Source organism: Mobula birostris, chromosome 1 (genome assembly GCF_030028105.1).
Source record: "Mobula birostris isolate sMobBir1 chromosome 1, sMobBir1.hap1, whole genome shotgun sequence".
NCBI classification, from domain to species: Eukaryota; Metazoa; Chordata; class Chondrichthyes; order Myliobatiformes; family Myliobatidae; genus Mobula; species Mobula birostris.
In genome coordinates, this window is record NC_092370.1 from 69,648,531 (window position 1) to 69,892,323 (window position 243,793).

General features: G+C 41.1%; 2 protein-coding genes across 2 annotated transcripts; one reads left to right on the forward strand and one right to left on the reverse strand.

Moving 5' to 3' along the window:
• Positions 1 to 35,571: 35,571 nt before the first annotated feature.
• Positions 35,572 to 106,202, reverse strand: tmem64 (transmembrane protein 64). Its single transcript, XM_072256802.1, has 3 exons — positions 104,847 to 106,202; positions 52,558 to 52,713; positions 35,572 to 42,569 (listed from the first exon to the last, which is right to left on the reverse strand). Exons 1-3 carry the CDS (start codon positions 105,543 to 105,545, stop codon positions 42,378 to 42,380), a joined length of 1,047 nt encoding a protein of 348 aa, XP_072112903.1. The 5' UTR covers positions 105,546 to 106,202; the 3' UTR covers positions 35,572 to 42,377.
• Positions 106,203 to 113,734: 7,532 nt separating this feature from the next.
• Positions 113,735 to 243,578, forward strand: necab1 (N-terminal EF-hand calcium binding protein 1). Its single transcript, XM_072262329.1, has 13 exons — positions 113,735 to 114,069; positions 117,309 to 117,333; positions 148,635 to 148,743; positions 158,153 to 158,178; positions 159,517 to 159,614; positions 195,530 to 195,666; positions 206,218 to 206,339; positions 223,158 to 223,225; positions 230,661 to 230,714; positions 234,972 to 235,084; positions 236,227 to 236,304; positions 237,853 to 237,944; positions 243,526 to 243,578. The coding sequence occupies exons 1-13, from the start codon at positions 113,971 to 113,973 to the stop codon at positions 243,552 to 243,554; spliced, it is 1,050 nt and encodes a 349-aa protein (XP_072118430.1). The 5' UTR covers positions 113,735 to 113,970; the 3' UTR covers positions 243,555 to 243,578.
• Positions 243,579 to 243,793: the final 215 nt, after the last annotated feature.

Consider the following 243,793-nt stretch of genomic DNA (forward strand, 5'->3'; position numbering starts at 1 on the left):
CATTCCCATGAATCTTCTCTGAACCCTCTCCAACGTAGGTATATCCTTTCTAAAATAAGGAGCCCAAAACTGCACACAATACTCCAAGTGAGGTCTCACGAGTGCCTTATATAGTCTCAACATTGTATTTCATTTGCCACTTCTTTGCCCATTCCCTTAAACTATCTAAGACTCTTTGTAGGCTTTCTGTTTCCTCAACACTACCCACTCCTCCACCTATCTTTGTATCATCAGCAAATTTAGCCACAAATCTATTAATCCTGTACATCATAAAAAGCAGCGGTCCAAACACCAACCCCTGTGGAACTCCACTGGTAACCAGCAGCCGTCAGAATAGTATCCCTTTATTCCCACTTTCTGTTTTCTGCCGATCAGCCAATGCTCTGACCATGCTAGTAACTCCCCTGTAATTCCATGGGCTCTTATCTTGCTAAGCAGCCTCATGTGCAGCACCTTGTCAAAGACCTTCTGAAAATCCAAGTACACCACATCTCCTTCGCCTACCCTGCTTGCAATTTCCTCAAAAAACTCCAATAGATTAGTCAGGCAGGATTTTCCTTTCAGGAAACCTTGGTGGCGTTGGCCTATCTTATCATGTGCCTCCAGGTATTCCATAATCTCATCCCTAACAATCGATTCCAACAACTTCCCAACCACTGATATCAGGGTAACAGGTCTATAGTTTCCTTTCTGCTGCCTCCCACCCTTCTTAAATAGCGGAGTAACATTTGCAATTTTCCAGTCATCCGGTACAATGCCAGAACCTAAAAATTTTTGAAAGATCATTGTCAATGCTTCCACAATCTCTCCAGCTACTTCCTTCAGAACCTGAGGGTGCATTCTATCAAGTCCAGGAGATTTATCCACCCTCAGACCATTAAGTTTCCTGACTACCTTCTCAGTCGTAATTTTCACTATTCATACTTCACTTCCCTGACACTCTTAAATGTCCTGTATAGTATAGATGCTTTCCACTGTGAAGACTGATGCAAAATATGAGTTCAATTCCTCTCCCATCTCTGCATCTCTCATTACAATATCTCCAGCATCATTTTCTATTGGTCCTATATCTACCCTCAACTCTCTTTTACGTAAATATACGAGGGGTGATTGATAAGTTCGTGGCCTAAGGTAAAAGGAGTCAATTTTAGAAAACCTAGCACATTTATTTTTCCTGCATTTACACACTTAGTTCAGCAGTCATGAAGCATACAGATCCCTTTTTTGTAGAAGTCACCGTCTTAGACCGCCAGAAGTGGTCCACAGCAAGGGTGATTGATAAGTTCGTGGCCTAATGTAGAAGAAGATGAGTTCTTAACGTCAAAGTTTCTGCATTTTTTCTGAAAGAGTTGAACTGCACGTACATGAAATGAGAGCTGTATAACTCATCTCCTTCTACCTTAGGCCATGAACTTATCAACCACCCCTGCTGTGGACCACCTGGAGGTCCAAGACACTCTCGTTACATGTACGTGCAATTCAACTCTTTGAGTGACAATGCAGAAAGTTTGGAGTTAATGACTCATCTCTTTCTACCTTAGGCCACAAACTTATCAATCACCCCTGCTGTGGACCGCTTCTACAAAGAAGGGATCTGTATGCTTCATGACTGCTGGACTAAGTGTGTACATGTAGGAGTGGACAATGTTGAAAAATAAATGTGCTAGGTTTTCTAAAATTGACTCCTTCGACCTTAGGATATGAACTTATCAATCACCCCTCGTACTTTGGGCCCCTCATCTTAGAAGAGATGTGTTGGCATTGGAGGAGGTTGAGAGGAGGTTCACAAGAATGATTCCAGGAATGAAAGGGTTATCTAACGAGGAACATTTGATGCTCTGGGTCTGTACTTGCTGGAATTCAGGATAAGGGGGTATCTCATTAAAACCTTTCAAATGTTGAAAGGCCTAGACAGAGTAGATGTGGAGAGGATGTTTCCCATGGTCGGAGAGTCTAGGACAAGATGGCATAGTCTCAGGATAGAGGGGCGTCCTTTCAAAACAGAGATGCAGAGGTGTGGTGAATTCGTGCAGCTGTGGAGGCCAGGTTGTTGGCTGGATTTAAGGCAGAGATTGATAGATTCTTGATTGGAGATGGCATTAAAGGTTACGGGGAGAAGGCCGGGGAATGGGGATGAGGAGGAGATAGTAAAAAAGGATCAGCCATGATTGATTGGCAGAGGAGACTCAATGGGCCAGATGGCCTAATTCTGCTCCTATGGCTTATGGTTTTATGGTGTTCTCACACTTGGAACTCTTGTATGACTGTCCAGTACAGAGACCCCTGAACTTGCTGAAGCAGTGCTCGGAGGAGCCAGATGGTGCTTCTGAAGGGCAGGAAGTCATTCATTACATCCTACAAATGAGAAACCATCTGGCGCAGTACCAAGAGGAGGCCGTTTAAACCTCCAGGACACCCTGAAGACACGGTATGACCAGCAAGTCTGCTAGCGAGGATTTGAAAGGAGGCAGAGGGTCCTGATACTCCTACCATTAGCCCCTAGCAAGGCCCATTTACAGTAGTGAGAAGGGTGAGCCCCACAGTTCCTGAGGTCCTGCACCCCGGGAAAGGGAATGGGCATTAGACCTATCACATACATTTCTTAAAGACCTAGAAGGAGAGAAGGGATTCTGCCAACAGCACATCTCTCCTGGTCCACCAGATTCCAGAACAGCATGACTCGGAAGGCATTGTGGAGGCCTGAAGGGGGGCTGGGAAGGTTCACCTCTCCCATCTCGATGGCTGCCAACCAGTGCAGATAGTGTTTGCTGACTTTCCACAGCTGTTTCAACAGAGACCAGGACTGACAAAGGTCCTAAAATGTCCCATCAGGATCAAACCTGACCAGGTCTCAGTACGCCGACACTGTTACAGAAAGCCAGATCGACTTGTTGGGACCCTGAAGGAGAAGATTTGTACCAGTGCTGGAGCTGGGGGTCACCAAGCCTTCAAATAGTGAGTGGGGTGGTCCCATCATTATTGCCCCCAAGAAGGATTGCACCCTGAGGATATGCATTGATTTCCAGAAGTTGTAAGCCATTTCTCATTTTGAAGCTTATCCTCTGCCCCATATTGATGACCCACTGGAAAGGATTGGATGGGCAAATTACATTACTACACTGGACCTTTGTAAAGGCTACTGGCAGGTTCCCCGGATGACCAATCAAAACCCCTCACTTCCTTCCGCATAGCACATCTCTGGTCTGTTCCAGTTCACTGTGATGCCCTCTGGTCTTCATGGTGCACCATGAACCTTCCAGTGGCTGATGGACCAGGTGCCCCAAGGCTATAATGTCTGCAATGCAGCCTACCAAGGTGATGTGGTTCTCTACAGCCAGACATGGTCAGACCACCTAGGCAATCTGCACAGGGTCCTGAGGAATATTCATGCTGCCTCGATCTACCAAAATGTGAGAGGACAAAAAGGGAAACCAGATAGCTTGGTTGCAGCTGGGACATAGAGAGGTTCGAGCACAGGTGGACAAAGTGGAAGTAATCCACAACATTTTCCGATCTCGCACCAAAAAGGAAGTGACTTCCTTCTTGGGGCTGGTTGGATGGTATCCCCAATCCTATAATTTGCCACTCTGGCCACACCTCTGACTAATCTTACTGGGAAGCTTATAAACAACACAGTGACATGGACAAGTGAGTGTGAGAATGCTTTTCAAGCCCTTAAAACTCTCCTGTGTTCTTCACCTGAACTTCAGAGTCCAGACTTTGACAAACGGTTCCTTTTCCATGCGGATGCCTCAAGAGTAGGATTACTGGCTCAAGGAGAATCTGGAGAAGATCAAACTGTCCTTTATCTGAGCTGAAAACCCCTCCCAAGGGAAACCAGGTATTCCATCATTGAAAAAAAGTGTCTGGCCATTAAGTGGGCCCTTAACAGGCTCCAGTCCTGCTCCTTGGCAGGGAGTTTAACCTTTACACAGACCACAGAGCATTGACATGCATTCAGACAATGAAGGACTATAATACCAGAGTGACACAATGATACCTGGAGCTCCAACTCTTCAAAGTCTGTATCCACCGTAAGCAGGGAAGGGAAATGCTATTGCAGAATACCTGTCTCAGCTGCTGAGCATTGTTGCTGCAGGAGAGGAGTGTGGTAGTGGTAATGTGATGGAAAGCAATTGGTAAACACAGTCCTTACACATGTGCATTCATTCATACACAAACAGTGCCCCATCATTCTGTTGTACTTGCAGTGAGTGTACACACTTCAGTGTCTCTCCCGGTATATTCTCGTAATTAACCCATGTTTCCAACAGAATGTTTATACAAAACTGCTAACATTTTAATTATTTAGTGATTGTAAATCCCATCTTGAAACTAGAATTCCATTGCCTACTATACAGTTAGAACATAGAACATAGAACATAGAATAGTACAGCACAGTACAGGCCCTTCAGCCAACAACGTTGTGCCGACCCTCAAACCCTGCCTCTCATATAACCCCCCACCTTAAATTCCTCCATATACCTGTCCAGTAGCCTCTTAAACTTCACTAGTGTATCTGCCTCCACCACTGACTCAGGCAGGGCATTCCACGCACCAACCACTCTCTGAGTAAAAAACCTTCCTCTAATATCCCCCTTGAACTTCCCACCCCTTACCTTAAAGCCATGTCCTCTTGTACTGAGCAGTGGTGCAATGGGGAAGAGACGCTGGCTATCCACGCTATCTATTCCTCTTATTATCTTGCACATCTCTATCATGTCTCCTCTCACCCTCCTTCTCTTCAAAGAGTAAAGCCTTAGTTCCCTTAATCTCTGATCATAATGCATACTCTCTAAACCAGGCAGCACCCTGGTAAATTTCCTCTGTACCCTTTCCAATGCTTCCACATCCTTCCTATAGTGAGGTGACCAGAACTGGACACAGTACTCCAAGTGTGGCCGAACCAGAGTTTTATAGAGCTGCATCATTACATCGCGACTCTTAAACTCTATCCCTCGACTTATGAAAGCTAACACCCATAAGTTTTCTTAACTAGCCTATCCACCTGTGATGCAACTTTCAGGGATCTGTGGACATGTACCCCCAGATCCCTCTGCTCCTCCACACTACCAAGTATCCTGCCATTTACTTTGTACTCTGCCTCGGAGTTTGTCCTTCCAAAGTGTATCACCTTACACTTCTCTGGGTTGAACTCCATCTGCCACTTCTCAGCCCACTTCTGCATTCTATCAATGTCTCTCTACAATCTTCGACAATCCTCTACACTACCTACAACACCACCAACCTTTGTGTTATCTGCAAACTTGCCAACCCACCATTCTACCCCAACATCCAGGTCATTAATAAAAATCACAGAAAGTAGAAGTCCCAGAACAGATCCTTGTGGGACACGACTAGTCACAATCCTCCAATCTGAATGTACTCCCTCCACTATGACTCTCTGCCTTCTGCAGGCAAGCCAATTCTGAATCCACCTGGCCAAACTTCCCTGGATCCCATGCCTTCTGACTTTCTGAATAAGCCTACCGTGTGGAACCTTGTCAAGTGCCTTACTAAAATCCATGTAGATCACATCCACTGCACTACCCTCATCTAGATGCCTGGTCACCTTCTCAAAAAACTCTATCAGTCTTGTTAGACATGATCTGCCCTTCACAAAGCCATGCTGACTGTCCCTGATCAGACTATGATTCTCTAAATGCCCATAGATCCTATCTCTAAGAATCTTTTCCAACAGCTTTCCCACCACAGATGTAAGGCTCACTGGTCTATAATTACCTGGACTATCCCTACTACCTTTTTTGAACAAGGGGACAACATTCACCTCCCTCCAATTCTCCGGTACTATTCCCGTGGACAACGAGGACATAAAGATCCTAGCCAGAGGCTCAGCAATCTCTTCCCTCGCCTCCTGGAGCAGCCTGGGGAATATTCCATCAGCCCCCAGGAACTTATCCATCCTAATGTATTTTAACAACTCCCACACCTCCGCTCCCTTAATACCAACATGCTTCAGTCTCACTCCTATTGTCCTCGCCATCATCAAGTTCCCTCTCATTGGTGAATACCAAGAGAAGTATTCATTGAGGACCTCGCTCACTTCCACAGCCTCTAGGCACATCTTCCCACCCTTATCTCTAATCAGTCCTACCTTCACTTCTGTCATCCAGTTCACAGTAACGTGATGAAAGTTTTCTTACAAACAATAATTACTGTAGAAATCAGGTGCTACATGCCTTACCATGCGGTAAAATATTACTCTGAAAATTTGACAGAGGTTGGAGAATTTTTTGTTTAAAGCATTATCTGAAGGTCACTTTCTTGTAGTGTTTTCAAGTAGAAATACTGCAGCAACATTAAATTGGTTTAAAAATAGCCTGCTAAAGTTAAACAATGAAATTGTTGTGTACTTTCTAATTTATGTTTCTGAACCTAATCTTCTATCGAAATAGAGGAATTCTCCTAAATTACAATGTAGGCTATTGGAGTTTGAATACAACAATTGACATTAGGTTAAATGTGACTTTTTCATTGATCAGTGCTGACAGTTTAATTTACTCCTTTAATAGGGTGCACAAATAAAGGACAACTGTGCATTAGTGTGAAACTGTAAACAAGCAGGAAGGATAAGATATAAGGTAGATGATCTTGAACGTAACTAGATACTGGCAGGTACGATGTTGTGGGCATCGCTGAGTCATGGCTGAAAGAAGGTCATAGTTGGATGCTTAACACCCAAGGATACACCTTGTATCAAAAGGGCAGGCAGGTAGGTAGAGATGGTGAGGTGGGTGGCTCTGTTGGTAAGAAATGATATCAAATTCTAAGGAAGAGGTGACATAGGATCGGAAGATGTAGAGTCCTTGTGGGTTGAGTTAAGAAACTGCAAGTGTAAAAATACTCTGATAGGAATTGTATACAAGCCTCCAAATAGTAGCCAGGATGTAGGATACAAATTACAACGGGAGACAGAAAAGGCACACAAAAAGGGAGATGTTACGATAGTCATGTGAGATTTCAATATGCAGGTAGATTGGGAAAATTAGGTTTGTTCCCAAGAGGGGGAATTTGTAGAATGCCTACAAGATGGCTTTTTAAAGCAGCTTGTGATAGATCCCACTAAATTCTAGATTAGACGTTGTGTAATAAGCCAAATTGGATTAGGCAGCTGTTGCAATCGAACACCTATGAAACAGTGAACATAATATGATAGAATTCACCATGCAGTTTGAGAGGGAGAAGCTAAAGTCAGATGTATCAATGTTAAAGTGGAGAAAAGGGAATTAGAGAGGCATGCGAGAGGAGCTGGCTAAAGTTGATTGAAAGGGGAAACCAGCAGGGAATTTGGCAGAACAGCAATGAAAGGAATTTCTGGGGACAATTTGGAAGGTGCAAGATAGGTACATCCTAAAGATGAAGTACTCTAAAAGGAGGATGAGGCAACCATGGCTGACAAGGGAATTCAGAAACAGCATAAAAGCAAAGAGAGGCCATATAATACAGCAAAAATTTGTGGGACACATGATAAAATGGGCTAAAGTCAGAACTGGTTTCTTAAAGGGAAATCTTGCCTGACAAATCTGTTGGAGTTCCATGAAGAAATTGTTGTGCTTTTAATATTTTTGTAATATTTGAAGAATATTGAAAACGTGTTGTTTGATTAAGCATCCTTTTTTACATAGTGCATTATGGGTTATCTGTAAAGGTACATAAACGGCAAATGTCATCACGCCCCCACGTGATACATGCGTGTCTCACTTCAAGTGAACACAAAGATAGACTCATATTTAAGACTCCTGACTTATCCTTTTAGTTAGTTTAATGTTGTGGAGTTTCAAAATTTAAAATGAACCCAGGATGACTACCTACCTGTTGAAGCAGGTGAGATATTCAAGTTTTTAAAAGGACCAGGAAGAAATGATCAAATAAAAAAAATCAGTGCAGCACGTGCTTCTTCGGAAGGGACAGATACAAAAGAGTTTAGGTAAAAAGGCAGAAAACAGACAGATTCATGGGTTCATAAAGATTGAGTATCAGATGATGATAATCATAAAAAAGAGCAGAAATGGCAGGCTACATCAGACAGATAGATGATTTCCATTGCACAAGAGATAATTGGAATATGTATACTAAGCTAATTGAGCAGTATTTTAAAGCAAATGGATAGCCAATGAGAAACAAGTACCAGTTTTAAAGGCATACAGGTAGCTTAGAAATTTAACTACTTCAACCAAACCAACCAAAATGAACTTTGCTGATATCATGAAAGTAATGAAGGAACATTTAGAACTGAAACCATTGTTGATTGAAGCATGCTTTAGGTTTCATAAGCAGAATCAAAAGGAAGGGGAATCCATTTCAGCTTACGTGGCCAAATTGAAGAGATTGTTTGTCTGAGCATTGTCAGTTCAATGATCAGTTTAATGATGCTCTGAGAAATTGTTTAGTTTGTGGTCTTACAAGAAAGCCTTTAAAAATGGCTTCTAACTGAAGCACAACATACATTAAAAAAAGCAGTTGAAATTGCAGTATCAATGGAAACAACGAATAGAGATGAAATTTAGTTACAGTCAGGAATGAAAGTGAACATAAACAAAATTACAGAACAACTGTGTTACCATTGTGCCAGGGGCTCACATAGAGCAGACCAATGCAGGTTTAAAGATGAAACTTACAGTTGATGCAACAAAGTAGGACACATACAAAGAGCATGTCAGGCAGATAAAAATAAATGGACTGCATGGGTGTAGCCCCCCGGCCACCCTCAGGGTTGCTCGGCTCGCTGTCGTCTAGGGAAACAGCCTCAGCCCCGGCAAACTGGGTAATTTGTTTGTGTGGATGCTGTGTGAGGTACCCCACCCCGCCCAAATAACAGACAATACACCAGATGCAATTAAATGATTTACAATTTATAGATATTACTGGAACTATATAATTAATAGAGAATAAAATATAAAAGGAAAATAAAAGGCACCACACTTATCAAAGTTCAATCTCTTCATGCACAACAACCGTTGGAGCTCAAGGACCTTCTTCTTCACCCTGCGACCCCCTCGGACCACCTCGACCGGCTGCCTGGGACTAACAACGGTGGTCAACCAGACGCTCCACACGAGTCCGTCTCCGTCTCCGTCCCGCTCGGGGTCCAACCCCGTTAGCGGACTCACAGCACCTGGTCCATCCTCTGTCTCGCTCTCCCTCCTTCTCCCCCAAAATCCCATGCATACAGTATCTTCAAATACACCAAAACCATAACAACTATCCCTATTGGTTAATAGCACTCTCTTATCAGACTCTAAAGCAAAAACTAACTGCTAGCGCAAACTTTCTCAGCGTTTAACACAACAAAGCCGCATTCCCTAGATTAACATAACAAAGATGCCATTTTAATTAGCCTCCACAGTAACATAAAAGTCGAAACCCCCTTACACGGGGAAGAAATAAATTCAAATTACAATTTCAAAAAGAACACTAATTTGCATGCTGTTGATGAAAAATCTGATTAAGATGAGAATTAGCCTTGAGATCTGAAATGTGAAGACTAACAGTAGACAAGCAATATGGCTTACACCAGTAGTGAATAGTAAATCAATTAAAATTTAATGAGACACAGGCACAGCTGTTTCAGTCATTCCACAAAATGAGTTTGAGCAAAATTTTAAAATTCAAAGTTCAAGTTATATTTCTTGTCAAAATATGTATGCTTCACACAACCTTGAGATTCATCTCCTTATAGACAGCCATCCACAAAACAAAGAAACCCAATAGAACCCATTAAAAAAAAACAAATGCCCAACGTACAGAGAAAAAAAACAAATAGTGCGAACAATAAAAGTAAGCAGAGAGCATTCAGAACTGAAGTTTGTGAAAATGGGTCCACAGTGAGCTGAAAGTAAGACATGAAGCCAAACATCACAGCAGATGATTCAGGAGCCCATTAGTTGCAGGCCACAGCCTCAGTTCAGCATAGAGACAAGTAAACCTTGCAAAGCAGCGAGCTGAATTCATCTGTTCTTTGCCTCCAGCCCTGACACACTGTTCTTTTCAATCTGGCCTGGCAATTAAATCATCCAAAACTCAGGTCGTTCCTCACTCTCAGACTCGGGCCCCGCCTCCTCAATATGCACATGGACCTGATCTCTGTCACCTCGATTTGGCCCATACCCAACCTTTCCAATTCGGACTGGCAGTTAAATCAGTCAAACCTTGGGCCTTTCCTCACTCTCGGGCCTGGGCTCTGCCACGACTCAGCCCCTCCTCCACTCGCCTTGCCTCAGTTGTGTTGCGTCAAATCGCCTCTAAATCCGCAATGGCCACATATTAGCTCATTCCTCGTTCTCATATTCGGGCCAAGCTGCCTCGATTCAGCCTATTGACGCCACACCTCAACCATCCTACTCCTCTGAGACTTCAGTTCACACCACAAAAATGCCTGGTCATAAAAGCAGTACAAAAGATGAAGTCCGACAGGGAAATTACAGACGAATGTTTGCAGTGATGGTTTACCAGGAGAAGTAGGATTAATAAAGTATTTAATTGTTTTCTTTGTTTTGATTGCTACCGACAAGGAGTCACTGAGCCTTACCAGTGACGTCTTAAACTGGAAATACAAAGATATTGAACTGAAATTTGCAGATATCCAACTAAGAAACATACTGGAGAAAAGATAACTCCTGTGGCAATGACATTTGCAACAGAGAAATGCAACAATCAACAAACCATATTGGGCTTGTATGTGGTAAAAACAAATGGGCCAGCATTGTGGGAACGTGATTAGCTGAGATAACTATAACTTGATTGGAGGTCCATCACCATTTACATTCCACATCCCTGGCAATAAAGACAACTAAAAGCGAATTAAGAAAGGTACTGGGTGAGGCCACAGCAGTGTTCAAGGATGGCAATGGAAAACTCAAACATCAAGGGTAAACTAGTGTTAAGTCACAATGTCACATCAAAGTTTCGAAAAACCCATCTGGTTCCTTACACCGTCAGTGGTAAGGTTACCAGCTCGGTCACATGGAGGCTGAAGTAAGGTCGAGTGGAGCTCGTGGGCAACACTAGTCTTCCCAGTAGCCAAGAAGAATGGGTCTGTCAGGATCTGTGGTGATTTTAAGGTCACCATCAACACAGTACTAAAAGTAGATCAATACCATCTACCCACAATAGAGGATAACTTTGCAAACCTTTCTGGAAGAAAACACTTCAGCAAAGTGGCCTTAGCTGAGGCCTACCTACAAATGGAGATGGAAGAAAAATCCAAAGTGTTTCTCACTATAAATGCTCACAAAGGGCTTTATCATAATAATAGGCTTATTTTTGGAGCAGTTTCTGCATCTGCACTCTGGAAGAAAGCTGTGGACCAGGTGTTGCAAGGCTGCCCAGGTACTCAGTATTACCAGTGAGGATGACAAGGAAAATCTCAAGATAGTATTACGAAGATTAGAAGACTATGGGCTCAGAGCATGACTTTGTGGATTCTTTAAACTAAGCATCACTTACTGTAGTCACACCATCAATGCACAGGAATTACACAATTCATCTGAAAATTCAAGCAGTGATGGATGCCCCAAGGCCAAAGGATGTGTCACAATTGCAGCCTTTGTTCAGAATTTGTCAAGAACTACAACAGGTTCCCACCAAACCTAGCTACTGTGGTCCAGTCCTTGAAAGCATTACTACATATCGGGAAGAAATGGCAATGGACAAAGCCCAGTGAGGTGGCTTTCCAAAAGACAAAGGAAATGATGACATCAGACACTGTGCTCACACATTATGACCATGTCAAACAGTGAAGCTTGCCATGCACTGTTCAGAATGCCAACACATCCAGGGGAAAGGTGTCCAGAGCTGTCAGAACCACTTCCTGCAATCCCAGAGTCAACTCCAATAACCACCATGGAGGAGACCCCAGAACCTGAGATTGTTTCACAGCCACAAGTCTCACCTGCCAAGCAGAGTGACCCCCCTTGTCAGGAAAGACATTATTCCACAATAGTATGAAAGCAATTGAATTTTTTAGCCTGAATAGGACTATTTAAAATTTACTATGCTGTGGATATCTCTATAATAGTTGTATTAATATCTGTGTATATAGTTGAGATGCATTCTACATTGAGTTGGAGTTTAATGCCAAGCAGGATATATGTTTTTAATATTTCAGTAATATATGAGTAATTTTGAAAAATTGTAAACATATTGTCTGATTATGCATTCTTTGTTGTTTATATAAAGCTTTGCAGGTTATCTATATGTGTCAGTGATTTGGATAATGGAATTAAAGACCTTTTGGCCATGTTTGCAGATGGTACAAAGATCAGTAGAGGGGCAAGTAGTGTTGTCCTCACCTACCACCCTACCAGCCTCTGCATCCAGCATATAATTCTCCAAAACTTCCACTGCCTCCAATGGCATCCCACCACAAAGCATATCTTCCCCTCCCCATCCCCACTTTTTGCCTTCCACTAGAAAGACATCGCTCCCTTTGCAACTCCCTTGTCCATTCGTCCCTCCCTATTGATCTCTCTCCTGGCACTTATCCTTACAAGTGGAACAAGTGCTACACCTGCCCCTACACCTCTCCCTCACCACTATCCAGGGCCCTAAACAGTCCTTCCAGGTGAGGCGACACTTCCCCTGTGAGTCTGTTGGAGTCATTTACTGTGGTTGGTACTCCCAGTGTAGCCTCCTGTACATCGGTGAGACCCGATGTAGACTGGGAGAGTGCTTCGCTGAGCACCTATGCGCCATCCACCAGAAAAAGTGGGATCTCCCAGAGGCCACCTATTTTAATTCCACTTCCCATTCCCATTCCGATATGTCTATCCTGCCCTCCTGCACTGTCATGATGAGGCCACACTTACGCTGGAGGAACAGCACCTTATATTCCACTTGGGTAGTCTCCAACCTGATGGCATGAACATCGATTTCTCAAACTTCTGGTAATGCCCCCCACCACCCCTCCTTCACTATTCCCCATCCCCTTTTCCCTCTCTCACCCTATCTCCTTGCCCACCCATCGCTTCCCTCTGGTGCTCCTCCCCTCTTTTCTTTCTTCCATGGCCTTCTGTCTCTTCATCAATCAACTTCCCAGCTCTTTACTTCATCCCTCCCCCTCCAGGTTTCTCCTATCACCTTATGTTTCTCTCTCCCCCCACCTTTTAAATCTACTCCCTAGCTTTTTTTCTCCAGTCTTGCTGAAGGGTTTTGATCCGAAACATCAACTGTACTCTTTTCCTAGATGCTGCCTGGCCTGCTGAGTTCCTCCAGCATTTTATGTGTGTTGTTCGGATTTCCAGCATCTGCAAATTTTCCCTTGTTTAGGAATAAATGCAGAGACTATTTTCTAAATCAGGAGAAAAATCAAAAATCCAAGTTGCAAAGGGACTTGACAGTCCTTGCGCAGCATTCCCTAAAGGACAATTTGCAGGTCGAGTCAACAGTAAAGAAAGCAAATCCAATGTTATTGTTCATTTCAAGAGGACTAGAATATCAGGGCAAGGACATAATGCTGAGACATTGGTCAGCCCACACATGGAGTGTTGTGAGCAGTTTTGGGCCCATTATCTAAGAAAAGATGTGTTGGCAGTGAAGAGGGTCAAGAAGAATCTTCTTCTTCCCATGTTTAATTTAATGGTTCAATTTAATATCCGAGAATGTATACAGTATACAACCTTAAATTCTTACTATTCACAGACATCCACAAAACAAAAAAAACACCAAAAAATGAATGACAGAAAATGTTAGAAACACAAAGCCTCCCTCCCCCTCCCATGCACAAGCAGCAGCAAGAGCATCAACTTCCCCCCTCCCCCCACCTGCTCCAGCAAAAACATTACCCCACCACCAAAGCTCCCAGAGAGCATGATCTAGAATCCATCAAAAACTACTGTCCATCCCAACACTTTGATATATCAGGCAGTCTCTCTCTCTCTCTCTCTCTCTCTCTCTCTCTCTCTCTAGAGAGGGAGAGAGAGATATCATTCTTGCAACAATGATAGGGGAGACCAACAGCTTGCTAATTCGATGTTGCTTGTCCAAGTTCTTCAACCTGAGGACCAACAGAACCTGGCTCACCATCGAGAGAGATCACTCGAGAGCAGGGGGCTTCCTCCGTACACCACCTTGCTGTCTTGATATTTCAATCTCCCACGACGCTTCGGTCAGCGGCATCGGCGAGGAATTGGGTTGGCCACAGGACCACTCCTGGAGATATCAAACGCCAGGCCGCTCGACGAGTCTTGAGAGTGAGAATCCACTGTCCGTGAAGAACCGTAGTTTGAGCTGCAGCTGTTGATCCGTGACTACAGCAGGACCCCAGCCACCTTGAAAAGAGAAAAGAGACGTGAGTTTAGTTAATTTCTATTGGATTTGATTACTAATTATTTTAAATTCATCATAAAACAAATTGAAATTCAGAAATAAACATTGAAATAATGAAATAATCCCCTACCACAAATTAATAAATATAACAAAAATCTTTTCTGATGGAAGATCAACCCAAGACGTTAATTTTTTTTCTCTCTACTATTGTTAAACATTTCAGCATTTTCTGTTTTTTACTTTCTTATTTACAGCATTTGTATTTTTTGGCTTCTGGTTAAATAATGATACATGGAAAGTAAGTTTATCCATTGTTGTGCAAACTGTATTACAGTTTTAGAGTGATGAAATGATTCATACTCCATAATATCTAATGCATTATGTGGAGCGAATGGAGTGTGTAGCTGCTTTCAATATTGGCCATCACTTACTTCAGTATATCATGATGGCTTAATGTTTAATGGAAACACAACTAACATTTCAGCTTTTGTCTGAACTGAAGGTAAATAAGAGAGGTTACTGGGGTAAAGAAATAAACCAACTCAGACAAACTTCCAAGAATAAAAACTAAGCATATAACCAGATTCACAAACCGTTTGATTTACTACATTGCAGGAATACCTGAACAGGATCACGCTGAACTTGTAGGTTAGTCTGAAACAAGTTTTCCAGATACCAAGCTACCAAAAGCAAAACCACCAAAAATAATAGAAGAATAACAGGAGGTTGATATTTTTATGGAGCATATGCACAATGGATTAAGTTGATTCATCTGTTTCTTATCTCACAAGTCAATGAATGCGTTGTATAAAAAAGATCACTCCCTACTCTGTACATAGTTTTCTTCTTTCGATTGTTCTTTCTTTCCTCTCCTTTCTATAAGTGTATACCTCAGATAAATATTATGTGGAGATTCGTGACAAATATGATTATATGATATATATGTACAGTATCTGAAATACATCTTATGGAAATGTTTGTTTGATGATGAAATTCAATAAAAAATAAATTACAAAAAAAAGAAAAACAATATTCCACATAATTACGAAATAAAGAATACCTCCAATCCATCTTCTAACAGAAGCCCTTAATTCTTTACATGTCTTTATATACACGTCCCAATAATACTCTCCCTTAACCTGGGGTGAACCTGATTTAGGAATTCAAGTAAACAACCTCATTTGCCAGAATCACTGCATGCCATATTTTGAACCTTTATTGTACACATTAGACTTAATTTCAATGACTAATACAAATTTTATAACTTGCCACAATGCACATTCTTTTTAACTGAAATGGTGCACTCTGCTAGTACTGAAACTTTGATGTTACTCGATCATTAGCAGAATGATAAAAAGTTTCATTGAGTCTAAGTGTGTTCCTACATATTGTTTGTCCACACATAGAAAAAATTGTTTTAACCTACTGATGGTTTTTCTCTAGTGGTCTGTAAATATCTCGCTGGAAGAGTCTTTGTAGAAATTGAGGGTCTGGCTCCTTTTGCTGGAGAGTTCAAGGTAGAAGGCGTAAGAGTGAATGGGCATTGAGCTTCATTAACTTTATCAATAATCTTTTGTTGCCGGTACCATTCTTCTTCATTCTTGATTGTTGCTCACCTTAAATTGCATTTTATAAACTGGAGAAGACAAGTATTCCTTTAGGGTCTGATCACATTGTGTGATTTAGATGAGAAAAAAACACTTCATGAATGACCAACAAATAGAGACATAGGAACATTTGGGACATGTTGTCTGCATCTATCACTATGTGGAAACCAATGGAATAGAAATCTTGTAGGTTCCATAAGGAGCATGTGATTAACTCTGTCAGATAACCATTTAGACAGTGAAGAGAAAAATATACAGCAGCACAAGAGGCAAAGTTTAATGTTGTGTTTTTTTTTGTTTATATAAAATGACTGGTGATGAAAGCTATCAGAATCATCAGCACTTATTCAGTCCTTTAGGTGGAGAAACCTATGTACTGTCTTTCTTAATTACTCATAAAGCTAACAACTACAGCAGAATACTGGAAAAATTTTCATTGAAAACTCTGGAAAGTGCTTTCTTCTTGCTTTACTATCAACCATCCCCACATAGTGAAACATTTACTTCTGTCAAGTATTTCCCAACAGCCTTGGGTCTAGAATCCAAAAATACTTTGGACCAGTGTCACAATTGAGCTGTTGTATTTCTCATGTTTTCAATAGGTTAGAATGAATCCTGCTGAATCCAAGATGTCAATAACACTATTTTATTAACAATAATATAATCAATACATCAACAAATCAAGATTAAGCAACTTATTTATCTGTACATTCAAAAAAGCACACGAAAGAGTCATCCTATTTGCCCAAGATGCCCATGACTTCGTATGAACACCACAGTTTTAGGTTCATTACAAATTTTTCTGGCTCCCCCAATTATTTTTTACTATTTAACCAATATCAGGATTAAGTTTCAAGTTTAAATTATCGTTCAATCATGCATGAATTTAGTCAAATGAAATAACATTCTTCCAAGGCCAAGATACAAAACACATTTTCACGCCAGCACACAGTACATTGTGCATAACACAAATAGCACATATGGTTACAATTTTAGAAAAAAGCATACATTCTCAAAGAGAAAAAAAAATAAAATCCAAGTCACTGAGTTGTCCTAGTCCGCTTGTTCTTCCACCAAGCAAACACTAGAGGGCAGCACCAAGTGAACACCAGAGGGCAACACCAACGAGAAGGGCCAACCCTCAACCCAGTACGAAATCCAGTGGTATACAGCCAGCTCTGGCATCTCCTTTGCCAGCGACCACCAACAGGCTACTCTAAGGCGTGTGGCAACTAAGGCTTGGGCAACACAACTCCCATGCCATGGGTCTTGCTAATGAACCAGTAAGTCAGACTTGAGGTATTCTATGTTGCCAATGTCTGACAGGGTCTTGTGAATGCAATAAAAATGACCAAGGCAATCACTCACACCTGTTTTTGGACTGCACACTATGTCAGCACAACAGTACACAACATGTCCAGGCGACAATACAACAATAAGTCCAGCTCTATTGCTATTGAGCAACTCACTGATGGGATAGTCCTGCAGTACTTAATGTCTTTAGTATACAGCAGTGACCTGTGATCATAAAAAAAATGCACAGGACAAACAGGTACACTTTTGATTGGACCCAGAGGGCAGCTGCATACAAACGCGTCACCATTTTACTGGAATGAAGGTATTACATCATTCAAATTTAACTATTGTGACCAAACTGGTGAAAAGCTGCCCTCTACTGTAAGTTTAGATACGATACATGAATTTTGTGCACCATGACTAATCAGAGCTCATAAACTTTCAAGTAAAAGGGAGTTTGGAGATGAAGGCCCAGATATATTACCTTAAACAAAAATAAACACTTACATTTCACTTTGGGGCATCAGCACTGCAGTCTGTTATTTTTTTCTTCCAATCAGTGCTCTACATGCCTTTTTCCATTTCACTTAGAAGATGTAAACTTTCTTTAGCAACTTGGAAAATGATGACTAGGGAAATGCTTCAAAATTGTTCATATATATTAATAAATTGATTTTTTTCCTTGAAGAGGAATATTTGAGCAACCTAGGGAATTTGTTTCCTCCGAGGTCAAGGCGTTGAATGTATTTAAGGAGATACACAAATTCATAGATGCAAAAGAGCATCAGTTGGGTTGGAGGAAGCATGAATGTGATATTCAGATGGCTGGCTATCATTCTGTAAAATACTACAGCATGCTCATAAGACCAAATAACTTACTCCTGATATTATATTCTACAAATAAAAGGATTAAAAGTTCAGAGTTTGTAGAACAGGAATGACTTTCTATTACATATTTCAATGCTTAGGGAGTTGCAAGTGCTTTCCACACAAATATGAAATGAAACCAGACTTTCAACACAGCCTGCTAGCTGACGAAAAATAACCCAAACACTAAAAAGCCTTACCATTTCACACAATAATAGCTATTTTCTACAAAATTGTCCCAAATAAATATTTGTTGGCATGGTTTATGAAAATTCAGGAATTGGTTTCACCTTTTGTGACTTTGTCAGCAACTTACATAGAAAATAAGAAGAATCCAAATAACTGGGGTGCTGGTGTGACTGCATGCGGACTTAAAGTTTAAAAAAATACTGTTAATCCTGTATGAGATAGCCAAGGCATCTTTTATTCTGTAGACCACTGATCAGAAAAAGCTGCGGAAAGTTGTAAACATAGTCATTTCCATCATGGACACTAGCCTCCCCAGCATCAAGGACACCTTCAAAAGGTGATGCTTCAAAAAGGCGGTATCCATTATTAAGGACCTCATCACAAAGGATATGCCTTCTTCTCATTCCTACCCTCAAGGAAGAGGTACAGGAGCCTGGAGACACACACTCAACGTTTCAGGTACAGCTTCATCTCTTCCGCCACATGACATCTAAATGGACAATGAACCCTTGAACACCACCACACTATCTTTTCCTCTATTTTTGTGCTACTTGGAGTGCCACAGTGGTGTATTGGTTAGCAAAATGCTTCGCAGCACCAGCAGCCTGGGTTCAATTCCTGCTGCTGCCTGTTAAGAGTGTGTATGATCTCACTGTGACTGTGTGGGTTTCTTCCCAGTGCTGCAGCTTCCTCCCACAGCCCAAGGACATACTGGTTGGTAGGGTAACTTTGTAAATTGTCCCATGATTAGGCTAGGGTTAAGCTAGAGGTCGTGGGGCAGCATGGCTCCAAGGGCCAGAAGGGCCCACTCTGTGCTGTATCTCAATACAAAAACTTGAATTACATATACAGTCGTCCCTCAGTATCCGCGGGGAACTGGTTCCAGGAGCCCCCACAGATACCAAAATCCGCGGATGCTCAAGTCCCTTATATAAAATGGTGTAGTATTTGCATATAACCTACGCACATCCTCCCATATACTTTAAATCATCTCTAGATTACTTATAATACCTAATACAATGTAAATGCTATGTAAATAGTTGTTATACTGTATTGTTTAGGGAATAATGACAAGAAAAAAAGTCTGTACATGTTCAGTACAGACGCAAGCATCGTGGCTCTTCTGGGAATGCTGATGCTGCCTCGGCATCAGTCGTTGCCGATTCTCCCGTGATCTTTCAGTTCTTGAGGCTGTAGCACTTTACATAGCCAGCCAGCCATCCCTTACTAGCCTTAAACTCCTTCCCCTCGCTCACAACACAAGTAGCGAACGAATGAGACGCAAGGCAAACAATGCTTGAACAAGTGCTGGAGAGAGACTGAGGATCTGTGAAATGGCGGGAGGCTACAGCAGGGTTTTCCTACACATCACTTCACTCGCATGGATTCAGCATTGTGCTCGGTGCGCGGCAAATTCAAGTTTTGCTTTTTGGAACTTTCTGGAATCCTCTTCCCAGAATGTTTTCGATTCGCTAATGGTTGAATCCACAGATACGGAGGGCCAACTGTATATATTAGTTATTGTACTTTACAGTTTTTTATGATTATGTATTGCAGTGTACAGCTGCCCCAAAACAACAAATTTCACAACGTTTGTCAGTGATAGTAAACTTGATTCTGATTCCGATTCGGATCAGATATCTTAAGCATAATGCTTTAGTAATTTACAGATTGGTAGGTATGACAGTGTGGGCATCTCTGAGTCATGGCAGAAAGAAGATCCTAGTTGGAAGCTTAACATCCAAGGATACACTTTATATCAAAAGGACATGCAGGTAGATAGAGGGGGTGGGGTGGCTGTGTCAGTAAAAGTTTAAATTGAAGTATATGATGTTCATTCCCTTATGTGGTGCATGGAATAATTATATATATTCCATGCACAATTCTTAGAAGCAAATGAATTAGGATTGGAAGATGTAGAATCCTGTGGATAGAGTTAAGAAACCGCAAGGGTAAAAAGAACCTGATGGGAGTTATATACAGGCCTCTGGACAGTAGACGGGATGTGGGATACAAATTACAGTGTGAAATAGAAAGGATATGTAATAAGGGCAATGCTACAATAGTCATTGGGGATTTCAATATGCAGGTAGTTTGGGAAAATCAGGTTGGTGCTGCATCGCCTCTTCCCCAGGGCACCACTGCTCAGTACAAGAGGACATGGCTTTAAGGTGAGGGGTGGGAAGTTCAAGGGGGCTATTAGAGGAAGGTTTTTTACTCAGAGAGTGGTTGGTGCGTGGAATGCACTGCCTGAGTCAGTGGTGGAGGCAGATACACTAGTGAGATGTAAGAGACTACTAGACAGGTTTCTGGAGGAATTTAAGGTGGGGGGTTATATGGGAGGCAGGGTTTGAGGGTCAGCACAACATTGTGGGCTGAAGGGCCTGTACTGTGCTGTACTATTCTATATTCTATGTTCTATGTTCTATCGCAAGAGAGGGAAATTGCCTGCGAGATAGCTTTTTAGAGCAACTTTTGGTTGAATCCACTGGAATGGAAATTCATGATTAGGTATTGTATAATGAACCAGTTTTGATTAGGGAGCTTAAGGTAAAGAAACTCTTAGATACATTCCAAAGATAAAGAAGTATTCTAAAGGGAGGATGAGGCAACTGTGGCTAACAATGGAAGTCAAAGACAGCATAAAAGCAAAAGAGAGAGAGTATATAACATGGTAAAAATTAGTGGGAAGTTAGATGATTGGGAAGCTTTTAAAAACCAATAGGAGGCAACTAAAAAAAAACTATAAGGACAGAAAAGTTGAAAAATGAAGGTAAGCAAGCCCAGAATATCAAAGAGAACACCAAAAGCTTATTTCAGATATATAAAGAGTTGAAGAGAGGTGAGAGTAGACTTTGGACTGCTGAAAGATTATACTGGAGAGGTCGTAGTGGTGGGGACAAAGAAACAGCCTTCACTATCAAAGGTAGTAGCAGTATGCCAGAAGTTCAAATATTAGCTGGCAGAAATGATTGTAGCTGCTATTATTAAGGAGAAGGTGACTGAGAAACTTAAAGGTCTGAAGGTAGATCATATGAACTACAACCCAGGGTTCTGAAAGAGGGGCTGAAGAGATTGTAGAGGCATTAGTAATGATCTTTCAGGAATCACTAGACTCTCAAATGGTTCAGGAGGACTTGATATTTGCAAATGTCACTCCACTCTTTAAGAAGCGAGGGAAGTAGAAGAAATTAAATTATAGACCAGTTTGCCTGACTTCAGTGTTGAGAAGTTGTTGCAATCCATTATTAAGGATGAAATTTCAGGGTACATGGAGGCACATGATAAAAAAGGCCAAAGTCAGAATTATTTACTTAAAGGGAAATCTTGCCTGACAAATACTGTATGTTGGAATTCCATGAAGAAATTGTTGTGCATTTACAAACGTAATATTTCAGTAATATTTGAAGAATATTGAAAATGCATTGTTTAATTAAGCATTCTTTGTTGTTTACATAGTGCATTTTGCGTTATTGTAAATGACAAATGTTATCAAGCCCCCATGTGATGCATGCGTGTCTCACTTAAAGTAAACATGAAGATAGACTCACATTTCAGACTCCTGACTTTTCTTTTCAATTAGTTCAATGTTTTGGAGTTTCAAAACATAACAGTGGTGATAAGCTTTTTTAAAAAATTAACCCAAGATGACTACCTACCTGTTGAAGCACAGTGAGACATTCATGTTTTGGAAAAGCACAGCAAGAAATGGTGGAATAAAAAAAAATCAGTGCAGCGCGTGCTTCTTCGGAAGGGACAGATACAAAAGAGTTAAAACAAAAAGGCAGGAAACATATTCATGTGTTCATAAACAGTGGCTAACAGGTGATAATAATCATAAAAAAGAGCAGAAATGGCAGGCTACATCAGACATATAGATGATTTCCATTGCACAAGAGATAACTGGAATATGTATACTCACTAATTGAGCAGTATTTTAAAGTAAATGGATAGCCAACGAGAAACGATTACCTGATTTAAAGTCATACAGTTAGCTTAGAAATTTAACTGCTCCAACCAAATCAGCCAAAATGAGCTTTGCTGATATCGTAACAGTAATGCAGGGACATTTAAAACTGAAACCATTGTGTATTGCAGCATGCTTTAGGTTTCATAAGCAGAATCAAAAGGAAGGGGAGTCCATTTCAGCTTAATTGAAAAGATTGTCTGAGCATTGTCAGTTCAATGATAGGCTTAATGATGCTCTGAATGACTGTATAGTTTGTGGAATCTTATAAGAAAGCCTTTCAAAATGGCTCCTAACCGAAGTACGACGTACATTTAAAAGAGCAGTTGAAATTGCTGTATCAATGGAAACAGCAAACAGAGATGCATTTCAGTTACAGTCAGCATGAATAAAATTGCAACGTGTAAACAGAAGTTAGCCTGGCCAGACAAATTGTGTTACCATTGTGCCAGGGGCTCACATAGAGCAGACCAATGCAGGCTTAAAGGTGAAACTTACAGAAAGTGCAACAAAGCTCTCATGCCCAGGCCAAGCTGCCCTTGATTCAGCCCATTGACACCACATCTCAACCATCCTACTCCTCTGAGATTTCAGGTCACACAACAAAACAAAAAGGCCAAAACATAGAGGCAGTCCTAAAGCTGAACTCCAAAAATAGAAATTACATGCTAATGTTTGCAGTGATCATTTACTCGAATAAAGCGTTTAATTATTTTCTTTGTTTTGATTGCCACTGACAAGTTGTCACTAAGCTTCACCAGTGCCACCTTAAACTGGAAATACGAAGATACTAAACCGTCCATTGTTAAGGACACAATTTCATGGTACTTGGGGGGGATATGTAGGGGCAGTTAGTGTTGAGAAGCAGGGTATCTGGAGAATGACTTGGAGAGATTGGGAGAATGGGAAAGAAATGGCAGATGGAACATAATGTAGAGAAGCATATGATCATGCACTTTGGTAGAAGGAATAGAAGCATAGACTATTATCTAAATGGGAAAAAATGCAAACAAAACAGATGCAAAAGGAATTGGGAGTTCTTGCAACACACACAAAAAGCTGGAGGAACTCAGCAGGCCAGGAGGCATCTATGGAAAAGAGTACAGTTGACACTTCGGGCCGAGACACTTCGGAAGGACTGTAGCTTCTCTTGTTTGTGATTGGGAGCTCTTGTGCAGGATTCCCTAAAGGTTCACTTGCATATTGAGTAGATGGTAAGGAAGGCAAATGCAATATTAGTATTTATTTCGAGAGGACTAGAAAACAAGAGCAACGATGTAATACAGAGGCTTTATAAGACCACATTTGGAGTATTGAGAACAATTTTGGACCCCTTATCTAAGAAAAGAGCATGGGAAAGGGTCCAGAGGAGGTTCACGAGAATGATCCCCAAATGAAAGGGTTAATGTATGAGGAGCATTTGATGACCCTGAGCCTGTACACACCACAGTTTAGAAGAATAAGGGGGATCTCAGTGGATTGAAATGAACCAAATTGAAATGTCTTTATTTCTTACACCTTTCATATACATGAGTAGTAAAAGTCTTTACGTTACATCTCCATCTAAATATGCAATGTACAATTTATAGTAGTTCATAATAAATAGTATGTACAATAGGACAGTCAATATACCATAGAAATACAATTGTAACAGCATAAATTAATCAGTCTGATGGCCTGGTGGAAGAAGCTGTCCCGTAGTCTGTTGGTCCTGGCTTTTATGCTGTGGTAACGTTTCCTGGATGGTTGCAGCTGGAACAGTTTGTGGTTGGGGTGACTTGGGTTCCCAATTATCCTTTGGGCCTTTTTTACACACCTGTCTTTGTAAATGTCCTGAATAGTGGGAAGGTCACATCTACAGATGCGCTGGGCTGTCCACACCACTCTCTGCAGAGTCCTGCGATTGAGGGAAGTACAGTTCCCATACCAGGCAGTGACAGCCAGTCAGGATGTCTCAGTTGTGCCCCTGTAGAAAGTTCTTAGTATTTGGCAGCCCATACCAAACTTTGTCAACCATCTGAGGTGAAAGAGGTGCTGTTGTGCCTTTTTCACCACACAGCTGTTTTGTACAGAAAACCATAATACTATAAGACCATAAGACAAAGGAGCAGAAGTTCGCCATTCGGCTCATTGAGTCTGCTCCGCCATTTTATCATGAACTGATCCATTCTCCCATTTAGTCCCACTCCCCCGCTTTCTCACCATAACCTTTGATGCCCTGGCTACTCAGATACCTATCAATCTCTGTCTTAAATACACCCAATGACTTGGTCTCCACTGCTGCCCGTGGCAACAAATTCCATAGATTCACCACCCTCTGGCTAAAAAAATTTCTTCGCATCTCTGTTCTGAATAGGTGTCCTTCAATCCTTAAGTCATGCCCTCTCGTACTAGACTCCCCCATCATGGGAAACAACTTTGCCACATCCACTCTGTCCATGCCTTTTAACATTCAAAATGTTTCTATGAGGTCTCCCCTCATTCTTCTAACCTCCAGGGAATACAGTCCAAGAGCGGACAAACGTTCCTCATATGTTAACCCTCTCATTCCCGGAATCATTCTAGTGAATCTTCTCTGTACCCTCTCCAATGTCAACACATCCTTTCTTAAATAAGGAGACCAAAACTTCCCACAGTACTCCAAGTGAGGTCTCACCAGTGCCTTATAGAGCTTCAACATCACATCCCTGCTCCTATACTCTATTCCTCTAGAAATGCATGCCAACATTGCGTTCGCCTTCTTCACCACCGACTCAACCTGGAGGTTAACCTTAAGGGTATCCTCGGTGATGTGTATGCCAAGGAACGTAAAGCTGTTCACCCCCTCAACCCCAGGTCCATTGTAGTGTAGTCCACAACCAGCTCCTTTGATTTTGCGACGTTGAGGGAGAGGTTGATTTCTTGACACCACTATGTCAGGGTGATGACTTCTTCTCTGTAGGCTGCTTTGTTATTATTTGAGATTAGGCCAATCAGTGTAGTGTCATCAACAAATTTAATTAGCAGACTGGAGCCGTGGGTGAAGACACAGTCATAGGTATATATGAGAGTAAAGGAGGGGGCTTAGGACACAGCCCCGAGGGGTACCTGTGTTGAGGGTCAGAGAGGCAGAGGTGAGGGAGCCCACTTTTACCACCTGCCGGTGATCTGACAGGAAGTCCAGGATCCAGCTATGTAAGGCAGGGTGAAGGCAGGGTGAAGCCGAGGCCTCTGAGCTTCTTGTTGACCCTGGAGGGAATTATGGTGTTGAATGCTGAACTGTAGTCTTATCGAATATTGAAAGGTCTGGATAACATGGATGTAAGGAGGATGTTTTCTATAATGGGTGACTCTAGGACTGGAGGGCATAGCCTCAGAATACAGAGATGTCAATATAGAAAAGAGGTGAGGAGGAGTTTTTTTATCCATAGAGGGTAGTGAATCGGTGGAATTCATTGTCACATATGGTGGTGGACACCAAGTCATTGAGTGTATTTATAGTGGAGGTTGATAGGTTCTGAATTAGTGAGGGCATCAAAAGTTATGGGGAGAAGGCAAGAGAATGGGGTTGGGAGAGGTAATAAATCAGCCATGATGGAATGGCTGAGTAGACTTGATGGGTCGAGTAGCCTAATTCTGATCCTATGTCTTATGGACTAAATGGTTAAAAAATGTGGTCTATATTTGCAAGCACTATTAAATCTATTGATCGTCCATAAAATGATACTGCAGGCCTAGCTCTTTCCTACTTTTTCATTCAAGCTAGATGCAAGATGAATACTGCCATCTCCCCTGTGTGTAATAATTTAAATATAGGCACAATAGCACTAAGAATGATATTTGAAGTTGCTCTTTTACTAAATATTTTCTACAAAACATGCTGCAATAAAAAATACTTCTGACTGCATTAAAGTATTTATCCATTTGTCACTGAATGATTTTTATTACCACAAGCTACCTTAAATCTGCAAGCATAGAAGAACTTCTTTACATTCTACGAAATAATTTAACTGTGCCACTGGGAAGAAACAATTTGCTTTAGTTCAGTTCTTCATTCTATCTTCAGGACTTTGTTATGTACTTAACCTCCAAAGTAAATGCTGCTAGTAGGAAAACACTGACCGTTTTGTACAGCTTAAAGAGACCACTATGTTTCTGACAGTTTGATTCCCCTGCATTATTTCAACAAAATCCCTTTGAAAACAAGAATACAGATTTTAAAATTGAGCACTATTTAATTGAGACCTATTATTGGACAGCAAACACCTGATTAGGTAATTAGGATGGTGGGAATTAGGACATGAGTGGTAGTCATGATGACAAAATTACAGAGTAATATGATCAAGGTCTGCCAGAAGTACATAGAAACATAGAAATATAGAAAATAGGTGCAGGAGTAGGCTATTCGGCCCTTCAAGCCTGCACTGCCATTCAGTACGATCATGGCTGATCATCCAACTCAGAACCCTGTACCTGTCTGCTCTCCATACCCCCTGATCCCTTTAACCACAAGGCCATATACGTTGGATGAATAAAGTCTTGGATCACAAACTCATAGAAACACCTCTGAGCTGCAGATGAACTGAAACGTATTATCAGCCATAGTTCTTCAGATGCAATATCAGTGATGATGTAAACATCATCAGAAGCTCCCTTCAGATCAAACATCACCAATATCATGAAGAATTTGGTTCAGTATTAGCAGGGTAACAGAGAGAATTGGTGAAGTTGGATATAGAATATTGTTTCGCTCCTCCCAATATTTTGATAATTCAGTGCTGGACATTGGGTAGTCTGACAAAGTGGAAACTGATACTGATTTCAGAACAGGTTTCTGGAGGACAACAAGCAAAAGAAAAAGACACAAGAGTTTGCAGTTGCTGGAATCTGGAGCAACTTACAAAATGCTGGAGGAACTCAATTTGTCAGGCAGCATCTGTGGAGGAAAACGTACAGTCTACGTTTTGAGTCACAACCCTTCATCAGATATGAAAAGATAGAGAAGAGATGGCCAGCATAAAAAGGATGAAGGGAAGGGGCAGAACAAGACATGGCAAGTGATAGATAGATCCACATGAGGAGGGATGATAAGCAAATGGAGGGGAGAGAGGAAATGGCGATAAAAGTTGGAGCTGATTTGTTGCCTGTACCATAACTGCAGCTATTGACTTGAAAAAAAGGAGACTGGGAATAATAAGATAGATTTTGAGAATAGATTGGTGAAGGGCTGTTTCATTTTAAAAGAGACATTGTCAACAATAATCAAGAAGCATTAACAGTTTCAGGAAACAAAAGTGGTCACTGTCGCCTGACCTGTTTGTTAATCAGTTATATTGAGAACAGTGTTCCATAAACACAGCATTTCTTTAATGTTTCTAATAAATAGAGGGATAACACTTTTGAAAGGAAGACCAGAGAAAGGCTATTAGTCAATTGAGCTTGCTGCATTCATTCAAAAAAGGTTACTGAATTCCAGAGTGCTGACTCATATTGCATAGTGTTTGGACAAAAAAGTTACAAAGCTTCAAAAAAAACCCAGAAAGTCCATGCTGACCATCAAGTGCCTTCCTCTGATAATCCCATTTATCAGATTTATCAAGAGTACTCTAATTTAACCATTTTATGTGCAAAAGCTTCTAAAGATTTTCAATTTAATATAAGACATCATGTGCTAAATGATCAATCTTTTAAAACAATGCACAAAATGCTGGAGAAACTCAACATGTCAGGCAGCACCTATGGAGAGGAATAAAGAGTTAACATAAAGAATAAAGGTCCTTCAACAGCTCTTGATGGACACTCCGCCACCACAAGTCGGGTCTACTTACTGCTGAGCAGGGTGAACTCAAATGGCTCTTCACACAGGTCCACATAACTACAAATAGATGGGGACCACAGGACATAAGCCTCATCTAGCTCAAGTTGATCAATGTAAGAAATGCCCTTTTTAACTTGGACGCTGTGAGGGTATCCTGAAGTACCCCTATTAACTGTGCTTTTGAAAAGAGAGAGAGAGATTTATTTACCACCGATAGCTTGCTTGTAAAAGAGAGAGAGAGAGAGACGAAGACTAACGGTTGGACTGTCACTTTAAGAACTGGTTAACTTTTGGATGTCTGCTGAGTTGGAGAGAGACAGCACCGAGCAGCTCGTAGGTTGTTATGGTGACCGAAGGCAGGTTGTTGATACTTTTTCAGGGGCTTTTTGCCTGCTTGCATTTCTTCACAGACAAAGGAAGGAGGAGTTATTTGAATGACAGGTGGTACCCAGTACGGTGAGATAAATAGGAGGTCAGGTGATAGACCTCAGACACATGTTTGGACACTAAATGAGCATTGTTGTGCCCACAGAAAAAGTGGATTTTGGAGGATCGATCAGGCGGATCAATCCATCGCTCTAACAGTGGAAAGAAGGAAAAGGGTTGACTGGTGGGGAGTTGTCCATGTGTCCACCCTCACCTGGGGGATAGCTCCACCACAGAAAACCGGTCCTCTTTGTTAAAGTCACAGTCGGTGACTTTGAAAGGATTTCGATGGACGACGAGAGGATCGATGGCGTCAGCTCACCTGAAGACTCAAATCTCTCTCTCTCTCTCTCTCTCTCTCCATCACTACGCAACTCAATACTGTACCACGAACTGAACTGAACTTTACTCATCATCGTAAGACTGTATCTTTTTACCCCTAGACTTAAAGAAGCTTGGTTTTTCATACATATATTTCCACACTTACTGATATACTAATATACATGTAATCATTGCTAACCTGTTTGATTTATATTACTGTATTGCATAGTTACTAATAAATATTACTAGTTTATAGCAATACTGGAGTCCAAAGTGTTTTCCTTCTCTGCTGGTTCTTTATTCCTGTCACGGGGTTCGTGACAGACACACAGCAAACTCCCACAAAGTCCAAAACCAAATTGAAAGGCCAACATGGTTTAGATTAAAAAACATCATATGATTTTTCTTTCAATAAAATTCTCAAGCAGAACTAAACGGCAGCCAATCAGAGTTCAGGGGCGAAAAGTAAAGGACTCTTCACCCAGGTCCAGGAGAGAGCTTTAAAAATTAACACTTCGTAACCGTTTCATTTCAGAGCTTCAACAGCAGTCAGTTGAAATTTGGGATTTATTAGCAAGGCTAAACAAAAAAAAGGCAAGGGCACACAGAGTGGCCATTGTTGGAGCAGAGCTGTGATAGAGTTGGGAGACTTTTGGCTTGTGCAATAACATACGTGGGTGACGTAAATATCTGGTAAGCTTTTCTTGCTTATTCTTCACCTGTAGGCTTACAGCTGGGGCAGTAAGAATGGTTCTGTGACTGTGTTTTGCTCCTTCTGTGAGATGAGACCTCCAGCCCTCCAGATAACCACATCTGCACCAGTTGCACCAAGCTTCAGCTCCTCAGGGAACGAATTAAGGAACCGGAGCTGCGACTCGATGACCAACTCAGAGGAAACTGAGAAGATAGATAGGAACTACAGGAAAGTAGTCACCGCTAGGTCACAGAAGTCAGGTGAATGGGTGACTGTTAGGAGGGGAAAGGTTAATGGGCAGCTGATACAGAGTACCCCCGTAGCTGTTCCTTTAATAACAAGTACAGTATACCATTCTGGATACTGTTGGGGAGAGGTAGGGAAGCGGCAGTGTCTGGGTCTCTGGTGCTGTGGCTCAGAAGGGAAGTGTGCAGATGAGGAATCTAGTGGTGATAGAAGACTCCATAGTGAATTGAGTAGATAGGAGAGGCTGTGGATGCAATAGCGAAGTGCAGATGGTATGGTTCCTCCCAGGTGTGAGGGTAAGGGCATTTCAGATCGTGCCCATGACATTCTAAAGGGGAAGGGTAAGCAGCCAGACATCTTGGTACATATTTGTACCAATGTAAATGCATGCCTGAGGAAGTGGTGCGGGGAGCAGAGTTTCAGATTGATGGATCACTCAGATCTCTTCTGAGGAAGATGTGACCCTGTACAAAAGGGATGGGTTACCCCAGAACCCGAGGGGGAAAGTTTGCTAGAGCTTTTGGAGAGGGTTTAAACTAATTTGACTGTGGAGGTGGGAATCAGAATGATAGGGCTGAGAATAGGGATGTTGATTTACAGACAGAGGTGGTTTATAATAAGACTGTCAAGAAAGACAGGCAGATGATAGTCAAAAATTGCAGTCAGTGGGATAGGCTGCAGTGTAACAGAGGAACAAAATTGAAAAGGGAGAGAAATCCAGGATTGAAGGTGTTATATTTGAATGCACAGTATATGGAATAAGGTAGATATATGGATCTAGTAGCACAGTTAGAGATTTGCAGGTATGACATTGTGAGTATCACAGTCATGACTGATAAGACGATTGTAGTTGGGAGCTTAATATCCAAGGATAAGTAATCTATCTGAAACCCCCGGTTTCCTTGGCTGTGTAAGTCTAGGGAAGACATTCTTCGGTCTCGCCAAACCCATGAGATTGAAACAGCTTTTCCACCCAAACCCTGGTTTGTGTGGATCCGGTGTGATTTACTATCCTGATACAAATTAATGCCACGAAATAACACAGTACACTGCATACAACTTATATCTATGAATCTTAACTACAAGGATTAGTAACGAAGAAAAAAAGGAAATGTGGTCATTTTAATTAAACAGTCAAACGTCCACAAGTTGGAGCTCAACATTTCACTATATTCACTGATCCTCAATTGATTTTTGCACCTGGCTTCATCGATTAGTCTCGCAGCGTGTCAAATCCTACGACCTGTTCTCTCCAGCATCTTCTCTCTGCATCTCCCACCAAACAAAAGTCCCAAGACCAACCTCGGAGTCTCTTACCAAAAAAACTCGCCCCAGTTCCACCATCCAAATTAGATAGCACACACAGCTCATTATTCCTCTTCTTCAACAATAAACAGGCTGAAAGCAGAACAGACTGATTTACACAACTGCTAAATGAAATACCTACAGCATAACAGTAAAGTTGTGAACCAGGGCATTACATATTGAAAGGACAGGCAGGTAGGCAGGGGAGGAGTGGGTCTGCTGATAAAAAAAATAAATCAAATCTTTAGGAAGAGGTGACATAGAATTGGAAGATGTAGAATTCTTGTGGGCAGAGATAAGAAAGTGCAAGGGTACGAAAACCCTGATGGGAGTTATTTCCAGACCTCCAACAAGCAACCAGGATGTTACAAATGGTCTACAAATTACAGTGGTAGATAGAAAAAACATTCCAAAAGGCAATGTTGCATTAGTTTTGGAGGATTTCAATATGCAGAAAGATTGGTAAAATCAAATTGATGTTGGATCCCAAGAGAGAGAATTTGTAAAATGCCTGTGAGATGGCTTTTTGGAGCAGCTTGTGGCTGAGCCCACGAGGGGATTAGCAATGCTGATTGAGTGTTGTGTAATGAACTGGATATGATTAAGGAGCTTAAGGTAAAGGAACCCTTGGGTACCGGTGATCATATTCCTGCAATTTGAGAGGGAGAAGCTAAAGTCAAATGCATATTACAGTGGAGTAAAGGGAATTGAGGCAGGAGAATGGAGCAGGCCAAAGTAGAATGGAAGGGGTTACTAGCAGGGACTACAGCAGAATAGCAATGGCTGGAATTTCTGGGGACAATTTGGAAGGTGAAGGATAGATAATCCCAAAGATGAAGTATTCTAAAGGGAGGGTGAGGCAACTAGGTCTGACAAGGGAAATCAAAGAGAGCATAAAAGCAAATGATAAGGCATATATTAGAGCAAATGTTAGTGTGAAGCTAGAGAATTGGTACATTTTTACAAACCAATAGAAGGCAACTAAAAAAACCATATGGGGTCGGGGGTGCAAAAATGAAACCGAAGCTTTTTTTTCAGATATATAAAGAATTAAAGAGAAGCAAGAGTAGATATTGGACGACTGGATAATGATAATGAGATAGTAATGGGGACAAGGAAATGGTGAATAAACTGAATAAGCATTTTGCATCAGTCTTCACTGTGGAAGACACTGGGATTATGCTAGAAGTTTGAGTGTCAAGGGGAAGAAGTGAGTACAGTTGCTATTACTAGGGAGATGGTGCTTGAGAAACTGGAAGGTCAGAAGGTACCTGGCCCTGATGGACTACACCGCAAGGTTCTAGAAGAGGTAGCTAAAGGGATTGTGGAGACATTAGTAATGATCTTTCAGGGGTCAATAGAGTCTGGCATGATTCCGTAGGACTGGAAAATTGCTGTCCCACTCTTCAAGAAGGTAGGAAGGAAGGAGGAAGTTATAGGCTAGTTAGCCTGTGTCATGTGTGATGCCAAGCAAAGCTACCGGACGGATGATGCTAATGAGAGAGATAACCGAAGACAATGGAGAAACATTCAAAATGCTAATAAGAGAGAAGAGAGAGATTAACGAGAAGGAAACACAATTCAGATATTGACAGACCATTTGCTTTGAACATGAACTGTTTGAAGTTTGATGGACAGTTGACACCCCAGCAGGGGGATAAAAAGAGCAGGTTTGCTAAGGCACGACACACCACGAGACCCTGGAAAGAGCAGTGTGCCCCCACAAGTTGGTGAGAGTTTGGAGGTCTGGTTCGTGGGAATTGGTCAGAGGCTCAGATGGTGTAAAGGTACGATCGGTGGGAACCTGGGGTGTGTGTCTGTCCTTGCCTGCGTGCCGGGTTCACCGCGGAAGAACGATCGTATCCAGAATGGAGGGGTCACAGTCGGTGACCACAGCAGGATCAGAAGACATCAAAATGTCTGCCCGAAACCAACTGCATCTCTCACTCTCTCTCCCCGATGGTACAACAACAGCGATTACTTCGAACTGCACTAAACTGAACTGAACTCTGCTTCACTTAAGACTGATCATTTTACCCCTAGACTGCGATAGAGCTTGGTTGATTCCTATTACCCTTTTTCTGTGTATATGTTTTTATTATCATTGCTAACCTGTTACTTTTATATCCTTGCGATTAGTGTACTGTATTACTTATTTCTTTAATAAAACTTTATTAGTTCCTAGTAACCACAGACTCCAACAAGCGTTCCATTTCTGCTGGTTTGGCAACCCAGTTACGGGGTACATAACACCTGACATCAGTGGTTGGGAGGATGTTGCAGTAAATTGTTAAAGATGTGATTTTGGGGGTACTTGGAGGCGCATGAAAAAATAGGCCCAAGCCAGCATGGTTTCCTTAAGGGGAAATCTTGCCTGACAAATCTGTTGGAATTCCTTGAAGAAATAACAATGCATGATAAACAAAGGAGAATTATGGATGTTGTGCACTTGGATTTTCAGAAGGCATTTGACAAGGCGTTAAACAAGAGACGAAGGCATGACAGGAAAGAGACCAGCATGGATAGAAAATTGCCTACTGCCAATCAGCCAGAGTGGGAATAAACGGATCCTTTTTGGATTGGCTGCTGATGACTCATGCTATTCCACAGGGTCTGCTTCCTTTTTGGTTGTACATCAACGATTTGGATAATGAAATTGATGGCTTTGAGGCTATGCTTGAGGACAATATGAAGATGTATGGTAGGGTAGGTAATGCTGAGGAAGCAGGCTGCAGGAGGACTCAGAATAGCAGAGGTGGCAGATGAAATAGTGTTGGGATATGTATAGTCATGCACTTTGGTAGAAGGAATGAAAGCATAAACTATTTTCTAAGCAGAGAAAATTCAAAACGCCAAGGTGAAAAGAGATTTAGGAGTTCTCATGCAGGATTCCCTAAATCTTGTTTTGCAATTTGAATCTGCTGAGAAAGGTGAAAGCAATGTTAGCATTAATTTCAAGAAGACTAGAATATAAAAGCAAGGATATAATGCTGAGTTTGTATAAGGCACTAGAGAGGCCTCACTTGGAGCTTTGTGAGCAATTTTGGGCCCCATACATAAGAAAGGTTGTGCTGACATTGGAGAGGGGTCAGACAGTTCATGATAATTTTCCTGGGAACGAAAAGGTTATAATACAAGCAGTGATTGAAGGTACTGGGCAAGCACTCACTGTAATTTATAAGAATGGGGGGGGGGTCTCATTGAAACCTGTTATGAGGGGGTCCTGAATTACCCCTATTAACTGTGCTTTTGAAAAAAGAGAGAGAGAGAGAGAGAGAGAGAGACTGACTAACTAACTGTTGGACTGCCACTTTAAGGAATGAGAAAGAACTGGTTAACTGTTGGATTTCTGCTGAAGTGGAGATAGCACTGAGCAGCTCATAAGTTGCTGTGGTGACTGAGGGCGTTATTAAATGGACAATTGATATTATGATTTTCGGCAGGTTGTTAATACTTCTTCAAGGACTTTTGCCTGCTTGCATTTCTTACACAGACAAAGGAAGGAGGAGTTATTTGAATGACAATTGATGCTCAGCACGGGAAGATAAAATAGGAGGTCAGATGATAGACCTCAGACACATGTTCTGGACACTGAATGAGCATTGTGCCCGCAGGAAAAGTGTGTTTTGAGGATCAATCAAGCGGATCGATCCGTCGCTCTTGCGGTGGAAAGAGAAAAAGGGTTGACTGGTGGGGAGTTGTCCATGTGTCCACGCTCGCCTGGGGGATAGCTCCACCACAGAAAACCGGTCCCCTTTGTTAAAGTCAGTCGGTAACTTTTAAAGGATTTCGAAGGACAACGAAAAGATCAACGGCATCAGCTCACCTGAAGACTCAAATCTCTCCCTCTCTCCATCACTACTCAACTAAATACCACGAACTGAACTTTGCTCATCATTGTAAGACTGTATCTTTTTACCCCTAGACTTAAAGAAGCTAGAAGCTTGGCTTTTCACACATATATTTCCACACTTACTGACATTATATATATAAAATCATTGCTAACCTGTTTCATTTATCTACATTTATATTACTGTATTGCATAGTTACTAATAAATATTATTAGTTTATAGAAATACTGGACTCCAAAGTGTTTTCCATCTCTGCTGATTCTTTACTCCCGTCACGGGGTTCATGGCACTATCAAATGTTAGAAGACCTAGATAAAGTGGATATGAAGAGAGTGCTTCCTTTCATGGGGGAGCTGAGGACCAAAGAGCACAGCCTCAAGATAGAGGGACGGCCATTTGGAACAGAGATGAGGAGGAATTTATTTTAAACCAGAGGTTGGTGAATCCATGGAATTCATTGCCACAAGCTAGATCTCTGGGTGCTTTTAAGGCAGAGGTTGATAGCTTGATTTGTGAGGATGTGAATAGAAAAGGCGCAGAAAAATACGGTTAAAAAGGGAACTGAATCAGCCTGATAAAATAGTGGAGCAGTCTCGATAGACCAAATGGCCCAATTCTGCTCCCATGTCTTATATGGTCTTACTAAACTGGAAGGGATAACATGACCAATGGCATTTGTTTCAGAAAATGACGACGATAGCATCTCACTTTCAAGTCATTTATTAAAACAGCTATGGTACATTTTAAAATACTGACATCAATACAGTTGAAAAAATGCACTTCATAGTAAACAATAGTTTCAATTTTAATGCATAGTAATGCAATTGTTTCGACACAAATTTTTAGACACCTAGAGCAATGATACAATGGGGTCAGTTTGTGTTGAGGGGTGTAAAGAGGTAGGGAAGAAAGAAAAAACTTGCTTTTATACAACACCTTTCAGAATCTCACCACACGCCGAAGTTCTTTAGTCATTGAAGAACCTTTTGAAGGTTGTCCACTATTGTCATAAGTAAACCAAAACACTCAGTGTGTTACATAGAACTCCCAAACACAGCCACCTTATATTGTCTAGGATCACTTTTGGTTTATTGAGACCCTGGTTTATTCAAGGAGGACACCTCCAAGTACTAGATTTTCCAGCCTAGATTTATTTACTTATTTAAAGTATCTCTCTCTGGAGCAGAACTTCAATCCGGAGATGCTCATCGAGCACAAAGAACAAGTTACAACAGTAAGGGGAGTATTTAAACTGCCATTTGAGAGACATTATGGAATTGGAATCACTTTTTAGAATACATAATGCAATTTAAATTTCTATATGCTTTTTATTCTTGAGATTCCATACTGGCAATATGAATGTAAAGTTCATGAGTATCAGAACCTTGATGCAAGTTATTCACACAAAATTTTAAACAACTATGATGACACTTCTGCAAATTTATCAAGCAAATGTCTCCAGCTGATTACTGGAAAACTCTATATACTGCATACATTATATTTTCACTATTAAACATTATTGCCTTGCACCAATATACGAAGGTTTCAGCAAGCAGAATTCAAATTTTAAAACCTTAATACTTTTCCAACAAATATAAATGGTGGTTCAATTTACATACATCAAGTTGTCCATCATAGTGAGATTGCCACTCAAAAGTTAGATAACCTTTTGCATAAATTCAGCTTTGTTTATTGGGAGAAGTCACAGCTATAATTTACATTTGTTTACAATAAAAAACATGTAATCAATGTTTCAAATTTTAAGCTATATTGGTTCCATACCCGGTTCACTGATAGAGGCAATCAGGAAACTAGCTGAAAATATATTTCTTTATAGTGTGCTTTTTAAAAATTTAATACAATTAAACATTCTTTAGAGAGGGTGTATACCTCATTGATTAACTTACTGGTGATCTGGTTCAAATGTAAAATAATTTTTAAGAACATTTTGGAAAAGCATACGCTTGATACATGGTTTTCAAATTTACTTAACTGATGACATCTGCACCCCAAATTTACAAAGCATAAACAAATACATATATGTTTTACTCTCTTCTCTTATCACAATTCAGATCAGAATGACAGAAATCCAGGATGCCCAATAGAACAGGACTCAAATTATTTCTAAAATATATTTTCACACCTACACGGCACATTTTACTTCAGGCATTCACTACCACTGTTTAGTTTTGCCACACAATCCTGAGTAAATTTTGAAAAAAATCTGAATGGCTCAATAGCCAAATGTAATGTATATGTCAAATAAAAAGCAATTCATGTGCAGCTAATTGAACTAGAACAGCATGCTTATCAATTCCAGTACCCATTATGCATCCAAGTTATATTAAAAAGTACTAATGGCAGTTGTAACCTGAAAATATGTTTTAACATAAAAATATCATTACATTATGAACTGTAAATAAAGTGGTTATTAAATCACCACCAGGAGAAACAGACTGACACAGAGCAACAAAAAAACCTTTATTTGAAGTATCTGTTCAGAAAACTTGTAGCATCTGATATTTAATATGGCATTCATTAACACATCTGGTATTAAATTTGCCGTTTAAAGTAATGGTTCTGAAAATAAAATGAACCATTACTTGTATTTTGTCTCACATGGGATGCAAAATTAACATGAAATATTTCCCATCCTGTCAATAAAATCAAAACTTCAGATGTCACACGATATCTGAAAATCCATTTCAGGAAAATCATTGGCCAGTCAAATAATTAGCTCCTTATGGACAGGAATTGTTTTTTTTTATTTCACTGTCTACTTGTGTGAAGATTTCTTTTGTCAACAAGAATCTAGTTTTGATGCATTATTATTTCAACATCTAATTTCAAATTCTGGGTACAAGCAACCTTGCAGAAGTGGGCATGCCACAGAATTGGGAGACCTCTTTCATAACGAAGGGATTATACTTACAAGATATGGCGATTAATACATCAAAATTAACCCCTTACTACTAAAGTATTCACATAGTACAGTAACAAAAAGCTTTAGGAAATTAACATATACAATTTATTAGTTGTAGGCAAGCTTCAAAAGCATTCGCCTGCTCACAAACACACACTTTTGAAAATGCCTGGTACACCTTGAACCCATGCAAACTGGCATAAGTAAAAAAAAAAATACATTACCTTGTGATTGCATTTTTATTTTTATGCTTCGATGAACAGGAGCATGATCACGTGCATCATGTTCCCACTCCTATCTGGTTCAAATGGATAGCCATTAACAGATAAATATCTTTAGACTAATATGTTAACTACATTGTGCAGAATAATTTATTTAGAAAATAGTATATTAACCTAATTCAGTAATAACTGCTACAACAGTTGAATAACAATGTGAACTTGTATTTGGAGATCATTGCTGTTGCCACCCTTTAGAAATCTATAGTTATATATACAGTATTTTAATATGATACTAAAGTGCATGTTCCATGTACCATGGTCATTTGGGCTACTCCTCATTTAGAAAGCTGCAATTCAATATAGAAATAAATTTAAAGATGGAGATTACTTGGTCAGCAAAACAATGTGCAAAGTTTAACCAGTCTCAAGAAAGATACTTTGATTGCTTGATAGGGCTGAAGAGTGATGGGGGGGGATTATTGAGAGATGGGAGAAGGGAAGATACGCAGGGAATAGTTAGAGTAGTGGGCTACAGGAAAGTGGTAGAAGGGCAGCAAGTTCAAGAAATGTAGGGACCCAAGTAGCTAGGTGAAAGAGAGGAAGGATTGAGAGGGAGAAGATTAGAGAGCTGTGGACACAGAATGGAAGGAAATTCAGAGACAAAGGGCTCAAGGGATAGGTACAAAAGCAAGTGAGGAGTTGGCAATGGGCAAGGTCATCCTTGTGCAAGACTTTGAACACACACTGACAGGCACTTGTATACACTTTCACCTAATAATAGTGCTTATCATTCTTGCAAAAGAGCCCAGTCTAAGATTTTGGACCTTGTAACCCTAGATCAAGATCTCCAGTCTGTTGGTATGCAGTGACCATCCCACACTAAAATACCATAGTCAGGTAACCTTCACTCTCAAAAAATTCTTAGCATTATGGACAACATTACCAGTGATAATCCAAATGTTCCTCCTTTTTCCATGACCAAAGATATTTCATGTTTTACAATAATGTCACCAACTTGAGGTGAAACATAATGGGCAGGAAATAACCAGCTCAAAGCACAGCTTAAGGGCAAATGGAAAAGGGAGTACTATCTTCAACGGAATGGTTTTTGCTGTCAAGAACAATCTAGTCTGAGTGACTTCCCCCATAGGAAAAGTGACAGTTGCTTCTGGCCCCAGCACAAAACCAACATGCTATGGTCATCAGTGCATATGGTCCAAACCTAAAAACAACAGATAAGGCCAAGTACAACCCTGAAAGAAATGCAAGTTTCTGCTTCTAAGTAACTTCATGCTCTGAGGTGCAAAACGATAGCAGAGAATATTAATTCCAGAGGAATCCTCATCCTAAAAATCTTGAAGCATTATTTTGTTATAATCAGAATTTTCCAAGAAAAATAAGCACAAGACCTTATAGCAATACTCCTGATCCAGAGAGTGGTATTTGATAAATTATTTCACGGCCTGACTGAGAAACCATAAAGATAAATCTATAACAGAAATCATGAATTAGCAACAGGAGTCATCAGATGACATCATTAAATGTGCTGCATAATTTAAAAAGATCATGGCTAATCTGATGCAATTTGAACTATGCATTCCTTTCAACCCTTCCATTTTTGTTGCTTAGTAAATCTACTTCTACCTTAAAAAAATATTTAAAGGCACAGATTCCACTGCCCTTTGGGAAGAGTTCCAAACACATGATCCTCAGAAAATATTTCATCTACCCAACATTAAATGGGCAACTTCTTATTTTAAACAGATCTATATTCACTCACTGTGAAACATCCTCTTACATCTACATATTCTATCAAGGTTCCTCTCAATCGTCTAAATTCCAGCAAATGCAAACATGCTCTGTGTTGCTATTCCTCACAAAACAACCCATTCATTCCAGAGACGAGTGTAGAAAACTTTCTCTAAACTTCTAACACGTTAACATCCTTAAATGAGGAAACTATTAAAAATACAGCATTCCAATTGTGTTCTCACCAAGCTCCACATAACTAAAGCATACTTTTGCTTTCAATTCTCCCAGCCAAAGGTGATAAATTTGTTAGTTTTCCCAATTACTTGGAGTGTTTGCTTGGCAGGGAGATAGGAAGGTCAAAAGGAGAGAAATAAAGCTGGAAGGAAACTTTAGAATAGTAAGCAAATTATGCAGCAAAAACAAATTTGAGCAGCAGGGGAAGCTATAAAAGTAATAAAATTAAAGGTACAATATCTGAACACTTGGAGCTGTTGCAACTATATAACTGAATTAATGGCTTAAATAGAAATAAACATGCATATATGATCATTTTGCGTCAATGGAAGCTTGGCTGCAGAGTGACCAAAATTAGAAATTACATACTCAACATGTCTGTCATATAGAAGTGACAAGGCTAAAAGGTAAACGTGGTACAATTAAAAATGGAGAAGATCATCTCAGTGGTGAGAAAAGATCTTGGCTGACAGATCATGATGCAAGCTGAAATCAATTTGGGTCAAGTTAAGAAATAGGAAAACGTAGCTGTAATGATGAAATAGTAGCTGTAATATTGCGCATGTCGTAAATCAGGAAATTAGAGCTGCATGTGACAGGTAATGCAATGAGCATGGGAGATTTTATAACTAAAACACAAACGCAGCAAATCAGATTTGCTGTAATAAGGTGGAAGACAAATTCATGGAATTTGTAAGAGATACTTTTCTAGATCAGCATGTTGACAAACTAATCAGGAAAAGTTCATCTTAGATCTTGCCTTGCGGAATGAAAAACATTAATTGATAAAACTTGGTACTATAAGGGGTCTTGGAAAATAGTGATGATGATATGAAGGGTTGTCAGTAATTTTTAAAATAATCTATTTCAATACAAAACTAGGGATTAAACCTGAGCTAAGGCACCAATCAAGGAATGAGGAGAGTTGGTTCTGATTGATTGATTGAGAGAATATACTGAAATGCATGATTGTGGACAGGCAACAATTATCATTTCAAGATATAATGCACGAGTTGCAAAGAATGATAACTTGATTCATTCATCTATAAAGCAAAAGTCCTCTATCAACCTATCCTTCCTGCACTATTTTGCTCTCTGACAATAAAGTTTCGCTACGCTGGAAAAAAATGGATTATTCATCAGAGAGTCAGCTATCAGCAAAGGTAGACATGAATGACATAATACATCTTGGCCTTTAGTACATGAGCACAGCTTTTGGCCATCTGAGGAAGATCAAGATCTCAAATGTGGCAATAGGGTTAGTGTAACAGGCAGCAGTGATCCCTGCCTTCCTATATCTTTCTGAGCTGCAGCTTGAAGAGGCAGCATCCAACACTGCCTTCTTAAAATTCATCAAATATATTGGCAGAATAAGCAAACCAATGTCACAGTCCTCTCCCAGTCAACAACACCAGCATTGAGGGTCTGCTTACATTTGTGTTGTTTTAATGAACAGGCCATATTGTTCGCATGATCCAACACCAGATTCCAAAACAGAGACCTATGAGCTCTGCATATCAAAAGAAAACTAAACAAATTGAAGAGGAGTTTTAAGGATTTGAAAATGTAACAGCTTCACCAACTCTTGGAATCCCTGCCCACGGTCACTCAAAATGGAGAAAAAGCATTTGGAATAACATCAGGAACAGAGATGCCCAAGAAAAATGGTAGGAGTGCCTTACCTTCTAGTACCTCTTGCCCTACTCTCTGGCAGATTCTGTAGGTTGCACATTATCCTCAGAACCCACCAAAGAGGAATCAATCAAAATGGATAGCCTAAGATGATAATGTAGTGAAGTTAAATTCTATTGTTGTAATCTATGCATCATCTTACAGTTCATTTCACTCTCCAGATCTACGAACCATTTTTATTCTTTTCTCTTTGACACTCAGGCATCTGTGAGAGACCATGTTACTCGATACACTGCAATGCCAAGTGTACAAGATTGCAAAATATTGCACCTCCAAAACTACACCACTTTGCACAATTTTGGTTTGGAAAATGATTTCCAAGAACAACAGTCCAAGAGACCAGAGGCAAGTTTCCTTACCTCCCTGGTGAGAAAGCCAGTTGTTAAATCCTGTATCCTTACACAACACAAAAAAATGACTTAGCTGAACAGAATACAGGGTTCAGTTACCAAATGATTACTAATGTTAATTTTTTATCAAGATGATCTCTCACTTGTTTTTTTTCCAGCAACAACCATACTCCACCACAAATGGCTTTCATTAGTACCTTTCTATTTTAGGTATCAATACCATTCTTTTACTTTCTTCACTGTTAAAGCAGTTGTGTGAAGCCATACCTACTGAAGTATAACACTCAGGCATTAGCCTCTAACAACCTAAATTAGTACTGACAGGTTTCCAGTTCCATGTGTACAATTTTCATTCACACAATATTAATTCCTCCACTAGTCAGTACTGAAGTCCTCTTATTACAGAACGTCAAGCTGGTTCCATTTGGGTGACCACCTTTGATCAACGAAGTCTTCAGTTCCATCTGGCAGGCAAGAATGGCTGCATCCAATTCAGTGTGTGCCCTGTGCACAACATAAAACATCAATCCAACACTGATGCATATCTGTACCAAAAGAAAGCAAAAATCATCTGGATTAATGCATAATTTACAGTCTGTACTTCTATAGAAATTATATTTTAAAAACTTTCCATGCAATCAATTCAATATCAAAATGCACTCAGTGGCCACTTTATTAGGTGCACCTGCTCATTAATGCAAATACCTAATCAACAGATCATGTGGCAGCAATCAATACATAAAAGCATGCAGACATGGTTGAGAGACGCAGTTGTTGTTCAGACCAAACATCAGAATGGGGAAGAAATATGATCTAATTGACTGACCATGGAATTACTGTTGGCACTGTATTCAACTGCATAATAGTTATTTTCTTTGCAGCTTAACAATTAATTATCTGCTTGTATTTTGAGTAGTTCTTATATGCATTTAACAGTTGCACATGCCTCCTAGAGGTCATACTGTGTATATTCAGTTATTCAATGAGTCTCCTAGTGGTCACAGTATGTATATGCAAATGCAGAGTGTCCCCAATGGTTATATTGGTATGATTCTGGAAGCTACTCTTGGTATTCCATTATATGAATAGGGAGTATCTCATTGGCTAACTCTTATCTACATATTTGAATGGAATTTTCCTTATCTATTAAATATAAAAGAGCTGACTACGAGACCAGTGTCATCTTAGTCATTTAGATGTTTTCTAGTTCCCCTTGCAGACCTCTATCACTCTCCATTTCAACTTTCCTTTGTTCTATTAATCCTTAATAAGACAATCACGAAGTGACAGGTTTTGTGCCTCTTTCTAACCTCTGAAAAGAAGCTTGCAATAAAACATCAGAATCCAACAATAGTGCCAGACAGGGTTGTCTTGCCTCAGAAACTGCTGGTCTCCTTGGAGAATAGTGCAAAAAACAAAAAAAAAGCTATGTGTTACAACAGTGGTGTGCAGAAGAGTATCTCTGAATGCACAACACGTCAAACCTTGAAGTTGATGGGCTACAGCAGCAGAAGACCTCACTGGGTTCCACTCCTGTAGTATCAAATCATGGTGCTATAGTAGCATAGCAGTCAGCGTGATGCTATTACAGCTCGGGGCTTCAGAGATTAAAATTCAATCCCAGCATCCTATGTAAGGAGTTTGTACGTCATCTTCGTGAAGTGCGTAGATTTCCTCTGGGTGCTCCTGTTTTCCTCCTACAGTCCAAAGACATACCGGTTAGCATGTTAATTGGTAACTGTAGATTGTTCTGTGATTAGGCTGTGGTTAAAATAGGTGGGTAGCTGGTGGCATGGGTTGAAAGGCCTATTCCATGCTGCATCTCTAAATAAAAAAATAAAATCAGTGAAAACAGGCAATTTGCATTTAAGGCGTGCATAGTGAAAGACTTCAAAAACAAGAAACGAACCTCTACTGTGATGAAAAAGGTGCCTTTATGGGGTAAATTTTAAAGGAGAAGAAAATAACTAGAGTTTAGATGAAAGAGTCACAGAGCATGGAAACAAGCCACTCAGCTCAACTCATCCATACAAACCAACTAGTCCTATTGTCTTTACTTGGCACATATTCCTTCAAACTAAGGGTTCCCAAACATTTTTATGCATTGACCCCCACCATTAACTGAGGGGTCCATGGACCCTAGATTGGGAACCCTTGCTTTAAATCTTTCCTATGTATTTATCTGTCTAAATGTCTTTTAAATGCTCTAATTGTACTTGTCTCTGACAGCTCATTCCATTTACTGCCCACCTTCAGTATGGAAAAACTTGCCCCAATTGTTAAATGTTTCTCCTCCCACCTTAAATCCATGCTCTTGAACTTTAGACTTTCCTGCCTTGTGAAAGAGACTGACCACAACTTATCTAGCCCTGCATGATTTTATAAATCTCTATAAGGTGACCCCACCCTCAGTCTTCACTCCAGAAAAGGCAATCCCAGTTTCTTCTGATATCTCAAGCTCTCCAGCCCCAGCAACAGCAACAGCCGTATGTATCTTTTCTGCACCCTTTGCAGATTAATGACATCCTCCTTCTAGCTGGATGACTAGCAGTGCACATGATACCACAGTGTATCCTCACCAATGACTTGGAAAGTTGTAACATGTTGTCCTCTCGTACTCAGTGTTCTAACCAATGAAAGCAAGTGTGCCTTCTTCGCCATCCAATCTACACTCTCAAAAAACTATGTACTAGGACCTCAAGATCCCTCTGCTCTACAGCACTCTGCAGCACCCTGTCATTTACCGAGCAAGCACAGGCCAGGTTTAACTGGCCAAAATGCAAACTTTGCATTGTGTCAGAGTTAAGTTCCATCAGCCACTCCATTCTTTTGCCCAGTTTCCCCTGTTGAGCTATATCCCATTTTAATCTTAAATAACCTTCTACACCATTCACTATATTAACAATTTTGGTGCCATCCACAAATTTACTAACCATATCAACTACATTGTCATCTATATTAATGATCTGGATGACAGAGTGCTCTGTCAAAATTGTAACATGGGGTATATGAACAATAAATCTGTTGACTGTTCAGGTCTCCTGGAGTGGTCTCAGACTTCATCCTTGCTAGGTTAACCTTTGAGCTGGAGAGCAAACTGGAGACAATGGAAGAAGTGTCTGAATTGTTTATAATAGGCATCATTCTGAATACATCAAGTCAGGTACAGAATCAGCGTTACCAACGACCTATGGGAATACAAATGACAAAGTTTGAGAATCTAGTCACTGATACTATCCAATAGTACATTTCTAACTGGGAAAATGAAGACAAAATTCATTGATAAGATAACAAGTCTGTTGACAACATGACAGAGGCACCTGTTCAAAGGGTATTGAAAGAAAATATAAAATGAAAGATAAAGGGGTTTGAATAGAATAAGAGGTTCCCAAATAATATGTTACCTCCCTTATGCCAAAATCAGCTTACATGATTATTATGTTATGATCCAGCCGTGGTTAATGATGGAACAAGTAAATGCAAACAAAAGGCCCAGTTTGGAAAGTACCTGAACCCTCAGAGGGTAATAATCCCTGAATTACTACCCGATTCACATGCAAATTATCATAGGAATATACAAATAAGGGAGATAAACACATAGCTAAAGGGGCAAGGGTGGAAAGAGTGAATCCAATTTGGGGAATACTGCGACTGAATTGTAACTTCGGGACCAATTTCCACTTTAGAAGAGACCAGGGGTTAGCATACAGTAAAGACTAAAATAAGGAAAACTTCAAATTGGTATACAAGAGGAAGGGAAACGCTAAGGCAGGAAAGATAACTGCTCTTATTAAAGAAAAAAAAAGCGTATCCTTCAGAAATTGTGCCATGAACATTAAAGGTCAAAGGAAAACTAGGAGACTATGATTAGGGAAGATACTGTAAATTAAGAAACATTAGGGCTGAAGGGCAGGTTAAGGCACAAAGCATAAAAGACCTGCCATTTACAAAGAATTAAATGAATGAACTGCAGATGCAATTTTAAGTTAGGGTATAATGTGCTAGCCATTGCTATTACACTTCCAGAACCATGACCAAACATCTTTATAATATAATTTATTAAGTGGTATAAATAGTAAAGATCATCCTGTGTGGATGAGAGTGGGGATGTAGTAAGGAATGGCAACCTAACCATAGGATTTTGGCTTAGAATGCCATTCAAGAGTGGGGGGGGGGGGTTGGTGGAGAGAAGAGAAATGTAGTTGTAATTGGAAATAGTATAGTCAGGGAATAAGAAGAGCTCTCTGATTCCAGGATTAAAGGTTCCAACAGCTATGTTGCCTTTCTGATGCCCTGATTCTGGACATTTCATCTGGTCTGTCGAGGAAACTGGAATGGGAGAAAAAAGCCACAGTTGTCATGGTCCATGAAGGTACTAATGATATATGAAGAACAAGGAAGTTCTGTCAAAGGAATATAACCAGCTAGGAATTAAAAAGAACCAAAAAAGGTAATAATCTCTGGATTGCTACTTGAGCCACACACTAATTAAAATTAACATTCAGTCAACAAGACTAAAGAGGCAAACATGGGAGAAGGAGGTTTGAATTCATAGGACACTGGTTCTGCACATGAAGGAAGAGGAGCTGTTCCAGTGGGACAAGCTCCATCTAAAAATCACAACATGAGACCCATAACTAGGGCTGTAGACAGGGCTTTAAATTCAACACTGGTGAGGTGGGTTTAACAGCATGAAAAATTCAGGAGTTTAAGATAACACAACACAAGGGGTTATTAAAATTACCAGATTAAAAATGGAACAGAGTTTTGAAAGGGTTAGGAATCTCACTTCAGGCAACAAGGGAACAACTACTAGAGTGGAGAAGCACAAAAAGGACTGAAGATATTGTATTTCAATGCACGCAGTGTATGTAACAAATGAGTTTACAGCCTAGATCTAAATTGACGGGTATGATGTCATGGGCATCATAGGAGACATGGCCTAAAGAGGACCAGAGTTGGTAGCTAAGTATTCAATAGAAAAGACAGGCAAGTGGGTAAGGGGGAAAGAGGTGGCCCCGTTGGTAAAAAAAAAATTAAATTAAATGAATAGCAACGAGCGATACAAGATGAGAAGATGTAGAATCTTTGTGGGTTGAGCTGAGACACTGCAAAGGATCAGAGGGCAGAGCACCTGAATAAAGGCGCATCCCTTTAAAATTAAGATGAAGCGCAATTTCTTTAACCAAAGGGTGTTGAATCTGTGGAATATGCACAGAGGTCTTGGAGACCAAGTTACTGGATGTATTTAAAGCAGAGATAGATAGGTTCTTGATGAGTGGGGTGGGGGGGGGTAAGAAATTAAGGGTTACAGGGGAAAAGACAGAGAATGAAAGAAAAAAAATCAGTCATGGTTGAATGATGGAGCAGACTCAATGGCCTAATTCTGCTCCTACATCAAATCTAATATTCAATTTAGCAATAAATGTTAAACTAGATTTAGTTAAGGACAAGTACACATTTATTTAAAGGCAATCAAAGTACAAAGAATTTAATATTCTGTCAGGAAGGGAGAATAATGTAACAGTTAAGGATATAGGTAAGGTTGACATCAGCAAAATGAAAATAAACATTCTTTAATTAAATGGGTAAAATGACAATTTAGTGAACATTTATAAAATAAATTATACCAAATATACCAGCAAGAGAATAGGCCAAGATATAGGCTTATCAAAATAGTTTTGTTAGATAAAGTGATAAGTAAATTATATTTACTGGTCTGTGACCCTTCTACTAATTTAAAAACTGGATCTAATCAATTCAAGAAAAGCAAAAGGTGATAGAACCTTGGATGCCTTTCTGCAAACAGCAATTGTTACATGGTCAATTGTTAACTTTAATCTTGGACTGACAGATTTTTATAAGTAAATTATAAGAGATATGCAGATTTGTTTAGAAACAAAACAGCAAGATCAAATATCTAGTTTAAGAGGAATGCAGCAAGACAGATATAAACTCAGCTCAAGGACAAGGAACAAAGAACTTATTGTTATTAGGAGTCGGACCAAAAAGGGCTGAAAGGAGCAAATCCACTTATCAGCACTGGGGTTCAGTAATGTAATTAGGAGACTGAATACAGCTATAGACAGTAAACAATACTGGCATTTTTTTTAAAATATCCTACACAGTTAGGAAAGGAAGTATATAAATTGCAATAGTTTACAGTGAGTTGCACCTGAAAAAATATAGAATGGGAAAATGTGAGGAGGTATTGAAAATGTCTATGTCAGTGGTTCCTGAAGTGGGCAGTATCACCAATATGGGACTGGTAGGAGCTTCTAAGGGGTGGAGCGAATAAAGTAAAGAGACTGTGGGGTGCACTTACTAGCAAGAGGGGCAGCTGAGGGATTACTGCCTTAATTTAAGAAAAAAAAATACTTGTTATAACTATTTGATCATCAGTGCCTCATAATTGATTACAATTATCACCTAATCACCTGCTAACACACGGCTCTCTTAGACTTTGTTCAAAACGCATTATAGTTGTTGAAAAGAAGTGTGACATTTCTGTACTTGGCATATCATGAGAGACTGGGACAACAGGAATTGTGTTATTACTGGGCCTGGCCCATGCATTATTGCCATTCACTACTATAGTCCAACATTAGCTACTATGATTCCCAAACCCTAATCAGTGAAACAATTCCTGTGTATGGTACTCCATAGGGCAAAGTTCAGATTCTGTCCTTTTGAATGGTCTTGACACATTGCCTATGGCCCAACAGAGATATTGCTGCCCACTTCATGTACTTTCAGGCAGAGTCAGATTTTGCCTGAGCTATTATGATGTTATTACTTTCCCCTTTATTGATCAGAACTTGAGGACTTAAATGGTAGGCAACTGACCGTGGTCGTAAATCCGCAATAAAAATGGCAGAGGCAGACCAAATGAAACAAAAGTGTAGACATTATAGCATGGAATATCTGAAATATAGATTTATATCAGCACCCAGCAACCAACAATAGCCAATGTGTCTGTTGTGTGAAAGAGATTTTCAAATGAGGCAATGAAACCATCCAGGCTCCTTGAACATTTGAAGAGAATACTGATAAAGCAAACGAGAACTTTGGCTATTTTCAGTCACTTTTTGAAAACCTTTAGAAACAGAAAACACTTCAAAACATGTTTGCCATTACTTCCTAACAAAACAGTGATGGTTTGCGTGCTTCATACAACATGCTATTGCTCACGGTATCCAAGACATCTTCAAGGAGTGGTACTTCAGAGAAGTGACGTCTATTATTAAGGACCCCATCACCCAGGGAATGCCCTTTTCTCATAGTTACCGTCAGGAAGCCTAAAGGCACACACCCAGCGACTCAGGAACTGCTTCTTCCTCTGTGATTCGATTCCTATATGGACATTGAACCTATGAACACACTCACTTTTTAAAAAAAATATTATTTCTGTTTTTGTACTATTTTTAAATATACATATCGTTGCCTGCCCATCATCTCCCTCTGATGCTCCTCCCCTCTCCTTTTCTTTCTTCCATGGCCTTCAGTCTCTTTCACCAACTTCCCAGTTCTTTACTTCATCCCACCCTCTTCAGGTTTCACCTATCACCTTGTGTTTCTCTTTCCCCTACCCCCAACTTTTAAATCTACTCTTCAGCTTTTTTTCTGCAGTCCTGCTGAAGGTTCTTGGCCCAAAACATCAACTGTAGATGCTACCTGGACTGTTGAGTTCCTCCAGCATTTTGTCTGTGTTGCTTGAATTTCCAGCATCTGCAGATTTTCTCTTGTTTATACTTACTGTAATTGATTTACTGATTTATATTTTTTCTTCTATATTATAATGTATTGCATTTTTCTGCAGTTGCTAAGTTGACAAATTTCACGGAACATACCAGTGATAATAAACCCAATTCTGATTCATTGCCAAATCTGGAAAGCTCCAGTCAATTGGAGAACTGATTCTGCCAGCAGCAAAAGAAGGTTCTGAGTATGGCTTTGCACAAGCCACCAGATCAATAGGTGGATAGATGTAATATTTGAGAACGAGGAAGACACATTGTCCAACATACTTAGGTCAACAGAGTTTGCTCTGCAGTTGGAGGAGTTAAATTTGCCAGGCAACAAATCTTTGCTTCTTTGTTATGTTTGCTTCATAAAAGAAGAAAGCATGGATCCAGAGTTGTTATTTGCAAGGGGACTATAAACAGATAACAACCAGGAGTCAATATTTCTGGTTGTTGAGCAATTTTTCAAGAGGACATTCCACTCATCAATATTCTTGCTTTATACTTACCATTCACAGTGTCATTTGCAGACAACATCTTTTTGCAATAAACCTAAGTGATTGGGTGCATAAATCACTGAATACTGTTATCGCAGCGGTAAATAAAATCAAGTCCCATGTTCTCAATTCTTGACTATTTTGACAGCTTTGTATTGAGAATGATGAACAGTTTGACTGCTTGCTGTTGCATACAGAAGTTAGATGGTTCTCAAAAGGGAACTGCCCAAGAAACTTTTATATGCTTTTTGAAATTGGGATAAAATTCTTTGAAGACTTGAATGTTTCATTCTGTAATCAACTCAAGAATATTATTCATGACGTTGCTTATTTGTTGGAATTATTTGCAAAGTTAAATAAAATCAATCTTCAATTACAAAGAGATGATGTGAATCTCAACGTCAAATCAGTCGTCTACAAATTTCTGTCCAAATTGACCTTATTCAAGTGCAACACTGGTCTCAGGGAGGCTCAGACATTGTAAAGTTTACAACTTCCAAGCCTCCAAGTTGAAAGAGTGAGAAAGAAAGAATGCCAGATGGCAAATTTCAAGTATACTGTGCCCGCCTGGGTGAGCTGCATAAAGACAAATCAGAGATTTCAGGGTCTTCTCTCACTCCTAATTCCAGATTTGGTAGTAAATCAATTTCTGAACACTTGCAATGAGGAATTAACAGGAAATTCGGAGGAAGAACCGATCTCACAACAAAATGACTGAGCTGAAGATGACATTCCAAAAAATCACATCATGACTTTTTGTTGCAGAATGAAATCTCTAAATGCCATCCTGCCCTATAGAAAAAGGTCAAGATGTTCTTTATTGCCTTTCAAACATCATACTTAGTGGAGCATCATTGCTTCAGTGTGGTCACCCAACTTCTTTCAAAGCATCAAAACAGAGACTGTAAATTACTAAACATAGGATTACAGCTTCCTTGAGTGACATTCTGCCTGACGTTGAGAAGCTGCTATTGCTGCACCAAGTCCATCCATCTCACTGAAAGGTGAAAATGCAATTAAATAATGAATAGTTGGACTACTAATGTATGCTCTAAAATTGTCGATGAAAATTGTTTTTACTGTAATTTGCAGCTATTTTCTTTCACCATGCACAAGTCAAAATTCTTTATAGTTTTTTTGTGTAATTGATAGAAAGGGAGAGGGAGACGCTGGGGATGTGGTCTGGGAGCTGGGTAATCGGTAGGATCATGAAGTTATATATTAGTTAAGAATATCAGAAATATTTAAGCACCACTCGATAATGTCATTTCTCAATAACTTGAATTCTCTCCTCAAAACTCCCCATCTCTCCTCCTTTGAAAGTCTTTTCTGCAAGTCTCTGGGGTATGTTACCTTTGTGTTGTAATATCTCCTTGCATTTCAACTTTTGTATATTATTCCTCCAAAACCACATCTCTGCTGCTTCAATGTGGAGGATGCAAAGAATATCATGGATGAAACAAACATATAATGAGGATGTCATGAAAAGAGCAAGCACAAAAAGAGAGATAATGTATGAGACTATGAAAAGGCAACGTAACTTCATTGGACATGTGATTAGGAAAGAGGAGTTAGAATGCATGGTAAGTATGGGAAAGATTGAAGGGAAGAAAGCAAAAGGAAGGCAAAGACAAATGATGATGGAGACAGCAGCCAGAGAACTGAAAATGAATAACCAATGAATTGATCCACTTGACCCGAAACAGGAGTGTGTGAGCCATGGCAGTCAAAGATCAAAATGGGCATGGCACCTGATGATGATGATGATGGTGATGATATTTCTGGGGTGTGCTTTGAAACATGCTGATGGAATTATACAATTTTCTTAAAAGTCCCAATTGTATGAAAAGAAAAACCTCATTCAATTTGTTCAAAATAAATCAGAAGCAGCAATAAATTTATAAATGGAGATACAGCTTCTATCCTAGTCTATACACATTTGTTCATAATGGGACATTTAGGGGACTGTACGCACTACTGGTTATCCATTATAAAAAAAAGTTCAGTGTAAACATTACATTACCATATAAAGGAAAGAGTGGCAATAAGGCATGATATAGGAACTTCAGCAGCAAAAACCAGAAGGAAATATATGGGAGTATTATTCCTCCCTTGTCAGGACAAAATTTCTCACACTTCCAAATATGTGATTTGCCCAAATATCATTATTTTTCCACTCCATTTCTGAAACATAACCATACCAAAAATATTAGAACAACAATGAGATAAATTTAAACTTTGTTGAATTTTCACTGCTCAGGAAGAAAGCAAGAATAACACAAGAAATACCCTACCTGAAGACTGAATATTAAATATCCACTAACATTTTGTTCAGCAATGACATCTTCCATTGTGCGCAAGGTTGTTCCTAAATAAGAATTCAATAGCTGAGTGGGGAGCAGTCCAACTGAAGATGCAACAAGGTAATTTGGAAGAGACAAATTGGTAATCTGTAGGATCATAAAACTAAATATTAGTTAAGAATATCAGAAATTATGTCATCAGTTACATCAAGATTTGTAAAAACATTGAAATAAGAGCCAGAGTAACCTATATGGACTTTTAGATAATGGTTGATCATATTTTGACTTCAATTCCATTTCCTTGCACATTCCCCATAGACTTTACTATATTAAAAAAAATCTCAGCCTCAAATATATTCAACGACTCAGTCTCCATACATTCTGGGTTAGAGAATTCCAAATATTCCCAACCTTTAGGAAAAGTTCCTCATCTCCTTGAGCACTCCAGCCATTTGGTTGGCACAGGTTTTCAGTGCCCTACAAGGATCTTAAATGTGACGCCACAGTCCCCCATTTCTGGATTACTCAGCTAGGGGTCATGGCCTCTGAGCATCCAGATCGTCAAGCACCCCCATAAACAATCCCTTCACCTCAAGGATCAATCTTGAGAATCTTCTGCGAATTGCCTTCAAAATCACAAACTGCTGGTCATTTGTCAATATGTATAAAAATAAACAGAAGTCGAATTCAGGAAATATTCCGAATCAACATAGTTTTTCAGGGAGACTTCACTCTATAACTTTAATTATCTAAAATGTTGACAAACCTCTATATATGTTTGGTGGAGAGTACATTGACTAGTTACATCACAGCCCAGTGTGGAAGCACCAATGCCGTTGAACAGAAATGCCTGTAATAAGTAGTGGATATGGCCCATACTATCACAGGTAAAGCCCTCCCCACCATTGAGCACATCTACACTAAGCACTGTTGCAGGAAAGCAGCATCTATCATCAGGGACCACCATCATCCAGGCCATGCTCTCTTCTCTCTGTGCAGTCAAGGTGGTGGGACAGGAGTCTTGGGACCTGCACCAGCAGGTTCAGGAACAGTCATTATCCCTCAACCACCAGGCTCTTGAAACAAAAGGGATAACTTCACTCGTTCCATCACTGAACTGTTCCCACAACCTATGGCCTTTCAAGAATTCTTCATCTCCTGTTCGATACTTATTTATTACCATTCTTATTATTTAATTTTCCTTTCTTTTTGTATTTGCACCGTCTTTTGCCCATCCCATTGGGTGCAGTCTTTCACTGATTTAATTGTGTTTGTTGTATTTACTATCAATGTCTGCAAGAAAATGAATCTCAAGGTTGTATATGGTAACGTGTGTACTTAGATAATACATTTACATTGAACTACAATTAAATCAACACCAAGTGTCAATCCAGCAAAGCGCTCTTAATCAAACAAAACATTCCACAACCAAAGCAATCCAAACAGCGTAAATGTCAGAACTTTAAAACAAAACTCACAAGAGGCAGTTGCACAACTTCTTGGAAAACAGACCCTCTGGATTAAGAATAATCCCAGGTTGGATTGCTAGAATATTAGCAATGCAAGAAATATTTAAGCTACACATCACATTTGGGATGGGGTCAATAACAGAAATTAAGCATTCTACTGTCAAATGTTTTTTCAGCAATTTCCATCAAATTACATATAATCCAGCACCAAAATCAGATGACCCATTTCTAATTATAACCAGCTACCAGAATACACACATTAAATACCACATGCCTATTCATTTTGAGTAATAGGAAAGAACAGCATGCAATTCATGTAACCATGAATATGTATCATGAAATATTCCATTTTTGCAACTGATTGGAACACAGCAACTTTTGAAAATAATTTTAGGCTCAATGAATAACACTACTATAGAGCGGGCAGTGGAGTGAGTGGCAGCAGAGTGTAGAGCTTTGGCTCAAAGGGCTTAGGCGGTAATGGGAAGATGCGAGAGCAAGGCACCAACTCTTTTTTCTCCCCCCTTGGCGAATCAGCCCGGACATACGGAGGAACAGCAGGGCTCGCACAATTAATGGTACGAGCTAACCGTTTAAAAAGTTCGTCTGTTTGGCGAGGTAAGTGGGTGATTAGACTTACTTTTCCTTGCTTCATTCCTGTAGAATTAGGTAGCATATCTGCAGGGTTAGTGGTTCAGGGTGTCAGATGTAGGAATCCTGGGAGACCTCCAGCATCCCTGATGGCCACATCTGCGCCAGGTGCACTGAGATGCAGCTCCTCAGAGACCGTGTTAGGGATCTGAAGCTGCAGCTTGATGACCTACTGCTTATTAGGGAAAGTGAAGAGGTGATAAACAGGAGCTACAGGGAGGTAGTCATCCCTAGGCTACAGGGGTCAGAAAACTGGGTGACTGTCAGGAGAGGGAAGGAAAATGCCTGGATAGTGGAGAGCACGTCTGTGGCTGCCCCCCTCAGCAACAAGTATATCGTTTTGGATGCTGTTGAGGGGGATGACCTGACAGGGGACAGCCATGGTGACCGGTTCTCTGGCACTGAGCCTGGCGCTGTTGTGCAGGAGGGAAGAAGGGAGAAGAGGAATGTGGTAGTCATAGGGGATTCCATATTCAGGGGAACAGACAGGAGATTCTGTGAGCCTGATAGAGATACCCGCATGGTGAGTTGCCTCCCAGGTGCCAGGGTACGAGATGTCTCGGATCAGGTCCAGAATATTCTGAAGGGAGAGGGTGAGCAGCCAGCTGTCTTGATACACGTTGGTACCAATGACATAGATAGGAAAAGGGAGGAGGTCCTGACGAGAGATTTCCGGGAGTTAGGAAGGAAGCTGAGAAGCAGGACCTCCAGGGTAGTAATCTTGGGATTGCTGCCTGTGCCAAGTGCTAGCAAGGGCAAGAATAGTCGGATCAGGCAAATGAATGCATGGCTGAGAGACTGGTGCAAGGGGCAGGGTTTCAGATTCTTGGATCATTGGGATCTCTTCTGGGGGAAGTATGACCTGTTCAAAAAGGATGAGTTACACCTGAACCCAAAGGGGACCAATATTCTGGCGGGAAGGTTTAATAGAGCTGTTAGGGAGGGTTTAAACTAATTTGGCAGGGGGATGGGAATCAGAATGATAGAGCAGAGGAGGGGAAGAGACAGAAATAAATCTAAGATAGTGAGCAGTAAAAATGTCAGAAAGGACAGGCAGGTGTTGGGTTAAGATTGGGATGAGTGGCAGTGCAATCAAAGCAAAAAAGGTACCAAATACTGGACTTAAGATGTTATACTTAAAATGCACGCAGCATAAGGAATAAGTGGATGATCTTGTCGTACAGCTACAGATTGGCAGGTATGATATTGTGGCCATCACTGAGATGTGGCTAAAGGATGCATGTCTCTGGGAGCTGAAAGTCCAAGGATACACAGTGTATCGGAAGGATAGGAAGGTAGACAGAGGGGGTGGCACTGCTTTATTGGTAAGAAATGATATTAAATCATTAGAAAGAGGTGACATAGGATCAGAAGGTGCAGAATCTTTGTGGGTTGAGCTAAGAAATTGCAGGGGTAAAAGGACCCTGATGGCAGTTATATACAGACCTCCTAACAGCTGCAGTGATGTGGACTACAAATTACAACAGGAAATAGAAAGGGCTTGTCAGAAGGGCAGTGTTATGATAATTGTGGGGGATTTTAACATGCGAGTGGATTGGGAAAATCAGGTCGGCACTGGATCTCAAGAGAGAATTTGCAGTGATCATAACATAATTGAGTTCACTGTGAAATTTGAGAAAGAGAAGCCGAAATCTGATGTGTCGGTATTTCAGTGGAGTAAAGGAAATTACAGTGGCATGAGAGAGGAACTGGCCAAAGTTGACTGGAAAGGGACACTGGCGGGAAGGACGGCAGAGCAGCAGTGGCTGGAGTTTATGCGAGAAGTGAGGAAGGTGCAAGACACATATTCCGAAAAAGAAGAAATTTTCAAATGGAAAAAGGATGCAACCGTGATTGATAAGAGAAGTCAAAGCCAAAGTTAAAGCAAAGGAGAGGGCATACAAGGAAGCAAAAATTAGTGGGAAAGACAGAGGATTGGGAAGTTTTTAAAAGCTTACAAAAGGAAACTAAGAAGGTCATTAAGAGGGAAAAGATTAACTATGAAAGGAAGCTAGCAAATAATATCAAAGAGGATACTAAAAGCTTTTTCAGGTATATAAAGAGTAAAAGACAGGTGACAGTAGATATAGGATCGATAGAAAATGATGCTGGAGAAATTGTAATGGGAGATAAGATGATGACGGAGGAACTGAACGAGTATTTTGCATCAGTCTTCACTGAGGAAGGCATTAGCAGCATACTGGACACTCAAGGGTATCAGGGAAGAGAAGTGTGCGCAGTCACAATTACGACAGAGGAAGTACTCAGGAAGCTGAATAGTCGAAGGGTACATAAATCTCCCGGACCAGATGGAATGCACCCCCCTGTTCTGAAGGAAGTAGCTGTGGAGATTGCGAAGGCATTAGCAATGATCTTTCAAAAGTCAATAGATTCTGGCATGGTTCCAGAGGACTGGAAGATTGCAAATGTCACTCCGCTATTTAAGAAGAAGGCAAGGGAGCAAAAAGGAAATTATAGACCTGTTAGCTTGACATCAGTGGTTGGGAAGTTGTTGGAGTCAATTGTCATGGATGAGGTTACAGAGTACCTGGAGGCATATGACAAGATAGGCAGAACTCAGCATGGTTTCCTTAAAGGAAAATCCTGCCTGACACACCTATTGCAATTTTTTGAGGAAATTACAAGTAGGCTAGACAAGGGAGTTGTAGTGGATGTTGTATATTTGGATTTTCAGAAGGCCTTTGACAAGGTGCCACATATGAGACTGCTAAAGAAGATAAGAGCCCATGGAATTACGGGAAAGTTACATACGTGGATAGAGCATTGGCTGATTGGCAGGAAACGGACAGTGGGAATAAAGGGATCCCATTCTTGTTGGCTGCCGGTTACCAGTGGTGTTCCACAGGGGTCTGTGTTGGGGCCGCTTCTTTTTATGTTGTACATCAACGATTTGGATTATGGAATAGATGGCTTTGTGGCTAAGTTTGCTGATGATACGAAGATAGGTGGAGGGGCCGGTATTGCTGAGGAAACAGAGAGTCTGCAGAGAGACTTGGATAGATTGGGAGAACGGGCAGAGAAGTGGCAAATGAAATACAATGTTGGAAAGTGTATGGTTATGCACTTTGGCAGAAGAAATAAACAGGCAGACTATTATTTAAATGGGGAGAGAATTCAAAGTTCTGAGATGCAGTGGGATTTGGGAGTCCTTGTGCAGGATATCCTCAAGGTTAACCTCCAGGTTGAGTCGCTGGTGAAGAAGGCGAATGCAATGTTGGCATTAATTTCTAGAGGAATAGAGTATAGGAGCAGGGATGTGATGTTGAGGATCTATAAGGCACTGGTAAGACCTTACTTACAGAGTACTCTGTGCAGTTTTGGGCTCCTTATTTAAGAAAGGATGTGCTGACGTTGGAGAGGGTTCAGAGAAGATTCACTAGAATGATTCCGGGAATGAGAGGGTTAACATATGAGGAACGTTTGTCTGCTCTTGGACTGTATTCCTTGGAGCTTAGAAGAATGGGGGGGACCTCATAGAAACATTTCAAATGTTGAAAGGAATGGACAGAGTAGATGTGGCAAAGTTGTTTCCCATGGTGGGGGAGTCTAGTACGATAAGGCATGACTTAAGGATTGAAGGGCGCCCATTCGGAACAGAGATGTGAAGAAATGTTTTTTTTAGCCAGAAGGTGGTGAATCTGTGGAATTTGTTGCTACGGGCGGCAATGAAGGTCAAGTCATTGGGTATATTTAAGGCAGAGATTGAAAGGTATCTGAGTAGCCAGGGATCAAAGGTTATGGTGAGAAGGTGGGGGAGTGGGACTAAATGGGAGAATGGATCAGCTCATGATAAAATAGTGGAGCAGACTCGATGGGCCGAATGGCCGACTTCTGCTTCTTTGTCTTATGGTCTTTCTTGAATGATAAACAGTATTTATGCTTCCAGACCTGTACGTACAGTAGAATATTCCATTGAAGAAGTGTTCCAACCAGGCAGCTATTAGTCACTTTAAAGCCCAGTCTAAGTGACATTTTATAAAGCATTTGGTGCATCTTCAACATGCACACAAAAATACAGCTAGTGGTAGGCAATTAAATGCTGCTCAGCCTGCAAACCCACATTTCACATTGTGTTGCTATTCTATCATTTTCATTTCAGACTAGCTGTTATACCAGGGTTATTATGCTGGTAGTCATAATGTTTGCATTTATGTCCATGCCATCAAGTTTCATAAGACTCCTTGTAAAAGGAAATAAAATCCAATATATGTTAAATCGAGGATTGCTGGGCGCTGCAGCTCAAAGAGCTGGTTAGGTTTATTCTGCACTGTATCTCAAAAAATAAACAAAAGACCATTGGACAGAGGCAAATTAGGCCATACAGCCCATCATGCTATTTCATCATGGCTGATTTATTATCCCTCTCAACCCCATTCTCCTGCTCTCTCCTTATAACCCTTGACATCCTGATTAATCAAAAACTTATCAACCTCTGCCTACAATATACCAAATGATTCATCCTAAGTAGCTGTCTGTGATTCACCTCGCTCTGGCTACAGAAATACCTCATGTCTATTTTAAATAGCTGTTCCTCTATTCTGAGGCTGTGCCCTCTGGTCCTAGACTCCTCCACGATAGGGAACAACCTTTCCAAATCCACTCTCTCTAGGCCTTTCAATATTCGATAGGTATCAATGAGTTCCCCACCCCCTTTCTTCTAAACTCCAGCGAGTACAGGCCCAGAGCCACCAAATGCTCCTTGTACTTTAACCCTTTCATTCCCGGGATCATCCTCATGAACCACCTCTGGACCCTCTGCAATGCCAGCACATTGTTTCTTAGACAAGAGGCCAAAAACTGCTTATAATATTCCAACTGCAGTCTGACCACTGCCTTATGAAGTCTCAAGCATTACATCTTTGCTTTTATATTCCAGTCTTCTTGAACTGAATGCTGAACATTGCATTTGCTTTCCTTATTACTGACTCAACCTGCATGAAAACTCCCAAGCCTCTTTGCACCTCTGATTTTTTGAATTGTCTCTCCATTTACAAAATAGTCTATGCCTTTATTCCTAGCAAACTGCATGACTTGACACTTCCCTATATTATATTCCATCAGACACTTCTTTGCTTATTTTCCCAATCTGTTGGCCACAAAGCTATCACTCAAATCATTAACATACGGTATAATGTGAAAGGAAGTGGTCCCAACACCAAACCTTGTGGAACGCCACTAGTCACCGCCAGCTAACTAGAAAAGGCCCCCATATTCCCACTCTTTGCCTCCTGCCAGTCAGCCAATAATCTATCCATACTAGTATCCTTCCTGCAATACCATGAGCTTTTATCTTGTTAAGCAGCTTCATGTGCGGCACCTTGCCAAAGACCTTCTGAAAATTCAAGTAAACAGCATCCACTGACTCTTTGTCTAATTTGCATGTTACTTCCTCAAAGAATAACAACAGAAATGTTAGGCAAATATGCCCTTAAACCATGCTGACTTTGGCCTGTTTGATCATGCGCCTTCAAGTACCTCAAAACCTCAACCTTACTAATGGACTCCAACATCTTCCCAACCACTGAGGTCAGGCAACTGGCTTGTAAATTCCATTCTTCCACCTCCATCCCTTCTTAAAGAGTGGAGTGACATTCGAAATTTGCCAGGGGAATTGCCTTTAAGCGCATTAAACAGGTGAAGCGCAAGTTCAGCAGCCCACAAAATGAAACAGTGCCAAAATTCATAAGTTCATAAGATATAGGCGCAGAAGTAGGCCATTTTGGCCCATCGAGTCTGCTCTGCCATTCAATCATGGGCTGATCCAATTCTTCCAGTCATCCCCACTTCCCTACTTTCACCCCATATCCTTTGATGCCCTGGCAAATCAAGAACCTATCTACCTCTGCCTTAAATGCACCCAATGACTTGACCTCCACAGCCGCTCGTGGCAACAAATTCCACAGATTTACCAGCCTCTGACTAAAGCAATTTCACCGCATCTCGGTTCTAAAAGGACTTGCTTCAATCCTGAGGTCGTGCCCTCTTGTTCTCGAATCCCCTACCATGGGAAATAACTTTGCCATATCTAATCTGTTCAGGCTTCTTAACATTTGGAATGTTTCTATGAGCCCCCCTCATTCTCCTGAACTCCAGGGAATACAGCCCAAAAGCTGCCAGACGTTCTTCATATGGTAACCCTTTCATTCCTGCAATCATTCTTGTGAATCTTTGAACCCTCTCCAACATCAGTATATCCTTTCTAAAATAAGGAGCCCAAAACTGTACACCATACTCCAAGTGTGGTCTCACAAGTGCCTTATAGAGCCTCAACATCACATCCTTGCTCTTATATTCTATACCTCTAGAAATGAATGCCAACACTGCATTCGCCTTCTTCACAACCAACTCAACCTGGTGGTTAACCTTTAGGGTATCTTGCACAAGGACTCCCAAGTTCCTTTGCATCTCTGCATTTTGAATTCTCTCTCCATCTAAATAATAGTCTGCCCATTTATTTCTTCCACCAAAGGTCATGACCATACACTTTCCAACATTGTACTTTATTTGCCACTTCTTTGCCCATTCCCCTAAACTATCTAAGTCTCTCTGCAGGCTCTCTGTTTCCTCAATACTACCCGTTTCTCCACCTATCTTCATATCATCAGCAAATGTAGCCACAAATCCATTAATACCATAGTCCAAATCATTGACATACATCATAAAAAGCAGCAGTCCCAACACCAACCCTTGTAGAACTCCACTGGTGACCAGCAGCCAGCCGGAATAGGATCCCTTTATTCCCATTCTGTTTTCTGCCGACCAGCCAAAGCTCCACCCACATTAGTACCTTCCCTGTAATTCCATAGGCTCTTCTCTTGTTAAGCAGCCTCATGTACGGCACCTTGTCAAAGGCCTTTTGAAAATCCAAGTACATCATGTCAACCGCATCTCCTTTGTCTACCCTGCTTGTAATTTCCTCAAAGAATTGCAGAAGGTTTGTCAGGAAGGATTTTCCTTTCAGGAAACCATACTGGCTTTGGCCTATCTTAACATGCGCCTCCAGGTACTCCATAATATCATCCCTAACAATCGATTCCAACAACTTCCCAACCACTATAGTTTCCTTTCTGCTGCCTCCCACCCTTCTTAAATAGCGGAGTAACATTTGCAATTTTCCAGTCATCTGGTACAATGTCAGAATCTATCCTGTCCTGATGAAGGGTTCCGGCCCGAAACGTCAACTGATCGTTTCCACGGATGCTGCCTGACCTGCTGAGTTCCTCCAGCGTGTTGTGAGTGTTGCTTTGATCCCAGCATCTGCAGATTATATTATGTCAGAATCTATCGATTCTTGAAAGATCATCGTTAATACCTCCGCAATCTATCCAGCTACTTCTTTCAGAACCTGAGGGTGCATTCCATCAGTTCCAAGAGATTTATCCACCCGCAGACCATTATGCTTCCTGAGCACCTTCTCAGCCGTAATCTCCACTGCACAAACTTCGCTTCTGTGACACTCTTGAATGTCCGGTATACTGCAGATGTCTTCCACTATGAAGACTGATGCAAAATACGCATTCAGTTCCTCTGCCATCTCTGCATCTCCCATTACAATATCTCCAGCATCATTTTCTATTGGTCCTATATCTACCCTCAACTCTCTTTTATCCTTTATATACTTAAAAAAGCTTTTTGTATCTTCTTTTATATTAGTCGCCAGCTTCCTTTCATAATTCATCTTTTCCTTCCTAATGACCTTCTTAGTTTCCTTCTGCAAGGTTTTAAAAGCTCTCCAATCTTCTAACTTCCCACTGACTCTGGCTTCCTTGTATGCCCTTTCTTCTGCTCTTACTTTAGCTTTGACTTGTCAGCCACGGTAGCGTCCTTCTTCCATTTGAAAATTTCTTCTTATTCGGAATATGTCTTGCACTTCCCTTATTTTTCACAGAAACTCCAGTCATTGCTGGTCTGCTGTCCTTCCTGCAAATGTCCCTTTCCAGTCAACTTCAGCCAGTTCCTCTCTCATGCCATTGTAATTTCCTTTATTCCAGTGAAATACTGACACATTGGATTTTATTTTTTTCCTTCTCAAATTTCATAGTGAACTCAATCATATTGTGATCACTGTTCCCTAAGGGTTCCTTAAGCTTAAGCACGCTTACCACTTCCGGATCATTGCACAACAACCAATCCAGCACAGCCGATCTCCTGGTGGGCTCAACAACAAGCTGTTCTAAAAAGCCATCCCTTAGACATTCTACAAATTCTCTCTCGAGGTCCAGTACTGGCCTGGTTTTCCCAATCCACTTTCATGTTAAAATCCCCAGCGACTATCATGACATTGCCTTTCTGACACGGCTTTTCTACCTTCTGCTGTAATTTGTAATCCACATCTTGGCTGCTGTTTGGAGGCCTGTATACAACTGCCATTAGGGTCCTTTTACACTTGTCCTTTCTTAACTCAATCCATAGAGACTCTACACCTTCCAATCCTTTGTCCTCTCTTTCCAATGATTTAATATTGTTTCTTATACACAGAGGTGCACCACCCCCTCTGTCTACCAACCTCTCTTTCCAATATACCATACATCCTTGGACGTTCAGCTTCCAATAGCAGCCATCCTTTAGCTAAGTTTCAGAGATGGCCACAACATCATATTTGCCAATCTGTAGCTGAATTTCAAGATGGCCCATTTTATTCCTTATGCTGCGTGCATTGAAATCTAACACTCTCACCATGTAATCTACACTCTCACCTTGTAATCGCCACAAGGATGGCAGCCAGCATGCCTAAAAATTCCTGTAGTTTTTTTACTAGTGTGGAGTAGTGGGAAATTCACAAAAGCAGTTACCTTTGACAGGAGGCGTTTTGCAACTTCTGTGGAGATGTGATAGCTGAGAAAGTCGATGGTTGACAACCTAAAATGGCATTAGAAAGTCTGTGCCACAGTTTTCAGCCCAAACGGCATGCACAGGAACTCAAAGAGACCAAATGGGGTTATCACAGCTGTTCTGGGAATGTCCTCCAAGTACACAAGCACCTAATGGTAGCCTCTAAAAAACTGATTTTGGAAAATATTGAGCTTGACTAAATGCGCTGAAAAGTCTTGAAGGACAAGGTAACGATTGGGGTTGGTAGCCTCGTTAAGGGATTGGTAATCGCTACAAGGGTGGCATCCACCACTGGACTTGGGAACCATAAGGAGTGGCAAAGCCCAAGGGGTTATTCGACTTGAGTACAATGCCAAGACTTTCCATGTTGACAAACTCAGTCAGAGGTTGCCAGCTTTTCTGGGTCCATTCTATGCATGCCAGCATGTACTGGTGGGCCAGTTGTGGAAGTGTGGTGCTCGACCCCATGCTTTGTGACTGTGGTGGACAATGTGGGCTTGGTGAGGTTTGGGAATTTGCCCAGCAGTCGAGTAAACTCACATAGGGTGGTGAATGCACTTGACAGTCGTTCTGGGGAAACAGGATAATGACCAAAGTCCTTGACATCGACAAGCTGGCAGTTCTTAAGATCAACCAACTGTCCTTTGGTCACCCATCAAGTCCCGCAAGTCTGGATCTTGCTGCCGTTGGCTATCTCCAGTGATGTTTCATCACTCTTTCTCTTCTCCTCAATAGGTGATGCTTGCAGCACACTAACTTGAACACCCACGTCACACAAGAAGCGTTGCCTTGTAAGGGTGTCCGCAATGAACAGTACATTACCCTGGCAGCTGAAACCAATGGTGTTCACAGACCTCTGATGTGCTGGCACTGTTGAAGCTACAAGGGTGTCAGTGCTTCCTAGCATTCCCACCAAAGCGAGCATGGTAAAAACATAGACCCGGTGTAGTCTGTGTCGCAGCTGCAGACATACAGAATTTGGGGGCCTTGTTGACCGGGCTTATTGAGGTAGAGAAAGGATGAGGAATGATGCATCACTGCTGAGTGTAGACTATCAGCCATTTTAGCAAGCTCCCTATATTCCATCACGGGTGCATTAGCAAGGGCTATTCGAACTAGATCAGGCATTTGCTGCATGAAGAATTCCTCAGGAATAAAACAAGGATTTATTCCCAGGATTTCCCAGGAGAGACAGTACATGGTCCATTAGCTCCAAAGGCTTACCATCGCCAAAGTCGGGCAACTGTTTGGTGCACTCAGACTCTGACAGTCCAAAAGTCTGTAAAAGCTGAGTTTCCAGCTATCGGTATTTATTGTGTTCAGGCGGGTGTTCTAGTAGACTCACCGCTCCTGCAGCCATGGAGCTGCTGAGTGACGCTACCACATAAAAATATTTAGTATTGTTGGCGGAGAGTTCTCGAACCACGAATTGAGCCTTGGCATATACAAGCCAAGCGACAGCATTTTGCTCCCAAAACTGCAGTTTCAAAGCGACTGTATTGGCCGACATGTTCAATAACTCAGGAATCGTCCTACAGCATTGGGGTCACCAGTGTAGGTTTTCATACATAAAACAGCAGAGGCATTTTATGTTTCAGAAAAAGCATAGAAACTCATTTTCTGAGCCCCAAAAACTAAACACAAAACACACTAAAACCCTTTATGTAATTATGCCATGTCAGACCAGCCTCTTAAAGTGAAATCCCAACTACATATCGGCGGTTGTGAATTATGTACATGTCCACAAATTAAGTTACCCTACACCATTCCAGAACCTAGTGATTCTTGAAAGATCATTACTAATGGTTCCTAAATCTCTTCAATGCACAAAAAACAAATTGTGCAAATGGCAAAAACAAGCCAAAAACACAATCTAAAACATCAAACCATGGAGTCAATGACATTCTGGGAATGTTCAGTTCAGTTCATTTTAGCTCTGTGTCCTTCATTGACTACAGCCTGCAGAGCCAGTCTGCCATAGCAATTAGACAAAAGAGTAACAAGAAACACAACACAGCATGAATTACAGAGTCCAATCCACAAACCACATCAACTTTAAACTTTGCCCAAGGCTCCAGCACCATCCTCCAGCAGATATGAGCAAGAAAGAAAGACCAATTAAACTCATGCACCTTGCAATCTTATGTCACCTCCATCGAAGGATTTTGCATGGAACATATAATTACTCCATGCAAGAGAATGAACATATACTTTAGCTAAAGTTACAAATAAAGAAACACACCAAAAATAAATATCGATACAAAAATTATATTTAACATAGTTATGCTGGTAGGTACCCAAGCACAATGTATAAATTTACGTAATTTCACTCTATGTGCATCAGAATACACATTTCTCCCTTTTGAATTCAATGTAAAAATATAGATTATTTTTATCTCTAACTTTGGAACAACCAACAAAGAGATGACCATGGGAAAAGCACTGAGCTTAGAGATCAAGGAAAATTATATTTACTGATTGTCCTTGTTCTTTTTCACAGTGAAACAAAAGTGAACAGGGAACTAAGTTGCTTGAATTGAAAAGGTAGTTCAGATGAGATTAAATGGTATACAAGGAGTGTTTGATGACTCTGGATCTGTGTTCGCTGGAGTTCAGAAGAATGAGGAGGGTCTCACTTGAAGCTACTGAAAATTAAAGACCTTAGATAGAGTGGATGTGGGGAGAATGTTTTCAAAAGTGGGAGAGTCTAGGACCAGAGGGCATAGCCTCAGAATAAAAGGAGGTCCCTTTCAAACAGAGAGGAGGGAGAATTTCTTTCACCAGAGGGTAGTGAATTTGTGAAATTAATTGCCAAAGACGATGTGAAAGCCACGTTGAGGGGGGAAATGAATGAGCCTTGATCAAATGGTGGTGCAGAGTCAATGAGTGAGTGATTTTGCTCCTATGTCTTATGGTCTGATGAAGACATCTGCCCCAATAAGATTAACAGCCAGTATTGAAGCCCCAGTTACATATGGTAGTAATTCCTGAACTGATAGTCTTCTGCCTTTACACAGTAGTGGTGGATTCATAACTGGAACTCTATCTTTTCGTTCAAGATTGTTTGATGGTACACCAGGTGATAATAGAGATTTTAACATATTTGAGAAAATGTACAGCCTCACCAATGTGCTATATTGTCAAATAAATTATATTGTACAGGTTGTTCAATAAGATTGAAAGGAAGATTTCAGTTCATGGGCTGTACTGTATTATTTTTTGGTGCAAGGTTTACTATTTCATACATTTATTGATAATTCACAAAGTATTGAGTAACATTTAGGAAAACTGCTTGCATCAGATTCTGATGTAACAATGTGGTCCAAAAGTCATTCTTGTTAAATCTTTTTCTCAATTTGAGTAAATTCAAAGCAAACTCACTTACAGATGCATATTGGTTTTCAAGTGTAATTATTTAACATATTCTCAAAAAAAAATTATGCTTTCAACCTCCTGAAATTACTGGTAGTGTTTGATGAAAATCTCCAGCTAGCACTAAAATAACACTTCCTTTAATTTATCATCTAAAATCTTGCAATGTGGGATCCAGTGCTTCAATGGTTGTTTTGTGAGCCAGTAGAGATTCATCCTAACCAACACATTTAGAATCTTTTAGAATACTTTTCTTTTACAATTTCCTGACCAATGTAGCATACATAGGATAAATTTAAAGAGAGTGTTAAAGTTAAATGTACAGTTGTCCCCTGGCCGCAAATGCTAAAGCACGCCTAAGACAATCATGTTGTGTATTGGAACTTGGGCCAAAAGAAAATTAATAAGGACAATTTTTTTTTAAAACCACTCCACCAAAAGCATCCAAAAAAGTGACTCTTCGCTCATTGTAAACAGCCTTCACAGTACTGCCCGAGGCAGTTCTCACTAAACTTGGTTCTTTCTCTTGGATATATTGGTCTTACTGGTCAGGCAGCATCAATGGAAGAAAATAAATAATATGGACAGGATTCCTGATAGAGGGTCTTGGCCCAAAACACTGACTGTTTACTTCCCTCCATAGAGGCTACCCGACTGGCTGAGTTGCTCCAGCATTTTGTGTCTGTTGCTTCAATCCACCCAAACGGAAAAGCAATAAGATCTTGACTCCTGCAACAGCATATGCATCAAGCAATCTGGTAAATCCGCTTTTGTTTTTGCAATGTACACACTCTTCCCATTTACCTCTCAGCACATCGTCTGTCAAACATACCCTCTTGTGCATGTACGGAGAAGAATGGACTTAGGAAATAAATTCTCAGGTGCTGACACCCCATATTAGAAGATATGGGAAGATTAACTATTTTAAGAATATTTACGCTTTCAAGGTTAATTTTGCTTAAGGATAGACTTGCACCTCAGTGTCAGAAGGCTATAGGTGTGCATCTAATACCAGACAAAAATACGAAGAAACGCAAAAGGATGTGCATTCATGCTGTTCAATTGAAGCAGTGGGTCTGCATTTTAATTACCTAGCACTTTACCAAACAAACCCCATGCAACCTTTCCTGGCTATATGTGGCAAAATGCCGGTTGACTGACTTCCAGTTATGCCTTCACATGGTCTCTAGACAGTTGCAAGTTGGAACTACTAAGACAATGGTCCAGCTGAGCCTTTCACTGTATCAAGTCCAGAAATTGCTTAATAGACGGCAGGATAGGGTGTTTGTTGCCATAGTGCATTGGCAAGATGGTGGATTTAGTATGATGTCTCCAAATATAATTGTTTCATTATGGAAAAGCCTTTATGGTCACTGCAGGGATGAAATGCTTTTTATCTTCAATTATGTGATGTCTGGAATTAATAAAGTGAAAGACTCAGTTGGAATGTAGAAACTGCCAAAAAAGAAAAGACAAAACTTCATATGTAATGATGCAAGTGCCTTTCACAACAATGTTGTTATATGTCAGTTTTATATCTGATAAAAAAACTTTAGAATACTTTCAGTTCAGGGATTGGGATCTTTTATTTGAGCACTACTTTCATGTACTAAGTCCGTTGACAGGAATTTTAGTTACTGACTGACCAGAAGGTCTACCCAGCTGTGGGACATTACCGGGCCTTTTCAATGCAACCTTAAATTCAGATTGCAAGCTGAAGAGTCTATGTTTATAAAAAAAAGTAGTTTTCTTACACAAGATTAAACCAAGGTCAAAATTACATCATCCATTTTCTCCAGGGACTCCAGTTTGACACTCTGCAGAATTTCTGAAGAGCAAAATCAACAAATCTCAGAGCTTTCCCAGCCAAAGCAGCTGAAAACCGATGACACAAGATCAATTGGACAAACTGGGTAAAAACACATGTATTTAAAGAATAAATAACCATGGAAGGGAAAAATAATTGGGGGGGGGGTGCTAGTGTCAATAAATTATGATGGCATAATTCTTTATATTATAAAGGAGTAAGGTTTCAAGTTCAACTATTGATAACCCCATGGCCAGATTCAATCAACCTTACAAATTAGGGCTAATTACTTTGTCTGATTACTGTCACAAGTTGTACACAGATTTACAGTTAGTGCTAATTACATGGGAGTTGAAGTTGAAACCTCGTCCTCGGGTTGGAGGACGGTAACCTTGTTGTTACATTATTTTGGTTGGAGTCAAGGCTTTATGCTTTGGCTCTTGGTAGAACTCATGCAGAACAGATCAAAGAGTAGAGGCCAGACTAAGAGTGGTTCACTGATTCTCCAAATACAAGGGTACAGCTCAGGGTCAACAACACTGACTGGTCAAACAAAACTGTTACAGAAACAACAATGAAGAATCCTTTTACATCTGAAGGAGACAGCATCCTTGAACCTCTACCCAGAACTTACATGACTGACAGTAGTGGAAACTGAGCTACTTCCACAATGAAGGCCTGAACACTGCCAGAGATGGAGAACCTTCATTGCTACCCTAAACACCAGCATTATAATGAGCAGATGTGGGTGTGGTGAAGTTGAAAGATTGTTAGAACACAAAAGCTATAACTGTGCATGCTACTTTATAACAGTCTGCAGCATTTCCTATATACAATACTATATCATAATTATTTGCAGTTTTATTACTGTTTTTTCTTGAATTAGCTGTAGCTCTATAGATTATTGGGCTAGTCATTGTGGTAAACCATGTATATATGTTGTAACTCGGTTACCTGTCTGGACACACCCCTCTGCTGACTGCCCCTGTGGCTCCTCCCACAGAGTCCTGTATAAAAGTGTTCGCCTTGCCCCTCCCCCTCAGTCCGGGGGCAGACACTCACTGTGGAGGTCGTATTGTACAGCGAATAAAAGCCTTTCAGTATTTTACCAAAGCTCAGTCTTTTGGAGTAATTGAAGGTGCTTCAGTCATGTTATTTAGTTGTAATCTACATTTTACAAAGAATTACCACTGCATTGGATCTTGATTAGCTTTACCATGCTGGTGGGCTCAGGGCTGAACAAGGATAACAAAAGGTATGATGATCATTACCCACATTCCATATTCCATAATTTGCTTAGCAATCCAAAGTAAAAATGTCTAAAGTCATTTCATTGTCACAGACATCCTTCGGGTATATTTAAAGTGAAGGTTTATAGGTTCTTAATTAATAAAGGTGTCATAGGAAGTCATTCTTGTCTGTGGCCATCAAACTTTACAACTCCTCCCTTGGAGAGTCAGAAACCCTGAGCCAATAGGTTGGTCCTGGACTTATTTCATAATTTACTGGCACAATTTACATATTACTATTTAACTATTTATGATTCTATTACTATTTATTATTTAGGTGCAACTGTAACGAAAACCAATTTCCCCCGGGATCAATGAAGTATGACTATGACTATAAGGTTATGAGGAGAAGACAGGCGGATGGGATTGAGAAAGATAATAAATCAGCCGTGATAGAATGGCAAAGAATGGTCTTTGAAGTACCTTGGACAGAGCTCTATCTGCAGTTGACAGCTCTTAATGTTTCTAATGTTTAAAAACATTCAAAACTTAAGATTGATGTAACCGTTAAAAAACAAAACGTTAAATTTCAAAACAAAATACCTTTAAGTATTTTGAGTTAAGAATTCAACTTCCCTTTTGACTTCTAATCTGCAGGCTGAGCATCCTTATTGAAATGAATGAGGTCTTCCATCTCAATCCAGACCTGGTTTGCCATAGGAATGCACAGGCAATTTGCTTGGGTTCATTGATCTCTAATGGGAATCCATGCCACAGCATAATGATAGAGGCATCACTATCTGTCACAGAGCACAGCCTGGACTTAAATATTCATTCAATAGCTAAAACTCCAAGGTGTCAATGGATGAAGGTTAGATTCAGTGTATTTTGTGTTGGGTGTACAAGAATGCAGAGAACGAGGGCTAAAAATGCATACACGTAGCCTTATAAACATCAAACTGGTTTACTTTCAGTTTTTCCACTCCCTCAAAAGTACAGTTTGAAATAAAAGTGTTTTCAGAACTTGAATTATCACACTCCCAATCTGACTTTTCTATCTGTGGCCTTCAGCACCTTTGCAATGAGACCACACGTAGATTCGAAGATCGCACTTCATTTTCTGACTGGGCAGGTCACAGACTTCTGGACTCATTAAAGAACTCTGCAATTTTAGTTAGCTCACTCTTTGTGATGGCCTGTATCACTGTGGTTCAGATTATTTTACTTGGACAATCTGACCTACTGAACATACCCTGCAATCTCATCATTTAGAACAGATTACAAAGGAGCCTAATGCACTGGCAACAGAGTCCTTTAAACTATTAGCTTTCATGCTATTAGAGGTACCTGTATTCCCTTTGCTCTATACATCCTGCTCCTTAAAAACCTGTCTTACCTCTTTCGCAGTTCTAATCAATGATCTCAGACCCAAAATATCAACTGTTACACTTTCCACTTGGTGAATAATTCCAGCCTGTTTTGTTTAATTTGTTTTGATTTCCAGGATTCTGATATTTTTTATCTCCATTTATTGGAAGGTAAGTGACTTTACATGGTATCTTTGGAGGACTGATCAAACACTAGGGATACACAGGGATTAAAAAAATCCATATTCTCACCATTACGCAGATCCAAATGTTTTACTGGAGATTGGGAGGATGAAAGACATTCCCAAACACCAAGTCTCTCCATTCCCTTACTAAATAAAAAGTTCCAGTACAGATATACATCAAGCAACATCTCCAAAACTGAGTTATGGTCACTATCTTACTGCTTCTGGTATACTAATATTAAATTATGAGCAAAGTTTATAATAAGCTCAGAGATTTTGAAAAGCCCTATAAAAATACATGGAAAGAACAGCTTGTATTTAAGTTAAGTTATTTGTTAATATTTCTTTTAAAAACTTACCAAGTTAACAATTAAGCTACGAATACAATTTTAAGTTTGAATCAGGTTCAGTCAAACCTGGATAACTGTTACGATATTCTGTACAAGTGGCAGACAATAAATTTAAAATGTTATCCACATGCACTGCTTAAGATTAACTAATATAGTCATAATATATCTGAAATGATATGAATTTGTTAAAACTTACCTAAATACTAAATTTGAATATTAAGAATTAGTAGGCGTGCGGGGAGGGTGAAAAAAATAATTGCAGTTAATGGTGCCAAATGTAGTTATAACAGGAAGCCAATTATTGCTCTATTGGGTATTGCAAAAATCCACTGTTTATTCTCTGCTTGCCCGGCATCTCTACCCACCTTACCACTCTCCCATCCCTACTCTACCCAAACAGTGGCCACCCTCGGCAAGCGACAGATAAGAGAGTCATCAAAAGCTGAGCAGGAATTGCTTCTCGGAACTAACAGAGCAATTCAATAATGGAAGCAAAAATAGAGTTATGAACAAGAGCAGCAAAGAATCAAATTAAAATATTCTAAATTTAACAGCACTGCAAAGCAGATTTATTTTATAAACAATGCCATCAGTGGTTCTGTCAACTTAGTTACAAAATAATTTTCTGTAATCTAAAAACCCACAAATTGCATTCAGATTTACCGCATGTACTGTACATGGTAATGTACAGTGAAATGGTTGTTAACACACAAACAACGCAACACACCTACTGATGTGCTGGAGGTAGTCGCAAGTGTTGCAACACATTCTAGCATCAACAGAGTGTACCCACAATGCTTAGCACAACAAGCCACAAAACCACCACAGCAAAACAAACCCGCCCACACAGACACACCTCCAACCCAAGGACAAGTCTCCTCTTCAGCCTCTGGCCATCGGAATTCTGACTGACCTTCGGGCTTTGATTTTCGGTATCTACCCACAGAATAGTTGATGATGAGACTTTGTACTCTGGGCTCACTGACTGAACAGCCCTCGTGCCTCCTGCCCACATGGACATCCGAGCCTGGGGCCCACTGTCCTTCGTCCCCTGTCTACGTCCCGGCCTTCGAGCACAGAGCACAAGACTATATTCCGAATCTTGCTCATCCCTATGCTCTCATCGCTGGACTTTGAAAGTGGATCGGAGGTTTGGTTTCGGGCTGTCCTTTCATCATTGACCACAACTCTGGACTTTAAACACAGAGTGTGGAGCGGAGACTTGACTTCAAACTCCTCCACATCCCTGTCGCTAAACCCTTATCCCCCTCTCTGTCCCCAAAACCATTCTATGAACTTAAAACATTCTGAGCCATGATCTCAACAGAGACCGCTGCTCAGCGTCATCTTGACCGGAACTAGATCTCTCCTTTTAACAATTTGTAATGGATTTCCCATCCAGCATTGCATTTGTCCCATAATTTACGAATACTGCATTTCTATGTCAGTTTTGCAGTTAGTTTACATATTCATATCCTATGACATAATGCTGACAATGGCACCCTACCAGCCTAACAAGCAACACGCTGGAGGAACTCAGGTCGGGCAGCATCCGTGGAAACGAACAGTCAACGTTTTGAGCCGAAACCCTTCGTCAGGACTGAAGAAGGAGGGGACAGGAGCCCTATAAAGAAGGTGGGGGGAGGGTAGGAAGGAGAAGGCAGGTAGGTGCCAGGTGAAAAACCAGTAAGGGGAAAGATCGGGGGGGGGGGAGAGAAGCAGGGAGGGGATGAGCAGGAAAGGTGAAGGAGGAATAGGGGAAAGCACAATGGGTAGTAGAAAGAGGCGGAACCAAGAGGGAGGTGATAGGCAGACTGTTGGGGTCATCTATTGCATCCGGTGCAGCCTCCTCTACATCGGTGAGACCGGACGCAGATTGGGGGACCGCTTCGTCGAGCACCTCCGCTCCATCCGTCACAGCAGACGGGATCTCCCAGTTGCCACCCACTTCAACTTTGGTTCACATTCCCATTCAGATATGTCCATACGTGGCCTCCGCTACTGCCATGATAAGGCCAAACTCAGGTTGGAGGAGCAAGACCTCATATACTGTCTGGGTAGTCTCCAGCCGGATGGCATGAACATTAAATTTACCAACTTCCGGTAATTCCCTCCCCCTCCCTTCCCCCATCCCAGTTTCACTTTGCCCCCGCCTCAGCTGCCTACTACCTCCCTCTTGGTTCCGCCTCCTTCTACTACCCATTGTGTTTTCCCCTATTCCTTCTTCACCTTTCCTGCCTATCCCTTCCCTGCTTCCCCTCCCCCACCCCTTTATCTTTCCCCTTACTGGTTTTTCACCTGGAACCTACCAGCCTTCTCCTTCCCACCCTCCCCCACCCTTCTTTATAGGGCCTCTGCCCCTTTGCATTCCTGACGAAGAGTTCCGGCCCGAAACGTTGACTGATCCTTTCAACGGATGCTGCCCGACCTGCTGAGTTCCTCCAGCGTGTTGTGCGTGTTGCTTTGACCCTAGCATCTGTAGAGAATGTTGTGTTTACAAACAGCCTAACAAGCAGGTCTACGAAGTTAAAACTTTTTTTCTTAAAGTGTCTTATTATCTTTGCACAATCATTTAGATACTCAGCTAAAATTAAGTCTTGCCTAAAAACTAAATATTCACAGTATTGTTAGATCAGTTCCTGGGGTGGCATGATCTATCATAGGAGGAGAGATTAGGTAGGCCATGCCTACTGATATACAACAGATCAGGAGCTACTCCCAGAACTTGACAAAATTCTAATGGGACCAGGCCATCTAGATTCAGGAAGGATGTTCTTGATGGCTGAAGAATCCAGAACCAGGAATCACTATCTCAGAAACCAAGATCAAAATAAACTTCGTCACCAAGAGAGTGACACTGTTGTGGGATTCACTACCACAGGAGGAGGTCATATTATTTAAAATATGCAAAGTATATAAGGGTTTTTCCTACATTTAAGGGAGTAATGCAAACTGGGGAGATGGCAGTAACAAGGCACTGAACCATATAACCAACAATGATCATCCAGTGTGCAACCATCCGACCAAATGACCAACTCCTGCACCATTTTTTTTTAATATAATGACAAAAACTATGCCAAGTAATCAAGAAACCCTAAAGGGGTGAAGGTCAAACAGAAAACTGGTACCTACTGAGAAACTCCATTACTGACCGCCCCCCAGAATGTATGCTGAAGAAAACAGTACAGTACTGCAAACCAAAAGGAAAGTTTGTCTTGGCAAAGGTAGTGACTGCTGCAAACTCCAACGGTTCAACGACATGCAATCTAGAAGGCAAGGTTCAGCCTCCTCCAGTGCGAGGATAAAAAGTCAATGAAAATAACTGCCAACGGTTGGATTTACACTGCAACATAATAGGTCTGATTTCTCCAAATAGAAAATGAGATTAAGGTAAGGGACTAAATTGGTGGTGTTGCAATAAAAGCCAGTTATTCAGTTATATATTACAACAGACAATGACTGGATGACGGGAAAATATCAGAACTGAACATCAGACGAGTCTAAGGCTACGTCCACACTATGCTGGATAATTTTGAAAACGCCGGCTTCGAGTAAAAATGATAGGTATCCACACTAAGCATTTTTCAAAATATCTCTGTCCACATTAGACGGATATTTTGGCAAATCTTCTCCTACTGGGCATGCGCAGGACACACAGAAAACAAGCGAAGAGGAAACAGTATACTTGGTGCGTATTTGTCTAGTTACAGACTAGAAAAACTTAAAAGGAATTGCTCTTGGCTCTTGCGCAGGAGGACTTAAAACTAAATAAAAACAAACACTGGAGCATATGGAGGCAACCGACAAGGAATTCACAGACAGTATGACCCAACTGATGACGAACATTGAAAAACTGACCAACTCTGTTGTATTAATAAAGCAGCTGTTAAATGTATAAAACATGACTGCATCAGTGTTATCTTGTATTTCCATAAAATGTTACATTAGGCTGTTACATATCTATTGTCAGAGAAGTACTTGCATAAATTAGTAAACCACCTTGGTTCTTGGTCCTCCAAAATATTCCGCATGGAATTTAAACTGGAGGTGGCTTAGGGTGTTTTCCGTCCTTACCTTCATACAAGCAAGGACAGAAAACAGGGCAAAGTGAGTATACTTATTTATTCAGTAAGCTATGGGTCGAAGTATTTGGTGAGTACATTTCTAACTCTTCTGGCTTCAGTCTCATTGCTGTCTGTTCTGAAATTGTTAGGTTCTGCGAAGCGCAGATCAAATATCACTGTGATGATTGTACGCTCTAAACAATATAGGAGGAAAAAAGGAGGAGGGGGAGGCAGAGGACGAGGACGAGGAGGAGGAGGAGGAGCAGGAGCAGGAGGGCGAGAGGGGGAGGAGGAGCCGTGCTGCCGCTATTTGTTCCGGCACGTCATGACAGCGGTTTTAAAAAGCTCCGGTTACCCCGTACACACTGCAACGGATATCAGGCATTTTCAGATTCATTCACTCTGGAGACCGTTTCTGAAAATCTCCGTTTAAGTGTGGACGGAAGATCAAAACGAAGAGAAAAAGCTTCATTTTCAAAATTATCTGGCGTAGTGTGGACGTAGCCTAAACCTTGTCGGTCTGTTTTAATTTGCAAGTTTAACATTTCAGGTTGATCACTGTTTATTCCAACAGGTAATTTAAAGTGCAAATTATCTTGTAGGCATTCTTCTCCTGAACAGCATTTCTGTCCTTTCAAATTAATAGATTTGCTACTACTGAGCCAAGTCTACATATTCTTGAGAATTAATACTGAATAAATAAATGTCAGCATTTCCCAACAGCATCCAACTCCAAAGGTCTTTGATGTCTATTCAGAACTAATTTATGTCCCTGGCTATTGTAGTTTGAATCTATATGCATTTTGACAGTTACTGAGACTGATGATTTTCACAATCCATTTCTTTTCTAATCTCTTCCAGTTGCAATTTGAAATGTTAACTGCCCATCTTAACCTTGAACCTGACAAAAACCTCCCACAACCAATTAGAGAAACCTCCTGGAATGAACCATGTCAGGATTGTGGGCAGTGAATTTGATCCCAAGGATAATGCAGGCCTTCAGGAAAATGCATGGGTTAGCATTCCCATCCACCTACTGCCTTTGCCCTTCCAGGTCTTGGAAGACAATAACAAATCTCACCCACATCTGCACCACTGGGGGAGGGAGTGCAAACATGTGGTTGCTTTATCCTGGAGTCAAGTTACCTGAATATTGTTGGAGCTGCAAATATCCAGACAACTGGAGAGTATTCCTTCAACATTGTTCCAACGTTGCCCTATAGATAGTAGGAAGCCTTTGGTAAGTCAGGAAGGAAAACACTTCTTGTCTGGGCTTCATTCCAATATACTCAGAGCAGGAAACAAATTCCCAGGCTCCAGTCTGCACAAGAGTATCTAGTGAACTGCAACCTCAATGAGGGGGAGGAAGATACTGGTGACAGGTGTGTGAGATTTAACTAATCCAATGGTATTACACTTGAAAATGGAACTAAATATGACAGGCATTCCCAATGCTGAACAAGCAATTGGTGATTTGGTCTAGGACACTCCAGTAAAACTCCTAGTAATATCTTGACTTCAAGAATTTGGTGGTTCATGATGTGGTATTGGTTTATTATTATCACATATACCAAGATACAGTGCAAAGTTGGCCTTGCATACAGTTCATACAGATCAAATCATTTCACAGTGCATAGAAGCAGAATGAGGTAAATTGATAACAATGTCAAGCGTAAAAGAGAAAGTACAGGGCAGATAAACAGTACAAGATCATAATGAAGTACTGTAGATTATGATGTCAAGAGTATATCTTATCGTACAAGAGGTCCGTTCGAGAGTCTGATAACAGCAGGATAGAAGAGGTTCTTGAGCCTACTGGTCAGTGCTTTCAGGCTTTCCCATCTTCTGCCCCATTGGAGAGGGGAGAGGAGAATGTCCGCAGTGGGTGGGGCCTTCGATTATGCTGAGACAGCAAGCTGTGTCATGCTTTTTACACTTTATTCTACATTTCATTGTTTTACCTTATTCTAGCACAATGCACTGTGTAAACAGTATGCAAGTTTTCACTGTATCTTGGTACATGTGACAATAATAAATCAAAATCAGAAAGCTTCTTGTGATCCCGTGCATTGGAGCTTCCACACCAGACTGTGATGCAAGCACTCTCCACCATATATCTGTAGGAATGTGCAACTGTCTCTGGTGACAGAGCCAGTCTCCTGAAACCCCCAATGAACTAGAGCCACTGATGTGTCTTCTTCATGACTGCATCAATGTGCCAGGGGCAGCACAGATCCTCTAAGATACTGACACCCAGGAATTTGAGGCTGCTCTCCCTTTCAATGAGGACAGGTGTATGTTCTGCTGACTTGCCATTCCTGAAGTCCACAATCAGTTTCTTGACATTGTTGATGCTGAGTGTGAGGTTGTTATCGCAACACCTCACTTAACCAGCCAAACTACCTCAGTCATGTCTGCCACTTCATCACCATCTGTGATATTACCTGCACAGTGGTGCCATCTACAAATTTATAGATGGTATTTGACCTGCATCTAACCACTCAGCCATGAGCATAGGGAGAGCAGAATAGAACAATGGACTAACCATGCATCCTTGAGCTGTATCTGTGCTGATTGCCAGCAAGAGATGTTATTACTGATCTGCACTTATTACTGCCTCTCGATAAGGAAGTCAAGGATCTAATTTCAGAGGGAGGTAGAGGCCCAGGTTTAGGCTTTTCAGCCAATCAAGACAGCTATGCCATTCGATCATAGCTGATTCATTACCTCACTCAATCCATTCTCCTGCCATCTCCCCATAACCTTTGATGCTATTGCTAATCAAGTGTCTATCAATCTCTACTTGAACAATACCCAATGGCTTGGCTTCATAGCTGTTTAATGCAATGAATTCCGTAGATTTACCACCCTCTGACTAAAGAAAATCCTCATCTCTGTTCAAAAGGGACCTACTGAGGTTGTACACTCTGGTCATGGATCTCCCAACTATTGGAAACATCCTCTGCACCTCTACTCTATCAAGGCCTTTCAATATTCAATAGGTTTCAATGAGATTCACACCTCATTCTTCTAAACTCCAACAAGCACAGGTCCAGGGCCATCAAGTGCTCCTCATACAGTATGTTAATCCTTTCATTCCCTGAATCATTCTCGTAAACCTCCTCTGAACCCTCTCCGCTCTCTTAGACACAGGGCCCAACACAACTCACGATACTTCAAATGTGGTCTGACCAATGCCTAATATAGCCTCAGCATTACATCCTTGCCTTTATACCTCAGTTCGCCTGAAATGAATGCTGATATTGCATTGGTCTTTCTTATTAATACTGATAGTGTTGAACATTAACCTTTAATTGAACACCAAGCTGTAATCAATTAACAACAGCCTGACATATGTTTAGTTGTTTCAATGCTGATCTAGACCAACACCAATTTTGCCCCAAAGAAACAAAATGTAAACGCACAAGGAATATTGAAAGCCACAGAGTTACAGATTACCTTTCATGACCTCGGGACATTTTAAAGGACTTCACAGCTAATAAAGTTTGTTTTGAAGTCTAAACACTCTTGTGATGCATGAAACTTTGAAGTTAATTTGCACACAAGCTTCATAAACACTGCAAAGTGACAGCAATTAGTCCCAGTGTTTTTACTAACACCAATGTGAAATTAAAAATTGAAAATGTAAACACCATACATTTTTTCTGTATTCTAGGGAAATAAATGAATCAGGACACAAGCCAATAATTGTTGCTCACATGGTCTAATTATCTGGGTTTTCTAACAGCTGCTTATTGGGCCTGTTTGCACTAATGCAGGAAAACAACTTAAACCCATATCGCCTTGGTGATATTCAGTACACAGTACAATTTGTGAAATGCCCTTAATTCATCAGCTCAGCTCACATGTGCTATATAACCACCAAACATTCTGCCCGGATATGCTGCTTCACAAAATCACATTATTTAATTGTGCACTCACATATTTAAGTGAGTGCTATACGATGAAGTGCAGAGGCCCAGTATAGTTAGTTGAACATGAATGAGAATACTAGCCCTAGTATTCTCATGTGCTAATGACCATTTCAAGCTCTTCTTCAATCAGGATGATGTGGTATCTGGGACCAGCATGAAAGGAGGGTTGATCCTTTCAACCTTGCCTGGAGAACAATTCTGACTAAATACTAAAATGTCACAATTCAAATGTTTCCAGATTAATTAAAAGCCACATCGAAATTTAGTGCAAACATGAACTTGATCATTACTTCAAGTATGGTTAGGGCAGACAACTAAATTTTGTAATCTGCAAGACAGAATCAACCGAGCTGCTTTTGAAGCACAATTACCACAAGTTCCCTCCATACTACTCACTCCACAGTCTATACAGGTCAAGTTGCACATCAAGCTACAAAATTGTTTCAAGTTGTGATAAAAGTGAAAAATACTCTTTCAAGGTCTCTCAAAAGAGCAATAGGCAATAAGACCAAAGAATTGATTTCAGAAACGTTAAGACAAAGGAATACACACCAGCCCTCAGAGGGATCAGAAGTGGAAATAGTGAGCAATTTCAAGTTCCTGAGTGGCAACATCTCCAAGGATCCATCCGGAACCCAACATATCGATGCAGTGATAACGAAGGTATGACAGCTGCTATATTTCATTAGGAGTTTGAGGAGATTTGGTATGTCACCAAAGACACTCGCAAACTTCTATAGATGTACCGTGGAGAGCATTCTAACTGGCTGCATCACCATATGGTACGGTTGGGTGGGAGGGGGGCACTGCACAAAGTTGTAAACTCACTCTACTACATCACGGGCACTAGCCTCCCCAGCATCCAGGACATCTTCAAGCAGCGATGCCTCAGAAAAGCAGCATCCACCATTAAAGAACCTCATTGCCCAGGACATGCCCTCTTCTCATTGCTACCATCAATGAGGGAGGTGGTACAGGAGCCGGAAGGTGAACCCTCAACAATTCAGTTACAGCTTCTTCCCCTCTGCCATCAGATTTCTAAATGGACATGAACTCCACTTCACTACCTTTTTGCACTACTTACCTTAATTTCATTTTTGATATATACATTTCTTACTGTAATTCAATTTTTGTTATGCATTACAATGTACTGCTGCCACATAATAAATTTTACACCACATGCTGGTGATACTAAACCTGATTCTGAAGGTTAAAAGATCAAAACTTGTTACAATTGAAAAAGGAACTGAGAGAATGCATCATGTGGGGTGGGGTGGGGTGGGTTAAAGGGCACATAGACAAATAAGCTTGTGCACCATTCTTCGAGAAGCTGTGACAGAAGTTAGCTATAAAGTGTGCTATTTGATGTGCCTGTGTGCATATTTCCAAGTGGTTTTACATTAACTGTCCACTCTCCTCCCTTCTGGATCATCAGTAAACATCTTGAAAGGGAAGAGCTGCAGATGTCCAGAGTTAATGTGCATTGCAACTTTAACTTCATTTATTGCTACAATTTTTAGCCTGTGTGCAGTTTTGTTAAAGAGTGGTGTTATCTATGCTGAAATACAAGTGCTGGTTTTGTTGATACAACCACCTGGTAAGGTCTATTACAGCAATAAATGATTTTACACAGGTAATGCATGCTGGAAATTCAAGCAACACACATTAAAGTTGCTGGTGAACGCAGCAGGCCAGGCAGCATCTGTAGGAAGAGGTGCAGTCGAAGTTTCAGGCCGAGACCCTTCGTCAGGACTAACTGAAGGAAGAGTGAGTAAGGGATTTGAAAGTTGGAGGGGGAGGGGGAGATCCAAAATGATAGGAGAAGACAGGAGGGGGAGGGATGGAGCCAAGAGCTGAACAGGTGATTGGCAAAAGGGGATACAAGAGGATCATGGGACAGGAGGTCTGGGAAGAAAGACAAGGGGGGGGGGGACCCAGAGGATCGGCAAGAGGTATATTCAGAGGGACAGAGGGAGAAAAAGGAGAGTGAGAGAAAGAATGTGTGCATAAAAATAAGTAACAGATGGGTACGAGGGGGAGGTGGGGCCTTAGCGGAAGTTAGAGAAGTCGATGTTCATGCCATCAGGTTGGAGGCTACCCAGACGGAATATAAGGTGTTGTTCCTCCAACCTGAGTGTGGTTTCATCTTTACAGTAGAGGAGGCCGTGGATAGACATGTCAGAATGGGAATGGGATGTGGAATTAAAATGTGTGGCCACTGGGAGATCCTGCTTTCTCTGGCGGACAGAGCGTAGATGTTCAGCAAAGTGGTCTCCCAGTCTGCGTCGGGTCTCGCCAATATATAGAAGGCCACATTGGGAGCACCGGACGCAGTATATCACCCCAGTCGACTCACAGGTGAAGTGTTGCCTCACCTGGAAGGACTGTTTGGGGCCCTGAATGGTGGTAAGGGAGGAAGTATAAGGGCATGTGTAGCACTTGTTCCGCTTATACGGATAAGTGCCAGGAGGGAGATCAGTGGGGAGGGATGGGGGGGGACGAATGGACAAGGGAGTTGCGTAGGGAGCGATCCCTGCGGAATGCAGAGGGGTGGGGAGGGAAAGATGTGTTTAGTGGTGGGATCCCGTTGGAGGTGGTGGAAGTTACAGAGAATAATATGTTGGACCCGGAGGCTGGTGGGGTGGTAGGTGAGGACCAGGGGAACCCTATTCCTAGTGGGGTGGTGGGAGGATGAATAACCATAATACAATCAATGAAAGTCGGTACCCACTTAGATGTTAAGCCAGCATGCAAAAGACAACAAACAGTGCAAACAGTAGAAGAAATAATAATAATTAATAAATAAACAAACATCGAGAACATGAGATGAGAGTCCTTGAAAGTGAGTCCATAGATTGTGGGAACAGTTCAATAATAGGGCAAGTGAAATTATCCCTTTTGGTCCAAGAGCCGGATGACTGAGAGATAATATCTATTCCTGAACCTAATGGTGTGTGTCCTGAAGCTCCTGTACCTTCTTTCTGAAGGCAGCAGCAAGAAGGCAGCATGACCTGAGAGGTAGGGGTCCCTGACAATGGATGCTGCTTTCCAGCAACAATGCTACATAGAGATGTGCTGAATGGTGGGGAGGACTTTATCCATGATGGACTGGGCTGCATCCACTGCCTTCTGTAGGATTTTTCATTCGAGGGCATTGGTGTTTCCATACTAGGCTGTGATGTAGCCTGTCAACATACTCTCCACCCACCTACTAAAGTTTGCCAAAGTTTTTCGATGTCATGCTCAATTTTTAGAAACTTGTAAGGAAGTAGAAGTGTTGCCGTGCTTTGTTTGCACTTGCACTTACATGCTGGGCTCAGGATAGGTCCTCCGAAATGAGAACAGCAGGGAATTTGCTGACTCTACCTCGGATGAGGACTGGCCTCATGGACCTCTGGTTTCCTCCTTCTGAAGTCAAAAATCAGCTCCTTGATCTTGCTGATATTGAGCTAAAGGTTGGTATTGTGGCACTTCTCAAAACAGATTTTAAATCTCTCCTATCTGCTGATTTTTCATCACCTTTGATTTGGCCAATGACAGCAATGTCAGCAAACTTGAACATTAATGATGTTATAATGAAAATGTGTAAATCAAGGAATCCCTATACTCATCAAATAAAATCCAGAACTAGGCAATCACCTCAAACTCCCATTCAAAGTTCAGCACTTTGGCACAGGAATGCACAAATGCGTCTGCAGTAAGTCACCCACAAACTACCCAAATTGAACACAAGTCAGCAATTCTTGGCAACTAATTGCCAACTGACTGTACTACCAACAACTCTTTTTGATGACTGGGGTAACCAAGGAACAATAAATTGATCACTAAGAACCTGTCACATCGTAACTGGGCACTTTTGACTTTTAGGTGTTTAAGATTCATTTTCTAATATGTGGGCATCACAGGAAAAGCCATCATTTGCGGCTGATCCCCAAATGACCTTAAGCTGTTCTACATGACAAATCGCAGCCATTCTGCAACAGTTTAGGGTAGTCACAGCTAATTCTAAAACACATCTTTACAAAAGTGTTATCAAGCAAAAGTAGCTTGATGTTAGGATAGGCCATGAAAAGCCTGACCACAGAGGTACATTCTAAGTGGGCTCAGAGGAAAGGTAGAGATGCACATTAGTTTGAGAAGGAAAGAGTAGAGTTTAGTGCTGCAGCAGCAAAAAACACAGCTACCATTGGTGGTGGAGCTTTTAAAATCCGGAACGTTGAAAAGGGGAGCAATGGAACAGTGTGTATTCTGGAAGATTGTACAACTATAAGAAATTACTGAGATTAGAAGACCAACAGTGATATTGGAACAACAATGAAAACTTTAAAATCGAGGCAGTGCTAAAAGAACAAACTTTCAAAGTATGTTTATTATTATCCAAGCATGTATACATTATACAACCTTGATATTTGTCTCCTAACAGCATCCAACCCGATGGCATGAACATCGATTTCTCAAGTTTCCAGTAATGCCCCCAGACCCCCCCTTCATTTCCCATCCTCTTTTCCCTCCCTCACCTTATCTCCTCCCCCTCCCCTTTTCTCTTTCTTCCATGGTCTTGTCTTCTTCACCAATCAACTTTCCAGCTCTTTACTTCATCCCTCTCCCTCCACATTTCACCTATCACCTGGCGTTTCTCTCTAACAAACCCAACCCCACGCCTACCTTTTAAATCTACTCCTTAGTTTTGTTTTCCAGTCCTGCCAAAGGGTTTTGGCTTGAAATGTCGACCGTACTTTTTTCCATAGATGCTGCCTGGCCTGCTGAGTTCCTCTAGCATTTCATGTGTGTTGTCCACTCTCACCTCTCTTTTACACTTTACGTATCTGAAGAAACTTTTGGTATCCTCCTCAAGATAGTTTACTTCTGTATTCCATCTTTACCTTCTTAATGACTTTTTAAGTTGATTTATGGTGATATTTAAAAGCTTCCCAATCTTCTAACTTCCCATTAATTTTTGCTCTATTATATGCCCTCTCTTTGGTTTTAACGTTGGCTTTGACTTCTCTTGTTAGCCACAACTGTGTCATCATGCCCGCAGAATACTTCATCCTCTTTGGGATGTATATATCCTGTGCCTTCCGAATTGCTTCCAAAAATACCAGCCATTGCTGCTCTGCTGTCATCCCTGCCAGTGTTCTTTTCCAATCAATTCTGGCCAGCTCCTCTCTCATGCCTTATAGACTTCCCTTTACTCCACTGTAATATTGATACATCTGACTTTAGCTTCTCCTTCTCAAATTTCAGGGTGAATTCGATCACTTGATGATCACCAACAGTTTTTTTACCTTGAGCTCTCTAATCAATTCCAGTTTATTGCACAACACCCAATCTAGAATATCTGATCCACTAGTGGGCTCAACCATGAGTTGCTACAAAGCCATCTTGTTAGCATCCTAGAAATTCCCCCTCTTGGAATCCAGCACCAACCCGATTTTCCTAATCTACCTCCATATTGAAATCCCATGACTATTGTAACATTGCCCTTTTGGCAGGTATTTTCTATCTCACATTGTATTTTGTAGACCATATCCTCTGTTTGGGGGTCTATGTACAACTATGTTTTTGCACTTGCAGTTCGTTAGCTCTAACCACAACAATTCAACACCTTCCTACCCCATGCCACCTCTTTCTAATGATTTGATTTCATTTTTTTTTAAACCAACAGAGCAACACCACACCCTCTGCCTTCCTGCCTGTCCTTTCAATACAATGTGTATCCTTGAACATTAAACTCCAAGCTATAATTATTTTTCAGCCATGATTCAGTGATGATTACAACATTATACATGCCAATCTGTAACTACAAGTCCATCAACCTCATTCGATATGCTGTGTGCATTCAAATACAACACCTCCGGCCATGTATTTTCAATTTTGTCCACCTTTTACATTGCCATTCAACCTGTAGACTGCAATTTTGCCCTATCAGCAGCCTCTCCTTGCTAGGAGTCTCACTATACATTGCCTATGCTTGTAAACTAACAACCTTATCTTCAGCACCATCACTCTGGCTCCCATCCCCCTGCCAAATTAATTTAAATCCACCCAAACAACTCGAGTGAACCTGCCCACAAGGATATTGGACACCCTCGAGTTCAGGTGTAACTCGTTCCTTTTGTACAGGTCATACCTTCCCCAGAAGAGATTGCAATTATCCATAAATCTGAACCCCTGCCCCAGTTCCTCAGCCACACATTCACCTGCTAAATCATCCTATTCTTACCCTCACTGATATGTGGCACAGGCAGCAATCCAGAGATTACTAAACCGAAGGTCCTGTTTCTCAGCTTTCTACCCAGCTCCCTAACATCTCATTTCAGGACCTCCTCACTTTGTCTGCCCATGTCATTGGTACCAATATGTATCAAGGCTTCTGGCTGCTCACCCTCACCTTTGAGAATGCCATGGATCTGATCTGACACACAATATGATAGAATTCAACCTGAAGTTTGCAAGGGAGGCGCTAAAACTGGATGTGTTGGTATTATAGTGGAGTAAAGGTAACTACAGAGGTATGAGAGACGATATGAGTTTGATTGCAGTATTTAAGAGAAATATGGACAGGTAAATGGATGGGGGGGGATATGGAGGGGCAAGGTCTGGGTGCAAGTTGATGGGACTAAGCAGAGTAATAGTTCAGCATGGGCTAGATGAGCTGAAGGGCAGGGTTTGTGCTATAGTGTTCTATGACTCTACCTGCAGTACTTTTTAATAGATGGTAAACACCGTAGTTGCAATCTGTCAGTGAAGGCAATGAGTGTTTAAGATGATAGAGGGAGTACCAAGGGGTGCCACGGTGGCACAGCCATTAGCACAGTGCTACTATGGCTCAAGGCATAGGTGTTAGGAGCTCAATCCCTGTACCATCTGTAAGAGTTTGTACATTCTCCCCATGACCACGTGGGTTTCCTCTGGGTGCTCTGGCTTCCTCCCACCATCCAAGGATGTACCAATTAGATTAACTGGTCATTATAAATTGTTCTGTAATTTGGCTAATGATACATTGGTGAGTTGCTGGGCAACATGGGTCATTGGGCCAGAATGGCCTGTTCCATGCTGTATCTCTAAATAAAAAACAAATCAAAATTGGCCTGATGAGAATAAAACCAGATCTGTGTTGGCCTACGCAGCTAAAAGGAGAAATTGAAGGAAAATAAATCAGAGCAAATGACGGAACAGAAACGGTCTTCTGGCCCATCAAGATTGCACCAGTGCATTTATTCTTCAGCTGCCTCAACTTTTCAAGTCCAGCAAACCACATGGAAACAAATCAATTTATATGGCTTGATATGAGAGGCTAAAAATGCAACTCTGGCATAATGTCTGAGCTACTTGTTCTTAAAATAAACTGATTTGAAAAAAATTGGACATTTGGAACTGGAGAGAAGTAGCTTGAGTCAACGATCTCTACATTAATAGAAGTTCAGCACAACCACTTACCTTTTTAATCATTTCAGATATTCAGCCACGGGTACTGCTGTGGAATCTGCTCTGCTTCAGTTACTACCCAAACAACATTTAAAAAATTGAGAACAGCAACCATTTGATCAATTCTATTGTGTCACTGTAGGACTAGATGGCATCACTACAATTTAAAATCACATGTAAAATTACCCTTCTAGAAAGAAACTTATAGACAGATGACACACACCGAAATATTATTCAAGAATACTCTCAAGTTTGGTAACTGAAAGCAACATTCAGTGTCTCAAACAGAATAAAGTTACTGTCAAAAGCTAATTGCAATTTCAGAGCTTAAGTGATTGCTGCATTTCATCTATTACAATAATCTAAAGTGAACCACAATACACATGGTAAATGTGAAGTTGTACTTTTTTTGTTACATCCTATTACAAAGGTTACCTAGAATAATCTTGTTAAATGTTCATTCCCACTGGTGGGATAAATAGCAGTGTTATACAAACATTGCAATGCGAACGATTCAAAACGAAATACAACTGGCACTTTAATTCCCAAACCCATTCCCAGTCTGATCCCTGTCCACATCCTTCTGCAATGTTACAATAAGACAAGTTCAAGGAACAAAAACTCATCTTTCACCCAAGCATGTTGCAGTCTGCAGCACTCAATAGTGAATTTTCCAAATTTAGATAGCACACTTTCTCCTTGATTCAGGACTGACTGTCCCCCTTTCTCTCTCATTTGTGTATTATGGCCTGCTGAGCATGTCACAGGAGGCCAGGCAGTGCAAAGTTACTCAGCATTTGCAACACATCACATACAAGCTTAAATGCACCTTGGAATCTGCATTTCTCTCTATCAGACATTTCCTTTCTTCTTCCTATTAAGCTCTCCCACTTTCCCTGGGACCTAGAATAACTTGTTCTCTCTTCTGATGCAAAGTCTCAGACCCAAGCTATTAATGGTTTCTTTTTCTATTGACACTGCCTGTCCTGCTGAGATTTTCCAGTTTTTTGATTTTATTTTATATGCCTTTATGTGTTGTCTTTCTCCCCACATTTTCATTAAAATTCAGAAGTGCCATGTAGCAGCTCAGTCTCTGGCAAGATTCCCATTAAAGTTATCTTATCCAGATGTAAGGTAAGAGGGGAAAGATTTAAACATGACTCCAAGGGTAACTTTTCCCACAGAGGTGGTGGGTCTGTGGAACAAACTAGGAGAAGTGGTAGAAGCAGGTACAATTACAGTGGACAGGTACAATGATAGGAAAGGTTTAGAGGGATAGTGGTCAAATTACACAAATGGTAACCTGCTAGGAATCTTGGTCAGCAGGGACAAGTTGGGCTGAATGGTCTGCTTCCATGCTCTATAACTCTTTGACACTCCACAGAGCACAACAGCCTGGACTTCCCTTCAGAGCTATTGCCTCCATATTTATCCATCAATCTCACTAACCTGGACTTGACCAGTAAGGTCCCAAGCAGCAGGAGCCAGCATTTAAGCATTACATTGGAGCAGGATTACCCTCACAACTCCTCCAAAGGTCTTTGGGAACTAGCAAAGCACAGTCACCAGATTTGTTAGCTGGCAAATCCGTCAAGGGTTTTCAATGCTTCCGAATGGAAGAATATTAAAAAAACATTTAAATTTAATATTCAGAACTTTTTTTCAACTCTTGAAAAGCACTGAAACACGAATGTTACCTTCCTCTTCCTCCCTTCCCCGTAATCCTAAAATTCCAATTCACTTGAATGGACTTGCAGATCTCATGGGTTTAATCTCAGGAAAATCAGTAGCGTAATCAGGAATCCCACATTTTTCATCTGTGCTGAAAACTTACTAGCATGTAACACCGAAGTGCTACAATTGCACGTGGAACCCAACAAAATTCAGACCTGTGGATCTGTCACCAAGTGGAGCTATAGTCACAAAAATACCTGACGAAGTGAAATGAAATGCGGGGGGGGGGGGGGGGAAGTACAGATTTCCCCCGCCATCCGAAGGTAGAGCGTTCCTATGAAACGGTTCGTAAGCCGGAATGTCGTAAAGCGAAGAAGCAATTACCATTTATTTATATGGGAAAAATTTTTGAGCATTCTCAGACCCAAAAATAACCTACCAAATCATGCCAAATAACACATAAAACCTAAAATAACAGTAACATATAGTAAAAGCAGGAATGATATGATAAATACACAGCCTATATAAAGTAGAAATACTTTCCTACAATCATTGCCTGAACTGCTCTCCGTAGCGAAAATCTCACGCAAGCGCTCTGGGCAAAAACACGGCGCAAGCGCTCTCCAGCAACCTTTAAGCTATGGAGCTGCCAAATCATACCAAATAACATGTAAAAATACACGGCCGACATAAAGTAGAAATAATGTATGTACAGTGTAGTATCACGGGAATCAGGAAGACAGCGTCGAGCACACTGATGATGGTGTGTTAGACTGACTCTTTGGAGGTTAGGGTGGCGCAGTGGACCCCACCCTCCGGGCAGCGAACCGATACCAATCTGCGAAGCATGTAGGGGTACGGCGGTAGCCGGGAGGCACAAAGCACATCTTTAAGAAAAAAAGCCAAAATAAACATGCTAATTAATTAGGTGCCGCCCGGCACATAATTAATTAGCATGTTTATTTTGGCTTTTTTCTTAAAGATGAGCTGTGTGTCTCCCGGCTACCACTGCATTCTCCGCGAATCGGTATCTGTCCACGGCCTGGGGGTTGGGGTGATGGGACACTGGGGTGCCATCTCATCGTCGTCTGTTTCCATTAGGGCAGGCAGGTCATCTTCTTCTATCTCTGCCTGCCTCGACGTCCAAAGTCGAGGTTCGTTGTCTGTTGTGGCTGACGTGAAAGGCTTGAAAAACGACAGTATGATTGACTGCTGAGCCTCGCGCATTTTTCTATCATACAGTTCTTTGTAAGGATTCAAACCATCTTGCTAATATGCCCTAAACCGACGTACCCTTTCAAAATTAAAGTCGTACTTTATCATTACTCATTGTTATCCTTTCCTCTTCCAATTGCATCAGCTCTTCATCTATCAGTTCTTGGTCATCGGATGCCAAAACCTCTTCAACATCATCTTCGTCAACTTCCACAAGCCAAACTCACTTTGTCCTTACTTCGTTCACCACGATCAAAATGCTTAACTATGTCTAGTTTTACGCTAAGTGTAACACCCTTACAAGCTCTTTTAGGCTTTTCCGATACCTTAGAACTCATCTTGCTAACGGCTGCTCACAGGCACGTGCTTAAGCAATGCTGGAGAGAATGCCATTCCGAATCCAGAGGACAGCGGCTGCTCGGGGCATGTGCTTTTTTTTCATGCGCTGCCTTTTATCGCGTTCTGCCTTTTTTCGTAACATTGAAAACAACTTCTGTTAGCGAAAACAGGGAACTAATGTAGGTCTTTCGTAACAGTGAGGTTTCGTAAAGCGAACGTTCAAAAAGCAGGGGACACCTGTAATGGTAAAATTATCTGTTTCCTAAATCACAAGTGTTGCTTTAAGACAAAATACAGTAACAGATGATTATCTTCAAAGTGCCCATCCATAAGCTGCAGAATTTCATCAGTGAAATAACGTATTTAATCAGCTTTGGGTAAATAACCTTGGGAATCTGGAGAAATTTAAGTTTTACCGAACTCCTGGTGGCAGTTTAGGAGTTTGCGAGTTCAAATCCAGTCAGCACACTTACCTTGGACTGTCATACCATCAGTACAAACAGGGCACAAAGATAGAGGAGGATTAAAGCATATACTGACTGTACTTTCCAATGCTTTTTGTACTGGATTTAACCATCTGAAACAATTTAACTACTTCATGCAGAAGTATTTGAATGCCAACACTTAAAATCTAAATCAGGGTCTAGGAACATGTAAATCAGAAAACTTCCAGGAATTTCTTCCTACACAAGTATTTACAATATTTATTTGATAAATACTTGTCTTTTACACATCATTTCCACAATCACTAGAGACATTGATTAGGAACTGGACCTACAACATCACAACGCTTTAAAACTACTCAAATTTATGTGGATCTGTTGGAAAATAGCTATGGTTAAGAAATTTTAAAATATGTTTAACACAGCATTAAAAGACAATAAACTCAACCAAAATTGCCAAGTATTTTTATGTAAATGGAAAAGACTAGCATATTTAACAATAACTTATTTTATTGAAATACATAACTCATTAAATATTGGATTTCATTTATTCCTTTTATGTACAAAGAAACAAGTGCAAGTTCCTGAGCAGTGTGTGCAATATCCAACGAGAACTTGCATATCCAGACACATTCTGATTATATTTTCAACTGATTTTTTAAATATTAGCTTCAGGTATTTATTCAGAAAGAGAAGTGGTAGCATCCTGTTTTGTGTGGCTAATTTATGATGCTTCTCATTTGAAGATCGACAACAGTTTCAAGATATGATTAACACACGAGAGAGATTAAGATAACTGAAGGGATCTAGTTTATAAACTCAGTGAATTGCCCTTCAGAATATGCAAGTGTCAGCAAATGCTACATAAAAAGCTATTTTAACTAAAATGATCAGCTATTATAATCTCAGCCCATTCACTCATTTCTGTTCTCCTACAAGAATAGCATATGTATCTCCTGATGGGTTTATACTGCATATGCACCAACTGCCATAGTTTGCAAATTTCTAGTTGTCATCTTAGAAAAACAGAAGGCTATGCGGCAGGGAAATTCTAGAGTAGGATACATGGTCACTACAACATTGTGGGCCAAAGTGCCTGTAATGTGCTATAGATTTCTATGTTCTATTATCCTTTAAGAAAACATTTGTGAAAACTCAACTACTGATTTTTTAAGTAATATTTCCCAGTATGTAGCTCCTTAAGTAAGATTCCACTTTAGAAACATATAAAATTAACACAATAATGGGTTTCTCAATGAAATTTGATTTCTTAACCAATTCTCAATACAGCTAACAAGAACTTTGTATGCTAAAAATAACCAAGGAAATTATCCTGTATTTCAAAGTACAGTGATCAATTTTACAAATTGCACAACGAAAGTTGTCCATTTAGTGTATTATAAAAGTAACCAGCTTACTGAATCAGCATTGTGATATGATGCCAACTCTATACAGGCTGGCAGTTCAATTCTTTTCTTGAAGAGACAAAAACAAAAGAGATTCTAATCAAACGCTGCATGGTAATTCAATCACTTTTCCAATCTGGCTCTACATAAAAAATATAATTTAACTCATGCCTTGTAATTGTCATCCACCAGACCAGTTTCTCAACAATAAATTGTATAATGTTCTGCCATGTTTTCTAGATGGATCTCCCACTCTTGCATTAATATTTCCTATTATTTCTTTCAAATAACAGATAACAATCTTTTAACATCATTCCCTTTTCACCTTCAACATCAATTTAATCTTTTTTTTAAAAATGTGATTTTCCATCTTTGCACATATATCTCCATTCATATTAACACTGCAATGTGCTCACTTTGTCAAACCAAAGGTCATGATACTGACACCTTAACCCTTCACCACCCTCCCCTTTCCCCATCCCCCACCCCAATCCCTACAGATGCTCCTTGACCTGCTACTTATTTCCAACATTTTCAGTTTCACTACTACTAAAATGTTAAGTAGGCAAAATCTTGGTTTAACCAAGTCACTTTGAACACCAACACATTCAGCATTTATTAAATTGAGTTAATTTTTGATCAAAATAATCACAAACTGACAAGTAGGATTGAAATAAGCAACACTGACAAAATAGCTAACATGACAAATAATGAACAAAATTCCAAACTGATTTTTGATAGAGACTGAGCACAGTGTAACACCTAGTACCTTTAAACCTAATTACCTTAATTTCAGTTCTTCCATATTTCACCAGCATCATTCCCCTGCATAAATATTAGCTAAGCATCTTTCCTGTTGACAGCTTAGACTGCAACCAACCAGTTCTCAAAAAATAAAGAAAAACTGCAGGTGGTAGAAATCTGAAATAAAAACAAATAGAAAGAACTTGAAATGATAACAAGTCAGGGAACATCCATGAAGGGAATAACAGGGTGAACATTTCAGCTCCGTGATCTTTCGTCAGATCTGGGTAAGTTGAAAACAAGTGCATTTTAATCTGCAAAGACAGTGGTGGTAGAATTATGAAGTGTCTGTGATAGCATGGAGACCAAAATGACAGAAATTCTGCTGATGCTATTCAAAAGAGAGAGGAAAAGGCTTTTGGGTGATCTTCCTGGAGGTGGGAGGCGAGTATAGATCACTTTAAAAAAAAATGTTGGAAATGTGAAGTGAACACTATAATTGCTCAAAATCTGAATATAACAAAGTGGAACTACTCAGCATACCAAGCAACATCTGTGGAGAGAGAAAACAAAAGCTGGTATTATAAATCAACGGCTTTGCATCAGAGCTGGCAGTTCTGACACAAAGAAAAGGCCGTTTGTCTGAAATTATGTGTCCCTAAGTTTACAACATGCCTTTGTGTATAGAAGGTTCAACTGGAACACTAAATGGGGCTGAAAACAGAAAAAGAGAGTGGGATTGAGAAACTCAGTCATAAATCTGCTTTTTAATGTTCCTACATAGAGGAGTCCACATTGTGAATACTGAATACAGTACATCAGATTGAAAGAAGTACATATGGATTTGCAATGCTATTTGATGTTGGGCTGGACAGCTCCACAGGGAACCACTCAATGATCATAGCAGGGCAGCATCATTCACTGATTTAATGCCTACATGTGGGATTTCAGAATTAGGAAGCTAAATATTAAATTTATGATGTATATTAATTACCTGTACTTAAATAGTATGAGACGTAGTGACAGTTGGTAAAGCCGCCACCTTACAGATTGAGGAACATGGCATTGACTCCAACCTTCAGAGGTATGTGTGGAGTTCGCAGTCCTTCCTGCAACTGCACCGCATTCCTCTCGACTGCTCTGGTTTACTCCTGGGTCCTAGGGACCTACGAATTGATAGATTAATTGACCATTGCTTTTTATTTTTAGATGAATGATAGAATCTAGGGTGGGAATGCTGATAGGAGCAAGGCTGGAGGAACTTAGCAGGTCAAGCAGCATTTATGGAGGGGAATAAACAGTTAACTTTACAGGCGTAGGAAGTGTAAATGGGCACTTGATGATTAGCACAGATTTGATGACCAATGGGTCTGCTTCTGTGCTGTACGACTATGGTTATACCCTTTGGAACTGTGCTAAATTGTCTTATATTATCAGAAGTGTAAAAATACCCATTTAAAGTGCTTTGATAATGGTGAGCTGTCAGAAAGAGGTGTGATTTTGGGAATGACGACGTTTCCAACCCCAAACCGTGGATGACACACAGTGGCACAGTGGTTAGCACAACACTTCACGGTACCAGCGACCTGGGTTCATTTCCCACCACTGCCTGTAAGGAGTTTGTATGTTCGCACTGTGACCATGTGAGTTTTCTCCGGGTGCCCCAGTTTCCTCCCACAGTCCAAAGACATATCGGTTAGCAGGTTAACTGGCCTTTGCAAATTGTCCCATGATTAGGCTAGGATTAAACTGGGGGGTTGCTGGGCGGCACGGCTCGAATAGCTGGAAGGGCCTATTCCGCACTCTATCTCAATAATAATAAGTAATGAAATCTGGAGTGCAGAGTGCTAGCTTCAATAGAGAACATGACCAGCTGGAAGAAAGTAGGGCTCTCCAACTACTGGAGAATCTCACATCTCCAACAGCTCAAACCTCATGGATGCTTTGTAATAATTAATGCTACACAGTCATCATCCTCTACCCAATAATGCAATGCTAGCTGCCAACATTCCCCACCTCAGGTTGTGATAAGTGTGGAAGGCCCGTTCTCAATGTGCTTTGGAAAATCGAGTTGACCTTTCACCTTTTGAGAATGGACTTGGAAGATATGCACATAAGGAAAATGAAAGTTAGCTTCAAAGGCAATTCCAGACATGCCCATCAGGTTAAGGCTCATATTACAAAATCTGATAACACTAAGTGGATCCAAAATCACAACATATGATATTAATCTGATACTCAAATATCCATACACAAAGACCTTAGAAACATTATAAAACTATTTTTTTTTGTTTCCTCCAGGTTAATACAGGCTGTTCCCATGTAGTAAACAGGCTCCATTTTTACAGATGTTCCAATCATTTTTTTCTGCAAGTCAGAAAACAAAAACTGTTGATATGGTAACCATACCTCCACAGTATAATAATGAAGGCATCAAAAGCTCAAGGCTGAAAAGAACAGTTAATGAAAGTGAGGTAAAAAGGAAACTAGTTCTGCCAAAAGAACAGTACTGTACAATGAATGTTTGAATTTAATAATACAATGGGAACCCTGTCAAATACAGGAATGTCTCTAATTCAGATGTGTGAATCCCAGTAGGCCTTACAGCAAATTTTCAAGAAATACCCATCATTGAAGCCAAGTTTCTTCTACATTTAGATTATATTAGTTCCAAGATGGTTCCTTAATGTTGTCATAGCCAAGGGTGGTTGTGGGGATAGCTCCCACTACCACTCTTGGCTATAAATGTTCCCAATGGTGTGCCCCTCAAATCGCCTGACAACTCCTGGCCTTCACATGTGGCTTAGCTACTAAGCCTGGTGGAACCGTTTCTAATGACAGGAGAGGGGGCAAAAGCTGGATACTGGTACCTTATAACCAGTTGCTTCAGGCAAGTGAGGCTCATCAGCTCATCTAGAAGGAAAACTCTGATCTCAAATCTCCACTGCCTTGTGGTTATATCCACTCACGGGGAAGGCTCAGGAGTAAATTCAAAAATCTGGAGATGAAGTTCCTGAGGCAATCCTACGTTGAGTTGAGCTATGTGGAGCTTGCTACATGGGCAACAGCTGATGCTCCATATCATATTGCCCTGGCTTGCATATCATGTAGACAGCTGAGACGCAACTTTCATTGTCGACTCTGACCAATGGAGGGCCTCACAGAGTCCCAAGGTACTTGGCATGTCACCCTCAAGCTGCTTTATAAACCACTGCTCCCTGTAGGTTTAGTTTGTTTTGCTGGAAGATCTTCATTTGTAAACTTGTACTCAAGTTTCAGAATCCAATTAAAAATACAATTTATTTTAAAACAGCAATACAGAGCAGTGCATGGAGCAATGCCAAACAATTAGCAAGATATCTATGATTCAAGCATTACTGAGTCTCATTTTTTTTTTTGCAAATTGTTTGCTTTAAATCTAGCCTCAGCTGCATTTTTACATGGCATTGCATTATGTTCATCTGCAATGATCTTATAACTGTATATCCAAGTTTGAAGCAACACAATAAGTATTTTTAAACTAATTTGGTTCTACAGAAAGGAAACAGTGAATAGCCTTTTAAAACCAATTGGTTGGATGGTAAAGTTAGAAAAAGTCTACATTGTTATTGCATCTTTTATTCAAAAATGTTTTGGCTTCAATCAAAGAACAATTAATACTATAATTTTTAATGGCATAGTTGAGTTGCTTTCTCACTTTTCCACATTTAAAGATGCAATTATTGCTCTCTAACTCTTCTGGGCAGTGAAGGAAACCTAGGTTTCTTTTCTCTATTACAAATTATCTTGAAGAATTCTTTTCCTTGGTGTCTTCCACCATCACTAACATATTAAAAGCAGCCGGACTTCCAATGGCAAGGGTGAGGCCATCAAGTAACCTTCTTAGCACCAACATCCTCCAAACCTACTGGTCAGACTATGAGCCAATGTCAATGATCCCTTCCATATCAACAGAGGATCTACTTTACTGGATGCTAACTCCATAGATCTACTCATGCCATGCAGGCTTGACACCAAGATGCCAAAGCAGACATTATCCAGGGTTGCATCATGGCAAGGGATTGCCAGCTTGAGAGAAAACTACTAAAGGATGTTCTCAAAACCACTATGAAATGTATCACCTCCATCCACCAATGTGGGAATTCCTGCTCAAGACTATTCATAATGGAGGTTGATGATTTAGGACTGCATCAAGTCAGAAGTCCCCTTTTCTGAGCAGATAGAAACCCAGCATCAACAGTAGGAGTGCACTACCTCCCAATTTACCCACTCAGTCAAATAGTTCCTACCTGTGGCCACGTCAACCACCTCAGAACTGGAGTGGAAACAAGTTGTCCTCTTCCTTCTCAGGGGACCGTCTATGAGGGGTGTTTTCTTAACTACACTGCTTGTTGATCACCTGCAGTACAGCTAATTACTGGTGTCATTGTAGGCAAATTCCCTAGGCAATAGAACTACAATGAATTTCCCTGGCATCTTTTTCGACAACAAGGCAAATGTTGCCAATTTCATGTAATTCTCCTTTCAACTAAGCTTTATTGATCTTCAGTGCATTTGCCCAAATGCGCCCCCTCCCCAAAGAGGTAAATCAATCAAACTAATGTTCTTCACAAAGAAAAATTGTTAGGTATGTGAGCAGCTCATTCCTGCCAATATTTCCAGCAGTCAGTCACAGTAGTTCAATAGTGACAAGTTTATGAGACAGCGATTTTTTGTTTTAAATAACACAAACAAGGAGAAATTTTGGGAGTGCAGTATTTGTATGTTCCTGTCAGGATTAAAGGCAAAGTGAATAGGAGTAAGGAACCTTGGTTCTCAAGGGATATTGCAACTCTGATAAAGAAGAAGAGGGAGCTGTATGACATGTATAGGAAGCAGGGAGTAAATAAGGTGCTTGAGGAGTATAAGAAGTGCAAGAAAATACTTAAGGAAGAAATCAGGAGGGCTAAAAGAAGTCACGAGGTTGCCTTGGCAGTCAAAGTGAAGGATAATCCAAAGAGCTTTTACAAGTATATTAAGAGCAAAAGGATTGTAAGGGATAAAATTGGTCCTCTTGAAGATCAGAGTGGTCGGCTATGTGCGGAACCAAAGGAAATGGGGGAGATCTTAAATAGGTTTTTCGCGTCTATATTTACTAAGGAAACTGGCATGAAGTCTATGGAATTAAGGGAAACAAGTAGTGAGATCATGGAAACTGTACAGATCGAAAAGGAGGAGGTCCTTGCTGTCTTGAGGAAAATTAAAGTGGATAAATCCCCGGGACCTGACAGGGTGTTCCCTCGGACCTTGAAGGAGACTAGTGTTGAAATTGCAGGGGCCCTGGCAGAAATATTTAAAATGTCACTGTCTACAGGTGAGGTGCTGGAGGATTGGAGAGTGGCTCATGTTGTTCCGTTGTTTAAAAAAAGGATCGAAAAGTAATCCGGGAAACTATAGGCCAGTAAGTTTAACATCGGTAGTAGGTAAGTTATTGGAGGGAGTACTAAGAGACAGAATCTACAAGCATTTGGATAGACAGGGACTTAGGGAGAGTCAACATGGTAGGTCATGTTTGACCAATCTATTGGAGTTTTTTGAGGAGGTTATCAGGAAAGTGGATGAAGGGAAGGCAGTGGATATTGTCTACATGGACTTCAGTAAGGCATTTGACAAGGTCCCGCATGGGAGGTTAGTTAAGAAAATTCAGTCGCTAGGTATACATGGAGAGGTGGTAAATTGGATTAGACATTGGCTCAATGGTAGAAGCCAAAGAGTGGTAGTAGAAAATTGCTTCTCCAATTGGAGGCCTGTGACTAGTGGTGTGCCACAGAGATCAGTGCTGGGTCCATTGTTATTTGTCATCTATATCAATGATCTGGATGATAGTGTAGTAAACTCGATCAGCAAATTTGCTGATGATACAAAGATTGGAGGTGTAGTAGACAGTGAGAAAGGTTTTCAGAGCCTGCACAGGGACTTGGACCAGCTGGAAAAATGGGCTGAAAAATGGCAGATGGAGTTTAAAACAGACAAGTGTGAGGTATTGCACGGTGGAAGGACAAACCAACGTAGAACATACAGGGTTAATGGTAAGGCACTGAGGAGTGCAGTGGAACAGAGGGATCTGGGAATACAGATACAAAATTCCCTAAAAGTGGCGTCACAGGTAGATAGGGTCGTAAAGAGAGCTTTTGGTACATTGGCCTTTATTAATCAAAGTATTGAGTATAAGAGCTGGAATGTTATGATGAGGTTGTATAAGGCATTGGTGAGGCTGAATCTGGAGTATTGTGTTCAGTTTTGGTCACCAAATTACAGGAAGGATATAAATAAGGTTGAAAGAGTGCAGAGAAGGTTTACAAGGGTGTTGCCAGGACTTGAGAAACTCAGTTACAGAGAAAGGTTGAATAGGTTAGGACTTTATTCCCTGGAGTGTAGAAGAATGAGGGGAGATTTGATAGAGGTATATAAAATTATGATGGGTATAGATAGAGTGAATGCAAGCAGGCTTTTTCCACTGAGGCAAGGGGAGAAAAAAACCAGAGGACATGGGTTAAGGGTGAGGGGGGAAAAGTTTAAAGGGCACATTAGGGGGGGCTTCTTCACACAGAGTGGTGGGAATATGGAATGAGCTGCCAGACGAGGTGGTAAATGCGGGTTCTTTTTTAACATTTAAAAATAAATTGGACAGATACATGGATGGGAGGTGTATGGAGGGATATGGTCCGTGTGCAGGTCAGTGGGACTAGGCAGAAAATGGTTCGGCACAGCCAAGAAGGGCCAAAAGGCCTGTTTCTGTGCTGTAGTTTCTATGGTTTCTATGGATAATCCTGCAAAAATCGCGGATAAACCAAATGCAGCTCTATTAACAATTTTAACTTCTTGGCAGTTTCTGATCTCCACATACAAGAGTCTGACAATTTCAACTAATTTCCTGTATTATACTGACAAAAATGTTTCTGTAATCTACCAAAATGGCTAATATATTTGCTTTAATCTAGGAATATATTTACAGGACAAGTTATTCATCTCTCAAATCCTATCCCATCTTTAGTTATAGAACAATGAGCTTTTATTCTATTACACTAATGCACCCTGGTTCTAAACTTCTCAGTGCCAATAAGATTGTTGATCGTAGTAATCTAGAACTTTATTTTCCATTTTTAGATGAGAAAAAGTGTCTTATCTCAGTTATAAAGAATACATTAATTTCCTCTGAACTGGCAAATTTGAGGAAATCACCTCTCTACTACTCTGATCAGGTCTCTAGCATTTTGATTAATTAGCACGCAACTTTTTAATCTCAGGAAACAAACCAAATTTATACAACCTGCTCTCATACTCCATTAATACTTTCCTTGGGTTCAGTGTCCAAGTTGTAAGCTGCTCTCTAGATGGAGCAGTATATACAACTGAAACATTACTTACTTGCCTGGCAAGTTAACAGGCCCAGCGGATCTGTTTCTACTGACAAGAGAAGGGGCAAAGGCAGGCCACTGGCGCCCCAAAACCAGTTGCTTCGGGCAGGTGGGGCTCGTCAGCCTTGGATGGCAACCCACCTAGGAAAAGGAAAACTCTGATTTTAAACCTCTGCTGCCATGCAGCCATACCCACCCATGGGAAAGGTTTCGGGAGTAAACCCCAAGGAAGAAATCTGGAGCCGGGGTCCCTAAGACAGTTTGATGTTGTGTATAACTTCACTCTGGCAACCTCTGCGATGACTGGTGACAAGCTGTATTGGCGCTTGCCCTTCCCTTGGATTACATCAGTGATGTGCAGAGGGGGAACCCACTGCATGGGCAACAACTGGTTCTTCAAAACTTCCCGTTCATGCTTGCGACCTGAAGAGGACACAGTCCACCAGAGGCGCAAACTCATGATCGCCTGCGATTGACAGCAGCCTACTACTTGCTTTTAAACCATACCAACACCTACCTCTGGAGTGACTTGGGTCCACTCCATACCAACACCTACCTCTGGAGTGACTTGGGTCCACTCCAATTTGCCTCCCATCACAACAGGTCAAAAGCAGATGCCATTTCATTGGCTCATCACTCAGTCCTAGAACATCTGGACAGCGATGATGCATACATCAAGATGGTCTTAGTTGACTACAGCTCTGCATTCAACATTATCTCCTCACAACTAATCAATAAGCTCCAAGACCTAGGCCTGTGCAACTAGATTATCAATTTCTTCACTTGCAGTCAGATTGGATTGGCAACATCTCCTCAACAATCACCACCAGCACAGAAGTACCACAAGGTTGCGTGCTTAGCCCCTTGCTCTACTCACTTTATACTTATGACTGTGAGGCTAAGTACAACTCCAGTACCATATTTAAGTTTGCTGATGACACTGCTGTTGACCTAATCAAAGGTGCTGATGAATCAGCATATAGGAGGGAGATTGAAAATCTGGCTGAATAGTACAACAACCTCTCACTCCACACCAAAACCAAAAAGCTGATTATTGACTACAGGAGAAAACTGGAGGTCCATGAGCCACTCACGGGAGAGATGGAGAGGGTCAGTAACTTTAAATTCCTCAGCGTTATCTTTTCAAAGGACCTGTCCTATGTTCAGCATGCAAGTGCCATTACAAAGGCACACAGAGCTTCTACACGCTTAGATGATTGCAAAAAGTAATGGAGACATCCAAGTCCATCAAGTAAAGCCCTTTCCACTATTGAGCACATCAACAAGAAGTGCTGTTGCAGAAAAGCAGCATCCACCATCAAGAACACCCACCATCCGGGCCATGCACTCTTTTTGCTAAAGCCATCAGGAAGGACGTACAGGAGCCTCGGGACCCACACCACCAGGTTCGGGGACAGCTATTACCCCTCAATCATCAGGCTCCTGAACCAGCGTGGACAACTTCACTTACCTCAAGATTGAACTGATTCTAGAACCTATGAACCCACTATCAAGGACTAACACCTATTCTCAATATTATTTATTACTTACATCAACTATTACTGATTTCTTTTTGTATTTGCACAATTGTGGTCTTTTGCACATTGGTTGTTTGTTCTTCTTTCTCTGTAGCATTTCACTGATTCTCTTTTGTTTCTCTGTATTTATTGTGAGTGCCCATAAGAACATGAATCTCAGGGTAGTATATGGTGATATACATGTACTTTAATAAATTTACTTCAAACTTTGATTTATAAAGAAACAAGAGCAAAAGAGTTGTAATAATCCTGTACAATATATTTTCTTTCAGAGACAACTGCAGCACTGCACCCATACTTCAAGAATGAGGTAAATGCCTTAGAAAGCTGTGGAAGAGAGTAACAAGAATAATTCACGGAGGGAATGTGGTACCATGGAAAGACTGGAAATGTTGTGCCTGTTCAAGGTGGCTGGAAAGCAACCTGACAGTTATTTCAAACCATGAAGAAGCAACATAGCAGAAACTCTTGACTTTCGGCTGAAGAGTCAACAAGCGGAGGAAATACTAAAAAAAAAGTGATTTTTTTTGCTGAAAAGTTGCAATGACTCATTAGGATCTGGAATGCACTGCAGGGGCGAGTAGTGGAAATGGTCTCAATTATAGTATTCAAAATGGAATTTAAAATTTGCAGGTCAATGAGAAGCGAATGAAAGAGACCAACCATTGCACTTGCCAAGACTCAGTGGTTCAAAAGGCCTCTTTTCAAGCAGTAATCTTTTCTTTACCAGTCTATTGTATTTCTTTTAATTTGTAACTAATGCTTTTTCATCATTCTCATAAAATTAAATTTCTATATCAGATTAGGAGTTTTTGCAAACTCTACCAGCTGTAAGTTACAATTTTCCCCTTTCTCCAGTTTTGCTCCCAGTACACCATTAAGCTCAATGTGGAAATGTAGCAATGTAGCATGGAGGTCAATATCCACATTAACAGTATTCAACTTGCAGCTCACAGAGAAATCTTAATTTGAAATATGTTGGCAACATGCTTATATGTGGGTCATTAGACTACAGAACCATACAGGCCCTTCAGCCTACAATGTTGTGCTGGCCTGTTAACCTAATCTAAAATCAATCCAAGTCCTTCCCATCTACGTAACCGTCCATTGTTTTGTCATTCATGTACCTATCTAAGTGTTTCTTAAATATCCCTAATGTATCTACCACTACCATTACCTCTGGCAGGATATTCCATGCACCCGCCACTCTGTGTGCAAATAAACCACCTTTGTTATCTCCCCTATACTTCCCTCCAATCACCTTAAAATTATACCCAAGTTATTAGCTACTTCCAGCTGGGAAATTTTCTCTGATTATCCACTCAATTTATGCCTCTTATCATCTTGTACACTTCTAAGTTGTCTCTCATTCTTCTTTGCTCCAAAGTGAAAAGTCCTAGTTCGCTCAACCTATCCTCATAGGACATTCTCTGTTTTCAGTACTCTCAAAGTATATTGTTATGTACTTTGGCAGAATCATATGGCCATAGTAAAGAACATAAAATCTGTGTGAAATTATAGGTGTTACTTTCAGATGATACCTCTATGGAGGGATCCGAACTTCCACATCATTTCACCCATCTACTCAGATAATGATCTTCAATGTGGATGCACCAATAGAAAACCCCAATTAATAGCCAGGAGTAGGAGAGAATCACTAAATTAACCTTCATAACTATATTGCTAGTCACCAATTAGTGTGTCAAAGGTTACGCGGAGAAGGCAGGAAAATGGGGCTGAGGGGGATAATAAATTAGCCATGAAGGAATAGAAAAGCTCAATGGGCCAAATGGCTTAATTCTGCTCCTATCTCTCATAGAATTAAGGTTAAAAAAACATACACAAAACTCTGTACTGGCTACAAATGCAAAATGTTACAAGTGATATAAATTGCAGTGGTACCATTCTTTAAGTCACTGTTTCACTGAAATTATTCCAAAACTATCCACTTCTCTCTCAATTAACAGTACTTTCAACATCAGCAAAGGATGTAAACTCTAAATCACTCAGTCCAAATGGAGGAATACATGAATACTTCCTAAAGTTATTCGATGCTCTCAGATTTATCTACTATGTTGATGTTTTAAAGCAGTGCAAAACTTAACACAAGATTCTGTCATTAAGAATACCACACCCCTTTCATTTAATCTCAAATAAAATACTGTTATTTGCATTAGCAATGTGCAAAAAATAAGTTTACATTGAGTCCTACAAGTTACCTTTGATTTTGCTATTAGGTAGATAGGGTCAAGGGAAAAGAAAGGTCTGTAGGCTTTCAAAAATCAAGGTCTGTTTAAACCACTGGTGCTATACAAGCTTTTAGTTAAAATTTAACTAAATGTGAGCTGAACCACAATAAACACATTACAACTTTTCTCCAGAGACAGCATTATGATCTCCAGACTGGAAGAACCACCAATTAGCCAGCATGGAAATTTAACGAGCTCAGGCTGTCCCATGTCACCAATCTGTGTGAACTACAACATCAAAACGATTTAGATAAACATTAGGAAGATTATAAAATAGCTTATGGAATTATAACTAACCTATCTATGCACACACCCTCAAAACACTGTCCTCCAAAACAGATAATTAAACCAATTTTGGTTAGTTTTCCATCCCAAATTAAGAGGCAAGATTCTTGTGTTCCCAGGAAACTGGGAAATGGTGTTACATGCATTGGCTAGGTTACCTCTGATCAAAAACAAACATTCAGTCTGTATTGAATTTTCCTTAGGCTGTCAACGTAAGGAGATGAGCCACATCCAAGTAACCTCTCATTGCTCTTTGAGGTTCAACACTAATACTAACCGAGAACACTGCATTCTGTAGTCCGAAGGGAATGGGAGTGAGTCTGGCTAAAGCCACCACCTTCAGTCCGCTACCTCCTTCCACAACTCTGACCACGGCGCTCAGTTGATCGTTCGCCCGTACTTTGGCGGACACCCACGCAGTCAGCAGCCGCTTACAAACCAAGTGAGCGATGAACGTCCCAATCAATACGCCGATCACCACCAGCCCCAAACCCAGCATGAAGCCATACAGGTAACCAGCAGCCACGTTTAGCACGATGTAACCCCAGCTGCAGGGGAACGAGACGGCGATGAAACCCACGATAAAGAGCAATGCCCCTACCAAGCTGTCCAAACTCTCCACCCACAGCAACAGATCCTTCAGGTAGCGCCGCACCAGCGCCAAAGAGATGAAGCAAACGATGGTCAAGGCGCAGATCAGAAGGAAGCTCTTTAAGCAGTTATTCAAACAGTACGTGGCCTTAGGGTCGCCCAGGATGGGCAGCTCGTTATCAATGCCCTGATGCTGTAAATTGAGTTCTGCCTTCACCTGCACTCGCTCCTCGTATGAAGCCACGTCCATTGCGTTCGCCTGGCTCAGCAGCAGCGAGTTGGGGCAGGGTCTCTGCAAGCTCCGACTTAACGCCAAGTGACCTTTGCTTAACTTCTTCAATACTTTGGTAAAAAACAGCCAAGATGCGACGCCAGCGTTCCACATATTGAATCGGAAGTAGAAATTAAATCAGAACGCCTTTCCAAAAATATAGTCCACTTTCCTCTCCAGATTTCTCCAAATATACAAAAATAAAAATCCGATGTAATTCGGAAGATTCGTTCACTTTTGCCAAAACTACATCGAAGAGCGTAGCTGCAAACCTGGGGCGGAGTGAATGAGGCTGGAAGTGTTTACGGGGAGCTGCTGCAGCGACTTTACACCAAAGGAAGGGGTGTGGGAGGTGGAAGAGAGAGAGAGAGAAGGCATGGGACGTGGTTTTCCCCAAGGCTGAGCAAGAGATGTTTCAGATGCTCCCGCTGCCTGCGCTAGGGCAGCTGGCGGACGAGAGGAGGGTTCCTGCCACGTCCTCTCGTCTCATCCTCCCTCAGGAACAGACTGCACAGAAAAATACTAGCACAGGAACAGTCTCTGGCTCCCCGCCACCTAGCGGGGCCCTGCGAAGCCACGCGCCTGAATTCCCGGACCGTGCCGAGCCCTTGTCAGTCCCCGGGAGTCAGCCCCGCGCCGGCTTCCAGCCACGAGCGCCGCCATCCGCCGGGCTCCGCTCCGCTCGGCTCGGCTGGGAGCCGCACCGCAGCACAGCCACGGCCGCTCAGCTCACCCAGAATGCTGCCGCTCTTCCTCCACGTGACTGATTGGCGCCTGGTTTTGAAACGACTCTGCGGCCGTGTGTACTGAGACTTGGAGGGGAGAAATACCCTGCTCGGTGTCTACGGGCGCCGCATCAGGTATGCGGTAGTAGGACTGCTGTGCTTCTGACAATAATGCCCCGGGCAAATTATCCATTCTGGGGAAAGATATTTCGTCCCAGTCGTAGGGGCGACGCTGGTCAGCAGGTTTCTCCTGACACAAGAGACTGCATATGCTGGAGGAACCCTTGATGAAGGTACTTTCATCCCACAGGTGCTGATCGACCCGCTGAGTTCCTCCAACAGGTTGTTTGTTGCAGCAGTTCTTTGATCGAATGCAGTACGGAACCAGGTCCTTCAGCCAGCAATTTACACTAGTGCCACATAATCCCATTTTATTCTCCCCGCACGCAGTCCCAACTCTCTCTAGATCATATCTCTCACAGATTAGGAGCAGTTTATGTTAGTTAATTAATTTACAAATTCATATGTCTTTAGAGTGTGTCGGGGGGGGGGACTGGAGAAAACCTGGGCAGTAACATGGAGCAATTGCAAACTCTATTGACGTCATCAATGGTTTGGATTAAACCATAGTCTCTCGTGTTATGCTATCATGTCATCGACATTAATATCCTTGTGCAAGAAATAATATTTTTCCAGGACCCAATGTGCAGAATGTAACTGTCAGAATGCAAAACGTAAAACAAAGCATTTTAGAATAGCAAAATTATTGTGAACAAGCCGTTTCCTGTTTGCAAGAAAGAAGACCTCTGAGAGAATTCGCTATCATGCTTCAACGGGATTGATTTGTTTTGTTTTCATGGATAGGTTTTAGGAAGCCTGAGAAACTGGTGGATACAATATTTAAAACCAAGAATACTAAATGTGCAATCAACGTGGGTTAATTATCAACATATCATTCCAGAGCTGGTACCTCGGCATTTAAAAGTTATTACCCCTCAATCATCAGGCTCCTGAACCTGGGTGGATAACTTCACTCACCTCAACACTGAACTGATTCCACAAACTATGGACCCACATTCAATGATACTACAGCTCATGTTCTCAATACTATTTGTTGTTTGTTTATCATTATTATCATTTTTTTACATTGCTGTTTGTCTTTTGCACATTGGTTATTTGACCACCTTTGTGTGTAGTTTTTCATAGATTCCATTGTATTTCTTTGTATCTACCAAAAATGTCTGCAGGAAAATGATTTTCGGTGGTATATGGTAACATATACGTACTTCAATAATAAATTTACTTTAAACTTTGGGTGTTGTTGAAGCCGCACTCATTCGGGGAAGTGATTTTTAAATGTACTCAGCAGGCACTGATTCTTACTCCCTCTCCCTCCTGACATGTCCCCTGTTTGTCATCATTTTCTCTGCTTTGATGCACTGATAAATGTGTTGTTATCAAAACATGCTTGAATCCTTATATTGGCCTGGGCAAATATACCTTCCCTCTGTTCTTATAACCTGTGCCCAGAAGAATATTTGAGCTAACTGAATAGAGAATTCATTTCCTCCTTTCCAATTTGGTCATTCGAACCTGCATTTGAAATTATACTGCTGGTCCCAACCATGATGTGCTCCTCACATAATAATGCAGGCTGTTTTTAAACTGGGTTAACATTTGGTAAGCTTGAAGTACATATTTGTGTTACCTGGATGATGAAGATAATGAGCAGGCAGCATGAATTGTGTGAAGAGACTGTATCAGGTCAAAAAAACGCATGGTTTAATTTATATACATTATGTTGCATTTGGTATTGCCCCAATCCAATGTACTTCCAATTTAATGCTGAAGAGGGCACTTTTGTACAATTGAAAACTGACAAGGAAGTATGATAATTGTCTGCTGACACTGTAAGCATGTTCTTTCACGTGTACTTTGAACACAGGTATTAAGTTAATCCACAATTAAAAGAACAAACACAGGAATGCAAAAAGGCGACATGTTGTAAGTTGATCTTCCTAAACTTTATTTCTAATAGGTCAGATCTTGCTGGTGCGATCTAACATCTAGCAATTGTTATCTGTGGTTCCTGGATGTGAACTCTTCATCTCATTGAATGCCCCAGCACTGAGATCAGAGTAATGATAGAGTTCCCAATGGCACTCTGAAGAACTCCCACCTTTGAAATTACCTTCAAAATATTGGCAGTCAGCAAACCCTCATTCCCAGCTTTGTTGACCCTCAAAGTTGTGAGGGTTTTTAACATATCAGAAGATGTATTCATTCATTTTTCTTAACATAGACATCACTGACATGGCCAGCAATTCACTTGCCACTCCAAATTGCCCTTGAGGTGGTAGTGGTGGCTGCCATTTTGAATATCTGCAGTCCTTCTGATAAAGTGTTGGGAGGGAGTTCCGTGATTCGCATATATCCTGAAACAATGAGGCAAGAACGAAATGTTTCCAAGTCAGGATATTATCTGACTTGGAAAGGAACATGTCAGTACTATTGTTCCCTTGGGCCTTGCTTTTGCCTTTCCTGGTAATATAAAAATCCCAAATTTAGGTGGTGTTGTTGGAGACATCTAGCTGAGTATCTGGGGGAGATCTTAAATAGATTTTTTGCACCTGTATTTATTTGGCAGATAAATACAGAATCTATAGAAGTGTGTCAAAACAACGGTGAGGTCACAGACCATATACGGACTGCAGGAGAGATGGTGCTTGCTAACTTGAGAAAAGTTATGGAGAATAAATCCTCAGGCCATGACAAGGTGTTCCCTGGACCTTGTGGGAGGCTAGTGCAAAAATTGCAAGGGCCCTAGCAGAGGTACTTAAAACGCCCTTAGCCAAGGGTGAAGGACCAGAGGATCGGAGAATAGCTAGTGTTGTTCCATTGTTGAAGAAAGGCTCTATCAATAAGCTGGGAAACTATAGGCCAGTGAGCTTGACATCAATAGTGGGTAAGTTATTGGGAGGTATTCTAATGACCGAATATGTAAGTATTTAGTTAGATAGAGACGGATTGGAGATAGCCAATATGGCTTTGTGCATGGTAGGTCATGTCTAGCCAATCTTTGAGCTTTTTTAGCAAGTTACTACAAAAGGCAGTGGATATAGTCTATGTGAGCTTTAGCAAAGCCTTTGTCAAGATCCCGTATGGGTGATGGTCAAGAAGGCAGTTAGAATGAGGTAGTAATTGGATTTGGACATTGGCTTTGCAGGAATAGACAGAGAGAGGTTGCCAATCTGACTGGAGACCTGTGACTATTGGTGACCCACAGGGATTGGTGCTAGGTTTGTTGTTTGTCATCTGTATCAACAATTTGGATGTGGTAATGTGGATTAGCAAATATGCGGACAACATCAAGATTGAGGAGGTGGTGGTGTAGTCACAGCAAGGAAGGCTATCAAAGCTTGTGGTGGAATCTGGGCCAAATGGAAAAATGCAGACAAGTATGAGGGAGGACCTTGGGAGGACAAACCAGAGTTTAGCGTGATGCTGTTACAGCTCAGTGCATCAGAGTTCAGAGTTGAATTCCAACACTATCTGTATGTCCTTCCCTTGAAAGCATGAACTTCCTCCAGGCGCTCTGGTTTCCTCCCACTTTCCCAAGACATACCAGTTAGTAGGGTAATTGGCCATTGTAGGTTGTCCTGTGATTAGGGTAGGATTAAATAGATGGGTTGCAGGGCAGTGTGGCTTATTGGGCCAGAAGGGTTTGTTCCATGCTGCATGATGGAACACAGGGCTATTTAATCTGGAAGGGTGTCAAAGCTTTTGAATATTATTCTCAACAAAGCTATATTCCTTCCAAAAGTAAGCACTCAATGATCCATGTACAGGTAAATAAGGAAGTTGAGGTTTTTAAGTGTTCATTTTAGGAATATCGTGTTGTGGGCCAGTAAATGAGAAAAGTAAAATCCATAAAGGATGGTTTAAAATAAATAGAATAGATTATTTGAATAGATAGGCAATAAATATAAATACTAAACATTGTACAAATTGAACCTGTATGATTATATACAATTAATTAATGTGTACAATTATATTTATTTTAAAAAGTAAAACTAGGAAGCCATAGAAAATGTAACACTAGTTGCTACAAACTACGGCCAATTATCCTAACAACTTTCATTAAGAAAGGTGTAGTAGACACTTTGGAAATTATAACACCATCAGGCAGAGTCAATATTGTTTTATGAAATAGGATTCTTTGAAAACTGTAGATAAAAGGAAACCAGAAGATGTGGTGTATTTGCATTTTGTAAAAACATTCAATAAAATCGCATAAAGAGTATCAATGCTCATGATTTTGGGAATAATATATGCACATGGATTGACAAACAAACAGGAAAAAAAATGGAAATAAATGAGTCATCATTGTATTTGATTGCTGAAATTAGTGGGGTGCCATGTAAGTTGATGCTGGGTCTTAGCATGTGGGTTCATCGAGTAATTGGAAAGGTAACTGGAATTTATTACAAGGAGATGGAGTAAAATATGAGGATGGATTGATACAACTGTACTGGGTATCAATGAGACCACACAAGGTGTAATGCAAACAGTTTTGGTTGTACTTAATGAGGACTATTCAATATTTGCGTTAGAGTCCTTTCTAATAAATTTCATTTGTTTGTCTAATGAGGAATGATTGTGCCTTTACCCTTTGGAATTTAGAAGAATGGAAGATGACCTTATTGAATAAATAAGATACTAGAGGTGTCTTACATGTTCAATAAGGTCATCTCCAATTCATTTAAACTATTGAATGGTGGCGGAGGCTCGAGTGAATACACAGCCCTGCACTTCTAACATTTTTAAACTTTGTGTGGTGTACTTGTAGGACAAAAAGGACAAAATGAAGGTAAGCAAATGGACCCATTGGTAGAAATCTGCAAAAGAGATAAATTTGATCTAAGAAGGTGATACCTATTCATTTGGTCTTTTTTAAACTATTGCAATTAGGGAACAGAAATTCAATTTGTGCTCACTATATTTTAAGCTTGATATGCTATAATTTTTTACAACCTTTTGGTGATTATTTTAGTAAAATCTGTTGAAAGAAATAGCAGGCCCTTGTGAAAACATCCAGTTGCATCTTGCTTGGATATCCGTATTTTCAATGTAAGGATTTATTTGATCTGTACCCTATCACTAACCACTGGAATCTGGTTACTTTCTGTTTTTAAAGATTGAGCTATGTTTAAATGAAGAACTGGGAATTCTGCAGGGCCTCTGTTGGCTGGGATAAAGCATGGATAATGTGTCCTCGCTGGTGATGTGCAAGCCAGTACCCAAGCCAGGGCAATACCATCTGGAGAGTGAGCTGTTGTCTGTGCAGCAGGCACCCCTCTGTCACACACACACACACACACACACACACACACACACACACACACACACACACACACACACAGCTGATGAATCCAAAGGAACAGCAGAGACTGATACAGTTTGGCACCAGTGTCGTCGCAGAAGTTGCCAGTCAGCTTTGAACTCATCTTGGGACTGCCTTAGGGACTTCAACTCTGAATCTTTCCTCTGGGTTTAGTCCGGAAGCCCATGAATGGGTCTAGCTGCAAGGCAGCCAAGATTTGAAATCTAAATTTTCCTTCTACATGAGTTGCCAACCACAAGCGACAAGCCCCATCTGCTCAGCCCATCCCCACATTCTGGAAATTATGACTCAGAAATGTTTAATGAAAATAATTAGAATGGTTCTATTTGCTAAGATTTTCAATTTGGCTTGTTTTATAGAATACGAATTTGGGTGTCGGATCTACCTCTATTCAATGCTTATTTTTCAGAAACATTGTTATGTAGAAAAGTCAATATTTCAAGCCTTTCCAGGTAATGCTGTCTAACTCTTCCTCTGCTACGTTGACGACAGCATTGCTTCATGCACCTATGCTGAGCTCGTCAATTTCATCAACTTTGCTTCTAACTTCTACCCCGCCCTCAAATTCACTTGGTCCATTTCTGACACTTCCCTCCCCTTTCTCGATCTCTTTGTCTCCATCTCTGGGGACAAACAGTCGGCCGACGTCTTTTATAAACCTACCGTCTCACGGTTGTCTTGACTATACTTCTCCCCAGGCTGTGTCCTATAAAAATGCGCTCCCTCTTTCGCAGTTCCTTTGTCTCCGCCCCGTCTGTTCCCATGATGCAGATTTCCTTGCCATCGATGCCCTCTTTCTTCCGTGAACAGGGCTTCCCTTCCTCCACCATTGATGCTGCCCTCACCCGCATCTCCTCCATTTCCTGGATATCCACGCTCACCCTATCTTCCCGCTGCCTTAACAATGAAAGAGTTCCTCTTGTCCTCACCTACCACCCCATGAGCCTCCATCATTCCCTGCAACATGCGTTCCAACGGGATCCTACTATCCCCTCGCCCATTCTCCACTTTCCGCAGAGATCCCTCCTCTGTGATTCCCTTGTCCATTCATCTCTCCCCACTAATTCACTAATTTCCTTCCCGGCATTTATCACTGCAAGCGGTTAAATTGGGGCAACGCTTCGTCGAGCACCTCCGCACCATCCACCAAAAGTGGAACTTACCACTGGCCAAACATTTAAATTCTGATTCCCATTCCCGTTCCAGCACGTCAGTCCATGGCCTCCTCTGCTTCCACTTTGGGGCCACCCTCAGGGCGCAGGGGCAACACCTTATATTCCGTCTGGGTAGCCCACAACCCGATGGCACCGATTTCTCCTTATGATTTAAGCAGAAACTCCTTCCTCCTCTCCTCCTATTCCCCATTCTGGCATCGTACACCTTCCCACCTGACCGTCCTTCATTCTTTTCTCCCATGGTCAACCTTACTATAAAATTCTTTCTTCAGCCCTTTTCCTCCCGGCTTCACCTATTTCCTTCTAGCTATCTCCACCCCCCCCCCCTCCCGAAGAAAGGTCTCTGCCCAAAATATTGACCGTGTACAGTATTCATTTCTATCGAAACTGAGTTCCTCCAACAATTTGTGTTTCTTCAGTTCTATCTGCCTGGAACTGAATACTGTATTCAAAATACTTGAAGAGCACCGACAAATGCAGTTGTTCGGTTTTCGAGCTTCGTTTCATATATGTATCGCCATTGAGACAGTGATTTCATGCTTTCTGTCAAAGAGCCCTGTCTATCACCAGGAGATATTGTCAAACAACTAATACGGATTTAGCTGTTTTTTAGGCACTCCAGGTTTTCATTTGCCTTGACTTCGCAATTGGGGAGATGTACAAGTAGAGGCAGCCCCAAAGGAGAAAGAAAAATGCAAGAACCTAAAAGAAAAAGGAGCAAATCAGATTTTAAAATAAAACAGGAAACTAAAGCGGGAGAAAGTGTATCCTGAGATGAAGAAAAACGGGAATAGGTGAAAAGGCAGAAATAAATGGGAATCGATATAGACGGTTTCACAAAATTGGCGTCAGTTCCACTCTGTGTGTGTGTGTGTGTGTGTGTGTGTGTGTGTGTGTGTGTGTGTGTGTGTGTGTGTGTGTGTGTGTTTGTTTTTAGCGGAAGCGGCGCGAAGCCGACAGTATATGTGCTCAGATCTGCCGAGATTAGATCGTAAACGTCTGTCTGCAGAGCTTCGACTTCTGAATGAGTGTGTGCATGTGATCGCGTGGCCCCCGAACCCAAAAAGCGGCAACCTGCTCAGATCAAAACATACCCAGAGCAGCGACAAATCGCAGAGATAGCCTCCAGAAAGGCATCTGCGCAGATGTATGCTGGATTTCTTAGTAATTAACTCGTCCGCATTTCAGAAGAAAAAAGTCATCAAGTTTGCGTATTACAGAAATTCTCTTAAACCATGGCTTGCCCGGAAACGCATCCTTTTTCAACAGAAGCACCGAATTGTGATACCGCATCTCCGCTTCAGTTGAAGAAAGGCGCGTTGATTTTCCTGGACGTAAGTATTGAAGGAAATTCTTCAAAATATCAATTTAACACAATTACTTAGCGGTAACCCGAGCTAAAACCAGCAGCAACACAAGCTGTCGGCAGTTTATATCCTCACACTTTGGGACACATATATGAAATGCCCATTGTGCAGTAATATACGATACTTAAATTGATGCGGTATACTTAAATAGATGAAATTGCGGTTTGCACTTTCAGAAAAAAATGCTTTAAAGTATTGCAGCGATTAATGCTCTGAAATATAAATTTTGGGTGTATGCGGTGAAGAAGCACTTTGAGCAAATTGTTTCGAATTGAATAATGAACTAATGGAGGATACTTGGCAAAATGTTGGTATTGATTCCGCATCTGAATCTTTTTTTCAGTCAAACATTGGAAGTTTTAATTGCATCTGCTAAAGCACCAACATTAATACTACAGTGACCCCAGCATCTGCAGATTATTTTGTGTTAATACTACAGTGGATTTTTTAAAAAATCAACAGAATCAAATAAAATAATGTTTCAAATTATTTTTTTAAAAATCCTCATAGTAAGCAAGCCAACAAGCCCTGGGGCTGCCTCTGGATTCGGAGCCACTGACTGGATCTATTCCGTCTAAATGGAAAGGCACCCTCCAACTACTCAAGTGAAAGTGCAAATTTAACAGGCTAATACAAAAACTTTGAACCACAATGAAAATTCCTTAATACTAAAACTATATATATTTTTTTTGAATTATAAACAGGCTACTTTTTTCAATATCCCAGCTTCCATACAATTAGGATAGGCCGTTATTTGTTTTTGGAAGTCTAAGGGAAAACAGCAATGATGGGTGAAAACATGTACATAGGTAAATTGGTTTTTGTTGCCACGTACTGGGGTACAGTGAAAAATTTGTCTTACATGTTGTTCATACAAATCAATTTGTTACTACAGAGCACTGAGGTAGTACAAGGTAAAGCAGTTAAGGAATGTAAGGAACTATCAATTCAGAAATACAATGGTAGCACTCTACATGTAATGGAGACACAGGTCCAGTGGAAAAGACCCACATGGTCAATCCTAAATATAAGGGTTAAGGTTTATGTGGTTTAAGTACCGTACGTTGTATGCGGCAATGACTAGTTTGGGAACAGTGTTAAAGTGGAACTGAGTATTTGCATTAAAGCACCTTCAGGAGAAGTGGGTCAAGGCACTAAAGTGAAATTTGTCTGTGCAAGTCTCTTAAACTAGGCAATTTTCTCAACAGTCTTTGAACAAATATAGATGCTAGTAATCTGGAATAGAAAGCAAAAATGCTGGAACTATTCTGCTGGTCAGTCAACATCTGTGGAAAGTGAAAGAGTTAATATTTCAGGGATATGATTGTGCACTTTAGTGGCAGGAGCAAAGGCATAGATTACTTTCAAAATGGGGAGAAAATTCAGAGGTGCAAAGGAACTTGGGAATCCTTGTGCAGGATTCCCTACAGGTTATCCTCGAGCTGGGGGTGTGGAATTAATGGACATATGATATAAACAGTTGGCAGGAAGGTAAGTGGGAGACTGGGACTGTGGAATTGCTCTGGCATAGATGGGCTGAATGCCTTCCTTTTATGTCATCATAAAATATGAATATGAAATCATTTCCATCATAGTAATCTTGCTAGAAATCAGTTGCTTCAAAATAAAATAATCAAGCATAGCATTGGATTCTCCACTACTTAGCTGAAGAATTCACCTTCCCATTGCTGAAATAAAATTGGAGTTTGTTTTATTAGAATATGAATTTCTAGCCATTAAGATGGGGAAAGGTAGATAAAGGTAAACTTGTTTTTCTTTTTCAGATTTCAAATTAATATTTTAATTAATTTAAATGTTTAACTATTCAAAATGATTGTATTAGTCCTTATATCTCTATGAAATTCAGAAACATTCACTGATTATTACAATACCTTGGCAGGAAGTGACATTGTAACCCATTGAAGAGGTGGGGCCTCATCACTGAGGACACATTACAAATTGTTACCTGAGTGCAAAGTTCGGCTCTTTCAGCTCTCTGCATTCAGTTGACATGAGAGAGAAAGTTATGGGATTAGATGAAATAACCCAGGGATATAATTCAGCCCGGTACCTGGAATGCTACACTGACTGAGGTGCCAAATTTGAATGAATCATTAAGCACGACCCTTTTCTCATCTTTCATGGCCCAATTTGAAGCCTTACTTTATCTTAGTGCATGCCCAGTCACCCAATCACCATCCACAAAATTATTAGACAGTTACCTCATTGCTCTTTGTGAATTTGGCTCTTCCATTTTTCTATATGAGAACAAAAACAGGTGAATATTATGAAATTGGAAAGGTTATATATATAAATATAGAAACCATAATCAAAACAAATTAACAAACATTTTCTTTAAAAAAATGAAATTATTGGAGAAGGTTCTTGATGACAGGTTTGTCGCATTTGGAAAAACATGACAATTAGTAAGTAGAGTCAGGATAGGTCCTGTGTCATAAATTTGACTGAGAATGTTTGAGGACATGCTAGAGATGATTGATGAGGGCGGGGCAATGCATGATGTTTACATGGACTTTAGTTAAGCATTTGACAAGATCCCTCAGCACAGCCTGGTCCAGAAGTCGTATCAAATCAATGATCTGTTAACAAATAGGATCCAAAATCAGCTTGCTCATAGAGAAAGAGTAGAAAGGTGCTTTTTCTGACTGGAGGTCTGTGACTAGGGTGTCTTATGCATTCTATCTGTTTAAATCTCTCTGTTCCACTTAAGCAGATTTAGAATTTTATATCAGATTAATTAGCATACTGATTTTCATATTTTCATTTCTAGTTCTGAATACAGTTTGTATGCATTTGTGTTGTCAATTTATTGGAAAAGCATTTGAAATAGACTTAGTATGTAACTTTTTAGGTAGCATTTTTGACACAGCAATTAATTTCAACTAGCTGAGCTGATTTTGAAATGTAGCACAGAATGAAGCTAAATAGTTGCAAATTTCAAAATTTAATTGAAACTCTGCCCAGCACATTTCTATTTAATGTGATCTGTAATGTGCTAAGATATTTAACCTTCATCTGTATTAGAAAAATTGACTAACAAAGGTGATTAATCTGCAGGAAATATGAATAATTTTCAGTCATTTCATTAATTGACAACTTTTTCACATTGAGTTTTTTCACTGAGGCTTATTACTCTGGCCTTGCCCTGACACTGATGGTACATTTTTGTGTATGATTCATTTCAGATCTTACGAAGAGCTGACAAGAATGGTAAGAATTATGAAGTTTTAAATCTATTTTTATCAGTTTTCTGAATGGAAGAAATATTTTCTTTCTGTCACACTATTAGTTTCTCCTGATATCTTGAAAGATTGATTAACTCAACCACTTTACTTCAGAATTCCAGGGTACATAGCCCTAATCTGTATAATCTTGCATTCTTTCAGATTATGAGCTGACCAACATCTGGACCTGGATTGATAGGTGGCAATAATATTCAAGTCCTATGACCATGGCAAAATTAACACTTTCAATTAGAGTTGAATCAACCAGACTTAACATTCAAGAGCATCACTACTTCCAGATTTCTTACTGTAAACATCATGGGAGATTACCAGTAACCAAAGTCTTTACTGGATTAGTCCAACAAAAATTGTGGTGACAACAGCAGGGTCAGACTTGCACAACTCATCTTCAGACACCTTAGAGATTTGCCACCATCAGGAAACTAAAATCAGGGACAGTATATAATAAATATCATCATTTTGCTTGAAAGGAGCACATCTCCAAGAATTTTTCACAAGATTGATATTGTAATTCAGGATAAAGTATTATATTTGATTGACAGCCCATCCATCACCCTGAACATTCCTTCTCCATATTACTGATGTACTTTGTGGCAATTCACCAAAGGATCTTCACCAAACACCTCCCAAACTTGTGACCTTTACCAACTGTGCAAATAATAATTTTCCGACAATGTTTCAATTTATCATAAATGTTGAATTAAATCTCACTGTTGCCTGCTTATTTATCACTGCTGTCTTTGCTGAACAGCCTTGATTCTGAACACCTAAAAATTAAAACCTTGAATCTCATGTTAAATTCACTTCCACAGCATTGCCCCTACTTATCAATGCAACTTCCAGAAATATATCATCTACCACACCCATTCTCTTGCCCTTTAGGAATTCCCTATCTAATCTCTTAAACTCTTCCTTTCTACCTTCTTTAATATCTGTTAAAATCTGCTTCTTCAACCATGTTCTTGGGTAACATTCCCAATAATTGCTTTCTTTCACATCTATTTCTTCACATCTCTGAATGATTTTTTTCTATATAAGAACAATATAAAGGTTGTTGCAAAGAGGAAATAAAGAATTAATACATTTCTTCCTGGACAAAAAAAATTGGAATTTTTAAACTTTGGTTAAACAGATGTAGCCTCCCCTGGCCACCCTCAGGGTCGCTCGGCTCGCTGTCGTCTAGGAAAACAGCCTCGGCCCCGGCAAACTGGGTAATTCGTTTGTGTGGATGCTGTGTGAGGTACCCCACCCTGCCCAAATAACAGACAATACACCAGATGCAATTAAATGATATACAGTTTATAGATATTACTGGAACTATATAATTAAAAGAGAATAAAATATAAAAGGAAAATAAAAGGCGCCACACTTATCAAAGTTCAATCTCTTCTTGCACAAAAACCGTTGGAGCTCAAGGACCTTCTTCACCCTGCGACCCCCTCGGACCACCTCAACCGGCCGCCTGGGACCAACAACGGTTGTCGACCAGACGCACCACACGAATCCGTCTCCGTCTCCTTGCCGAACGTCCCGCTCGGGGTCCGACCCCGTTAGCGGACTCACAGCACCTAATCCATCCTCTGTCTCGCTCTCCCGCCTTCTGCCCCAAAACCCCACGCATACAGTATCTTTAAATACATCAAAACCATAACAACTATCCCAATTGGTTAATAGTACTCTCTTATCACACTCTAAAGCAAAAGCAAGCTGCTAGCGCAAACTTTCTCAGAGTTTAACACAACAAAGCCGCATTCCCCAGATTAACATAACAAAGACACCATTTTAATTAGCCTCTGCAGTAACATAAAAGTCAAAACCCCCTTACAATCTACCCCCTTCAAATAAAGTCATGTCATCATGACTTCTAAATAACTCGCCAACCAGTCCTGCAGACACACAACACACACGTACACAGATACACACAGTGACAGTGCTCCCCAAACATTGGACCTTACTCTCGTCCCACGGGCGCTACATAGGCCAACCTATCTGGGAGCTTCTTAACTCTCCGAGACCTCCGTACCCCCTCACCTAAACCCAAAAGGCTCAGGCACTACTAGGGATACCTCAGGCCTGCTTGCCAACTCCTCTCTCACTCAGGCCGCCACTACAGCTCAGAGCCCCCTGTCCCGTGTCCGGGGCCCCGCCTTTCCTCCTTCCCGATCCTGCCGCAACTCAGACTGCCCACAGCTAACCCTCCCCACTACACCTGACTCAGCGGGAGAAGGGCCAAAGGTCTCTTCCTCAATCACGGGGAAGTTAGCGAAAGGCAGCATGTACCACATGTGCAGCACATCATCCTTCGAATCCGTATCTTTCCTCATTCCCTCGATCGGTAGCTGCTGTTTAAGTTTCTCCAAACTGAAACATTTAGCCGGGGCTACCCCTTCAGCCTCCTGCAGATGAGACGTCAGCTTCTTCGGGGACTCCTTCAACTCTCGCCACAGCCTCAGCAGTTCTGACTCAGGGCTCCTGGCCATCTCAATCTGGGATGCAGTTACCCCACCAGCTTCTTCCACCCTGACCTGAAAAGCAGCAGTTAAAGGATGTTCAGCCTCCGGTTGTTTCTTCCTGAGGACGTCTTCCAGGTCAATTTTCAGTTTTTCCACTTCATTTAAACTCGCGATAGTCATCTTCAGGTTCCTTTCAAGTGTCTGCCTCCCCTATCCGAGATCTGTCCTCCATTTCTTCACCTCCTTGGGAGTGTAGTCAAACTCCCCTCCCTGGGCTCTCGGTTTTCTGTTGACCTTAGTCAGAACACTTCCTTGATCTTCCCCAACTTGCAAGTCTTCCAATCTGTTCTGAATCGACATATTAAGTTTCTGCTGATCCCTTCGAAGGTGGGTCATTGCTTCTTCTCGCTGGATTAATTCATCAGTACATGATCGCAGTGTGGTGCAAATCCCCTCACTTCCCTGTGTCTCATTCAGATTGATGACCTGGGTTTCCATCCGCCAGTCCACCACCGTCTGTCCCAACACCAGGAAGTTCAACTGGTATGTCGGGTCATTTTTCTCACATTGCACCAAACTCCTCCGGCCAAAAACTCCTCCACATTTGACACTTCGCTTCGGTCACCCGGGCTCAGCCATTCGCCTCGCCTCATAGTCCCCCCAGGCGAATCCAAGCTCCAGGCGGTCATCCACATACGCCAAAACTCCACACACCTTCACTTCCCCCATGGTCTTCCTCATGCCCTGCGGGAAGGATGCGGGGGCTCCGGATATGCCCTTGGGCATCTTTTCGGATCAGAAGAGTCCTAGGGAACTAGTAATGGCCATCTTCAGCACAACAGCCGCACTCCTCAGGATCTGGCAACATCCACCTCTCAGATGCAGCACATTAAACCACATCACATAATCCACACACACGCTGCCTTCATCTTCCACGCCGCAAGGGTCCAGTTGCCGTGACCTCTCTCTCACTGAGGTGCCTTCAGCGGTCAACTCCCCTCTCTCATGGTAGTTCGGAGCATCTACTAAGAGGGCCTCACCCTCAGCTACTTTCCCCAAGCCGTACCACCGCTGGGTCTCGTTTAAATTCGGTACTGGCTCAAGGCTGCTACACATGTCCTCAGAAGCAATTCGACACGCTGGGTGCCCAGAAAATGCCTCCATGAACTCCAGGATCATTAACCAATCATCGTCTTCCGGATAACTACTGCCACTAGTACCCAAAGTTTCCGGTGCCCTTGCGGTTGTCAAGGGTAAATGCTTCAGACACCAGTTGTAAAACGAACCGTACAACAACTTGACCTGCGCATCGGGGTCGAGGATAGCTTTAGCATCGCTTCCCTCTATCCGTAACCACACCCTAGGGCGTGGTCCCTCTAAGCCTTCAGGAATAGGGTCTTTTCCTTGCGGAAGTTCAGTGGTACATTGCTGGGAACGTGCTTTTCCAGAGACCCCAAGCCTTTCCCCCATTGGGCCTCCACTAAGTTTCTCGATCCCTCTCTGATCAGCTGAATAACTGAAGGAGGGGCTGATCCCCTGAAATGATCCCCCTAGCACTGCAAGCAATTTAGCTGCCCTCCTAGCCAGAGAAGACACACTGAGAACTTTCCCCCCTTTTTCAAATAACTGACCGTTGTCACTACGGTGTAAGTGAACCTGACAGCTCTAACACCGTCACCAGCTCGCCTACTCAAACTTTCAACCAATCCCTGTCGCTCTCCCTCAACCGAGCACTGCCACTCATCTAACAACTGAGAGATCTGCTCCGCCCACATCTCACACGCCTCCGCCCCTCTTGGGGTGGACACTATTCCAAGTGCCAGGCGGAGCCTGCCAGAGCTAGAACATTTATTCGCAGACACTGCCTCCAAATCAGACCACACTTTCCTCTCTCTCCCAACCGCATGGGCAGCCCCAAGTGCCACCTCCAACTCATCAATGCCAGCCCGAACTCGAACAAAGACCTCACCCACCACGCATACAGCAATAACCAGCAAATAACCCACAGAGACACACATTACAGATTTAAACAGGGCACCCACACAGCATACCAGCAGACTCAATCTCGGACAAAGCCCCCACAATGTAGCCCCCCCGGCCGCTCTCAGGGTCGCTCGGCTCGCTGTCGTCTAGGGAAACAGCCTTGGCCCTGGCAAACTGGGTAATTTGTTTGTGTGGATGCTGTGTTAGGTACCCCACCCCGCCCAAATAACAGACAATACACCAGATGCAATTAAATGATATACAGTTTATAGATATTACTGGAACTATATAATTAAAAGAGAATAAAATATAAAAGGAAAATAAAAGGCGCCACACTTATCAAAGTTCAATCTCTTCGTGCACAAAAACCGTTGGAGCTCAGGACCCTTCTTCTTCACCCTGCGACCCCTCGGACCACCTCGACCGGCCGCCTGGGACCAACAACGGTGGTCGACCAGATGCTCCACATGAATCCGTCTCCATCTCCTCTCCTCGCCGAACGTCCCGCTCAGGGTCCGACCCCGTTAGCGGACTCACAGCACCTGGTCCATCCTCTGTCTCGCTTTCCCGCCTTCTGTCCCAAAACCCCACGCATACAGTATCTTCAAATACACCAAAACCATAACAACTACCCCAATTGGTTAATAGCACTCTCTTATCACACTCTAAAGCAAAAACAAACTGCTAGCGCAAACCTTCTCAGCGTTTAACACAACAAAGCCGCATTCCCCAGATTAACATAACAAAGACGCCATTTTAATTAGCCTCCGCAGTAACGTAAAAGTCGAAACCCCCTTACACAGAAATTACAACACAATTTTCTGCAGTCGCTACTCATTAGGGATTGGAGAGTTACTTTAGTTATAGTTCTTGTTAGTTTACATTAGTTATACCTTCTCTAACTTTAATTCATCCTCTCCTTGTTCCTGATACTTTCCCAATTCTTGGGTTTGAAGACATTAAAGTAAACTTTTTTTTCCTAAAATCCTCCATACCGTATTTAGTTAGCCACAGTTTTATTATTTTTGCTATAGAATTTTAATTTCCCAGTCATTTATTCACAACTATTTAATTTTTTTTCTCTGAAATGCTGTAACATACTTACAATTATACCAGTTAACCTCATAAACAAACACAGAATTCTGGAGGGACTCAGCGGGTCAGACAGCATCTATGGACCCTTTGGCCCACCAGAACATCGACTGTACTTTTTTCCATAGATGCTGCCTGGCTTGCTGAATTCCTCCAGCATTTTGTGTGTGTGTTACTTGGATTTCCAGCATCTGCAGATTTTCTCTTGTTTGTGGCTTAATCTAATAGTTGTCTGAAACAATTTGTTATTATTTTGAGCTCCAACTTTCGAATACATGAAACAAAATTTCTAGATGACTGAAAAAGTACCTCAAGACTCCTTGGTAACATACAATCCGATGTGGAGGTCTCTGATCCAAGACTAGAAAAAACTGGCACGAAAGTGTTTGGAAAGGTACCAGGAATCTGATGGGAACAGGTGGAAGTTGAGCACAAGCTGTGGAAAGTGAATAACAATCCAGTCAACCATCCACCTGCCTAAACAACCTGCAATGTGGCAGAGCCCTCAAATCCCACATCAGCCAGCTCAAGACCCACAGAATTTTAATGGAAGCAAGTCATCCTGAACTCAAAAAGACTGCCTAAGAAAAAGTAATTTAATTTAACAATCTACCTTAATCAACTAGTCCCTCATAATTAAATTTAGTTTCAAACTTAATATACTTTTCTTGAAGTCAGAGTAAAACTCCATCAGATTCTGATAACACTTTCCTAGAAACATTTTACCATGTGACTACTAATTTAAATTATCTCATACAAAGAAAGTCAAACTCAGTCCTGAGATGTCTTAGGCACCTTAGATTCTGTTGCATGCCTGCAGAACAGGTGGTTATTGTGCAATATACACAAAATGCTGGAGGAACTCAGCAGGTCAGGTAGCATCTATGGAAATGAATAAACAGTTGACATTTCAGGTCAAGACCCTTTATCGGGACTGGAAAAGAAGGGGGAAGGTGCCGGAATAAGAAGGTAGGAGGATGCTAAAAGGTCATAGGTGAAACTAGATGGGTGGGGATGGAGGAATGAAGTAGGAAGCTGGGAGATGAGAGGTAGAAAAAGCAAAGAGTTGGAGAAGAAGGAATCTGATAGCTGAGGAGAGTAGACCATGGGAGAAAGGGAAGTAGGTGGAGGTGATAGGCAGGGAAGTAGAAGAGGGAAGAGGCCAGGGTGGGGAATTAAAGAATAGGGAAGGTGAGGGGAAGAAAATTATCAGAAGTTGGAAAATCAATGTTTGTGCCATGGAGGTAGAGGCTACCTAGATGGATAACGGGGTGCTGGTCCTACAACCTGACAGTGGCCTCATCTTGGCAGAAGAGGAGGCCATCAACCAACATTTTGGAACAGTAATGGGGAGAGGAATTGAAGTAGTTGGCCACTAGGAAGTTCCGTTTTATGTGGAGGTGCTCGACAAAGCTGAACTCAATCTACGTTAAGCCACAACAATGTAGAGGAGGCCGCAACAGGAGCACTGAGTACAGTAGACCACTCCAACAGATTCACAGGTGAAGTGTTGCCTTACCCAGAAGGACTGTTTGGGACCCTAAATGAGGGTGATGGAGGAGGTGAATAGGCGTGTGTAGCGCTTCAACCAGAGATAAGTGGGGAGGGACGATTGAGCAAGGGAATCACAGAAGAAGTGATCCTTGCAGAAAGCAGTGAGTGGTGTGGAAGATCTGTCTAGTGGTAGGGTCCCATTAAAGATGGCGGAAGTTACGGAGATGATATGTTGAACATAGAGGTTCATTGGCCGGTGGTTGAGGATGAAAGGAACTCCAGTACTGTTAAGGTGCAGAAAAGGTGTGGTGAGCGCGGATGTCCAGGAAATGGAGAAGACGTGGATGAGGGAAGCATCGATGGTGGAGGAGGAAGGGAAACTCTGTTCTTTGAAGAAAGAGGACATTCTGATGTCCTGGAAAGGAAAGCTTCAAGCTGGGAATAGATGTGGCAGATATGAAAGAACTGAAAAAAAGAGAGGGGCATTTTTACAAGAGACAGGATGGGAAGAAGTATAATCAAGATATCTGTGGGAATCAGTAGGTTTATAAAAGATCTCAATAGACAGTTATTCTTCAGAGATGGAGACAGAGAGATTAAGAAAGGAGAGAGAGTTGCCAGAAATGGACCAAGTGAAATTAAGGGCAGGGTGGATGTTGAAAGCAAAGTTGGTGAAATTGATGAGTTCAGCATGGGTGCATGAAGCAGCACTAATGCAGTCATCTATGTTGCGCAGAAAAAATTGTGGAGCACTACCAGGTAAGTCTTGGAACATGGACTGTTCCATGTAGCCAAAAAAAAGGCAGGCATATCTGGGGCCCATGTGGATGCCCATGGCTATACCTTGAGTTTGGAGAAAGTGGGAGGAGCCAAAAGAGAAATTGTTAGGCGTGAGGACCAGTTCCACTAAATGGAAGAGGGTGCTGGTGGAGGGGATCTGGTCGGGTCTGTTGTTGAGAAAGAAGCAGAAAATTTTAAGGCCTTCTTGGTGGGGGAAAAAAGTGCATAGGGACTGGACATCCATGGTGAGCATGAAGCAACCAGGGCCATGGAACTGAAAATTGTTGAAGAGATGAGAGCATGTAAATTGTTGCAGATGTAGTTGGGAAGGGACTGAACCAAGGGGGATAAAATGGAGTCGAGATATGTGGCCATGGGTCCAGTGAGGTAGAAACAGGCAAAAACAATGGGCCTACCCAGATGGTCAGGTTTGTGGATCTTAGATAGGAGATAGAAATGAACAGTGCAAGGTAAGGGCACTATGAGGTTAGTGGCAGTGATGGGAGATCTCCAGAGTTGATGAGGTTGTTGGTGGTGCGGGAGACATTGACAAATATCATTATTGTGCAATGACCTGGGAACTCTTTCGTTAAGAGTTACTTCATAGTATTTTTGTGTTGGACTCTGTTGTTTCACGCACAAAAGTCTCTACTGAGAATGGTGCAAGAAACAAAAAAAAAATCAGTGAGTGGCAAGTTCTGTGGGCAAAAACACATGGTTAGTGACAGAGGTCAGAGGAGAATGCCCAGTCTGGTTCAAGCTGACAGAGGAGCGACAATAACTCAACTAACAGCGCGTTACAAGAGAGGTGTGCAGAAGAGCATCTCTGAATGTACAACACGTAAGTCCTTGAAGTGGACGAAGTACAGTAGCTGAAGACCACAAACATACACTCAGTGGCCATGTTATTCGGCACAGGAGCTGCAACCAGGTCACATTGTACACTATGCAATTTGCTGCAATGAGATTGTACTTGTGAAGCTAGGAAAGAAATGCTTAAGATTGTGAGATCTCTTTGAATTTTGTCAGTATGTAACAGATGAGAAGAGGCTCCCAATTGTGTACACTATTCTCTATATCCATCTTTCATAAATCTGAACCTGGCAAAATTTACACCCAGGTCCTCTGAATGTTTGACGATGTTCCCCCTCTGCCTTCTCCTTCCACACATTTTAATTTATTTCCTAATGGTAAAAGTGTAAAGCACATCCACATTTGCCCCACTTTGTGAAAGGACTGCTCCAGAGTGAAGTCATTATTCTGTGTATCTCCTGTATCTGAAGTTCATGATTCAGAGAAAATCAAAACCGCTGTTAAAATGGCCCCATATAATGGATATCTTTTGATCAGTCACCCAAAAAATATGATAGATGTTCAGTCCTAGTTGGAACTCTGTCAGAATACGTAGATGGAATTAATCAGAATGATTTTGCAGGGTTGGCTGCTACAGGATAGGCTGATAATAATTCTGATAAGCACATATCTCAATTTTGGAACCTTAACACAAGGACTAAATCATTCTGCACACTGACTGCTTGGTGAACACAAAAGAGGCAGAATGCTGTAATAAACAGATGCTACCTATTCTGAGCAGAATAGTGGTACCTAAACACAAGAAATTTTGCAGGTGCTGGAAATCCAGAGTAACATACAAAATGCTGCAGGAACTCAGCAGGGCAGGCAGCATCAATGGAGAGGAATGAAGAGATGAAGGTCCAGGCCTAGACCATTCAGGACTGGAAAGGAAAGAGGGGGGAAGGGAAGGAGTACAAACTGGAAGATGATGAGTGAAGCCAAGTAGATGGGTGAGGGAGGGAGGAAGGGAAATGAAGTGAGAAGCTAGGAGGTAATAGATGGGAAAGATAAAGGCTAAGGAAGAAGGAATCTAATAGGAGAGAAGAGTGGACCATGGAGAAAGAGAAGGAGGAGGGGCATTGGGGGAAGTGATAGGCAGGTAAGGAGAAGAGAAGGGATAAGAGGGGAGCCAGAATGGGGACTGGAAAAGGAGAGAAGGCAGAAGTGGGAGACATTACCAGAAGCTGGAGAACTCAATGTTCATGTCACCAGGTTGGAAGCTACTGAGGAGTTCCTCCTCCAACCTGAGAGTGGCTTCAATGTGGCAGTAGAGAAAGCCATGGACCAACATGTTGGAATGGGAATCAAGAATGGAATTAAGATGGTTGGCCTCCAGGAAATCTTCACTGTTGCGAACAGACTGAAAGCGCTTGACAAAGCAGCTCCCCCAATCTACGTTGGGTCTTACCGATGTAGAGGAGGCCGCACGGGGAACACAGTGGACCCCGACAGTCTTGCTGGTGAAGTACTGCCTCACCTGGAAGGGTTGTTTGGGGCTTTAAATGGTGATGAGGGAGGAGGTGAATGAACAGGTGCTGCACTTGTTCTGCTTGCAGGGATAAGTGCAAGGAGGAAGATCAGTGAGGAGGGAAGAATAGACAAAGGAATCACGGAGAGAACAATTCCTGAGAAAGTTAGAGAATTGGGGGGAGAGGGGAAGAGGTAAAGATGTGCTTACTGGTAGGTTTCCCTGGAAGATGAGGAAGTGGCAGAGAATGATGTGCTGGATGTGGAGGCTCGTGGGGTGGGAGGTGATGACAAGAGGAACTCTCTCTTGTAAGGTGGTGATTACTGGGGTGAGGGCAGCAATGGTGGAGGAAGAGATATCCCATTCTATGAAGAAGGAGGTCACCTCAGATTCTGGAAAGTGAAGCCTCATCCTGAGAACAGATGAGGTGGAGATGAAGGAGACCGAAGTGGTGCCTAAATTAGAGTTCAAAATATCCTAGATTACTACATTCATATAACCACTCATTTATAGTTTATCGCAGAGTGTGCACTGATTAGAAAAAAACAATGTTCAATTCATAATGATCAATATTCCTTTGAGTTATTGTCACAGATACCAAATTGAATAATAGCTTATCGAACTCTGATTTTCTTGTCAAACAAAACTGTCCCATGTTGCATTACTGTATAAGCTTTAATGGCAGTGTGAATAGAAAAATGAGGAAGTATTCACACAATTTTAAATGTGTCAGCATTTCAGGAAACCTAATTAAAGATGGAATATAATGAATATGGGGTGAGTATCTCTCATAAAGATCAATAAAGCAGTATGAATCACTTAATTAATCTCTGGTGGATCTAAGATGCATCAGCAAATTGTGCACCGTAAAAAATATTTTTCAAGTAGTTGAATGTGAATCACTGAAAGATCAGTGGTCAGAAGGAAGTATCAATGAATATATGTAGCATCCATTTGTCTATAGAGTATAATTGTTTTTCTTTCAGTTGCCATCTCACTACAATGTCTTGCTGCATTTAATTGTGGAAATGCAATGACCTCCCAATCTTTCAGTGAATCCACCTTACTAACTGTAATGATAGAGTTAAACCAAAGGTCAGAATGAGAAAACAATGCTGGATCCAGCCAGCCACCCTGGCTTGTCACTATTGCAATTCCTGCAGTTACACTCACGTGTTACAGATTTTGGCTTTGATTGTACTGCAGGTCTCACTGCCATGACCACCCCACCAGGGTATCAGCCCATAACTCGTGACCATGCCTCAAGTCCAGATTCTGATGCCCTGACCCTGGGCCATCCTGATGTTCTTTTAACAAATCATGCTAACAGAGCCTTTGAACTCAGATAATTAAATTCATTTAATGGAATTCAATATTGTAAAACAGGTTATATTGAAGTAGTAATAAAATAATAAATACGCTTTAAAACACGTTCATTTGTCAGAAATTAATTAAAAACATTAAATTGAATCCAAATAAGGATGAAAAACAAAACTCTCGGCTGTTTCAATTTTCCTTTTTATTTTAATTTAATCACAGTCACTGACCTTTTATATCAGGGTCAATGATGCAATTCAAATAAATGGGACCTTGCTACATACACCACTCAAGCTGTCATACCCGGATCTGGGCCGTACCCTCCAAATACCCGGACCTACATCTCAGTTTTTTTGCACTACCTTACTTTCCATTTTTATATTTTCTATTTATGATTTATAATTTAAATTTTTAATATTTACTATTTGTAATCCAGGGAGCGGGAAGCACAGAATCAAATATCGCTATGATGATTGTACATTCTAGTATCAATTGTTTGGCGACAATAAAGTATAAAGTATAATAAGTATATATGAAGTGTGTATAGCATCTCAGCTCAAGATGTTAGTACTCTCAGACCCGAGACCAATGGCGACATAAATGTTTATGACCTGTGCTTCGTTTTTGACATCTTCATTGCAATGTGCAGGTGTACAAGACAGAGGGCAGCTGACCTACCAAGAAGACCTCAGTTCACCACAGAACTACTAACAAAGCATAATCGCATTTTAGACCATTACGCTTTTCGGTCAAGAGGATACATAGCAGGATAATGCAGCAGAAATTGGAAGTTGCCATTTGAAATGCCAGCGAAAAAGCCATGATAGAGTGTTTTCATTGAACTTGTAGGCAATGCTGATTATTACCACACTGTTCTTATGCTGGAAAGAGTAAATGTTTAAGCTAGTGAACAAAGAACCAGTCATAGTGTCTGCTTTGTCATTAGAAATATCAATCTTCTTCAGGGGTGTCATAGCAGTTTGGAGAGTATTCTCTCTTGTTCTCAATTTGTGGCTTATAGGTAACTGAGGCGTGAGGGGTCATAATATGAGACTTTTGTTATAAAATACGCAGCCTGCTTTTGTAACGACTATACTTCTGTGCCTGATGAGGTTAAGTTTCTGGAGCAGTGCTGAATGTTTGATAATGCCATTGAGTTTAAGGAGTGAGTGTGTAGATTACATTTTGGGAGACGATCACTTCCTGCTTCATGTGTAGCTCAAATAATAGTAGTAGGCAGCCATTAAACCCAAGGGATCATGGACTCCCACTCTCCACATCACTGTGTAGTCCAAACGAAGGGCAAGTACAGCCATAGCTTGGCACCAGTGTCATCACAGAGGATGCTAGAGTGAAATTATAAACAACGTCAAACTGCCTTAGGGATCTTGGTTCCGGATTTCTTCCTTGGGGTTTACTCCCAAAGTCTTTCCCTTGGGTGGGTATGGCTGCGAGGCAGCGGAGGTTTAATTCATGCTTATCAACACAAGCTTGAAGATGGTATTGCATGCAGACTTTGACTGATTAATTATCTGAGGTGCTACATATAGAATTGAACACTGCACACACATGAGTGAACATTTCTACTTCTGACAATCATGGATGGATCGTTATTAATGAAGCAGATGAAAGTGATTGGCCTAAGTATTATCCTGAGGCACTCCCACAGTGATATCTGTGAGCTGGGATAAATGGCCTCTTAACAATTAGAACCATCAAGTGTCTGATCAGAGAAGAGTTTCCCTCCTGATGCTCACTGTTGGTACTTTTTACCAGGGCTCATTCGCATCCTACTCAGTCACATAACCTCTGAAAACCGGTTCTATGTTCCATGCTTTGTCAGACTGGAGCAGTTCCTGGACAAGACACATTGAGCAGCAACCATTTGTGTGTATAAAAGATTGAGAGATTAAATACAGAATTCTAGAAAGGACATCAAGCAATATTTGAAGAATACCCACAGTCTTTTGTTTTTGGAAGCCCCAACATCCCAACATCACAAGTGACATGGTATTCAGTCTTTTCACCATTTTCTCTTCCCATGCCAGTGTCTCATAGGCCACTCAATCAATAGAGTCATAGAAAAGTACAGCACAGAAATAGGACCTTCGGCCCATCACCCATGCCAAACCTCTTAAGCTGTATTCTCCCTTCGACCTGCATCAGGACCATAGCCCTCCATACCCCTGCCATCCATGTACCATCCAAACTTCTCTTAAATGTTGAAATCAAGCTCATATGCACTACTTGCGCTGACAGCTTGTTCCACACTCTGATGAAGTTTCTCCTTAAACTTTATACTTCCACCCTTAACCTATGACCTCTAGTTGTAGTCCCACCGATCCTCAGTGGAAAAAGCCTGCTAGCATTTACCCCATCTATATCCCTCATAATTTAGTATACCTCTATCAAATCTCTCCTCAATCTTCTATGTTCTAAGGAATAAAGTCCTGACCTATTCAAGCTTCCCTTACAACTCAGGTCATTCAGTTCCAGCAACATAATTGTAAATTTTCTCTGCACTCTTTCAACTTTAGTTACATCTTTTCTATAGGTATGTGACCAAAACTGCACACATTTGAGATTAGGCCTCACTAGCATCTCATAAAACGTTAACATAACATCCCATCTCCTGTACTCAATACATTGATTTCTGAAGGCCAATGTGCCAAAAGCTTTCTTTACAACCCTATCTACCTGTGCTGCCACTTTCAATGAATTATGGACTTGTATTATCTGATCCCTTTGTTCTACCGCATTCCTTGGTGCCCTACCATTCACTGTGTAAGACATACCCTGGTTGGTTCTACCGAAGTGCACACCTCGCACATCTGCATTAAATTACATCTGCCATTTCTCAGCCTACTTTTACAGCTGGTTCAGATCCTGCAGCAAGCTCTAACAGGCTTCCTCACTCTCCACTGCACCTCCAATCCTGGTGTCATCCACAAATTTGCTGATCCAGTTAACCATGTTACCATCCAGATCATTGATATAGATGACAAACAACAATGGACCCAGCACTGATCCCTGTGGCACTCCAATAGTCACAGACCTCCAGTCAGAGAGGCAACCCTCTACTACCACACTCTGGCTTCTCCCACAAAGCCAATGTCTAATCCAATTTACTACATGATCTTGAATGCCAAGCAACTGAACCTTCTTGACCATCATCCCATGTGGGACCTTGTCAAATGCCTTGCTAAAGACCATTTAGACAACCTGCATTGCCTTCATCAACTTTTCTGGTAACTTCTTCAAAAAACTATAAGATCAGTTAGACACGGCCCACTAAGCACATGGCCATACTGTCTATCCTTAATTAGTCTCTGTCTATTCAAACGCTCATAGATCCGGTTCAGTGGAATACCTTCCACCAACTTTCCCACTACTGATATCAGGCTCATTGTCCTATAATTTCCTGGTTTATTTCTAGAGCCTTTCTTAAACAGCAGAACATCATTAGCTATCCTTAAATCCTCCGGTACCTCATCTGTTGCTAAGGATTAATTAAATATCTGCTAGGGCTTCTGCAATTCCTGCATTTGCCTCCCACAGTGTCCCAGTGAACATCTTGTCAGACATTGGCAATTTATCCATACTAATTTGCATCCTCTGTAATCTGTATAGGGTCCATGACCTTGCTACTACTTTGCCTCATTTCTATAGACTCTGCATTTGTCTCCTGAATAAACACAGATGCAAAAAATTCCATTTAAGATCTCCCCCATCTCTTTTAGCTCCATGAATAGATTACCATTAAGATCTTGTAGAGGACCAAATTTGTCCCTTGCAATCCTTTTGCACTTAACATATCCGTAGAATCTCTGAGGCTTCTCCTTCAACCTAGGTTGCTAGGGCAACCTCATGTTTTCTTTTAGCCACCTGATTTCTTTTTTAAGTGTTCTCTTGCATTTCTCATACTTTTCATTGGTTCTTACTGGCCAATATCAGCTATGCTCTTTTTTTTCCTAACCAGGGTCTCAATATCTCTTGAAAGCCAAGCTTCACCTTAACCTATTATCTTTACCTTTTGTTCAGACGGGCTCATACAAGCTTTTAACTCTCACAGTTGCACTTTTGAAGGCCTCCCACTTATCAAGTATGCCTTTGCCAGAAAACAGCTCATTCCAATCCACAATTACCCACCCAGGTCAGCATCTGGATGTATTCTTTTGTAATAATAAGTGTGATACAACAGGGAATTTCAAATATTGTCCATTAGATGCCAGAATTGCAGCTGTACTGGAATAGCTTAGTTTGATCCACATTTTGTTCTGAAACATGTGTCCAGCAATGTGATCAGATATTTCCAAAGGCAAAAGCCATAACTGTTTCCAATTTGTATTGGATAATGAGAATAAAAGGGAAGGTGATGAATGATAAGTTGATATGTAAAAGAACAGAATAAATTAGGTGTAAGACAGAGATGGTCATTTCCATTAACCACAGTAATGACCCAGAGGCACGACTGGGAAAATTGGATGGCCATGGATTTACCATGTGGAATTAGCACATACCCACTTGATCTAATGCAGTGGTTCCCAAACCTCTTTGGGTAACTGTCCCCTTGGCTCCCACACCACATCCTCAATTCCCCACTCTCCCATTCTGGCCATTACATAAAAATTATAAAGAATTTTGATTTAAATGCACAGTGATAGAAAATAAGAACTGCAAATTTAGAGCAGAGACAAATATTTGCAAAAATTATTCCAATCCATTTAAAGCTACAAATAAATCTATTTCTTTATTTAATTACAGTAAAAACAATATTTACCACTAATTTTAGAGCATACATTAGCAGTCTAACTAACTGCTACTTCATTGCTTTTTCACCTTTCAATGAGATATCAACACCAGACTGAATGTCACACAGTATGAGTCTCAGGTCACCACGTTCAGTAATTTGCCATCTGTTTTGTTGCTCTGAAAGAAGTTAGGTGACTGCTGTACTAAATATGATGTTGGAAAGGCAATAAAGAACATCTTGACCTATTTCCATAATGTCGGCTAGCATTTAGAGATTTCTTTCTGCAACCAAAACTCTTGATACGACTTTTTGAACCTTGGCTTCAGCTCAGAGTCATTTTGTAGTGAGATCGGTTCTTCCTCCATCCTTCCTGCTAATTCTTTATTGCAAGTGTTCAGGAATGGATTTGTCACCAAATCCGGAATTTGGATTGAGAGAAGATCTCTTTGACATTTCACCCAAGTGGGCACGTTATACTTGAAGAACCTCAGAATCAGGTTTACTGTCACTGGCATATGTCATGAAATTTGTTAACTTTGCGGCAGCAGTACAATACAATGCATGATAAATATAGAAACAATCTGAACTACAGTATGTGTACGTTAAACAGTTAAATTAAAATAAGTAGAGCAATAAAGGAAATTCTTAAAAAAATTAATGAGGTAGTGTCCATTAAGCAATCAGATGGCAGAGGGGAAGAGGCTGTCCCTGAATTGCTGTGTGTGTGTCTTCAGGCTTCGATATCACCTTCCTGATGGTAACAAAGAGACAAGGGCCTGTGCTAGCTGCTGGAGGTCCTTCATGATGGACACCGCCCTTCTTAGGCTTTGCTCCTTGAAGGTGTATTGGATACTATGGAGGCTAGTACCCATGACAGACCCGAATAATTTTGCCACTCTCTGCAGTTTACTTCAATCCTGTGCAGTAACTCCACACCCAACCCACCCCCCCCCAATATCAGATGGTGATGCAGCAAATCAGATGATCCATGATACATCTGTCGAAGATTTTGAATGTTTTAAGGTCACAAGATATAGGAGCAGAAGTAGGCCATTTGGCACATCGAGTCTGCTCTGCCATTCAATCATGGCTGATCCAATTCTTCCAGTCATCCCAACTTTCCTGCCTTCTCCCCATACCCTTTGATGCCCTGGCAAAACAAGAACCTATCTATCTCTGCCTTAAATGCACCCAAGGACTTGGCCTCCACAGCCACTCGTGGCAACAAATTCCATGGATTTACCACCCTCTGACTAAAGTAATTTCTCCGCATCTCAGTTCTAATGAATGTCCTTCAATCCTGAAGTCGTGCCCTCTTGTTCTGGACTCCCCTAACATGGGAAATAATTTTGCAATATCTAATCTGTTCAGGCCTTTTAACATTCGGAATGTTTCTATGAGATCCCCCCTTCATTCTCCTGAACTCCAGGGAGTACAGCCCAAGAGCTGCCAGAAGTTCCTCATACGGTAACCTTTTCATTCCTGGTATCATACTTGTGAATCTTCTCTGAACCCTCTCCAATGTCAGTATATCCTTTCTAAAATAAGGAGCCACAATGCTGCGCACAATACTCCAAGTGTGGTCTCACGAGTACCGTATAGAGCCTCAATATCACATCCTGCTCTTATATTCTATACCTCTAGAGATGAATGGCAACATTGCATTCACCTTCTTCACCACTGACTCAACCTGGAGGTTAACCCTTAGGGTATCCTGCGCAATGACTCCCAAGTCCCTTTGCATCTCTGCATTTTGAATTCTCTCTCCATCTAAATAATAGTCTGCCCATTTGTTGCTTCCACCAAATTGCATGACCATACACTTTCCAACATTGTATTCCATTTACCACTTCTTTGCCCATTCCCCTAAACTATCTAAGGCTCTCTTTTTCCTCAATACTACCCACTTCTCCACTTATCTTTGTATCATTGGCAAATTTAGCCACAAATCCATTAATCCCATAGTCCAAACCGTTGACATATATCATAAAAAGCAGCGGTCCCAACACCAACCCCTGTGGAACTCCACTGGTAACCGGCAGCCAGCCAGAATAAGATCCCTTTATTCCCACTCTCTTTTTTCTGCTGATCAACCAATGCTCCACCCTTGCCAGTAACACCCCTGTAATTCCATGGGCTCTTACCTTGCTGAGCAGCCTCCTGTGCAGCACCTTGTCAAAGGCCTTCAGAAAATCCATCTTTTCCTTCCTAATGACCTTCTTAGTTTCCTTCTGCAAGTTTTTAAAACCTTCCCAATCCTCTATCTTGCCACTAGCTTTAGCTTCATTGTATGCCCTCCCTTTTGCTTTTACTTTGGCTCTGACTTCACTTGTCAGCCATGGTAGTGTCCTGCTTCCATTCGAAAATTTCTTCTTATTTGGAATATATCTGTCTTGCACTTCCCCCATTTTTCGCAGAAACTCCAGCCATTTCTGCTCTGCTGTCTTTCTTGCTAGTGTCCCTTTCCAGTCAACCTTGGCCAGTTCCCTTCTCATGCCATTGTAATTTCCTTTATTCCACTGAAATACTGAAACATTGGCTTAGTTTTTCCTTCTTAAATTTCAAGGTGAACTCGATCATATTGTGATCACTGTTCCCTCAGGGTACCTTAACCTTAAGCTCTCTTATCACCTCCGGATCATTGCACAACTCCCAATCCAGCACAGCCAATCCCCTAGTGGGCTCAACAACAAGCTGTTCTAAAAAGCCGTCCCTTAGACATTCTGCAAATTTTCTCTTTTGACGTCCAGCACTGGCCTGGTTTTCCCAATCCACTTTCATGTTAAAATCCCGAACGATTATCATGATATTGCCTTTCTGACACGCCTTTTCTATCTCCCATTGTAATCTGTAATCCACATCCCGGCTGCTGTTTGGAGGCCTGTATACAACTGCCATTAGGGTCCTTTTCCCCTTGCCATTTCTTAATTCAAACCATAGAGAATCTACACCTTCCGATCCTATGTCATCCCTTTCTAATGATTTAATATTATTTCTTATAAACAGGGCCACACACCCCCTCTGCCTACTAACCTATCTTTCCGATACACCGTATATCCTTGGACATTCAGCTCCCAATGGCAGCCATCCTTTAGCCAATTTTCAGAGATGGCCACAACGTCATACCTGGCAATCTGTAGCTGAATTTCAAGATTGTCCATTTTATTTATTCTGCTGCGTGCATTCAAATATGATACTTTCAGTCAGGCATTTGTTGTTTTCAGTTTTAACTGCAGCACACCTCAGCTTTAGCTGATAAACCAAATCTCCCCAAACTCCTGATGAAATATAGTTGCTGCCTTTATAGCTGCATTGATACATTGGGACCAGATTAGTTCCTCAGAGATATTGACACCCGGGAACTTGAAATTACTCATCTCTCCACTTTTGGTTCCTCTGTAAGGATTGGTATGTTTTCCTTCATCTTACCTTTTCTGAAGTCCACAATCAGCTTTTTGGTCTTTTTGACGTTGAGTGCCAGGTTGTTGCTGCAACACCACTCCACTAGCTGATATATCTCACTCCTGTGCGCCCTCTCGTCACCATCTGAGATTCTGCCAACAATAGTTGTATCATCAGCAAATTTATAGATGGTGTTTGAGCTATGCCTAGTCAATATCATTTGATACAGTATTCTTTCTTTCTCTTCCAACTCTTCCAGGATGGGAAATTGGAAATGGTCCAGCAGCCAATAAGGTTAAGTTGGACAGAAATGTGATTTGACTTTGACAGGATTCACATTATTTCCTTGCAATTGAAGATAGATTTTATTAAACTTTTTGTGAATAATTCTAACATATAAGTGATGGCACACCTAATATTCTTGAGTTGATTGCAGAATGAAGCATTCAAGTCTTCAAATAATTTTATCGTTTTCAAAAAGTACATGATGGTGTCTTAGGCTGTTTCCTTTTGAGAGCCATTTGACTTCTGGGGGCAACAACAAGCATTCAAACTATTCACCATTTTCAATACAAAGCTCTTAATAGTTGAGAATTGAGAATATGGGTCTTCATTTTAATTACCCCTGTGATAACAGTGGGGGTTTTTTGCAAGAAGATGTTGTCTGTGAGTTACATAGTAAATAGTAAATGTGTTATGTACAGCTTTTTTTAAAGAAAATCATGAGCCCACAGTGGCGTCCTGACATTGATGGTGCCCCATCTGTTGCATAAGCAACAATGTTTGTGAGTGGAAGTTCTTCTCTTTAAAAAAATTGCTCAACATCCTGAATTATTGACTTCCCTTTCATATACATTTCTAGTCCCCTTGCAAATAACAACTCTTGTACCATGCTTTCATCTTATGAAGCGAACATTACCAAAAAATAAAGTTCAGCTGCCTGGCAAAGTTGACTCATCCAACTGCAGAGCAAATTCTGTTGTGCTAAGTATGTTGCACAATGTGCCTTCCACATTCTCAGACATTTCATCTGTTCATCTTTGATCAGAGTTGTTGCTAAGCAGAATCACTTTAATTGGTTATTCTGATGACTTATGCAAAACTGTACTCAGAACCTCCTTCACTGCTGGCAGAATCATTTCTTCTCCAATTGTATGTGGTTTTGCAGATTTAGCAATAAGCATTGAAATGTTGTGGGAAGCACACAAATCATCACATCCCCTCACTCCATAACTGTTCTACCCTCCCTGCGTTCCCCTGTCCCTCTCCAAAGAGTTCTTTAATGACAAAAAAGAAACATTTAGTATGTGACTACTGCCCTTCCTTACTTTCACTCTCCTACTGTGTCTCTCCCTTCTGTCCCTACACTGGTACTTAATCTCTCCATCTTCCCTGGTTACGGTAACAGCAACCCACCCCCGGGGAGTGACATTGCCCACTTTGGGATTCTAGTGGAAGTTATAAAGAAAATATGTTCTCAGACCCCATGTAGATTGGAACAGCTAGCCAGCATGAATTACAGTATTACAGCCTCAGCATTGTTTTCGTTAATTTTCAGGAGAGCCAGATAAGCGATAATTGAACCAGGCCTGCAGTATCAGGGAAGATGCGTCATGGTGACAAATCAGTGTATTTACTGGCTTGCCAGAAAGACTGAGAGCAATGTCTAAGCTTTGACTTTGTTGAATTTAACTGTTTCCCGTAATGTTTAGTAGTATTGGTTTTGTTGTTGTGGTATATACTAACAGGGAAATAAGAATATATATTTTGTCTCTCTTCTTGGCATATTTTTCAGTTTATAGTTTGAATTGCTCTTTTTGGCACACATTGGTGGCTATGTGGTACAGAGCTGTGCTTAAGTCCATTCTTTCTCAGCAACTAGCATATTGAGTATCGGTGAAATTGTTTCCATTGTCCATCACAGGTAAATGTGGACATTCCTGTGCAATGGATGTCATTCTCAACATTAAATCTCTATGCATCTGTTGTGATTGGTATTTTCCCCATAAATGGACCTGCAAAATGCAAATATGTAACATGATTTGTTGTTCAGAGCCACATGTTGAAAGGAGCAAGAGGAGGATTGACATTGCTTACGTTCCTTCACAGTGTCCTTCACCTGCTTGTCTATTGTAGACAATCAGTCACATTTTATGGCAATTGGATATGAGAGAGATGCTGAAGTAAAAAAAATCTGCTATGATCTTATTGCTGAAGTAAAATGCCTATAAAAAAGTATTCACCTCCCCCTCGCCCCCGGAAGTTTTCATGTTTTATCTTTTACAACAGTGAATCACAGTGGATTTAATCTTGCTCTTTTTTGACACTGATCAACAGAAAAAGACTCTTTCATGACAAGGTGAAAACAGATCTCTACAATATGATCTATATTAACTGCAAATATAAAACACAAAATAATTGTTTGCATTGGTATTCACCCCCTTTAATATGACACACCAAATCATCACTGATGCAGCCAATTGGTTTTAGAAGTCACATAATTAGTTATATGGAGATCGCCTGTGTGCAGTCATGGTGTTTCATTTAATTGTAAAAATACACCTATATCTGGAAGGTCCAACTGCTGGTGATTCAGTATCCTGGCAGGAGTTACACCACAAAGACAAAAGAGCACTCCATGCAAATCTGTGAAAAGGTTATTGAAAAGCACAAGTCAGGAGATGGGTGCAAGAAAATTTCCAAGTCACTGAATATCACTTGGAGTACAGTTAAGTCAGTCATCAAGAAATGGAAAGAATATGGCATAGCTGTAAATTTGCCCAGAGCAAGCCATCCTCAAAAAACTGCACATGCAACAACTCTTACCTGGGTGCTGCACTAGTCTCAGTTTTATGGGAGAGAGGCAAAGAGAAAGCCACTGTTGAGGAAAAAAAAACTCTCATGAAATCTTAGCTAGAGTTTGCCAGAAAGCATGTGGGAGATTCTGAAGTCAGCTGGAAGAAGGTTCTTATGGTCTGATGAAACCAAAATTGAGTTTTTGCCCATCAGACATACCACTATGTTTGTTGTAAGCCAAGCACCACACATTATCAAAGACACACCATCCCTACTGTAAAGTATGGTAGTGGCCGCATCATACTGTGGGGATACTTCACGGCAGCAGGCCCTGGAAGGCTCGTGAAGATGGAGGGTAAAATGAATGTAGCACAACAGAGGGAAATCCTGGAGGAAAACCTGATGAAGTCTGTATGAGAACTGTGACTTGGGACAAGATTTGTTTTCCTGCAAGGCAATGAACCCAAGCATAAAGCCAAAGCTACACAAGAATGGCTTAAAAACATCAAAGTTAATATCCTGAGTGGCCAACTCAGAGTCCAGACCTCAATCCAATTGAGAATTTGTGGCTGGACTTGAAAAGGGCTGTTCACTCACAATCGCCTTGCAGTCTGACAGAGCTTGACCAGTTTTGTAAAGAAGAATGAGGAAAATTGCAGTCTCCAGTTGTGCAATGCTGATAGAGACCTATCTACACAGACTCAAGGCTGTAATTGCTGCTGAAGGTGCATCTACTAAATACTGACTTGAAGGGGGTGAGTAATTATGTAATCAATTATTTTGTCTTTAATAATTGTAATTAATTTAGACCAATTTGAAGAAATTTGTTTTCACTTTGACAGAAAAGAGTCTTTTTCTGTTGCTCAGTATCAAAAAAACAAATTAAATCCACTGTGTGTCAATGTTGTAAAACAATAAAACATTAAAACCTCCATGGCAGAGTGAATACTTTATATAGTCATTGTAGCAAAATGTCTGAGGTTGAGGAGAGACTAGCTATTAGTATATAAAACTATAAGAGGCAGAGAGAGGGTGGAAATGTCATACACTGGAGGGCATAGCTTTAAAGTAGGAGGGAGAAAGTATAAAGGAGATTTACATGGCAAAGTTTTTAATGCAGAGATTGGTAGATGCCTGTAACCCACTGCCAAGTGAACTCATGGAAACAGATACAATAACAACATTTAAGAAGTATTTGGATAGAAATATGAACAGGCAGGAAATTGAGGGATATAGGCAATGTGCAGGCAGGTGTGCGGTTTAAATTGACATCACTGTCGGCACAGACAGCCTGGGCCGAAGAGTATGCCATACCAATCTATGTCTTTTGTGCTATGTAAGAATAAAGTGTTGTCAGGATCTGACCTGAATCCAAAATAGTATCTGCAAGTGGATTTCTTCGGGCCAAGTTTCCTTTGAAACCATTATTGATGACATCTTCCTTTGCTTTGTAGCTCATTGAGATGCACGATACATAACCAATTTAGAAATTCCCTACTTTTTGATGGTTCCATTTTGTAATTTGCAATATTTCTTCAAATCAAAGCCCCTGCTTGCACAGAGTGCTCATTATTTTCACTGAGTGCAACCTAAATAGTTAAATTTTTGTCCATATCTTATTTTAATCTTAAATTTGCTTCCTACTTTTCTTTAATTGCTAAAATTGCCTTCAGACACTGACGTTGCAACTTTATTGCAATTATTTATTTCTTCTGCAATAACATTAAACTTCTTTCTAAGTAAAAAAAAATTGAAAGAAATCCATGTCAGATATCAAAGTTGCTGGTGAACGCAGCAGGCCAGGCAGCATCTCTAAGAAGAGGTACAGTCGACGTTTCAGGCCGAGACCCTTCGTCAGGACTAACTGAAGGAAGAGTTAGTAAGAGATTTGAAAGTGGGAGGGGGAGGGGGAGATCCAAAATGATAGGAGAAGACAGGAGGGGGAGGGATGGAGCAAAGAGCTGGACAGGTGATAGGCAAAAGGGATATGAGAGGATCACGGGACAGGAGGTCCGGGGAGAAAGACTGGGGTGGGGGGGGGGAACCCAGAGGATGGGCAAGGGGTATCGTCAGAGGGACAGAGGGAGAAAAAGGAGAGTGAGAGAAAGAATGTGTGTATAAAAATAAATAACAGATGGGGTACAAGGGGGAGGTGGGGTATTAGCAGAAGTTAGAGAAGTCATGCCATCAGGTTGGAGGCTACCCAGATGGAATATAAGGTGTTGTTCCTCCAACCTGAGTGTGGCTTCATCTTTACAGTAGAGGAGGCCGTGGATAGACATGTCAGAATGGGAATGGGATGTGGAATTAAAATGTGTGGCCACTGGGAGATCCTGCTTTCTCTGGCGGACAGAGCGTAGATGTTCAGCAAAGCGGTCTCCCAGTCTGCGTCGGGTCTCGCCAATATATAGAAGGCCACATCGGGAGCACCGGACGCAGTATATCACCCCAGTCGACTCACAGGTGAAGTGTCGCCTCACCTGGAAGGACTGTTTGGGGCCCTGAATGGTGGTAAGGGAGAAAGTGTAAGGGCATGTGTAGCACTTGTTCCGCTTACAAGGATAAGTGCCAGGAGGGAGGTCAGTAGGGAGGGATGGGGGGGACGAATGGACAAGGGAGTCGCGTAGGGAGCGATCCCTGCGGAAAGCAGAGGTGGGGGAGGGAAAGATGTGCTTAGTGGTGGGATCCCGTTGGAGGTGGCGGAAGTTACGGAGAATAATATGTTGGTCCCGGAGGCTAGTGGGGTGGTAGGTGAGGACCAGGGGAACCCTATTCCTAGTGGGGTGGCGAGATGTGTGTTGCTTGAATTTCCTAGCATCTGCAGAATTTCTGTTGTTTCCATGTCAGATATGTTAACTGAAATGTGTTAATGTGTTCTCCATATTTTTTATCAAATGGTTCAGATTCAAAGCTATCTGTTTAATGAATTATATGAACAAAATGTAGCTCACACATTTATTCTCAAAGTTCAGGGACTGAAATAGCCTGCATTGAAATCTCTTCATATTAAACAGATGAAACGCTTCCCATATTAATCAACATCTGTCTCCAGCAGCAGATGTTGTAAAGTACTGTATTTGCATCGGTAGCATTGAAATCAAGCACTTTGTATGCTCTTCTGAAAGCTTACTAAACACATTAGCTTTGAACTTTTATCTGTTTGAACCTTTAATGTTTTTAGCAACTGTTAAACATGAATAACTAAAAATTAACTGCTTGCTGTATCTGCATGTTAAGAAGTCAACAGTGTTTTGGCTTTTATTGCAAGCATAGAGAGATGTATTTGACCAGTTATAAACAATTGTATAACAGATTATTGAGCCCCACTTTGAATAGGCTCAGTGCCTGAAGATCCACAGCTCTCTTGGATAGAGGATTCCAAAGATTCATTACCAAAGAAATTTCTTCTCATTTCTGTCTTGAATACCCAACTTTTTTTTAAAACTGTGAACCCTGATTCTAATAACCAGAGCCAGGATTTGTCCTGGTCTCTTCCTAAGGAAGGACATGCTTGTGATAGAGTGTGTACAGTAAATATCCAACATAAGGAGAGGTCAAACAGGCTGAATATGTACCCTTTTGAACTGGAAGAATGAAAGGTGAAAATTGAGAAGCATTGTTAAATAGACTTGTTAGCAGAATTGAGAAATATTGCAACATAGGGACAGTAACAGTTGATGCAGAATTGAGAACGGAGTAGAAAGAGGGTAGTAGTAAAGATCTATTATTGAAATAAGTTGCTTTTCAAACAAAAAAAAAGTGTTCCAAAAGGTTTTTTTTCTCAGTCTACTGCATATATCCATACACCAGAGGCGGACACACAGTTTGTAGAACCGAGGTGAAACAGTAGTAAACTCATGGATTACAGAAGAGGAGGTGCTTGCAAATTAGAGTGTGTAAGTCCCCAGGGCTTGACAAGGGGTCCCCTCGGACATTGTGGGAGGCTAGTTGAGAAATTAGAGGTCCTGGCAGAGATATTTCAAATGTCCTTAACCACAGCCAAAATATTAGAGGGTGGGTAATATTGTTCTGTTGTTCAAGAAAGGATCTAAGAATAGCTGGAAAATTAAAGTCTGATATAGGTCAAAAAGTTCTATTTTAACTTCATCAGTCCACAGGACTTGTTTCCAAAATGCATCAGGCTTGTTTTAATGTTCCTTTGAACCTTTTGAATAGAACTTTTTGGCCGCAATGAGCAAAGGTATGTTTGGAGAAAAAAGGGTGCGGAATTTCACGAAAAGAACCCCTCTCCAACTGTTAAGCACGGGGGTGGATCGATCGTGCTTTGGGCTTGTGTTGCAGCCAGTGGCACGGAGAACATTTGCTGGTAGAGGGAAGAATGAATTCAATTAAATACCAGCAATTTCTGGAAGCAAACATCACACCGTCTGTGAAAAAGCCAAAGTTGAAAAGAGGATGGTTTCTACAACAAGATAATGAACCTAAACACACCTCAAAATCCACAATGGACTACCTCGAGGTGCAAGCTGAAGGTTTTGCCATAGCCCTCACAGTCCTCTGACCTAAACATTATTGAGAATCTGTGGATAGACCTCAAAAGAGCAGTGCCTGCAAGACAGCCCAAGAATCTCACAGAACTAGAAGCCTTTTGCAAGGAAGAATGGGTGACAATCCCCCAAACAAGAATTGAAAGACTCTTAGCTGGCTACAGAAAGCATTTACAAGCTGTGATACTTGCCAAAGGGAGTGTTACTAAGTACTGACCATGCAGGGTGCCCAAACTTTTGCTTCAGGCCCTTTTCCTTTTTTGTTATTTTGAAACTAAAAGGTGGAAATAAAAAAGTTTTCTTGCTTAAAATATTAAAGAAATATGTCCTCTTTAACTTTATGCCTTTTGGAAATCAGTTCATCTTTTATTCGCTTAGCTATTCACAGTAACAGAAATTTTGACCAGGGGTGCAGAAACCTTTGCAAGCCACTGTAGATGCTTACCTCTTTGATCAGAGGCCTGTGGCTAGTAGTGTGCTGCAGAAAGTCTACAGAAAGTGATGGATACAGCCCAGTCCATCACCGGCAAAGCCCTCCCCCACCCTCCCCATTGAATAAATGTACATGGAACGCTGTATCAAGAAGCAGTATTCATGATTAAAGACCCCCCTCCATCCAAGCCATGCCCTCTTCTTGCTGCTGCCATCTGGCTATAGGTACTTAGGACTAAGGTCCCACAACACCGGGTTCAGGAACAGTTATTACCCTACAACCATCAGATTCCTGAACAGGCTCACCACTACTCTAAACTGTTCCTGCAATCTACGGACTAATTTTCAAGGACTCTTTACAACTCTTGTTCTCAGTTTTTTTAAATTTCTACAGTTTGCCATCTTTGGCACATTGGTCATTTGTCAGTCTTTGTTTTTATGTAATTTTTCATGAAGTTCTATTGTATATCTTTTTCCTGTAAATGTCTGCAAAAAATGAATCTCAAGACAGTATATGATAACATAAATGAACATTGATAATAAATCTACTTTCAATTTTTGAACATGGGTGTTTTTTAACAGGTTTACCAAAATGATACCCCTGACTATAGAGTGCAGTAATGCAAAAAAACTGAAGGAGCTAAGATTCTTCTGAGACTAGGAAACATTTTGTTAGAGATAATCATGAATGTTTCTGTCAGAAGGCACAGATTTAAAGTGACTGGTAAAACAGCCAGAATAAACACTGAAAACCATTTTTTTTTAACACTGCACAGTCATGATAGCTGTGTCAGGATTTGCAGCCATTATTTCCCTGGAGGTAAAATTTAACGGCATAAATAGCAGTGGTGCTACATTCTCTGATGAACTCAATGCCTTGTATGTATGTTTTTAAAGGGACAATAGCACTACATCAGTGTGAATCCCCACAGCATCTGGCAACCATATGATCTCTGTCTTGGAGCCCAATGTCAGAAATTCTTCAAGAGGGTGAACCTTCGCAAGCACCAGGAACTCCCGGTGTACCCCAGGTTGGGTACTGCAAACCTGCGGTGATCATCTGGCTGGAGTGTGAAGGACTTCAGCCTCTCACTCATGCTGTCCCACCTGCTTCAAAATTATATCAATCACATACCCGTGCTCAAGAGTGGTAGCTCTAATATCTACCATTATGAAGCATTTTGAATTAAAACTGGAGTTCCTGCCTGAGTTCAAACCTGGATCCACTGCAATTCGTAATGGGTCTACAGTGGAGACATTCTCAGTGGCTCCCCGCTCTGATTTGGAGCACCTAAAAAAAACAGAGAAACACATGCCAGGCGATTGTAGTGCAGGATTGAATACCATCGTCCCCTCGATATTAATTACTAAGCTTCTAAATCTGAGCCTCCCTTTGCAACGCATGCTCGACTTCCTCAGCAGTAGATCACAGATTGGTGATAACATTCCTACTCGTTGACAACCAACACAGGTGCACCTCAAGAATGCGAGTTTCACCAGCTGCTGTACTCTCTCGAAGCACAGTTCAATCACCTTCTATAAACTCACAGATAACACCACTGTTGGTAAAATTTCAGACGGCAGCAAGGTGGCATACAGGAGTAAGATAGATCAGCCAGTTGAGTGGTGTTGCACACTCAAGGTCAGCAAAAGCAAGGAGTTGATTCAGGAAGGGAAAGTTGGGAGAGCACAGACCAGTCCTCACTGAGGGGTCAGCAGAAAGGGTGAGCAGTTTCGAGTTCCTGGGTATCAACATCTCCGAGGATCTATCATGGGCCCTGCATGTTGATGCAATCACGAAAAAGGCACACCGATGGCTAGGCTTCATTAGAAGTTTGAGACTTTGTTTGTCACCAAAGGCTCCTGCAAATTTCTATCGATGTATGCAGAGAGCATTCTGACTAGTTGCATCACTGCCTGGTGTGGAGGCTCCAATCCATAGGGTCAAAAGAGGCTGCAGAAGGTTGCAGACTCAGCCTACTAGTGGGCTCACCACTTCCCACCAAGAATATTAGAAGTGGCATTCATCACTGAGGACTCTCACCATACGGGAGATGCCCTCTTCCTGTTACCACCATCAGAGCGGAGGTATGGAGTCTGAACACTCATAATGAATGATTTTGGAGTAGCTTCTTCCCCTCTGCCAACAGATTTCTCAATGATCCATGATCCCATAAGCATTACTTCATTATTTCATTAACTTTCTTCGGTTTAAGATTGCACTGGTGAAGAACAGCGACTACTTGTCGGTAGCAAACAAAACTACGAACTACTTTTAATCATACTATTTCCAGTAAATGATTGATCACTGCAATCAATAGCCTGTAATTCCCTTTCAGAGTTAAGGTTTTGAACCTCCTGTATGCCCTGGAATTCAGTTTAATGGTGTGAACTGATGTCTCGAAGGCAGAACGTGGTTACAGCGTTGTACGTATTGGCTGAATTGAGGCGGTGGAGTCCAAGTCTGAGAGTGGGGAAGGAGCCAATGTTTGGCCATTGCTGGAGTGGACTTGCAGTCGATTTGATGCAGCAGAACTGAGATGAAGCGAGCGGAGGCAAGGCAGAATTGAGGCGGCAGGGCCCAGGCCCGGGTCCAAGAGCAAGCAAAGACCTGAAGTTTGATCAATTTAAGCACCAGGCCAAATTGGCAGGGTTGTGTACAGGCCAAATCGAGGCAACGGAGCACAGGTCCGAGAGCAAGGAACAACTGGAGGTTTGGATGTTTTAAGGTCAGGGCCAGGTTAAAAAGGCCAGGGTATCCCATTAATTTTTGCTCTGTTAGATGCCCTCTCTTTTGCTTTGACGTTGGCTTTGACTTCCATTGTCAGCCACGGTTGTGTCATCCTGTCTTTAAAATACTACTTCTTTGGGATGGATCTGTCCTGCAGCTTCCAAATTGTTCCCAGAAACTCCAGCCATTGTTGCTCTGCCGCCATCCCTACTAGTGTCCCCTTCCAATCAACTTTGGCCAGCTCTGCCCTCGTGCCACTGTAATTCCCTTTACTCCGCTGTAATGCTGATTCATCTGACTTTAGCTTCTCTCTCTCAAAATGCAGGGTGAATTCTATCATATCATGATCACCACTCCTAACGGATTCCTTTACCTTAATCTGTGTAATCATTTCCGGTTCATTGCACAGCACCCAATCCAGAATAGCTGATCTCCTAGTGGACGCGACCATGCTGCTCTAAAAGAGCATCTCATTGGCATTCTACAAATTCCCTCTCTTGGGAACCAGCACCAACCTGATTTTTTTTCCCTGCATATCAACCTGCTTATTAAAATCTCCCATGACTATCATAACATCCACCTGCTTGTTAAAATCTCCCATGACTATCATATCATCTGCCTGTCCTTCTTTACAGTCTCATTACACACTGTATGCCAACTGCCCCATTCTCTGCCCTATCACTCCAGTTCCCAGGCTTGAGACAGGGTTTTTTTTAAATTCCGGATTTGTTTAATTGAAATATTGAAATACCTAGTAGCCATGATAAGATTTGAACTTGTTCTTTGGATCAGTGACATAACTACTATGCTACTGATAGTTCGAACAAATAGGATTTCTGATTCAAACTCTGAATGCAAGTGATGGGCGAAGTGTCCTAAACTCAAGCATTTTATGACAGAAGGACTGCAGTCATCTTTTCTGGATCATTTCACAACAAAATTTCAATCATCAGGTTGCAACCTCTGCTATTACTTTACAACAGATCAATTTATTTTACTTCAATCATCATCCCCAAGTTACTGCACACAACCATTCTGAAGGATTATTACCACCCAATGGATGCATTTTTACTGGTTCATTATTTAGCTATTTATTCCAGCCAATTTGTGTACATACTTATTTGAAAGTATTTTAAAATCACTGTTGATGTAGCTAGTAATTAAAGTTCATTCTGACTGCTAAATCACTTCTTCACTTCTAGATGATGGCAAGCTGTCCTTTGATGAATTCAAGGCTTACTTTACTGATGGAATCCTGACCACAGAGGAGATGCATGATTTGTTTCATACCATTGACAGCAGTCCCTCCGAGTAAGAAAAGTTTGGTTTCCTCTCTCCTCGTTGTAATACTAAACTCTTTTCATTTATTCCTAAGTGACTATTTGTTTCAAATAGTGAAAAGTTGCACTTTCTGTATTTTGTAACACTGTCAATTTATCTTATCAACTTGCAAACAAATACTCATTTGTTTAAAGGGATCAGTTGGTATTTCACACCTCAATTCAGTTTTCAGCTGGCTCAAATGAAATTCAGTTCAGTTCAATTGCCTGGATATCCCTCCCCTCCCTCCCCTTTCTAGATCTTTCTGTCTCTGTCTCTGGAGACAGCTTATCCACTGATGTCTACCATAAGCCTACTGACTCTCACAGCTATCTGGACTATTCCTCTTCTTACGCTGTCTCTTGCAAAAACGCCATTCCCTTCTCGCAATTCCTCTGTCTCCGCCGCATCTGCTCTCAGGATGAGGCCTTTCATTGTAGGATGGGGGAGATGTCTTCCTTTTTTAAAGAAAGGGGCTTCCCTTCCTCCACTATCAACTCTGCTCTTAAACGCATCTCCCCCATTTCACGTACATCTGCTCTCACTCCATCCTCCCGCCACCCCACTAGGAATAGGGTTCCCCTGGTCCTCACCTACCACCCCACCAGCCTCCGGGTCCAACATATTATTCTCCGTAACTTCTGCCACCTCCAACGGGATCCCACCACTAAGCACATCTTTCCCTCCCCCCCCTCTGCATTCTGCAGGGATCACTCCCTACGCGACTCCCTTGTCCATTCGTCCCCCCCATCCCTCCCCACTGATCTTCCTCCTGGCACTTATCCGTGTAAGCGGAACAAGTGCTACACATGCCTTTACACTTCCTCCCTTACCACCATTCAGGGCCCCAAACAGTCCTTCCAGGTGAGGCAACACTTCACCTGTGAGTCGGCTGGGGTGATATACTGCGTCCGGTGCTCCCAATGTGGCCTTTTATATATTGGCGAGACCCGACGCAGACTGGGAGACCGCTTTGCTGAACATCTGCGCTGTGTCCGCCAGAGAAAGCAGGATCTCCCAGTGGCCACACATTTTAATTCCACATCCCATTCCCATTCTGACATGTCTATCCACGGCCTCCTCTACTGTAAAGATGAAGCCACACTCAGGTTGGAGGAACAACACCTTATATTCCATCTGGGTAGCCTCCAACCTGATGGCATGAACATGGACTTCTCTAACTTCCGCTAATACCCCACCTCCCCCTCGTACCCCATCTGTTACTTATTTTTATACACACATTCTTTCTCTCACTCTCCTTTTTCTCCCTCTGTCCCTCTGAATATACCCCTTGCCCATCCTCTGGGTCCCCCCCCTTATCTTTCTTCCCGGACCTCCTGTCCCATGATCCTCTCTTATCCCTTTTGCCTATCACCCGTCCAGCTCTTGGCTTCATCCCTCCCCCTCCTGTCTTCTCCTATCATTTTGGATCTCCCCCTCCCCCTCCAACTTTCAAATCCCTTACTTACTCTTCCTTCAGTTAGTCCTGATGAAGGGTCTCGGCCTGAAACGTCTACTGCACCTCTTCCGAGAGATGCTGCCTGGCCTGCTGCGTTCACCAGCAACTTTTATGTGTGTTGCTTGAATTTCCAGCATCTGCAGAATTCCTGTTGCCTGGAGATCTTGATATCTTTATGTGACTTGCAATAGACCTAATACATCTTCCTCCTCCACAGCAATTAGGGTGTATATGTGTGAATAATGAGCTGTGATCTCAGTCAGTGGAAGAGCATTTCACTTTTATTATTGGTGTATTGATGGGGAAAACTGTCATTGTATTCGAGCAATATTTTCTGAATTTGAGGCAAGGTGGAAGGAATTTTGTTTTTTTTAATTTTTACCTTGGCTGCAAGTGCATGATGCTAGGAGTATTCTGATTAGATAATGATCAATTTGTATAGCTTTTAAAATGTGATTATATGTTCCCAGCAAATGGATGACTAAAATTTTCAGGCGAGATAGAACCATCTTACCAAAATATATTTGCAGCAATGCTGAGCTGCATGTAATACCTTTTCTTCAGCAGCAGCAATGAGGACACAAGAACGCATGATCAGACCAGGCCAATCAAGCCTGGTTGCCACTCTCTAATATCATAACTAGTTTTCCTGAGTCCTCAGACTCGTCTCTATGTTAGTTTGCATGAGTCCTCTGTCTCGTCTCTGTTAGTTTGTCTGAATCCTTAGTATTGTGTCTAACCACCCCATTTTAAAGAAGTTTGAGGAAGCTTTGAAAAGGTACAGGAAATATTTACCATGATTCTCTCCAGTTCTGAGGGTATGAGCTGCAAGGAAAGTTGGACAAATGTGGGTTGTTTTCACCAAAGTCTCAGAGGCTTAAGGGAGACCTACCAGAAGTTTATAAAATTATGAGAGGCATACACAGGACAGACAGTCAGAGTATTCTTTTCACAGTAGAAATGTCAAGGACTAGAGGAGATGCATTTAAGGAGAAAAGTTTAAAGGAGATTTGTGGGGCAGTTTTGTTTTACAGAGTGTGTGGTGGGTTCTTGGAGTGAATGAGGCAGATACATCAGTAGTGTTTAAGGGGCTGTTAGACACATGAATAATCAGGGAGTGGAAGGATATGGACCATTTTTAGATAGAAGAGGTCTAATTTAATTTGGCAATATTTTGGTTTAGATATCATGGGCTAAAAGGCTGTTTCTTGCTGAACTGTTCTAAGTCTTATTATCCTTCCAACTACCTCAATGAGATAGATTACCTCACCAAATTCATATTAGCCTTTGTGATCCCTGGCAAACTGGGTAATTAATTACCAACAAAAGTTGCTGGCTTTGTCCATGATATTGAGTATTGGAATTTATAAAATAGTGAGAAAGTAAAGTGTGTGCAAGTGTTAAACTTAAACTTCAAGAGAAGCAGAAAATGGAACCACTTATTTACTTTCCAATTGCACCGTATTTCTCCAAATCCAATAGACAATGGTATTTGCAACTTGTTCTATTATTAACATAGCTTTTCGTAATCTTTGAAATAAATGTAAAATCACTAATCTTAATTGGATTGATCTATTATCTGTCAGTAGTTGAAACAACATTCAGTTTAGAGAAATGGAGAGAAATAGAAGCACTGATTTTTCAGGAAAGCACAGTGTGTTTTTAGCTAGAAGTAATTTAAGTTTAATTATGTTATTAAAACATTTACATTATTTATTATGGTCTCAAGCATTTTGTATTATGCAGCACATAGAGTGAGTACAAATGCTTTCGCCTGGATAGTTTGTTTTATTTAATCTCTAGCCCCTGTAGAAACAAAGTGAGAAAATGATTGATAATCATTTGCAGGAGTAACAGATGCAATAGAGGAAGTTGAGGGGGGTGCATGTGAATCTCTGCTTCGCCTGGAAGGGCCCTTTAAGTCCCTGTATGTTAATGAGGGTAGTATAAGGGCAAGTATTGCGCCTCCTACAGCTGTAGGGGGTAAGTGCTGGGGAAAGGGAGGGGTAGATGGGTGGTTGGGGGTGATACATGGACCAAGGAGTCACAGAAAGAGTGGTCTATGTTACTTGGCTTGTTCAATGTCAAAGTTATCAAAACACAATTACTGTCCATGACAGTCAAATACAATAAACACCTTTTAAGACTATTAATCTTTTAAAAAAATTTTAAAAAACTTGATTTTCTTAGGCTAATTTGTTTTAGAGATCTTTAAAAATTTAACAAGTTAACCACAATTTATTTTAAGATCTTTCACACCTTCAACCTTGTGTAGATTTTCATAGCAAGTTTGCTACTAAGGAAAGGTATGGAAGCTGTGCCAGAAAAGTTCCCTGACATGCAGCATAATGCTAATGGTAGGTCCCATAGGAGATTTCTTTATTGAATGTTAAAAAAAAATTGTTTCAGACAATCTCTCCCTCTCCCAGTGTAGAGTACCTTCGTGCTTCAAAACATCCGCCACTGTTCCTGCTCCAAAATAAAACAAGGTAACATGTCTGAATGACTGGCGTCCTGTTGCACTCACTTCATTAATAAGCAAATGCTTTGAAGAGGCTCATTAAGGACTACATCTGCAGCATGCTACCACACACACTGGACACCCTACCATTCGCCTACCGCCACAACCGATCGACAGATGATGCAATAGCCACAGCTCTACATACCGTCCTTGCACATCTGGAGGAGAAGGATGCTTATGTGAGAATGCTGTTCTTAGACTACAGTTCGGCATTCAACACCATAATTCCCCCCAGGCTTGACAAGAAGCTCAGAAACCTCTGCCTTCACCCTGAATTGTGCAGCTGGATCCTGGACTTCCTGTCAAATCACCGGTAGGTGGTAAGAGTGGGCTCCCTCACCTCTGCTCCTCTGACCCTCAACAGAGGTGCCTCTCAGGACTGTGTCCTAAGACCCCTCCTTTACTCCCTGTATACCATAAGACCATAAGATATTGGAGCAGAAGTAGGCCATTCAGCCCATCGAGTCTGCTCCGCCATTCAATCATGGGCTGATCGAATTCTTCCAGTCATCCCCACTCCCCTGCTTTCACCCCATACTTTTGATGCCCTGGCTAATCAAGAACCTATCTACCTCTGCCTTAAATGCACCCAATGACTTGGCCTCTACAGCCACTCGTGACAACAAATTCCACAGATTTACCACCCTCTGACTAAAGTAATCTCTCCGCATCTCATAGTACAAATCATTGGCATACATCGTGAAAAGCAGCAGTCCCAACACCGACCCCTGTGGAACTCCACTGATAACTAGCAGCCAGCCAGAACAGGATTTTTTTATTCCCACTCTGTTTTCTGCCGATCAATGCTCCAATCCTGCTTGTAATTTCCTCAAAGAATTGCAGTAGGTTTGTTAGGCAGGATTTTCCTTCCAGGAAACCATGCTGGCTTTGGCCTATCTTGTCAGGTGCCACCAGGTACTCCGTAATTTCATCCCTAATAACCGATTCCATCAACTTCCCAATCACTGATGTCAGGCTAGCAAGTCTATACTTCCTTTCTGCTGCCTCCCACCCTTCTTAAATAGCAGAGTAACATTTGCAATTTTCCAGTCATCCAGCACAATGCCAGAATCCATTTATTCTTGAAAAATCATTGTTAATGCATCCGCAATCTCTCCTGCTACTTCCTTTAGAACCCGAGGGTTCATTCCATCAGGTCCAGGAGATTTATCCACCCTCGGACCATTAAGCTTCCTGAGCACCTTCTCAGTAATTTTCACTGCACAAACTTCACTTCCCTGATACTCCTGAACGTCTGGTATACTGCAGATGTCGTCCACTGTGAAGACTGATGCAAAATGCGCATTCAGTTCCTCTGCCATCTCTGCAACTCTCTTTTACCCTTTATATACTTAAATATAGCTTTTAGTATCTTCTTTGATATTAGTCACCAGCTTCCTCTCATAATACATCTTTTCCTTCTGAATGATCTTCTTAGTTTCCTTCTGTAGGTTTTAAAAAGCTCCCCAATCTTCCCACTAGCTCTGGCTTCCCTGCGTGCCCTCTTTTTTGCTTTTACTTTGGCTGTGACTTCACTTGTCAGCCATAGTAGTGTCCTTCTTCCCTTTGAAAATTTCTTCTTATTTGGAATATATCTGTCTTGCACTTCTCTCACCTTACACAGAAACTCCAGCCATTGCTGCTCTGCTGTCCTTCCTGCTACTGTCCCTTTCCAGTCAACTTCAGCCAATTCCGCTCTCATGCCATTGTGATTTTCTTTATTCCACTGAAATACCGACACATTAGATTTTATTTTTTCCCTCACAAATTTCAATGTGAACTCGATCATATTGTGATCACTGTTCCCTAAGGGTTCCTTAACCTTAAGCTCTCTTGTCACCTCCGGATCATTGCACAACACCCAACCCAGCACAACCGATCCCCTGGTGGGCTCAACAACAAGCTGTTCTAAAAAGCCATCCCTTAGACATTCTACAAATTTTCTCTCTTGAAGTCCAGTACTGAACTGGTTTTCCCAATCCCCTTTCATGTTCAAATCCCGAATGATTATCATGACATTGCCTTCATCCCAGCTACTGTTTGGAGGCCTGTATACAACTGCCATTAGGGTCTCCTACCCTTGCCATTTCTTAACTCAACCCATAGGGACTCTACACCTTCCAATCCTATGTCATCCCTTTCTAATGATTTAATATTATTTCTTGTACACAGAGCCACACCACCCCCTGTGCCTACTAACCTATCCTTCCGATATACCGTATATCCTTGGATGTTCAGCTCCTAATGGCAGCCATCATTTAGCCAAGTTTCAGAGATGGTCACAACATCTTATTTGCCAATCTGTAGCTGAATTTCTAGATTGTCCACTTTATTCCTTATGTTGCATGCATTCAAATCTAACACTTTCAGTCCAGTATTTGTTGCTTTCTGATTTAACTGCACCATGCCTTTATTGCCCTGTAACTCATCTCACTGGCTTTGATTAAGCCTCATCTCCTGCCTGTTCTTTCTATAATCTCTGTTGCACGCTATCTTTGACCTATTTCTGTTTTCCCCTTCCTCAGCCCTATCACTCAGCTCTATTAAACCTGCCTGCTAGGATATTGGACCCTTTTGGGTTTGGGTGTAAACTGTCCTTTTTGTACAGGTTGTACCTCCCCCAGAAGACACCCCAGTGATCCAGAAATCTGAATTCCTGCCCCTGCACCAGTCTCTCAGCCACACATTAATATGTCTGATCATGCTCTTCTTGCACTCGCTAGCATGTGGCGCAGGCAGCAATATCCTGAGATTACTATCCTAGAGGTCCTACTTTTCAGCTTCCTACCTAACTCCCTGTATTCTCTCTTTAGGACCTCCTCCCTTTTTCTACCTATGTCATTGGTACCAACGTGTACCAAGACTTCTGGCTATTCACCCTCTCCCTTCAGAGTACTCTGCACCTGATCTGAGACATCCTGTACTCTGGCACCTGGGAGACAACACACCATGCAGGTATCTCTATCAGGCTGACAGAACCTCCTGTCTATTCCCCTCACTATAGAATCCCCTATGCCTACCGCATTCTTCATCTTCCTCTTTCCCTTCTGCACCATGGAACCAGGCTCAGTGCCAGAGACCCGATCGCCATGGTCGTCCTCTGTCAGGTCATCCCCCTCAACAGCATCCAAAATGAGATAACGATTACTGAGGGGGATGGCCACAGGGGTGCTCTCTACTATCTGAGCTCTTCCCTTCACTTCCCTGACCATCACCCACTTATCTAACTCCTGCAGCCTTGGGGTTATTAACTCCCTGTAGCTCCTCTCTATCTCCTGCTCACTCTCCCTAATAAGCTGTACGTCATCAAGCCGCAGCTCCAGGTCCCTAACACGGTCTCCCAGGAGCTGCATCTCAGTGCACCTGGTGCAGATGAGGCCATCTGGGAGACTGGGAGATTCCCAGGATCCCCAAATCTAACACCCAGAGCAGAAAACTAACCCTACGGACATGATCACTATTCCTCAAAAAATAAATGCAAAGAAAAACCAAAAACAAAGTCCACTTACCTCGCTGAAGCCGCTTTCGCCAACGCCTGAATGAGCAAAAGCCTGTCACTTCTACCCTCGCCACTGGCCTACTCCCAACAATGGCTGCTCCACTTATCCCTTCTGTATTTTTATTTAGTTCGTCGAGCTCAGTTGCCACCGCTGATAGGCCTTGCACAATACCCATGACTGTGTTGCCACCCACAACTCCAATCTGCTAATTAAATTTGCCGATGACACTACATTGATTGGCCTTATCTCAAATAATAATGAGGCAGCCTACAGAGAGGAAGTCTTCACTCTGACATGGTGGTGTCAAGAAAACAACCTCCCCCTCAATGTTGCAAATATAAAGGAGCTGGTTGTGGACTACACTACAGGAGGAGTGGAGACAGACTAACCCCTATTGACATCAATGGATCTGGGATTGAGAGGGTGAACAGCTTTAAATTCCTCAGCATACACATCACCAAGGGTCTTACATGGTCTGTACGTACTGTTTGTGTGGTGAAAAAAGCGCAACAGTACTTCTTTTACATCAAACGGTTGAAGAAATTCGGCATGAGTCCCCAAATCCTAAAGACATTCTGCGGGGGCACAATTGAGAGCATCCTGACTGGCTACATCGCTGCCTGGTATGGGAACTGTACTTTCCTCAATCACAGCACTGTGCAGACAGTGGTGTGGACAGACCAGCGCATCTGTAGATGTGAACTTCCCACCATTCAGGACATTTACAAAGACAGGTGCGTAAAAAGGGCCTGAAGGATTATTGGGGACTTGAGTCGCCCCAACCACAAACTGTTCCAACTGCTATCATCTGGGAAACAGTACCACAGCATTAAAGCCAGGACCAACAGGCTCCAGAACAGCTTCTTCCACCATGTCATCAGACTGATTAATTCATGCTGATACAATTGTATTTCTATGCTATATTGACTGTCCTATTGTACATACTATTTATTACAAATTACTATAAATTGCACATTTAGATGGAGATGTAACGTAAAGATTTTTACGTATGTGAAGGATGTAAGAAATAAAATCAATTCAATTCAGGCTAATAGGGTTTATTAAAGCTGGTGACTTGAATATACAGCAATTAGACAAGCCAATAAGTAACTCTTAACTGAATAACACATATTACATGTAATGATGAACCATCAACAGTTTTGATAAGCAATTTCTTCGTTTTTTTAACTTTTTGAATCTGTATTCATAAGTTTCATTTTAATTACTTGAGTTCAAAAGTCAAGAGGGCATGTTGCGACTTTATAAAGCTCAGGTTACGCCATATCTGGAGTATCGGATATAGTTCTGGTTGTCTCACTATAGAAGAGATGTTGAGGGGATGTTGAGGGTTTGGAGAGGATGCAGAAGAGGTTTCCTAGGATGCTGCCAGGTTTAGAAGGCATGTGCTGTCATGGAGAGGCTGGATAAACTTGGGTTGTTTTCTTTGATTCATTGGAGGCTGAGGGGAGATCTGACTGAGATTATGAGAGGCAGAGACAGGTGTTTTGGTTTACTTTTTAGCTGGTTCAGCAGAACATTATGGGCCAAATAGCCTGTACCTCTTCTGTACTGTTCAATGTTCTATGTACATTGTCCATTATGTTACATTTAATGATAATTGTTCACTGTGCTCTTTGAAAGAATTATACAATCCAAATTTATGTATCTCACATTTGTATAAGAAAAAATGATGATAATAAAGCTCTGACTGAAATATTCCTGTATTAAAGTGGTACTGCAGTCTAATTTGTTAATACTTCAAAAACATATTTTCAGAGAGCATTTTAGATGCACAGGGCCATAGTATAAATATTTGATCATCAAAAATAATTCCTCTGTAAAAATAGCAATGTAAAACGCAGCAACTGTTGGATTTAAAATATTAAAATATTTTTTGTTTCTATTTTCTTTCTATTTAAGCAACCTCAACATTGAAAAAATAAGTGGTAAGTGGGGATTTTTTTTCAGATGTGCTGTATTCACTGGAGCAACAATTAAAACACAAAGATAAAATGGTGCTTCAAGGCAATGTGTGGTTTATATTTGCACAGTCTTGAAGATTTTAAATATTTTATTCATGTCTTGGAGAAATATGGGATTTAATATGCATTTTTCCTAACTAAAAGCCACAGAAAAATCCAAAATCAAATTATCTGACCTCTGGGGAGTTATTCTCACATAAGTTACACAGAACTGGGCATAAGTGATTTATAAGAAGTTGAGACAGAACTGAAAGTTTGAAATACTTACACGTCTATTCACTGAGCAATATTTTGTTGGTGTATAATTGGAACAAAGACAGGAAAGGGTGTAAAGGTAAGCAGATGATTTTTCTCACCAGATACATCTCCATTGAGTGACCCAGGAGTACGGATTGGGATGATTTTGTTTGTTACATACAAAAGGCCTGGATTTGGCATAGAGAGTACAGATAATTTCTTTCACCACTTCAACATGTTTCAAAACATTTTACAGTTTTAAAGCACATTCGCAGTTGTAAAAGTTGAACATAACAGCAGTTTTAGAAAATAACCCAAATTTGAATGTGTTGTCATTTAAAAGGTGGAATGAGAACCTGCAAATTCTAAGACAAGTAAAAGAACAATGGAAACATGATTTGTAGATACAAAAATTATATACCAATCAGGATTTAAAATCTTTGAGATATCCAATATCCACCCTAATTTAGCATTAGCTGAGAAGAAAAATGCAGAATTTCCTTCAGGAGTTTGGATTGTGTCAAAGTTGAGTGCATTTTCTCCACTCTGAGGAAGGTTTGTTTGGTTAAATAACTTGAATCGACTTAAACAAATTGCGAACTGTTTGCAATAACAGTTACTTGTCAACTCCACTAATAGTATTATCACATGTACTTCTAGTCCTCAATTGATTTTCTGTAGCAGAATTCAAAAGATGCCATCATATGCTTTAATGGACAATATGAAATGGAATATTTATTTCACTCAATTTGGAAAAATAAAAAGGTGACACTTATTGCAGCTGAATCCTAAAAATTGATTTGAAATTTGATTGTTCTCATTTTGCTTACACACCTGTATAAATAACTACAGAAATAACTGAACAAATTGCACTATTGGTACATCAAATGCAGTTGACTTCATGAAATTATTGGGAAATATTTTTTACTGTTGATATAATTGCTTTGACGCCTATAAAATTATTTAAATAGGAACATACAAGGGAAAATGGATTTTTATAGAGGAAGGCTGGAAATATAAGTCTGCTACCTCATTGTCTAAAACAAAACTATGTTTCTCTTTCAGAGTTCTTTTCTCAACATTTAGGAGAGTATGAAAATGTCTTGGCAGCTCTAGAGGATTTGAATATTTCTATATTAAAAGCAATGGACAAAACTAAGAAAGTAAGTATTTAGTTTATTATTCAAAGCATTGATAATAGAGGTTAAGCAGACCTTTAAATCCCAAAATCTAAACTTTACAAGAAAAATTGGGCAGAATATTTGTGCTACTATTAGAGCCACTGCTTCACAGCTCAAGTTATCTGGGTTCGATCCTAACCCTAAGTGCTGACTGTGTGGGATTTGCATGTTCTCCTATGACAAGAGTTTTTCTGAGATCAGTATTTCTACCCACATTCCAATGGTATGTAAGTTTGTAGGTTAGTTAGCCATATAGGTGGGTGAGCGGTAAAATCTGTAGAATGTTGGTGGGGGAACACAATGGGATAAGTGCAAGTGGTTGGTGTTTCACACAGACTCAGTGTGTCATGTGGTCTTTTTCTTTCCTTATGACTCTGATTTTGAAAAATAATTCTACCAAAAGCAAAATCTCAGGATAAGTGGCCATCCTTATGATGAGTATTATTTTCAAAGAATTGCTGGTTGGATGACAAAGCACAGTTGATTTGCAACAGCTTATCACCCATATCAAACTATATTGAGCTTAAATTATATGCTAACATTAGTTTGCCTTATCATACAGTATTTTGTTATTGAATCATCGCACAATTATATTGCTACCTTTCCTCACTTTGGAAAATTGATTATATGATCATCTTTGGACAGTGATATGCAAACACAGACCTATGGAGGAGTAATTTTCAGAGCACCCACCTAGTATTAAAACTATTTACAGATACCACAAAACATTATTGGATTACTAACTGAGCTCTTTGCGCTGACATTCTAGTTCCTCGCATCATAGCAACATTCTTGGACTGGCAGCCAGAATACCCACCTGTCCAGAATGAACAAGAGAGCAGTGATTGCCTCTGTGCCATTAAGATCTGGAGCAGAACAGTCCTAGTTACACACAAACTGGACTTCAATAAGCAAGTTATAGATAAACGTCTAACAATAGAAATATTGACAGGCTCTCCCACCACGTTGAAGATGATTTAAAAATAGACTAATTGGATGCTAATTAGCTCAATGGAATGTGTCTGTTTTTTGTGGACAGGCTAGAGCTAGGTATTTTTCAACATTGATTTATGACTGCCAGTGTAACAACTGTTCTGGTTCTGGTTCATTAAACAATGGCTATGATGGTGGTGCAGCTGAGATAAAGCAGCCATTTTACAAAATATGCTATACCCTTGTCTTTGACATTCTTGTATATGCATGCCCCTGTTGTTAATGTTCTTTGAGTTTCCTCCCTCTATCAATGGTTGAATTGTCCACCGCCATTCATGGCTAACAGGACCTCCAGGCTTTGATCTGATCTGTCAATTGTGGGATCACTTAGCTCTCCTACATGCTGCCCATGCTGTAAAGCGCGTATATCATCATGCCTTGCAGCCTCACCAAGATGGAGTCTCATTTTTAAGTACTGCTTCTGGAATACCCTTTATAATGTTCATTGAACCAAAGTTGATCTGCTGGCTTGATGGTTAAAATAGAATGAGGCACCTGCAGTGCATTTCGCTGTTCAAAGAAGTTGCTTCAGATCATTCAGAAAACAACAGATGTTTCTTTACAACCATCATATTTGTGGAGCCATGAAGTCATTAGCAGATGCAAGCACATTTAAAATCTTCTGGGATTGACAGCTGATGCAGCATTGAGGCTAACCAATTTCTTGAACTCCCAACAGAGCTCTGCAGACAATAGCACTGAGAAGCATACTGTATAAATAATCTGAACAACTTTTTAAATCTGTATCATAAATTTATATTGCTTTTTTTTGTTTCTAGCCAAAGCTGTTGTAAATAAACTATTTATATAATTTACCCCAAGTTAGATAAACCTTAGTGAGTAATTATTGGAAGGTAATCCTGGCTCTCCTCTCTGCATTGAGCAAAGTTTAGAAGATTTTGTTACTGACATTATTGTATAGATTTAATTTGATCGGGAGTATTGTTTCTAATTTAATTTTTTTACTGCCAAAGAAACTGGTATTGTTTATCAATATATTTTTTAAATCTTTCTACCTTGTGTAAGAAAAGAATGTGACAAAAATGTTGTCATGCCCTTGTGTGTTGTTGAAGTTGCTCACAACCAGACAAGGATATATTCCATCATACTCTCGACTACAGATTTAGGAAGACCGGAGCCAAGACAGTCATTATTGAATATTTGCTGTAGTAGCTGCTGCATATATCTGACTGAGCTCATGTTTTTGACTAGAGAAGTAGCAACCAAAGCCATGATAAATTTCAATCCCATAGCATCTTGAATGTAGCAAAATGGCACTAGCCACCTTGGGGGAAGAATTACTGAATAGAATTTGCACCAACCAACAGAAAAAGGTTTTCAGGCGATTGATTATAAGATGCAGTCATATATAAAGTTTTAATGAGAGAGTGATGGGAAGACAAGTTTTAAGAAGTAAACTCCAGATCTTAAGGTCCAGGCAGCTGAGGGCAGAACCGTACAAACATAGAAATGACCTCTTTACCCTGCTGCATCTTTGCTAACCTTTTTTGCTCATCTGTGCTAAGCCATTATTGATGAACTAATTAAACCTGGAAAAAGCCCCAAACGTCACATTACATGGGTCCTCTAATAACAAAACAAATGAGCACAGCATCCATAAAGCACAACACTTGGTCACCAGATATCACAGCAAAAAGGCCACCAGTTGTTTCAACATATGACCTACCTTATCTGCTCAGTGAGCTAGGAGGAAAACTGGGACATAAACCAACTGTGAAGGAAATCATTTTGCACTGTATTGAGAAACAAATAAAATCTCATTAATAAGATGGAATCATCCTCAAACAAAAGTTCATCTTATTCCTAATCCAATGACACTTTCATTTTTTTTTCAATCTTATGGCCCATTTCTTCTACTTATCCAGCCTCTTACCCGTTCCCTTCCATTACTCCACACATTGTCATTTCTCTTTACCATATCATTCCTTATATCATTTTCTCTTTTCTGTATTTGATAAATAATTAAAATGCACAGCATAAAGTTGATTTGAGAAACACTGAGCAACACACACAAAATGCTGGAGGAACTCAATAGGGCAGGCAGCGTCTATGGTGGGAGGGGGAAGTATAGTCAATATTTCAGGCCGAGACCCTTCAGCAGGACTGGAGGAAAATAAAGCTGAGGAATAGAGTTAAAAGCTGGGGGTGGGGGCAGGTGAGAGAGAACCATCAGGTGATAGGTGAAACTTGGAGGCAGAGGGATGAAGTAAAGAGCTGAGACGTTGATTGGTGAAAGAGACAGAAGGCCATAGAAGAAAGCAAAAGGGGGAAGGAGCAGCAGAGGGAGCTGATGGGCAGGCAAGGTGATGAGGTGAGAAGTGGAAAAGGGGATAAGTAATGGAGAATGGGGATGGGGTTGGGGGGCGTTACTGAAAGTTTGAGAAATCGATGTTCATGTCATCAGGTTGTAGGCTACCCAAATGGAATATAAGGTGCTGTTCCTCCAACTTGAGTGTGGCCTCATGGCTATGGTAGAGGAGGCCATGGATTGACACGTCAGAATAGGAATGGGGAATGAAATTAAAATGGGTGGCCACTGGGAGATCCTGTTTTTTCTGATGGCTGGACGTAGGTGCTCGGTGAAGCACTCTCCCAGTCTACATCGGGTCTCACCGATGTACAGGAGGCCACACTGCGAGTACCAAACACAGTAAATGACCCCAACAGATTCACAGGTGAAGTGGCGCCTCACCTGGAAGGGCTGTTTAGGGCCCTGGATGCTGGTGAGGGGGAGATTTAGGGGCAGGTGAAGCATTTGTTCCGCTTGCAAGGATAAGTGCCAGGAGGGAGATCAGTGGGGAGGGACGAATGGGCAAGAGTTTTGCTTAGGGAGCCTGCTCCTACACCACCTCCCTCACTACTATCCAAGGCCCTAAACAGTCCTCCCAGGTGAGCGACACCTCATATTCTGTTTAGATACCTGCCAACCTGATGGCATGAACAGTGATTTCTCAAACTTCCACTAATGCCCCCCAACCCCACCCCCCAATTCCCGTTCCCTCTTCCCTCTCTCACTTCATCTCCTTGCCCACCCATCGCCTCCCTCTGATGCTCCTTCCCCCTTTTTCTTTCTTCCATGTCTTCTGTCTCTTTCACCAATCAACTTCTCCGCTTTGTACTTCATCCCACACCCTTTAGGTTTCACCCATCACCTGGAGGTTCTCTGTCTCCTCCCCCCAGCTTTTAAATCTACTCCTCAGATTTTTTTTTTCTCTCCAGTCCTGCTGAAGGGTTTCGGCCCAAAACGTCAACTGTACTTTTTTTTTCCCATAGATCCTGCCTGGCCTGCTGAATTCCTCTAGCATTTTGTGTGTGTGTGTGGCTTGGATTTCCAGCATCTGCAGATTTTCTGTTGTTTGAGAAACACTGATGTGCCCTTGATGCTGACTGTGATGCCCTCCTATCTTGGGAATTCATCAATAGTGAGGACTCAATATCATATTAATGCATTAATTTCAAAGAAAACCTATGCAGATATTGTCCTTTGCAGAGCTTGCAGAGCTCTCTGGATCTTAATGCTTACAGCAGATTGATCAGCTGGCACTGATGTGGTAGGACAAGAGCCCTATAATATTAACTGTTATAGGAAAAAAAACAACACTTGGACAATCCCCTGTTGACATCAGTGCACACAAGAAAATTCCCAAATTTCTTTGCTAAACCTGGTAGCGCACTACCCCCTGAAATATTTTACAACATTCAAAGTAAATTTATTATCAAGGTATGTGGTGTGAGTCAAAGTACATGTATTTTGCATATACAACTCTGAGATTCATTTTCTTGTGCACATGCTCAATAAATCAGTAGAATTATAACCGTAGCAGAATCAATGAAAGACTGCACCATCTTGGAGTTTCTACCTGTGTGTAAGAAACAGCGAACTGTGCAAGGACAGAAGAAGATTAATATATAAGCAATAAATATTGAAAACTTGAGATGGAGTCCTTGAAAGTGACTCCATATGTTGTGGGAACATTTCAATGATGGTGTGAGTGAAGTTATCCCCTTTGGTTCAAGAGCCTGATGGTTGAAGGGTAGTAACTGTTCCTGAACCCGGTGGTGAGAGTCCTGAGGCTCCTGTATCATCTTCCAGATGACAGCAGAAAGAAGAGAGCATGACCTGGGTGGTGGGGATCCCTGATGATGGATGCTGCTTTCCTATGGCTGGGTTTCATGTAGATGTGCTCAATGGTTGGGAGTGCTTTACCTGTGATATACGGGGCCAAATCCACTACTTCTTATAGGATTGTCCATTCAAGGACATTGGTGTTTCCATTCCAGGCTGTGATGCAGCCAGTCAATATACTCTCCATCGCACATCTATATAAGATTGTCAAAGTTTTAGATATCCTGCCGAATTTTCCCAAACTCCTAAGGAAGTAGAGGTGCTGCTGTATTTTGATTGTAATTGCACATACGTGCTGGGCCCAGGACAGGTCCTCTGAAATAATATCACCGAGAAGTTTAAAGTTGCTGACCTTCTCCATCTCTGATCCTCAGATGAGGACTGGCTCATGGACCTCTGGTTTCCTTCTCCTAAAGTCAATAATCATCTCCTTGGTCTTGCTTACAAAGAGTAAGAGGTCGTTGTTTTGGCACCACTCAGCCAGATTTTCAATTGCTCTCCTATAGTAGTCATACTTTATTGATTCCGAGGGAAATTGGTTTTCGTTAGTTGCACCATAAATAATTAAATAGTAATAAAACCATATATAATTAAATAGTAATATGTAAATTATGCCAGGAAATAAGTCAAGGACCAGCCTATTGGCTCAAGGTGCCTGAACCTCCAAGGGAGGAGTTGTAAAGTTTGATGGCCACAGGCAAGAATGACTTCCTATGACGCTCAGTGTTGCATCTCGGAGGAATGAGTCTCTGGCTGAATGTACTCCTGTGCCTAATCAGTCCATTATGTAATGGATGGGAGATGTTGTCCAAGATGGCACGCAACTTGGGCAGCATCCTCTTTTCAGACACCACTGTGAGAGAGTCCAGTTCCATCCACACAACATCACTGGCCTTACGAATGAGTTTGTTGATTCTGTTGGTGTCTGCTACCCTCAGTCTGCTGCCCCAGCACACAACAGCAAACATGATCACACTGGCCACCACAGACTCGTAGAACATCCTCAGCATCGTACGACAGATGTTAAAGGACCTCAGTCTCCTCAGGAAATAGAGATGGCTCTGTCCCTTCTTGTAGACAGCCTCAGTGTTCTTTGAGCAGTCCAGTTTATTGTCAATTCATATCCCCAGGTATTTGTAATCCTCCACCATGTCCACACTGACCCCCTGGCTGGAAACGGGGGTCACCGGTGCCCCCTAATATGCTAATTTAGTCTTCACCTTTGATTTAACTAATGACAGCGATGTCGTCAGAAAATTTGCATATGATATTGGAGCTGTGAGCCACATAGTCATAAGTATAAAGCGAGTAGAGCAGGGGGCTAAGCACACAGCCCTGTGGTGCACCTGTGCTGTTAGAGATGGTGTAGAAGATCTTGTTGCCAACCCAAACTGACTGGAGTCTGCAAGAGAGGATATAGATGAATCAATTGCACCAGGAGGTATTGTGGCCAAGGTCTTTGAGTTTATTGATTAGTTTTGAAGATGTGATGTTATTGAATGCTGAGCTGAAGTCGATAAAGAGTATCCTGATGTATGCATCTTTGCTGTTCAGATGTTCCAGGGTTGAGTGAAAAGCCAATGAAATAGCAGCCTCTATGGATCTGTTGCTCCGATAGATCCACTCCAATTTGCCTGTCTTTTCTCAAGCAGGAATTGATATGTTTCATCACCAATCTCTCAAAGCACTTCATCACTGTGGATGTAAGTGCTACTGGATGATAGTCATTGAGGCAGATCACTATGCTCTTCTTGGGCTCCAGTATAATTGAAGCCTGCTTGAAGTAGGTGACTGCCGATGCAAGAGATTCAAGATCTCCGAACACTCCAGACAGTTGATCAGTGTAGATCTCTAGTACTTGGCTTGATACCCTGTCTCGGCCAGACACTTTTCACGGGCTTTTGTTTTTCATAGGAGTGATATATAAAATTGTACATTGGGGTACAAGATATAATTAGGGCATGTAACCAAACAACCTTTTTAAAAAAAGAGGTAGAAGGATGAGTTTAAGGGAGAGATTTACAGACCTTAGAATTTGACAGTAAGGCCATAGTTACCAATGCTGAGTGATTGAATTTGAAGTTAATAAACAAATCATTGCCTGGGGAGTAGTGAGGGTGTAACTGAGAACATCTTTGATCTTCACAATAATTAGCTGGAAAAGCTTTCTGGTCATCCCATGTGAAATGTCAAATTGCTGTCTAAAAACCTAGAGGTAATGTCAGGGGTGTGCTGATTAAATTGACTGAGTATTGTAAGGTTACATGCGGAAATTGGCACTGCTTTTACGGTAGGTGTTAGCAAAAGGCAATGTGTAGGTGGAAAATAGGAGGAACCATGAATATATGTTTGTATTGCACCTTTTGAATTTGCTTAAAAGCTGTGTACAATATGACCTAGTGGGTTGAATTTCCTCATTTGTATTAGAAATTCATTGACATCTTAAGAAATGGTATTTATTTTTACATTTGGTAAGGAGTAAAGTAACTGAACACGCATCTAGTGAAATAAAGATCTGCCTTTAAAATACTGAGAGCTCTAAATTCAACAAGAACCAGAATGAAATGGGCATAACGGTAAGCCATTTAGCAAGGCAGAGAACTGCACCCAATGTACATAGGCATCTGTCTTGGCCAGCACCAAATTTTCTGGTTTGTTTGGAAGTTCCCCAACCATATCGCAGCCACCACCTTGCGACCAGACATTGTCCTAGTGTCTGAGTCGACTATGCAAGTGGTGCTGCTGGAGCTGACAGTCCCATGGGAAGATAGCTTGGAAGCGGCCTTTGAAAGGAAGCTCTCCAAGTACGCAGGACTGGTCAGCAACTGTCAGCAGGCTGGATGGAGAGCGAGGTGTCTCCCAGTGGAGGCTGGTTGTAGGGAATTCGTAGCCCATTCTTTAGTTAGAGCCTTCAGCATTTTAGGCATCAAGGGAGGGAGGAAGAGGAGAGCCATCTGCAGTACCACCGATGCGGCAGAGAGGGCCTCAAGATGGCTGTGGCTCAAAAGAGGGGAGCCATGGAGTCATAAGTAGCTAGCCATCTGGACACAAGCTGGGGTCTGATCAGCCCCGGCTGGGTCACCTGGAGGAGGTTGTATGATGTTGAAAGACCCGAAACACCCGATGATTCCAGGAACATCACTGAAGATGGGCCCAGAAGCATCAAGAGATGTATGTACACAGCGGTAAACTGCAAGAAATTAACAAATTTGCAATGTGTAAATGAAGCTCATTACTGACTCATCTGTGTAAGTAATGATAATATTCTAAAACTTATCTGTGTGTATTCCTGTGGATTAGTTAAAAACATGCTGATAGACCTCACTAAATAATTTTATCTTAAATGACAGTATAAAGGTTAGTTGACTACAAGTTTGATTTATAAACACAAGATCAATAACAAAATGCAATACTGGTAATGAATTGAAGTAATACCTTGTAAGTATCTCTCCACAAAATTTAACACATATGATTCAGTGCGCTGACAAGCCTATGTTTGTGCTACAGTGATAATTGACAAATACTGGCCTTCCCCTTTAAACATTACAACATTTTGATCACAATTTTAGTCACATTCACAGAGAAGGTCAGTGTCATCAACCAACTTCACACATCTTGTTAGTTTTTCGTGATAGAAAACTGGTCAGATGACTCGTGCTGTAAAAAGCTGAAACTGAATTTTCTTAGAATAGCCACTGCAGCTTAAAATACTGCATTAACTTATCTATAAAATTATATGGTACTGAAACATGGTAATTTAGTTTATTGCTGATTCTAATTGCATAGTTCAAATTCAAATCTACGTTTAATTGTCATTCAACCATACAGGAGCACCCATGAATACAGCCAAATGAAACAGCATTGTTCCAGGATCAATGTGCAAAGCACAATATCAACAATCAGGTACAGTGCAAGGCATGTGTAGGACATAAAAGATGGCAGTAAAATATAGTCACACAAAAAATATATACAATTGAAATCCATGAGTGTTGCAGCAGTCTGCAGTCAAACATAATACAGCTTGCCTTCTGCCGAGCAGTCATGGAGTGTGAGTAACACCAACTCCAGCATGGACACCACGCCACACCACCTTCAGCATTCCAGTGGAGCGCCGGACTCCGACGCCTCCCCTGGGCGGCTGCAAAAAGGCGACACCATGGCTTGAGGCCTGGTCCTTGCTACAACCGAGGCCACACAGCTCCCCCGCTGTCTGCCAGCTAACATTCACCAGTAAACCAATGAATCTGACTTGCAGCGTTCCTTGCCACCAGTGACCAAACGGGTCTTGTGATCACAAGAAAAGCGAGTAAGACCATCACTCGCTGTTAGACTGCACACCTTCTTCATGCACCGACGCCCTTCAGTCACAGGCAGCATCGTGGCCCACTTCAAAGTTCAAAGAAAGTTTTATTACCAAAGTAAATATATGTCATTATGTACAACCCTGAGATTTATCTTCTTGTGGGCACACTCAGTAAGTCTATGGAATAATAACTAAAACAGAATCAATGAAAGACCGTCCAATTGTGGCGTTCAATCAGACTGCAGAAGACAACAAACTGCGCAAGTATAAATATCGAGAATATGTGATGAAGAGTCCTTGAAAGTGAGTCTATTGTTTGGGCGACCATCTCAATGATGGGGCAAGTGAATTTATGCCCTTTTCTTCTAGAGCCTGATGGTTGAGGCTAAGACAGGTCCTCTGAAATAGTAACACCAAGGAATTTAAAGTTGCTACCCCTCTCCACCTTTGATCCTCAGATGAGGACTGGCTAATGAACCTCTGGTTTCCTTCTCCTGATGTCAATAATCAGTCCAGCTCCTTTAGTTTATCTGCCAATGAGCAACTTCCCGATAGGCTTTAAGTTCTTAATAACCAGCAGCATCTCATGATCGTAAAAAGTATATGTAAAACTGACAATAACACCTTTGGTTGACCCTACAGAAGTCGCTGCATCTGAGCACGCTGCCATCTTTCCTTAAGGTAAGTTGGTGGAGTATAAAGATGTAATAGACATCCAAGGAAGCACTTGTCAAAATTGTGCAGCCTGTACAATACATCAGACATAGTACTTTTTAAAGATTATGAGCATCAAGTTTTCATGGCTGCCAACTTAAAATTAAAGATTGGTTTTACCATATTAAGATTAACCATCACCCAATAAACAAGCGTTTGGGTTTCCATGCTGGGGTTGAGAATGCTCTGCAATTGAACTAAAACTAGTCCGAATAGTGCTTTGGACGTACAATTTATTTTGCAAAAACTGTCATCTGATCCAAGTATAACCTCTCCAGAACAGCACAGAGTTTCAAATTGCCAGCTGTAACTTTCAAATGCTGGTTGTCTGCTTAAAATAGCTTTGAATATGGTGATCAAAGGTCAAACCTGTTTTGAAAACCCAAAGCCAAATCAACAGAGGGAGCTGCACATTAATGTGAATTCATTAATGAAACAAAGCATTTGGAATTTTACAAATGAGGCCAGAAATCACTTGAGTAAAGAAATATTGATAAATTTATTCAATGCTTTTGCTAGACTATATTGACATCATGTGTGTATTTTTGAGCACTTCATTTCAGAAAGGAGATTAAAGTTGTATCGAATGCACAGTGTTGATTAAGTAAGATAATATGATTAAGAAACTATAATTATAGAGAAGACTTTGGAGACAGTCTACTTCCATCAGAATGGAGAAGACTAAGTGATGCTTTAACAAAATTATTAAGATCATTTAAGAGACTGAACAAGGAATTCTATTTCCTTTGGCTGACAAGTTATAATTTTAAATTGTCACTAAATTAGGTGGCATGATGGTGAAGCAGGTCTGCTGTCTCATAGCTCCAGACACTCCAGTTTGCTTTGGAGCCTGAATGCTGTTTGTATGGAGTTTGTATGTTTTCCTGGTTATTGCATGAGATTCCCCTAGGATTCACCAAGTCCTACCCTACTACTGTAAATTACCTTTATTGTAGGTAATTAGGAAAAATTACTAAAGAGGTGCCAATGGGCATGGGGTGGGATGACAGTTAGTGTAATGCTTTGTAGCATCTGTGATTGGGGTTCAATTCCTTCCATTGTCTGTAAGGAGTTTATGCGTTCTCCCCGTGATCCTGTGGGTCTCCTCCAGGTGCTCCAGTTTCCTCCCACATTCCAAAGACATACAGGTTAGTAAGTTGTGGGCATGCTATGTTGGCGCCACAAGCATGACTACACCTGTGGGCTGCTCCCAGTATATGCTTGGACTGTGCTGGTCCTTGACACATGTGACACATTTCACTGAATGTTTCATGTACAAAGCTAATTTTTATCATTGATTTTTTTAATACGAAGGAGAGTACATTGCAGGACTTTTGGACAATCAGGAGGGGGCAGTGGCAGTGATGCGAATGGTCTGTTTAGATGCATTATGGAGCCAGTGGGGAAAATAGCTTCTTTTTGTGTTGTACTGCTGGCAGATGGCCAGTTGAAAATGTGACATGCTGTTTTCCTACTTACTTTGTTTATGGCAACTTTGGGCACCTTGTTTCTAAAAGAAGAGTATAATCTGGGTATGCACAACTTGCATTAAGCACGGCAATATCACGAACTGTAGAGAAAATGCAGTTTTAAGGAGATTCACAACCTAAAATGAGGGAGGAGAGAGTTCAGTGATAAACACTAAGCAATTTATTCTCATGGTGCTGTTTTCTCAATGCTATTCTTGATCAGTTAAATATATAGTCAAATGCAAGTGTAGCTATTTCCAAGTTGAATTGTGCCATTCCAGAAATTTGACCAGGCTCTTCCAGTTGTCTACCATCCTTACATGATGACAGATGCACCTGGAATGAAATTGTTGTACAACAGTATTTTGCTCAAGAAGAAAGATCATGCCTAACCAAAAAGCAACCATGGTTAGTTACTTCAGGAACAATCCTGGTTTGTTTGCACTGCCACCTTTGCAAGTATATGATTTAAAGCGGACGTATTGGAACAGACAAGAGCCCAGTGCAGCCTAAACCAAGGCAGAACCGTTTAATATTTGAAATGTACTTTATTCCGGTACTTTCAAATTTGCTCCTTCTGCTTTTCTCCCCTGGCCTCCAAACTTAATCAGCACAATGGTGACCTCCAATTCCTCTTCTTCTCATCAATATTTTGATGGAAATATTAAATAATGTTAACAGTATTGAATCTCAAGGAGAGGTCTTTAGACTCTCCTTTGACAGAGGCAGTTATTGCCTTTCACTCTAGTTCCAGGGAAAAACATGGCTTATTGGCCCAAATCTGGACGTTGTCCTGATTAACACACACAAAATGCTAGAGGAACTCAGCAGGTCAGGCAGCATCTATGGAAATGAATAAACAATCGATGTTTCGGGTCCTGGCCCTTCATCAGGACTGAAAAGGAGGGGAGAAGCACTTTGTTCATTTATTCATTTCCATAGATATTCCCTGACCTGCTGAGTTCCCCCAGCATTGTGTGTGTGTGTGTGTTGCTCTGGATTTCCAGCATCTGCAGAATCTTTTGTGTAGATGTTATCTTACCTTTTTACTAGTGGCTTGCTATGTCCTTTCATAAATATGAATTTAGTCGCATGTAGACCAGACCAGTAGGTTTTCTTTCCTAAATGAATCAAATAGATTTTGAATTCCAACATCAAGGCTACTTTTTCGTGATTTATTCCAGATTTATTTAAATAATTGAATTTAAATTCATAAATAGCTATGTTGGGACTTCAACTCTGTCAAGAAATTCAACCCCAGGTTCAATTAATCGAATTTCAAAGGCAAAATGCAATATACTTGTGCCACCACACAGTACACTTAATAGTCCTCACAGGGGAGAATTTCTATTGTGCATTTATGCTCATATACTAGCTCAGAAATTATAAACATTTTAACATACTTTACGATATTGATTAAATGGTTTCCTTTGTTTTATCTATGATGAGGTGAAAAGTAGTACAGGACTTTATTTTACTTTCTTTGTATCTTTGTTATGCACGAACTGTTAGGCTAAACTAAATTGTGTCAATCTTTATTAAAGATACAGGTGTGTTAATTTGGTAATAAATTTCATAAAACATACCATTAACTATACTTCAACTTTACATCAATTAGAAAATTTTACCTATAGGTTAGGCTTCAACAATGTGCCTTCATTATAACTCAAGATGATTGTAGTGAGAAGTAGTTTAATTTAGAAGATAAATACACTTTATGTACAAACCTGTCTAATGTTTGATTTTCTGGGTTAGGTAATCACTGGCTTTACAATATGTCATCTTATTTACTTCTGTTCCACAATGATATTTTCACCGTTGATCATGAATGTAGTTTGCAGCTGTTGCTATAACGCTTCACTACAGTGAACATTTTACTTTTGATGGAAATTCTGAGGCCATGACAGATCACTATCCGTAGCTTTGAATCCACATGCAAAACAGAATCTGAATTCACGGGTACAACCTACAATTGTAATTGCATGTAAGAATGTCCAAAAGAATACCTGCAAAAATATTATGTCCATTGGATGCTGTCGTGATTTTTCATCTAGTTGAATGGAGTAGTCCTGGTGAAATGGAGAGATTGAAAACTGGGGAATGAATTAGAATGAGGGAGAAAGAAAAGCTTCTGTGAATCGTACAGATAATAATGCTCATTAAATCATAGGAGCAGATTTTTGACTACTTTCAGTCATGGAGATTAATGCAATCCCACATAGGGATGAGTTAATTATTGTGTCAGTGTAAATGTTGTCATCCTGCTCTATTAAGGGCCAGTGAAAATGAAGTTGTGGCACAAGTACAGGATTTATTTCCATCATGTGTCTCTGAGATGTCCTTCTTCCTGAACCATGGATTTCTCCCCCACCCCCCACTACCAGCATTAACAAAGTCATTGACTGCCTCTCATTAATTGTCTGCACCTCTGCTCTCATTCCTTCTCCTTGACAGAGAAATGTTCTTCACCTTCCAACCCGTCATCCTCCAAACTCAGCAAACATTTGCTGCAATTTCCATCTTCGATGAGATTCCACTCAAGATGTATCTTTCCCTTCTCTGGAATTTCAGCATTTTGAAATGATCTGATCCATGGTTGTCGTAAATTTTATTCAAGCAGTTGTAGATGAGTGTGTCCCCACAACATCAGTCTTCCCCAACCAGAAGATCTGCAATCTGCTGGGGGCCAAATCAGAGGCATTCATGTCTGGTGACTAAGAAATTTACAAGAGGTCCAGGTACGATCTCTGGAATGCCATCTCATGGGTGAAATGGCAATTCTGGTCTAAACTTGAATCAAAGAAGGTTGCTCCATAGTTGTGGTAGGGCTTGCATACTCATCATCATTGTCATTATAAGCCATGCTGTATGATGTAGGTGATCGTGGTCTTATGACCATGATTGTCCTTGGAAAGTTGTTCTACAGAAGTGGTTTGCCATTGCCTACTTCTGGACAGTGTATTTGCAAGACGAGTGACGCCTGCCATTATCAGTACTCTTCAGAAATCGTCTTCCTTGTGTCAGTGGTCACATAATCAGGACTTGTAATATGCACCACCTGCTCCCATGGCTTCATATGACCCAGTTCAGGGGTACTAAGCAGGTGCTACACCTTTCCCAAGGGCGACCTGTGGGCTAGCAGAGGAAAGGAACACTTTGCACCTCCTTTGGTAGAGACGTATCTCTACCCCACCACTGCCTTGAATACAAACCTCATAGAAAGTTACTGTAAATCAAGAGACATAGGCGACAAAAAAGCTCTGCTTTCCGATGAGCTCAATGCCTCCTATTCTCACTTTGACCATCAGAACATGAAGGAATCATCATCATCTCCCACAGTCCCCAATGATCCTGTGATTTCAGTCTCTGAGGATGATATGTGAGCAGCTTTCGGGAGGGTGAATTCATGTAAAGCATCCCGTCTAGACAGAGTACCTGGCCAAGTTCTAAAGACCTCTTCTGATCATGTGCTGGTGTGTTGACTGAGATCTTATAACCCTTGCTTTGTTGGTGTGTGGTACCCACCCATTTCAAGTAGGCTTCAATTATCCCAGTGCTCAAGAAGAATGTAGTGATCTGCCTCAATGACAATCATCCGGTAGCACTTGTATCCACAGTGATGAAATGTTTTGAGAAGTTGGTGATGAAATATATCAACTCCTGCCCGAGAAGCAACTTCAATCTGCTCCAATTTGTCTACCAAGGCAAAAGTCCACAGCAGTTGCGATCTCATTGGCTCTTTACTCAACCTTGGAACATCTGGACAGCAAAGATGCATAAATCATGATGCTCTTTATCAACTACAGCTTGACATTCAAAACCATCATTCCCCCAAAACTAATCAGTAAGTTTCAAGACCTTGGCCTCAATACCTCCTCGTGCAATTGGATCCCTGATTTTCTCATCTGCAGATCCCACTCAGTTCCGCTTTGCAACATCATCTCCTCTATGATCTCCATCAGCACAGGTGCACCACAAGGCTGTGTACTTAACTCCTGCTGTACTCGTTTTACACTTATGACTGTGTAGCTCTGCACAGCTGCAATGCCATATTCAAGTTTGCTGATGACACCACTGTCATAGGCCGTATCATCATCGTGACTATCCCTTGAGGTCGAGGATGATGGCCTTCGTTCTGTTGATCTATTTATGGGCTCTCAAGTGGTTTATGAGTCCAATCTTGGCTTTGAAAGTTCTTCCGCATTCAGGACAGGTAGTTCCAGATGGCAGATCGGGCCATATCAAAGGTGGTGACGAATCGGCATTTAGGAGGGAGATTGAAAATCTGGCTGAGTAGTGCCACAACATCCTCTTTCACAACATCATCAAGGCCAAGGAGCTGATTACTGACCTCAGGAGGGGGAAACCAGAGGCCCATGAGCCAGTCCTCATTGGAGGTGGAGAGGGTCAGCCATTTTAAATACCTTGGTATTATTATTTCGGAGGACCTGTCCTGGGCCCAGCTCATAAGTGCAATTACAAAGAAAGCACGGCAGTGCCTCTACTTCATTAGGAGTTGGCGAAAATGTGGCATGACATCTAAAACTTTGACAAGCTTCTCTAGATGCATATACTGACTGGCTGCATCACAGCCTGATATGGAAACACCAATGCCCTTGAATGTAAAAACCTACAAAAAGTAGTGGTACGGCCCAGTTAATCACAGGTAAAGCCCTCCCCACCATTAAGCACATCTACACGGTGTTGTCACAGGAAAGCAGCACTCATCATCAGGAATCCCCACGATCTAGGCCAGGCTCTCCTCTCATTGCTGCCATCAGCAAGAAGGTACAGGACCCTCTGGACTCACACCACCAGATTGAGAAACAGTTATTTCCCCTCAACCATCAAGCTCTTGAACAGAGGGTGAAAATTTACTCACTTTCACTTGCCCGTAGCGGTTACTTGAAAACAAATGAAACTGCTGAGTGACTGAGTACGGGAGTTAATACTGTATAACATGTTTCCAAATGACTGAACTCCAAGTCAACAAAAGTACATTCAATCCTTTATTATGAAACCAACAAAGACTAATGATATTATAGCAATTTTAAAAATCTAAGCAAAGGAAATTAGTGACGTAATAAAATAAAAATAATCAGCATTCAAATTAGCAAAATAAGTGGTCAACAAAAAATACCGTTCTCCAGTTTGGCCCTAACTAACAACTAACCTGAACCAAGACAAAGTGTGAATACACAGCTATGCTCATTTGATTCTACCATGGCCCAATCAACATGAGAAATTACAGTAACCCAAAATAAACACACAATACAAAATACAATACAGACAGAAAATATATAGATACATGGCTCCTACATCCTAGCCCATAATTATTACACTATAATAATTACAACTACATACTGCTAAAAATAGACATACAATCTTCAAGGATAAACATCTTAACATTTATGCAAATGTATTCTTTCTTCTTTCTTCTTCAAGTCATCTAGGCCAGAGGCTACCAGCACTTAGCCCAGTACAGAGTGATCTTTCCCACTACTCTCTGTCAAGTCACTCATGTAGTTCCTCAAAACTCCACCTCCTATGGAAGACAATTCTTTATTGTAGGCCTGTCCAGACAAGTGGTTTTGGTCTTGATGTGCACCTGCTGCACAAATCCTCTTCTGGCTGGAAAGACTTGAATGATTATTCCCATAATCCATGCATTTCAAGCCACTGAGTCGTCAACTTTTTTTTCTCTTGGGAGGAAATTACATTTTATACCTGACCATTTCTGACGCTCCTGTAGCTGTAGTAGGTGCTCTTTGACCCACCTTTTCCAAAAGAAGTTTGACATGTATTGGACCTGTTTCCAGCTATGACAAACATAAATGTTTTCCTTTTGAAACTCTTCTGGTGGTAAAGATGGTGAGGTCTTCAGAAGCAACAGATTGTCGTGGTGTTAGTGCTTCCAAATTATTGCAATCAAAAATGCTTTAGTAATTAAATGATCATTGATAATAGTCTCTGCTTCACAAAGGACCACGTGGAAACTTACTTCACCAAAACTTTGTACCTTCATGGTGGAATTGAGGACCTTTGTACAGATCTAACCAATCTCTCCTATATTCCTCCATGATGTGAACCAGCTGGAGGATTAAAAATCCACTTAATTCCTTTTTGAAGAAGAACATCACTGATCCATGAATGATTCTATTTCTTTGCCGCTTCTCTCAACTAATGCTCAGCTATGATAAAGTTTGTTACATTATCAGAGTACAGTTCACAAATCTGTCCTCGTCTTGCTATAAAGCGTTGAAGTGCATTAACAAAGGAACCTGTGTCTTAAGATGCCACTTCAAGGTGTACAGCTCATATAGCTAGACGGGTAAATATGACCCCATACCTATTCACTGTAAGCCTTCTGCTCATCACCTCAATAGATCTAAAGTAGTCCACTGCTGCATGTGTAAACGGTGGTTCATCTGGAAATATTTTTCTTTGGCAAAACTCAACGATCTCCATTTCAGGCTTTCTGAGCTCTTCCACCAAGAGACCACTTTTGCCAATCTGACTTTTGGCCTAGTCAACCTCTCTCTCTGAAGAATACCTTTGTTGTTTTTCATCCAAGTCAGACCGAGCAAGGGCAATGTTCAATTGATTCCTCTTCCAACTGAGAAACAAGAGCAGGTTCTTAAATCTAAGAATCCAGTCCACTGTCTTCCTCAAATGGGTCCAAGATGAGAAGTGACGGAGTATGCATGTTACTGCATCCACCTGTTCTTCAGTTTGCATGGCATTCATTGTATTATTCCTCTTGACTTCCAGATCATTTAACAGGGGTTCTCCAGAACAATCGGGATTCACAGGCCACCCCTTTTCAGGCTGAAGAAGATACTGAGGCCCTGACACCCATGTTTCATTCTTTGGGAACGCTTTCACCTTCAACCCTCTAGAGGCCACATCTGCTGGGTTGCTTGAAGTATTTACATGCCTCCATTGAGATGCATGTGAGACCTTAAGAATTTCAGGAGCTGTGCTTGCAACTAAAGTTCAGAACCTGAAAGTTTCATTCTTGATGTACTTCAGCACAGAAGTAGTATCAGTTCAAAAAACTGAGTTATGAAGCTGCATGAGTTATGACTTCTTCCTCCACAATGTGTCCATACAGCACATTATAGTAGCTATGAGTTCCATATAGAGGATGGAAGCTAGCTTCAACAAAGCAACCCTAGAGTTTCCCATGATAAAAGCACTATGCACCTGAGAGTGCATGTTGTGCAACAATAGGTAGGTCCCTACTCCATAGTCATCTTCACGTGAGTCTGTAAAGTGAGACAGCTGTGCAGTAGTAACTTCTCTCAAATCCAGGGGTTTAAAACATCTAACAACCTGGAGGTCTTCCAACTGGCAGAGTTCTTTCAGCCAGCTTGTCCACTCATGAGCAGCTGATGTTGGTATAGTGTCATCCCAGCCAAGCTCTTTCTTTCATAAATCTTGTAGGATCTTCTTAGCAGATAGCACCACTGGAGTCGAGATTCCTCGAGGATCATAGATAGAAATAACTGTGGAGAAGATCCCCCTTCTAGTGAGTCATCCATCTTGGATCATGATCTTAAACTTGAAAGTATCAGACTGCATGCACTATTGCACATCCAGTAATTTCTCCACCTAAGGTATGTATATCTTGATCCAGATCCAAATCCTTCATGTCTTTGGCTCTTTGCTCTTCTGGTATGGCAGCTACCACTCTATCTATTGCTTATCTACTTTGTAAGTTGAAAGCTGCCTTTAGCACAAATTGATACAAAGTCATAATAGAGAAACACCACTTCTTCCTCAGAGGACACTGACATAAGCAGTCATCAACATAGAGGCAATGCAAAACCTTATCTACCATCTCTCAGCTGAAACGTACTTCATAATCTTCTGCACATTTCCTAACAGCAAAGTTGTCATGGCTCGGCGATGAAAGTGATGAACCACCATTCTAAAGTCCACTATATCTTGGCTGCAGTCACCATCAGGCCACCAGTGAAACCTCGGTAGATCTGCAACTTCCACAGGTACTGTAACCTGATGAAACATTGTTTCAATATCTGCCATGATCACCAGTGGTTCTTTTCTGAATCTGGTTATGACTCAAATCTGAGGTAGTAAGACCTGGTCCCCGTAAATGTTGAGTATTAAGTGATATTCCCTGAAAAGTTGCTCCACAGTCAAACACAACACAAATTTTCCTTTTTCCAGGGTGGTAAACACCACGATGGGGAATATACCAGACTTTCCCATCACTACGTTCCAGATCCTCTACTGGCACTCTTTCAGCATAATCTTTAGAAATGACATTCTTCATGGAAGATGTGTAGACTGTATGAAATGACATCCTTCTTATTTATACCTCTCAGATTTAGCAAGCACACTGTTCTGGAATTTCCCTGTCAATTTGGCATGTTAAGCTAATCTGGAAGTGGCCATCGACCAATTTTACAAAATTTGTAACCAGCTCCATGAACTTGTTACCTTCTCTGGAAAATCCAGTTTGCTCTTCTTGACTACATTCAGAGAAGTCTGCCTTGAATGGCAGCTGCCAAACTGATCCAAGTTCAAAACAGATCCTGTTAACTGTCAGCACAGTCTCTCCCATCACCATTGTCTCCTTTCAGTGGTCCTCTAACAGTCCAACCCACTATTGTGCTAATTGCATAAGGTCCATTATTGACAGTGTGAATCACTTGCAGCAGTTCCAATGCTTTAGCACATTCGCCCCTATCAGTGGCTCAATTTCTAAATCAAAGTCTGGCAAATGGACATGTTTCAGGTGAGACCATCCCCGGAATTCCCTCTGTCACAGAATGTTCCCTTTGTGTTGACAAAAATGTTGTGGTTACTTGAAAACAAATCAAAAATGCTGAGCGACTGAGTACTGGAGTTAACACTGTATGATGTGCTTCCAAGCAACTGAGCTCCAAGTCGGAAAAAGTACATTCGATCCTTTACTATGAAACCAGCAAAGACGAATGATCTTTAGTGAATAAAAAAAACTAACAAAACTAAATTAGCAATATAACAAAATAAAAGTAATTAGCATTAAAATTAGCATAATTAAGCATAAATGGCAAAATAAGCAGTCAACAGGAAATCTCATTCCTCATCTGCCTCCAACTAACAACTAAACGGAACCTACTAAGACAAAGTGTGAATATATAACTATATTCACTTGCTTTTCTACCATGCCGCAACGTGCCAAATTGCTCCTAATAAACACACAACACAAAATACCACACAGACAGAAAACAAGTACATGGCTCCTATATGCCCGATGATTGAACACAAGAAGTAGGAGCAGGTGTAGGCCTTCTGACCCATTAAGCCTGCTCCGCTATTCAATAGCCTGATCTGGCCATGGACTCATCTCCACCTACCTGCCTTTTCCCCGATAACCCTTAATTCCCCTACTATACAGAAATCTATCCAACCTTATCTTAAATATATTTACTGAGATAGCATCCACAGAGAATTCCACAGATTCACCACTCTCTGGAAAAAGTAGTTCCTCCTCATCTCCATGCTAAATCTACTCCCCCGAATCTTGGTGGCTATGTCCCCTAGCTCTCGTCTCACCTACCAGTGGAAACAACTTTCCAGCCTCTATCTTATCTATCCCTTCCATAATTTTATATTTCTATAAGATCTCCTCTCATTCTTCTGAATTCCAGCAAGTACAGTCCCAGGTGACTCAATCTCTCCTCATAGTCTAACCCCCTCATCTCTGGAATCAACTTGGTGAACCTCCTCTGCACCACCTCCAAAGCCAGCGTATCCTTCCTCATGTTAGAAGACCAGAACTTGAGGAAGGTTATGTTGAAATGTTCCCACAACCTATGGTCTCACTTTGAAGGACTCTTCCTCTAATATTTTTCTCAATATTTTTTGCTTATTTATTTTTTCCTTATTATTATTTCTTTCTTTTTATATTTACACAGTTTGAACACTGGTTGAATGCTTAAGTTGGTGCAGTCTTTCATTGATTATGTTATGGTTATTATTCTATTATGGATTTATTTGAGTATGGCCACAAGAAAATGAATCTCAGGGTTGTATATAGTAACGTATATATACTTTGATCATAAATTTACTTCAGACTTTACATCTGCTTGCTCCAGTCTACCATCTTCATCAACTACCCTTCTTCTTAAGGCAATTCCTATGCAATTGCAAGAGAAGCAACACGTGTCTTTTCACCTCTTCCCTTCATCCAGAGATCCAAGCAGTGTTCCCAGCTGAAGCAGTGATTCACTTGTACCTCCTCGATATCGCATGTATTTGTCTCTTGCACCATGGAGAAACAAAACCTAGACTGGTGATTACTTTACAGAGTGAACCTGTATTCAGCGAATAGGGACAACCTTGAGCTTTCTGTTGCTTGCCACTGCAATTTTCCATCGGTCAAGAAAGGCTCGAAGGATAAACCAGGAAATAAGAGACTGGTGTGCCTGACGTCAGTTGTGGATAAATTATTGGAAAGTATTCTAAGGGACAAAATATACAATTATTTGGATAAACAGGACCTGATTAGTGAAAGTCAACATGGTTTTGCGTGTAAAAGTGTATGCCTAACCAATCTTATACTTTTTCGGGAGTGTACCAGGAAGGTTGATGAAGAATAGGCAGTGGACATTGCCTGCATGGACTTTAGCAAGGCCTTTGACAAAGTCCTCCATGGGAGGTTGGTTTGGAAGGTTCAGTCACTTGGCATTCAGGATGAATGTAATAAATAGGATTCAACATTGGCTTAGCAGGAGAAGTCGGAGAGTGGCAGTAGATGCTTTCCTCTCTTACTGGAGGCCTGTGATGAGTGGTGTGCCACTGGGATTGGTGCTGGTTCTGCAGTTGTTTGGCGTACAGAATATATAAATGATTTAGCTGATAATGTGGTCAACTGGATTAGCACATATGCAGATGGTATGAAGAATGGGGGTATAGTGGACAGTAAGGAAGACTCAAGTTTGCAGCAGGATCTGGACCAGCTGCAGGATCTGGAACTTAATGAAGACAAATGTAAGGTGTTATACTTTGAGAGGACAAACTAGGGTAAGACTTACACAGTGAAGAGCAGGGCACTGAAGAGTATGATAGAACAAAAGGATCTAGGTATCTATAATTCCATGAAAGTGGCATCACCGGTAGACAGGGTTGTAAAGAGAGATTTTGGCACATTGTTCTTCATAAATCAAAATATTGACTACAGGAGTTGAGACATTATGTTGAAGTTGTATAAGACATTGGCAAGGTCAAAATTTAAGTATTGTTTGCTGTTCTGGTTACCTACCTACAGGAAAGGTATCAATAAGATTGTAAGAGTATAGAGAACATTTACAAGGATGTTCCCTGGTACTGGAGGACCTGAGTTATGGGGAAAGGTTGAATAGGTTAGTATTTTATTCCTGTAGTATAGGAGAATCAGGGGAGATTTGATAGGAGTATACAAAATTATGAGGGCTATGGATAGGGTAAATGTATGCAGTTTTGGGCACCATATCTAAGAAAGAATGTGCAGACATTGGAGATGGTCCAGATCAGGTTGATGAGAATAATCACAGGAATGAAAGTGTTAATATAGATTCAAGATTCAAGAGTCAAAAGATTCAAAAAACTTTATTGTCATTCTAACCATACATCAGCTCTGCAGGGCAGAATGAGACAGCGTTTCTCAGGGGCAGCACAATCATAACATAACAAACGCAACACTAAATAATAAACATAACAATAAATAGTAAAACACAACAGCCACATATCAGTTATAAGTGTCCAGTGCAAGTTAAAAGTGTCCAAAGCAGAGTCAGGTGGAGCATCTATTTAGCAGTCTGACTGCCTGTGGGAGGAAGCTGTTTAGTAGCCTTGTGGTCCTAGTCTCTATAGAACATAGAACATAGAACAGTACAGCACATTACAGGCCCTTTGGCCCACAATGTTGTGCCGACCCTCAAACCCTGCCTCCCATATAATCCCCCACCTTAAATTCCTCCATATACCTGTCTAGTAGTCTCTTAAACTTCACTAGTGTATCTGCCTCCACCAATGACCCAGGCAGTGCATTCCACGCACCAACCACTCTCTGAGTAAAAAACCTTCCTCTAATATTCCCCTTGAACTTCCCACCCCTTACCTTAAAGCCATGTCCTCTTGTATTGAGCAGTGGTGCCCTGGGGAAGAGGCGCAGGCTATCCACTCTGTCTATTCCACTTATGAGGAGCCTTTGGTTGCTTTTGGCCTGTTCTCACTGGAATTTAGAAGAATGAGAGTAGATCTCATTGAAACCTGCCAAATATTGAAAGATCTAGATACAGTGCACATGGAGGGGATGTTTCTAATTGCTGGAGAGGGAACAGGCTCAGAATAGAAAGACATCCCTTTAGAACAGAGATGAGGAGGAATTTCTTTAGCCAGAAGGTGGTGAATGTGGAATTCATTGCCAGTCACTGTGGTAGCCAAGTCATTTGGGTGTATCTAAAGCAGGTAAAGGTTCTTGATTAGTAAAGGCATCAACGTTTATGGGGGAGATGCCAAGAGAATTGGATTGAGAGGAAAAATAAGTCTGGTATGGTCATCTGGCAGAGCAGACTTGATGGGCCACATGGCCTAATTCTCCCCCTACATCTTGTGGTCTAAAATATGAGATCATTGTGAATAATTTTGCAAAAGTGTAATACCTGAATAGTAAATTTAGTAAGAATAGAAATACACAAAATTGTGGAGGTACTCAGGACCTGAGTGCCCTTTTGTTCACTGTGCAAGTCCTACCCTCAGGTCTCAGTCTGAAACGTTGGCTCTTTATTCCTCTCCATAGATACTGCCTGACCTGCTGAATTCCTCAAATATTTTTTGCACATTCCTCTAGATTTCCAATACAGTATCTGCAAAATCTCTTATGTATTAATTTAGTCTAAGTAACATCTTGCACAAATTTGTTTCTCACCAAAGTGTCAGCACTAAGTACTTGTGTAGTAATATATCATCTTCCCTACTTACTCCTATATCACCAAAAGATCAATGTTGTTTAATCCCCAAAACATTACTTATTCTCTGGTCATCAAAAATAAAAATCATCACCATCACAATCATCAAACACTTGTTCTACTTATTTGTTTAATCATTGTCAGCATATTCCCTAATGTCTCTGATCATCAGACCCATTCCAGTACAATGAAAGGCCTTCTGGCAGGATGAGCTGTCACCAGGCTATCAGGGCAATACATCCCCAGAGATGCATCTCCTGTCTTAGGAGGCCTGTAGAAACAACTGAGACAGCAATGTGGGCAGACCCCCAAGAGCCATGTGGCCTCAGAGGAAGTGTGGTATGAAGTAGGGGGAAAGGGATGTGACCACCAAACACAGGCTGCATTGAGCAATATGCAGCTGATTAAATACAGTAGTTTGAAATAAATTATTTTAGATGGTTGTCATCTGGAATTAGTCATGACAGAATTAAAATAGCCAGTCATTTTGATCTAGGCTACATTTGCCTCCACAATTTAGATAACCATGGCAAATCAATATTTTTGATGTAATCAGATGGAAAGGGGATTTATGCGATTTACTATTCATCTATTGGATAATTAGGTCTTTTAATTTAATGAAAACTCAAGGAATGTTCACTCGTCTTGAAATTAACCAGTGAGATATTAATGATCAAAAGCTTAATCTGTAATTATTTATTATTTCTCCAAAGAGAAATGAACAAAATCGAAGCAGAAGAGAGAAGTACTTCAAACAAATACATTAAGTTGTTATTTTACAATAGTAAACATTAGCAATAATAGTTGATGAATGCACAGCAGATAGGGATCTTGCCTCAGCTCTAGGGGCCTAGGGTCTGCACTACCTATGGGGAGTTTGCATTTTCTCCTTATGACCACATAGGTTTCCATGAGGTTTTCTCCATTCCAAAGTGTACTGGTAGATTAATTGGTACCAAAAAATACCCCTTGCTGTAAGTAATTAGCATATGAATCACAACATAATTGATTTGCATGTGAGAAAAAAAAAGTTGCAATGGTTCAAGAAATTAAGGAGAGGGTGTGGATTGATAGGATTGCTTTATTTCGAGCTGACATGGATCCTACTCCCCCCAGCTCATCACCTTGACCTCTACTACTCCAACTTTGTACAACTTCTCTTTATAGCTAATATTCTCCAATCAGGGCAACATTGTAATGAGCCTATTTAGCACTCTTTTGATGGTCTCTACATGCTTCCTGTAATATGGTGACCAGAACTGCAAATTGGCCTAACTAAAGTTTTATTCAATGGCAACATGACTTGCCAAGTTTTATACTCAGTACCCAAATGATCAAGATAAATATGTCATATGTCCCTTTTTGCACTCTTCCTACTTCTTTATCACTTCCAGGGAGCTGTAGACATGCACCTCAAGATCCTTTTGTACATCAGTTCTCCTAAGGGTTCTGTCAAGTACGAGATACTTCGATCTTGTATTTGACCTCCCAAAGTGCAACACCTCATACTTGTCCATCTGCTATTTCTCCACCATTCTTTCCAACTAATCTATACCCTGCCATATCCTTTGACAATCTTCCTCATATGACGGGGTCCTGAATTACCCCTATGAACTGTGCCCGTTTACCCCTATAAACTGTGCTTTTGGAAGAGAGAGAGGGAGAGAGAGGGTTATTTAAAACCGACACGTTGTTTTGAAAGAGAGAGAGAGAGAGACAAAGACTACCCACAGCTTGTTTATACTTCCCAAGGACATTGCCTGCTTGCATTTCTTACACAGAGAGAAGAAGGAGGAGTTATTTGAATGACAGCTGGTATCCAGTATGGTGAGATAAATAGGAGGTCAGATGATATAGATCTCAGACACATGTTTTGGACACGGAATGAGCTTTGTGTGCCCACAGGAAAAAGTGGGTTTTTGGAGGATCGATCAGTTGCTCTTGCAGTGAAAAGGAAAGGGGTTGACTGGTGGGGAGTCGTCCATGTGTCCACCCTTGCCTGGCTGATAGCTCCACCACAGAAAACCTGTCCCCTTTGTTGTGGTCACAGTCAGTGACTTTTAAAGGATTTTGGAGGACAACGAGAAGATCGATGCATCAGCCCAACTGAAGACTCAGATCTCTCCCTCTCTCTCTCTCTCCATCACTACTTAGCTCAACACCACGAACTGAACTGAACTGAACTTTACACATCATCGTAAGACTGTATCTTTTTACCCCTAGACTTGAAGAAGCTTGATTTTTCACATATATTTCCACACTTACTGATTTACTTACTTATATATAATCATTGCTAACCTGTTTGATTTATCTACATTTATATTACTGTATTGCGTAGTCACTAATAAACGGTATTAGTTAATAGCAATACTGGACTCCAAACTGTTTTCTATTTCTGCTGGTTCTTTATGCCCGTCATGGGGTACGTGACACTCACTTTTTTCAACTCCACGAATTTTTGTATTGACTGTAAACTTACTAATTAACCCACCACATGTTTGGCTAAATCATTTACACATCACAAACAACAGAGGCCTCAGAGCTCCCATCAGAATAATACTCCTCCATCACCATCCTCTGTCTTCTATGGCCAATTTTGATCCCAGTCCACCAAGTCTCCATGAATCCTATGTGCCTTAAAAGGATTTCTATTAGATTCTGGAATGGTTCTAGAGGACTGGAAAATTGAATATGTTACTCCACTCCTTAAGAAGGGAGGGAAAAGACTAGTCCATGCCAAGACTTTCTAGACAATCTCCCTGGGTGAAGCCAAGTTGCCAACCCCACTCCTGGACTCCATCACGCTGTTTGAAAACGAATTCACCAGAATCCTGGCGGACTTTCCATCGGTTCTGGCACCGCAGTTCACGGCAGCCATGCCCAGACATGGAGTATAGCACCACATTCCAACCCAGGGACCACCCCTCCACGCCCGCGCACGAAGGCTCCCCCCAGACAATCTCCGACTGTCAAAGGAGGAGTTCAAGAGGATAGAGGAATTGGGGATCGTACGGCGGTCCGACAGCCCATGGGCCTCCCCCCTGCACATGGTGCCCAAAGCAGCCAGGGGCTAGAGACCATGTGGCGACTACCGCAGACTGAACGAGGCTACAACTCTAGACTGCTACCCCGTGCCGCACATACAGGACTTTGCAGCAAACCTGCACGGGCAAGCGTCTTTTCCAAAGTAGACCTCATCCGGGGATACCATCAAATCCCGGTACACCCTGAAGACATCTCCAAAACAGCACTCATCACCCTGTTCAGCCTGTTTGAATTCCTCCGAATGCCGTTCGGCCTGAAGAATGCCGCACAGACATTCCAGCGGCTAATGGACGCGGTGGGACGCGACCTGGACTTTGCATTCATCTATTTGGATGACATCGTCATAACCAACAGTAGTCATCAGGAGCATCTGTCCCACCTCCGCCAGCTCTACTCTCGCCTGAGTGATTTCGGCCTCACCATCAACCCGGCCAAATGCCAGTTTGGACTCGACACCATTGACTTCCTGGGCCATAGGATTACCAAAGACGGGGCAACATCTCTGCCTGCCAAGGTAGACGCGATCTGCCTGGCCCAACACAGTCAAAGGCCTGCAGGAGTTCGTTGGTATGGTGAACTTCTACCACCGCTTCCTCTCCTCAGCAGCCTGTATCATGCGCCCTTTGTTCACCCTGATGTCGGGTAAAGGCAAGGACATTACTTGGGACGAAGAGGACGTGGTCACTTTCGTTAAAGCCAAAGAAGCCTTGGCAGACACCACGATGCTGGTGCACCCCAGAACGGATGTTCCAACCGCCCTCACAGTGGACACATCCAACACAGCAGTCAGTGGGGTACTGGAGCAACTCATCAAGGGGCAGTGGCAACCCCTGGCATTCTTCAGCAGGCACCTACGACCACCCGAACTCAAGCACAGTGCCTTCATCCAGGAGCTGTTGGCACTATATCTGGCAATCCAGCATTTCAGGTACTTCTTAGAAGGCAGGCTGTTCACCGTGTTCACGGACCACAAACCGTTGACCTTCGTGTTCGCGAAGGTGTCTGATCCCTGGTCGGCCCACCAGCAGCGACATCTGTCCTACATCTCCGAGTACACGACGGACATCCAGCATGTCTCGGGAAAGGACAACATCGTGGCGGACCCTCCTGTATGACGTGGCTACCGGCCAACTTCCCCATCTGTCCCGGCAGCCTGGCGGCGGCGAGTGTTCACTTCCATACACGGCTTGGCACACCCATCTATCAGGACAACAATCCGGTTGGTCTGCAGCAAGTTCATATAGCACATACTTCGCAAACAGGTCAGCGAATGGGGTGTGGTGGGAAAAAGTGTTGGAAAAGATTCTTAGAGATAGGATCTCTGGGCATTTAGAGAATCATGGTCCGATCAGGGACAGTCAGCTTGGCTTTGTGAAGGGCAGATCATGTCTAACAAGCCTGATAGAGTTCTTTGAGGAGGTGACCAGGCATACAGATGAGGGTAGTGCAGTGGGTGTGATCTATATGGATTTTTGTAAGGCATTTGACAAGGTTCCACACAGTAGGCTTATTCAGAAAGTCAGAAGGCATGGGATCCAGGGAAGTTTGGCCAGGTGGATTCAGAATTGGCTTGTCTGCAGAAGGCAGAGAGTCATAGTGGAGGGAGTACATTGAGATTGGAGGATTGTGACTAGTGGTGTCCCACAAGGATCTGTGCTGGGACCTCTACTTTTCGTGATTTTTATTAACGACCTGGATGTTGGGGTAGAAGGGTGGGTTGTCAAGTTTGCAGATGACACAAAGGTTGGTGGTGTTGTAGATAGTGTAGAGGATTGCCGAAGATTGCAGAGAGACATTGATAGGATGCAGAAGTAGGCTGAGAAATGGCAGGTGGAGTTCAACCCGGAATAGTGTGAGGTGGTACACTTTGGAAGGACAAACTCCAAGGCAGAGTACAAAGTAAATGGCAGGATACTTGGTAGTGTGGAAGAGCAGAGGGATCTGGGGGTACATGTCTACAGATCCCTGAAAGTTGCCTCACAGGTGGATAGGGTAGTTAAGAAAGCTTATGGGGTGTTAACTTTCATAAATCGAGGGATAGAGTTTAAGAATCGCGATGTAATGATGCAGCTCCATAAAACTCTGGTTCCGCCACACTTGGAGTACTGTGTCCAGTTCTGGTCACCTCACTATAGGAAGGATGTGGAAGCATTGGAAAGGGTACAGAGGAGATTTACCAGGATGCTGCCTGGTTTAGAGAGTATGCATTATGATCAGAGATTAAGGGAGCTAGGGCTTTACTCTTTGGAGAGAAGGAGGATGAGAGGAGACATGATAGAGGTGTACAAGATAATAATAGATCGAGTGGATAGCCAGCTCCTCTTCCCCAGGGCACCACTGCTCAAGACAAGAGGACATGGCTTTAAGGTGAGGGGTGGGAAGTTCAAGGGGGATATTAGAGGAAGGTTTTTCATTCAGAGAGTGGTTGGTGCGTGGAATGCACTGCCTGAGTCGGTGGTGGAGGCAGATGCACTAGTGAAGTTTAAGAGACTATTAGACAGGTATATGGAGGAATTTAAGGTGGGGGCTTATATGGGAGGCAGGGTTTAAGGGTCGGCACAACATTGTGGGCCGAAGGGCCTGTATTGTGCTGTACTATTCTATGTTCTATGTTCTATGTTCTATGAATGGGCCAAAACATGTACTCAGTGCCAAACAGCCAAGGTGCAGCGGCACACCAAAGCCCCGCCACAGCAGTTCGAGCCCACCCGCCGGAGGTTCGACCAGATTCATGTGGATATCATGGGGCCCCTGCCAGTGTCCCTAGGAGCGCGATACCTCCTAACTATGGTAGACCGGTTCACGAGATGGCCAGAGGCGATCCCGCTCACCGACACCAGAGCCGATTCCTGCGCCTGAGCGCTGATTGCAACCTGGGTAGCACGCTTCAGGATATCGGCCCACATTACCTCCGACAGAAGTGCCTAGTTCACTGTCAGCCTGTGGTCGGCTGCGGCCAGCCTGTTGGGTACACAGCTACACCACACAACAGCCTACCACCCATAGTCGAACGGACTTGTGGAACTCTTCCACCATCACTTGAAGTCGGCTCTCATGGCCCGCCTGAAAGGGCCTAACTGGGTGGACGAGCTTCCCTGGGTCCTGCTTGGAATCCGCACGGCGCCCAAGGAAGATCTGCACACTTCGTTGGCAGAGCTGGTGCACGGCGCACCCCTGGTCGTCCCAGGAGAGTTCATACCAGCCCCAATGGGGCAAGAGGAAGAACCCACAGCAGTCCTGGACAGACTACGAGAAAGGCTCAGCAACCTGGCCCACGTACCAACTTCACAGCACGGACAGATCCCAACCTGCATACCCAAAGACCTGCAGAACTGTAAGTTTGTATTTGTATGAAGGGGCGCACACCGGGCACCGCTACAGCGGCCATACAAGGAGCCATTCAAGGTGATCAGGAACAAGGGGTCCACATACGTTCTGGACATTGGGGGGAAAGGAGGTTTTCACGGTGGACCGACTCAAACCAGCCCATGTGGACTTGGCGCAGCCGGTCAAGGTTCAGGCACTGCAGTGCAGAGGCACACCGCCCAAACAGAGACTGATCCAGACTGTGGACATTGGAGGGTGTATCGTCGGTTCTGGGAGGAGGGGAGGGTTATGTGGCGACCCACTTTCTACGCAGGCGAACCGGCTCACAAAATGGCGCACGCGTCGACAGAGAGGCAGCTCCAAAAAGGCGCTGGGCCTTATTCTTCACCAGCAAGGGGAGAAAGCCCGCACGCGGGAAGACACTTTTGTAATGCACCTCTGACGTCATTTCTGCCCGGAGAGGGCGGGAACAGAACTGCGTAAAAGCCAGTGCCGCGAAGTTGGAATAAGCTAGTCTCGAGTGCAACCTAGAGACTGCGTGTCGTTATTTCTAGCTCTGTGTGTAGCACATTGCCACACTAGCATGATTAGAAGATTAGCTGACTGGCAGGTGTCAAAGAGTGGGAATAAAGAGGGCCGTTGGCGACCAGAGGTGTTCCACAGGGGTCAGGGTCAGTGTTGGGACTGCTTCTTTCCACATTATACGTCAGTGATTTGGATGACGGAATTGATGGCTTTGTTGCCAAGTTTGAAGAATATTACAAAGATAGGTGCAGGAGCAGGTAGTGTTCAGGAAGCAGGGAGTCTTCAGGACTTGGGCAGATTAGGAAAATGGGCAATGAAGTGGCAGATGGAATACAGTGTAAGGAAGTGCATGGTCATGCACTTTGATAAAAGAAATAAAAACATAGACTACTTTCTAAATGGGGAGAAAACTCAGAAATATGAAGTGCAAAGGGATTTGGGAGCCCTCCTGCATAAGGTTAACTTACAGGTTGAGTCAGTGGAAAGGAAAACAAATGCGATGTTAGCATTCATTTTGAGAGGAGTAAATATAACAGAATGGATGTGATGCCGAAGTTTTGTAAGGCATTAGTCAGACCGCACTTTTGGACCCCCTATCTAAGAAAGGATATGCTGGCATTAGAATCCTGAGGAAGAGCACTTGCAGTTTCCTCTGGGCTACTGCAGAATGCACTTGGACAGATAAATTATGACATCGTTCAGAGCTGTGGAATGCCAAAAACTGCACAGTATTCATTAATTATTGTTAGAACCCACAGGGTCTGACAAGTGCAGCAAAAATGAGACGGTCAGCAAAAATGCAACTGTGTTTTTATAAATGTCCACAATGTAAAGCCATATCTCTACTCCTCCAGTTTGAAATGGATCAATGCTCGACACTAGAAATGGAAGGATTTGTAGATCTACATTTTGAAAGTTAGCTTTGTCCCTTACAATTCCTGACTGCATATTGTACATACAGGTACTTGTGTATGTACAACACACTGACTTTTAACTTTTGAGATACGCAGTCTATTTAGCTGCTGAGAGATATTACAAAAAGAGCTTCGTAACATACAGATGTAGGTTTTAATAATATGCCCTTAACAATAGAAGCTTTACAATTATTGATAAGCTGTTTTAAAAGCTTTATAGTAGCTTGCCATTTTCATGGTAGTGAGCTTCTTGGCATATTTTAAAAGTCTCCTTTAAGGCCAGATCAGGCAATACCTGCAGAGGGAGAAGCAGAATTAATGTTTGAGATCATTGACTTACATCAGTAATAAGCAAGGTTAGAAAGCAAACATATTTTAAGGTGCTGAGTACTGGGAGGCATGGGGGAACAAAGGGAATGTTTATAATGGGGAAATCGAGAGAGACTGCCTTGGAAATTGCTGACAGCTGAGAGAAGGTGGAGAAGGCTCTTTTATAGCAGCTGATTTGTCTGAATGAGATGTATGTAGGAGAGAATGAGGACAGAAAAAAGATACACTAAGTGATGAACTGCGACTTACAGAACACAGAACCTGCTGGAAATCTGAAATAAAAGAATCAGAATCAAGTTTAATATCTGAGCAACACACATCAAAGTTGCTGGTGAACGCAGCAGGCCAGGCAGCATCTGTAGGAAGAGGTGCAGTCGACGTTTCAGGCCGAGTCCCTTTGTCAGGACTAACTGAAGGAAGAGTTAGTAAAAGATTTGAAAGTGGGAGGGGGAGGGGGAGATCCAAAATGATAGGAGAAGACAGGAGGGGGAGGGATGGAGCCAAGAGCTGGACAGTTGATTGGCAAAAGGGATATGAGAGGATCATGGGACAGGAGGCCCAGGGAGAAAGAAAAGGGGGAGGGGGGAAAAACCCAGAGGATGGGCAAGGGGTATAGTGAGAGGGACAGAGGGAGAAAAAGGAGAGAGAGAAAAAGAATGTGTGTATATAAATAAATAACGGATGGGGTACGAGGGGGAGGTGGGGTATTAGCGGAAGTTTGAGAACCGGGTTTATATCACCCGGTTTACATGGTGAAATTTGATAACTTAGCAGTAGCATTACAATGCAATACACGATAATAGAGAGAGCAAAGAACGCTATGAATTACAGTCACTGTGTGTGTGTGTGTGTGTGTGTGTGTGTGTGTGTGTGTGTTAAATAAGTAGTGCAAAAAACAGGAAATAATAAAGAAAGTAGTGAGGTAGTGTTCATGGGTTGAACGTCCATTCAGAAATTAAATGGCAGAGGGGAAGAGTAGTGGCATCCGTTAGTCTCGCGAGACCATGGATCTGCGCCTGGAAAGTCTTGCTTCAGTCTGGGTTAGGGCAGCGTCTGTTGTGGCTGTAGAGTCCCACATGGGAGTGACAGTCTCGGCTGCAGCGACTGCACTTGAAGGCGCCAGAGGGGAAGAAACTGTTGCTAAATCATTGAGTGTGTGCCTTCAGGCTTCTGTACCTCCTTCAATCATTGAGTGTGTGCCTTCAGGCTTCTGTACCTCCTTCCTGAGGGTAGCATTGAAAAGAGGGCGTGTCCTGGGTGATGAAGGTCCTTAATGATGGGCTACCTTTGTGAGGCACCGCTTCTTGAAGGTGACCTGGATACTTTGGAGGCTATGGAGAATCCTGGAATCGCATATGTGTTGACAGAGAAAGACTAAGTTAACTTTGCAGACTGAGGACATTTCAACAGAACTGGCTATTTTGAAAGAAACTGGAAGGCTGGTTATCTAGAGAGTGCACTTTGACCTCTCTATCTTTCGTGACTTGCACTTTTCGAACATGAACGCTTAACAGCAATTAGTATCAACATCAAATTCAACAATTTCTGATAACCACTTAATCCAGATCTGCCAAATTAGTACAGAATGAGAGATTTTAAATTTAATCACAAACAAGAGAAAATCTGCAGCTGCTGGAAATCCAAACAACACACACAAAGTGCTGGAGGAACTTAGCAGGCCAGGTGGGATCTATGGAAAAGGGTATAGTCGACGTCTCGGCCAGAAACATTGGCTGTACTCTTTTCCGTAGATGCTACCTGACCTGCTGAGTTCCTCCAGCATTTTGTTTGTGTTAATTTTAAATGTAAATTGCCTCCATTGCAAGTTGAGTTCTACAATTGCTTTCATGTGCCTGCCCAACATTTCGTCCTATTTCTGTTTACACTTCCTGTTGTCCTACATAAATTTCCTGTGATGTTTATCTTGAAATGCTGTTGAAATATGTTACTTGTTTTGTTTTTTATATGATTTATGCTTATTTGTGAAATACTAACACACCCATGTTTAAATAACAAATCAATGTTGATTTACTTGAAGAATCTATTTAAGTCTACCAAGTAAAAAATACTAACCCAATTCTAAATAGAAAACAAATAGTAAACTTTGTCTTTTTGACCATCAGAATTTTGGTAGGTGATTTGTCATAGGCAGAGGAAAATGACAAAGTACCAACAAATTGTAGGGATGAGAACGTTGGCAGTGTGATCATTAAGTTTTCAGACAATATCAAACTTGGTGGTGTGAAAGAGGAAGTTTAAGGTTACAACAGAATCTAGAACAACTGGAAAAGTTGGCAATAGAATAGCATGTGGAATTTAATTCAGGTTAATCCAAAGTGATACATTTTTGGAAGTTAAACCAGGGTAGGATCTACACAGTAATTGATAGCCCTGTGTGGTAAAACAGAGGGAAGAGGTTATATAGTTTCCTGAAAGTGGAACACAGATAGACAAAGTGATGAAGATGGCATATGGCACACTTGCCTTCATTGGAGAGTTTCTGAGTCACTGAGAACAAGAGTTCTGTTGTAACTAAAGGGTGGTGTTCAGTTCTGGTCACCATAGTATAGGAAGGTTGTGATTAAAATAGAAAGGGTGCAGAAGAGATTCACAAGGATGTTGGTGGACTGAGAGTCTGAATTATAAGGAGACAATGGCTAGGCAGGAATTGCTTTCCCTAGAGTAAAGGAGGCTAAGGGGTAATTTTATAGAGGTTTATAAAATCAAGAGGGTCATACATGTTGGATGGTTGTACCAGATGTCGTAGGTTTAAAGTGAGAGGGAAAATATTTTTTCACATGGAACTGGCAGAGCAAGCAGTAGAAGCAGTTACCATTACAGTGTTTAAAAGACATTTGAGCAGGTACATAGAGAGGATAGGTGTAGCAGGATATGGAGCAAATGTAGGCAAATAAGATTAGCTCAGGAAAATATCAATGTCAGCTTGGAAGAGATGGGACAAAGGGCCTATTTTCACGCTGCATGATAATTTGCCTCCAACTATGAGAGACCAAACATCTAAACCTCCGAAAAATCCATTTCCTCCCATACTTTAACTTTAAATGCATTAACAGTTCAATGGCATGTATTTCAATCTGCAACTGACATCTTAAATTCAGTTATTATTTCTCAGTGGACGGTTTCAATATAGCGTTTATTTTTGTGCAGGAATATCAGAATTCGAGTAATTTGGAACAGTTTGTGACTCGTCTTCTGCTGAAAGAAACCATAAATCAGTTTCAGTCTTTGCAGAATTCCTTGGAATGTGCCATGGAAACAACAGAGGAGCAAACTCGCCAGGAAAGGTGAGCCTAAAATTAGCGTTGCCATTTTGTTTTACTACTGCAGTTTATCTCTATATTCTGTATCCATGTAGTATATTTCCATAAAAATGCAGGCACAATATTCACACACCATTCAATATTCTTCCATTTTCTCAATGGTTCTGTTTTAATGGTCTTAAACATAGAACATAGAATAGTACAGCACAGTACAGGCCCTTCGGCCCACAATGTTGTGCTGACCCTCAAACCTTGCCTCCCACATAAGCCCCCATCTTAAGTTCCTCCATATACCTGTCTAGTAGTCTCTTAAACTTCGCTAGTGTATCTGCCTCCACCACTGACTCAGGCAGTGCATTCCACGCACCAACCACTCTCTGAGTAAAAAAAACTTCCTCTAATATCCCCCTTGAACTTCCCACCCCTTACCTTAAAACATACATTTTACATCAGAAAAAAAATTAGAAGTTGTCTATAAAGACCAATATCTTTCAAAATCGTTCTGTGGTCGTGACAGAGAATCCAGGATGGTTTGTTGCCTCCTGGGTGCCAGGGTCAAGAATGTCTCTGATCGATTGCATGACATTCTGAAGTGGGAGGGTGATCAGCCAGATGTCGTGGTACACATCGGTACCAATGACATAGCAAGGAAGAGTGAGGAGGTCCTGAAGAGTGAGTATAGAGAGCTTGGTAGGAAGTTGAAATGCAGGACCTCGAGGTTGGCAATCTCAGGATTGCTATCTGTGCTACGTACCAGTGAGGGTAAGAATAGGATGCTCTGGAGGATGAACAAGTGGCTGAGGAACTGGTGTAGGGGGCAGGGTTTCAGATTTCAGGATCATTGGGACCTCTTCTGGGGCAGTTGGGACCTGTACAAGAAAGACGGGTTACACTTGAACTACAAGAGGACCAGTATCCTTTCAGAGAGGTTTGTTAGTGCTATTGGGGAGGCTTTAAACTAGGTTTGCAGGTTAAAGATTTTCCAGAAAGATCAGAGTGCCAGAGCTGACAGTGTGGCTGGGGTGAAAATAAATTAAGTTAGAAGTTCAAGCAAAGCCGCTAATAGAAAGGTTGTGAGTGGTGGTAAAAATCTTCTGAGGTGTATATATATTTCAATGCTAGGAGTATTGTGGGGAAGGCGGATGAGTTGAGGGCGTGGATTGACACGTGGAATTATGACATTATAGCAAATAGTGAAACTTGGCTACAGGAGGGGCAGGACTGGCAGCTTAATATTCCAGGGTTCCAATGTTTCAGATGTGATAGAGGCAGAGGAATGAAAGGTGGGGGTGGGGAGGGTGGTATCATTGCTTGTCAGGGAAATTGTTACAGCAGTGCTCAGGCAGGACAGATTAGAGGGCTTGTCTACTGAGTCCTTATGGGTGGAGCTGAGAAACATTCTAGAAAGCCTCACATTTAGATTTTGCTGCAATCTTCCTATTTAGCATTCTGATGCTGCAGAAATCTGGTGCAATATGAGATCGGTGAGCATGCCAGAATAGGAAACAAATCTGCGCCAGTCAAACAAAATTATACGCAGTACCACTGGCGCCCATCCATGATTCAGTTAAAGTGATATGCTTAAAAATAAAAGCTTTCAACACAGGAAGTATTAGGTTAGTAGGAATGAAGCAGAAGAGCTTGCCTGCAAGGAAATTTCAGAGTATACAAGAACTATATCTGTAATGGAGAACTATCGCTTCTTGTAAGAAGTATTCAAGACATGTGGCACATGTGCTAGCGGTCTCTCAACAGCAACGTCACTCCTACATCGCACACTGGTTATATCACTGCTTCACACCTGTGCCTAAATATATATTACAGTTTTCTGAAGTGCACTAACAAAGTTGCCAAGCCAACAATTTTATAACTCCTCTATAATATGTTCCCTTTCTGATCTTTCTGGAAAATCTTAATGAATTTAGATGGGCAATTAGCATTGAGATTAAACCTCAAAGGCAGCAAGTGAAAGATGTTTTGATTGCAGGACCACAATGTAAAACTTAATTTTATAAACGGCCCTACATTATTTGGGTTTGTCCTGATTTGCTCTGTAACTTTGTAAATTGCAAAATCCCACGCAACCTTCTGAAGCTGTTGATGTACATAATTTACCTGGGATGTTAGTACCTCCCAACCATAATATGACACTATGCCTAACAAGCAAATCTTCATATGTAGAAGAGTGAAAATTATTTACTTGTTTATTTATTGAGATACAGCGTGGAACGGGCCCTTCTGGCCCTTCGAGCCGTACTGACCAGCAATTGCCTGATTTAACCCTATCCTAATCATGGGACAATTTACAATGACCAATTAATCTATATCTTTGGAATGTGGGAGGAAACCGGAGCACCTCAAGGATACCCACGCAGTCACGGAGAACGTACAAACTCCTTACAGGCAGCAGCAGCTAATGAACCGGGTCCCCTGTACTGTAAAGTGTTGTGCTGACCACTCGTACCCTGCCGCCCTCTGTACATATGAAACCGGTCATGAGTTCCCAAGCTCTTACTTATACGTTGATCTCAGCTTCATTGAACATGACACAGCATAGAAATCTGCAGCACATTACAGGCCCTTTGGCCCACAATGTTGTGCCGACCATGTAACCTGCTCTAGAAACTGCCTAGAATTTCCCTACTGCTTAGTCTATTTTCTTAAGTTCCATGTACCTATCTAAGAGTCTCTTAAAAGACCCTATTGTATCCGCTTCCACCACCATCGCTGGCAGTGCATTCCACGCACCCACTACTCGGTGTGGAAAAACTTACTTCTGACATCCCCCTTATACCTACTTCCAAGCACATTAAAACTCTGCTCCCTCGTGTTAGCTATTTCAGCCATGGAGAAAAAACCTCTGGCTATCCACACGATCAATGCCTCTCATCATCTTACACACCTCTATCAACTCACCGCTCATCCAAGGAGAAAATCCCAAGTTCACTCAACCTAAGGCATGCTTTCCAATCCAGGCAACATCCTTGTAAATCTCCTCTGCACCCTCTCTACAGTATCCACATCCCTCCTGTAATGAGATTACCAGAACACTTATGATTGAACTGATGACTTGTGTTTAAACTGATGACTTATTTCAGTCTGAGAGAGCACCAAAATTAGAAAACTTATCACCAAAGTTGAAATGAAGAGACATAACCTGTCATAGTAAGTGACTACTGTTAATCCCAGAATACTCACTATAAAGGATAGGTCTGAATAAGATTGGAACGTTGTTTGTTTACAAATTAAAAGCAGTTTTAAAATGTCTTCGGTACAACAGAATAAAATTACAGTTCTCCCCTTTGCCAAGTCATTGGAACAGAAAATGCTAGAAGCATTCCACAGCTCAGGCAGCACTTTTGGAGAGGGAAGATAATCTGACCTATCATCAGATTATCTGCCTTTATAATATGAACACTCTAGATTATATTTTGTGATCTTGTTAGCTGAAGAAACTGAAAGAGATCTTTTTTCAACAAAAATCCATTTGTAACGTCAAAGAAACTATATAATTAACTGATGCTTTAGACTCATAGAGTCAGAACGCCTGTGTTTATTGCTTGGAAGTGGAAGTGTGAGTAATTGTGCCCACTGTGCATTTCTTTTTTTATTGTGATTTTATGTGGAAAAAAAATTCTTTTCGAGGAGAGGCATAGACTGTAGGTAAGTTTTATTTTTGTAATTTATTCTTTCTCTCTTACTGCATATTTAAGGCAGTGGAGTTGCCAGGCAGGATAGTGGAATGCTCCTCTTGCAGGATGTGGGAAGGTAGGGAGACCTCCAGTGTCGCTAACAACTACACCTGCAAGAACTGTATCCAGCTGTCACTTCAAACACTCCGTGTAAAGAAGTTGTAGCTGGAAATGGGTGAGCTGCGGATCATTTGGGAGGCTGAGGGATTGATCAATAGAATGTATAGAGAGGTGGGTACACCCATGCTGTTGGACACCGGTAACGGGATGTCCATCTGGAGGGGAAAAGGGGATAGGCAGCCAGTGCTGTTCTCCTCAACAACAAGTATACTGCTTTGGATACTGTTGGGGGTGGCGGCGATCGGGGAAGTAATGGCCTAGCAGAGGAAAGCCACAGTGGTCAGGTCTCTGGCACTGAGTCTGGTTCTATGGCTCAGAAAAGGATGGAGAAGAGGTGAGCTGTTGTGATAGGGAATTCATTTGTTAGGGGAACAGAAAGGAAGCTCTGTGAAAGGAAGTGAGATTCCTGGATGGTATGTTGTCTCTGAGGTGACAGGGTCAGATCGAATTCACAGCGTTCTTAAGTGGGAGGGTGAGCACCCAGAGATTGTGATCCACACCAATACCAATGTAATGGGTGTGGGGGAGTGACAGAGTCCTGAAAAATGCGTTCAGAGAGTTAGGTACTGTTAAAGGAGAGGTTTTTCAGGGTAGTGATCTTATGATGGCTATCTGTGCCATGTACTACTGAGGCTAGAAGTAGGAAGAATAGACAGTTTAACACACAGTTAAGGAGTTGGTGCGGGAGGGAGATTTTTGGATCATTAGGCTCTCTTCCAGGGAAGGTGGGGCCTGAAGAGAAAGGACAGTCTGTACCTGAAATAGAAGGAGGCAAATATTCTACCTTGAAGGTTTGCTAGAGCTACATGGGGCGGGTGGAGTTGGGGGGTGGTGTTAGTTAACTAGAGTTGCAGGGGTTGGGAACCAGAGTGCTAGAACAATAGTGGAATGGTTGTAGAGAAACACAGGAAATTTGTTAGAACCTAGGGAATCTTGGCTTATGAAAGATATTGAGGCCCTGGTTAAGAAAAAGAAGGAAGTACATAGCAGGCAGGAACAAATGAGGTGCTTAAGGAGTATAACAAATGCAAGAGAACGCTCAAGTAGGAAATCAGGAGGGGTAAAAGAAAGCATGACTTTGCTGTAGTGGACAAGGTGAAGGAAGATCCTAAGGGCTTCTACAGATATATTAAGAGCAAAAGAGTAATGAGGAACAAAATTAGTTCTCTGGAAGAACAGAATGGAAATCTCTGAATGGAGCCAAAAGAGATGGGAGAGATCCTAAATGGACTTTTTGTGTTTGTATTTACTCAGAAGATGGACACAGAGTCCTTAGAATTGAGGCAAAGCAGCAGTGAGGTTGTGGATGCTATACAGATTACAGAGAAGGAGGTGTTAGTCGTCTTGTGGCAAATAGATCCCCATGTCTTGACAAGGTGTTCCCTTGGACCCTGTAGAAGGATTTAAAATGTCCTTAGTCACTGGTGAGATGCTGGAGGATTGGAGGATGTAGCCAGCCATTTCTGTTCCTTTTTTTAATCTATGTTATTATCACCCTGTATTCATTGTTTATGAAACCATGAATTTCGTACATTTTCTGCCTTTTTCTTTAACCATTTTTCTCTCCCTCTTCTGAAGAGATATGTGCTGCACTTTTTTTTAATATCTCAAACGTCTCTCTCCTCTTGCAAGGAGAGAAATGTGTTGTGCTTTGTTTTTACTTGACTGTGTCTCTCCTCTTGCAAAGAAAGTGTTCTGCTCTTTCTTGTTAAACACAAATGTCTTGCTGCACTTCAACAGGCAGGTCGATGTCTGGATTCATTTTAAAACTTACTCGTTGCCTCTGTTATGGTTTGTACTGCAAAACAAAAAACTAATCAAAAGAAAAACATGGAGCCAGGGATAACGTGTCTAATTCCTCCTTACTTTTGTGAGGCGGCAATTATGACGTGGTGACACAATGACGTCTGCCATTCACGTGCTTCTACACGTAACCCATAATGCATTATGTAAACAATGAATGCTTGATCAAACAATATATTTACAATACTATTCAAATATTACTGAAATATTAAAGGCACAACAAGTAAGTTGGTAATTATGCCTCAGGGAGACCAAAGGTTTCCAAAGGGACCAACATGCCCAATGTGCTACTATAAACACAAACTAGTAAAGGTTCCTTAGGGTTTCAGCACACCTTACTGTCTGCTTTTTGAAGATCTAATCTAAATTATGGAGTTCCAACTTCTTATCCACTCTTCAGAATATGCAGCACTTTTTTAAGTAGCACTATTCATGAAAATAGAATTTCTTATCCGAGACAAGAGTGTCAAATGAGATTTATTTGAAGATTTTTGCACTTGTTTGCCAATAACAGTGCCTACATTCATTTTCCTTTTTCAATTGTCCTGAGAGATCTTTTTGAACTCCAGATTGGAGATTGGGTGTTGTTTTAGGGATTTTTATTGAAAGGACATATTCACTTAGTTAATATTTAGTCTCTGACTCTAATTAAACGTGTGTGTGTGTAAAAAATCACATTTTAAATAAAGCTCACTTGTTTTCACCAGAGTATCGACATTATCAGTAGAGAAGATGTCAGCTGATCAAATCTTACCTAATTTTGAGGGCTTTTTTGAGCAACAGTGTTTTATTGTTATGAAAATTAAAAGAAATGTAGATGCTGGAAATCTAAAATAAAAACAGAAAAATTTGGGAGTAGGAGAGATACGCTATTGATTAGATTCAGTGAAGAGGTTTGCTCCTACTATTTGACAGCTAACTTCCGAAAAATGGTTGTGATTCCTGATTCTACTCAGCTTCATATTCCATTAAATTTTCCAGCCTGAATCCATATGGTTGACACCCTGCAAATAGAAATGCCAAGGCAGAGTAAGGGGCATATCATTCCACAAGGCTAAATCGTGACTTCTGAAAATAGTGGAAATTCTGTGTAAAGAGAAAACATGTGTACCTTAGAAATTTATTTGTTCTCCTAACTTAATAGGTCATATTTGTGTTGATCAATTATATAATGAGCATCAATTCTCGCCCTGTAGTCCTGCAAATTGTTATCCTTTCAAGTATCTATCGAAGTTCTTTTATTATGCCTTGACTGAATCTGACTGCACTAACCCATCTCCCTAGTGCATTCCAGATCTTTCTGGCACACACTGCATAAACGTGTTTTTTCTCATGCCATATTTAATCCTTTAGCCAATCATCGCCATTATTTGACTACAGATTCTAGATCTTTTTGGCAATAGAAGCAATATCTCATTATCTTAAAACTCAAGTTATAAGTAAATTTATTATCGAAGTACATTTATGTTACCATATATAACCTTAAGATTCATTTCCTTGCAGACATATGCGGGGGAAAAGAAATATAATAGAATTTTATGAAAATTTATGCATAAGCAGACAAAGTCTGACCAACAACCAATGGGACAAACTGCACATAAAAATAATACTGAGAAAATGAGTTGTAAAGAGGCTCTGAAAGAGAGTCTGTAGATCATAGCAACAGTTTGGTGAATGAAGTTATTCACATTAGTTCAGGAGCTGAATGGTTGTAGGGTAATAACTGTTCCTGAACCTGGTGGTGTTGGTTCTAAACATTCCCTCCAATGGTAGTAGTGAAAAGAGGGCATGGGATGGATGGTGGGGGACTTTGGTGATGGATGCTGCTTTCTTGTGAAAATGCTCTATGTAAATGTACTTAATTGCGGAGACAGCTTTATCTGATAGACTGGGCTGTATCCACCAGTTTCTGCAGCCTTTTCCATTCCAGGGTATTGGTACTTCTAAACCAGGTCATAATGCAACCAGTTAGGGTACTCTCCACTGTGCATGTATAGAAGTTTGTCGAAGTTTTTAGTGACCTGCCAAATTCACGCAAATTTCTAAGAAAATAGAGCTGGAGTTGTTCTGCCTTTGTGAAGGGTATTCTGTATATACTCTTCATGATCTATAAACTCTTTGAAGGTATTGTCAGCTACTTCAGGGTATATTGGAAAGTTATTTGCTGTTGAGCTTGGAATGAAATGTGTGGTATTTTGGGCTTTTCCAAACTCTTCAGACAAAATCATTTACTATTCCGTCATCTGCTGAACGATAAATACTCAGCCACCATGAGGCCACGCTACTCGAATACTCTGTAGCAGCAGCAGGAATAGAAGAAAGAAACGATAATGAAGTAGGCGAAGAACAGGAAGACAGGATTAGTGACAAAGAATGGCCTTCACTATAAGGTGTGCTTCCAGGGCATATCCTAAGATTCGCTGAGAAGTCTCACTCCTTTTGCTCAGAACACAAATAAACAAAGTAGCAGGCCATGTCCCAAAATCCTCGTTGAGTGGAATGCAAAGTAACAAGAATCATTTGGCAATGATTCTTTGGCTTTAAGTCTCAGCAGTTCATTTGGCTTTAAGTCTCAGCAGTTCCTCTTCACAAATGATATTTGCATTGTCTTTTCCTCCAATATCAACATCCTTAGAATCATTATTGACCAGAAAACTGTTGTAGGCACTGAATTGTTGTAACTGCAAACAATATGAAGCTATAGTAGAGTCTAAACGTCTTTATTTGTCAAAACTGCTTCACCATCTTCATGGTTTAATTAAGGACAGCAGGTCTCTGCAATTTAACAATTTAAACGTATGAAACAATGTCTTCTATTTGCCTCAATAAGCCACTTAAAAGATAATGAAGAATGCTGTACCTTATCTGGTAGAAAGAGACCTGTTGTATTGCCATCTTTGTGAACTATATGGAATCCTCATTGTGGTTCTTTGCAGACACGATGAGTAAAAAAATCCATCTCTGCCAGAAACAGTAGCTTAACAAGGGCAATTATCATCTAAATTGATTAAAATCTGCAAAGTGAATTCTAAATTATAATCTCCAAGCCTGAGAAAAAGAAAATCTGTCACCTTCCTGTATGCTTGCTAAATGGTTCTTCCCCAGGTTCAGCAATATTGGAATTCCCTTACAAGTAATGCTGTGTGATAGGAATTCAGCTCCTTGTCTCCTTCAGTGCCATGTAGAAACATTCCTCTCAGTAATGCTGTTCATCATGAGTGAAAAAGAATGAAGAGAATCCTTCAGTCCATTTCCCATGATGTCTTCCCTCTGTCAGTGATCATCACAATAAATCAGCTGACATGAATACAAGCCAGTCAAGGCCAACACCGTGCATTTGTTGACTAAATATCCTTGTGTGTATTCTCTTCGTATCTATCCTCCATGTGATACTGAGTAATGCTCTAGTCTGTAACAAGCTGTTTGATGTTTACTGTATTGAATTGAAGACTCCTAATGTCATGTGAGCTAATAGAAAATAAAGATTGCAGTTTACAGCTCCTAAGCCAATATACCAGGTGCAAGCCCAATATGGTTTTGTAGAAACATTGAAACAATTTTTGTGGGTCCACTCCACAGTGCCATTTTATTTGATATTCTCAAATACAAATGTTCTCTTATTTTAATTATGGAGGGCCAAAAAACTGCACAAGATGTATTTTCTATGGGCAGATCTGCAGGGTTTTTTAAATCTTCATCACACTCACGCCATACTCTGAATTTAGGATTGTTTGTTATAATTTATGACTGGTATTGGAAATTTTTCAACTGAAATAAAAGCACTTTTGCCCAATCTTATTGAAAACTGTATATAATTAAATACTTTGCAAGTTGTCTTTTGTTTAATAGATTGTCCAGGAGCTAACTGTTGTGGAAAATAACACCAAGTACCATGTGAAGCACCTAAGCCCATTTTATTGCTGCAAGAAGCAAGAATAGATTTTGTAGCTGTTATCCAAGTTAGGCCAAACAATTAGAGCATTTTCAGAATGAAAGTTTCCCACCTTAGGAATGTTTGTAATTTATTTATTCCATGGAGTGGAGACTGATTACTTTTCAATGTATGGGTGATACAATGTAAATACCAAACTTAAATTTGCAAAAGTAAATCGTTAGCTGATTCAGTTGTTGTAGGGGCTTGATTACTATGAGGAAATTTACTTGAGGAAAGCACATCTTTCTGGCAAGGTACATTTACAGAATTAAGTTGACATCATGAATTAACACAGTTTACCACCATTTAGACGAGTCCATAATTAGTCAAATTATTCAAATACTTTTACATTTCTATGTTTCACTCTTTAAGGAAGCTTGCTGTGAACCATTCTGAAGGGAAATTGAAAGAAGTGAGACAGATAGAGATAATTCTCTACTTTATAAAACTGGTTTCATGGACTTCATTTCTCAATGAAAACAGTATGAAATGAGCTTTCCTCTCCATTAGTTGAGACAGACTATCATAAGTTTCTTGCAATTTCTGCAAATTTATAAGCTTAGTCACCCAAAAATCAACTCTGTAAATCATCCAGCTGCAGTGCAAGTGGACTAATTGTCACTGATGCACAAGCTCAAAGCACTGCTTAAGACTCATCATTCATCAAAGCAAAAAGTAATACAAAAGGACAAAAGTAAGTGTAATGTTTAATGAATAAATAAATTATGAGGCTTTATGGAAGCATTTTCTAACAACACTGACTAATAATGGCCAAATTGACATTTATGTGACTGCTATAAAGTGAAGATATTATGCTCAGGCAGCTTTGAGAAAAGGTTTTACTTCCATTAGGAACAAATTCATTCAAATATAAATCTTTCCCAGCTATTTCTCATGCGTATAATAAGAAGTTAAATAGCTTCACTGTCCTTGAGGAATATTTCTAAACTTCAACATCATGTTTTGAAAAGAAAAGGTAGAGATAATATCAACAGCAAAACTAACTGCTATTTTTTTCATTTATAGGCAAGGTCCCGTGAAACCAGAGGTACTTTCAATTAACTGGTCAGGGAAACGTTCCGTTCGAAAACTTAAGAGAAATAACAGCCTGTCTCCAAATAATACCAACTTCAGCATCCTAAATTCAGGTACTGTACTGTTCATCTGATATTTCAGTATCTCAAAGTGCAAGGTGTATTTATTATCAAAGTACATCTGCTGTATACAACCTTGAGATCTGTCTTCTTGCAGCAAGCAGCCTTAAGACAAAGAAACACAAGAGAACATATTAAAGTATTTATAGATTTACCTTCATTTGATTTTGTCTTTTTATCATAATTCTGTTCTGCACCATGATCTTTGATGTTTTATTTTTGAATTTAAATAATAAGTATGTTAAGGATTTGAAGAGAAGTCATTGATCATCTTCTCGATATTGACTATCTTAACATTTTGACATTATAGTATGAGAAAACTGAACTGTTGCCAGGAGTGCACTTTAACAGAAGATGCATATCCAGAAGCAATACTATCAAAAATTTAGATGATTCTAAAGTAGCTTCTATTGAACTACTAATTTCTCAGTAGATCAAAGGAAGCGACAAAGAATTGAAATAAGATGAGGGAATAAGATAAGACCTGGTAAGTACAAAAAAAAATTATCCAGAGCTTTCAAAGCAAATTGAATTCTGTGTGAGAGCCCTGTTGGCAGCTGATGGAGTAACATCGTTTCAGATTGCTCCTACCCTGTTTACTTAATTGACTCCTACCAGTCTTTTTTTTGAAACCTTATTATAATACCTTAATACTGACTGGGAAAAGAACAAAACCTTCTGCAAAAGAAAGAGGAACAGAAGATGAATCCCCAGTCACTTTGGATTCAATCAGTGACTTCCTTAAACGGCAAAAATCGGAATTTTCTGAGGAGTTTCAACGACTTAACGGCAAATTGGATACAATTCAACAAATTTTGTCTGAGCCTGAGAACTGAGTTCAAGAAAATACTGTGAAGCTGATGACACTTGAAGAGGACATTGACGATACAATTAAACTCTGCAAAGAGTTATCTTTATCCAATGATAAAATGATGAAGAGGATCATCAGTCTCAAAAATAGAAATAGGAGAAATAACTTGCAGATTCTGGGTCTTGAAGAATCAATTGAAGGTGCTGACCCTACAAAGTTTTTTGCAAACTTTCTGAAACAACTTTTCCCTGCTTTATTCACTTCCAAGCCAAAGCTCGATCGAGCATATCGCTCACCGACTTCGAAGCCATTGTCGGCGGCAGCAAGACCCAGATCGGTCATACTAAGCTTTCATGAATTTTGTATTAAGGATCTCTTAATTCGTCATACCCGTCAACTAGGAATGATTGATTTCCAAAGTTACATGGTTAGATTTGTGGAAGACTATTCGCCTGAAGTTATGGCTGATCGCATGAAGTATAAAGTTATGTCGGAATTTTACAATAAAGGATATAAACCATCCCTTCGGTTCCCCGCCCGTCTGAGTATTGTTTTGAAGAACGGATTGTGGAAAAGAATAAAGTTGGTTGAAGAAGCAAAAGAGTTTCTGAAGGATGAAGTCTAAAACTGTCATATTTCTTATTTGATCAATTTTTTTCTTCTGTTAATATGAACTTGAAATAAGGTTTCATTAAGCTTACATTTTGGCTGTTCATACACTGTCTTTTGTTACTTTTTTGATACTTTTTTATTATTTCCCTTTTTGAGGCTTTATTTTAATACAGCTTTCTTTGAATTTGTTTAAACTGATCCTTTCATATTTTCCAATACTGAGTTATTTTTCTTTCTACGTTGTGTCTTGGTAGGGACATAATGACCTTGTAGGATTGGAGTTTTTTTTGTCAACAGGATTTTTTGGGGAACTTATTTCTTAGCTCGCTGACTGCCTATTGATCAGCTTTCTCGCTTTGGGTGGGGGAAGGGGTAGGGCCTATTTTTCTCTGGGAGCTGTGTTGGGTTGAATATATGATTGTTTATTTGAATACCTTACCTTACGGTTTGTTTTGTAGTCTTAATAACTTATGGCCAATTCTTTTAATTACATGTTGATTGGTATTTAAAATGGTTCGAAATATTAACTTATTTAGTTGAATGTGAAAGGGCTGAATGACCCCATCAAAAGGAACAAAGTGTTTGCTTATATTAAAAAATTAAAAGCACCCATTATTTCCTTACAAGAAACGCACATACGCAGCTGTGATAGCTTACGTTTTTTTACTCGGTAGAAGGGTATGCAATTCCATACTTTGTTTAATGCAAAATCATGTGGAGTTTCCATTTTTGTAGATAATACAGTTTCTTTTGTTCAGCATAAAGTTGTTTCGGACCCTAATGGTCGATTTGTTATTGTATCAGGGAGTTTAGACAGTAAGTTGATTGTTTTTGCTAATGTAAATGCCCCTAACGTAGACGATCCAGAATTTTTTGAACATCTGTTGTCATTTTTGCCAGATTTGTGTACTTACTCTCTTGTGATGGGAGGAGATTTTAACTGCTGGCTAGATCCAGTATTAGATCGCTCATCTATTAAACCAGCCACACTTAATAAATCAGCTTTGTTTATCCAGTCCTTTCTAACCAAATGTGGTATATTTGATGCTTGGCGTTTTCTCCATCCGACGGACAGGGAGTATTCTTTTTTCTCTCATGTTCATCATTCTTATACCAGGATGGATTATTTTTTTATTGATAGTCAAATGATTCCACTAGTTCGATCGATTGAATATAAAGAGATTGCTAGTTCTGACCACTCTTCTGTACTTCTTTCTTTAAATCTTCCTGGTCCTATCCCTATGAGTAGATTTTGGCGATTTAATTTAACTCTGTTATCCGATGAGGACTTTTTCAAACTTATGGAGAATCAAATCACTCATTTTTTTTTGAAGAAAATACGTTGGAAGAGACATCAAGTCTTATTATATGGGATACTTTTAAAGCATACATCTGGGATCAAATTACTTCTTATACTGCAAACATCATTAAAAAAGCTAACAAAGAGAGAAATGAACTAGCCAAACAGTTAAAACAACTGGACCATAATTGTGCTTCAGTACTTGATCCTGAAACATATAAGAGACATATTGAAACTAAAACTAAGTATGATCTTCTTTTAACATATCCAATTGAATGTCAACTTTTAAAAGATAGGAGTCAATTTTATATTCATGGAGATAAAACTGGTAAGCTACTGGCTAATCAATTGAAGCCATTTATAGCCAAGCGGCAAATTAAAGAAATACGTAAAATTAATGGGGGCATGACAACTGACCACCTTGAAATTAATGACACTTTTAGGGAATTTTAGTCTAAGTTGTATAGTTCTGACTCTGTTAATGATAATATTGCAATGAATAATTTTTAGATCAATTAAATATTCCTAATCTTTCGTTAGATGATTGTAGGCAATTGGATCAACCCGTTTCCCAGGAGGAAATTGCTCAGGCTATTCGAGAATTGCATTCTGGGAAATCCCCAGGACCCGATGGATTCTCTGGAGAGTTTTATAAGGCTTTTTCCTCCTTGCTTATACCACACTTAAGTTCTACCCTTACTGATTCCTTTAAGGTAGGAAAACTACCACAGTCTTTTTACGAAGCTTCCTTTTCGCTCATTCTCCAAAAGAATAAGAATCCTACTGAATGTTTTTCATGTAGACCTATCCCTTTACTCAATTTTGATACTAAAATTTTATCTAAAGTGTTGGCTCGCAGACTTGAAAATATTGTATCTTCTATTGTTTCGGATGATCAGACAGGATTTATTAAAAATCAATATTCCCATTTTAATATACGGCTTTTGTTAAATGTTATGTACTCTCCATCTAAGGAAATATCGGAATGTGTGATATCTTTGGATGTGGAGAAGGCTTTTGACAGAGCTGAATGGAACTATCTATTTACATCCTGAGAAAAATTTAATTTTGGACCTAATTTTATTCATTGGAATAAATTACTTTATTTATCTCCCTCTGCTCTTGTTCTTAATAACTTTCAGAATTCTAAACCCTTTAAACTCCAACATGGGACTAGACAAGGTTGTCCTTTGAGCCCTCTGCTTTTTGATTTGGTACTAGAACCCTTAGCAATTGCTTTTCGAGAGTCTAAAGAGATTACTGGTATTTTAAGGACAGGTACTACTCATAAAGTGTCGCTCTATGCTGATGACATTACTTTTTATATCTAATGTTACAACCTCCTTACCATTTGTGTTCTGTTTACTGACTAATTTTAGGCAGTTCTCAGGATATAAATTAAATTTACAGAAGAATGAACTGTTTCCTTTAAACAATTTAATACCAACCGATACTAACCTTCCTTTTAAAATTTTAAGAAAACAATTTACGTATTTAGGAGTAATAATTACCAAGAACTATAAAGATGTATTTAAGGAAAGTTTTTTAAATTTATTGAATTATGTTAAAAAAACCCTTTCTAATTGGTCGCCTCTCTCTTGATCACTGATTCTATTAAAATGAATATCTTACCTAAATTTATATACCTTTTTCAAGCTGTGCATGTTTTTATTCCTAAATCTTTTTTTGACTCTTTGGATTCAATTCTTTCTTCCTATATATGTAAGAATTAAAAACCTCGTATAAATAAAGCACACCTTCAAAAAACCAAACAGAACGGAGGATTTGCCTTACCCAATTTTAGGTTATATTATTGGGCAGTTAATATACGTAATATTATGTTCTGGATATATTACATTAACCATGCGAATTGCCCTACATGGGTTTCCTTGGAAGTCAACTCTGTTATAAAATTTTCATTTATTTCTTTACTTGGATCCTCACTTCCTTTATCTTTAAATAAACTAATTGACAATGTGGTGGTTAAACATACATTGAGGATTTGGTTACAGTTCAGAAAACATTTTGGTTTATTGATATTCTCCCTCTCAAGTCCCATATTTTCTAATTGTTTTTTAAACCATCTTTAATTGACTTCTCTTTTAAAGAATGAGATAGATTGGGTATTAAACGATTTCAGGATTTGTTTGATGGAGGGAATCTCTCTTCTTTTGTGCAACTTTCAATGAAATTTAACCTTTCCAACACTCACTTTTTTCGATACTTACAGATTAGAGCTTTTTTGAGATCGCGGTTACCTACATTTCCTACAAGTCCAGATAAGAATATAATAGATACAATTTTTAATCTAAAACCCGTTGATAATGGTTCAATATCTTACATTTATGGTCTACTGTTGGGACTGAAAAAGGCCTTTTTAGATAAAATTAAAGGAGTTTGGGAAAAGAATTTACAGATTTTCATATCTGAAGAGAGCTGGAAGATTATTTTAAAATTGATTAATTCTTCATCATTATGTGTTCATCATTCTTCATTACAATTCAAAGTGGTACATAGAGTTCATATGTCTAAAGGCAAGCTTTCCCGTTTCTACGCAGACATTTCCCCTTACTGTGATAGATGTACTAATGGAGTGGCCACACTAATTCATATGTTTTGGATATGTCCAAGCCTTGAAAAATTCTGGAAAGATGCATTTCAAACTTTTTCTGCACTTTTCAATGTCAGCTTTAAGCCCAATCCTTTGACTGCCTTGTTTGGTATTGTTGAGGATAGTGCTACAAAATTGAAGCCATCGAATTTGCGGGTATTGGCCTTTATGTCTCTTATGGCCAGGAGGGCGATTTTGCTCAAGTGGAAGGAGGCCGCCCCGCCCACTCATGTTCAATGGCTATCTGATGTTATGTTGTGTCTTGATCTAAAGAAGATTCATTGTTCGATTTCTGATTCCAAACATGACTTTCTAATGTTATGGGGACCCTTTCTGAATTATTTTCATAATCTTTGAACTGTTATTAAAGTATGGATTTGAGCCATTGTTATTATAATTTCATATGGTAAGGTTTTTTTCTTTTTTCTTCTTTTTTTTTTACCAACCAGCTCATTTTGGTAGTGGGGGTAGATTTTTTGAATAAAATACAATTATTTTATTTTATTTCATTTCATAATTCAATCTTTTTTATATATGATTGACTTGGAATATGGGATACTGTGATCATATTACTATAACTTAAATGTAATGTAATTTGTATTATTTACTTGTATTCTTATGAATTTTGTATTTGTATTCATGCAATTTATATAATATTAAAATATTGAAAAGGAATTCTGTGTAAGTATTCTGCATGAAGTCAGAGTTTTGAGTGCTGTATGCAGAACTGAACTTCATACATTTGAAAGAATATTAAGGCCTTGCAAATGATATTGTTCAGATTTGCTAGAATGATATCTTGTATGAGGAAATATAAAGTCGGTGATTATTTTGAAAGATTGAGACTTTTGTCATTGATGCAATGCAGCTTGGGTGTGAAAAGAGAAAAGCATCTAAACTTCTGAACAGTCAGAACAGGTTAAAGAACCAGATCGTTTCAAGTACTTGAAGGTTTGAAAGTTAGGGCATTTAAAGAAGGTAGAATAAAAGAGATTTAGAACAGAATGCAGGAGAAACTTGGTTACATGAACAGTTGTGAAGATGTGGTTCAGGCGGTATCTTCTCAATATTAAAAGTTAAATGAGATAGGTATTTGAAGAAAGGTAAGACTGAAATGATACCTGTTTAAAGTTACTTCACCTGATTGAGGATAAGCTTCAGTCTGGTGTTTTTCGATAAATAATCCCTTTCTGTCTACTCTGCAATTTCAAGCAATCAAAGTTTGTTTGATGATTGATTATAGATTTCTTTTCCTGCAATTGTAGTAAATACCAACTTATCTTACACATTTCAGAAATTAATTGCAGAGAATATCACTTTGGAAAAATAAGTTAATAGATTTCAACAATTTCCAAGAGTTTGGTGAAGTAATTGAGGCAACACAAGGTAAAACATTTTTCAGGTCACAATGCATCGCCCTTAACAATTGTTATGAGAGCTATAGTATATCTAACAATCAGTTAAAAGTTTAAACCACCTTGTTTTGTAACTAGTTCACCCTATTTTCTATTGTGGATTGAAATGGAAATAACTTATGCAAAGGAAGAGGACTTTCACCTGATAGTTCATCACAAGAAATTTCTAAAGATTTAAATGTCACGGCAACACCATACCACTTGAATGTGTTGAACACTAATCTGACTCTGTGCGATGCAAACACTATAATTATAAACGTACTTAAGAAAATGCTAGATGTGATAAAATTGTTCCTAAAACAAAAGCAAACACATAATTCACCAGGAGCTGTACAAGTTGGAAAACCAGGCTCAATACAAATAATTAAACTTTTAAGTTATAGCAAACTGCACGTTTGGAAACATACATTTAATTGAATTGTGCATGGAGATTTGGAAGGGGATGCAGATATTACCAGCATCAATATTAAAAAGAAAAGCATTGAAGGGAAGCGTTGTTTGGTCTGTCATGTGACATCATGGGATTGCTTGATTTTGCAGCCTGGTCCATCAACCAGTTGATATTTGACCCACTAATTCTGTGTGTGAATGTGTTCATTGTTTCTGGGTGACTACGCATAAAGCAGACCTATTCAGCTGCACTGGACACGAGAAACATTCTTTAATTCTAACAGTGGCAACGAAGATGGGATCAGTGACATCCATTTTTTTGGAATACATGTTCACATTTGAATAATGAGCATAATTGGAAAAGTTGAGGAATACTGTGATTCTCAATACCCCTGGAATGTTTACATCAAACGTTTGGACTGTTTTTCTTTCACAGCAATTAACATCACTGAGCCCAATTAAAAAAAAACAGTGTCCTGCTCAGTGTATGCGGTCCGAAAACATTCAACATCATCCAAAGTTGGGTGAGTCTCAGTTTTGCCTCTTTGAGGTTTAGGAAGCAAGGTGGGTCTATTGAGGAATATAAGGTAGCAAGAAAGGAGCTTAAGAAGGGGCTGAGAAGAGCAAGAAGGGGGCATGAGAAGGCTTTGGCGAGTAGGGTAAAGGAAAACCCCAAGGCATTCTTCAACTATGTGAAGAACAAAAGGGTGACAGGAGTGAAGGTAGGACCGATTAGAGATAAAGGTGGGAAGATGTGCCTGGAGGCTGTGGAAGTGAGCGAGGTCCTCAATGAATACTTCTCTTCGGTATTCACCAATGAGAGGGAACTTGATAATGGTGAGGACAATATGAGTGAGGTTGATGTTCTGGAGCATGTAGATATTAAGGGACAGGAGATGTTGGAGTTGTTAAAATACATTAGGATGGATAAGTCCCCGTGGCCTGATGGATTATTCCCCAGGCTGCTCCAGGAGGTGAGGGAAGGGATTGCTGAGCCTCTGGCTAGGATCTTTATGTACTCGTTGTCCACAGGAATGGTACCGGAGGATTGGAGGGAGGTGAATATTGTCCCCTTGTTCAAAAAAGGTAGAAGAGATAGTCCGGATAATTATAGACCAGTGAGCCTTACGTCTGTGGTGAGAAAGCTGTTGGAAAAGATTCTTAGAGATAGGATCTAATGGCATTTAGAGAATCATGGTCTGATCAGCATGGCTTTGTGAAGGGCAGATCGTGTCTAACAAGCCTGATAGAGTTCTTTGAGGAGGTGACCAGGCATCTAGATGAGGGTAGTGCAGTGATCTACGTGGATTTTGGTAAGGCATTTGACAAGGTTCCACACGGTAGGCTTATTCAGAAAGTCAGAAGGCATAGGATCCAGGGAAGTTTGGCCAGGTGGATTCAGAATTGGCTTGCCTGCAGAAGGCAGAGGGTCGTGGTGGAGGGAGTACATTCAGATTGGAGGGTTGGGACTAGCGGTGTCCCACAAGGATCTGTTCTGGGATCTCCACTCTTTGTGATTTTTATTAATGACCTGGATGTGGGGGTAGAAGGGTGGGTTGGCAAGTTTGCAGATGACACAAAGGTTGATGGTGTTGTAGATAGTGTAGAGAATTGTCGAAGATTGCAGAGAGACATTGATAGGATGCAGAAGTGGGCTGAGAAGTGGCAGATGGAGTTCAACCTGGAGAAGTGTGAGGTGATACACTTTGGAAGGACAAACTCCAAGGCAGAGTACAAAGTAAATGGCAGGATATTTGGTAGTGTGGAGGAGTAGAGGGATCTGGGGGTACATGTCCACAGATCCCTGGAAGTTGCCTCACAGGTGGATAGGGTAGTTAAGAAAGCTTATGGGGTGTTAGCTTTCATATGTCGCAGGATAGAGTTTAAGAGTCGCGATGTAATGATGCAGCTCTATAAAACTCTGGTTAGGCCACACTTGGAGTACTGTGTCCAGTTCTGGTCACCTCACTATAAGAAGGATGTGGAAGCATTGGAAAGGATACAGAGGAGATTTACCAGGATGCTGCCTGGTTTAGAGAGTATGGATTATGCTCAGAGATTAAGGGAGCTGGGGCTTTGGAGAGAAGGAGGATGAGAGGAGACATGATAGAGATGTGCAAGATATTAAGAGGAATAGATAGAGTGGATAGCCAGCGCCTCTTCCCCAGGGCACCACTGCTCAAGACAAGAGGATATGACTTTAAGATAAGAGGTGGGAAGTTCAAGGGGGATATTAGAGGAAGGCTTTTTACTCAGAGAGTGGTTGGTGCATGGGATGCACTGTCTGAGTCAGTGGTAGAGGCAGATACACTAGTGAAGTTTAAGAGACTACTAGACAGGTATGTAGAGGAATTTAAGATGGGGGCTTATATAGGAGGCAAGGTTTGAGGGTCAGCACAACATTGTGGGCCGAAGGGCCTGTAATGTGCTGTACTATTCAATGTTCTGTGAAATTCTATGAGGAACTTGGGGGATTAATTGAGTCTCATTACAATCCTAAACCATCAGTTACAATTTTGCAATGCTTTAGATTCAACATTCGTATTCAACCAGAAAGTGATTCAGGGGAACATTTGTTGCTGAATTAAGAACTCTGACTGAACTTTGTGATTTTTTGGAGCTGTTCGAGAAGGTATATGAGATCGCTTGGTCGTTGGCATACATTATGTTCGCATTCAATGCCACCAGTTGGCAGAATCAGAGCTCACATTTAAGGCAGCCTTTGACATTGCAAATGGCATGGGAACAGCAGATAAGAATGTAGTTCTGTTGCAACAGGGCAAAGTTCAAGGAGAGGCAGTATCCCTATCACCTACCACTGCCACAGATTATACTGAATTAACAGAGTGTCCCTAGCTAAGAAAACAGGGAATTATACTCTAGGTTTCCAACCTTACCATTGTGGTGAATTTCACCAGAAACCTACTGACTGATGACACAGAGGTTCTGTCTGACATGCTTGCCAAAAGAAAGGACGCTTCGCATGCTTTTGGTCTCCATTCAAACCAGAATGTTCCACAGCAGCACAATACGTGGTTACAGAGTTGGAGGGGTTCATAATGTGCTCAGATAGTCTAGGGCCAGCTACCCCTGTACAGACGGTTTTGAAGATTAACAGCAGACCCATTCTCTTTGAACTCAACTCTGGATGTCCTATTACTCTCTGCAGTGAAATGACATGGGTAGATATGTTTGGACCTGACTCTTTGAAGAAACTTACACCACCGCATTACAGACTGAAGACTTTTATGGGGGATCAGATACAGCAGTTTTGGTTGTGGCAGGGCTCTCCTTCAGCATGAAAATCAATCACACTACCAGTGCATATTACTATGAGGGAGAAGAAGTGAATTTGCTCAGTCACGATTGGCTGCAGCAAGTGCCTGTCCGAAGTGTTTATCGTTGTAAGTTGTCCTGTGATTAGGTTAGAGTACAATCAGGATTGTTGGGGATTGCTGGGGCAGCCCTGCTTGAGGGGCCAGAAGGGCCTACTCTACACTGTAGAATAGAGGTGATGGTTTGATCCAGTGTTCGGAGATTTTAAAAAGGCATTTGATAATATTCCAGACTGTTACATGCTGTTCTGGGTAACTTATTAGTGTGCATATGCATAGATAATTGGTTAAATGACGTAAATGAGAGTTGGAATAATAGATCACATTTAAATTGGTAGACTGGTAATGGTTGAGAAGCTCAGAAATCAGTACTGAGCCATCACTACACTTAATTTCAATGACAAAGACTGACTTTGTAAATTCTATAAAGTTGTGAGGGAAGTGGTCTGTGAAGTATATGCAAGGGGATAGAGACAGGTTAGTGAGTGGGAAGGCAGTTTATGGAGTATACTATAGAAAATATTCACCCTGGGTTAGTACCCTGAGTACTAAAGACCTGTGGCGATCAACTAGCTGGAGTGTTCACCAATGCCTTTATCCTCAATAGTGTGCTTCAGTTATACTCAAGCCTAAGAAGAACGTGGTAATCTGCCTCAATGACTATCATCTACTGCCACTTACATCCACTGTGATGAACTGTTTTGAGAGGGTGGTGATGAAACATATCAACTCCTGCCTGAGAGACGACAGAACTGCTCCATTTGCCTCCCAGCACAACAGATCCACTTCACTGGCTCCTCACTCAACCCTGAAATATCTGGACAGCAAAGATGCATACATCAGGATTTATCGACTATTGCTCGGCATTCAATACTACCATCCCCTCAAAACTAATCAATAAACTTCAAGACCTTGGCCTTAGTTCTTCATTGTGCAATTGGAGCCTTGATTTCCTCACTTACAGACCCCAGTCAGTTCAGACAGACAACAACATCAGCACAGGTACACTACGAGGCTGTTTGCTTAGACCCCTGCTCTACTCGCTTTATACTTATGACTGTGTGGCTAAACACAGCTCCAATGCCATATTCAAATTTGCTGACAACATCACTGTCGTTGGGCAAGTCAAATATGGTGACAAATCAGCATGTAGGAGGGAGATTGAAAATCTGGCAAAGTGGTGCCAAAATAACCTCTCACTCAAAGATATCAAGACCAAGGAGTTGATTACTGTCTTCAGGAGAGGGAAACCAGAGATCCATGAGCCAGTCCTCATCAGGGTATGAGAGGTGGAGAGGGTCAGCAACTTTAAATTCCTCAATGTTATCATTTCAGAGGATCTGGCCTGGGCCCAGCATGTAAGTGTAATTATGAAGAAAGCACAGCAGTGCTCCTACTTTCATAGAAGTTTGTGAAGATTCAGCACAACATCTAAAACTTTGACAAACTTCTATAGATATGTGGTGGAGAGTGTATTGACTGGTTGCATCACAGCCTGGGATGGAAACATCAATGCCCTTGAACATAGTCGAATCGGCCCAGTCCATTATTGGTAAAGTAGCATCCATCATCAAGACCCCAACCATCCAGGGCAGGCCGTACTTTCTTCTCACTACTGCCATCAGGAAGAAGGTACAGGAGCCTCAGGACCCACAGCACCAGGTTCAGTGAAGGGGTCTGAGCCCAGGAGGTTCAGTGTAGGGGTACAGGAGCCCAGACCCTTCCACACATTCGGGACACTTTCTTCGCCGTCTGTAATGGTCCTACCCGTTATTTCATCCTCCATCAGATCCATGCCTGCAATCGTTGTTTTTTTTCACTTTGTTATGTTAGGCAAAGATTGCAAGATCCTACATCTGTGGACCCCAGAGCCTGCTGGCCCTGAAACTAGCAGGCAGGAACTTCAGGCAACACACATCAAAGTTGCTGGTGAACGCAGCAGGCCAGGCAGCATCTCTAGGAAGAGGTACAGTCGACATTTCAGGCCGAGACCCTTCGTCAGGACTAACTGAAGGAAGAGTTAGTAAGAGATTTGAAAGTTGGAGGGGGAGGGGGAGATCCAAAATGATAGAAGACAGGAGGGGGAGGGATGGAGCCAAGAGTTGGACAGTTGGTTGGCAAAAGGGGATACGAGAGGATCATGGGACAGGAGGTCTGGGAAGAAAGATGGGGGGGGGGAACCCAGAGGATGGGCAAGGGGTATAGTCAGAGGGACAGAGGGAGAAAAAGGAGAGTGAGAGAAAGAATGTGTGTATATAAATAAATAACGGATGGGGTACGAGGGGGAGGTAGGGCATTAGCGGAAGTTTGAGAAGTCAATGTTCATGCCATCAGGTTGGAGGCTACCCAGACGGAATATAAGGTGTTGTTCCTCCAACCTGAGTGTTGCTTCATCTTTACAGTAGAGGAGGCCGTGGATAGACCTGTCAGAATGGGAATGGGACGTGGAATTGAAATGTGTGGCCACTGGGAGATCCTGCTTTCTCTGGCGGACAGAGCGTAGGTGTTCAGCAAAGCGGTCTCCCAGTCTGCGTCGGGTCTTACCAATATATAAAAGGCCACATCGGGATCTCTTACTCACTCTTCCTTCAGTTAGTCCTGACGAAGGGTCTCGGCCTGAAACATCGACTGTACCTCTTCCTAGAGATGCTGCCTGGCCTGCTGCGTTCACCAGCAACTTTGATGTGTGTTGCTTGAATTTCCAGCATCTGCAGAATTCCTGTTGTTGGCATGAACTTCAGATTGCCTCTGCCATTGATCTCGCCGGCTCCAACACCTCAGGGCATATTCAAAACCCGGACTCCAGCAACAACCATGGACACCTTCACAGCGATTGCGCAACAACCAACTGTGACTCCAGCCTTGAACTCCAGGCCAGGTCTTTATGTGCTGCTATTGTGACTCCCATCTCCCCTTCCCCCACCAATAGTCTGCAATCCCATCTCCTTCAGATCCCATCGTCAGCTCCTGGGTACTCAGAGGCTCCATCTTCCTCTCACCCCAACCCTCCCCTCTCCACTGACACCCCCAGCCTCCCCCTCCCCCCCCGATCCCAGCCTCATCCATGCCGGGTCTTTACCATCTCCTCCAACCTTCAACTGTCGGAGGCAGAACGCCCTGTCCTCAGTAAGGGCCTCAACTTTGTCCCCCTTCGCCCACACCTCAGCGAGTTCCGTGTTCGCCATGATGCTGAACTCTTCTTCCGCCATCTCCGTCTCTGAGCCTACTTCTTCGGCAAGGAATCTTCCACCCCCACCAATGACCCCTTCTCCCATCTTCAACCCTCCTCTTCTTCATGGACACCCTGCTCTGGTCTTCTGCCTGCTCTGGATCTCTTTATTGCTAACTGCAGACGGGACATCAACTGTCTCGACTTCACCGCACCTTGTTCCCATTCCAACCTCACTCCTTCGGGACGCTCTGCTCTCTACTCCCTCCTCACTAATCCTAACCTTACTATTAAACCCGCCGATAAGGGGGGTGCTGTTGTAGTCTGGCATACTGACCTCTTGCCAAGGCACAGCGACAACTCACAGATACCTCCTCTTATTTACCCCTCGATCGTGACCCCACTAAGGAGCACCAGGACATTGTCTCCCATACCATCACCGACTTTATCCGCTCAGCGGATCTCCCATCCACTGCTACCAACCTTATAGTTCCCACACCCCGCACTTCCAGTTTCTACCTCCTATCCAAGATCCACAAACCTGCCTGTCCTGGCAGACCTATTGTCTCAGCTTGCTCCTGCCCCACCAAACTCGTTTCTGCATACCTCGGCATGGTTTTATCCCCCATTGTTCAATCCCTTCCTACCTATGTTCGTGACACTTCTCACGCTCTTAAACTTTTCGATGATTTTAAGTTCCCTGGCCCTCACCGCTTTATTTTCACCATGGATGTCCAGTCCCTATATACTTCCATCCCCCATCAGGAAGGTCTCAAAGCACTCCGCTTCTTTTTGGATTCCAGACCTAATCAGTTCCCCTCTACCACCACTCTGCTCCATCTAGCGGAATTAGTCCTTACTCTTAACAATTTCTCCCTTGACTCCTCCCACTTCCTCCAAACTAAAGGTGTAGCTATGGGCACCCGTATGGGTCGTAGCTATGCCTGCCTTTTTGTTGGGTTTGTGGATCCATCTATGTTCCGTACCTATCCTGGTATCTGTTCCCCACTTTTCCTTCACTACATTGACAACTGCATTGGCGCTGCTTCCTGCATGCATGCTGAGCTTGTTGGCTTTATTAACTTTGCCTCCAACTTTCACCCTGCTCTCAAGTTTACCTGGTCCATTTGCGACACCTCCCTCCCCTTTCTAGATCTTTCTGTCTCTATCTCTGGAGACAGCTTATCAACTGATGTCTACTATAAGCCTACTGACTCTCACAGCTATCTGGACTATTCCTCTTCTCACCCTGTCTCTTGCAAAAATGCCATCCCCTTCTCGCAATTCCTCTGTCTCTGCCACATCTGCTCTCAGGATGAAGCTTTTCATTCCAGGACGAGGAAGATGTCCTCCTTTTTTAAAGAAAGGGGCTTCCCTTCCTCCACTATCAACTCTGCTCTCAAACGCATCTCCCCCATTTCACGCACATCTGCTCTCACTCCATCCTCCCGCCACTCCACTAGGAATAGGGTTCCCCTGGTCCTCACCCACCACCCCACCAGCCTCCGGGTCCAACATATTATTTTCCGTAACTTCCGCCACCTCCAACGGGATCCCACCACTAAGCACATCTTTCCCTTCCGTGCCCCGCTTTCCGCAGGGATCGCTCCCTACGCGACTCCCTTGTCCATTCGTCCCCCCCATCCCTCCCCACTGATCTCCCTCCTGGCACTTATCCGTGTAAGCGGAACAAGTGCTACACATGCCCTTACACTTCCTCCCTTACCACCATTCAGGGCCCCAAACAGTCCTTCCAGATGAGGCGACACTTCACCTGTGAGTCGGCTGGGGTGATATACTGCGTCCGGTGCTCCCAATGTGGCCTTTTATATATTGGCGAGACCCGACGCAGACTGGGAGACCGCTTTGCTGAACACCTACACTCTGTCCGCCAGAGAAAGCAGGACCTCCCAGTGGCCACACATTTTAATTCCACATCCCATTCCCATTCTGACATGTCTATCCACGGCCTCCTCTACTGTAAAGATGAAGCCACACTCAGGTTGGAGGAACAATACCTTATATTCCGTCTGGGTAGCCTCCAACCTGATGGCATGAACATCAACTTCTCTAACTTCCGCTAATGCCCCACCTCCCCCTCGTACCTCATCTGTTATTTATTTTTATACACACATTCTTTCTCTCACTCTCCTTTTTCTCCCTCTGTCCCTCTGACTATACCCCTTGCCCATCCTCTGGGTTCCCCCCCCTTGTCTTTCTCCCTGGGCCTCCTGTTCCATGATCCTCTCATATCCCTTTTGCCAATCACCTGTCCAGCTCTTGGCTCCATCCCTCCTCCTCCTGTCTTCTCCTATCATTTTGGATCTCCCCCTCCCCCTCCCACTTTCAAATCTCTTACTAACTCTTCCTTCATTTAGTCCTGACGAAGGGTCTCGGCCTGAAACGTTGACTGTACCTCTTCCTAGAGATGCTGCCTGGCCTGCTGCGTTCACCAGCAACTTTGATGTGTGTTACCAGGTTCAGCAACAGTTATTAATCCCGAATCATTAGTCTCTTGAACCAGAAGGGATAACTTCACTCACCCCATCACTGAACTATTCCCATAACCTAAGGACTCACTCTCAAAGACTCTTCATCTCATGTTCTCGATAGTTATTGCTTATTTATTTATTATTATTATTTTTTGTATTTGATTAGTTTGTTGCCTTTTGCACATTGGCAGTTTGTCTGTCCTGTGAGTGCTGCCTTTCATTGATTCTATTGTGTTTCTTGGATTTACTGCGTATGCCTGCAAGAAAATTAATCTCAGCATTGTATATTGAGACATAATGTCCTTCGATAATAAATTATTTTGAACTTTGAATGTTGGTTAAAGAAACCAAATATTCTTTAAATAATGAGATATGGCAGAAAATAAACATGTAGCCATACCAAACAATTAAAAAGGCAACTGACATCTTGGATGCTTCAGAATTAAGACTGTCCTCTTCTCATAAAGTCTAAAAAAAACTGAAAAGCAAAAGACACATTAACAGTTTTGCTGATCTAAATCTGAGCTTCTGTTGCAGCTATTCACAACCAGCATGAATAATAGTGAAATAATATTTAGACGAGTGGCTATTATCTTTTAGATAAACATTAATCAAAAGAAAAATCTGGTCCATCATGATTTTAAATAAATCACTTTTTTTATCTTCTGTCTATATAGATGAGGATACACAGTGGGTAACCCAGATAAATAGGCTTCAAAAGCTAATTGATCGCCTGGAAAAGAAGGTATGCATGTTTAAAATGTGACTGGTGTGTAACGAGTTGCCTTCATATTACTTCATTTTAATGTTATGGTGAGGCTGTATAAGACATTGGTGAGGCCGAATTTGGAGTATTGTGTGCAGTTTTGGTCACCTAATTGCAGGAAGGATATTAATGATGTTGAAAGAGTGCAACACACATCAAAGTTGCTGGTGAACGCAGCAGGCCAGGCAGCATCTCTAGGAAGAGGTGCAGTCGACGTTTCAGGCCGAGACCCTTCGTCAGGACTAACTGAAGGAAGAGTGAGTAAGGGATTTGAAAGTTGGAGGGGGAGGGGAGATCCAAAATGATAGGAGAAGACAGGAGGGGGAGGGATGGAGCCAAGAGCTGGACAGGTGATAGGCAAAAGGGGATACGAGAGGATTATGGGACAGGAGGTCCGGGAAGAAAGACAAGGAGTGGGGGGGGGGGGACCCAGAGGATGGGCAAGAGGTATATTCAGAGGGATAGAGGGAGAAAAAGGAGAGTGAGAGAAAGAATGTGTGCATAAAAATAAATAACAGATGGGGTACAAGGGGGAGGTGGGGCCTAGCGGAAAATTGCAGAAGACCAGAGTGGGGTGTCCATGAAGAAGAGGAGGGTTGAAGACGGGAGAAGGGAGTCATCGGTGGGGGTGGAAGAGTCCTTGCCGAAGAAGTAGGCTCGGAGACAGAGACGGCGGAAGAAAAGTTCCGCATCGTGGCGAACACGGAACTCGCTGAGGTGTGGGCGAATGGGGACAAAGGTGAGGCCCTTACTGAGAACAGAGCGTTCTGCCTCCGACAGTTGAAGGTCGGAGGGGATGGTAAAGACCCGGCACGGATGAGAGCTGGGATCAGAGGGGGGAGGCTGGGGGTGTCAATAGAGCGGGGAGGGTTGGGGTGAGAGGAAGATGGAGCCTCTGAGGGCCCAGGAGTTGACGGTGGGATCTGAGGAAGACGGGGCTGCGGAGTGGTGGTGGGGGAAGGGGAGACGGGAGTCACAACAGCAGCACATAAAGACCCGGCCTGGAGTTCAAGGCTGGCGTCTCAGTTGGTGGTTGCGCAATCACTGTGAAGGTGTCCATGGTGGTTGCTGGAGTCCGGGTTTTGGATATGCCCTGAGGTGTTGGAGCCCCCCATGATCCTCTCGTATCCCCTTTTGCCCCCATGATCCTCTCGTATCCCCTTTTGCCAATCACCTGTCCAGCTCCTGGCTCCATCCCTCCCCCTCCTGTCTTCTCCTATCATTTTGGATCTCCCCCTCCCCCTTCAACTTTCAAATCCCTTACTCACTCTTCCTTCAGTTAGTCCTGACGAAGGGTCTCGGCCTGAAACTTCGACTGCACCTCTTCCTAGAGATGCTGCCTGGCCTGCTGCATTCACCAGCAACTTTGATGTGTGTTGCTTGAATTTCCAGCATCTGCAGAATGCCTGTTGTTTGAAAGAGTGCAGAGAAGGTTTACAAGGATGTTGCCGAGACTTGAGGAACTCAGTTACAGAGAAAGGTTGAATAGGTGAGGACTTTATTCCCTGGAGCGTGGAAGAATGAGGGGAGATTTGATAGAGGTATATAAAATTATGATGGGTATAGATAGAGTGAATGCAAGCAGGCTTTTTCCACTGAGGCAAGGGGAGAAAAAAACCAGAGAACATGGCTTAAGGATGAAGGGGGGAAAGTTTAAAGGGAATATTGGGGGGGCTTCTTCACACAGAGAGTGGTGGGAGTGTGGAATGAGCTGCCAGATGAAGTGGTAAATGCGGGCTCACTTTTAATATTTAAGAAAAACTTGAACAGGTACATGGATGAGAGGTGTATGGAGGGAAATGGTCCAGGTGCAGGTCAGTGGGACTAGGCAGAAAAATGGTTCGGCACAGCCAAGAAGGGCCTGTTTCTGTGCTGTAATGTTCTATGATTTCTAGTAAATGTAATGTAGAATTAATAGAGAAAACTTCCTGGCGAGTTATATGTAATATTGGTCTTGATAACTGACATAGAATAAAAATGAATATTTGTACACATATTTCATTAATCTACAGGTGAAACATTTGATTCCTTTTTTAAACTGTCACTTATTATCAAGCTATTTTGTACTTTTGAACAGCTCATCTTTCCCATCTTGTTTCCTGGTTTTAAGTCTGTGCTAGTGGTTATCTTTATTCTAATACAGTTGACTACATGAGTTTATTTTATGAAATATAAATTGTTTTATCATATTAAGTGAACGTAAATTTATAAAATAAAATTAATTCATTTGAAAGAGCAAAAGCTTGTGGAGTTCAATTAATTGAAGTAATCATTTTGTATGCCATCTTTATTATAAAAAAAAGTGGTAAAATATCAGCAACAGAATTGAAAATTAGAAAATACCTTCAAATTTGCTCATTGGATTACCCTCTGATACATCTTAATTATATCTCTCTGAGTATGAAGAATGCAACTGGATATGCTACTCTTAGGTTTGGTCATTCCCTTTAACAATTCTATCAGACAATTTACAAAGTTCTGTGTGTTACTCTTAGTTGAGTGAATTGGTCACTTCTAAAGTAATAGAGTTATAGGGTAATACAACACACCTGACCACCTATCTCCTTCCAACTAGATCCTCTTTCCCCTCCCCCCAGCATTTTATTCTGGCATCTCCCCCCCCCCCACCCAACTTCCTTCTCAGTCCTGCAGAAAGTTCTTGGCCAGAAATATCGACTGTCTATTCATTTCCATAGATGCTACCTGCCCTCCTGAGTTCCTCCGGAATTTTGTGTGTGTTACTATCCAAGTGGTTCCATGCATCCTAAGATTGCAAACCAGTCTTCCATACTGGACCTTGTTGGGATCTTGCAAAAATCCAAATATATAACATTCACTACGCTACCTTCACTGACCTTTTTGGCTTCTTTTGGCACAAAAACACTTCTTTGGCTTCTTTTGGCGCAATTTACCATGAACAAAACCATGCTGACTCATCCTAGTCAGACTCTATCCAAATGCTGGTAGATGTCCCCCTGAATTCCCTCCAGTAACAAGCTCACCAGTAGTGTCAGGCTGACCGGCCTGCATTCCCCTGGCTTGACCTTGCTACTCTTAAAAACAGAATAACATTAGCTACCTTCCAGTTTCCCGTAACTTCACCAGTGGCTAATGATGAAGTAAATATCTTTGCAATGGCCTCCTTAATTTCTTTTGTAAAGTACGAGGATGTACTCACTCGGGCCCTGGGAATGTATCCACCTTAATATATTGTAAGACTGTAAATATATTCTCCCTGCTAATATGAATGCTCTCTATCTCCACTTGTCTCTTGTCTCTCGAACAGCCACGTTTTTCCCTTCAGCAAATATCAAGCAAACTATTCATTAAAAATCCCACCCATCTCCTGTGGCTCAAGTCATTGGCGGCCCTGCAGATCCCTAAGAAGTCTCTCTCTCCCAAGCCACCTCTTTACTTTTTATATAGCTGTAAAACATTATGGTCCAAAGGGTTTTGAGTTTATTTGTTTTATTCTGGATGCTTTAAAGCCAACTGTGGGGAGAAGCTTAATCTCAGTCTGATATTGTGTTACTTTGAATTATTTCAATTAAATTCTATTTTAAATAAATATTCCTTATCACCAGAGAGGTTTGTGAGTAGTTTGAAAGGCTGTTGATAGCAAAAGCTGATCGAAGTCCGTCAGGACAGTCTGAGCTGGGGTAGGAGTGTTACGTGCTTGTTGCTCAACATCTGCTCTGCTGTTTCCTGGCAAAATCTAATTGTGACCATACTACTCAGCTGATGGATGTATTTCAAGTACAGGCCATCTTCAGTACAATTATGTACAATTGATTCATAATGAAGTTTTTAAAATGTATGTTAATCTTTTCTCAGTTTAAATATTTTTTGAATCCTTCTTTGATGCTGAAACTTGCTTGACCTTGTATTCAATGTTAATTGCTCAATGTCAAGCAGGAGAGAAGATCATCAATTGGAGTCGGGGCAACAAGTAAATTCAACAATTATAAAACACCAATCTTTTGAGTTTATACCACATTATGATGCCGTTGTGCTATACAGAGATCCCATCTTGGAAATGCAATGCATTATTAACACATTTAAATCTTTCTCAAAAGGATCTGGAAATACATGAGGGGGAAACATCTGGCCTCAGAAATTAATTCTTTAGTATAGTGTTCCTTGAGGATCAAAATGAGCAGGACTGATTCCTCCACAATTGCAAGGAGTCCTTAGACTCTCTTCCACTAGGGCCAGCTTATCTTTTGGACCTTCCATAATCAATGATCAACAAACTACACATCCTAAAACCTATTCTGAAGCCTGTACACCTCTAGATTAACAAAGACTGTCCCTGGGAGATTCCTACTGTAACCTCTTGTTGCTTATTTTCATTGATAACAGGCACCAAGCATACAATTTGACCATAACATATAGGCCATTTGGCCCATCAAGTCTGTTCCACCATTGCAGATCCTGGCAGATTCAATCTTCCTCTCAGCCCCAATCTTCTGTCTTCTCCCCGTATCCCTTTATACCATAACTAATCACGAATCTATCAACCTTTGCCTTAAATATACATAAAGACCTGGCCTCCACAGCTGCCTGTGGCAAAGAATTCCATGGATTCACCACTCTCTGTCTAAAGAAATTTCTCCTCATCTCCATTTTAAAAGGATGCTCCTCTATTCTGAGGCTGTGTCCTCTGGTCTTAGAATGTCCCACCATAGGAAACATCTTCTCCATGTCCACTCTATTAAGTCCTTTCACCATTCGACAGGTTTCAATGAGGTCACCCTCATTCTTCAGAATTCTAATGAATACAGGCTCAGAGCCATTAAACACTCTTCATATGACAAGCCATTCAAACCCGGAATCATTTTTGTGGATCTCCTTTGAACCCTCTCCAGTTTCAGCACATCCTTCCTAAAAATAAGGGGCCCAAAACTGTTCACAATACTCCAAGTGAGGCCTCACCAGTTCCTTATAAAGTCTCAACATTACATCCTTGCTTTGATATTCTATCATATTTGACTGACTGTTTGAACAGGAAAAAAGAAAAGAATTAGGTCCTGTCACTCGGTTTGATACAGACTACTCCTGTCTTTTTTAACCATGTATGTCTTCTTCTACTCCGATATACTTTGCATGAAATCTCCACATTCTGTGTAACCAACTAATTTTACAAAGCCCACATTGCATCCTGCTCTTTGGAGGATAAAGCAGAGAAATGAAACATTTGGTATTCATCCTTCTGCATAGTTATGCAACCTGTAAAGCAGCTTTTCGTTTTTAATTATTCCAGGAAATAGACATAAGATGTATTAATCCAAAGAGACCATATGTTGCAAAGGATGCTTTAATGAAAAATGCTGTTTGCTGGAATCTCACTTACAACCACTTCTAGCATTGCCAATGACTGTTGAAGTTAGAACTGTTTTATATCTAGATCAATTACAAACTACCACTACCCTGAAAATAACGTAAGCAAATTAGTTATACACACATTTTATAGAAAATGACAAATGCATGGTTTGGTAGAGTAAATCATCTAGCTTTTATAAACGTCTAAGAGCAGCATGACCTAACATTGCAGTGTTAGAGAACGACAAGATTCCCCAAGCTGCAGGGATTCATGGGCTGCAGCAAATAGTCATTATTCAACTGATGATTATTCAATTGATAATTATTCTTTTTTCAATACCTGCAGCGCCAAAGCAAGCTTCAAAACTTTCCTAACACAGTGATTTTTTTCAGTGAAAAATCGCACCTACGCATGTAAACAAGGGAAAGCTGTGTGTACCATAACAGTTAAAACTCAGTTTATCTGTCCTCCTGTCTCCTTGCACGCTTTGGTATTACATTTTGTTAGAAAACAAAACGTCATGGAATACTTTGTTATGCTTAAGCTGCTATGATATTGCATGTTGATAAGAAGGGATAAAAGTGATAAAGCTAGAATTCATAAATCTGGATTTCTTTGGTCTAAAGATTTTACAGTGGCTCAGTCTTACTTTTACTCGGACATATCAGCTGAATCACAAGTTGGAGAGCACCTCACTAAAATGAATCTCTTTCACACTTTACATCAAATTTCTTCAAATAAAACACATGATAAGCAGATTTATTTCTGAAGCTGTTATTCCAACAACTATCACCTAATTTATTCAGTCATTAGCCTAGATGCAAGATCTGATTGGAGAAGGGTGAGGGATGTCTTCCAGGTAAGACAATAAGACATGGGAGCGGAATTACACCATTCAGCCCATCAAGTCTATTCCACCATTCCATCATGGCTGATCCTGGATCCCACTCAACCCCATACACCTGCCTTCTCGCCATATCCTTTGATGCCCTGACCAATCAGGAAACGATCAACTTCCACCTTAAATATATGCACAGACTTGGCCTCCACCACAGTCTGTGGCAGAGCATTCCACAGATTTACTATTGCCTAGTTAAAAAAAAATTCATCCTTACCTCTGTTCTAAAGGGTCACCCCTCAATTTTGAGGTTGTATTCTTTAGTTCTGGATACCACATCCACCCTATCTAGTCCTTTCAACAATCAGTAGGTTTCAATGAGATCCCCCTGCATTCTTGTAAATTCCAGTGGGTACAGGCCCTAAGCTACCAAATGCTCCTCATATGTTAACCCCTTCATTCCTGGAATACTTTTCGTGAACCTCCTCTGGACTCTATCCAATGACAACACATCCTTTCTGAGATGTGGGGCCCAAAACTGTTGACAATACAAGCCTCCTTGAGTGTAATATAAGCCACTAATCATGTCATATAACACAAAGCAGGCCTTTTGGCCCAGTGAATTCATGCTGACCCAATTGCATTTATTCTACATTAATCCAATATTGTTTTTTTTGTTTCCACATTCTCATCAACCTTGCTCTCTTCTCCTCTGGATTCTTCAAGTCATCCACATATTAAAGACAATATACAGTGGCTAATTAGTCTATCACTTGTGTGTCTTTGGGATGTGCATGGAAACCAGAGGACTTGAAAGAAATGTATAGTCACGGAGAATATGCAAAGTCCACATAGCATTCTCTGTCGGCATTGAGCCCCAGTTGCTGGAGCTTGACGTAGCTGCACCACTGTGTCACCAAACTTGTCCCTATTTGGGACAGGAACAATATTCTTAGAGAGGAGGGTGAAAAAGCACAAGTCACAGGAGTTTGGACTAACAACAAAGCAACAAACTCACTTCAGATAAAACTTCTATTAGGCAGAATAATTACAAAGATTTCAGAACTCATGGGAAGTGCGTTTAGTGATATTTGAATTATGATCTTTGATTTCCTGTTCATTCGTAGAATAAGCAGTGAATTGCAGATTGTTTCATCGCAATGTTCCTAGTGTGGATGGAAGTGCAGAATGTTGATTTTATATTTTACTTTCTTGTTGGTTCACGTGTCTGTATTGGTATCGTTGGTTTACAGGACTTAAAGCTCGAACCGCTGGAGGAAGAAGTATTGGAGGGAAATGCCAAATCTGTAAGTCAGTCTTACATTAGTCAGACCTAAAATGGTTCTCATTCTCGAGAGCATGAAAACTATATTGTGACCATGTTTGGGAGGTCAAAAAGACATTGTGAAAAATTTCCCAGTCCAGAACTTCTTTTGCCAAAATAGAATTTTGATGTCAAATGTCAGCAGCAATTTTGTTCAAAGCAGAGCTCAATTGCTTACGTTGTTTGATGCCAGAGGAGGCTGTTGTCTGGCTAAGAAAATGTCTGGAAGCAGTTGAATTTAATTGACTTTATTTCATATATCCTTCACATACATGAGGAGTAAAAATCTTTATGTAACATCTCTGTCTGAATGTGCAATGTGCAATTTATAGTAATTTTTAATAAATAGTATGTACAACAGGCCAGTCAATATAGCATAAAATACAGTTATATCAGCATCAATTCTTCAGTCTGATGGCCTGGTGGGAGAAGCTGTTCCAAAGCCTGTTGGTCCTGACTTCAATGCTGTGGTGCCATTTCCCAGATGGTAGCAGTTGGAACAGTTTTTGGTAGCGGTGACTCTGGTCCCAATGATCCTTCGGGCCCTTTAAGCACACCCAACATTAATGTCACCAAAATTTATAACTATGGGCATAATAGTTCAGCAAGCATGATTTAAATTAGCTGAAGTAGAAATTTCTTGAGATTATACTTTCAAGTAAGATATCAGTGTTATGATTATAACTTTTATAGTGAAATTTAACATACAGTGTATGTATAAAGAAAAACATCTTTGGCTGGCAGCTGCCCAGAGTATTCTGACTATCTCTAACCTGGCTCATTTCCAAATTTTGTTTCAATTGTTACATTTAATGTCAGAGAAATGTATACAATATACATCCTGAAATTCTTTTTCTTTGCAAACAGCCACAAAAACAGAGGAGTTCCTCAAAGAACAAATGACAGTTAAATGTTAGAACCCCAAAGCCCCCCCAGCTCCCCCCCTAACGCATCAACAAAGCAATGATCCCTCCCCCGCCAATAAAAAAGCATTGGAACTCCTCACCGAGCACTCAAGCCTGTAACAAAGTACCAATAAAGATACAGACTTGCAGTACCCCAAAGACTACTCATTTACCTGGTATTCAGCATACCACAGGCTCTCTCTCTCTTTCCCTTATAAGGGAAAAAAGAGCTGTCCCCGTTTCACAGTAAGAGGGGAGACTTAACAAAACAACTCGCCAATTTACAGTGTTAAAAGTCTTTTGCGTTGCTTTTTCCAAGCTCCGTGCTCAGAGATCTCGGGTCGCTGGGCACACAGCCAGCAGCCAGCTCACTGCTTTCGATCTTCCGTGTTCTACCACAACACACTAGGCGGCAGCACTGACCTCAAATCTGTCCGCCCCCAGACCCACGAAAATCCAGTACCCTGAAGGCGTGCTAGCCTTCCAGGTTGTGTCCTTGACATATTGAAGAGCGGCCGGTTGTGAGGCCCTGAGAGCGGGCCCCATTTATGACAGTGATGTGATGAACCTTATTGTCTCAAATAATCATGAGTCACTGGAACACTTGAGAGACTGTGCAGAATCTTTGAATATTCTTAAGGTACACATTGACAGATAAGGTGGCATGCCATTTCTAGAAACAAGACAGGATTAATTAATAGTTTCACACTTAGAGATCCTCGTAGGAAATGTGATCACAATTTTATTGCTGTAATGAAAGGAAGTATGTTAAACATCATGTAGTTAACTTTATCTAAACCTGCAATACATATATCCAGCTTCAGGAAAGTTAGGTTCTTTATCACCCTCCACAGAACCTTTGAGTGACCTCTTCTCCAGCATATTGTGCCTTTGGAATTGCATCCAATCTGTTGGGTAAATGCCTGCTGTACCATTGGGATAATCTGCACCTAAACTGTGCTGGGAGCAGTGTTCTAGTAAGCTACATTACTGGGTAAATAGACATAATTTTAAACTAAGCAGTAAAGATAAGGGACCACAGTTGCAAAGATTTTGTAAATGAAAGCAACAAGCCAGAGAGGAAGGTATTAATATTGGAAATGTTAAACAGATTGAAAAAAAAGTACAAGATAGTACTCTAAGAAATTCTGTAGAAAAGGCAGAACAATAAAAGGACAGAAAGATTCTTTATTTGAAAACACATAGCTGTTACAAAGCTTAGCTTGGGGACTGAACACCGAAGGGTATGTGGCATATAGGAAGGACAGAGAACAGAAAGGGTAACTGAAATGGTTCTGTGAATTAATAATGTTCTTAACATGATAGACAAATGACTGAAAGGGACTGAAGGCACAGTTGCTAAATTTGCTGAATCAAAGATGGGTATCAAAGATTGTACTTTGTGAAAAAGAAATAAGGAGAATATATAGCTAGCTTAAATGAATGAACAAATATCTGGTAAATGAAGTTTAATACAAAAAAATGTGAAATTGTTCATATTGACAGATAAAATAAAGAAAGAAACATTGTATCTAAAATGGAAAGATTGCAAAGTTCGGAGGTGAAAGGGATCTGTATTGTATGATTCCTGGTACATGATTCAGAAAAAGCTTTTAGGCAAATACCGCAAATAAAACTGACATTCATCATTTATTGCTAGGAAAATTGAATACAAAATAAGGAGAGCACATTTCAAGTACTGTACAGTGTACATGTTAGTGCACTGGAAGCAATTCCGTGATGGTTACAGACTACTACTGCAAAAGGAAGGAAGTTAGGAAGGAAGGAAGGAAGTTGGGCAGATTGGCCTTGTACCTGTGTTCAGAAGACAGAGAAGGAAATTGAGGGGTCTTGACAGAGTGAATTTGAAGAGACTTTTCCCTTGAAGGGAGAAGCTAGAACTAGGAGCCACAATTTAGAAAATAAGCAGTTGCCCACTTATGACGGTAATGTGATGAAACTTATTGTCTCATGTAATCATAAGTCACTGGAACACTTGAGAGACTATGCAGAATCTTTGAATATTTTAAAGGTACACATTGTTAGATAGGGTGGCAAATGGTTACCCTGATAATCAGAAATGCAATGCTGAGAGTACAGTCAGTTCATCCATATGGCAGAACTGGCTTGAGGGGGTTCTGGTCCCCATTCATATGATGATATGTAAGTTTATTTTGCAAGCTGTGTTTTGAGTGGTTTTGGTTGTGAGAAGATTGCATTGTTTAATAGGGCAGCTGGAGAAATAGATACCAAAGTGCCTGCGTAATGTGAAGAATGTAGCATCATCAGTTTCCAACATGCACCTGTGAAGCACCAGAACACTAATCTTTCTATGTTTAGTGTGGTCAGTGCAAATTTTGCAAGGCACCTATCTTTATAGACTGGAAAAAAAAAATCGGCAGATGCTGGAAATCCAAAACAACACATACAAATTGCTGGAGGAACTCAGCAGGCCTGGCAGCATCTATTGAAAAGAGTAAATAATCGACATAGCGGGCAGAGAGCGTGAACATCGATTTCTCGAACTTCCAGTAATTGCGCCCCTCCCCACCTTCACCATTCTCCATTCTTGTTTCCCTCTCTCACCTCATCTCCTTTCCTGCCCATCACCTCCCTCTGGTGCTCCTCCCCTTTCTCTTTCTTCCTTGGTCTTCTGTCCTCTCCTATGAGATTCCCCCTTCTCCAGTCCTTTATCTCTTTCACCAGCTGACTTCCCAGCTCTTTACTTCACCCCTCCCTTTCTCTCATTTTCACCTATCGCCTTGTACTTCATCCTCCCCTCCCCCTTCTTACTCTGACTTCTCCACTTCCTCCTCAGTCCTGATGAAGGATCTCAGCCCGAAATGTCGACTGTTTACTCTTTTCCATAGCTGCTGCCTGATCTTTATAGACAGTTCCTGCCACTCCATTTCTTTTCTGCTCTGACAGACCTTTTGGCACTCCAGTGAAAAAGACAATCCTCCTCCCAACATATTTCACAAATGTCCATGAAGAATAGAGTATGCCTCTTATCTGTATTTCCTGCTACTGGTTTTCACTGCCTAATCTCCAAAAAATAATAGATCTTGTTTCTTACAACTAAAATTTCTAATCTAACCAAATGTGGACTTAATATAAAATCCTAAAATAAATCAGGATGAGAGTGGTGTTTTAACATGTAGCCATGAGCCATGAAACTGTTGTTTCTTAAGAAACTGCAGTAATTTGTAAATCTATAATGAATGCTATTCAAAAATGTTTCAATAGCAAGGATTTATTGTCTTTCCAAATGACAACAATATTTAGGTTTGTTATGATATTTAATCACTGAAGTATAAATTATTTACTTTCCATAGCACATTTTTATTGTGCAGCGACAGATGTCTATACTGGAAGAAGAGCTGGAGGAATTCCGTTTAGCTTTGAGACAGTATGTGGTGTCTGCAACCACACAAACAGGATGCTTGCAGTAAGTGTGAAGATATTTGTGAAAACCATTTTTCCTGTTCTGTGTAATATTAAAGTGCACAACATTGTGCTTGATGGACTGTAGCCTAGCTCTTTTTAAAAGTACCTCCCTTACAGCATCATCACTTCTTTCGACAATGGTTAGAATAAAGAACACATTTTATTAAATAAGTTTACTTCATTTAGCTTGAAGCTCTGTTTGGAGCTAGTTTCAGGGATGCTTCCTACCAATAGTAAGTTTAATTATGAGAAACTATACTGCATACATTTCCTGTATGTTTTTTTAAGGTATACTCTTCTAATTTTGAGGTTTGTAAATTGTAGTTGTACCCGTATACTTAAATCAAGATTTCAACAGTGAGTTGAAAGAAAGTTGTTTAATATATATTCTGGCAGTATATCCAATACAACTCTTGTATAAACTTTATACTTCTTCATTTTTAAAATATGGACCATGAGCTGCAACTATATCAGCTGTATTGCCACCAGCAATATGCCCATTATTAAAACTACCAAATTCTTTTATCATAAAGGCTTTTAAAATTTCCAAATAAATGGTATCTGTCTGACAAAGTGATCTTTCATTATATTTTGTGATATTATCTTTTGAAAAAGTTCTGCATTCATTTTGTGCCTTTCATAGTCTCATCATATTTCTGTGTCATGTAAAAACTTACAGTAAGTACAACTGAACAGTGGTCATTATTTCAATGTAGGAAATATGCTCCAGGATTAACAGCCCCATCTTTCTGTGAAATTGCACTATGAGAGAGCAAATAAGTGTGGTGAGTTGGTGGGGGGGAGGGGAGGAGTCTGGTTTTAAGTTTCACAGAAAAGACAGTACTTCCAGCAGTATAGACTCTCCAGTATAGGAATGGTGTACCAGCAAATATTTGTACTCAAGTCTCAGGTTTGAAACTTAAACCAACATACTTATAATCAGAAACAAAGAATTGGCTATTTGTGATGATATTCCTAAGACCCATAAACACAAATATTACACCTCTTCAGATAATGTGTATACTCACAAAATCTCAAAAGTTGGATTTTGAGCTCCATACCAAAAATTCTTTATCAATAGTAGATTTATATTGTTCTTCTTGTTATATTATATAACATTTATTTATTATCATTGTTCCACAGTATTTCTGTGCAGAAACTATCAAACGAATCCCGTTTTATAATTTATGAATTCTGGGAAAACACCAGTCTCTGGAAAATGTAAGTAATTTAAATCCAGAGATGCATTGGATTGATAATAAATTGGGTGGAATAGCAAAAAGTGCACAAATAGCAGACCCAACAGTCTTCCTGTAATGTCTTTGACCAGCATTGGATGTAAAGATAAAGGATTTTTAAACAGGTAATCATGGGGATGACTGAGATGTATTTCCCAGGAATTCCCCTGGAACTTTGATTTAGCTGCCATGTAACTCTTGCTTACATTGGTAAACTTTATCCGAGCACCCATAAAACTGTCTATTAATTTTATACTTTCTTCTTGGATGAGACACAAATCAGGCTTCACCATCAAAATCTAATTCTATCATCATTATATCTCTCAAGTCTAGACCTGTCTCAGTTTACCTCCTGTTTTCTGCACATTTAATAATTAAAAGCACTAGTAAACAATAAGAACCATCATTTATTCTGCCTTCAATAAGACCATGGCTGCATCTCCACATCAGCTTCAGCTTCCGGCCTCATTGCCATATCCCTTGATTAATCCGAGTGCCCTAAAAATCCATTGAACTTAGCCATAAGTGTTTTAACTCATCTGGGAGAGAGCATTCCAAAGATACAAATTCTCTGAATGAACACATTTCATCTCACCCAAGTCGGAATTGCAAAACAACAAATTTCATGACAAATATCAGGGATAATAATCTGATTCTGATTCCTGAATAAGTGACTCCTTATCCCGAGGATGCGACCCTTTATTGTAAATTCTCCAACCAACAGAGATAGATTCTCAACACCTACTCTGTCAAACATTTTAAACATTTTGTTCAGTTCAAGATTATCAAATTATTCTAGTTAATTTGAAAGAATAATAATCAATCTTGCCCCATTGCCTCTCATCCTAGAAAACAACCATGCATCTTTGATCAACTCTGTCTAAAGTGTATAACTTCCAATACAAGACCAAAACTATATGGCTCTCTAGGTATGATGGCACCATATAGTTTTACAGTTACAGCAAAGCTACCAAGTCATTTGTCTGAGTACTTGCTGTATCTTCACAATAAACTTGTGAATGTGCACAGAAGCTCTCAAATCCCTTCAAATGCCAGTATTAGTATTTTACTGGTCCTAAATTAGAGTGTTATTTCTTGATATATACAGATGGGGGCCATGTTGTTACTTTTATGGTCGCCAGTACCAGACAGCAACAGCTCTAAGGCAATAGTGAGATGAACAGGGATCAGAAATCACAGAGGAGATTTCAGCATTTTAATTTATTTTCATTGTAGGCTAGGTTGTTGCAGCATCCTTGTCCTAATGCATGGATGAAATTAAAATATTTTTCAACGGATGGGATATATTCAGTTCTATCGAAATATTAGAATGCATCCTTTTGAGAAGATTAAAATATGGATTTTTTACTTCAGTGAATCTTTATCAATACATTGTTATAAAACAGAAAAAGAACTATTCTATATTCTAATATTCTAAAATATTCTAATTATTTGCTGTCCTAGCTGATAAAGTGTAATTTATGTGCACTTTGTGGGTGGAGATGATTCAATGATATGCCAATTACTTTAGGCACATCCAGACCAACGACAGCAAAACCTTCCAGAGGAGTAATGTGGATTTCTTGGACACTCCGGAGCTAATAACAACAATGCTTGTACCTGGTATGATGCAAAAAGTGACATTACTTAATACAACTGTGTGAAGAGCTATGTTCTATTATTTCCTCACATTTGCAGAACACTGCTGAATTACCTTAGTGTACATGTGCTTCTGGAGCAAAGCATAATAGGGGAATAAATCAAAAAATTGTGCATTGATTACATGCGAGAGAACTAATTATGTATAACTCTGGTCACTAAAGGAATGCTAGTACAGCAATGAAAAGCGTAAGTACAATGAAGAGATAACTGGCCTGGTCCAATTTGTCAATGTTGGTACAACTTCAACATAACGTCCCATCTCCTCCCTCTTAAATACATGTACAGTGTCTGTCTAAATGTCTTTCAAATAGAGTCATAGAAAACTACAGACACAGGCCCTTTGGCCCAATTAGTCCATGCCGGACCATTTAAACTGCCTAGTCCCATCAAGATCATAACCCTCCATGCCCCTCCCATCCTTGTACCTATCCAAACTTCTCTTAAATGTTGAAATTGAAATCACATCCACCACTTCCCCAGGTAGCTCGTTCCACACACTCACCAGCCTCCAAGTGAAGAAATTTCCCCCTGTGTTCCAGTAAAAACATTTCACCTTTCACCCTTAACCCATGACCTCTCGTTGTGGTCTCACCCAACATCAGTGGAAAAAGAAGCCTACTTGCATTTACCCTAATTATAACCCTCATAATTTTGTATACCTCTGTCAATCTCCCCTCAGTCTTCCATGTTCTAGAAAATAAAGTTCTATATCTATTCAATCATTACTTATAACTCTGGGTACTCTTGTCTCTTTCAACCTTGTTTACTTCTTTCCTGTAGGTAGGTGACCAAAACCGCACACAATCCTCCAAATTAGGCCACATCCATGTCTTATACAACTTCAACATAACGTCCCATCTCCTGCCTCAATACTTCGATCTATGAAGGTCAATGTGCCAAAAGCTTTCTTTATGACCCTACCTACCTGTGACACCACTTCCAATGAATTATGGACCTGTATTCTGAGATTCCTTTGTTCTATCACAATCCACGGTGCCCTATTGATCAGTATGTAAGACCTACCCTGGTTAGTCCTCCCAAAGTGCAACACCTCACACTTGTCTGCATTAAATTCTACCTGTCATTTTTCAGCCCATGTTTTCAGCTGGTCTCAATCCAGTTGCAAACTCTGACAGGCTTTCTTGTTCTCCACTACACCCCCACTCTTGGTGTCATCCACAAATTTGCTGATCCAGTTAACCACATTGTCATCCAGATCTTTGATATAGATGACAACACAGATTCAGCATTGATCACTGTAACACACCACTAGTTACATAGGAGAGACAACCATCTACTAACACTCTCTGGCTTCTGCAAAGCCAATGTCTAATCCAATTTCCGATCTTATCTTGAATGCCAAGCAAACCAACCTTCTTGACCAACTCCTAAGTGGAACTTTGCTGAAGTCCATGTATACAACATATGCTACCTTGCCTTTATCAACTTTCCTGGTAACATCCTCAAAAAATCTTTAGGTTTGGTTAGAAACGACCTATCATGCATGAAGCCATGCTGACTATCCCTATTCAATCCCTGTCTATTTAAATACTCATATTCAGTTTCTTAGAATACCTTCTTATAACTTTCCCACTACTGATGTCAGGCTCACCAGTGGATAATTCCCCGGTTTATTATTAGAGCCTTCTTTAAATAGCGGAACATTAGCTATCCTCCAGTCCTCTGGTCCTTCACCTTTAGCTAAGGATGATTTAAATATTCCGCTAAGGCCCCACCTCCCCCTCGTACCCCATCTGTTACTTATTTTTATGCACACATTCTTTCTCTCGCTCTCCTTTTTCTCCCTCTGTCCCTCTGAATATACCTCTTTCCCATCCTCTGGGTCCCCCCCCCACTCCTTGTCTTTCTTCCCGGACCTCCTGTCCCATGATCCTCTCGTATCCCCTTTTGCCTATCACCTGTCCAGCTCTTGGCTCTATCCCTCCCCCTCCTGTCTTCTCCTTTCATTTTGGATCTCCCCCTCCCCCTCCAACTTTCAAATCCCTTACTCACTCTTCCTTCAGTTAGTCCTGACGAAGGGTCTCGGCCTGAATCGTCGACTGCATCTCTTCCTATAGATGCTGCCTGGCCTGCTGTGTTCACCAGCAACTTTGATGTGTGTTGTTTAAATATTTCTGCTAGGGCCCCTGCAATTTCTGTACTTGCCTCCCACAGGGTCCGATGGAATGTCTTGTCAGGCCCTGGGGATTTGTCCACCCTAATCTTCCTCCTCCTCTGTAATCTGTGTATGTTTTCTTTTAGCCCACCTGATATCTTTCTTAAGTGTTCTCTCACAATTCTTATTCTCCTCAAGTACCGCATTTGTTCCTACCTGCCCATACCTGCTATGCACCTCCTTTTTTCCCTTAATCAGGTCCTTAATAATTCTCAAAAACCAAGTTTTCCTAAGTCTGTTATCCTTGACTTTTATTCTGACAGGCCCAAACAAGATCAGTTTTCTGAAATTTTCACTTTTGAAGGCTTCCCACTTACCAAATACAACTTTGCCAGAAAAGAAGCTTGTCCCAGTCCACACTTGCCAGATCCTTTCTGATACCGTCAAAACTAGCCTTCCTCCAATTTAGAATCTCAACTCGAGGACCAGAACTATCCTTTTCCATAATCACCTTAAAATTAATAGCATTATGATCATTAGATGCAAAGTGTTCTGCACGAACTTCTGTCACCTGCCCTGTCTCATTCCCAAATAGGAGATCAAGTGTTGCACATTCTCTTTTTGGGACTTCTGTGCACTGATTGAGGAAACTTTCCTGAATACATTTGGCCAACTCTATGCCTTCTAGTCCTATTACAGTATGGGAGTCCTAGTCAATAGTGGAAAATTAAAATTACCTACTATCATAACCTTGTGTTTCTTGTAACAGTCGGAGATCTCTCTACAAATTTGTTCCTCTTAATCCCACAGACTTTTGTGTGGTCTGCAATATAACTCCATGAATGTTGTCATACCTTTGTTCCACCCATAAAGCTTCACTGGATGAGTTCTCCAGTCTGTCCTGACTGAGCACTGCTGTGACATTTTCCCTGATTAGTAACACTACCACTCCCCCTTTAATCCCTCCTGCTCTATCACGTATAAAACAACGGAACCCCGGAATACTGAGCTGCCAGTCCTGCCCCCCCCTGCAACCAAGTCTCACTTATGGCTACAATATCATAATTCCTTGTGTTGACCCATGTGTTGAGCTCATCTGCCTTTCCTACGATACTTCTTGCATTGAAATATAAGCAGCTCAGAACATTAGTCTCACCATGCTCAGTCTTTTGTCTGAGGTCTTAACATCTGTCACCCCTCATCTGGTTCCCCTCATCCTGCAATGCTAGTTTAACCACACAACCTCACCCCATGTAGTACTAGCAAACCTTCCCAATAGAATATTAGTCCCCCTCTAGTTTAGGTGCAATCTATCTCTTCTGTACAGGTCTCACCTTTCCTGGAAGAGAGCCCAATAATCCAAAAATATGAAGACCTCCCTCCTACACCAACTCCTTAGTCATGTGTTAAATTGTCCGATCTTCCTATTTCTGGCCTTATTAGCACATGGCATGGATAATAATTCTGAAATCACAACCCTGTCCTTTAACCTAGCACCTAACTCCCTGAACTCATTTTGCAGAACCTTGTCCCTCTTCCTACCTATGTCATTGGTACTTATATGGACCATGACCTCTGGCTGCTCACCCTCCCATTTAAGAATGCTGAGGACTCGATCCGAAATGACTCATACCCTAGCACCTGGGAGGCAACACATCATCTGGGAATTGTATCCGCTTTTACAGCTTCCACTGGCACCTCGTTCCACATACCCACTGCTCTGTGTGGAAAAGTCACCCCTCAGGTTCTGTTTAAAAGCTTCCCTTCTCACCATAATCGTGTGCCCACGAGTTGTAAACTACCTACACTGGGGGAAAACAACTGACCATACTTCTTATCTATACTTCTCATGATTTTATACATCTCTGTAAAGTCTACACTCATCCTCCACAACTTCAAAGAAAAAGCATCTCCTCATAACTCAAGCCCTTCAGTCCCAGTAACATCTTATTCACCTTTTCAGCTTAATGACATCCTTCCTATAGCCAAGTGACTGAAGTACACACAGCACTACAAATGGGCTCTCATCAACGACTTGTCAGCCCAAATCCTGTTCTCGGTGCCCCAACCAATGAAGCCAAGCACGTCAAACACCATTCTCACCACCTTTTCACCTTTTCAGGGAGATGGATATAAAGTTCCCTACTTTCCTGTTCTACATCATTCTCCAGGGCTCTCTTTTCTGTTTAAATTCTGCCCAGGCTTAATTTACCAAAGTGCAACACATCACATCTGCCATTCTTTGGCTCACTTGCCCTGTTGATGTAGATGCCATTGCAATTGTAAATAACCCTCATCATTATGCTACTATACTATCAATTTTGGTATAATTCAGTAACTTATTAATCATGCCAACTAAATAGTTAGCAAGTATCACTGGAAGAGCACCACACCACTGGTCACAAACCTCCAATGTGGGAAAAAAAACAGCTCTTCACTACCACCTTTCCACCAAGCCTGTTTTATATCCAATTACCTAGCTCATCCTGGATCCCACATGACCTGATTTTCTGGACCAGGTTAATCTTTTGGGCTAAACTATCCAGTAAGGTAATCTTCTGGATTTGCATATCCTGTGAGACCCTGTCTAAATTCTTGTTAAAGTCTATGTAGACAATGTCCACTGCCCTACCTTTGTCAACCCTCTTCAAATAGAGAGCATGAGATGGTGAGTCCAGTTCAGTTGGAATAGTTCCGTGATGGACTGAAGTTGTTCCCTTTGGTTCAGGAGCCTGAGGAGTAATAACTGTTCCTGAACCTGGTGCTGTGGAACCTGAGGCTCCTGTACCTTCTTCCTGATGGTAGCAGTGAGAAGAAAGCAGGCCTGGATGGTGTAGGCCCTTGATGATGGATGCTGCTTTCCTGCAACAACGCTCAATGGTGGGGAAGGGCTTTACCCATGATGGACTGGGCCACATCCACCACTTTTGTAGGATTTTCCATTCCACAGCATTAGTGTTTCCATACTAGGCCATGATGCAACCGGTCAATATACACGACGACACATAATCTCATGTTCTCTATTTATTGCTGATTTATTATTATTATTATCATCATCATTATTTTCTTTCTTTTTGTATTTGCATATTTTTTGCACATTGGTTGTTGCCTGCATGTTTTTTTTTAGTTTTTTTTTGTATTTACTATGATTGCCCATAAGATAATGAATTTCAGGGTTGTGTATGGTGACATATATGTATTTTGATTATAAACTTACTTCGAACTTTGAATTTTGAATTGACGTAATGTTAGAAGAGAGAAGAGATAACATTGCCCTTCCTGTTCTAATGGAATATGGTGATAACTCAACAAATTTCAGAAGCAAAATGATTTCGCTATCTTTGACTCATGAATTGTACTGTATGGTTTGCTCATCAGAACCCGTGTTATGCCACTCTGTAAATCCTTTCTTTATTTCTTTCACAGCTTCATGGTGGATTCTAAATAACAACTGAAACTGGCCTCCACTGTTGGAGAAAGTTTATGTTGCATGAATTTTCATGTAAACCATCTATAAAATAACTCAATGTACAACAGTGTTAAGATTATTAAAATCCAAACATGTGAAAAATGTTACAAATCACTTACATAATAAATAATGAATAACTGCAAATAATATACCATAGTTGATGAATTGTCAACTTACAGGCAAGTGTGTAATTCATAGACAGCTCAAATGTATTAGTGCTATATA

What these genes read in the sequence shown, in the direction of transcription:
- necab1 (XM_072262329.1), top strand. Translation starts at nt 113,971, where the DNA reads ATGGCTTGCCCGGAAACGCATCCTTTTTCAACAGAAGCACCGAATTGT. An exon ending in CTTCAGCATCCTAAATTCAG is followed by an intron (nt 206,340 to 223,157) that starts GTACTGTACTGT and finishes CTGTCTATATAG; the next exon opens with ATGAGGATACACAGTGGGTA. An exon ending in TGGAGGGAAATGCCAAATCT is followed by an intron (nt 230,715 to 234,971) that starts GTAAGTCAGTCT and finishes TACTTTCCATAG; the next exon opens with CACATTTTTATTGTGCAGCG.
- tmem64 (XM_072256802.1), bottom strand. Translation starts at nt 105,545, where the DNA reads ATGTGGAACGCTGGCGTCGCATCTTGGCTGTTTTTTACCAAAGTATTG. An exon ending in TACAGAATGCAGTGTTCTCG is followed by an intron (nt 52,714 to 104,846) that starts GTTAGTATTAGT and finishes ATGATCCTACAG; the next exon opens with ATTACCAATTTGTCTCTTCC. An exon ending in ATTTAATATTCAGTCTTCAG is followed by an intron (nt 42,570 to 52,557) that starts GTAGGGTATTTC and finishes CTTTTGGTACAG; the next exon opens with ATATGCATCAGTGTTGGATT.